The 288,358-nt window shown below is 40.3% G+C and overlaps 2 protein-coding genes across 3 annotated transcripts; one reads left to right on the top strand and one right to left on the bottom strand.

Moving 5' to 3' along the window:
- Positions 1-37,283: 37,283 nt before the first annotated feature.
- On the bottom strand, positions 37,284-39,830 carry slitrk6 (SLIT and NTRK-like family, member 6). Its single transcript, XM_073462566.1, has one exon. The coding sequence runs from the start codon at positions 39,819-39,821 to the stop codon at positions 37,284-37,286; it is 2,538 nt and encodes an 845-aa protein (XP_073318667.1). The 5' UTR covers positions 39,822-39,830.
- Positions 39,831-53,606: 13,776 nt separating this feature from the next.
- Positions 53,607-214,230, top strand: LOC140992143 (SLIT and NTRK-like protein 5). Of its 2 annotated transcripts, XM_073462407.1 has the most exons (4): positions 53,607-53,787; positions 69,032-69,226; positions 99,936-100,071; positions 210,845-214,230. In XM_073462407.1, exon 4 carries the CDS (start codon positions 210,903-210,905, stop codon positions 213,525-213,527), a length of 2,625 nt encoding a protein of 874 aa, XP_073318508.1. In that variant the 5' UTR covers positions 53,607-53,787; positions 69,032-69,226; positions 99,936-100,071; positions 210,845-210,902; the 3' UTR covers positions 213,528-214,230. The 2 variants fall into 2 exon arrangements, with proteins under 2 accessions (XP_073318508.1, XP_073318509.1); XM_073462408.1 differs by lacking the exons at positions 53,607-53,787; positions 69,032-69,226; positions 99,936-100,071 and adding an exon at positions 209,052-209,119.
- The last annotated feature ends 74,128 nt before the right edge of the window (positions 214,231-288,358 follow it).

The raw sequence follows: 288,358 nt of genomic DNA, 5'->3' as shown, positions 1-288,358 counted from the left end.
CTAATCATCGACGTTTGAGCTGAATTTCCTCCCAAGAGCTTTAATTGGAAGTAATATAAAACCATAAAACCAACATATTAACCCTCATATTAACATCAATTTTAGTATCTGGCTTCTACAATAGGATTATTGCCTTCTGCATTTGTAAACAGCAGAATAATAAGCACGCTGTAGCTACAAGAATCTAATCCCCTCTCACATTACTGGAGGGAAGAGTTGTTGTTCCAGCCACTCGCAGCCACCCACCTTCTCTCCCCTTAAATCAGCCTCCTATGCACCACTGTTTATCCTCTGGACAAAAACAGTTACCTCACACCGACTTTTTCCTCGCCGGTCATATTTAGATTGCCGTGACAGCCTACCTGAGCTATCTGGGCCATGGTAAACTTTCGCGGGGCCCCCGTTTACTCCTCAGGCTCCTATAATCATCACAAGACACTGTAGCCTCCTGCTACAGGGGAAATTATTTATCCTTCCCTCAGCTGGGGCACAAACAGGACATTCTCGCTCTCTTACATTCGAGGGCTTCACAACCCGAGCACATTTAGATTCTGCACTGTCACACACATGCTCGCTTTCATCTTGTTACATTGTTTGTTGCATGACTGCTAGATAACACTCGCGGGAGCCAAATTATGATAAGCATTTGGAACAGGTTTTTCAGGTAAACCTATTTCCTGGGGCTAAGTTTGTATTTTGTTTACACACAATCAGTGCGATTCGCCTCCCCGTTCCAGGACAAAATGTCTCTCTGCCCTTGTTTTTATTGCTCAAATGAATGCTCATTTATTCAGAGGCAATCACTGCACGCTTTTTTTTACCAATAATAAAACCCAAGTGGCAAGATTAGTTCTGTCAAATTAACATATTTGCAACAAGGTCATTATACTTAGATCACAAAAGGGCAACAGTGTTTTGACTTGATTAAATGTCTAGTGTTTGCAATTTGAGTCGTCTTGTGGATTTTAACATAAGTGTTGGGCGACAGTGTCACAGTGATGTGAATGCTTTATGCAGCAACGAGTCTCGTAAGTACGAGTACAACTGGAAATTCAGGCATTTCTAACAATCCCCGGCGCAGAGAATAATGGTAATAGTAATAATGCATTGACAAACGACATGAAAACAGCAGTGCGAGGGAGAGTGCATGCAGGCAAATGAATGAAGACTTTACATTGGTCTGTAAGCTAGCTGATACCTTTTCCTGTATATCCAGGATGTAGTTTTTTCAACCAGAATAATATTCCACATTCAGCAAGTCCACAAAATGACACAAAAACATGACACTGACATTGACACAGTCAAAACGGACCTAACCTTTGTCATCATGTGAAGGATTTTTTGGTTAAGTTTAGGAAAAGATCATGAAGTATGCCGCATTAGTAACATAAAAGATACGTCACGTATGTTATGTAGCTTACGTTCCTTACATAACTTGAAAGAACTCACTGATGACATTGCCGCCTAACAAGGAAGGTAAATATTGGTTGTGTTAAGCTGCTTGCACAGACAACCTATACAGTCGCTTTTCTGGCGAGGATGGGCTGTCCACATTGGTGTCATGGATAAGTGTGCATTTTGACAATAAAAAATAATTTACACCATTTTAAGTAGAGAAAACACAACAAAAAAATTGCATCTTTGCAGCCCTTTTTGATGGCTCATACTTGAAAATACTTCATAAGGAGGATGTGGTTGCACTGGAGGAATTAGGACTCACGACCTCATGAAATCCCAGTTAAGGCAGGCGGCTTTAAAGTTGTCTCGTTAACCTTTTATGTATTCTAGGTGAGGATGTGTGAACCCTGCGGCTTCACAGCGAGGACAGGCTAAGCTAGCTGTCAATGGTCAGTAAATACTTTCAAAACAGGCTGACTGCTTGAGTTCTATCACTCATGTTAAATACAAAACACGTGACGCGTGGGTGCAGCAGCCTCGCAGTTATTGGAAGCCACCTGAGTAACAGAGGTAATGCAATCAGCAGTGGTGAAAAGTAACTAAGTGCATTTACTCAAGTACTGTGCATAAGTACAATTCTACCCATTTCAATTTCCATTCATTCATTAAAGAGAGACATATTGTACTTTTTCTCCACTATTAAACTGTAGTCAACATATATATGACTGTATCACAGGCAACAAAAGCAGCAGCGCCGCCATCATGTGTGACGCCACATTGACAGATGAGTTGAACACATTCTATGCTCGCTTTGATCTCCTTGACAAAGACTCAGATCTGAAGTCTACTCCACCTCCAGAGGACTGGCCACTGTCAGTAACCACAGCAGATCTGAGAAAAATCCTGCTGAGAGGGAATGTAAATAAGGCTGCTGGTCCGTGCGCTAAAAACATGTGCCGATCGGCTAGCTGATGTTATTACTGACATTTTTGACATCTCACTCTCACAGGAGACTGTGGCCTCCTGCCTCGAGACAGCCATCATCGCTCCTGCACATTAAAAGTCTGCTGTGTCTAGTCTAAATAACTACCGCCCTGTTCAACATCCTGAAGAAGTGCTTCGAGAAACTGGTTCTCCAGCACATCAAACACAACATCCCAGCCAGCCGGGACCCTCACCAGTATGCTGTCAGAACCAACAGATCTACAGAGGATGCCATATCCACTACCCTGCACTCAGTTTTATGCACCTGGAGTATAATAACAGCCACATCAGGATGCTGTTTGGTTACTTCAGCTCAGCGTTTGACACAATCTTAGCCATGAAGCTGATTGGAAAACTAAACACTCTGGGTTTGAGTACAACACTCTGCAACTCGATATTGGACTTCCTCAGGCGCAGACCCCAGAGAGTACGAATTGGTAGTCAATCCTCAGCCCCCTCCTGTTCACACTGTGCACCCATGACTGCACTCCCAGACATCAGGAGAACTCTATTGTTAAGTATGAGGACAACACCACCATCATCTGCTGCATTATGAACAACAATGAGAGTTCATACCGGGAGGAAATCAACAGTCTTGCAGAGTGGTGCACAGAGAACAATCTACTGCTCAACGTCGGATAACCCGGGAAGCCGATTGCAAAGAAACACACCCCTGTGCACATCAGTGGAGCTGAAGTGGAGCAGGTGAATAGGTATATGTTCCTTGGAATTACTATCACTGAGAAGCTATCTTAGTCATCACACATCACCACCCTGGTTAAAAAAGCACAGTTTCCTCAGAAACTACCTTGCAATTTACCTCTTATCTGTGTTTTATAGAAAATATGAATCTGAAAAGTGACAACACAATTATTATTAAAGTAGTGTTTCCCAACCTTTTTTTTGTTTTTCATTTGTGACTTATATTAAAAAAATAATTGGTTTTTGAGGCTTGTTATTCTCTCATGTTCCATCAGATTTATTTTGTGACCCGTTGGAGTGGCCCGACCTGTAGTTTGGGAGCAACTGACTAACTGTATACAAAATAAAGTAGTTAAACTAGCGCCACCTGGAGGAACTAAACAGTAAAATGGTGCTTATGCATTCATGCAGTTAAGGGCACTTCTACTGCAGGATGAGTACTTTTATTTTGATATTTTTAGTATATTTTGCTGATTTTTGTACTAAAATTATCAACAGAATGTGAAAAAAATAACAGTTTTGTCATATCAAAGTTATCTCTATACTGTGTTAAAGCGATATCTACTGAAATTAGCATGCTAACCAGCTAGCCCCTGGCCTGAAAACCTCTTTCTCCCAGCAGTCCAAAGCTCCTGTGCTAGTGGTGTCAACACCAACACTCCCCTGGTAGTCCGGCTAACTGCACAGCTAACTGAGCTAACAAGCTAACAGTAGCTACAGTCATGGACAAAAAGAATACAGTTAGCAGCATTTAGCAGTTACTCTGGTTCTGTGCTGCTCTGCTATTTGTTGGGATAAATTCCAGCTGGCCAGTTCTTACATACTGCACCTTTAACTCGTATTTTTGCATTTTCGTGATGGTACTTTTATTTCAGTAAATTATTTGAATGCCTCTTCCTCCTCTGGTAATGAATAATGTAAATAACAACTTCCGCTGCAGAGTAATTTGTAAAGTGCTTTCTTCAATGGGTAATAAATAACACATTTTTTTTTAAATACCTTGCCCAACACTGTTCACCATGTATACAATAATTTGCATGATGATTTATGCTGCGAATGCACACACCAGGTGACAATCCTGTGAAAAAAAAACTATTTGAATAGCAAATAGGCTCTGCTGTTGTTGGTGCCCAGGGAGGGGGTGATGTTTTGACAAGAGTCAAAAGGAGCGACAACTGAAAGAAGCATGAAATGAAGACGACAAGGGTGGTGGGGAAAGAGAGAGCAAGGTGGACGCCAGCTGGGAAAGAAAAAGAGTTATTGTATATGTATGTGCCGATGCAGGGGTGGTAGAACAGGGAGGAAGTCAGGAAAATGCATGTGTTCTGGCTCGAGAGCTGCACAGCCAGAGAGGGAGGAATAAAGAAATGAATGTATGCATGCAGGGGGTGGTGAGGAGAAAGAGGAAAGCAAATATGCAAGACTGTGAGCATATGTGAGACAAGATAAAAGGCCACAGAGACAAAGAGGGAGGAAGTAGGAAGAAATAGACTTAAGAGAGAGGACAATGATGAAGAGACAATAGGGGACAAAGAATAAGAGACAGAGCCTGAGCTGGCTCGCTGTGTTTATAGGTCCCAGATGTCCGGAGGTAATTGTGCAGAGGGATTGCTCTGCAGACATCTGGCTGCTGAGAGCTCAATATTCTTTCACACAGACACACACACTCAGACAAATCCATCCGAAGGGCTCGTCGTGATCCCATTGGATGCTTTGCTTAAAGCATGTAACCTGGGTTAATTTTAATCACTTCAGGTTTCCCCTCTGATGGAATTCGTCAAACAGAGGGGATTCTATGGAGGGTTCACTTGAATCTCCCTTCAAATTGACCTCTAATTTGAAAACTTTAACAGAACTTTCTTCTAATGTCAAACTTTATTACCAATTCTGACTTTATTAAGCAGAAACCATGGGATATTACTTTATATAGCTACAGGAAACCAGCAAAGAAGTCAAGCAAACTGTGATATACCTGACAGATGCGTTGCAATTTTAAAAGCTTCTGGTTCGATATGTCCGTTGGTTGTCCATCTCTGTCAGCTCTGTGAATGAAAAAGTTCCACTCGTTTCCCACTGCCATCCTCTTTGTCTACCGGCGCAGGTGGACTGGGACTCAGTTCAAGACGTGGTCGACTGTTTGATGCCGTTGCCATGTTTTCACTTTCTGACTCTCTTGGAAGTTTACACCGGTGCCTGCAGTCCACCTCGAGGAGCCAGACTGCAGCTCTTTCTATTCCAATCCGCCGTCTTTCAAGTCTGCCAGTCCATCCGCGCCTCTGGGAAGTGATGTTGAAATTCGACTGGCGGAACACCTTTGAAACTATCTGAAAGCTTTGTATAATGTGTTATTGAATTTTGGTTATCGTGGCAACACTACTGCAACTGATTCATTCACTGCCTTTGAAAAGTCAGCTGTAGCTGCACTAACCGGCAGAGTCTAGTCCTCACACTTCTTTTTTTTTTCCCCGACTCTTACTGCAATTAGCCGACCATAAGTGATGAGCACCATTAGCTGGACCGCTACCTGTAATTCTAATTAAGGTTTTAATCAAGGGCAAACCAATTAGCACTGTGATTTCTAGCAGAGCATCTACAGGTCACGCTGTCGGAGAATGCTGGAGCACTCTCGATCATATCTTGAATCAAGGAAAGTCGTGGGTAATGCAACTGTTTGGTGTTCTGAGTAATTTGCATTTTATTATCCAACCCGCCTCCATGTGCTTTCATACGACCCCTCGACCTCTTCATATTAAAAAAAACCAAACTATTAGCATCCAACAAAACTGCTCTTACTCATACTACTCCATCAATGCGCACTGCCCCTAAAATAGCTCCTCTCAAGTTCTTGATGCATGCAGAGATTTTTTCCTTACAAACAAACAGTCATTGTGGCCTCAGCAACGTCAGTGCTGAGATCACGCACTTTAAGATATGCTCTGCCAAGGCGTGTTGGCGGAGACTTCTAAAAAAAAAGTAGAATTGGCCTTGCGGGCTGCATTTTTAAAACCGATGCCTTTAAGGCAGGCGGTACAAAGTGATACTAGCTACGGGCTGCTTAACACACAAGCAGTCTGTTCTGCCATGTTACGCCTCCCAGGAAGCCAAGCGAGAGTAGGTAGCTGCCAGACAATACCAGATGCCTGACAGGAAGTAGGGCCATACAGGGGCAGTCTGTCAGCCAGTTAGATATGAATTTAGCCTCCCAGGCAGTCAGGAATACCAGATTGCCTTTAGAGTGCCATATGCCAGACAGAAAGCAAAAATACTATAGGGACAGGTTATTGAGTTATCTATTTCCTTGCTTTCTTTCTCTGCTAAGTGGCCAGAGTCGTTTTGTGCTTCTGCTCTATTGCAGTGTGGCCTGTGGATGACTATATACCACTCTGTGCTTGGATTTTCCTGCGCTCAGAGGTGTTTCCTCGTAAGCCCTTACCAGGCACTTGAAACCCTTCGAGCTATAAGCTACGGCTAGAACCATGTCTTGAGCAAAGAAATGGGATTGAACAATTCTGATATATACAACACTATGACCAGGCAACAATGTCAATGTCGGACATGATTATGCTTTAACAATTCTTGTGTTCAACATCTGTGCATGGAAACTAACGATTAAGGTTGGGCAAAGATCATGGTGATCTTGCATAAGCTAAGGTTACGGACTGAAACTATGTAACTTATGCTGAATAACAGCCACTATAACAACAAGTGACGAATGTAAAATGTAGTGTTACAGGAAAACAAGTTAAATGAGTCAGGTATTGAACTTAACGAGTGTGTTGGATTGTCTAAGGATATACAGTATTTCATTGCTTCTGAGTTCAACATTTGGTTTATGAGAGGAAGGATGTGTTAATTTCAGCAAGTTACACAGTCTTGCTATAACGTTAGGCAAAGATCTTGGTTTGGTTGAAGATAAGTCATTTAGAATTGTAGGTCTGAGCTAAATGTGAAGTCCTAACCTGATATACATGATAGTTTGGTGCACAGAACAATCTGAGAGGTCGTCTTTGGAAACCATTTGGAGAAGGGCATCCGTCTTTCACTATCTACAGTATCACGGGCTAATGTCAACCTAACAGATCAATAAACCACATGATGACCATATTTTCCATCACAAAAACCTTCAGAGCTGTTCTTTGCTTGTCTTTAAATGAAATATACACTCCAATTCTGATATAACTGATGCTAGCAGCAATTATAGCAGCCATTGGCTAACCAAAGCTACTGTACTTGGTTAGGTTTAAGAAAAGATCATACTTCGGGTTAAAATTAACGACGTTCTGCCTTGTAACTTGTAACTCACGCCACATGACTTAAGTGACGTAGGTTATTAACATAACTTGAAACAAAATCACTCCTGACTAATTGTAACTCTTGGTTACAAGCGGGAAGCAAAGCCCAGTCCCCGGAGTGAAAGTCCAGTGTATGCCCCATCCAACCACCCCGACCATCACCAGGATGTGACTTTCCAAAGTTGTCCCCTTCACTTTGTCTCTTTCTAGAGTTTTAGGATGCTGAAATGATGATTGGAATCGGCGAAGAGTCTTGGTTACTTTTTTCTCAATCACAATTTCTCTCTGCAGAAACGTCTCAGAAAGTGTTCAGTTCCTGATTTGATGGACGCATCATTTTCAGCTGAAACTCTCTCCCTGTCAATCTCCCGAAATTTTTCCCTCGTCGCCCGGCTTTCTCTGTTGAGTGCAATTTTAAGCCATCTCCCTTTGAAAAGACTGGACATCATGGAGACAGCTTCCAGACTTCCAGGATTCCGAGCTGGAGGAGCCATCAGCGCTCTGGTGAGCAAAGTGCCCTCCTTGCAGCACTCCCAAACTAATCTTTCTTTCTGTAAATGCATGTCACGGAGTATTTAGATTACACTTTGGGAACTTTTAGAAAGACAAGAGAGGTCTCTTGGAGAAGACATTTGTGAAATATTTATCATGCGGAGGAAGCAACAGTTAAAAATGCAGCTTGTGATGATACCGATGCTCTTAATATAACTTATTTCTCTAGCTTGAGGTACCGCATTTGCATCGGTACACTTTGAGGTTTAATGAATGTGCTCTTTCATTCTCTTTCATTGGTCTCTTTGCATCCGTGCGCACGTATAAAGATGCTGGGAAACAATGGCGTTTTAAGATCTCTGCAGGATGAGCTGTTGTGACGCTGGTGTACTGTACTGTAGCAGGGCAGCTCGTCCCTGAGGAAAGTAATGGCCTGCCCCGGAAAGTCATATGAAAGAACTTCACGCGAACACATACACACAGAAGCAAGAAAGAGGATTTAAAAATTAATTACTTTCCATCTTATCTTTGTACATACATATTAAGCTGCTGAGATGATATCAGTTTTTATTGTAAGGAACGGAAAATATACAGTATCTTGTTCTTGATATAAACCTCCCTAGGGCGATTCAAGGAGGGGTAAAGGAGAGTAAAGATTAATTGGGCATAAATATTTGAATTAACTGTTCAAACTCAAAAATATTGACATTGCTTGTGAATTCATGGGATTTTGAGGGTTTTCATGCGCCTATCCTGCTGATTAGACACCACGTTCCTCTCAGAATATTCAAAAGGCAAGTCGAAGGGGAAAGGAACAATTTCCTGAACAACAAATGCATTTGCCGTTCTATTTACTTTCATGTCCGACATTAATAATTCAGATTCCTGGAAATGCGTGCACATGTGCATCAACACCATTAAACACCTCCCCTTCCACCTGAGATTACAAGGGAAGACACCGTCCTGAAATATTTAATGTATTCCTCCTTTTGTTCCCCGTGTCAGAGTGATAGGAAAGGACAGGGAGCTTTAGTTGGACTTCCCGAAGAAGTCGTGACTAAACTGGAAGAAACAGTGGAGGAAGACAAACGTTCCCCTCCCACCTCTGTAACCCGCTGTTCAGCCGAAAGGTACACAGTGTGAATAAGTCTTAAAAATGGATTATACACAGTGGACCTGGGAGCGGTTAAAGTTTGAGTGGAAAAACAAAATTATGTACTTCCTTTGATCTGAGGCACATTTAGCAGGAAAAACGGATGTGTCACCCAAAATGTATTTTTACATTACAGTTGGTTGCTGCTCGCTTGCATGATCAAGCGGCCACATCAAAGGAAACACAGGGCTGCTGAAATCCTTTTTTCTGTTGGTTGCAATTTTACGGTTCGGAGCTGTAACATTTGGATATCATCCTAATTTTGACCCACAAAGTCAGAAAATGAACCCCTAGGATCACATCACTGGTGGTTACGCGCTGATTGTGATGTGTGACAAAAGAGTTCAAGAAAGCGAAGACGTCGGTTTCATCTTCCTTTCTTTTTACTTTGTTGCTCCTCTCCTCTTCATTCCGCTCGTCGCTTCTTGATCACTGGAGCAGGAAATAGATCCCACGGAAGCGGTGATGTAACCGAGTTATCTAATAGCCAACTGAAAGCGGTCCAATTTTCATCAAGCGCAACCTCGATGTAAATGACCTTCTTTATGGCACGCTCGCCGCCGTCAAACAGCCTGTTAGCGACCAGCTTTGCACTCCGCCGTGTCACATCGATATGGCTCGCTATGTGAACATGTCTGAGGAGATGACACACACACACACACACATATATATATATACACAATTCTGACCGCTCAGACCAAGGGTTGACAAGGTGTCGAGACAGCACGACTTGGCCAGTGGCTCTCGGGTCCTTCGGGGATGGCTGGGGAAAATACTGTCACCCATTTTATGCGTGTGTGTGTGTGTGCGTGCACATGTGTGTCCTCAACTTGTGTCACTTTTTAGCAACAGTGAGAGACACTGGCTTGAGGACCATTAGTGATATAACCCATGGCAGCCATGTAACAACACAAGGTCATTATATTCAAAATACAGACTTAATGATAGCTGGATGTACAGTAGAAGAAGTTAGGATTGCCGGATAGTAATGAGCTCTTTTAGAGTGTTATTTCTCCACCGCCGGAGATTTCTCTTTGCCCCCCCCCCCCCCCCTTTCCTTTTTCGAAAGCCAGAGATCCTGAGTCATTAGCCGTTCGGCTCCAGTTATAGTTCAATGCAGTTCAGTCTGATCATTTTGATTTAGATGAAAGCGGCACCCCTGACAGAGGGCTCCTTTTTTCCCCCGGTCTGCGCTCAAAAGGAAAAGAAAGGAAAAGAAATGAACCTCTAAGGTAGCTACCTCCCGTGTCCCATAAAAATGAGAAGAAAAAACACTTGAGCAAGGCCGGTTCATTTCCCAAATCAAGTTGTGCATTTTGACAGTTTACACTGCATCATCTGTGTTTGGGTTTCACTAAAGGACTGGGAATGTTTTTTCCTCTCCATATGGTCGATGTTTGCAGCTGTCCATGAAGTAAATGAGAAACTTGCACTGCAAGACTTGTGTATATATAACACTTTAGTGCCTGGGTTTTCATCAGGGGGTCTGTTATTCCGAGGGTGTCCTCAGAGTTACAGCAGGGGGGCAGCCAAATTATTTTTTGATCATGTTTTTAAAGTTTCTATTTTTCAAAATGAAAAAAATGTCTGAAAAATACACACTGTTACACACAACCGATGCTAGGCGGTATACACAACTCCTCAGTTTAAATGGGTACCAATGCCATATATCATTAGAAAGCTGTGATTGACTCATGCAAATCATCTCAAGAGTAAACCACATCAGGCAGACAAACAAAACAACACACAACAAACAAAAAACTAACAAGCAGTTAGCAGATAGGAGTGTCTATGCCCGCCCTAGATCCTACAACAGCCGACGAGTGATCGTATTGACAGGAAGCCCACTCTCCGTTCTCTTCCTTTCCCTTCTCTCTTTCCTGAGCCACTGATATGCCAGCAACTAGATGACTGATGCATCTTGTAGCCAGTGAGATCAAATCTGGTAATATACAGTTTTTCTCAATCATAAACTGGGACATTATGCAAGTTTATGCATTTTGGTCTTTTTTGTTTTCTTTCCAACCTTGTTTTTTTAATATCTTATATGCACAAAGTTAGTGTAAGTAAGGAAATAAAGAACTATAATGAGTTTTTGCCCCTGTTACTCTCAAGCATGGGTTTATTTAGGTCACAAAATTGATTTTCTTTGCCTGGCGCCTGGGTATTTCCTCGCAAAGACACATGTGAAGTATTCATTTTCAGTGATATTATTATCAAATTTGAACTTGGACCATGAAAGGCTATATATATGATGTGAATCCAATGTGTTTTCCAGCTAAAAGGGGCAGTTTCAGGTCATCTGCAGGCTTATTTTTGCATAAAAAATTCAGGTGAGAAAGAAATAATAAATATTTCAAACTCCTATAGATTGATGCCAGAGGCACTTACAGAGCTTCTGACTGGGGAAAAACATTCAGACTTTAACCTCCTAAAAGATGCCTTAACCAAGCCTGTTCATCAAATGGTTGAACATCAAGGTTTGAATGTGCTTTGGGCTGGACTGGGATGGGCCCTTTAGGATCATACATTTTCAGGAATGGTAAGGGGTTTTAATGGTCACACTTCATCTTGGTGTAGCTGTTAAAGATTTTCTGAAACATCACTGGGTTGAATGAAGGGAAATTCACTACCAGAACCGGAGCCGGTCAAAAAATAGGCGATTACTGTTGAGCTCTATTGGCCAGCAACCTGTATTGTTCGCCCTATAGTGTACAGACATTCTTGTGAGCTACAAACTGATCATTTTGTAACTTTGTAACTGAACAAGAGACTGTGACAATACCCTCCATCTCAGAAACCGGAGAAATTGCAGAGGGTAAGGCTAAAATGCCTAACATCAGCCATGCCACGACTGCTGCCGACTTTGTATGGCACTATAAGCTGCCCTACATGTTACTGAAGTCCCAGCTTATTATGAAACAGAATTTTATTTATTTATGTATTAGGGGGTCCGTCTCTTTATCAGCTAAGAGGTTCTCGGACTGAAAAACATTGAAGCCTCCATCAGGGAGCTAACAGCAAGCTTACAATCTAATTGTACGACTGGCAGTAACATTTCTTCTTCTACTTCTTTCATCGCCTGCATCTCGTATTCAAGATTGCATTAAGAATCTTGGCCATCGCCTGCTCAAAGGGTGTTTTGTTTGCGTTCACACAACATAAATTAACTATTCATGGTCACAGGAAAGCCATAAGTGCAGTTTGGATTCAGTATTTAAACACTGGCTCTAATGAAAGCTGTTTTTTTAAACATAATGCAGATGAACTCTGTGTGTCAGCCCTGATCGCCCACATGCCTTTCCTCCCCCCCACCCCGAGGGTGTGTTACTCTCAGCCCTGCGCTGTACAGCAGCTTGTGTGAATCACATGTTAACGGTCCACGGACGGAGTCAACACAATTCACACCCTTATCTCTCCCAGCTGATGATGAGTGTGTTTGAAAATCTCTGCTGGGAAAGTGACACATCGTCGCTATACTGCCAGTGCGCGCCACGCCCGGTGATCGCACACACATCCGGCGTCACTCAGAATAAACTGTTCAGTCATAATTGCCGCTCCGTATTTGGAAAATAATTTCGGGTTTTTGAAAACATCACATGTTATTTTTAATGAAAAGGACTATTAATTCCAACTGTTCTGACTCGCATAATAAAATATATTTTCTGCGATTAGACACAGAACGTAGTGCCTTGCTGCCTTTAGCAGTTTGGCACGAACAACAAAGCAAGACAGTGTTCAACGTGAGAAAAAGGGGAATAATCAAGTGAGCAGCTCCTAAATCTCTCCAAATTACTTAACAAACACAATATTTCAATACATCTGGTATGTGCTTTTCCTTGAGCAAAAGAAAGTTGTAGGTGTAAGTGATGGGGATTTATTCCTGATAAACAAATCTTTGTCGAACGCTGAAGCGGAACCTGAAAATCTGTTAGCGCAGCTGCCCTCTAGCCATTACAGCAGATGGAAAGCCAGAGAACACTGTTATCTGTGAGGGCTGATCGATACCTCCAACTAAATGTGCGCTCCAGCTTCAGGTGCTGAGTTTTCACTCTCTCAGAACTAACTTTTTCGTCTCATTCTGTGTTCTGGGATGAGGGGGAATTACCTCTGTTTAGCTTGCTCATCGATCTTGTGGAAACTAATTTTCTTGTTTGTGTCCATTACAGGCTTCCATAATTTACAGCGATTTGGCGCACAATAGTGAAGGAAGTACCGAAATGATTGCTTATAAATTGCGAGTAATAAACTGATTTTAAATTCTACTAATCGCTAACAAGGATACATATCGGTGTTAATATATTCATATATGTTCATATTGATTGGTATAGATGGTTCAAATTTAAGTCATAATATTATAACTTTAAAATCATGATAAGCTTGCTTGTAATACTGTGACTTTCTTATAATTTTTTAACTCTACTATCAGAATTTCATACTTTTATTTTAAAATATTGTGTTTTTTATATAAATCAAGACATTTTTTTCATAAAATCACAACAGAATTATTGAACTACATTTTAGCTCAATTAGCTCATTTTTGTTTCTTGAGATAAACTTAAGAACTTTTGTCCTCAAAAATTACTTTAACTTTTTAACACCATAACTTTTCTATTGTTATTTTTTTGTGCATTGTGCAAATGTACAATTCTTTTGTTGTGGGGTTTTTTGTTTCTTCTAAAAATGTTACAACTATAATAATAATATTACAAACTTTCCCCTGTAGTATTTTGTTTAAATCTCAAAAATGTACATACTAACTAACCTGTACTTCAGCTGAGTTTTCACTCTCTTAGAACTAACTTTTCTGTCTTATTCTGTGTTTTGGGATGAAGCAAAATGACCTCTTCTGTGTGTTTAGCTCACTCATCAATCTTGTGAAAACTGATTTTAATGTTTGTGTCCATTACAGGCTTCCATAAGTCACTGGGATAAGAGGTGTGATGGTGAGGGAAGTATTCTCAAAAATGACTCTTTAACTCTACGACTTTTCCCAGTTTTATTCCTGAGAGGACTTTGCTTGTTCTTCCACTCTATCATACTAGCAGTATAAATACAGCAAAATATCTGACAAGATAAACATCATAACTTTGTGTCCTGAAACAGTCACCCGTGAAGACACAGTCGGTCATGCACGGTGAGGACACTCCAACCGTTTTCTGCCAGAATGTGTCCCTGAGCTCCTGGGCGGTTGCCTGATCAAGCAGGAGGAACGAGGACAACGGATCCACGTTGAGCCTCGATATCAGCAGATCTGCTTCAAGTCAAGAACCCCCATCAGGAGTCACGGAGATCGCTCTGGCTCCAAGCCAGATCTTGTATCAGCTGACATGATGGGAAGTTGAGGGGGGGGAGGATGATGTCCTCCAAGAAACAGGGTTGGGTTCTTGTAGATAAATCTGAAGAATGAGACTAATCTCCACTTGTGGCAGAAGGGGCATCTTGGACAATGAGCCTCTTCATTCAGGAGTGGATCTTCAGCACCTATGAACTCTCGATTTAAATGGTAATCGCTGCTCAGTACCTCTTTAGTCCATTCTCTTCTTACTTCACTCTAAGAACTTTATCAGACAATTCCACCAACACATATGGCTTCATTATATATGTATATATCTGTGGGACGGAGCCTCTCCAAGGCACAAAGCATGGAATTAAAAAACAGACAAATCAATCATGGAGATTTCAGGCTTAACAGACTTTCCCTCCTGATATCGGGGCTTGTTTTCATCCCTTCAGAAGAAGCTATTTGCTGCCACTCAATTCTGTACTTGAAACAACTTGAAAATTGCCACGGCTCCAGCTAGGTAATCCATCATAGAGAACACGGGGCCTTAATTTGGTTTTGTCAGAGTCTGTTTAATCGTTATTTCATTGAGCCACAGTTGAGCGTCTTCATATCAGAGCTGCGTTACGTTACAGTCTGCTTACTGCCAATCAGCTGGCACCAACTGGAAGGTATATAAAGTCTCTGTCAGAGGAATAATGCTTCAAAACATTTCACCTTACAAACTTTGTCACATTCTTGTTTGGCCTCTTTTGAAGCCGGGGCAGCTGTTAAATTTATCGTTAACGCGTCAAACATAACTGATAAGAATTCTAATTGAATGAAGCGTATGTTGCATAGTAATTTGGAGACAATCTGTTTAAAGTAGACTCAGCTGCAAGTGTTCACCTTCAAGAACCATGCTCATGCTGTGATGAAATGATTAAATCTGGCACAATATGACAGTCGGGACGTTGACATTTTGGAACGGTTGAGGTACCACTGAGCTGGCCTTTCCACAGATGGAACCCTGTAGCACAAATCAAATCCTGAATATAAAATATGCACATTTCGTGTTCACTTAGTTTGTTACTATCGATTCGTATGAAAATAGTTTGTTAGAACCAGTCACCTCGGAGCTCTGCGTGGGATGTGTCGAGATTTTTCCTGTTTGTTTTTTTGTTCCCAAATACCTGTTGTAATTAATCATAAAAATCCATATTAGGAAACTTTCTGCAAAAGTAAACTTCAGTAACTAGCTGACAAGAATAATCAAGTTCGTTTTGGCCAAGTCATGCAAACAGCACAGCAACTGCAGTGCCTCAATATGTGCTTATCTTCTGTTTAATGCCTCTGCTGCACATTCAGAGATGTTCACACCCTGTCAACACAACGCAATTATAATTAGTGCATGCGTTTGCATTAGTAGGTCTTTGGCTCTTCGCTCTCTTTGGACATTGCTGCAAATGTATGTACTACATAAGCTTTTTGTTATGGCAAAATGATGAAAAGTAAATATGGTTTGAGTATTGATTTAATTCTTTCATAAAAAGATTGCAGCATGAATGAGTTCTAAAACCTGGAAATAGGTGAGCATTTTTGCACTTCAGCTTCCCTCGTCATGAATTTTTTGTATGGTTTTTCAGTTAAATTCCTAATAAGGTCTGCTTGGGATGATTTCATGTTTTGTCCTACAATATACAATATGCCAACATGTAGATTATAGAGGGTTGACGCAAAGGGAACATCACAACACAAAACGTTCTAACTCAAACTTTCCAACATGTAGACTGATCAATTTATAATCGTGTTTACAGTATAATGTAGTTAGACACTCATGTTAAAGCCATGCAATAGCCTAGCTTTTCACTTCCATCGCTTGGATTTATACATCAAAAATAATTTAAGTGGCGTTAATTTGTAAAGATTGTCTTGCCATGTATGTCCATAAACTTCTGTTTGCCACATAACTTATTTTCTGCAATAATCCAAAATCAAATTGAAAAATCCCATAGGATTTTTGGTGAGGGAATTAGGGCGATTCTAACTTGCGGATCAGAAACCAGGTTGGTTAGGTTGAGGCCAAAAAAAATTGGATAGGTTTGGGCTCTTAAACTACTTGGTTAGATTTCGGAGAGGACCATACTTTAGATTAAAATTACTATGTTCTGCCTCGTAATTTACATAACCATGTGGAATAAATGTGGAAGACCCAGGTAACTTTATACCTGGTAATTGTGCGCTACTGAGCAGTTTTCATAGGAATAAACTAGGCCTTGCCCTCCATGCTATATTCAGTTTCACCATATGATATTCACAACACAAGAAGACATGAAAAGAAAGAAAAAACACATTCATATTGGGACTTGGACAAAAAAGGATGATAAATATAAAATTAAATACTATAAAACCATCTACAAAGATGCCTACTATTGCACCTATGCTGTTCTCCAATGCAGTCAAAAACCTGTATGTATGTATGTGAGGATGAGGCAATTTATACATTATCTGGATTCACTTCTTGTGTTCAGGCTGTTAAGACTAATCAGTGGGCGCCATGTGCACACATTATAAGGAGACAATGAAAATTAAAAATAGACGGTGACGTGAGTGAATGATCTGTTGCGTAAGCAGAGCATGAAGCCAGTTCAGGCGCATTTGTTGATTAAAATAACAACGCTTCTGTTCAAACAGGTGACGACTAAAAAGGATGGCTGAGTCGTGAAATAACCGTCGACTCGGAGGCTGAACATTACACTCCCCGCTCAGGACACCGTGGCTCACACCCTCTGCAATCACATTAAATCTTTCATTTCATATTTTGGCACCGAACGTTGAGACTCTTAATTGTATATTACATTGCAGCTGCCATCCCTCGCTCCTCGTCTCAGTTTCTGACTGTGTATTGTGTGCACAGTGAGGGAAACCAGAAAACACCAATATTTCATTCATTTATCTTTAATTGACACTTGACATTTTCATGCACCGGCACCACGTTTTGTAGCCCTTGAAAGACAAACCGGAGTGTCACCTTACAAAAGCCTCAAATGGAGAACCGGGCTTTCTGCAGAGCCCGAATAAAATGAAAACTCCTTTGATGTTATTAAAGTAATCCGATGCATAACCTTGCGGTGCCTCATTATCTTGACACAAAAGGGAATGGGGCTTGTCACTGCATTCCATATTTTATCCATGATTTAACACAAATGTGCCCTGAAGTCACAGTGACTGATATATACCTGTAGCCGTGTTTGGTATAATAAACTTTAAATTGATGTAATCCTCTGCATGCCTTTGTGTTGAACTGCCCTTGAGAGAAACATGATGAAGAAAAAGAGCAAACAGGAACTAGCTTGTTTTTCGCATGTTCCGAACCGCACTTGAAAAAAGCCATTAAGGGTGAATCTCCCTTTTCCTCGAAGCCATTACCCACAGACAGCTTTTTTTCCAGGCAATATCTTGGTCATTGGGATGTTATGTTGGCCCTTTTTATGAGCTCATCCATCACTTTTGTCCACAATCAAACTGCTTAAAAGAAGCATTGTGCTTGCGGGGTGAAGATTCATTTCAAGTTTGCCAGTTTCTTGATGAGGAAAAACCTCTACTTGTTTCACACTAGGTGTCTCTCAATCAAAACAATCAAAACAAAAGACTAAAAGACAAAAAAAATATCTAACATTACTCAGGCAGGAATGTTCACAGAAGAGGTCATTTAGACATTTTAATGCGGATATGTTACATATCTTGTCTTCAAATCAACCCCATACATTGAAATAAACAACATTCTCATTGCTAAGTGTATGCTAGGCTAAAATCTATTCAGTTTGTAACATAAACAGCAGTTTGTTAGTTCTTTTTTTGTGAAATTCAACTCACAAACTCTTTATGTTTAGCTTATAGCATTCCCTTGCTGTTAGCTAGCATAGCACCTTTGCTTTACTTAAAATAATTCCCCAAAATAAAGATGGACAAGCTGTTTTGCTAGCATACACACAACATGAAACCTCTGTAAATATATTCTTTATATTGAGATCTATAGCATTTTATTTTTGATATTTGTATGCTGGATTTTTCCGTTTTTCTAAGTTTTACTTTCTGTTGTTTTTGTGAAATAAAACTCCCAAACTCTATTTTGTATGTTTACTTTAATATCATTCCTTTGCTATGCTAATGCTCAGTTTTTCAGTTTTTGTAGTAAGCTTTAGCCTACTTTTAGTTGTTTTTGTGAAATAAAACTCAAAAACTCTGTTATATGTTAAGCTTAATAGAATTCCCTTTTTAGTAGCTACTCAGTGTATAGTAACCTGTACCTTTACTCTACTTTAAATTACACTGAAAAACATTGTTGAATGAGCTGTCTTGCTAGCATACCCTTCTACACTGTATATTGAGATTAACAGCATTCCTTTGCTATGTTTATGTTCAGTTTTTCAAAATTTGTAGTAAGTTTGTAGTAAGTTTACTTTTTGTTGTTTGTGTGAAATGAAACTTGTTTTTTTAGCATGCCTTTCCTGTATGCTAGGTAGCAGCTTGCATTACTGCATTTTTGGAGGAGTTATTTTTGTGAAATAAGACCGCCCAAAGCATCAAGCGCCTGATTGACATTTGAACTAGTTATTTTCCTACCATCGGGTGACTGCGTAGGTGGCCTCCCTTTAGGGTGAGTTTCTTTCATTTGCTCCAAAATGGCAGCTGCCGTTGTCATCTGAGCCACACCTGTTGAAAATGAACCTGGCAGACACAGCTGACACCATTTACATCATTCTTCCTTGGAAGAGAAGCCTCCAGCCATGGTATGTTGTCAGGTAGGCCTCGACTGAAATTCTTCAAGTGTATTAGCCATGAGATGTATCTTTCTTTTCCCGCATTTGTTGCTGTTTGTGAGTCCCTGTATTCATTCACTTAAAACCACTAGTAAAGTCAACCCATGCAATATTAAAGCATGCACGCCACGTTCTTTGATGCAGGCTCATATTTTTCGGAGGCGAACGAGGTGAGCCCATCCGAAAATACATAATGCTGAAGAGCCAAAGCAACATTAAATAAAAGCGAGACAGCAACGAAAGGTCATCCTCTGGTTTATGTCCTCAGGTGCTGGCACCCCTGCGACGCATGTTAAAAACAGCCAGCTGCCCGGGTATGTCGATTATAAAAACAAGTTGAAGAGGAAGTGTTCCAAGAAAATCCAAAAAGTGCCCTCTAGGTTTGAAAGTACACACTAACAGTGATTGACAGCAAAGAGCTAAGAGGACATAGTTTAAATGCCTGAGTGATTTCAGTGTTTTAATGCACAAAGCAAAACAAGCTCGAAGCAAATAAGAGGAAGTGGAGAGACCTGGAGAACACAGCAGCACTGCAGTCACATCCGTATTATCTCCTTGAGGATTTGGGAACCTGTTCTGCTACACAAGCCCAGTGTATCAAAGAGATTTGATCTTTAGAGATTTACTCCTCTCGTCTAACTTTTCCGAGGGTGATGCATGCCGCATAATCAGATTCTGGTGAAGTTGGCGGAGGAGGAGGAGGAGGCTGAGGAGGCTCATTTGTGTAGGTGCAGCAAGGCGGCTAAAAATAGCCCTGAGGGTGATGGAGCAAAAGAAGCTCAAAGAGCATGGGACCTTATAGTGGCATGTTGCTGCATTTTAGTTTTGTGTGCGTCGGCGGAGAATAGAGCGAGAGAGCGAATGCGTGGGTGTGGAAAAAGGGATGGGAAATGGTGACGGAAGGGAGCGGGATTGAGACCGAGCGAGTGTAAAAGACGGAGAGGGAGGGAGGTGAGGAGAATCGGGGAAGAATCCGGCGCAGGATGGGGGAAGAAGAGGCCAAACTCCAGGGGCTCGCCGCCTCTTTTCACCAAACTGACAGCAAGCTCGAGCTCCCGCTGAGCACAAGTGTGTGTATCCAGTTACACAAATCCCCTTATGCTGGTGCACCTTATGATATGTGCGTATGTGGAACTCCTGCTGAAGACTGTGACCTAGCTCACAGCGGATGTGACTGGAGCGGGAGCCCACTAGCACCAGGGTGGGTGACATTGCAGAGTCAAAAGCCCGAAAAGTGTCATGTTCACCCCTTGAACGCATCATATATCCCACTGAAAAAATAAAACAAAAAACCCTCTTAGGGATTTGGGTATGAATCACCATGTCGGTTAGACTCATGTTTGTCTCTGTGCAACATTGGTGGGGGGGTCTGCATGCAACGTGTGCAAAGTTCACACGTGTCTGACGGATCTTCCGCGGAGGCAGAAGTTTGGCGTTCGCACCAAATATTGATCCACTGCAGCCGAGTTCATCAAGTTTCACCGAAAATACATCACCCTGATGAGACACACTGATTCACGAAGTGTGTGTGTGTGTGTTTGTGAATGTGGGCATGTAGGAGTGTGCGATGTTGTCATCGGGAACAAATTAGCCCGGGCTGTGAGATTTGCGGTGGGTGGTATCGAAAAAGCACATGCTGGCTTCAATAGGCATGGAAACAGCGAGCTGCATCCGTGCTCCCACCACATGCAGCCATGTGTACTGGGCCATGTAGCGTCAAGTCCCAGCACTCATTCCTAAACAAGCTGGGACTCATATGCGCAAATCTACAGCATGCATGTGGGTCTCAGTGTCAGCTGAGCAGCAGCAACATGAAACCAAACCAATGACCTTAGTGTGAACTTGTTTTACATACGTTGTGGGGACATATATTTACACTCATATTGTGGGGACCTGTCATCTTTATGGAGACATAATGTAAATCAATACATTTTAGAGTGAGGACTTGGTTTCAGGTTGGGGTTAGGTTACGTTTAGGTCAAGGTTAGGGTTAGAGAAGTAGTGGTTATGGTTATGGTTATGGTCATTCTCCAGGAAATGAATATTTTGCCACTTTTACATTAAAATTAGACAAGTTTGCCTTTTGTTCTGTTTTTTTTCCTTGTGTGTCACATTGGTGACTATAACCTATTGCAACTCTTTTGGATGCACATGCACCCAAAAGTCTCTCAAATACAACTAAACATTTTCATTGGTCGCACCAGTGCGCCTGAAATTTGGATATCGCCATTTCTTGTTGCAGGTGCTGTAATTTAGAAAAAAATGCATCTGTCCCTTTATTCCTGTTCACTATCATTAACGTGACATTTTAAGAAATACATTCAAATGTATCATTACGTGCAGCTAAATTAAGTCTGGTGCACCTAAATGAAAACATTAGGTGCACCAGTGCAACCAGTATAAAAAGTTCTGGTCTGGACTGGAGACCTGCCTCATCAGACTGTATCCAGAAGACTTTAAATTAGTTTTTAAAGTCTTTATCAGTGAATTTCTGAGTTAGACACATTGTTTTATTTCAGAGCTGATAATGGAAGTTGCTAAGGAGTGAGAGATCTCAAATCTCCCCCAGTTCTCTTGAGAGTTTCACATGTGTGGTACCAATCAGCCAGCTAGCAAAGCTCAGACATGAAAGCCGCTAACAACAGAGGTATCGTTTTCTTCAGCCGCTCTTTCAAACTCAGCGCCGACTGAGGAATTTTGGAGTGCTGCTTGAACAGAGATGAGTGGAAATGTATTAACAAGCCAGCATCCTTAACTTCAATGGGCATTACAGCATCACACCAGAAAAGGGGCGAAAATTAGCGTGTCCACCCAGGTGTTGTGTTTCCATCACAGCCGACTGGACAAAAGCCAGATGTTGGGGGATGTTAGTGGGATTTTTGTCAGTGTTAAAGAAAATAAGTCTATGTAATGTCTCCAGAAGTGGTGGAAACACAACTGTGTGTGTGTGTGTGTATTTCCATCTGAAGCCAACATTATTTACTGCGCTCTCCTTCAAAACCTGACAGTTATTACAAGTGTAGGTACAACAATCACAGCTATATAAAAACTGTTCTTGATTGCATCCTGGAACCCTCTGGAGGATTTAAGATGAAGAAGGAAGAAAAAAAAAACATACAGAAAAGAGTGTGTGTGTTCTAGTCAAACAAACTATCCAAACGGAACGACTTGTGCAGTCATATTCTATGTAGTTCTGCTTAAAACTACTGCTAATTAGGGATTTTTTTCAACCAGCTATAACTCGGATTTTAAAACCACAGTAGGATTAAATATTTAATATGTCCCAGATCTTTGAAAAAGATTTTTTTTTTTAAAAAGGGATAAAGTAAAATGTGCCTGTTCCGTGTGGAGGAATATGTGTGTGAGTGTTTAAATTTGCGTCCTCTCACAGCTTTTGCAGCCTCCATACAGCAGGCCTATGGGTGAAGAATGACTTAATTGTTTTTGACTTCCAATGACAAGAATACAACAGCAGGAACACACGAGGCCCAGAGCCAGGGATGTTCAGATGTTCTTGTGTGGATTGAAAGTTTGCCGTGGTAAAAAAGGAACTAAAAAAGGCAAATTCTGCAATCTACTGTATGTGCACGCTAGATTTGCACTCTTAAATTGAGGGATAAAAGTTAACTTTGTCTTGTTCGTCAACATCATCTGTTCCAGAAGATACCAGATAAAAAAACTCACAGGTAGACATTTGCAATTTCAAGCTGTTTCATACTTAGATGAATACTCCATAAATAGTCACTTTTTAATTATCCGTTTTACAGAATTGAATGTTTTTTCCTGTTAAGTACAATATTTTCCTTTTTCTTTGAGAACAATCCGTTTCTCTTAAATCCACAGGATTAAGGACTGGCTGTAATTCCAAATAAGAGGCTTCAAAAATCCACATATGAGACTTCAGGGACTTAGTGATCTCACTAGGGGATGCTCCTAAGCCCCAAAGACACAGTGGAAGTGGGTCTCTAAGACTGAGAGAGGGGGGAACTCCAGACTGTGGGGGATGTGACCTATGAGTCATATGTGTTTTCTGGTTTGAGATGGACTTTTGAGACAGATCTTTTGATTTGTGCCAGAAAACTCTGACAAGCGGCCATTTTTTGGGGGGGGACTGTAAAGTAGACGGCAGCTTACTGATAGATTTAAAGGATACGGGTGATGTGTGGCAACTTTGTGACACCTAGTCAGAGTTTTCTGTTGATTAAACACATTTCTTTGGTCTATTTCGGTTTCACTCACACATTTATACTACAAGAGAGGGTGATGCTTACTAAATCATTGGATTTCCAAACAAGGTCAATTACAACTTTTTATATGAAGCATTTTGATCTGTGGAAGTTTTATGTTTATAAAATGACTATCAAACTTATTGGTGTATGTGCCAGGTGAGTAATTTCATTGGACTGAAAAGGGCGGCATCTAGTTCTATTACAAATCTATGCTGTCGACTATTTGACACACACCATAAATAAAACCCTGTGGCAAGGTGGGAGGTGAAACACTAAGAGGTCAAGAGTCTAGCAACACAACTTCATCATTACGACCCTGATGAAGTCCACAGGCCAAAATGTCCGACAATAAAATTGTCCATTATGCTGCAAGTGTTGTCAGACTTTTGACCTTTTCAGACTTCTACCCTTCTCCATGAACTTGGGTTGTTGGGCCAGGAATCCTTTCTCAGCTCCTACAGGTGAAAGACTAAAGCCTTCCTGTGTCTACATTCCAAACCAGGGCTGGGCCAAGCCTTTTGGGGGGCCCTCAGAAGGCCCCTTGTCCATATAAAAAAGTCTGAAACGAGGCATTATATGGTAACACAAAATAAAATTCATAGTTTCAAATTTGACAAATTCATGACAAATCATGAACAGATGACACAGCAGACCTTTAGATTTATTAATTTGGGATCTCTTTAGTGGCACAAAGCAGCCACTTTCCCGTTAACGCCTCAGGCTGCTCTTCAAAAGAATCAGACAGCTGGATGTAAAATACTTCTTTTAAGGCCTGCCAAATGTCAGCATGTTGGAAAATCTTAGATTCCGTTGGGTGGTCTCACTATCTATCCTTGTATCAATTTTCTATTACTATCTCTGGTTTTCTGTTAAATGTCATCTTGTGGTTTAAATTAGTAAGAAAGCCCTTTGATGTGTATGGTGTCTCACTCTGAAATCATCTGCTAAAACATTTTTGACTTCATAGCTTTTTGAACCCAACTTTGCTCCATTTAGAGAATCAGATTAATTTTATACCACGCTTACTGCAGTGTTGCAATGGCAGTTTGACCTCCACAGCCATCAAAATCTATATCTAAGACTCCAGATTTAGAATTGGTAGCATTTAAGCACATTTGGAATTCTTGCTCAACGTCTCTCTCAGATAAACATTTATCTTTTTCATCCATTCTGTGCCATTGGAGTCAGTCAGACTCTTTTTCCTGCCACCTGCCCCAGGATACCCATTTAAAACAACATTATGTAACTTTAAAAGCAATTCTGGAGAAAGATAGCTGATTGTTGAGTTGTAATCCTAGATCGTGAAATACCAGCGCTTTGGGTAAATGGTTCGGGTCCAATGCCAAAGACCCAATTTGGTAGAGAGACTGGCGTAACCCGCCCAATGTAAGCTTGGATCGACTCCAGCAACCCTGTGCAGAAATTACATAGTGTTGCCTTACAAATGCACAATGATATATGTTTTCTCAAATACCAGGTTCCTTTTTACTTCCTTTTTGCATCAAGGTTAACATTTAAAGTACTTCGGCAAAGTTAAAAAATGTTGCATCTACCTTAATACTTTCATTATCCATCCAGCGAGCACACTATGTGGGAAATCAAATATACTCAAGACCAAGAATTGCATGCTGGGTTTTGCTCAATGCTCACAGTTGATCCTCTGCCAGTGATTTCTTCATTTGCTGCATTGCTTATGAATGTCTCCCATCAGTAAGGTGTGTGAGGACTATCTGTTTCTGACAATTGCTGTCACAGTTGGGACTGCGGAGCCTCATTCATCTCGGAATGTTTGAAAACTTTGAGGAGCACAGTGGGACAGTGAGGCTGAGTGGACTGGTTATAATACATACTTTGGTTTTATTCTGTTGTTAAACTGGCAGTTGTCCCATTTCTGGAGCATCTGCCATGGAGCCCATAGCTCTTTTTATCTATTGTTGGTCACCTGTCTGAGTTTTGTCTCTTTTCTGGTTAATCCTAGTGAGGCTATACAGATGAAGGTCGTTGTATGTTTGTCACAGACAATCAGGTCCATACACAATATAACTTATTGTTGGGTTTGGACATACTGTTAGGCTGGTTGTTTTCTCCGACATTTATGTGCAATATGTAAGAATTTTAGTGAAAAAAACTGAAACTTTCAACAGACTGTGAACAAATAAAAGCTTGTTTGTCTACATTTTTTGTTTTGCAGAGATATCTACTGAAGTTAGCATGCTAACTGACTAGCCCCGGCCCATCTTGGTCCAAATCTCCAGTGCTAGCGTTGTAAACACCAACAGCTAACTGACTCTCTTTAACTTTTACTTGGGTACATGACCCTAGTACTCTTTCTACTTGTTTCTGCAAACCTTTATGTGATCTGCGATATTTAAGTCTCAAGACACAGCTGGCATGATAAACTACACCTATCCAAGCACACAGCACATAACTCAGTGCAGCATACGCTCATAATTCTATTGAGCAGATTCCCCCTGAAAACAAAAACAGACAGGTAAAAAATGTGAAGAAAAAACACCAGCGTGAGCCGGTCCAGGGCTGTGAAAACAGTAGAAAATCATCTCAGGGTGCAAAGTGCTTAAATCTCCCCGGCTATAAATGTCCTTGGATGTCCTAGCCTCTGTGTTGCTTACAATAAATTGTTTCAGGAGGGTTTCATCTTGATAGCGTATACTTATTTGAAATGCCCTCAGTTATGTGAGAACGCATGTGCTGCATATGTTAGTGAATGTGCAAGGTCAGGGGAAGGATCTGCACCATACAACAAACCAGACTACAGCGCTGTTTGAGTCCCTGTTCCCTGCATTCGCTGCACTGTGGCACTGAAGGCCTCGTGTCAAAAGAATACGTTGCTCATGTCTAATTTATCTCGCAAGGCGCCCGCCCTCAGGAGCTCCAAGAAGTCACTTCATTTAGGCTTGGAGATGGAATACTGTAGAAATGCAAAAAGTGCCTGGAAGTTCTCCGGAAGTTCATGACTTATGCGCAACTTATGGACATGAATGAATCATGTTGGCTGGGTTTTAAAAGAAAAGGCACAAACAGCTCAAGGCGGCGTCTGAATCAAATATGTAGAACATTGTACAAGGCAAGTATAGCACAGAGCCGGAGCTTCCTATGTGTTGTGTTGTGTATCTAACCCTGTCTAGATTATTCAGTAACAAATGTATGCATTAAAGGCGCACTGTGTAGTTTGTGGGAAGAGATTTGAATCAGAAGACAAACTCTCTTTGTTTCTAGCTTCAAACAGTGTTCTGGGGACCTTATTTTATTGTTTATTCAGTTATGGTTTGTATTATGACCTCATTAATATTGTAACTGATAACTGAGTTTGGATTTCTTCTCCAAGACTACATATTGCCCCTTGAGACTTCTTTTACCAATTTTCTTGCCATATCTGCCTTTAAATCGCTCCAAGTCTGAGCTCAGAATCCTTCAAAGGAACAAAGAAAAACCCTCAATCTGTTCCTTGCAGATACCTCACATTCTCAAATTTAGCAAAAAACGTGTAATTTTCTGAAGTGATGATGTCTCGCGGCACACTGGATGTGCTGTGATTGATTCTGCGTTCCCTTTCGTGATGGGTCCTCTCCCCTTCCCTGCTGTTCGTCTCCGCGTCCAACGCCGAGCAAAGAGGGACGAGTTTGCGTGCATTGTGCGACGCACGCCGAGCTCAATTTGAGAGCAAATGCTTAGAGATTACTCCTCTAATTGATGTGACTTCCTGGGTGAGGAGGAGGGAGAAGGGACGAGGCAAAACCGAAGCACACAAAAAAGAAGAAACGAGAAAAAATCGGCTTACATCTCGTCTTTTTTTGTGCTTCGCATGACAGCTCTTTGAGCAAGAAGAAGGAGATAGCAGGGATCCACTGCAGTGCTAGTACTGATGCTGGCACACTATGAAACATTTAATTGCACCATCATTCAGTGGAGGAAGGAACGGATGGCTCGTGCTGCTCTGCCCGCACGTCTTCTCAAAGCCATGAAAGCCCATCAGTGATCCTGTTCAATGTTCCAAGTGGGCCGGGCCAGGCACTTTCCGAAATGGGTCATTAGCTTGTAATATTATTAGAAACACTTTGGGCTACCATCTCATATTTCTGCAGTGCGATCACATGAGGGAATCTGTCCAAATGAAGAGAGCACAAGTGTGACTTGTGACTCTTTGTCTTGGGAGGGTGGTGCCTTTTCCCTTCGCTCCCCTCTCATCGCAGATGCTCGTGTCACAGGCGACCTCGCTTCATGCTCGACAAGCTGCATTTCCAAGACATAACAAAGGGAATTCTCTTATGGGGCCTGCATACATGCTGCATACATATTACATTTGCGTGAGTGGGCTTTTCACTGCCCGTGAAGCTCAATTGATTGAATCCACAGAGAGGGAACGAGGCAATTCTGAGATTAGGTTCATTGAGCTTTGCTTTATGTACTGTACGGGCGCCACTCTTATATACGAACAAGGGCAAGGTCATACGTGGACTCTAACATGTGTTACGTCTGTGTCACTTGTTGCCCGTCATCTGAACCGTGCTCGGTTCACGCTCTGCTCGGGGAAATCACAACAGGGCAGATTGAACAGTCGGAATCCTGCAGAACTGGATTGATGAACAAAGGTTATGAATCTGTTCAGCTGAACATCTGAACACCAAGCATTGATTGTGCAGAACGGTTGCCATTGTTGATTTAAATGACACGCATGTGAGATCACTGCACGCCGAGGTTGCCACAGTCACGCACTGTTGAGCAGCAAACACCGACGTTCGTCATCTGCCATTGATGCCCTCGCATGGGACTGAAGAACACATGCTAAAACGGTAAAGAGATGTTGTGCAATCGGCTGCACAAACAGATTGAGGAGGGCATGCATTTTTACAGACCGCCTGAGGGGAAAAGGAAGGGAAGCAGCATGGAGTGGTGCTTTGTAAGAGGCTGTGTAACATTACAGGCCCTGAAAACCTCATTTTTTAGTCAGTGTCTTACTTTGAGCAACAAATGGAAAATGTCAGCCAAATTAGGACAATTTTGGTTGTTGCATATGATACTTCGGATTGCTTATTGCTTAGTTTAAAGGTGCACTATGTAAGAATATTAGTTAAAACATTTAAAATAAGTAAAGCTATCGAAAGAATAACAAAATCAAAGAATATTATATGCATTAAAGGCGCAATATGTTGGAATATTACAAAAAAATAACTAAGATTATCATCAGGATAACATAATCAGTTTTGACAATATGTCACGATGAAGACGTCTATGTATTGTGCTGCAGATATATCTACTGAAGTTAGCATGCTAACTAGCTAGCCCCTACAGAAGCAGTGTAAACAAGACCAACATTCCCCTGAGCTCCAAGTCTGGACCATTAGCCACACAGCTAAATGAGCTAACTAGCTCTAACTCCGGTGATATTATTTCTTTAAGGCACAAATTGCCAGATGGCCAGTTGTTACGTATTGTACCTTTAAATGTCATTCCAACAGCACTTGTAAACCAACATAATTAAATGTGCAATTTGTATGAATATTAGTTTAAAACATAAAAAAGCTAAAATTATCAACAGAATAATAATCAGTTCTGACATTATGTCAAAGGCGTCTATGTACTGTGTTGGAGAGATATCTACTAAAGTTAGCATGCTAACCAGCTAGCCCCTACTAAAGTTACTGAGCTAGCATTGTACACAAGACTAACTCCCACTGTGCTCCAAGCTCCCAGTCAGGACCACTAGCTGCACGGCTAACTGAGCTAACTAGCTAAAGGCAGCTACAGTTAGTGGTAACCCTTGTGATATGCTGCACCATTATTTGTTCGTAGAATGAATCGCCGGATGGCCAGGTTTTACATATTGCACCTTTAAAGTGGGCGGAATTGTAAAAATATGTCGTCATGCACCAATCACGGTTTAGCAAAATCTGATTATTGGGCTTTTTAATTTGTTTGAGGGTGGGGTTTTCTTTCAGTTTGTTTGACAGTGGCATAGCAACAAAACCAAATTAGCAAAACATATTACTGTTTAAAAATACCCCTTAAGATTTTCAAAATAAAACAATTTTTGTCACTATTTGTGTTTGGCATTTTTTCTGCATTACCTATTCAGTGTATTCAATTTGGTAATGACCTCGCTTTATAGTAGTTTTCACTGCTAGTGGAGGACCCCGCCATTCACGCACAGGGATCCAATTGTCTTCGGTCATCAGGGATTCACAGGAAACAAAAGTCAGGTGAAATTGGTGCCAACCTTGTTTGCTCATGAACAAAGTTTTCTTTAAATAACCAAGCACATGTATTTATAAATGTAATGGAATCATAAAGTAATACAATCACCCACAGACATTCCTTTGAAGTCCCTGTGATTTGAATCACATTGACATCCGCTATGCCTCCATTGTGACGTAACCATCCTGGTGTTAGGCCAAATTTAAACCATATACGCCTGGAAATTCAATTTCCGGCCTCATTTGAATGTCTAGACATCACAGAGGTTGTGTCCAATTCCTTTACTTCTTTTGAATGTGTGCATTTTCCGCTCAGCGACACACCTGTGCACCTTCACATCAACCATAATAGGTATATCTAGCCACTCTTTGGTGGTGATGGAAGTTGTATCATGTGGAAAAAATGATGTCAAAGCGTTACGCTGCTGAGTTTTTTTTTTTTTTCTCCCCTCAAAAGTTAAAAATTAATTTCCTTCCCCCTGTGTGATCAGTGAGGATTTAACAAGGTTAATCAATTAGAGATAATGGCTTTTCTTTGGATGTACTATGAAAGATTAGCTGCTCCGCATTTGATTTAAGATGGAAACGGGTGTTTTCAAAAGAGCAGAACAAATCAATACTATTCATAAAAGACGATCTGGTTCTAAACTCTTCAAAATGTTTCCCGAGATTTTAATCCATCAGGTGGTCATGACCTCATTCACTCTATACATTTTCCTTTATTACACCCTATCCATTTTCATTGTGCTATACTGTACTTGAAAATAGCTGCACACACTCCATTAAAGGGAAGAATTCTCCCTTAGATACTTCCATTGTTATATATCATCAATCTGGGATGTACAACACATTCCAGAAGCTATTTGGTGATGAACTGCTGTAATTTACTCTTTTTGGCACCCACTTTCTCTCACTATACCGTGTTGATTTGCAGTCATGATTGTGACTTTCTACATTTCCCAGAATGCCAGAGAGCATCCCTGAACTTTCAGCTGTGACACATGCATGAAGTGAAATTAATAGCAATGGCATTTTAACAAGTTTGAAAAACTGTTGATGTCCAGAAGCAACCAAACGATTGAAACTCAGCATATTCCAAGCCTGCATTGCATTCTGGTCTATTGAAGCTAAGAGGTTGAGATGCTAATTAGCACAACTTTCAGCTGTGACATATGCATGTGACGGAATTATTAGCAATAGCATTTTAGCACGTTTGTAAGACTCTTTTCGATGTCCAGAAGCAACCAAACACTTAAAACTCAATGCATTTCAAGGCTGCAGTGCATTCTGGTCCATTGAAGCTAAGAGATGCTAATTAGCAAAATGGTGGCATCAGAAGGGAAACAACAGAGTCATGCAACAATATACACAACAAAAAAAGCAGCAAAAGAGAACCAGGAAATTCAGAAAATACATTGTCAAAGGATGGTTTGAACGTTTGATTCGAGGGAGGGTTTTTCATTTCACACAGCAGTTTTTATCCACCCATACCTGAGAGGCTGCTCTCACAACAAAACATTCAATGCAGTGTACATCCCATGACTAAATACTTCTGATGTTCGGATGTGAAATTGGGTCACCGGCTCGCTCGTTTCAACTGTGTGCCAAGCGAACAACAGGATAGGGGTTCGCTGTCCACGGCTTCACAGCAAGCTGCTCTGCTTGGCAGCCAGCGTCGTAAGATTTCCCCCGGGGGTAAAAGCTCAGTAACAGACTACAGTTGAGTCAGGAAGTGGGGGATGTACTGACAGACAAAGTCACCCCTCATTGTGGCGGTTCGCTCATGGTTGGGGCATTCAGATACACTTCATATAGATTAATGTCTCTCTACATTCCTTTTTCTTTCTTCTGCTTGTGTTTTTCTCAAAGTGAAGAATTTAAGTATTTCGTTCCAGTGGTGTCTATTGAATACGTTAGCATCACCTTTGGCAGCCGTCACGGCATCGATTGACATCTTAATGGACGCGCTCAATCTTCCGTGCAGCTTTACATAAACATGCATTTCATGCACGTCTGCCTCGAATCGCACCAGTGGATGCTGGGATAGACTCCCGCCCCCTTCGTGACCCTGAATAGTAAAAAAGTGGGTATAGAAAATGGATCGTTGGAAGGATTGATGGATGTGCATTTCATTCTAAATCAAGCTCCATCAATTAAACTGACCACCAGTGGACTCAAGTGATAGAGATGTCGGGGAGAATTCTAATGCACCGCGAGTCAAGTTGTAGTGTCACTGCAGAGGGTTTGGATGCTGAGGAGTACCTCATAGCAGAGGGCCGAGGGTGCGATATGTGGTTAAATTCGGTTTTGCATTATACAAGATAATCCCTGGTTGAGAACCATGTGTGAAACTTAAAATCCAAATCACTGAGGACTCTTTTCAAACCGTCTACTGGTAAAGAAACAGGCTTTGAATCCAAGAGTCCTCTTCTTTAGTGTTACATTCTATGAAATTAAACTTTAAAGGGGCAATATGTAAGAATTTATGTTGAAAAAATAAAAGAAATACAATAAAATTATCGATACATTCATTTCACGTGATAATGTCTGTGTATTGTGTTGCAGAGATATCTACTGAAGTTAGCATGCTAACCAGCTAGCCCCACCAGTGCCAGTCTAATGTTCCTGTGCTAGCGGCGTACACAACACGTCCGTGGTCAGTGAGCTCCCAGACCAAGCCTGCTAGCTTCACAGCTAACTGAGCTAACTAGCTAAGGGCAGCTACAGTTAACCAAAGTAACCCCTATTTGTTCTGAGCATGAATTTGACATGTTTGACAAGCCTACATAACCATTACTCAGTTTCAGGTTGGGACTTGTTGACATAAGTGAATTTACAGTATGTTCTGCTCCTCTACTGTCAGAGGAAATTATGTACGGTCCAGCTGTTACAGATACTTATTAGCTACTTTACAGCCTGTGATATAACATTCAAAATATATGATCATCTTATAAAATATGATACATTCTTTGCACGTAGGCCTTTTAAGGGAAAACCTCCATTGCTTTTGTTCACATACCGAACACTTCACCCACCCCTGAGTAACAGCAGCTAATTTCAACTTAAGACCTAACATCTTTTCACCTCTTGCACACACGCTGAACCCCTTTTGTCCTCCAGCAATTATATCCACCGCCCCGATTGTTCTGTATTTATGCCACTCACTGTTCATTAAATGTCAGGAGGAATTAAAAGGCAAAGGGAGAGGCGCAGGCCTGAATAATGTAATCTGCGAGGCATTAATTGACTGCAGCGCACTGCGAAGAAGCTGCCGAAAGTCTCGGACGCAACGGAGGGATCGATAATGTTGCCCAGAAGAGATGTTCTGTTGTGGTGCTTTCGGATATGAATATTAATGACCTGCGGTTGGGGGGATGTAACAGATAGAACGTTTTATAAAATAATAACAGGGTGAGATGATATAGATTTTTCAGACTGGTCTTCGAAAGCATTTCCCTAATAAAGCTAATACATCATCTGCGGTACAAATGAGACGCTGGACACTCCGATGAGTCCACTTTACTCCCTGTATTAATGGAGGCAGCACAAATACCTTATTGCAATAATAAGCTGTATCAAAATCATTATTTCCTGCTGTTTTTGAGTGCTCATGTGTAAGAGAACTCACTGTAGAGTCTGTTTAATTACATTTCAGGTCACCGGATAGGAGTCATGTGGTGCAAAACAAACATAGGCAGCATTCAACATGAAGTGTAAATAGTCACAGTTGGTTACTGGTGTGTTGTTTGAGCTCAGATGGGAGCTTGTTTGACTGAGGATCGAGCCTGTGTGGTCTGTGTGCATAAACAATGTATTTTTATCTTTCACCACTGCTCACCTTTAACACTTTCAGGCTTATTACGAATCCCACAATTAGCCCCATTGTTCACGCTTCCACGTAATTGCATTACACGTGAGCACAGCGGCGTGCGAACGGCAGCGGCCGCCTCCGAACACGAACATCCACAGTCATTAGAGATAGCATGCCGTAGCTTATACAGAACAAGAGGTGCTTAGCTTCTAATGCGCCACCATTTTTCATCATTATTGTGCAAATTTATGCAGCAAAGTGCATCAAAGACTCATCACTACCTACTCTATGTGGAGTTACTGTTCTTGAGTTCACAAGAAGGTGTCTTAGGGAAGCAGTGCAATTTACTGTACAGTGCTGTGGTGACAAAATCATAGAAAGTGAAGACAAACGGAAATAATATAAGTGAATGTTTATATCTCTGATATTAAAGCAACACTATGTAACTTTTAAAGTGATTCTGGAGAAGGATAGTTGATTGTTGAGTTTGATTCCCAGTTTGTCAAATACCAAGGCTCTATGGGTTAATGGTTACCAAACCCAAATCGGTATTTGACAATCTGAGTATGGCGTACCCCGCCACTCACCCAATGTTAGCTTGGATTGACTCCAGCTCACCTGCAAAGAATAAGTGGGTTTACAGATGATAGATGGATGGATGAAAAGACACTCAACGATCAACTTTTCTTTTCTTTTTTTTGCATAAAGTTACATAGTGTTGCTTTAATTTTCTTCTATTTTATAGTCAAATATTTCTCAGAGCTATTTCAAATCTTATAAATCTTATATTTTTAAAAAAGGTTAAAGGAGACATATTACTCTAATTTTCAGTTTGATAATTTTAATTTCAGTTCTACTTTACATGCTTTAATGCTCAAAAAATACATAATTTTTCTCTTAATGTCCAGTGCAGCAGCACTGTATTCCCCCTGTATTATATGGGCCAATATGAGAGAATTTAAATTGAATTCATCAGAACAATTTGAATAAATAGCGGTGTTGGCATTATGATGTCCACGGACTGTGTTGCTGTGATATCTACTGAATTTAGCATGCTAGGTTCCAAAGCTCCTGAACTAGCAATGTTAAAACTGACACTCCTAACCCTAAGCTCCTAGTCCGAACCGCTAGCTGCACGGCTAACTGAGCTAACTAGCTACGAGCAGCTACAGTTACTATACACACATGCCTGAGCCAGCACCGCTCACCGTGACTTGTGTTTTCAGCTTGCATTTAGCTTCAATTCTACCATGAATACTGGCGTAAATTATGAAAATGTGCGACACGGTGACGTCAAGAAGTCACAAAATAGAGGCGGGACTACTGGCGAGGCGTTTCAGGAGCAGTGTTTTCTGTGGGAGAGAGGAGCCCTCGTTGGTGATGACTTTTACAGGCACAAGAAGCTATAACATAATGAAGGAAAGGAAACAAAAAAGGAAAAAGCTTGATAAAAAACAGATTTTGACGGGTAATTAACAGCCTGGGTCACCCTGACACTGAAGTGAATAAATTACTAGAAAATCACTTTTTAGTCCGTTTCCACATCCTTGCTTAAAGATGAAAGATTTTACCCATGGTAACCCATAAAATAATGAGTGTCTGACAATTTTCTTTACTTCATTACTTCCATTTCTTTCAATTGTGGTTGTTTACTTAACTAATTAAATGTCTTCTGTACTGTAGTTTTGATGCACGGTGCCTGGGTGTGCTTAGGTTCATAAGTGATTCCATTTATTTGAAGTTGGCTCCCAAAGTAAAGAATCTCTCAGAACACAGTTGTGCACTTTGATAGTGTCTCACCTTTGGAGGAGCGTATTGCATTTGAGTCTCACAGGATCGAGCTGCAGAGGATAATTTATCTTCCCCGCTGTGTGTGTGTGTGTGTCTCTTTGCATAGCTTAAATGATGCGTGTCTGCATACAAATATATAAACATTTATTTATTGATGTTGGTGGGGTTTCTGGTTTGTATGCGAGTGCTGCATGGATGCCAGTGTGCGTGAGCGTTTCAAACTGTGAGGTTACGCGCGTGTTCTTACGAAAGGAGCTTCGGATACATCAATTATGATAGAAAATGGAGGAATTAGAGAGGGTCCACTGTTTTCCCGGAGAGAGGGAGAAAATGAAAGTCATGCAGAAAAAGCGCGGCTGGTGAAAGAGCCCCGCAGCCATTGTTGTGTGATTAAGGACTAGGTTTGAGCCATCGTGGGGGGTTAAATTATTCACACAGCGGGAAGACAACCGAATGGTGATTACACAAGTACATGCCTGCACTTATACACATGCACTGCGGAGGACTGATAGCACACTGAGAGGGAATGTCGCCGGTTTGGGATGTAGATACAGCTCAGGGTGGCTGGGGTGTCAATTAGGCGGGAGGCAGTGCACCGCCGAGAGCCTACAGGAGGTCCACATTCTCATACAGTATCTCTAAGATGTACACGTTGTTCTTCAGCTAACCATGAATCCAGTTCAAGTGTAATATTGCAACTCTTTATTTCCTGTTTATCAGTTACAACTTCTGTTTATATTCTGTACAGCACTGAAGGCACACAAAAACCAAAGATATAATGCAACATAGGTATATACAACATATACAGAATAAATAATTAAATCTAGTTAAGTAGAAAAGCTACAGAGTGTGTGCTTACATGAACCGTCTCAAAGTCGAATGAGTTTTTCCGAGAGTATGATGGAGTGTGTGGTAGGAAATCCTGACAATGTCCACGTTGCAAATGTCAGTGGCCAGCAGTCCCATTGCTTTTAATTAGAGCTGGAGAGGAGTTGGCTGGAGTCAGTCGGCAGGTTATTCTGGATGGGAAAACTGGAGCTTTTTGTTTTTGGGTGGTGTGGCTCGTCTGTACCCATTCGTGTGCTAAAAAAGGTTAACATGCCCCCGCCTCGAATCAGTCCGAAACAGTTCCAAATCAGTTCGTGTCAGCGTGAGGAAGGACTGATGCTCCAGAATGCTGTCGGACATAAATTAGTGACGTGAAATCACAATCGCGCATACACTCGCACACACACACACGCACACTTGAAGGATCACACACATTTGTGGCTCATTTTTTCTGACATATGAACAAAAAACAAAACAAAAAAAAAAGTTTCAGCAGGACTGTTGATTGTCATGCACCATCTTATGGCATTTGATTAGTGCAATGCATTTATACAAGATAACAGTTGTGTATAATATACTGTACTTTAAGTGCTGTATTTACTGATTGAGAAGAAGAAGAAAACATCCTTTCCTTGTATAAAAATAAATTAAGGTCCTATGACTGCAGCTGTGCAGTGAATCGGATCGATCAATGGAACCGACAGGAAAACAGAAGTGGGACAACACTCCTGTTATTGTTTCCAATGTACAGTTGGCATTCTGCTAACTCTACGGCACAATGAGCATTCTGGTTACAGCGTTCTAGCCAGCTTATGTTGACAGAGGGCGTAATCAGGTCATACCCCGAGTTAGGATAGACTGATTAAACAGCAGTTCTGGGTCAAGTGGTGATTGAGATTCACCCACTTCTTTTCCAAACATCTGCTTCATCCCACCAGGATTTCAGATGGGGGTGGGGGGGAGTGTTTACTGTGTGGATCAATTCATTCGAGTAAGATTTCAATCCTAAAAAGCTGTTCGTGTGGATTTCGTAGATGGTTTCAACCCAGGCCTGCTCAACAGACTGTGATAGCTTCTTTAAGTTACATTTGGCCAAATGGACTTCACCTTTCAACAGCTACATAACATGGCTGTCAACGGAGAAACGGTAACAAAAAAATAAACCAGTTACATTCTGTGCTACAATTAAACTTAAAGTGATGTGCCCATGATATATATTTCACACTGTGGAAAGTACAGGAGGGCAAACAGGACAAGGCACTTGGTTCCAAACAATATATATAGTTATTTGTTTTCTGTCTCAGCTCAGTTAAATGCAGTTTGATGCTCCAGAACCTCCAAGTAGTCCGGCTCAGTATGCAAGTTGGCCTTAAGTTCAAAGTACTCGTTCTTAGTTTGCTCAAGCATGACCTTGCGTGGTCTAGAGTACATAATAGTCTCCATTAGCTTTAACTCCTCCTGGTGCCCCGGGACCTGCATGTCTACAGCAGACTGAAGCTGCGGCATGTTTTTCCTAAGGTACTCGGTTATTCCAAGCTGCTGCAGCTCCTTCTCCCTCTCAAGAATGTTCCTGTACAGGGAGTTAGGATTGCCGAGCGTGACGAACTCCGCGGGGCACTCTCCTGTCATGGGTCGGAACTTTGAGCTGGGGTTTCCCGTGAGCGGGGAAGTGTTCTCCTTCTCCATGATGCTCCGGCAGAGGTGATGCTTGGAGCCGGGATCGTCGAGGCCGTAATCCATGTCTGCGTCGTGCTCCTTGTGCTGGGAGCAGTAGGTGGGGTTGCGACAGATCTGCACGATGGGACTGTGTGATCTCTCTTCGTACAGAGTGGCGGACCCTGTTCGCTGGGTCAGAGTGTGGTGTGTCGTTTTCTGCCCGTACATGCTGTAATGTAAGTGAATGGGACTGCTGCTGGTGTTCTCTCGTGGCTGCTCCTCTGCTGCTTTTTTCTTTGCCCTTCTCCGCCGCCGGTGCACCACAAACACCACCAATCCGGCTGAGCAGAATATAATCATGAGCACAAGCATAAGAAGGCTTAAGATGAGCACAGAGAGTGGGACAGTGTCCGTTAGTGCGCTGAACAAACCCTTCCCAGTGCCTTCAGGCCCCAGTGTAGCTGTCACACTCTCTTCCCCATCTGGGGACAAGGGGTAGTAGGTCCCTAAACCGGGGCATAGTATCTCATGACGGAGGCTTCGTAGCTCAGCCTGCATCACTTTCTTTGGGGTGTGACACAAAATGGAGCCCACCACTGTGTCCTTTCTAAGTTTTTCCACCCATTGTTTGAGGCTGAGCAAGTCACAGCTGCAGTCCCAGGGGTTGTCCTCTAAATAAATCTGCTCCAGTGAGTCGAGTTGATCAAGCACGTTGCTCACTGGCAGGTGCATAAGTAGATTTTTCCTCAAGTTTAATTTGGTGAGGGGCACATTGCGAAATATCTGCGCTGGAAGAGAGCTGAGCAGGTTATTATTTAATGACAACAGCTTTAGGTTTGGCAGGGGATTAAATGTGCCTGGAGCAATCTCTTTGATAAGGTTGTATTCCAGATAAAGGTATTCAAGGTTGTGGAGCCCCACAAACATTGTGGAGAACAGCTTTTCAATTCTGTTTCCATTCAAATACAATTTCTTCAAGCTGCTCAAGCTGAGGAAGGTTTCATTATCGATGTAATCTATTCTGTTGTTCGCCAGGTTGAGTGATTCTAAACTATCGTAAGTGACAAAATCATACTTGAGGAGTTTCTGAATCATATTTCCTGTCATGACCAGTTTAGTGGGGCTTTGCTGAAGTATTCCGATATCTGACACCTTTTGAATTCCTCTGTCCTGACAGTGCATCAAAAACCCAGCCACAGGGTGATTGTGACAAGAGCAGTGCTCCACACAAGGACTGTCGGGAATGTGAGATGGTGTCGGTACCTTGGCGTCATCTTTGGCGTCGATCAATTTGGGAATCTGAGCCACTTTGGATGACGGAGTAACAACCATATCCAGTGACTTTGATGGCTCTTCCAGGTTTATGTCTGCGTGGGATGGGCAGAGCACGTCACGTTTGACCTTCGCCAGAATGGTCCCCTTGAGGTGATGTGGCGTGGTGCAGACCACGTCCCCGATGGCTGACTGGGCCCTCATGTTCTCCATCCAGATTTTTAAATGTAAAATATCACAGTCACAGACCCAGACATTGTCCTCCAGGAGGAGTTCCATTATCCGGCCGATGTGCTCCAAAAACCCCACATAAGGCAGCGTCTGGAGCTTGTTGCCACGTAAGTCCAGGTGGGTGAGGGGCACGAACCGGAAAATGTTACTGGGTAAAAACTCTATGGAATTATCATTGAGAATGAGGACCTTGAGGCGGATTAGTTTGTTGAAGGCCCCCGGCTCGATGACCCGAATGAAATTTGTGTCAGCTTGGAGAAACTCCAAATTCACCAGGCCTTGAAAGGTATCCTCTTTCAGAGTGACGAGGAAATTGCTATTTATGTGCAGTTTTTTCAGTGAACTGAGAGTGCTAAAGACCCCGGGTTCCAGTTCTTGTATGCTATTACCCCCGATGTGCAGCGAAAGGGCATTCTTAAGCCCTTCCATTTCCTCGGCACGGAGCTCGACCAAGTCATTTTTGTAAAGGTTCAGGTGGAAGGGCACACCTGACGGGACTTTGATTTGGGAGATTTTGCTGATGTTTCGCTGCTCGCAGTTAAGATGAAGGATGCCATCTTTTCCCTCGCAGGAGCACAGGGAGTCACAAGACTCGCTAATAGAGGATGATGCCTGTGAGGGATGGATGTCTTGGGATTGGGCTGCGGCGAGAAACAAGGCGCAGAAAATGATACAGGGCAGCATTTCGGTCTGAGATATCTGTGAGGAAGATAAAAACATGGGCGAGAGGGGTGGGGAGGACAAAAAAAAAAGAACATTAAGTATACATTGTTCTATAAGTCATGATGTATTCTTGTGAATCATTCTATTTACATGTTTGAAACTGTAAATGATATTCAAACCCAGTGATCCACATGTCATGCAAGTTTCATGTGTTACAGTACATGAACTTTGGTTGTTAGATGTGTAAAAGTGTAATCGCGTAAAATTACATTCATGGGTACATCTTATGCATGAGGGGAAGTCACACTCCTCTAGGTTGAGTTGTGTAGTGTGGAATTGTCTTTTTATAGTAAAAAGGCATGAAAAATATATAAGAGGAAAAGGAAACTTTGCATTCTACATTCCTTTAATTCAGTAAAAACCATGCTCCATTTTAAATGTACTATCATAAGGTTCTTTTCTCTGGATGTTTTATCCCTATGTGTCTTCATACTAGATAGTAATGTTGTATCCTGGCTGGACTTGACGAATGGGAGTTAAACCAAGTGTAGCAGCTAATGGGAATCCTAATAATCCACATAAAACAGTCATCAGAATCCACAGTATCTAACAGGACACTGAGCAATGAGTGGAAGACAGCATTTCTTTCCAGTGACTCACAGTGGGATAATGGTACATTTAAAGAAATGAGTCTCATTTGACTGATTTTTCTGCCCTTTCCGTGCAGACTCATCTGAACAAAGCCTTGCTCGGAGTGAGTCATACAAATGCAGAAGTTATTTCAGTCCATGTCAAAGTAACTTTTATTAACAGGCATACCAAACAAAGAGCTGATAATGAATGGTCGTGACTTCATGGATCAACCAATGAACTCTCACTTGACTGCACTGAAAGTGAACTCATCACAAACCAAACCTTTACTCATCAATCTGATTTTCTTACACTGTTCTTCGGATTGTGTTATTTGACTGCTCCAAAAGTATCACAAGGACAGCACTGTCCACTGAAAGTTCAACCTAGAATTCAAACATCATTCTAAGCAGGATTTATCTTGGATGACAAGGGATGAAATGAGATTTTAATGATGAGCGCCTCAGCACCGCATCTTAATCCATTACATTAATATGACTAAAATCACAATGGATCAGAGGCGAGATCCTTCTCAGGGGACTGTTGGGGGAGTACAGACATCTTCCCCTGATCAAGGATAACTAGTTATCCACTGCTAACCAGCAGAATTCTTCAAAGAGATCAGACATGGAGAGATGACAGGACGGCACAGCTGTTCTTGTCAACGAAACCGATTAACATCTCGAAAGCTTCATTCTAACAAGACCGGGCAAGTTCAGCCAATACAGCTTGTGGAGAGCAGCGTTTGTCAGAGGCTGAGCCCTCTGACTCGTGATCCATCTATAAATGGTACGGGACCCTCTTCGGACCAGAAAATATGTCCTCCCGATTGAAACTCAATGAGACGTAGGGCACATTTTCAGGGGGCGTTTGCATCTGCCTGTGCAGATAGTGTGGCAGAAAATGCAGTTTGGAAATGTGGACTTAGTGCTGACTACACACATACTGAATGTACTGTATATATTCATTTAAATTCTTGCTATAGCCTGAATACTAGAGCTGTTCGAACACCTGTACAGAGTACAGAATGCATTAATATATATATATATATATATATATATATATATATATATATATATATATATATATATATATATATATATGTATATATATATATATATATATATATACATATTTATATCTATTTTTTTTATGTAGCTGTATACCACTAACCCTGTAATGATGGCATGTATGTTTTGAAGTTGCAGGGTCCCATTTCTAATGAATTAATTATGTCGTATCGGATTGATGCACCTTGTGTACGATTCCAAACATTTTAGGCGTTGTCGGAAGTTTTTATATTACTGATATCGGAGCAACCCTTGAGCCGACCCCAAACACAACATGGAGTGTGTCCATGCAAACAGACAACCCCCTGAGTGCCATCTGCCCCAGAGACAGAAGCTGAACTTGAAGCGGTCGCTTAAAATGTAACTTCACTTTTTCTTCATCATTTGCCAATTTGTGCCTCCAAACATTTTTTTTTTGTTTTGCTCTTGGGTAAAAGTCAGAATTATTGATGAAAACCAAGTCGATCCCATCTCCGGCATCTTTGATCTGTTCACATACAGTAAACCCCAAGGCCACTCCAAACTTTTCAGCCACAAGATATCTACTCTCTACTCTCCTCACTCCACAGGAATACTGAAATATTAGTGAATATTAGGGAATATGAAAAAATAAAATAAAAATCAGAATCACACTCTCACAAAATTAAATGAATAAGTCTCATCGCGAACAATCTGCCAACAGAGTGAAATAAAAGTTCACTTACTAAATGCATTTACACTCCCTCTTGCTAATTCCTACCGGGAATCACCACGACATCAGACAGAATGCTGCACACCAGAATAATTACTTGCATGTTCTTGCCTCCAGGGAAAATCAGTGCTCTGAGTCAGCCTGCACATCAGTACAACAATAGGGAGACCCACCATTGAAAAGTCTTTCAAAATGACAAGTAAAAACCAGTAATTGTGCACATGAAATAGTAGTGTAAAAGGTATTACTCAAATGGTAAGCAGTGATCTTCGGATAAAGAGCTATTTTGCATTTTGGGAAGGAAACCCCTCATGTTATCATCATATATCTTACAGAACTGAAACTGTTATGTAACCCTTTGATGTAATATTTATATGTATTTCACAGATACAGTTTGGATATATGGGCAGATAAAGATGATGTAAAATGCAGGAAAAGATGATAAAAATGTGACCAAGACCTACAAGCTTAAAACCTCCCACATTTGTAAAGTCTCTTGAACATCACAGCAAGCTAAGAAATCACCATCTTCAGCCAATAATAGGCAGAAAATGGAGAGATATGATTGTCTGTGAGCTCCAATTACCCATGTTTATCATTGGAAGATAATATGGGGGAATATAATGAAACCCAGAAATCTAATTTAACAAACCTATTAAATATGTATTGTTTGGTCAGTGATAACATTCAGAAAATGGCTCCAAAACCTGGCACCCAAAAATGTCTTTGGCCATTTCCTTTTCATCGCTTATCAAGTTATTTGCTTGTTCAGAAGTCTGGTGGTGGTCATGGTACCCAAGGCGCTCACCTCTGTGACCTTGACGGCTCATAAGACAATGTGAAATGAAACAGACTATTGACAGATGTTATCGCGTACCGCATGATAACACTGCGGAGGGCAGATATGGAAAGGCATTAGCCTCGCGCACTCTTTCTTCTGTATTTCAAACAGACTACTCTAACTGATCCATTTTTCAGGTAATCAATGTTGCATGGAACTCGGCGTGACGGGCACGGGGAGATGAAACACTCTTCCGGTGCCAGTCTTCCACTGTGTTCTCCTTTCCGAATTCAAATGTGCATCTCTTGCTGTTCAGACAATTCAATTAGAGATCTACTGAAGCCCTGTGAGATCTCCCCTCACGCATGTGTGTGAAGCCAACTCATCGTCTAACATCAAATGAGATGAGTTAGGAAGAAAAAACTATAAGAAAAAAAATGATGCTGAGCTGAGGAGGGGAAGACAGAGGAAGGAACGTAGAGATGAAAAATCTGCAGATAGAATATTTATCACACATTGAGGCTTTCTACAGGCTTTGGCCACTCACAGACGCAAATAGCTCGTTCACACTTATTTAGGCCAGCTATAACTTCTATTGTTCGAGTGCAGTGAAGGGCTCAACATCATCATGGAAGTACAATGTGCCCTCATGAGTATAATATCATGTTACAGTGTTGAGGCTGCTTCTGTACTTTTGCAGCGAATGAATACACATGTTCATATGGCACACGTACTTCTTCAACAGTGCAGAACACTGCTCTGTCGTACTGTGGTCCTCTCATCTTGATCGCATTTAATTATACACACTCATGATCAATGCACATGATATACTGCTAAGAACATGGCTGTTATGAGCTGCAGAATTTCACACACAAACACGAAACAGGCCTGTACATCACTCACAACGTGTTCACGTCCGACTTTTAGACTTATTGCTCCCTAAAGGGAGTTTTCTTTTGTCCTTTACCTCCTTCACAGGAAGGTGAGAGGTCAGGATCAACTACAAGGCAGGAGTATCCTGGAGCCAGTAAGGTTTACAGTTTTGCTCGTGGACAACATGAAGGCAGGGTTAGGGTTCATTTTTTTCTACTTTATTCTCCTTTTCGCTCGTCTACCAGAGGGATGTGCATGATTAAAGACTAGTCGGCACCGGAAATACTAGGCAGTCACACTTCTTATATCTGTGTATATTAAATGTGTACATTAATGAAATAATAATAATTTGCACTGGAATGTCTTGTCTTTCTCATCAAATGTTGCTTTTTAAAAACGAGCATCAGCTATCTACTTTAACAACAATTGTTGTGTCTAATATGTATTAAAGTACATTACGCTACATATTTGCGAAAGCCCGACGATACGCAATTTTTGGGCCTCATTCAGATACTAGAAAGTAAAAACTTCGGATATCAATATATCCCTAATATGTGGTTATCAAACACTTGTGATAAAGATATGTAATGGAGGTAGGATATTTTACAGCAGGTTAACATACTCTGCATAGTCTAAAATACCACTCAACTGAGATTTAATTTAATAAACATTAATTACCCCGAGCATCTTTATCTGCATTATAATCTCAAAAGTTTTCATATGGGCACATATCAGCAACGTATAGGCCAATATATGGGATAGGCCAATATTGGTAGTTATATTGGCCGACCGACATATCGGTCAGGCTGCAGTATTTGCTAAGTGATTGCTTTCATTTTTTATTTTTTAATAAACTGAAGGTTATTTTTGATAAATGTTATTTGTTGTTGTCATTTTTTATTAAGTGAGTTTTTGTTGAAAAATTTGCAGAGTTCATATAGAACAACACTAAGAGCCACACTGCATTTACAAGACGTTTTGGTTACTGAAGAATGTGATTAAGTTTTAATATATGGCTCGTAAAATCAGGATTGGGAGTATGAATGATATTAAAGATTAGATTTAGTGATTTAACATTACACTTTCATTTAATGTCAGGGAAATTACTCCATCACAACTTCAAAGTACCATAAACAGAATTAAGAGATCAGATTAACTTGCACCACTGGTCTATGAAATGAGATTAACAATGGAGCTACATATATTGCTGATCAAGTTCTGTTGATGAGCTCAACGCACAGCATGAAACATGCACATTCTCCCTATAAATCACAATTGGATGTTCAAATTGACAACCATAGCTCGCTTCTCGTATGTTGTCCTATCAGTTCACTCCTGTTCTCAATATGAAAGGTCAGATTCTGGCTGTGTCGCAGTTTGACTTTGACAAACTTTCTAGAAGACAATGGTATTAGCTATACATTTGTAAAGCCATGGATCGCACTGAGCATGTAATCCCCTCCTTGAATGGCACAAAGCACATGTGCCCTTGCTTTCTATTGATTTTGCACGCTTCATGAACGGTCAGAGCTCTGCAGAACCACTCATTTTTGTATTCTACACGTGCTATAGATAGCTTTGAACCGACGCACACACAATACAGATACGGTATGTGACGACACAACAGGAACCTGGATTAGAACTGTACCGAGTCGCGTGCACGTTATCTGGCTGACAGTTTAGGACATTATTTTTAGGTAATATGAACACAGCTATAGTCATGTTCAGTCCTTGTCACTGTCAGAGTAAGTAAAGCATGCTGGAGCCACAAATAGCCCGTAAGGCAGAAACCTAATTCCTGTTTCTGTAGCGTGAGGCGACTTGATGTGCAAGTATGAAAGGCTTGTTGTCCCTAGTGGCACCCGACGGATAGAGCCCTTCTCCCAACTCCGTCAAAACTGATAAAAGTCACTCCACATTTGTGTTTTTTCAAACTTATAGAGCGGAGGGAATTTTTGGGAGTTCTTTATCTGTTTTCAAGGCTTCAGTCACCGCACTTCTTAGCTTTTTTTATGACCTCGGTCCTCCTCATTGCCCGGCTACCTGCAGTCAGAGTGATTTATGGATCTTGACAACATGGAGGTTGAGGGAGTACATTTTAATTCACTGGAGTCTGAGGTTCCCTGTCAGAATCATAAATACTGTTTAACATACTAGTGCATCATCTACATGTCTTATAGCTGAAATGTAAATGTAATCTGCTGCCCATAACCGGGATCAAAAACGCTATGATGGAGGATTCTAAGCAGGTATAAATTGTTGTCAGACTCATTAGTGGAACTTGTGTGGGAAACAATCTCAGTTATTGCCAAATCGTGTCTCAATGTGGTTGCCAAGAATGCGTGCGCTTACTATGGTGACAGGCTTCTGGTCCGTGAGGAAGCGTGCAGGGAATGGTGAATACTCTCCAAAGCTCCTGAAGTGGCTCATTTTTTTCTATATATCTACTTTTCTATGAGATATTCACAAAATCAATACAGATTGAACTCCGTTTGCAGCTCAAGGAAACTGAGAAAGACCAACTTTACCAAACTTGTGTCTTTAAATAATTAAATCAACCCCACATCCTCCACCTGGACTGGAGTTAGGCTGCGGCAACCCCATCACTCCTCCAACAGCTGCTCTGCCATGCAGAAACAAAGATCCTTTTGGCGGTGTTGTAGGCACACGGCCTCGGTGACCGGAGAGGCGAGGATCAGAGCCCCATGCTCCGCTGGCTGCTACAAGGGTTGCATCTTTAGAAAACGTCATCAGTGGCCTGTTAAAAAGCCAGATCAGCTGCGCGCTTCCTCGCTTCGTGCAGCGGTCCGAACAGCTGGCGGTTGATCATATGGCGAGCGGCGGGCCTGATGCTCTGAAACCTCATACGTGAACACAAAAAACACGTTTTTGCTGCCTCGCTATCTTGTGTGCTGCAAAGCCTCCTCTCTCACTGTTCTCAGCTGGTGGGCCTTAATTTCTGATAGCAAACATATGCATGATAGAACTAATAATAGAAGCACAAAGACTGCATAGGGGGTGGGGGGGGGTGGCACAGCTCCCCTGGCAAGCGCGATTTAGTAGGCTTGCATTTCAAATGGTCTGTTTAACTAATGCGCAGTAATTAGTTCTCCAGAAATGAGCAGGCAGATTACACCAGTGTATTGTGGCATCAAGGTACATTTTGCAAGGGAAGACATCTGCACCAAGCAGTCGCACATTTTCTGTGTATATTTTTGGGGACACATTTAATTTAGGGATGGCTAACCGGTGCCGAGCAAGACTGGTAAATTAAACATAAACTCATTGTGAATGCTCTGTCTAGAGGCAGCTGGATCTGGAAAGACCGGAACATCACAAGATAAGATAATAAGTATTCTGGTGCAGCTTTTCTAAGGATTGTTACACAGCAAAACAATCTCTGGGACTAATAATTAAAATGTTCAAAGTTTCCCGAGATGTTTGGAAACATTGTGCAAGTATTTCATGTTCCGTTTCAAGTTGTGATGTCCCAGATAATCATCGCGTAAAGGCTCCTCTCAGCTGAATTGCCCATTTAAAAAAGGAGCACCCACCCTCGGCAGAAAAGGCCACAGGGTAGCAGTAATGACAGTCTTATGATTCACTCCATAAATAGGTGGAGATCTGCTGCCTGATACGCAAGCCTCAGTCTCACGGGAGCCACACACTATAGGTAGACAGACCTGCTTACTGATGATCAACAATAGAAAGGGCGCCACCTTGAACACCTTGTATTGTCGGCACATCAGAGGGAGGCTAATGAAAGTCTGCATGCTATAAATACCTTCTTAACTAAACACGCATAACATGGACGCTTATGTAAGTAAAATTACACTCACACATGAACTCCAGTCAAATATTTTATTTTATGACAGATTACTGTGTGGAAAGTGTGTTTTGTGGCATCCTTAATTTGCGGATGTATACGTAGTTTAAACTGTGATGTACAGCGTGTTTACAGTTCAGCAGCAGCACCCTGCTGAGTTTCCTAACAGGGCAAACTACTATAAAGTCATAAGCTTCCAACTCTTTAAAATCGCATCTGGCAGCGGGTGCAGCCATTAGTGACAGCTGATTGGTATCCAATTAATTAACAATTACAAAGAAGCCCGCCATAAAAGTACATTTTTAAAAAACTGTTCATGCGTTTAAAAGTTATTGGACGTGGAGGCTGAGTGAAGAAACGATCACAGTTTGTGATTCGTGACGAAAATGAATGTTGATAACGACGACAAACTTTGGACGGCAGTCAGTCGGCCTGCAGGTTTTTTGGCTTGCACGTCAAAGTACATGTCCAATTTTCACTGCTTGAGCTACCAATGAAGCTGTGTAGTTTTGGAGAAGAGATTCAAACTCAGAATTTTAATATTTACGATATTAATGAGGTAATAATACAAACTCAGAAATGTTTATTTTTCCCATAACTGAATAAACAAGCTGTTTTCAGAACACTGTTTGAAGCTAGAAAAGTGGCAGGGTCCGCCACATATAAACAAAGTAAGACAGAATGGAATTGTGTTGTTCTTCAAGGTCAGTTTGTTTTCGTGATTGAACAAAGTGAATAAACGATGAGAGTTTGTTTATTTAGGCAGAAAAAAAAAATCAAAGTCGAAAGTCTTTCTCCTCTGATTGAAATTTCGTCTCCAAAAGTACATAATGCACCTTTAAGTTCAACCCTCTGGTTTCTTTAGGCTTCAGTCAAGATGGCTGCATAATGTGATAAACCTTTATATTGATCAGTAAAGGAAAGAAAATATCAGTCTTATTTGTAGCATCTTCATCTTCCTGAAACCTGAATATTACTTTTCATAAGTGGTTCCACATATTTTCGACAAGTCGCTGCACATTTAAAGTTTAACAGTGTTGGAATGGGTTTGTTGAGCCCTTGCACGTCCAAGAGAAGCATTTAAAAAATCTAAATAAATAAACAAGACAATGGTGGCCCAGCTTCAAGCCCTGTGGATTAGCTTTCAGCTAACCTTGCAAAAAACACATCCAAAGTTCCCTCAGCCCTGATGGTGCACGGAAAGTCAGAACAGGACAGAGGATTAGCAGCAGACCATTTTTCAATGCTTGTGAAACGTGTACTGGCAAGTTTTACATCTGACAGAAAATCACTGGTTGGACTGTGTATACCTCCTGTGCTGATCCTCTCTCAGCTCTGCCCTCTACCTATTTATTCAATAGACACCTCCATTATTCATTCCTCTGTCACACTGGGATCAGTTTAAGTTGCTTTATGATTCAGAGCCGGTAGAACAAAACTGCACCCATCTGACGCCCTGAGCAGCCGACTGATACACATGCCTTATAGGAAATTCAGTCCACCGCCAATGGAAATAACAAGACTCGTTAGATCTGCCAGCAGCAGACAGAGCAGAATTAAACAGTCCGTGGACAGAGACAGGGCTCCTGGATTGAAAACACTGAAAAATATTTTCACAGGGGACAGGAAAATAGCTTTACTCTCCGGCCCACAACAGGATAGGCTGTTGAGAGGATGGAAAGACATATAGATGTCAAGTCTGTGTGTAATCTTTAGACAGATGATCACAGGTACACTTATTTACTTTTAGATAATTGGTGATTTGTTATGTTTTGCCAAAACAGAGGGAATAAGGGTTTAAAGAAGACTGGAACAGGGCTGCAATTAAAGATTATTTCCATTACTGATTAATCTAACAATCATTTTCATGATCAGTTAGTTGTTTAGTCTTAAAGTCCAAAGGTCAAATTGCTTCTCTTGTCCAACCAGTAGTGCAAAACCCAAAGACTCTTCATTTACAATAAAAAATGCCCAAAAAAGCAGCAAATCTTCACTTTTATGAGGCTGGAACTTGCAAATGTTTGACATTTTTGCCCAAAAAAGGACTTAATCGATGAATCAATAATCAAAATAGTTGGCAACTCATTGTCTTTCGATAAACTCATCAACTAATCGTTGCACCTCTTGTCCTGAACTTAAAAAAATCTGAATACTATCAAGTCAAAGCTGCACTGTCAAGCTTGAAACTTTTGATCTGACAGTACAAACCTTGGGAAATCTCAGTTATTGCAGTCCCAGTCTGGGAATTAAGCTCTTAAAACAGATATATTTTTACATAAAAGTCTAGAGGAGCTTTAAATAAGTCGATCAAAGATCACTTAAAGCAGCACCTTAGTGCAGATTTGGTTCAAGCTATGTTGTTTTTCTTCCCCTGCAGTTTCTCTTTTTTAAGATCGGGTACAGCGGCCGAGTTAATTGAGTGTCTGATGACTTAACAACTACAGAGACTTGAGCTGACCTGCACGGTCCTACAGAACAAGACCTTTCAAGACCAATTAAGTAGGAATGCCACGGCGGCAATTAAAGGAAGGTGGACAGCATTCTAAAGCTCCTGTTTAAACCTGCTCGAAGAACAAAAGCTTCAAAGTCAAATCAAAAACACCTGTAATCACCCTGTTTGTGTTGGGATGGATTACTGCCCAGCATCTTAAACATAAACTGAAGATTATATGAATTTACAGACAACACGGCACACATCTCGTGGCTGGCATAAGAAAATGTGTGCATACCACACGTGACGCTGCAACAGAAGGGAGTGTTGCGTTTCGAACAAAGGCAGCCGGTGTGTTTATTGTCCTAAATAATCTGCTCGCTGAGCGTTTCGTCAGAAACAGCAACCACAGCCCATCATATTCTATGTGCTGCTTCCCAAACAGCAGGTTTCTCCGGCATCTTAGAACACACTCAGACAGACAGACGGATAGACTCAGCACCTGTCATGAATGTCTGAAGGAGAAGACAGCAAAACCTTGTTGCGTTTGTGCATCGTTATTCCAGGGAATTGTCAGTTTAAAACATTGATCAGTAACTTTTAAAAGAATCATGAATCCGTTGTGTTAAAAAGTGGTTTTAAGTGCTGTTTCCGAGGGTTGTTATCTGGAGTCCAGCAGACCGCAATAAGAGATCCACTGGCCCGGAGCAACCCACCTCCTATACAGTACAGTATATCTCCTGTCAGGGAGCTTTATAGCAAGAAGGGCTTTTACTGAGAGAAGCTGTTCTCTTGCTTTCTTTCAGGTGTTTGAGATAAGACACTCCTGGATAACAGCAATGCAACAAGGAGCGACTGGGGACAAATGTGCAAGAGCTGGTTTTAATAATACAGAATGCCTTGTCTGACAATAACATAGAAAGCATTTTACAGGGAGTGCTTCTCACAATGTGACTCATACATGCTAATTTAGTCCAATTTACTCAAGCAGCACAAGCGTGAAATTCCGATGACGCTTAGAGTAGAGCCCGACTGATATATATACACTGTCCTATCACAGATTTTTCAATATCTGTGTGTATGTTGTCCGGTATGTTTTGATTTTTTTTACAGAACACACTGCATAGAAAGATGCTTGGGGTGATTACAGTGATGTTTACTGTTTCAGTGCTCTGATGTGCATTTTGGGAAATAAAATAGCAGGAAACAGCAGTAAGACTGTGGTAAACATTAAAAATTAAAGGATAAGTTCACCCAAAATCGAAAATTCAGTCATTATCTAATCACCCCCATAGCGATCTGTAGTCTACAAAATGTTTCTGGAGCAGCAAAAAACAATGTTGCAGCACTCTACTGACTGAAGTAGGAACATAATCCAAATCCCCGGAAGCCCCAAGACCCCAAATTGATCTGATGAGACGTTATTTACAGCCTTTTTTAAGCCAAAATCTTCACTGTGGCTGCTAAGCTAAATGCGCTAGTGTGCAAAGTTGCCTTTTCAAATCACTTTGGGATCGCTGGGCTTCTGGAGACTGGGATTACATTTGGACCAGAGCCGGTTTTTATGTTTTTTGGTTGTTATTTTTAAATAATTCATACAAGTCCCCATGCGCTTCAGTTAATTGGGAGAATGCTGCGATGCTGTTTTGCTGTGAAGCTCCAGAAAATGTTTTATGGACTACGAAACTTCAACCAACTTTCACATCTGCAAGCGGGTGAGAATATGATGACTGAATTTTTATTTTTGGGTGAACTTATCCTTTAATATTTACTACAGTCTTTCTGCTGTTTGCTGCTACTAGATAGTCATATCTTGTTGTCATGTCATAGCTATGTTTTAGTGAATATCAATATTTTCAAGGTATTGTATTGAAGTTCGACATCACAGAATCTTGATAACACTAATTCCATGTATATAAGGTTATCAGCTGTTGTAGAAATATCATAATCTTTTAAGTCTCTCATATTCAGACACCACAGCATCTGGCCGAAAAAATGGGAGTTCCATCTTCTCCCCCGTTTCTCCCTATACACTTGGAGGTCACCAACCAACAGTCTCGTGCATCCACTAATACTCAAAGTCAGGCTGCTTTTGCTCCGGGGCTGAAACCGAGAATGAGAGTGGAGACCGAGACGGCGAATACGAGATAGTGAGACTTGTTGCGTCCAGCGAGGGGGGGTTGTTTCATTTCAGCCTGACATGGGAGAGCAGATTAGAGCCCTCCTGCACTCTATTGCTTCAGCGTGCGCGAGTGTGTTCCTGTGCCTGCGCGCGTCCAGCCCCGGCATTGTTTATGCGCACGTACGAGCTCTGGACCGTCCATCAACTTTTCCCGGAGCGCCCTGCAGTGTTCCCAGGCACCAATTACGGTGGGACTTGTCCCTTTTTCCCTCTGTATTGGAAGTGATGTGGCTTGCCCTACAGGGTCGACACCACCGCTACACCCACAGATCTGCAGAGATTCTGCCAGTGCCCGCGGGCCCTCCACCGCAGTCCTGGAGAAATGATAATTATGACATCCGCCCACTCAAGAGGCAGGAGATAGTTCAACTCCCTTGCCCCTTGTTCCAGCCCTTCGTTTTTTTTTCTCCGACTGATTCAATATTCTGTGGGCTAGCGCTGCCTACTTTCTTCGTGTCTCAGAAAAAGCAGAGGCTCTCCAATATATCTGCAGGCTCTCGCTGTCTGAGAGTAGTGTGCTTTAATAAAGTTTCACAATGCCTTCTTCATTGTTCTGCCCCTGAGCTGATACTCTGAAAAACTGCAGACTACTTGCACTGGTGAGACCGATTTCCTTTGGCTATTTCAACACCTATTCAAACATTGATCTACGTTAAGAGGGAGCAACTGTTTTTTCTGCGCTCGGTTGAATATTACTGGACGTTGTCTGTCTTTGTAAAATCAAATAATTACATGCAGAACGCTTGTTATTAATAGATTATTTGGGGGGGAGGAGGGAGCAGGAGCACGAACAAAGCTGCATTCAAAACTCCCTTTGAGTTTTGCACATTTTAGCCCACACACCAATCGGTAATTACATCTCAAGTTAAGGCTTAAGCACAGTCCGTATACGCACGGCGTGGACCCTACAACATTATTAACCAAGTGGTTCATCCAAGCACAAAATTGGGGGTCCAAACTCAATTATGCAATTCACAACTTTCGCTAATGAGACACTCCTCTCCTTCATTAGCTTGCACTTGAGCGGAGGTGTAATCTTAACTGGTGAAATAAACCTTCACTGCCATGTTTGCTGAGTGTTAACAGCCAACCGTGCACCACTTAATGGGTTGAAATGACTGACAGACATAATGGGCTTCTGATGGGAGCAGATCCCCTCCCCTCCTGATTGGCGGAGGTGTCCTAGGAGTCGTGATGCGGTCCCCCTCTTCCCGCCCCCCCTCTTCCCCATTACACACACCTGCGACCACTTACAGTAATTATAAATATTCATACGCCAGCCACTATATTTAGCTGCGGTGGCGACGTGCCAGCAAAAAAAATGAGGAAGGAGAGAATATTTATTGAGCATTTGGGCAAAAATGGAAAGTTTTAGCGATAAAAATAAGTAACAAGGAGCCTCAGCAGCGGAGTCTGGAGCAGCAGAAGGCGGCAGCGGGGGTACAGTAGCTGCGTGTGGCACTCAGCCAGGTGTGCTGGTGGTAATGGAGGACCCCTCGGGAGGTGGGTGAAACTCGCTGGTGGTGTCTCTCCTAAACACTTCTTACAACACTTCTCACAGTCGTAAAATAAGCTCTCGAGTTGTCAGCTCACTGTACGTTTTTTAACAGTACATGATGGAGTACTGGTCAAAACACCGGGGTTGCTCAATAGCATACTTAAGCTAGTTGGAACCTGCCCCTTAGCCCTAATGGACACCTGGATTTCTTCGCCGCTTTCCTTAAAGCCCACCTGCTTCGTTATATTAACTAAAACAAAGTAATTTAGCTCGCTGCGGTGAAAATGTATGACAGAAATATGGAGGAGGAATGCAACTCTTTCTTCGTGGCTTACCGGTTAAAACTGATGAAAACAAGGTAAGGCTCCTCCAAATGTCACCAGTCCATCAGCAGGTACGAGGAGGCGACGCATTGAAGACGAGGTGTGTTTTTTTTCTTTTTTGAAGGGGGGGTGGTAACCTCCACAACACTTTCTCCTTGAAAACTTCCCCCTGCTTGTCTTCTGTCTTTTCTCCAGTCCTGACAAAGCTGTCACACACGGGCTCGTTGAGTTATTCCGTCGCTGTGAGGTTTCACTCCGGTCCCGGGATGATGGTGGTGGTGGTGGTGATGCGTTCACGGTCCTCCTCCCGCAGCCCCCTCCAAGGAATTAATTCTGATTAAGTTGCGGGTTCGAGCCGATGGGAGAGAACAAAAAAGAAAAACAGTGTTGTCGATTTAATTCACCTTGTTTGTTTTTGTTTTTAGTAGAGTCCACTTAAAAAAAGAAGATGACCGCGCGTCCTGCTCGTGCGCCGCGCTGCGCGCTCTGTGTAGTTAACCAATCTGCGGTGTATTGGAGTTGCGCCGTAATTTGCATGCTGTAGAGGTGGACGACAGAGACGGGAAGTTGCGTCAAGTGGAGCGCATCGCGCAGCACCAGTTCCGGCAGCACCTTTAAAAATAAAAGCACGTGTTTCACATTGTAACAAGCTCCAAACTGACTTTATTAATGTATTTCGTGTTATAGTGGCCTCTGTTTCATAGCAGCACACCAACATCGTTATTTAAAAGTCATTTTTAACAATTAAGTAAAAATGAACCATTAAAAAAGTTTCCAACCAAAAATTTTAAAAACATTTTATTTTGAAGGGAAGGTCTCCCAACTTCCCGTATCTCCCTGCCTATATGTGGTGATTTCTGATACAGCTGGGGAAGCTCTGTAGCAGTTATACAGAGCTCCTCCTCCTCCTCTTGGAGCTTCTTACAATACCAAGAAAAAAAAACCTTGCACTTGCATTGATGGGCTTTAAATAGCCTGGCTCCTGCACCAAGCCTAAAGCATGAAACTAATGCGATATACTAATAGGCAGATGCATCCAAAACACAGATTAATGATTCCAATCAGCCAATAAACACTCCTAAGCCAATAACAAAACATAATACAAGATAATCTGTCCTTGTGAGGGAAAAATTAAGGAGGTTTATTGTGTGAAGTCCAGTAAAGTCAGCGCGTTGCACATGCAGCGAACCGGCATTCAAGCTGGTCTGCGTCCTTGAAAAAGACACCGAAGTGTGGCCAGTTCCAGCTGAGTTGGAGCGCAGCCTGACCTCTGACCTCCCTGTGGTGCGGGGACTGCAGAATATGTCAGCTCGTGGCTTCTAACTGATGAGTTAAAAAGCCAGACTTGATAAAACAAAGTACAGTGCGGATTCATCTGTATGTAGCCCACACTCCTCGGCTATGATCCTCTGCAGCTTACTGGTCGATCACTTGCAGATGGGCCCGGAATGTCTCCATCACGCTGTCGTTTTTTTTATGACTGAAGCTTCAAGCCAAGTGGTTTTGTCACAGGATTAGTATAAATTGAACCACAATCTGGAACATCATAGAAGGGTGCTAATCTATGGCTGACCTCAGCAGTAACCTGACCCTGATACGTCTCCCCAAAAGGATGTGGTCTGAGGATTGAGGTAGAAAAAAGTGAAGTTGAAAAATAAGACCTTTTAAACATACTTGCAGAGAGCTTCAACCTAAAACTACACTGGATTTATTTTAGAATGAGAAGGTTTCCTCTCATTTAGACAACCTGAGATCCAGTGGTTCCCAGAAGGGAGAGCTGGGGGGACCATGGCTCCATTGATCTAATTGTTGGCCCCTCACACACATACTTGTGAGTCCCCCCCCCTTTCTCGTAGTGAGTTGCATATGCATAATTTGCTTGTCAGTAATGAGTACTGTATGCATCTGATATTTAACAGTAGGTACTATTTATTTAAAGCAGCCATTCCCAATCTGAAAAGTCTTTTGGGGTCCACCAAAACTTATAATCACAACTCTGATCAACACACGAGACTAGTATTTCTCCAGACAAGTATTTCTCCAAAAATAAATGAAGAACACATAATTTGACTCCATTGTTTTATCAGTTTTGATGACTTTTTTGAATGTACATACTTAATCATGAATGTTTGATTGTAATTTCAAACTATCAAAGAATATAAAACTATTTATTGCAAATGACCTTTCACTGCCAACTTGCAGTACCTTTACTGCCCACAGAGAGGCTGTGGCCCACACTTTGGGAATCACTGATTTACAGTAAATAAACCATGAAAATAAGATAAAAATAAAAATGTATATCCCCCTCCCCTCCTTTTGGTGGCCACCCCAAGATTTTCAGTGGCCCCCTCTGGCCCCCCCATTAAAATTCTGGGGCCACCCCTACTAAAATCATCTCAGCTAATGTTTTGCAAGCAGATTCATGCTGTTAGACACAATGAGGTCAACATTTATCAATGTACATAACTTCCATGGAAGTAACAATGTTTTCTAAGAGCACACTCTTTTTAAAATGGTTCTGTAACTCCCGACCTCATGTCTCCCTCTCTTTCAAAGTAAATGTACTGTATCCTTTTCACTGGCGCCTTGTTGAAATATGCTCTTAAACTACTTTCTACGGTGGCTTTCCTGTTAATGAAAGCCACAAAGCCATTAAGCTCCTTGTCAGTAGGTTCTTTATGTACTTTTCCTAAGTAGTCCAGGTGCTTTATCACATGGACGTGAACTAATAACAAATAAAACATAGAGATAAGGTGCATATCTTTTAATGTTTTGTATTTGTCTTTAGCGACTGGAACTAGGACCAAAAGGTGTTGATGTAGCCGTCAACTCAGAAGGGGAAGTAAATGTTTAATTTATGTTTGTTTTTTTTGTTTTTTATCAATTGACTCTTTGATCACAGAATGAGGTGCCTTTTCCTAATAATCAAATCAAATATTAGCTATGCTGACATGCAAAGGGGACATCAACGGAGACTAACCTTTACAATGAAATAAATAGTGTTTGCTGGTGTATGTGGATGCTGCGGATGAAAATATAAATAACTTTATTCAAAACTATTATTCAAAACTGTCTTTGCGATTCAAATGTCATCTCTCGTTCGTGTTAAACATTGCAGCTCAATCGTAGAACAGTGAGCAGAAGGCAGGTGGACAAAATAAGAGAAACGAGTTCCATTGCAATACTGCCTACAGTAAATACCAGTGTGGTGTAACAGTGTTTGACTTTCTGTGAGACAATTGTGAATGTTGATTCAACCTAGTTTGTAGTAGCTGAGGCAAATATTCTGTAAGTGTCTCTCAGACAGTGTTGAATTTCTGTTGTGACAACGTGGCTTTTTTTGGGGTGTCATTATTTGAGTGTCCCTTTTCTACGTTACATAATCTTGCAGTGTTTTCATAGAACCAACTCAAGCAGCAACATCGAAGGCAATACAGCAGCAACAGCTGAGCAGTAGTGGAATGTAACTTGTTCTTTTACTTCAGTACCATTTTAAAGGTGCTTCTACTCGAGCATTTCCCTTTTCTGCTACTATATACTCCTACTTCATTACAGTTTGGAGGCAAATATTGCACTTTTTTACTCCATTACATTTATTGGACAACTTTAGATACTTTGCAGAGATGGTATTATAATAATACAACTTATTATCAACTAATAAATTATGATGTTTAATTATAGATTAAGATCAGACTTCATAACATTAAACATTAAAGTGATGAATACAATAATGCAATAATATAGATTATTCTGAAATACGCACTTTTGCATAATGAGTGATTTTACTTGGTAAAAGTATATTAAGTATATCTTGATGCTAAAACTTCTATACTTTTACTTAAACTTGCAAAGCCAACTTTTTTGCTTTTTATGCAAACATGTTATCCCTCCCAACTCGTCGAATATGGCAGATTGGTCTGTTACTTGCGTTGTCAACAACCACGGTTTGGTTAGGTTTAGGAAAAGGTCATACTTTGGGTTAAAATAACTAAGTTCAGTGTTGTGACTTACCTCACGTAACTTATGTAAGTGACATAAATCACGTCACATACACAAAAGAGATGTGATCGCTAGTCTACAAAGGGAAAGTTATTACTGGACTGGATTGTTGTGTCAAAATCTGTTCCCGTGCTGGTATGTGTTTCTCCTTACCACTGGGATTTGAGAAGGTTCAAAACCGGCGTTCTTTCTACTAGATGGGAAACTAACAAAACCTGCTTACTTATTTATACAACCAGGTTTTTGACTCTGCCTTTTCATCACAGATCAGGATTTGTAGATCAAAATGTGATTCTTACGGTTGTTTTTTGCTTTGAACAGTAGCCAGGCTGTTAGCATTAGCCGTGTTGTTAACACTGTGTATGCAACAGTGGCGTCAGTGTTATCACAGGGAAACACTGGGAGGGGTCTAGTTCCAATTTTTATGTAAAAATTTCAATGCATGACTTTTACTTGTAACAGTATTTCAAAATTGTGTTATTTCTACTTTTACTTAAGTACGACATCGGAGTACTTCATTCATCTGTCGTTGAGTCAGTGATTACTGAGGCTGAATTAATTCCATTAAGGAGAGCTCTTTTTATCAAATTGGTTCAATTTTAATGTTTGTTTTCTCACCGTGGGACCTGAAGATTTTCCCCGCTGTAGTTTGTCGGCTTTAAGACACCAAGCCAAGTGCTCCAGGCTGCGATGCATGCATCTTGGGTTTCACTTTTTTTTTTATTCTACTGCACACCATCATTAAAACTAAAAATCAAACCAGAAAGCAGGGTGACACTCGCAAAGGAACCGTCTGTTGGCAAATGTTCAAACACATCTGTCCTATTTTCATCACGATCATCATATACTTAATGGGAAAAAAAAGAAAAAAAAGAAAGCTGCATCCACAGTGTGATCCCACGTCTGCGCTTTCTCCCAGTGCTCCATCAGTAATGAGCGCGATGTTACCTCTCTGTTACCTCTATATATTGAAAGGGACACTGCAGCTATTGTATCAACACAATTACATGCCTCCTACTCCTCTGATAAAGCAGCAGATATAAGTATTTGAGCTGAGAGAGAGCTCGGGGATATATAAGGGCAGGACAGCAAGAGCAACAACTTCATCTGGCTATTCTCGTGTTGCACGTGGGTTGAACATCTGTGGTTGAACAGTCGAAATATTTAATTGCAACTAAAGGCTGTCCAGATTCTGTTATGTAGTCTATCTGGTTTTATTTGTTTCTTAGCTACAACTGTTTATATGCATAATTTAAAAGCTCTCAAGACGCAGCTTTCCTAAGCAACTCTTGTAATTTCTTAAAGTTTAGTATTTTCTGAAGAACACTCGCTTTGCTGAAAAGAGGGTTTTTTACATAATTATTTGCATAATGGCGCTGTAACAATATGTGCAATTATCATCAATGTATTCCACAGCTGTTTGTCTATTTCTGTTCATCGTCAAGGTCTTAATCTGTGCTGCATTTTAGGAAACAGAAATCATGCAGAGTGTGCGTGTTCTTGGCTTTGTTTGGACCTTAAGGCATGTAGATTTTGTAGCCCATTCAGAGCCATATCCTCTCTGCGCCTACTTTTAGTACGTCTGATGTCACTATCAGTCATCTTCATGTTTGTAGCACAGTAGCCAAGGAGCCAAAAGGAGTAAAACCCTGCTGCGTGATGACATTCAGAAGACAGGGCAACTTTTTTTTTTGCTTTTCTGCAATAAGAATCTCTTCTCAAATAATGGAAGATCCTTTTGCATCTGTGTGTGTTTTTGTCTTTGGCCCAAGGAGCTATAGCCCACCCACAGACCTACGCCACACAGTTTGTGTGCTGCAGTCTGAGATGTCTCACACGCTCTGAATCAGGGATGTCTTATGAAAATAAAAAATAAAAAAACTCTTCTGCCAGGACCCAGACTGGGTAAATTTAGTCTCGCTCCTCGCTACTTCCCCTGTCAAAAGGAGACCCATCAGAAACAGGCCTTCCAACCCAAACTTTAGAATCCCATCGAGTCTTTTACGCTGTTCACCTCAAGCTCTCAGTCGTGAAAAAACTGGTAAGTCGAGTCCACAGGCTGGCACAGTGTGGGATTGGGGTCAGCAAACACATTATTTTGTCAGAGCTCAAAATATATAAAGTTTTAAAAGTATACTCAAAAAGGGAATGATTCTCTCGTCTCCAGCGATTAAGTCAGCCCGGTCGGCAGGCTATGATGTGAGCAGTTAATGTTTCTGCAAACCACAGATACATCCACGTTTGTACACGTCATAGGCTATGTACATATTGACATTGTACAAAATATGCAAATCTTAAATCATATACACATTACATGTTTACCTGACTTTCACAGTGGGAGGTGGAGGGGATGGAGTTACAGGCTAAAAGGCAACTGCAGTTCAAGTTTTTTTTAAAGTGTCAAACTAGGAGAACTCAGGACATTTCCAGTCCCGTTTGTGACCACCAGAACTTGATGTTTTTTACGGGAAGTAGGGCCATCTCCAGTCATGTTTATGGTGACCAACACAGTTTTTTTTTTTTTTTTTTTTTTTTTTTAAGGAGACCTCATGATGTTTCCAGCTGTGTTTGTGGAGACCAAAATAGGTATTTTAAGCCCAACCATGATGTTTCCCCCAATGTTTTTTGTGTTTAAACCTAACCACATCATAAGCACAGGTTTGTGCCAAGAGAGAAATAGAATATTGAACCTAAACAAACCTAAAGTTGCAACGTAAACAAGCGTAACGCTTTAACTTATCTGTGGTTTGCAGAAACAAACTTGGCTATTTATTCTGAATATTTGTCTGTAATAAATATAAGATAAGATTGGAAAAGGCATCCCACCCCTTCTGAGAGTATATTTTCTGTGTCACCATATTCCAACTCTTTACTGAAGCTCTGATATCCACACTGGGTGAAATATTCAAATACAGGGCTGACAATTCAATCAAATAGAGATCTGCTATGAATGTCCCCAAAATTCAAACTGACATTTAGTATCTTTGGAAACTTGACTCGATTCAAATTCTGGAGGAGATCCCAGTGTTTGGCTGCACAGCAGGAGCATGTAATGATGGACCCACAGTGGATTGGTGGAGTTTTAAGCTGGATTTCTAGTTGATGCGAGCGGACTGGCCATACATATCTTTGGATTTGGTTTTGATTCATGGTTCAGTGTTAAGTTTCGCACATTAATCGCACCACAGCAAGACCGGATGTATTGTACGCAAGGCCGTATTGTGCTTTAATTGTAATTGCGATCTTTGAATCCCTTTTGTGATCTAGAGCAACAATGAAACCTTGTCTTATTGGATGCTGAGTGACACGCAATCATCGTGATTTTTTTATGTTGATTGTGCTAAGCGGAAGGTTTGCATGTCTTCGCTCGATGTCTGTCACTGAGAAGAAAACAGAGCCTTTCTTCAGCTTGCATCATGTTCTCTTTTCGAACAATAATCCTCACCGATACCGAAAAGTTGCAGATAAAAAAAACCCAAACATTTTCAACTTAACACTTTCAAAATTGCGCGCAATTCCAGTTTTCAATCATATGCTAAACCTTCCCACAAAACTTGTGTGGGGAGCAGATCCAGAGTCGGGTGACCAAAATAAAGGGTTGCAGTTTGGTTAGGTTAAGGCACAAAATTACTTGGTTAGGTTTATATAAAAGATGAAGTTACGTAGTTCAATGTGTTTAGTTCCCTAGCTTACAGATGTAAGTTAAACAAGGCAACGCTGACTTTTAGTTTCACAAGAAACGAACACCGGTGTCCTGGGTAAAAATCACGTCCATCAACCCCAACCTCAAGCCTGCTCGGACTCTTTCACTCACATTTACTTTATCACCTGACATTTTCTATGCATGATATTTGGACGCATCTGCTCGCTGCAGGAGTTATTGGATGGATTGACTCATCATCTGAACCCAAAATTGGACTTTGGCGTATGTGCTGCACACAATTTGAAAGTCTGAATTCGTGTCATTTGTATGCAAATTGAAGCGATGGGGCTTTTTTTTTTTTCGGGACAATCTCAGCCCTGTCATAAAATTAAATAGATTGCACCTTTTTGAAAGATTGAAGCAGAAGATAAATGTTTAAGATGCGCATGCCACATGTCTATCAAAATAAAACACTAGTGTGTTCCAGGACTTTATCATAGAAACCAATGTCTAGCAGTCCCATGGTGTCATTGGTGTGCTGAGTGCTGAAGCACCCTGTCATTAAGGGTTATTTCGCCTAGGTACAGTATGTACTTCTGTGTCCTAATGGGAGACACAGTTGAGTGCCCCAGAGTGCACTCCTGGTCAGACAACTTGCTCCCCAAGTGCCCTTGTAGTTAGCATAATGGCTCCTTTAGCTGGCCTAATTGCCCTGTAACTTCTCAAGGGCTCCAAGTGCCCTTTTGATTAGCTCAAATGGTGTTCTGGTGCGATTTTTAAGGTAAAAAAAACCAAAACCCTAATATGATGCCTGATATGAAAAGGTTGATTTTCAAAGTGAGGCCTGAACTGGTAGCTTTTGCAAAAGAATAAATTAATAAAACCATTCCATAACAATTGCATTTTGAGCATCAGATCAGTGTATTGTTCATGGAAAGAGAACTTAGACCCCTAGACTATAACGGAGTTGGATGGCTAAGCCACTAAAGGTCAGTTTGATACTTTTGATAATGCTAATCGTCTCTTATCACTCAGCTATTGTTAGCCTGAAGCACCAGACCATGGACCACCAAATCACCCAGGCACACATGAAAGACCTGGGTGTCTACACTCTTATCACCTGTCCCGTAAAATCTTTCTCAGCCTTAAAAGAGATGCCTTCACGGTTCTTTACCCGTGTCGAGTCATGAACTTTTCCAGCACAGGTGTATAATGTGGTTGGACTTGTTGGAAAGTAGGACAGAAACATGGGGTTAAATGGGTCAAATCAACAGGATTTAAGGCTGATGTGGTGTAAGGACACCATCTCTCTTTTGGCTGTAAACAGCTATGATGGCATTTACATTCAGTGTGTACTTAAAAGCCGCCAGTGATGATGAAAGCCTTGAAATGTGAAAACACACACGTGCAGCTTGGTTGATATTTGCACATGCTCTGAAAAACCCTCTGATGACAGTGCCTGTCATCACGTCATCCCAGAGTGCGGGGTCAGCTGCTTCTGCCTTTTGTTGGCAGAATGACTTCGCAGTGTCATGACAAATAACACTTCCTCTACCTGAGTTCCAAACCCTGCCTTTTTGACAAACATACATATGAGGCTGCTGTGTGCGTGAGGAAAGGATCATGCTAATTTTCCTCATTGACTCAGGTCCAGGCTTGTAGGGTATTTGATCGCCACACTCTGGCAGTTGAACCTGTCCTTGTGGTGTTGTGCAATGAAGGCGTACAATGTTTTTATCCAATCCTAAGACGTGCTGTTTTCAGAAATACAGCACCTTGATAGTACAATGGTCCTAAAGCAAAATCCTAAATTTAAAGGGACATTAAACACTGAGGTTTTGAACACCGTCTTGGATAATTAAAGCCAATTTCATGTCTAAGTGACATTCATGTGAGGCATGAAACATCATGTTCAACAAAACAATTTTTTTGACCGTAAACAGAACAAGCTACTACATGAGGCTTGTTTTCAACCTTGTTGCTCTTCCCTGTGGTTAGCGATGATATATGGTTGGTAATACGATACTGCATACTGTAGTTGTGTGAGGAACCTCCCGTGAGAAAAAAGCATCCAGAGAAACAATAAAAGCAGCACTCAAGGTCACTGTTCTTTGAGGACAACTTGAGAGACTTGCTCCAGTTTCACCATCTTTGTTGTCACATTCCTGGCACATTCACGCTAAATGTCATGCTTAGCTTGAAAGCAGTGCACAGTGGAGTTTCATGGTTGTAATTCCAGTCTCTCGTTATTATCGTACAAATATTACAGGCATGCTCCGCAACTACTTTTCTTTCATCCCGTCAGGGCTTTGTTATTTCAGTATGGGTGGTGCTTTGTTTTCAATTCCACTTTTACAGTTATTGTGACAAAAGGGCAAAAGGTGAAAAGCATGGCAGCCAGATGCAAAGGCACTGCAGGACAGGGAACATGGCAGGTGTCGGTTTTGATCCCATTCCCCTCAGGGCGACACGCTTCAAGTGTATGACAGAGTGTAAGAAAACAGGTGCCAATGGCTACCCCGGTAGGATACAGAGATCTGACGGGAAAGGACAGAAAAGAGAGAGTGCAGCGTCATTTCCTATCGTTGCAGCAAGGCTTCTTTCCTGCGACACATTTCTTCTCCTGAAAAATCTCTCTGAAGCCAACTCCCTTTTATAGTTTCACACAACACACACACACACACTTTGAGAAAATCACCACACTCGAGACCAAACGCACAGCAAAAGTTTCCGAACACTTTGGTCCAATATGAGCGCTCAAAAGACAATGGCAAGCTCTCAGTCTCACACACATTCATCAAGGCAAAAGTTTGCCACATGGGAGTCCAGCACCTTTTTAATGGGAACTGATTGAGCATACCTGTGATGTGTTGTGCAACGGCACATGGGAAATGCAGTTCAGTATAAGGTCTTAACACATAGGAAGCGTGAGAAATCACATGAAGACATGAGCATTAAATTATACAAAGACCATAAAAGACAACTGATACAAATACATAAGAAGCTATAGGAAACAAGAAAAATAAAGTATTGCATGGGCATATGGAAAACTGCTGCACATACTATACATCTCCATCATGATGCTTCTATTAAGATATATTTACTTATCATGATATAAGTTATTGTTCAAAGAGAATTAAAGGTACAGTTCACCTCAAAATCAAAGATCCACATTTCTCCTCTACCCTGTAGTGCTCTTTATCCATCCACATTATTTTAGTGCGTGTTGCCAAGTTTTGGAGATATCAGCCATAGAAATGTCAGCTTTCTCTTCATTATAATGCAACCAGATGGCACTCGGTTTGTGGCGCCAAAAAAACTAAAAAATACATTTGAAAAAATTCAACAGCAATGTCTCTTTCCAGAAATCTTGACCTGATTACTCAAAATAATCAACAGACCTTGTTCGTAGCAGTTTTTCGTGTAGGAACTATTTTCTTTCACAAACTACGTATCACTGCTCAGAAGGAAGGTAGCATCTACTCATGGATGAGAGGCTAGCTTACTAAGCTAACTGATCCAGCTAATGTTTCAGAGAAGGGATGCTCTATCTGTCTGTCTGTCTGTCTGTCTGTCTGTCTGTCTGTCTGTCTGTCTATCTATCTATCTATCTATCTATCTATCTATCTATCTATCTATCTATCTATCTATCTATCTATCTATCTATCTATCTATCTATCTATCTATCTATCTATCTATCTATCTATCTATCTATCTATCTATCTATCTATCTATCTATCTATCTATCTATCTATCCTGTGCGGTGATATGGAAAGAAAGTACTTCCTACACAAAACTGCTCACAACAAAGTCTATGGATTAACTTGACTAACCAGTTGATGATTTATGGAGTTATGCAAAAGGAGGGTTAGTCAGTTTTTTTGAGCGGGCTAACCGCTCACCAGAATCTGAGGAAAAATATGCATTTCCGATTTTGGGTTGAACTATCCCTTTTTAAAACGCACATTATTTCCCCACACACACCCTCAGCAAAGGAAATCTGATGCATTTTTTTCCGACTTTACATCACCTTAACCATCATGCATGAAGAATGCGATTTAACGCTAAGTTCTGATCGATGCCAACATACTCTGACACCCGACCATTACATCTGTTCGACCATTTTCAAATTACACCAACTAAAGCAAACCCTCCACATAAAACACAGTGCGCATGGAGGCCCTCTGTCCTTGAGTCGAAGTCAAACCAACTTATCTTGCACATGCATTACTCATGCTGCCCGAACCCCATTGATCTATTATTGAGCCAAAATCTTATTAGCAATCCAATCCCATTTGTCATACAGTGCCCTTCCCTTCAGCATTGGGCCTCTTTTTACCTGTGCCGCATGACTCATAAGTGCTATATGAACGATCCTGATAACGTCGCCCTTGTGGGGTTTTTTTTTTCCTTCCTGTGAACACCTGTTTGCTCTCGAGAGACGTTCATTTGACACCATTCGTCCTCATGTGAGACCTTGCATCCTTTACCACACAACTGCGACAAAAGATGACTACCTGGGCAATATCCTGCTCATTGTTCACCTGGGACAACTTTTAATTAAAACCTAATACTGCTTTTGTGTTTCCAACAAAGCAATCCCGTGCTATTGTAATCAGGCTGGGAGCCACCTCCGCTTTTGTGTTGTGTCCTGTTATTGACTGGTGATCTATGAGCCACTTCCAGGTAACACAGCAAATGATGAACAAAGCAGTTTTGGCTGAACCAGGGCTGACGTAAATTCTGGTGAAAGAGGACAGCTTGTTTCACTGATGAGGTGGCTTTGAGAGAGTTCGGAAGGGCCCCGGGGTGCACGCCCTCTGCCACATGGTCCCTCGGTCTATTGCTCTCTGATTTCTGCTTTATTCCGCCTTCGGTGCCTGTCACTCCGAATGTCTGCCCCCACTCTGGCTCTGTCTGTCTACTGTCCTGCATTCTAGCCTATATTTTCTGCCGGAGCCACGTGCAGACTGTTTGGGTCATTGTGCAATTGGTGGTCATCATGGTTCAGTAGTCCCAGCAGTGGACGGAAGTGAGTTGCATTAATTGCTGAAACACACATGCACATACACTTTAATACAGAGCGTTTTTCATGTTTTTCATGCAGGTGGATTCCCAATTTGCTGGTCTAATATAAAATGTGTACTCAGGATATCCATGGCTGCTTTCATATTAAGCATTTGCAGCTCAGAGGATGAGCTGGGGGAATGTAATATGTTGGCAGAAATTAACACGAGCGTATATTTGTCTTGAGAATTTATGAAAGATTAGAGGGAGGGAATGTCATTTTCACTGTTTGCCTCAGACCCTATATTAAATTTCATCAAGCCATTGCAGTCTTGAGGGGAATGTGTGATGTTAACTGTTAGTTTTGGTTGCCCTCTGCTGGCGATCTGACGTACCGACATTTGACACTGAATATTATCTTGGGAACTAAACCTGAAGCACATAAAGCACCACTGATTTTGATTTTGTCCCTGCAGAACAGATATATTCTAAACTGTAAGTACATTTTAACCGTTTCTCATCAGTATCTGGTTAAATATATTCATAAAACAGTAGACAATCGACTTTGGAGACTTTGACAAAAGCCTGACAAGATCTGTTTTTAAAGTTAAAACAATTTAAAACCAGGTTATTCAATGGATAAAAATATATAACATGTATATCTTAGATCCTGAATGAGTATGTGCTCATATTATCTTTTCCTCAAAGAGTTTAATTTAGAGATGGCAGAGGGTATGAAACTTTATTTTATTTATCAGTTTGCTCAAAAAGGAACCAGAAGATATCTGTAGTTGTTGGAAATAGGTGCCCTCATACATACATGATTTCTTTTAACAGCTATTTGTTATCCAGAAAGATGTAATAATATAGGTTCTTATATTTCAACTAGAATAGCACTCACCAAGGTGCATGCAGCAGTCCAAAGGTACAAAATTGGAAAAAAACAACTTATCTTGTATTAATTATACAGCAATCTGATGAACAAAAAAATAACCCTAACCCTAATTTCTATAATAAATCAATTTTAATTATAATTTGACAGAATTGTGTTACAAGCACATACCTCCACCAAGTCCAAACAGTCCCCTTTCAATCAAGCCTAAAAAAAACTGCTTAACCATAATTTTAAGATCTTGGATTACATCAAATTGTACTCACTCTCAGATACCAGCCACCTAATCTTTTTTTCATTAAGATTGATGAGTTATTTTCCTGAGAAATTAGCAAAAACGTTGAAAAACGCCCTGTCATGCACTGTCAAAGACGGTGAGAAAAAATTTCCTGGATCTGTCCCTTTTATTCGGATCTGCAGCAGAAGTTCATGGGGTCTATTCTGGGCCAAGACCCGTCTTTCATCAAAGATTTGTGGAAATCTTTTCAGTAGTTTTTGTGTAATCCTGCCTACAAACCAACCAACAAACAAAGGGACACAGGTCAAAATCTACTCCCTTGGAGTAGCTATTTAAAGGTCTATGGTAGATTTACACAGCATACAACTGGTCCAAATAAGGACAAACGCACCTCAACATGATTTAAACATACAAGCTAGGATATTCAATGATAACAGCTTTTGTAATTTGTTCAGTTTGCTTTAATAAAGTTACAGTGTGTAGGATTTAGTGGGGGCTTAGAACGATCTATTGGCAGAATATAATATTCAGAATTAAGTTTTTACTAGTGTATAATCACATGAAACAAAAAATCTTTGCATTTTTTGCAGACCTTTTGCGTTTTTAGCGGCCACCACATGTAAGGGTGAGGCAAAGGGTATTTTTACTTAACCAGTTAGCCCGGGCCCATCGCAGGCCAAAGCTCCTGTGCTAGCGGTGTAAACACAAACACTCCCCCTGGTGCCCTGAGCTCCCAGTGTGGATCGCTAGATGAACAGCTAACCGAGCTAACTAGCTAACAGCAGTTAAAGTTACCCTGGTGATCTGTTGCCCTGTGTTTGTTTTGAGTATTGACAGGTGGCCAAAACTTACATATTGCACCTTTTTTAACTAAAACAGCATTTTCTGTAATTGCTGGTTTAAATCCTTTATTTGTTGGTCTAAATACTTTAATAGCGCAGTGTCTGCCGTGAAGAAATAAAAATGTACTGGGTTAACTGTTTTGCTTCTATGCCTAAAATATGTTCACACTTTAATAGGAGTACAGAAAATCAGGCCTTTTAAACAGCCTGAAGCCGTAACCAGGACGCCATCCATTTAAGGCCAAAAGATTTATGGGACAGCTTCAAAAGATGAGTAAAGTGTCTTCTTGGGGTTTACTTTCCAGGTCAGCCATGAATGAGAGGAAGTCATCCATGAAAAAATGCCCTGCAGCGAGTTGGCCGCCCACACCAACCCTGACCCCATCAGACTGACCCTATCCACTGTCAGTATTGTATGTAGTTGTGATGGCAAACTTTCCACTAACGGAGGACTTTTGGAGGCGAGAGCAAGAGTCTAACTGTCACCCAGCAGCTGTCAGGTGAGCCACATATTCGACTGCACTGTATGTCTGGAAGGGAAACAATGGAGCTCAACACTCAGAATAGCTTAACACATGCACCTTCATTCATTACTGGCTGTATAGCAAGAGGAGGCTTCACACAGGTGGGTTAAATAAACAATCCTATCTATTTATAGTCCAATTCAAACACTGCACGTGTGTGCATGTGTCTAAGCAGGAAATACACTGTGTGTGTGTGTACGTGGGGCATTGGCTCACTGGACAAAGGCAGCAGCAGCCCTGAATTTTATGCACACACACACTGACACACCATCTCTGGGCCTCAGCTGCAGGTTGCCCTCCACTGGCAATTACTTTCATCCACAGACTGTGACCAGGAACTGTTACCCTTGGGGTTGGCACACACAGGCACACACTCACACTCACATACACAAGCACACATAAGCGCACACACCACAAACCTGCTGAATGCTGATTCTGGGCTTCTGCCTGTGCAGCTTTGGTTCTGACTCGGGTCCTGATCCCTTCCTACACAGTGGCAATCCTCCTAAATGCACCCTGATGGCTGCGTGGTCACTGGTCCCTGCCCGACCATGCCGGTCGCACTCATACAGACATGCGCGCACACACATGAGCACACTGGTTTACTGGGATCAAGCTTTTAGTGCCCCAGATATACACGAATGATGCATGCGTACACCCACAGATCAGCAAATTCACTCACATACAAAAGACACACACAGAGAAGGCATGAGCCTTGAAGTGCCTTCAAGACAATTAGAGTGAAAAGCAAATAGTGAATGAGGACTTCAGGGAGAGGGGATTAAGGCACCAGTGTTTGGCTCCAAGGATTAGTTCAGGGGTGCAGGGTGCTTTAAAAGCAGGAGATAAGCTCTCCAACAAGCAAAGGTCACTCACCAAACAGATTGAGTTCTTAGCAGGGATGAGAGGAGATCTTAGCGGCAGCCAGGTAGAGCTCAGGGAAGAGAGAGTGCATGTGAGGGTTGCACATGTATCAACTGCACATATAGAGCTTGCATCAATAGATGTGAGTCCAGGCAGCGACCTCCTGGGATGGTCGGAAAACCCCCAGCTTCTCTTTTAAAAGTTGAAGTCAGAAGTTCAGAAAAATCCTATGCAATCTTACAATGTAGTTGAGCAGAGCTGTGTTTGTAGTGCCTGTAACTCAACAGCAATATCCAGAATTTACAGCCTCTTTAAGAATTGATTGTTTCATTAAGAACACATGATGGGCCCTATTTTCAACAACCAGCGCAAGCATTGATAAATAGAAATATGCTTTGCCTGTCTGTGCGGTGTTTTCAAATGAGGTAACACAATGTGAATTGTTGGTATTTTGGTGGAAATTGGCTTTTAAACTCTGCACCAAGAATAGATGTCTCAGAACCACATTTCTTTCTAGCAAAATGTCATTCTGCTGCCACTTTGGCAACTTTATCAAAAAGTGCAATTTCAGTATTTGGAGAAAATGCCCAGCAATGACAAAGAATGCTTAGAATATATGGAAAGCATTTAAATTAATAATGCTTAAAGCAGGAATGTTGGTAAAAGCGGTATCTATTTGTCATTACACCATGGTCAGGGTGAAAACTCAATTCTGATTGGCTCCAGCATGTCAATTAATTGAAATGCCCTAAATGTGAATGCTGATATACAGACACCTATTGAACTACTTAAGCAGCTTTATTTTCTTTGGCAAGTGACCATGGTATAAGCAGAATAATGCCCTTCGAGGTGTCCATAATCAGGAAATAAAGGCCTCCACATCATCCATTAATTCCTGATAATTGACACCTCGTTGGGCATTATCCCTTTCATGAATTAATATGATTGATTCTCACAGTATCTGTTGTTCACAGCTGCTTTATTTATTCCGAACAGTCGATGGAGAGGACTACTCTATATTACTGAAAGGTCTTTCATGGTAATACCTTGTAGAAAGTCCTCTTTACAAATATATCTTCTTTTGTATGAAGAGTTTGCAAAAGAACAATGTTCAACCAGACTAACCATCGAAAAGGCACATACCGCAGCAAAAATTCAAAGTATGAATATAGAAGCAAGTAGAAACTGTATTTTTATCACATGTCATATAATGTACAACATAGTGAAACTGCATTTTTGTTCTCTGCATTTAACCCATCCCGAGGGAGCAGTGGGCAGCCAACACACTGTATAGCGCCCGGGGTTTAACTCCAGATCGATGCCAGTGCCTTTCTTCAAGGGCATGCAAACTCCACACAGAAAGGCCCTGAAACCACCAGTCATTGGTAGAAGAAATTTGAAGTTTAGCATCAACATCTAAATAGGAACATGTTCCTGCTTCAGTGTCAAGTGCACAGTAATATCTATAACAAGCTGGAATTAAGGGTAACTTGAAAAGGAAGAAGAGTGTGTGAAGGTTCTGCTAACAGTGTTATAGGAGAGCAATGCTAGACCAGTGGGCTGCTTTTCAAAATCGTGTGCCTACATTACCCACAATGCAATGAGTGACATCACTGGAGGCAATTTATCAGATTCCTCTGGAGCCACAAAAGACTTTATACTACTTTTTATTCACATATGCAGCAGTACCCTTTTTAAAAGGGGCCGTTTTAGCCCCTTTTAAAGCTTTTTGGGCTTTAAACTCCGCACTAACAGATGTCTTTATAACACTGTTATATGTCTTCTATGTCACCATTTCTCATAATTTTAAAGCAGCTCAGTAGCTAGCTAGATATGCATGGGGATGTCCCAATTTTTAATCTTGCTCTGATTGGTTGACCTTTTCTCCAACTGGGAGAAACACCTGTCAGTTCAAGTTATATCTAAGCTATTGTAATTACAACTTATTAATAGTGTTCACACCAACACCCTTGTACTTTTTTTGATAGGTTGTTTCAGCGTTGTAAGAGGGAAGTACCTGAAAACCAAATCAATGGCTATTTGTAGTTTTGCCAATATTCACCTTGAAAGGGGCACTATGTAGTTTTGGAGAAGAAATTCCAAAACAGAATTTAAGTATTGAATGAGGTATTTTTTTTTTTTTTTTTGAACACTTTTTTTATGTTGACAAGAATAACAAGCACGTTTTAAATCCAGACTTACAACATTCACGTCATTAATTCTCATCCACAATCAAACATGCACTCCAACGAGATGTCTCCATTCAAATTCCAACCGGCGACACCTGCCGACCCGCCCACCTGCCTGGCCCCCCCGCTGCGACTCAACTCAGGAGGCCCACTGGGTTTGTAACAGCCGGCCTTGTTTAGCACCGGGGACAAGGTCGTTTAAGTGATAATGAAATCGTCTCATTACTGTAATGAGACACATTTATAATGAAGGTGATTTGCCAAAAAAGCACACGCACGCCTACCCACATACACACCTGCACATGGGCACGGAGCATAAAAATACACACAAAACAAGGCGATCCACACGGAGACATGCGTGACTTCAGATACAAAAATCTGCCACCTAATTACCCAGCAAGCAAATCATAATGTACAACCTCTCGCGTCGGAGTCACTGGCTTTTTCCCTGGATACGGTCCACATCAGTCAGAGAGGAGCTCTTTATAACTGTATCTTTGTATTAGTTCATGTGTTTACTTTCAGCCACTGCCTCAAAGCTAATTATGCTGCGATGAAGTCTTAGACTGTCAACAGCAGCGCTGGATGCGGTTTGACTCCGGGTCTTATTGTTGCGGAGAGTGGGGGAGACAAATATGTTCTAATTGGCAGGGCTGCGCTTATTATGATTTCTTCTTCAAGCAGTTTCATGTCTGTTATTATGAGGAATTGTTGCATCTTTTGTAATCCTGCGGTCCAACCGTATGCGCGGCCACTTTGTCATTTCTTGAAACATTTTACCAAAAAAAGGACCCTAACAGTTACAGTACATGCATGTATCCAAATTAGTTTACTGAAATGAGTGTAAGGGTCCGAGATTAAGGAATACGAAGGGTTGAGATCTATGAATGGGATTAAATGGGGGAAGAACGTCAAGGCTCAAATATTGAACTAAGATGGGTACATGTCACATTGTGATGTTGCAGGGAATCCAGGGAGTGAGACTCAGTGTGGGGGATGATTGTACATAGCTTAATTACTCGTTGGGTCATCCTATAGGCAAATGGTTTTTACAGCTAAAAATAGAAATGAATTTCTAAAGTTAATTCTTCAAGTTAATTTATTAAAGTTTTATCTGATTTTACCTGTGGTATTACTGTCGTCACTGCTGTGGCCAAGACAGTGTTAGCAACATGGCTACCGCCTAGGCTTGGCCACTGTTCAAAGCAAAAACAAACGTAAGAATCACAGTTTAATCTCAGTGCTATGAAAAGGCAGAGTAAAACACCTGGTTGTAAAAATAACTAGTCAGGCTTTTGTTAGTTACTGATCTCGAATGCCGGTTTTGAACCATCTGAAGTCCCAGTGACAGGGGTTAACACATATCAACAGGGGAACAGGATCTGACAACCGTTGCTCTCATTGAGTGAATGCTCATCAGTTCACTCTTGTTTTACCTCAGTTTCTATCACTTTTCCTCTTTGCCCTCTTTACTGCCTCCATCAGCGGGTTCTTTTTCTTTTGCAGTGTAAGGTTTACACAGTTATTCCAGTTGTTACACCGTTACCTGGGGGTAGCGACCGGGCAAAACAATGCCAATCTGTTTTGGTTGCACAATGGCAGACACGCTTCCTTTGTGCTGTAATTCTACCTTAATTTTCCGGGAAAAAATCCATCCTGGTGGCAGATTTATGGCATAGTGAAAGCGGCCATTACACTATGCAGTCTTTTCAGATTTTGTTCAGAATGATAAGTCAAAGAAAAAAAGTTGAATTGAAAAACTCTAAATTGCTCAGTTTTTTTTTTTAATGACCTTTTGAACTCCTTGTGCACTTATTTCTAGCAAAGGAAGCTAGCCTTCCTGCATGGTCGCAAGCTTGCAAGTTAGCAAAACATTTTGACAGGGTTAAGAGATAAATAACAAAATCCTATGGTAAAGTGTGATCATTAACTTAAGGTCCGACACAAATGAAATGATACAGAAACATGTTAAACACAGTGAGTTTAAGCTAGCAAGTAAACTTTTAAATGTAGGCTAATAAACAGAATAGCTCTGGCTAAAATAGGGAAATGGATCCATAAAAGTGAATGTGGGGTCAAAAAAAGCTCCACATATTGACTCTGGAGGCCTAACATGTCCAGTTATAACTACTTCCACACATGTGTATGTAATTATCATATCACAATATGTATCTGACTCTGTTACACAAATGCTACAAGGAGTTTTGTTTTGGAGCAAGAAAGATTACCTAAGAATGACGCTGAGCGCTTTAACTTATAGTTCCTTGTGCTAGAATTTACTTTTATCAAGCCAGATCTCTTGTTTGCATAATATCAAAGTACCCATCCAGGCTAGACGAGGCAGATGAGATGCAAACTCTTGATTACACCCTGTGACTTTGGGCTGCAGCGTGACATGCAAGCTCACCCATCTTATTAGGCTTAGTGAGCCTTGTAGTGTAAAGTAAAAAGTCCTTTTCTGTCATTTAAAAAGCAGTGAAATATCTTTTATTTTGAAAAGCTGAGGTGAAAATGTTGGTTGGGACCTTCTAGGATAGACAGACACCCTGAGATGGGAGACCCTGAGTCTTTCTTTCCGAACTGAATAACTTCATTTAAATGAAGAGAAGATGTGGAACTAGTATTGAGTTTTTTCCGTCAAACTGGCAAACGACTGTAAATCTGCCAATTATCTTAGCCTTGGCTGGAATAATTACATATCTTCTGAAAGAACTGTGGAATCAGCCTGCTTGATATTACTTTGGGGATCTGCCTGAATGTGCTTTTCTTCAAGATAGACACTTGTTTGCAGGAAACTGTGTGAAAAGCAGTGTTGAATTGCTGCGGTACAATTATCACAAGCTGTCAAAAAACAAAGACGTTAAAGTCAAGAGATGAGAAAAGTAGGTCGACATGAGACAGAGGTCCAAAGGTCTGATCCGTGCCTGTGAATTCGGGAGAATCCTTCGCCTTGCTGACTCCCCCCCTCCATAATCTCCCTTTTAACCCAGCTTGAACTACCTCCACCTCCCCCTGCGTGAAAGCTCGCTCTGTGCAGTAATGTCACACGGGCTGTGAATCTGAAGGGGTGCTCTGGTGGTGCTGATTGTGTGGCGACAGTTTTGCAGACTGACTTCCCTTCTGGGTCAACGCACCACTTGGGAGGGATTTCACTGCATCCATCTAATATCACCTGAGGCTTTACGGATGCACTCGAGGCTCAATCTTAAGTGTTCACTTAATTTGCTCACCTCTCTTGAGTAAAACCCCAAATAAATACTTTTTGAAGCAGCGTGTCGGGCTGAGTTGCGGACACAAGGGGGCACTGTTGGCTCTCTAAATCTCTGACTGCAAAGCATCCAGGCAAGTCAATCATACTGCAATGCCCCCTGGAGTAAGTAGCCTATTCTCTGGCACTTGTTCATATATAAATAGTCCCCCAAGGAGAATATCCTATAAATTGCCTGTCCATGAGTAAAAGGGATCGCAATTAGGTCTGTCATTGAGACTGAAAAAGATTGAGACCTTATGTCACTCGGTACGCTCTGCATCAAGCACATGACCCTGTGTCTCTTGCCGCCGCGCATTTATTCCGCCTGCTTGTGTCTTTACCCTACAACAGCGAGGGCACATCAACTCCATAACTCACCTCTGGTCATAATGGCCGCCAAATGTCCCTCTATCGCTCACAAACGGGCCCTATTAGCTTGTCAGGCCCGACAGACATCTCTTTGAGGAGACGGCGCATCCAGGCGGTCATGGTTGTCTGTCTCGTATCTGTTGCGTCTCGCAAAGCATGTCGGATGAATAGGCGCGTGGGGCTGTCTTGTACCGAGTCACAGGGCGAGCAGATGAAAGCCGAGCGGGCCCCTCATGGAAAAACACACACACACACACACACACACACACACACACACACACACACACACACACACACACACACACTGCTGCCAAACAAGTGAGCATCCATGACAGATGCAACAGAGTGAATGATGGGAATGACTAAAAGGTACAGTCAAAGCTTGAGAGCACTGTGTGTGTTCCAGCGTGTATTTTAGATCCCAACAAAACTATGTCTTTATATTATATGTGTGCATTACTCCACATGGATTTGTGTCTGTGTGCGTGTGTGTACATCCACTGTGTGTGTGTACTCCCCGCAGATTGCTGTTCATCTGTGGTTTATTCATCCCCGTGGATAGCAAGGGTGTACATGCTGAAAGGATACATCAATCATTGGGCGGGGGGTAAAAATAGATAGGCTCGGCCGAATACAGATGTGTCTCTTAACTCCGAATGCATTTGCAAGATGTCGGAGGGAGATAAAAGACGGGGCGAGAGCGATAGAGAGGTAGAAAAAGAAATTAATTTGGTCCCTTTTTATTGTCCACATTCAGCCCTGAAAACGCATCGGGGCGCTCTCCACCCCCGCCACCTTCCAATCCCACACACTGCGAAGCTCCTGCTGTCCATATCAATTAGCAGCATTTAGCTGGTCACACCACTGCGCTACAGATGACTACATTTCCCACGTCTCGGCGAGGCAGATTGCCTCCCATTATTAATGGCACCGCTGGGGAGGAGATAGTTGCTGAGTGCTACACTGTGAACCTGCAGTTGAATTTGTGCCATGAGAGTGCTGCAGAAAACATCCTCCTCCCCTGCAAAAGGTCATCCATTCAGATATGGAGACTTTTTAAAAAAAAAAATCTTGCCAGGTCGTGCACATTTTGATCATGCACTTTCTCAAATGTTTGGCACAGTCGCCCAGCTGTGAATGCGTTCTACTTAAAGGAAGCGATGTCAGCTGTCAGACATGCACATACATGGAGGGGGGGGTTGGGATGTGGAGGAGGAGAACCAAGGGTGACTGATCGATCCTGGCGTGGTGTTAATAGTTTCAATGATGGAAGGCATGACTCCTGTTTGTGTGTGCGTGCGCGCCTCTCCCCGGCTTTATTGATCATGTGCCAGGGGCGTGGGTTAATGCTCAGGGTTTTTTAAGTGCTGCGGGGCAGACGGCGGCCAAAGTCACTCCATGAAAAAGAGCCGTTGGCGAGGGATCTGCGTGTTTAATCCTTGAATCAAGAGGAAGGAGTTAAATGTTGTGTGTCACCTTCATCTTAAGTGACTCTGAGAGTGATTGGATGGGGGCTGCTGGTGTATGTCACTGTGGAGATGCATTTCATGGGGAAATGTTAGATAAATGATTACATTTTCATCTATAAATTTATTCATATATATATATATATATATATATATATATATATATATATATATATATATATATATATATATATATATATATATATATATATATATATATATATATATATATATATTAGTGTGTGTGTCAATAGTCTTTTGAAGGAACACTTCAGAGTAGGTATATAACAATATAGTATCCAGCACTGATTCATTATAGATAAAAATGTACACAAAGACCTGAACTCTCATTCATGAATTGTTCTCCCTAATTGGAAATAAAATCATTATAGTGACTGTTATTAGTCATAGCTACAGAAGAGGATTATCAAGTATTATTTAAGCAGAAAACCAGTTATAAATATTTATTTACAAAACCGTCCGTGGAAATGATCTTACTTTTTCTGCAAAATCTAGCCCTGACATAAGTGATTTTCATGCTGAATATGTGGGAGTACTTCTGTCTAGGACACATTTGCTTCTAAGCTTGTGTTGAACTTTGGATGAGCTTTATGAACATTGTGCAGCAGTGACACATTACCAAGCTTGGCTTTGGTTGTCAACCCACTGTTTGGTTCCCTGAATAAAACATGTTGCCTGGCTTCTAATTCCTCTGCCATTGCTGATCTCATCTTGCAAAAAAGTTTGATTTTCTCTTTTGGTCATGACTAAATCCTGATTTGTGCTGCATTATGTAAGAGGAAAACACAAGGCAGGGGCCATCAATTTGAGTTGATTTGAGATTTTTAGATCACAGGTACATTAGTTACAGATGGGATTCTTAGAACCTGATGAAGCAAGGTTTTTTATGCTCAGCATCTTTTATGAATTACACATAAGCATACCATAGAAAATTATCTTAAGACTAAGTTCAAGTATAATTCTAAGAAAATTTTTCTCACATAGGTCGCAGAGCAAAGCAGCTTATTACAAGCATTTTTCTTTAGCTCGACAGTAAACTCCAGTGGCTATAGGAATTATAACAGCAGCAAAGGAGGAAGTCAGGCGATGTGGTATTAAGAGCAACAAAGTCCATATTTGGAGGTCAGGTGGATGGTTGGGTAAAAAAAGCACAGGATTTACAGCCCGCTGTTCATGTCCAGTGTGAAACCAAAAGTCAGCAGTGAGTCGTTGTAACTCACAAGCCTGGTGAAGTTACATCCCATCAGTCGATATGGATACTCCAATTGTAACTGAAGTTACATAAGTAACAGTTACTTAAACCAAAACAACAATCTTTTCCTAATCCTAACCAATCAGTTTTCTTGCCTTAACCTAACCAAGTAGCTTTAGTGCCTAAACCTAATCAAGTAGTTTTCTTGCCCGAACATAAGTCAAGTCCAGTCCAGTTTTTGCATCATCCACATTTAATACAGTTAAGGTGAGTCACTACAACTGCAGTCATTAATAAACCCTTCCCGTCCTGTTGATGATTTAAGCTGGTTTTCCTATTTTGATTGTTTCCGCCCACTCACTGTAAGCAGCAGGGGAAGTACAGAGTGTTTCTGCACCTCTCTGCATGTCCTTGGTCAGAACAAAATGCTGTATTGTCTGTTTTTTTTTTTTTTTTGTTTTTGTATTTTTTGGAGTTCCACCATAAGTTCAAAAGGCAGTAAGTTTTCTGTAACTGTATTGTCCTCTCTAGGTGAACAACACTTTTGTCCCACAAATCTCACTGTTCCCGCTCTATTCTCACTTTCTGTTCCGCTCACTGGTTGTTACAATGCTGAAGAAGTCGGTGCTCTTTCAAGGAGACGTTGTAATAAATATATCAGAGGTCAACTATAACAGAAATATACTGTTTGTGCTCGAGGAACGGTCAGATGAACTGTAATCATGTCAACGTCCTCCAGTGCTGAGCAGTTTAAGGGCTGTGTGCTGCACAGACATCACAAACACATGCCGAAGTATTTTTTTGGGTCACTGGCACTAATCAATAACTCCACCGATGATATGTTATGGTCATTTTCTGTTATGGGCCGCTATAAATCTCCCTCATTGCCCCTTTAAACGGAGTCAGTGAAGGAAGTTTAGTGCGAAACATCGATACAGGCAATAATCGCTGCATTTCAATCCCACCTGAGGATTTATCATTCCAAATGTGGCACGAGTGGCATTCTGGGGCCTGAAGGGATGCAGCAAACCAAACTTCATCTACTTTTTCTGCCTTTTTTTGGGAGGGGAGTGTTAATAAACCGCTGATTCAAGCAGCATGATCGCTGGCAGCATACACCTCCACTTAACTTAACGGCCCTCATAAAATTAACAGTGGCAATAAAACACATACCACGAAAGTATGTTTCTAATGACACCTGGAGCCCCGCAGGTCATTTACGTAGGAAATTATATAGTAAAATATTATTGAAGCCAACAACGGCAGGAGAAGGGCTCAGTTTGAAACACAGGAGTGAAATTTGCATCTTTGTCGCCTGTTCTTGATGAAATAAGAGTGACGTCTCCAAAATAAGATCCAACTGCATCAAGAAGAGAGATATTTTCTCGCACTTACGTTACTTTTAATGCTGAAACTGAATCAGACCTCGAATGCATCACACATGTGGCTGCCATTTCCATCCCTGTAGCCATTTTGATGCAGCTATTGACGCTTGTGTATCCTATAGTGCTTTCTGAAGATAGCGGATGGTTGTAAATTGTGTCCATAGGCTTCCTCGACTGTCAGAGAGAGCCATTACTCAGGGCAGAAGTCTCAATATGTTTCAGGAAAAACCCAGGAGGAACATGGAAATTGAAAAATCATCTGCACTGCACTGCAATGTGGAGTAAATGATCCTATACTTTGGTGAGAGGAGAGAAAAAAAAAATCTTATCTGTTGCTCCTCGTCTCGGGTGAGTCATTAAATCCCTCGGCCTCAAGGAACATATGTTTAGGCAGCAGAAGCTATTTTTAAATCTTTGCTAACATACAGTACAGTAGTATCCATCGCTGATTCCTGCTTTTCATATCTCATATATTTCTACAAGTTCTGCAGTGGCCACTACAGCTCATTATTTTCTCCAGTTGTGGGTCTGTTTTAATACAGAACCTGCCTGTCAACGTGCCGGTTTCTCGGATGATCTTTGATATTTTTGGCAGCTGGAGACGAAATAACAAGCCCTGTTAATTGCCATGGAGCAACCATAGTGTTAACACGCCACGGCACAAAACCCCCCCACCAATCAGCGACAATTACAGCATGTGTGTAAATTTATCACACAATGCCACGCTGAAGTTCTCTGACGGAGGCTACAAATGACATCTCGCGGGCAAAATACATGTTGAGCAGGGAGGGCATGTGAGTCTCGGTTCTTTTGAGATCAGACCATGTGACATTATGAGTCAGTTGTTGTTGGCCTTGAGGAAACCAAAAAGCCTTTTTTTATCAACTTAATTCCTTCCCAGATACAAGCTGTCTGCCGGACTTAATATATGATCTGAGGGTGACTCATGCATGAGATTATTATTATTATTATTATTATTATTATGAGTAATACAGTGGCTTCTCCTTTCATACTCATTATTTATATTATACATTTATGTATTTGTAAGCCTGATTTGGTTAAACAGGCCAATATAGTAAGGTTAAAACAAATTGTTGGTCTGTTACTGTGTGGCCAAAGGCTAAGAATCTACAGCCGTGCTACAATAACAAATCTATGGCTGTACTTTTTTAGCTCAATGCTCATATCAGCAGGATAACATGCTGACAGTGACAAAGCTAGCTGGCTGATGTTTATAGCTGGTATGATGTTGACCATGTTCAATATCTAAGTTTAGCATCTTAGCATGCTAACATTTGCAAATTGGCACTAAGGGTGCAGCTGCGACTGCGGGAATGTAACTGACAAACTGCTGGTTTAGCTAAAAAGCTGAAAGATGTGTGTTTTTACTTTTGAGTCCAAGCTAAACTTAGCTACGTCAAGCATTAACCTTGCAGTCTGCGACAATGCTTCAATGGATCAGTAGTGATATCTCTCGCAAGTTTCCGAACAAGCGTAAGTAACAAGGTATTATAATAACTGACGCACCGTGGCAGCACTTTCAAGGATTTAAAAGTGTTAGCTAAATGGGCTAAGCAATGATAATAATAGTTTTAGTAGGATTCACACAATACAGTCGCTAACCTAGATCTTGATGAATTAATGATGCGCCAGCTAGTCAATAAATATTTTTGTCAGTCCTGGTAGCTGGCATCTGGTAAGTTTTTTTTTTTTTTTTTTTTTAACAAAAACAGAGAAGCTGTGGGCTGGAAAACTAAAACAATAAGCTGGAAGGCACGAAAACCGTTGTGGATAACTGCAGAGTCTACGTATTGATTATAGCCGCTTTAACGAGTGAATAATAATAATAATAACAAGCTAGCATTGCTGAAATAATCATTGTGTCACCAGGGACAATGCACTGAGCAGACAGCCTCACAGGTAGGCATAGTTAAATAAAACAAAGATGGAAAAACACAATATTTGCTTTGTAGGGACTGGTAAATGGCGATTTCAGACACCAGTGAATCATCTTTTTTGTTTTTTGCTTCATTGGAAGCCATCACATCTCTCAAAGGCAAAGCGTTGTATTATGAGAGCAAAAGGTCTTTTCACTCTCACAATATGGGCCTTTTTTGGGGAGTTTTTGAGAGCATTATTATGACTACATTGTTGACTTTTAGAATTTTGATGCTCAAATAAAAAGGGATTTTTCAGTCTTATTTGCTGGCATTTGAAAAACTCCACTACAACTGGATCACATGCGTTTGCAATGTCAGAAGAAACCTATGCTGGCATCAAGGACAAGACACTTCAGTTGCTAAATCAAGGTTTAAAAATGACAGTAACACATGAAAAGGGGTTGTAGGAGGGTGGTAGAGTATCCCAAGATGCTTTGGGAAAGACCATGATTGTCCATCACAAAATGCAAGAGTTTCTGATCAGCCTAACCAGTATGTTCATGGACCGTAGGAGACCAAATACACAGGACAACATGCATTTCAAGCATCTTCATGACTTAACGTGACAGTATACCCAATCACTTACTGCCTTGAAATATCAACATAATGAAAATGCCTGATGATCACATGTACAGTCAGGGTCTGAGCAGCATCCTCCATTTGAAAATGCAATTTACCGACTGACAGCAAGAGGGCATTACAAGCTTGTGACACAAGCAGGAGAAGATCTGCCTCTCCAAGGGATGGTTATGTCATTCTCTCTCTCTTTCTCTGTGTCTGTGCTCAGCCACAGGAAGCTGAATTTTGTATATTTAGAGAGAGAGAAACAATAGCCTGATCTCTCTGGTGTTTATGCTGGTGTCCCATTTTCTGCCTAACCACTCCTGTAGTCCTCCGACACACTGTATCGCGGTGCTTACGCCATTGTCATTGAAATCAGCGTGTAAGAAGCCTGTCGTACAGTAAACACCGGGGTTTAAATTTAGCCTGGCAACCTCCACCTGGCGAGTGTGTGTGAGAAGTGCTTATGGCGGGAACGGCTGGCAGGTTTGACGTCGAAAAAGACACTCAGTTCTAAGAACTCCCAGCATGTCATTGACTGTCTTGAGTGATGCTCTGGTTGTCTGAGCTTATGACTACACAGCCTTCAAATTCCCTGCTTCTCATCTCGATGACTCAGGATGGGTGTTAGTTTATAATGAAAGGAAGTTGGTATTTCTGACAGAGAAATCACTTTCTGCCCTGTGCTCTTGTCTTAGCTAATGCATTGAAAATTGACATAGTTCCTCCCCTTGTTCTCATTTCTTCACGCAAGACTCATGCATAATTTCTCAACAATTTTAGTCATGTAAATATTCGTCAGAAGAATTATCTGTTGCAAAATTGAAACTGTGAGAGGATGTCAGCTGTTTCAAATGGTGGATCTCATTTTAGTACATATTTAAATGCAGATTTAAATACAATATGACAGAGAAAAATGACATGCTTAACCTACTTGGACTGGCAGAATAAGAGGAAAAGATGAATGTAATATAATACAAACTCAACTGCCAAAATAAATGTGAGCAATGGACGTTTCTGCAAACCACAGATATGTTAAAACTTTATATTTCTTTTGGTTTGGAACTCAATGTTTCTTTGATTCAAATTACAATTTTATCTTGTGACGACACTGTGTTTATGGTCTGGTTAGGTTTAGGCACACAAACCACTTGGTTAGGGTTGGGAAGAGATCATGTTTTGGCTTAAAATGTGTTAAAGTTAATATGGTACGTATGACAGGTATCAATGTGAATGTATCAGTGGTTTGCAGAAATGTTTACTGCCAACATTTGCCTAAACCTAACCATGTAAATTAAGTTTCGAAAACCTAACCATGCTATTGCAACAGTGGCGCATGAAGATGTAGCACCAGGTAGCACCTCAGAGTGTTTCCTAAAAACATGGAGCACAGAAAAATAGAGGCAGTATTGATTGTGGAGGGTAAAGTCAGGAAACATACTTTATTGCTGTTGTTCACAATCAGAAGTACAAAACTGTAGAATCTCAATCTATTGATTGCATGGAGGGCTGTAGCTATACATCACTACAGGTGCAAGGCCATTTCATCCTCTTGATTAAGACACCCAGGGGTGAGGGTTTAAAGAGAGGAATTGTAATCACCAATCCTTTGAACAAGGTTATTTATATCTCCTTCTCTTCTTGGGTTTTCAAAGTCCCACATGTCTGTGTGTGTCTGGGTGGACACTGAAAGCTTTCCCAGCAACTGGACTGCAATGGTCCTCATCACAAATACAGCAGTGCTGCTGTTTTGTACATTGTTAAAAGAAATGGTTCTGATCTATATTTGAAGGAAGGTGACGGAGATTAAGAGTAGCAGGCACCATGGACATGATAAACACTGTCATGATATATGATGTGACAACATTGATTAACTGTTTGTGAGAGCTTTCACATTTGTTTAAACTGTGAATAAAACAGTATTATATGTATTTTTGTAAGACTTTTCAATTAATGTGATCAAGTGCTTTGATTTGTCAGGCTGGATTGCTTTGATTTTGTCCATATTACCCACTCCTGCTGTGTTTTAAGGATTTGAGTATTAACATTCATCTGTTCACAATTAACATTAGGAATTTGGAGCTGAGCTCAATTATGATACACAGTTTGTCACTTCCTCTGTAAATGTTAAATTGTCATTAAAAGACATCAAAATCAAATAAAACAATCATGATGTGATGACTGTCATAAAAAAAGGTGGTTTCTGAGCTGTTAGCGTCATGATAGGCCCACTCTTGTACTTAACATTGGTGTTTAATCAGCAATAGTCACACATAGATGCTGTACTAATGCTGATGTGTTCACTTATTGACGTACATTCCAAACTGAATTTGCAGGGTGACGCGAAAAAAAGTGACTGAACTATATATATATATATATATATATATATATATATATATATATATATATATATATATATATATATATATATATATATATATACATACATATATATATGGTTTTACTTCATTTGAATTAAGTCTCCATCTAGGCTCCAACAGTGTCATGAATTGAAATTGAATGAACATATTGTGTTCTTTTTTAAGCAAAGGGCAGGCAAAACCGTGGTCACCACCTCTTTATGAACGAAACTGATGAATGCATCTGCCATTCTGTACAGCCAGTGCCCTTGAACAAGAGCCTCGTGTATTAGTCAGTTTAGTCGCATTAGATGAGCACGTACAAAAGAGTAGACTTCAGAAAAACAAGCTGATGAGTTGGAATACAAATTCTGACAAAGAGGCTACCCTGATGAATAAAACGGCACAGCTCGACTCTCTCAAATGACCCTGATGAGTGTTTCTAAAAGGGAAAAACATCCCCCAGACAGTTGTCCCAGATGTTGGCAGCAATACTAAGCACGGGTGAAGCAACCATCCAAAAACTGGCACATTTCTACCTTAAATCTGATGCTGATTAATGAGTGAGGTCTTCCCCGAGGAGGTGTACAAATGTCTTCATAATCTGACACAGACTTTCTTGAAGTCTCATTTGATTCCTTAAACGCCCAAGCATTATTTGATAAACCTCCTTCAGGCAAATATCAATGTGGCTCCTGTGTGCCCAGTAACTGTAAAAATAGTGATAACAAAGAGAACTATGTCTTCCAGTTTGTAATTTATTTAATCAAAGGCCAATTCAGATGTTGCTAAAGAAGATATTCAGATAGTCATAAAAACAGAAGTCAGAACAAATATAAAGAAATGTAAGTTTTGCTGTTCAAAGTAGGACTTGCTTCAGCCTGCTCACAGCATCACAGTTGATTAAATGTGTGACAAGTGTATTATCTACCTAAAATGTCAGGTGATATTGCAGGAATTGGACACCATACACGTAGCTGTGGGTGCACCTTGGTTGGCATGGGACCACCCAGGTTAGGTAGTTAGACTTTCAAAGTAAAAGCTCTGCGGTCAAGTTAGCAATATTACGTAATGGTACAACGTCTGGTTAGACTTTCAAAATAAGGCTTGCGGACAAATAGTTCACATCTTATGACATATTATGAATTTTGGGATGTTATTAACCTTGTCAAATGCAGTTTGTCGCAGTTTGGTTAGGTTGAGGCACAGAAACTATTTAGTTTTAGGAAAAGATCCCACTTTGGGTTAAAAGAACTACATTCTGTCTGTATTGTGATGTAAGTTGTGTAAGTGACATAATTTGGGTCACATAACGTACATGATGTCACTCAATGTTGATCATAGAGTTAGATCTCTTATGCATGTTAACTTGCTTACATCACATAAATTAAAAACAAATCTTGACTCTTTGTCACAAAAGGGACGCAAAAACAGGCCTCTAGCACCTGCTTTATTACTTTGCAGTGGGTTTGGATTAATTCATATCATACTAGAATGGCACTCAGCAGAGCGCATACCTCTGCCAAGGCCTAACTGTCCTTTTTAATTCAATTAGCCTGATCCAATATCAAATAAAACATCTAAACCTTCATGATCTGGATTTGTATTTGCATGAAACGCACTCACACATAAATACCAGTTAACTAAATTCGCCTGATTTTCTTTTTTCCCATTAAGATCCATCCATTATTCCCTGAGAAATGACTGAAAATATTGAAAAAAAGAAAGTGGATCCGACCCTTTATCTGGTTCTGCACCAAAAGCTAATGTGGTCTTTTCTGAGACCCATCCTCCTTCCAAATTTTGTGGAAATGCGTTCAAGTACTTTTTCTGGAATCCTGTTGACAAACCAACCAACAAATAAGCACAGGTGAAAACATAACCTCCTTGGCGGACACAATACCATTTCATTCACCTCATTTTCTCAGAGCCCACCCAGATGTCTGGTGACACCTTAAATGAATCAACGTGGTCTGAAGGCCCTTTGAAATATAGTGCAATTAGTAGGCCCATTCATTTGAATCGTGACAAATGAAACACAAGACAAAAAATTCCCTTTGCTGAAATAAAGGGTTTATTTTGGAGCTGAAAACTATGTCATTGAATTGGTTAGTCAAGTGACAGAAAATTAAAACAAGGCATCTGAATGTGTCAGTGCGCGCTTTGGGAAAAACTGTGATTGACATTTTTCTTTTACTATTCTCTGACTTTGGTTGGACCCAACAGTTAATTGAGAAAATAATTGACATATAATTGATATGTAAATGAATGTTTGTTGCTGCCCCTCTGTGGCAAATAAAATACCATTTTCTCATTTTGCTTAATCAATCCATTCCTTGTCTCTCTGTGTACATAAACAAGAACACAAACAAGCTGAATCAATCTCTAACCTTTCTTAATGGAAACCTTATCAAAATAAAATCACCACAAATTGCATGCGTTAGACTCGCTGTGATGGTGGTGGATGCATATCTTGTAAACAGAACCGATTAATCATGGGCTGATTAAAACGTCTGAAGATTATAACATTAAAATGAAATGGCAACGTGAGATATTACCGTTAAAGACACCCTGTGGAGGTTTCACTGTAAACAAACACGGTTTTATTTACATCCAACATTTATCACTGAAATGCTGCCGTGTCCTAAAGGCCTTGCAAACATGTTGGAACACACATTTTCTCTTTATATGCAAATTATTTTTAAGGGTTCTGAAACATTTCAGACAGAGGTGTTGTTGTTCAGACTCCTGTGAAGCCCAGCCTTGCTTCTTCCCATAAGCCTCCCCTCACTTTAACAATGGGGGTGAGCTTTTGCACCAGGACAACACTGACGGTGAAAATAGAGTATTAAGCCTTGCTCAGATACATTTGGTGCACGGGTCATTTCAATCCAGCGGGGTCAGCCTTCCTATTACCCTATTGTTGACTTTATGTTGAGTTTAGTTGGGATTTTTTGAGATTGAGTTTAACCATTTAAAACTGTGGTGAAAAGTAATTCAAAGTGTGGGTATAAGCTCTTATGTAAAATACTTTCTGGAAACTTGGGCCTCAACTTAAGAATAATTTAAGACTAGAATTCTCAAAATAAGCCTAGGAATACAAATCCAAACCTGTACATATAAATTGTAGCAGTGGGTGAGATATCTTCATAAAAATATATGAATGTTGTCATTAGATGTGGATTTAAGAGGCATAAGAACCCCAAATTATGCACATGAAGTAAACACCCTATTGCTGAGTAGCATTAGCCTTTTTTCCCTCGCAAATTGATGCAATCAGCTCTCCGATATGGACACCTCACTGCACTCAGGTTGCAACAAACACAAGAATTTGTAGAATAAGTCTTCTACTAACATTTGGTATTTTTCTTCTCTTGTCCCTTCGGCATACAGTGTATCCTCTTTTGCTCCCCCAGAGGTAATGTGCAGGCAGTCCACTGCATCTCAAAAGTATAAAAATAGGCTCAGTAGTATTTTCTTGTTTTGCTGATATTGTGATGTTTGAGTTTTTCTTGTTAGAACCACAGGAAGATTAACGACCACTTTGTGTAAGCTAATGGGAAAAGAAAGATTGTAAGACTTTGCTGTATTTTCTAGAGTTACTGTACTTCATGCCAAATGCCCAATAAAATGCCATATATTTTTTACAGTTAACTACTGTAACATGCATTGCATTCTGGGTATTTTGTATGACTTTGCATGTATTTCGCAGTGACTTACTGAATATTTGGAATTGTCGGCATTCTACTGGTAGCAGTGGTGCTACTGTAGTTGCAGTTGAAGAAGGGACTTCAAACAGTGAAGGAAATGTGTCACTAAAATTTTTAATACACTCACAAAGCATCATTTTTTAAGTGTGTCTGGTGTGACATATTTTCCATTAGTGTTAATAATTTAATGAAAACTGTGTAGAGAAACAGCACATGAAAATCCTCTCATCCATAACATTAAAAATGACTGTACTGTTATTATACCGTAAAACTAAGTTGCAGTAAGGTTATTATACTGTAAAGAAAAATTATGTTAGGTATATTCTACTGTTAAATGAAACTGCGGCAAGGATATCATACTGTGAAGCAAATGTTAAGGAGCAGCAGTCACTCACTAGCAATAGTGTTGCCAGTGAGTTACCTCAAAAAAACAACAAAGTCTAACGGGAAAGGAAGAAAATGTCAAAAGGGAATTGGTCACACTGGTCTACAACTTGTGTTGTCCTACTTAGCTCCATCAAACTTCCCAAAAACAGCCCAAAATATTTGGAAGGACAACACAAGTTAACAATGGTGAAGGTTTATTTCATTAAGACTCTGTTGTTGTCCCCGTTGTTTCGATAGCTCCATACATAGCAGCCGATGGGCCAATCCCGCCTCCCTCAGTGACTGTAGCTAGGTCAGACCGGCTTGACGATAAGAAACAGGGCAACACTTGCTCGATTATACTGGTGGCAGCAGTGTTTATTTGATAGTTTCAAGGAGTCAGGCAATATAGCTTGAAGAAGTCGCCAACGAGGACTACAGCACGTGATGAAAGGATTATTCACAATGTTAATTTTAATGAACATGGCAAAAGGACACGACCCAAGTCAAGTTTACAGACCGTGGTGCTGACCGTTATACTTCAACTTGCCAGTTAGCTAGCATTTTGCTAACAATTGCTAACCTAAGATGTCACTGAACATTATAATGTAACTTTCGAACAAACAAGGGTTCTGTGATGTAGTCCGGGTGATGTGCGAACAATGTTGCTGACTTTTTCATAAAAGCCTGAAACTTGGTAGAGCTGTACAGTTTGAGGGCCTGAACATTTTCAGATATGGAGCCATCGCAAAAACACCTTGTGGTGGCCATTTCCGTCATAGCTGATTTATATATTTTGCATCATATCTCCTGAACCAAACATGATAACACAGAAAAGGTGATGTCTACCCCGATGTTTTGATGGTCAATGATTGCAATGATACCATATGCTACATCATGAATTGACAATAAACACTTTTGCCACCAGAATAACTGGATAAAAATTCCTGCACATAGTGGCTCCTACAAGCTGCTCCAAAAACCACAACACAATGAGACAATTGGCAAAGTTGCTAGAACAGACGTTGGCTCAGTGTTTCACCCTGCTTTCAGCTCTTAAGCTTTTTTTTATTTTCTTTTAATAGCAATTCCATTAGCATCACACAGAATCTCCTCTTCCCGCGGTCAACACAGCTCCCAATGTGTGAGCAAAGCTTGGCTAAACACATCCCGGAAAACTGATATCAAACTCGACTGTGTTGTTTAATGACAGAGGCGCTTTTTCACTCCGAATGTCAGGCTGTGTGCTTGAACGTGCAGGTGTTGGTGTTGGTGCGTTTACACATGCCGCCAGAAACAATTCTCACATGCAAAATGTGCGAATGCATTAGGATGCTGCATATGCAAATTAGCTTTTTGTGTCTGAATATGTGGTGGAGGTTTGTATGTGTGTGCTTGCATGTCTGTGTGTGAATGTCTTTTTGCATGTAGGTAGACGCTAAAATTGTGTCTATTTCAATCATATGTTGATTGAGGGCATTGCTGTCATCCTCAGCTGAGAGGTGCTGAAATGAACATAATGTTCTGATTTGCTAGTCATATATTAGCTATAGTGAGCAGTGTGTCACCGAAGCCCCTCTCAAGGCATACTGCTGGGGTGGAACAGAGTCGAGGCTGTGACTTGGCGCACCGCCTCTGTGACTCCCGCCGGGGCCCTGAGCTGTCTCAGTCGCCCGTCAGTCCGGCGTACGTGTGTGTATCTGTGCATACTGTGCAGATACAGCGGATGGGGAGCGCGTGCTCGTGGGCGTGCGCGACAGAGTGTGTCACCGCGCCGGAAGCAGAGCGGAATATGGCTCACGGGAGAGCCAGCAGAGAGCTGTCACGGGAGGGGAGGCAGCCACGGCAGCGCGCCCTCCTTCCTCTTGCAGAAAACACACACACACGAGCGTGGAGATGGCGAGGCTTGCAGGCCAGCCCACGTGTTTTCTGTCACCTAATTCACTCATTTTCCATTCGTCTGATTTGTACCACATGGGGTTTGGAAGACCAGGGCACGGCAGGATTCAAAAGGCAGCGTTCGAATGTTCTGACAGACCCTTTTTGCACTCCCCCCACCCTCCGTTTTCTAACCGCCCACCACCTGCCGGTCACCAAATGCAAGCAAGAACGTGACGATTCTTGATGTTTGCAATACTCCAGCTGATCCCGACACCCTTTCCTCTTCTACTATCTTGTCATTTAGCTCTACAAACCGGTCTGCTCCCTCTTAACTTCTTCATTTTCCGACTTTCTGATTGGAGCCACAGAAGGCCTCAAAAGGCAAGAATCAAACGCCCCGAAAGAGATTTCTGAACACCTCTCTCTGAATCACTCCTCTCGTTGTCACAATCAATGACGTTAGCTTAATCAAACAGCCCCGGCGCCGCAAAATGTGACAGTTTACGACTGCTGCTGGATAAACTAACTCCGCAGCTCCGAAATGCCACTGCACGCCGGCTTCAAAAGATAGCAGCTTTTTGAAGTGGCATGAAGGGTCGGTAAGCTGTTGCTAGCACTGACAAGCAAAGGATTTATGAGTTGCAATCCAAAGAAGAGCAGACGTGAGAAGGAGGGTAACTTCTTGATTGCATGAGTGGCTTTTTTCCCCCAGTGGTCGTCTGACCTCAGTAAAATACAGTATAGGCTAAAAAAAGAAGTGACAATCTAAAAGGGGAGTTCAGCGGAGGATTGACACTCCGTCTGGGTGATGTCAAGAGATAAAAACTGCAAGCTGCCCTGCTGCTGATGAATAGACGACCAGATCTGTGGAATCACACAATGCCGCTCTGAGCTTTGCACTGAAATGAGCTTCATATCACCTTGTTCTGAACCAGATCTGAACCAGAAAATGGGCCTTTATCTGTGGAAAATCACCCAGGGTGCTGCCACAGTGTTGACACAGTTCATCTTCCCTTTTATTGTCAGCGGAGGATAAAATTGCTCTACCCAGAGGTCGACTTGCACCTCATCACTGGAGGCATAGACATATAGATGCTCAGCCATCTGAGCTCAGAAGATGCTCAGAATATAAGGCAAAGAGAATCGCAAGGCAACCATTCCTTTAACATATGGCTGCTTTACCTCCAGAGCAGGAGAAATGTGCTAAGTGCTTAGTGTCAAACAGATGAAATACACCATTCTCCATTCTGCTTAATTCACATGTGGATAATGTCTTCCATAGGTATAAATCTCACCCTTTAGGAGATTAACTTAAGATGGGGAATGGCATAAATAATGGTCTTGGTAACAAGACGAATTGCCCAAATAAAACAGTCATGCTCCACAAAAATATGCAATAGCAATAACTTCACTGCCCAAGTGGCACTTCTGGGCTGCTTTTTATGTTTGCTTCCCCTGAATACAAAGTAAAGCTTGGCGGCCATATGTTTAATGGTCAGACTCGTCCCTACCTTTTAAGAGTGGTTGTTTGAAACCGTTCGAATTTAGAGCAGCAGGATGAGACGATGGGAAATATCGCTCAGCTTTATCTCCGAGATGTGTCGCTTTCTGCATCTTTAAACAGCTCTCTATAAATGGACGTTTGCCGCCACATCATTAGCCAGAGGAGACAAGAGTTGAGCTCAATTGTCAGATCTGAGAAAAGCTCGAAATTGTTCCGAAACAATAGAGGAGGTGGCTGCAGCATCAGCCAGGACACTGCAGTATTTTTTCGGGGACATGGTACATCATTTCTGTTTGGAACCTGCAGTTCTAGGAGTCGGATAAAAGTGTGACAAACAGTGAGCTAAGAAAACTTTGCATTCATTTGCAAAAACTGTTAGCAGAACGAGAGACTCGGATAAATTCTAAGTACTCTGTGACATGCTGGACTTTTCTTTTGTATCCAACCAATACTGGCTGCAATGAAAAAGGCACTTGACATTTCCCCCATCAGTCTAAATCCTATCTGATATTTATTTTGCTGGATGTTCAAGGACAAATTAAAGAGCTTTTAAAGATGCACTGATGCAAGATTTGTCTGCAGAATTCTATTCTTGAGACCTTTTTAGCTTGTAGCAATACCTTAACATGTAGCAGTTAACACAGGGTGTGCTTTGTGTCCTGGAAGCAGATTTTAGCACTGCTCGGACAGCTCCAGGTACCTTCAGTCGTCAAGGTACAAGGCCGTCTAGAGCAAAAGACAATGATGTAAAACATTTTTACCTTTGAGTGTGACAAAGAAACCATTCAGAGTTACGAAACAAAAGGTGTAGTTACAAGAAGATTTCTCGTCATTTGGCAGAAACGGAGATACAACACACAGCAGTCCAGAGAAACACTACTGCAGAAAAATGAAGTATCACAATTTGTGCAGTGGACCACTACGTTAACACTTTGCATGAAACCCAGGTCTATAATGCATTATAACACATCATTAATATACTTACAATGCGTTATAATGCACCTATAGCATTGGATAATCATAGTAATACACACTCGTGAATATTCATAAAGCTGTATAACAATAATCATGACTCATTATGACACTGATATCTATAATGCATCATGACACATTATGGATATTACTTTTAGCACTGTATAATCATAGTTATGAGCACTTGTGAATATTTTTCAAGCTTTATAACAACAATCATTAATCATTATGATGCTGATGTCTAGAAATGCAATGTAACACATGGTGAACATACTTATGTGTTATAATGCCCCTTTAGCACTATATAATCATAGCTTTAAGCACTCATAAATATTCATCAAGCTGTATAACAATAATAATAACTCATTATGAAGCCAATGTTTATAATGCATTCCAACACATTATGAACATATTTATAATGTCTTATAATTCACCCATAGCGCTGCATAATAAAAGTCATAAGAACTCATGAATATTCATAAAGATTTATATCAATAATTATAGCTCATTATGACACCACTGACTATAATGCATTATAAACACATTTATAATGTGTTATATTGTGCCTTCAGGTATTCAGCATTTTGTAAGTATCAATACAGTGCTGGTCACTCACTATTTTTGCAAGGATCATAATGTATTAGAATTAAATATGTATATAAATATATAATAACTTACTGATAGTGGCTATTACTATTGCGGTGCTTTAAGCAAAGCAATAGAATCCCTGTGTTATATGTGCATGAAATACATTGCAAGCTGGTAATAAATGACTGTAAGTAGTCATTGTTTGCTTTCTGTGAAGTTGGAAAAAAAAGATTGAGTCAATGCAAGAACAGCACACAAAATGCTGTAAGATATATTTTTTAACAGGTTCTAACATACAGAGAATAGTGTTTTATAATGCATTGTAAACGCTGGTGTAACAATAAGTTATGAGTATTGTTATAAAGCATGAAGATTCACGAGTGCTTCCAACTATGGTTATAGAAAGCTAAAATTGCATTATGATGCATTTTAAGTATATTCTTGATGCATTCTAATGCATTATAGACATGGGCTTCAGAAGACCAACCACCTCATGCCCCAGCAGCCTCTTGGATTTTCCCATTGCATTCGATCTCCTGTTGACAAAAACACAAAATAGAATAGAAAATCTATTAAGAAAAATCAAGAGTTGCAAGGAATCATGCTTCCACTGCCAGCCCCACACTTTTCTCATGGGAAGCCATCTTATAATTCGTTCACTTCCTGCAATGGAATAAGGTGTCATTTATTTTTCCCCTAGAAGGATCACACTTACAGACCAAGTGGTGTTGAAGCATCAGTGAGCTTCCTGTCCTCACTATAGCAGCTGCAAGGTTCAGTCCACCAAGCAGCAGTGCATCTGGTACATATGTGAACTAGAAAGCCAGCGTGATCAACGAGCAGTCACTGATCACCATTGTTCTACCCCTACCCTTCCCTTGAGCATCATCCTCATTTGGAAGTCGTGCGCCATTTATTGGCTATTTCAGTCTTGTACTTGAATAGGACCTTAATTGCCTTGTTCTTTATACTGACTTGATCTTGACCACCTGGTCTTAGTATTGGGGTTGGTCTTGACAACAGCACTCGGTAGACCATTCATGGATATGTGGAAAGCATGAATGATTTACTGATACCCCCTCCAAGCGTTCATCAATTGCCTCGCTTTACCATTCACCATTAGCATTCACCATGAACCATTCATCCATTAAGTAAATACCAAACAAAGCCTTTTAATCAAATATACATTGACCTATTTTTCTGTTTCTTTTAGTTTCTTTGCCTGTAATCATCAAAGGTAATACATCTCTCCCACTCAGCTCCTTCTCCTGTGACATGGCTGTTATATTTAGCCGGATATCCAATGTGCAGGTGTTGAAACGGCGATGCATAGAGGGTCAAATGTAATGTCTTGAATTCCCGTGTTGATATAAGTGACCCATTTCTTTGTCTATGATGTGCTAGATACAGTACAGAGGGAGGACATATTTTATTGCTGATCCCTTGCAGCTTGTACTGTAAAAGTCTCAAGCATGCCTAAAGTGAGACACTCTTGTTAAACGCTTCCTTAATGAGGGAGAGAGAAATTCAATGAAACATCTGTGACATGAGGTTCACACACCATGACAACAGATTTCCATGGATACGTATTGTTTAATATGTTATAGAGATGTAGGAGAAAATCTAAATTGACTTTTTCATCAAGCATGTTAATAAAAATGATGTATTTTTACTCACCTTAATAAAAAGATAATGGCCACTGGAGGTAATGGCTTTACAATCCGTCCAACCTGCCGTCCTCATGAACTTTTTTATGTAACAGGCTTCTTTGCACTACACTGCGCCTTGTGCTCCATCCATTTAGGAACCAATTTCAGCCATAATTTTCACAGCGCCAACTTTTCAGGTGTAAGTGCCACAGCTAGCATCTTGTCTATAATTGCAGCCTAATTAAATCCCATCAACTCATGAGCATCATTTGGGAGGCCATTCGAAATTTCATCAAGCAAACTTATAATCATGACATTGTAGGAATTTCCAATGCAATTAGCTCTGCACATGCAGCACGAAAATCAATAGGCAATTTTGAGGGTTTCCAGCATCTCATTAATTGATCCGGTGTGTGCTGGTGCCCTTTTCTTCCAATTTTCATATAATTCCTTGTCCTCAGTAATAGAAACCTGATAATATGAGAGACATAATATAAATGCTTTCCAGCCTAGCAAATCATTAGGGATATCTGAGTGATAATACAGGTTTATTAACTGTAAAAGAAGTGAGGAATAAGAGATTTAACTCTTCTACTGGAGCACAAAAGCCTCCCATTAAAGTGTAAAAGATAGGTGGGTGTATTTCTCACCTTATCATATCACAAAGTCGACAACTTTTTCATTAACTCTGCATCTAACTACACCTATCTGCAAACACGATTTGCACCCACAACTTGCTGGCCACCTTGCCAGCCATGACCTGCTCCATCTGACTCAGGGAGAGATTTGTCATGTGCCTAATTTAGATATTCTATATTCTGGATTTCCGGACCCACAGGGAAGGACATAATTGAATAGGCTGTGTCAAAGCCTCCCCCCACTCCACAAAAACCTCCCAGGGACGGGCTAACGTTAATTATCTCCCATTGCAATATGGCCTAGTTTTATAATTACTGGTCCTGCCAAATATATTACAACATACTAAACCTCTCACCAGACGGTTATTAATTTAGCGTGTGTGATCTGAAGACATGTGCTGTACAGTTTGCTTACTTTCCTTATTTACAGACTGGATAACAATATTGGCGCATGAGGGTCTGATTGAATTGTGTGTCGCAGTCACAGGCTGCTAGTTAAAAATCCAAGACAGGCTCTTCATTAGCAGTACATATCTTATCAGCATGCTCATTTCAGCATCACAGGGGCACTGTGTGGATTTTTAGATTAGTTCACGAGACAGCCTGTGAAACCAGTTGTCTAATATCTACAGTCTACAGTCTTGCTAGTGAGTCTCTGAGGTTGTACAGAGGCACAGCATGCTAACATACTATATCAGCTATCTTAACATGTAAATTGGCCAATTAGCACTAACACAAAGTAGAGCTGAGGCTAATGGGAATGTCATTATATCATAAGCCAAGGCATTGGAACTTTGATTTGCTGGTGTTGGTCAGTGAAAAGTCAGGGTATGACTAAAATAATTGGGATTCATCCTCTGGGAACCATGATTACCCATACAAAATTGCAATTCACTAAGTTGTTGCCAAGACATTTGCTAAAAGCCAACAATGTTTACTTACTGGTGGCGCTACAGATAAAATTCAGGAGATCACCAAATCAGTAAGATTCATCCTCTGGGAACCATGATTGGCTGTTCAAAATTGCATGCAAATTCATCGAGTTGTTGCCAAGATATTTTGTGGAAAGCGAAAAATATGCTGTTGGTTACATTTTTAGAATAGCAGGATCAAGTGTTCTTGGAGCTGGACTTGCCCATTCTTCTTTTTAAATTTGTCTCTTGTGACTACTCAAAATTTTAAAGATGTGTAAAACAAGGTTTCAGGGAGGTGTTGAGCCCAGCTTACAGGCTTATAACAAACAAGTGTTTATGACTCTGTACTCTGCCCACTTTGTCCTGTTGTTTGTTGGTTGTCCATCAGTAACTGGATGTTTTGTATGTTTTTGTATGATCATGGGTGTAAATCAAGGAACACAAATGTACCTTGAACCTTGAACTAAAATGCTAGAGTCTGTCTTTAAGTAACACAATCGCCCACATGGAGAATTACTTTATATCAGCTTTTGTAAAGGAGGTGCCACAATGCCAAGGCTAGAATGTGATCCATCTATGTTGTATAGAATTTGAGCCTTTCATTTCACTGCAGCAGCAACATAAAACCTTCAGATATAAGGAACAGTGTTGGGTAGACTGCAGCAGCTTTGTCCTTATAGTGTGATACATGGCTTTTCAATTAACTCATAAGCCATGATGGTTACATAAAATTATGTTTGGTCAGAAACTGGAGCTGGCTGTACTGGTGAAAAACAAACAACAAAATCAGCCCTGGACTTTGTACATGTAGGCCAGCGCTGCACTAAAGACCAATTTCTGTGTAATGAAACGCTGCAAGTGAATTTTGGCATTTAACATATGGGGTGAGAATTTTTAATTAAAAATTCAACAGTTGGATGAATTATTCTGTATCTCATCATCTCAGAGCCTGGGGTAATACAGAGATGGTGTAATTCTGACCAGAAGTACTCCTCTTGAGCTTCTATTCCCGAGGCTGAAAACCATTAATAAGATTTATTGTCCATTCTAGTACTTTCTTAGAAATAACAACAACAATAACCATTTTAACATGAGTGTGCTTTTTGTGTTTTTCTACTTGGGAATTCAAGCTGCACAAGGTTACTTTGCTGGCTTGAGTAAATGTTGTGGCATCCACAGTATTTATTATCCGCAGAGGTCAAATACAAAAAACATAAAACAATATTTGCTTGTACAAACAAGAAACCATAATTATTAATGTCACTTTCCCCATCAATTCTTGGTTGAGCTTCCATTTTTCCCTGGGACCAGAAAAATGTGGCTTTCTGGGTCATATTTATGTGCTGTTGGGGTCATTTTTGAACACTCCAAACCCATTAATGGTGTCACCATGTGAAGGCATAATGATAGTGAATAGTATGCATCATTATGCAGCGCCATGTTTACATGTTTAGCATAAGTGACACTTAAATAATAATGTGTGGCACTTTTTTTAATCTGATGAGGATGGCCTTGTCCTTTTTGAGGCTGATTTGAAGAAGTGCCATCAAAGAAAAACATTTAGGTCAATTGTGAAAGCAGCTTATTACAACACATACGTTTCTTGCTAGGCGACGACTGGCCGTAGTAATTATTACGGCAGTGTGAAACCAAAAGTCAACTGTGACTTATTTTAACTTACTAACATAGTGAAGTTACTTCACATTCATAATGTAAAGGAAGGTACATACGTAACTTAGGTACGTTTACAACTGAACTTACATAAGTAACATTGATATTTTAAGCAAAACCATGATGGTGTAGTAAACCTAACCTAGTAGTTGTAGTGCCTAAACCTATCCAAGCAGTTGCAGTGCCTAAACTTAACCAGGCAGTCATAGTGCCTAAACCTAACCAGGCAGTCATAGTGCCTAAACCTAACCAGGCAGTCATAGTGCCCAAACCTATCCAGGCAGTTGTAGTGCCTAAAGCGGTATTGTATGAGGAAGATCCGGTGTGCCTGTCGCTGGTACGCTGCAAATGTCGTGTTGTAATGGGAACAGTGATAAATCTCACTTTGGAGTCACTGGTCTTTGTTGCGTGATCTGTGGCTTTTGTTTTGCTCATTTGCTTGTCGACTCTCTAGCACCCAGGTGAAGGTCAGGTGTTCATTTTTACTGTCTGTTCTTTGTATCAGAAGATCAAAATGGGAGCATTTATTCCCAATGATCAAGTACTTCTCATGATTGATATCTGCAAATGAAACATTTGTAGCTGTGGATGAAATTAACTGGCTGGTAGCTGGCTCCAAGCCTAAAACTGTTGCCCTCCAGTTGCTGTATGCATGCTGCGACTTTATGGCCAGCCAGCACCACCTGAGAACATTTTTATGGCTTCAATTACTGAGTGCTATTCTAAAATTAACGCTAGCAATTAAAAGACACACCACTTACCCAAATTATATCATTGACTAAAGGTTAACAGCTAGTGCAGCCAAATGTAGTTCAACTCTATGGGCTCCATTTTTTATGTAGTCCCACAACACTTGCCATACATGGTAAGGCCACAGTATATCCAGTTAACCCTATGCCTGGATATGATTGCACTGATCCCTCAAGCAATGATCTAAATCAAGCAGACCCCCCTCACCTCTATTAGCATAAACACTTGCTAAATCAAAGTAAAGAATATGCTCCTCATTATGCCCTACTTTCAGAAAAATCTGTGTGTAGAAAGCTCAAACTGACAACAATGATGTCAAAATGGGTTTGCATTTCTTTCTTATCCTTGATATTGCTTTTTCTTATTGATCAAAGGGGAATAAACTGCTGCCTTCAATGTTTTATCCTCACTTCTGTTTGCTTCTGCTCCTTGGATCTGTCTTCAGGAGTTCTTCTTGGGGGAAATAAGGACACACACCGTCACAGAGGTGAAGCTGCAGGATCTCAGAGAGGTCACGGATGAATCATCTGGGTTCGGCATGCGGTCAGGGGAAAACATCACAGCTTGTCACAGCAGGAATGGTAAGTAACTAAGTACATTTACTCAAGTGCTGAGTTTGAGGTTATGAGTGCTTTGGAGTTTTTCAGATTTATACTACTTGTACTACTCTGAACTTGAGAGTGAATTTTTTCTCACTACATTCATTTGACAACTACGCTTACTGGTACTTTGGATTAAGATTTGAAATTGTAAAACATATGGTAAACCTATTAAAACACAGAAGTTTAAACTAGTGGTTCTTGACATTTTGGCCAAGATCAGTGATGCATCTTTATTAACAATCAATTGTGTCATATATAATAATTTATCAGTAACAGAGGCAGGGCTGGACTGGGAACTAAAAAAGCATCAATAATAATAATAATAATACTAATAATAATAATAATAATAATAATAATAATAATAATAATAATAAGCATTAATAAAAAATAAATAAAAAATAATTCACGTGCGTCAATACTTTACACTCCATTGTTCAGTGGCACTGGCTTGTCATCACTTATACCTGTCTCCATAGAGGTCTTTGTAGACTGTCTCAGAAGTGACTGACTCAGTTTCATCTGCTTGTAAAAAAAAAAATACTTTAACTGTCTGACATCAGCATCAAATGTTTTTGTATTCATTCAATTCATGATTAATAGTCCAGCCTTGACAGAGACAATATATGCGTGGTGTATTATGTGTTATGTAGTCCAACTTTATCATATGAATGATTTAGGCTATTGTGCTGTCATTTACTTCACACACACACAACATTCAAACATTCATTCAAAAGTGCACCTCTGATAGGAACCCTCCTCCTCCATCTTGTGTGTGTGTGTGTGTGTGTGTGTGTGTGTGTGTGTAAAAACATTTATTCCTTAGTTAGCTAACTAAGGTAAGTTACCTCATGTTGCTAGTTCACATCACATCGCATGTAAGCATTACAAAGCACCTGCTACCTGCTGATGTTTCCCTGATGTTTCTGCCTCTTCACCACTGTCCTTCAAGATCAACTGTAATCACCAAGTATAGCAATGAGTGCTATACTTTTAACATGCTAGATAGCTTCTAACTGCCCAAGTGCTATATACTTTCATTTTTAATTGTGATGACAGCTGCTCCCTGTTATTTAAGATTGAGACAGCAAATCTTTTACTTGTAAAGGATTCTGTTGAAATGGTAGTTTTACTTAAATAAAGGGTAGAAATATTTCTTCCACCACAGTTTGACAACCATTAGGGAGCAGGCTGTGAACAAACAATAGCGAATGAATTGAAATAAATAATAATAAATGAATTATTCAAACATATTTTGAAACTATGGGACACTTACTGCCATCTCCTCAAAAAGAAAACCTGACCACTCCTGAGGGCCTCCAACTGTCATTGCTTTCCATCAAACATCAGAGCATCTCTTCAGATTTACAGCCTGTAAGTGGACAGTAAATCTTAGCTGTTGTTGCAACTCGAGTCTGATCTTGATTCTTGTCACTTCGCCTTTTTGAAGTGAAACGCTCATCAGATCGTTTGTCAACCGTGAGTGCCTTTCTGTCTGGATGTCACCGCTGCGACAGCATATGGTATCGCAATCAGTCACAAACCTGTTTCTCCATCGCTGACATTTCTCTCTGGACTGTGGATTCTGAACAAAGTTATCTTTGTTTAGCAAACAGTTTATTCTTCCCCAGGACCAAGTGGGTCTTCAGAAGTTTGCTCAAGAATGTTTCAGCAAACTCTCCCTCCCACATACAGTGATGTTTGTGTTGGGAATCATAACATACAAATCTGTAATACGTTGCCAAAAGGTTAAAGAGCACTGACCTTTTAAAGAGTTTCAACTGCTGTCACTTTATCCAAATCTGAGAGGTTTCGCTCCAGAAATCTATCATATAACTTATTCTGCTTACTAATGCTGCTTAATCCAGGCTTCACATTGACAATTAATAACAGTTTTTGACAAAAGTCTGTACCTAAATTGCATTATCAACATATTAGCCATCATCTAAATTGTTCTTTTCTATTTGACTATTCTTTGTAAATGGTATTAAATGCCATGTTAGGTCTGGTGGTTCTGTATTTAAAGTATAGCGCTTCACCCTCCCTATAAGAATGCTCAAGTTTGATTTCCAAGTCTTGTCCGTGGAGTTTGCAGCCATTCCCTGTGGGCATAGGGCTACCTCTGACATTGTAAAGACATGTCAGGTGTGTTGACACATGAGAATAACTGTCTGTATAGCTGTGTGAGCCCTGTGAAGGACTGCTCCACTAAGAGCCAGATGCATGCCGGGATAGGCTCCAGCCCTGACCGGAAAAAAAGGAAAAAGTAGGCAAAGAAAACAAAATGCACCTTCCCAAAAACACCTGGTCTTTGCATGAGTTATATTCTCCAGTACAGTGTCACTGGGGTCAATATGCACCATCACGGACAACATGTTCACCCATTCCACAATGAGCTGTCCTCAGTGAGGAGTAAAGTTGCTGAAAGGTGTTCCTTTGTCTTCTCTGCCTCCATATAGCATGGCTTATGTCTTAGCTGTAATGAGAGGCATGACAAAAAAAGGCCCTTCCCTGCTGCTTTGGGTAACATTTGAATGCACCAGTTAGTGCATGTGATTGTTGGCAGAGGCTTTCCCCATGTGTTAGCGTACAATTAGTGCGTTTGCCAACATCTCACTGTGTAAAATAGCATGTTTTCATTGAGCCATATGCCATTATGTCCGCCTTTATGCCATTCTGTGGACATGGACAAATGAAGGTCAAACAATTGGAAATTCATTAATCCAACTTTACACAATGAAATGCTGTCTTAACCATTTATTGAGTAATTGCTACGGTTGATAGACATTGGTTGCAACTTTGAAATACACAGTATTTATTAACATTTACAAAGTATTATAAACAATAGTTGCACCTTATTATATATAACGTAAATGTGAGATGATTTGAATTATGAACAGTGAATATGCTCATTAGACAGATGTTTAACTGGGACATTTTGCATCACTGGACTAGTGAGTGTATTTCCATCTTAATGCCAACCTGAGCATCAAAAATAAATGTTGCCGATGTACATTTCTGCAAACCACGGATATGTTGAAACTTTACATTTCTTTATGTTGCAACTTTTTATGTTTAATTTTCAATTTTGTGTCGTAACATCCCTGTGCTTAAACTCTGGTTAGGCTTAGGCATAAAAACACTTAGTTAGGGTAAGGCAAATAAATGGTTGATACATACTGTGAAGTTCATCTATGAAATTTATTCGGATGGACATTATAAGGTTACAACTGATGTTAATAACCCTTTGCAATGCTTAGAAATGGTTTATAAAGCATTTCATTATGTGTTAATGGTGAAATAACTATTAACGAAAGTTTGATTAAATATAAATTTACCTCTTAATGAGGATTATTGTAAAGTGTCACCAAGTCTACAATGTTACATTATTGTATGATGCACATACAAATGCCTAATGCACTTATAAGACACTGAAAATACATTTCAGTGTTGAAAGATTTGTCAATAATCAAACATTTCTGTATAAATCTGCATTACTTTTATTTAATCAGAAAAAGTTATTTAATTCATTAGCACTGACAACATTTGTTTTGTATATGTTTAGAAATGTGGTTGTCCCTTTGGCATATTGAAATGTAAAAAACCTTAGAAAATGTAATACATTTTACTGGAGCCAGGAGCATTGTGACAGTGAAATGAACTCATTTTAAGGTAGATTACATTTCAAAAGGTGAATATGAAGGAAAAAAAACAGCACGTCAGTTTCTCATTGTTGGCTCGTATTGGCTTCTGTATTTCGTCATGTGTAGCGCTGTCCAAGGTGCTGAACCCTTTCAGCCTGTTTCATCACACATTCATGTGGAGTCACTATGCATTGTGTTCGTACATGAATAACATTCCTGTCAGTGTTATTAGCTTCTGAGGCAATCTAAGTGGAAAAAAAACAAAAAAAAAACAATAACTCATAATTGAGTTTTTAAATGTTTTCGGGGGAAAAAAGTGAGAACATTGAGTGAAATAACAGGAAAGTCATTTATCTGCTTATCTATTTATTTGCAATGCCATTCATCCACTCCGGCTTGGTATCCCTTTGCAAGCTATTTCAGTGTGCTCAGGGACTTAGTACATTATCATTATGTCTCTGCACTGTACTCCTCTAGGCTATACAAAGCTTTTTTTTTTTTTTTTTACTACTCCCTGTTCATTCATTTTTCATTGGCCCGGGCTTGTTAATTAAAATGCTGAATGGCGCACTTTAGGTTGCAAACACAAAATTTTGTTGTTTGACCTTTTCTTTTAGCCAATATGTGGTGCTGCCTGAGTATGACGCCTTGATGAATGGATAATGTACTATCCCAGCTGACAGGCCTCTTTGGGAGAATTAATGAGAACATAGTGAGCAAGAAAGGGGGGATTGTTGAAAAGGGAGAGTTTCTTTTCTATTTTGCGAGGCCTGAATTACTCTTCGCGGATTATGTCGGTGCCTCAGCCCGCAACTGGTTAATGGATATAATGTAGTTATTTATCATGTGGACACTTGAAAGACTGACGGATAAAAGAGAGTGAGGAAAAAAAAGGTATGCCGAAGCAGGCTGAATGATGAGAGATGGGGAGAGGTTGGCAGAGGCAGGCAGACACAGTGATAACCATCATAGATGTCATCTGTCTTTCCTTCATTAGCGCTAATGGCTGTTGCATCCTGTTTGTTCTGCTGGATGTTGAAATTAAATATGGAAATTGTGACACAAAATGGATGTTTCTGAAATGAACGGCTGTCAGACGTTGTCATTTATTGTACCTCATTTGAGCATCAAAACATTTTTTTCTCATCCCCCCAATTAGAAGCAGGGAGGTGAATTGAAAACAGCGTGACATTCTAACACGGCAACAAAAGGGATTTCACCAAATCACCGACTGATTGACTGATTAATTAACTGGTTCCTGCCTTCTTCCGTCTGTAAGAGAAGACTACCAAAATGAGAGGATAAAATGGATAAAATCTATTATCCGGTGGAAATTAGTCAAGCCTTCTTGACTATCTCATGAGTCATTACTGAAAAGGTGAAATTGATTCTCCAGTAGATTAACACGTCTTCTTGAAATGTAATAAATGGTCCTTAGCCTCAGTGATGACCACATGATGAAAAGGACTGACGGATATGTGTTGTAAGAACCAGCTTGTGGCACTGATGTGCAACACTAGACGAAGCGCAGAGTAAAGCCTAATTAGACAGCTCTTTAATGGACGCTCCTGGAGACTACTTGATGTTTTTTAACTACCATCTCCATCTGGCTAAATGGACACACTCGGTAAATATTTTAAGGGATTAATTCTAATGGTGATAGCAAAGTAAATTCAGAGTCATTTTAAGTTGTTTGCTCGACTTTTCAAGGCGAGTTGTATTCAGGTTGTTTCACTGCCAAAAAAAAACTGAGAGTCAGTCATTATTTGCGCCAGCCTGACAGTATTTTATGAGTTGGGAATGAGACTCAACAATCAACTCTTCTTCAAATTGGACCTTTGAAGGTGCAATATGTAACATGTATATATGTAAGAATTTGAGTTAAAAACATTCAGAAATTATCGGTAGAATACAAAGAAATAACAGTTTTGACATTATGTCTAAGACGTGTATGTATTGTTTGTATTGTAAAGATATCTTCTGAAGTTAGCATGCTAACCTGATTACCAAGCCAACGTTTGTGTAACTACAACATCACGTGAGGCCCAAAAACACTTTTTTCCATAATCTTACATTGTGAAAGAAACAGCTGTAAAAATGGTGGACACATTTTATTGAGCATCACAACCCCTGTGAAATGACCCATTTCATGATCATAATTTGAGCCATTCAGTCCAAATGAGGACTTCAAATTAAAAAATCAAATTAGGAAAGTCTCAAGAGCAGCAAGATTAAATAATTTTATCTCGTCGAGCCATTTTGGCTTCATGCGCCACTGAGCAGCTTTCATAGGAATGAATTGGGCTCCATCTCCAACGCTGTGCCCAGGTTTTAATGTAAAGTCCATGTGCTCGCCCGAGCCTTTCCTGTGTTGTAATACCACTTTGTACCTCCAGAGGCAATAGTCTGATAGCAGAGCAACACATTAGCTACCTTTTGCAAGTCTGATAAATAAAGAAAATAAACTCACTCCCACCGTAATATGAGGTGGTGGTCCAGGCAGACTCCAGCCAGCTAAGAAGGTCACTAGCTTCATGGCTAACTGAGCAATCAAGCTAATGGCAAAGAATATAGAATGGAGGAGATGAATGCTGACCAAGAAACCTTTTGATTTGGAGCAAAAAAGGTTTGAAATACAGAAAAAAAAATGAGGCAACACTTTGAACTTAATTATTTAAAGTTAAGGACTACTCATCCCATAAACCATTGCACATGATAATTTCCCCAAGTTTTATCCCTTTGGACACAAAAAGATTGAAATGTTTTTGGCGTCAACCTATGTAAATGACCTGTTCGTTGTCCTAGCCGACTTTACTTTATTGACAGCGAGCTCCACTAATCAGAGACTTCTCTGTTACACTTTAGGATTGTGGGCAGTGTGGTACTTCTCCGTGACATTGCAAATTAAATGCGTATATTCACTTCCCGGCATTCTTTTTCCAAACCTTAAATGCAACACTGTCATTTTCTCAAGAAAGATTATTGATTATCGTGTCTCTTTCCATCCATCCATCCATCCATCCATCCATCCATCATCTGTAACCACTTTTCCTTTGCAGGGTTGCAGTCGATCCAAGCTAACATTAGCCGAGTGGTGGGGTACACCACTCTCATGCCCAGATTGTTAAATACCTTTCAAAGTCAACTTCCAAATTCGGTCTTTGGCATCAGACTCAAACCATTAACCCAACGCGTTGGTGTTTGACGATCTGGTGATGAGACTGAACAATCAACTATATCTCTCCAGAAGGTAACATAGTGTTGCTTTAAAGTTGTTCAAATGTCAGCACGGATTGTTGATCTAATTCCTCCAAAGTACACTTTTACTTAGCAAGGAAGAAGAAGCAAATCATTTTTTTTTCCAAGAAATCAGAGTGAGTCGGTGCTGATTCAAGGCGCTCAATCTCACACTGGAGATACTGTTTGTACTCCTCAGGGCTTTTTGTACTTTGATCAACAGCTTGTTCATTTGAGTCTTTCATTCACCAGTGGATATGGTAAAGGTTGCAGAAATGTCTCCCTGCGTCCTCTTTTGGTAGAAATTAGTCATTATCTGTGAGGCGTATTGTCTATAGCTTTAATTTGCTCTTCATTTGTGTTCACAGCAAACAACAATTCAGGAAGGAAATTAGTCTGCCAGAAGTATTGTGCAGCACCCCCCCAAAACAAAAAATATGAAAGAACTGTCTGCAGTGCTAATGCAAGATCAATCGGCGCCACGAAGGAGGAGTGTTATACAAGCGATTACTGTGCACTATTTAAAACCTGCTCATCTGCGACAGAGCTGGAGGAGTCAGTTAAAGTTCATCAAACATCAGTGAACACTACTGGCAGCTGCTATAAAGTTCCTGCTTGCGAGCACGGACTGTGCAATCAATCACCTAAGATCTGAGCTAATCACATCCCACGGCCTTCTTTCTTTCCGACCAACAAAAACACGCTAACTTTCAGAAAACACTCGATTGATTCCAGCACAGTTTGTCCTTGGGAGAAACAGATAATTGCCTGTATTAGTGGTCTGGCTACGCCGAGATCTCCGACCCGAGAGGCGTGGATCGTTTGAACGGTGATGGTCATTAGCTCTTCTCTGTCCATGGCTTTGTCATCCAGTCATGCCATTAGCATCAGACGGAACTGGATGCGCTAATTGGTTTAACAAGTTTGAGTGTCAGCTTCAAATTGTGGCTGCCAAAGATCACATTCTTATAGCATACAACTCTGGCACTTAATGCATTGTTCTTGCCACATTATCACTGATGTATTTACTTAACTGTTCTAACATTGTGTCTATACACCAATCTATCAATCATGCATCCTAGGTGGTTTAATTCTACATTTTAAATTAGAGGTTGCGTAGAATTTAGCTGTAATATCAGAACTCTTACAGATCCCCTTTGCAGTTGAATTTATTGGACAGCAACAAACGGATTCATTTGGAATCGCCATTACGTCCGAGACTAACATTGCTGCATGTGCCGTATCAATCAATCACATTGTTGTCTGCCGCCGTGCGTGAGTTCTTAAAGCTCATCAGTGTTTACCAGGGGAACAATGAAGTTGTTTTTGACTTTGTCCTCCTTAGTGGCCACCTTTGGAATTTGAAAGATCACTTGTTTGTCTAAGAAAGACAAAAAGCACAGAGGAGCGCAGAGGGAGAGAGCGCAACTCAAGCGGGTGGGAGTTGCAAGGTATTGATTTACCATTATGGTGCAGCTTGACCCTGATGCAGCCCGTAGAGTACATTCATGCTATCAAAGATGAACCATTTTGATAGCGGTCTATTATGACCGGGAGTGCTTTTTTTTCTTAAGACGACGAAGCTGAAAAGAAATAAAAGGTTTCTTTCAGGGGCTTAGCAACGAGTGAGGCTTTAATTTGTTGTCTTTGTTTTTTTCTTATCAGGATATTAAACATGGTGGATTATATTATCAGATTGGTGAAAATGTTCAATCTGAGTGATTTGTGCTTTAAGTTTGCAGTTCAATTAAAGGATTACCTCTCACACAATTTGAATTAATACACTGAATTTTTATAAGCCAATTAATTGACTTGAATGGTTCAGATGCCTGTCTGGCATACAGGGGCATTAATGATTTTAAATTATCTGTGTTATGTTTACTATTGGAGTTTCTTTTGTGTCTCTGTGATGATTGATGGCGTTGCCACTGAAGGCACTCAGTGTATGTGTCTGCCTGTGGGTAGCTGGTATACCCACACGGCCTAGTTTTAATTAATTACCCATCGACATAACAACAAATCTTTTCTCCCGGGCTAATTTTCATCAGGAAATAGGTTTGGTAGGAAAGATAATGCTCTCTGGATTATGTTTTCATCAACTTGACATGGAAATATGAACAGTATATTGACCATTTCTACAATTGCTCAATGCCAAAGCTTACATGTTCATATTAAACATATATAAGCCAAATGATATCTGCTCCTAGCAAATTATGCATATTAGCATTTGTCTGATTTATGATGTTTTCAATGCTCTTTAGATACTTAAAGGAGCTATATGTAAGAATTTTAGTTGAAAACACTCAAAAATTCAACTCAAGTTATCAACAGGATGTGAAGAAATAAAAGTTTCGTCCATGTGTTGTGTTTCAGAAACATCTACCGAAGTTAGCATGCTGACTAGCCAGCCCCAGCCCATCATGGGCCAAAGCTTTTGTGTGAGGGCTCTAAGCTCCCAGTCAGATCGCTAGCTGCACAGCTAACTGAGCTAACTAGCTAAGGGCAGCTACAGTTAGCAGTTACTCTGACGATATGCAGCCCCTTGTTTATTTTGAGTATGAAGTCAGTGGTATGAAGGTGGCTGATTCGTACATATTACACCTTTTTAAAAAATAAGATAACTGAAAACCATGACTTCTCCTTGATCTTTAACAAAGTATTTCAGTAGGAGACATAGGCCATGAGCCCCAGTCGCCAGTGTCAATGTCCTTGTGCTACCTATGACTAAGTGCATTGGTTCTCAATCTGGGGGTCAGGACCCACAAGGGTGTCGCAAGTTCATTTACAGTGGTCGCCAGATGGTTGTGGAAAAAAAATTAATAACATACCTTTAAATGTGGAATACTTTTTTAGATTACATTGCCTGTGCCAGTGATACAATGTGCTTCAAAATCGATTTTTATGAAAAAAACCTCTCTTTTTGTTTCACTTTGGCACCTTTAGGATGAGGTGAGTTAAAAGACCCAGTGCTAGTTGGGTGTTTTGGAGTGGAGGAGTATGGGTTGTGAACACCAATCTGATTTTTCACAACTTGAAGGCACTGAGAGCCACTGATTCTTTGATTCTTTATTGAGAAAATAACATTGCCAGTAAACATTACATCAATAATATGTCCTCCAAAGCATGTTAAATGTATTTTGAAGGAGACACGGTTGGGTTAACATACTGAAGTATCTTAAAATTGTTATGATGCATAGCCTTTACCATGAATTTAAGAAAATGCAGGCTTGAATGTATCCACCAATGGTTTCATTTCAAGAACTCTCCGAGCTGCAGAGTGGAGACATACTGCAGGGGCAGTTCTGTCAGCAAAATTGTTATTAAACGAGACGGTCATTGTGTGTGATGGTGGGTTCTAAATGTGTGTGTTTGCATTTGTCTCTTTGCGTTTCTGTTTGTGTGCGTGCACGCTTGTGCCTGCGTTCTGTGTGCGAGGGAACTGGTTCATCTTAGGCCCGTCAGCCACCACCCCTCGCCGTCACGCATTGTGAATCATGTGGACGGAGGGGTTTAACAAAAAATAAGAAACTCTCCTGAAGGGGGATTGCGGATGCTCTTGTGTGTGCTTGCGTTAAAGTCTGTGTGCGTGCATGAGTGTGTGTCTGTGTACGGGGGCCTGCCTGCTGCATCGTCCGTCTTCTTCTCCTTGTTGTTCTCTCCCCTGGGAGGCCGTTTGGGTTTTCATGTCGCTTTTTTTTCCCTCTCTTTTTTTATGTAGGACACTGCACTGCTGCCTGCTTGATGTTTGAGTTGGAGGGGTGGGGGGTGCTTTAAGACGCTGCTGCGCCTTCTGTTTTTTGGAGGAGCCGAGATATGATTCAAAGCCCTGACAATCGGATGCTGAGGAGAAGAACAACAACTATTTTGGGTACAACGGCGGCTCACCAAACACAGGATGTTCTGAGTGAAGATGTTACAGAGCCTCTGCTTATTGCACATTAGAAGAAAGGATGTAGGCGACGAGGGGTGAGCGGGAAAAACGTGGGTGGGGGTGTGCTGAAGAGAAGGTGAAGGAAGAGAGGGGTGAACACACATCAACATACCATCAATTGATGGGATTTAATGCGAATGGGTCAAATATAGTGCTGAACGCACTGTGAATCAACACTAAACTCTGCAGTTTTATGCAGTTTTTAACTGCTTTGAGCTCCTGATTTTGGATCTCTGGATGCACATGAACTGAATGGTTAAATCTCACCATATTGCCTTATGGCAGCTTTTTCCTGCTAGGGAGATGGTGGAGACCAAAACAAAGGAAAAAGTAGAGTGAACATCGAACTTACGAGCTAAAACAATGATTCAAATAAACTGTTTATGCAAGTAAAAAAATACCAAAATTAAGCTTGTTTTAACCTCTCGATTCTGAAATGTCCTTTGACTATATGATAGTGAACTGAGTGTCTTTGTTTTCAGCGCTGTTGGCAGAGCAAATGATTTAGTCCATTAGTTGACAAAGCAGATTTGGCACAATATTCACTGATGAAAATAATCATTAGTTGCAGCCCCAGACTGCAATAGTGATTTAATGAGGGTACTGCTTCAGGTCATAGCGACATGTGTATATCACAAGTAAAACATGACGAGTTATGCAGCCATTGAAGGATTGTTGGACTAACTAAAATGTAAGCAGTAATTGTATAAAGTGACCAAAAGTCATACTTGAATAGTGTTAAGATATTGTGTTCCAGCTACTGGATGCTACTTGGTAAAAGTCAAACTAACCCATACGAATAGTACTTGAGTAAAAGTCTTAAAGTATCTGATATTAAATGTTATTCAGTATCAAAAGTCATTTTCTGGCAATAAATGTACTTAAGCATCAAACGTTTAAGTAAATGTAAATTATTCCCATAATTACATTTATGTACACCATGTACATAGTCGGTCGACTATGGGTCGACCGACTATCAGCATTACCAAGTATCAGATCTGATATTAACGCAATCAGTTTTTTTTTTTTTATCTTTAATCTGACTGCAGGTAAAAAAAAATAATAATAAAATTACTACAATCTGCAAAGTAACTAGTAGCTAAAGTTATCAGATACATGTAGTGAGTAAGAAGTACAGTATTTGCCTTCAAAATGTAGGGGAGGGGAAGTATAAAGTAGCAGAAAATGTTAAGTACCTCAAAATTGTACTTAAGTACAGTACTTGAGTAAATGTTATAAGTTGCATTACACCACTGAATATAAGTCATGGATTGAATTCGGTCCATAGTGGATACATTAACACACCAATAACTCTTAGGATAACCAGATGCATAGAGACTGGTTGGTCAGTATCGTTAAATAAAGTGTGTTCATAAACATGGCTGACAATTTTGAATACCTCAGTCAAACCCCCTGAGTCTGTGTCACGTCATGGTACTTCAGAACAAGATAAGTGATCCATGGGAAATGTTTGGCATTAACATGGCAACCAGAAATAAAAAAGGTCATCCATTCTGCTCCAGATATGCAATCTTTGGGACGCATGGTGCAAAAGCAACGCAGACATGAGCAAGAAATGTATCAGAAGTATGGAAGAAGCACAGCACAAAGCATAATGCAGACTATTACTTGAAGGAAGATAGTAAAGGAGGGGGAGAGGATGAGGGATTATATAGAAATGTAGAGAAACGGGAGAGGAAGTGGAGATAAAGAAGAGACGGAAGATATTAGTGGATAAATAAGGAAGTAAAGAGGTGGTGGGGGGAAAGATAGGGGAAATATTGAAGGAGGAGTAGGGAGATGAGGGGGGAATAACAAGAAATAGGATAAGAGGATAAACACATATCATGCAGGGATTTAGGGTAAAGGCAGTAAACTTGCTATCGCAGCACGTCAAGACTAACCCCTCTGCTGTAATGCTGCTCCCTGTTTTGTTCAAGAGTCGTGCGAAAGTTTACGCTCGTTATGAAACAAAGTGATTAATCTCTACAGTTAAATAATAGCCGGCTCTTTTTATGGTGACTAAGCATTTCGGGGTGTGAAGCGTTGGTCATGGCCAGCTGGTAGATTTTAAACTACTTAGGGAATTAGCCGCTGCTACAATTGGCAAGAAACCGGATTAACATTTTTTAAGATTTTTAAGCCTGACTCACCCGTGCTGTTCTTCATCTCAGACAAAAAACATTGCCATCACCTCATAAAAAATTCAAATGGCATTAATGATGCACCATTTTTGTCAGGAACCAAAATAGATGAATTACATAAATGAGATGAATGCCACTCGCTGGAGGAATCAAACATTGCTTTTAACAGCTCCTCCGTCTCTTGACTCCTCACAATAATTACCAGTATATAAACACAGACAGCAGTATAGAGGGCAAACTGTGGTTTCCAGGGCCAGGTCTAATATTATTATAAATGAGGAGCACATTTCTTTTTCTCTATCACGTTTGTCCTTTGTTGTCCGCAGTTTTGGGCTCTGAGGAAACACAAAGTGAAGGTCTTTACCGTGTGCATCATCTATGTTCATTAGTGCCACCATTAACGTCTATGTCATCTTTCCCACTTGCTCGCGAGGCTGCAACCGTTTCCAATTTGGATGTTATCAAAAGGATCTGCCTTCAGTGTAGTGTGACCTCCGTGACGCCACGCCGAGCGCCATGAGTGACACAGTGGTACGGAAATGTGCACCCCCAATGACATTTTCTATTTACAGGATCAATTATAGGGCATATTGTAGGTAACACTTCAGCAGCTTATTAGTTGATATAGGAGGGTTTAGCCATTTGTAAATGCAAATGGGATGTAACAGAAAATAGTGGCATTATTTAAGAACATTAATTGGTTGTAGCTTTAAAGGTGCAATATGTAAGAATTTTAGTTCAAAACACACAACACAACAAAGACATAACAGTTTTGATGCTATGTCAAAGATCTCTATGTTGCAGAGATCTACTGAAGTAGCATGCTAACCAGCTAGCCCTGTGCCTGAAAACCTTGGTAGTCCAGCTAGCTGCGCTGCTAACTGAGCTAACTGGCTAACAGTAAGTACAGTCTGAATACAGTCAGTGGCAGTTAGTCATTACTCTTAAATGTACCTTTTTAAATTGGTACTCGCCAAAAACAGATATTTCTACTGTGTCTTTTTTGAGTTTGCATACTGGGTCTGCACCACTTCCCCATTTATAAACTGAAAGATATGTAGATTTCACAGACATTTACTGTAAATAAATACAAATAGTCTTTTTCTTTAAAAGAGAACATATCAATGAAATGTGGTAAAATCACCTTTTAAAATAAATAAGTTGTGAAAGTATGGTGAATGTCTGTAGCTTTAAAAATTCAATTTTAAGAATCTGCCATTTAATGACATCATTGTACAGTTTTGAGTGTTAATTTAATAGTTGTTACCGTAAAAACAGTATTCACCAAAAAATATATTGTCTATATTCATATATTTATCAGCTGTAAATTGGCATCATGACATTGGGCTCTTGTCCCCTATGTTGTACGCCGTGAGGGATTCACATATTAGACAGTTACTACAGGACAGGGGCTATATTCAAAGTAGGACCCAGTGTTGTAACAGTGAGCTCTTGTGGATACACAAAATGTTAATTTTTAGGTAGATCAGCCAATATTTATGTGTTGTCTGTAAATGTGTATAATAAGAACATTTACTGACAGTCTGAGAATTTTTAGGTTTTAAAAGATAGTAAAGTGACTTTTACTATCTTTTCATAAAAAAGTACTTTTCATAATTCAACTTTTACGAATAATTCTATAAAATAACATTGTTATGCTGTTATTTAAGAGATATCAACCTTTAAATTGTAGACTTGAAATGTTTTTAAACAATCAAAACTGATATCAATTCTAGTAAAATTTGACCATTAAATTACAAATAATGTATAAAGGGAAGGCAAAGCTGTAATTGTACAGTATTTCATTTTTGATTTATGTCCAGCATTTTACTGTAATTTTATTGGAACTGTTTTGGAACTTTGTCCTCTCGCACATTTTACCAGTTTTTAACTTTTTTAAAAAACGTTTATAGTGTACCTACCTGAACACGCAATCTATATCTGTATAATCTGGATATTAATGCGAGCTGAAGAGTCGGCACAGAACACATTGTGATTGGAATGTGATTGGATGACATCTGGAGGTCGCCAGGCTCACATTGTGAGCGGATCTCAGCCAGATGTAAATACACTCCGTAGAGAATGAGTATATTTTAAGAACAAAAATCCCTCCAGCAAGTTAAAAGGTCATCTAACTCTGCCTACTTTTTTTTTTAAATGAACGATGACCAGTGAACATTGCATCTTTTGATTTGGACAGCCCCGGCTAACTAATTTTCTATCGAGATAATATTTCAATATGGGTAGAATCAGGTGAAAGTGGCCACTTATTAATTCCAGGAGTAAGGGCAAAGACCCACAGATCAGATCAGATGTCCTTCTCCAAACAGATTACATATTAACACTAGGTGTAAATGGGGCCTGACAAACGTTAATTTTGCTTGAATGAGCTCTGTGGCAAAGTGCAGCTTGCTTTCAGCGCTGTGGGGAGTGACTGATATGCTTTAGCCTCAGGGCTTGCCGTATAGTCGCTGTACAAAGCCTGATTTGCTTTCTGCTGGGATCATGCAGTACTTGCAAACCAGCATGCTCAACTTGGATTGGATGCTGGTGACACTCGCTGCTCTACATATTGCTGCCCGCTTTGATAAAGAACAGCGAAGTAGTTAAGACCACCGATCGAGTAAGGAGGATGTATCCAAGAGGACGACTGGGCCACACAACCACACAAACACAGAGGAAAACACCATTCACACAGAGAGAAGAGACAAACACGGAGGGGGAGAAAACATGAAAACGTGCAAACTAGGGAGATAGGAAGAGAAGAAGAGAGAGGCTCCCGGGGGACAAAGATCCAGATAAAGGCACATGAAAATACTCCATGACTTCTTGAGTCATCAGCTAAATGTGGCCCACAGCTGAATATTTTGGAGGGATTCTGATGCATGAGTTGCTTCTGCTCAACACCAGCACAACCTGTTAACACACTGTGCAGTTTTTATGCTTAAAGTGGTGCCTAAGATTTGAAAAACATTTACAGCTCCAGGATTTGTAAATCCTACTGTTATTTATTTATTTAAAGCAACTACAAGGAGCTTTCATTTTGATGATTCTGGCACCCCCTGTGGACAAAAGCGGTATGAGCGTGAGCGAGTGGAAAAAAGATGCAACATATTGTGTATTCATTTATTTTTGTTAAGATGGGATTCCGCAATCAATTTGGAATGCTACTACTGATAGTAGTTGAAAAAGTTAGATGTGACTTGTCCACATTCTACAAATCTTTTATTTAACTTTAAGGTAAAGTGGACTCCCTTATATGGTATCGTTTTGTCTCACTACCTGCTGTATCCACTTTTTCCTTGGAGACTGTGGAGAACACCTACGCAGACACTGGGGAAACAAGGAACAAACATGTTTGACCATGGACCGAAATTTACTCAACACACCTGAGATTTCTGACGAACAACTGCAGCACATGAAGCAAAACTGAAACCGATATGTTCCAACACACTGTATACAGTCAGGCTTTTACCAGCGTGTTTCTTTCTTAAAAGTCACTATGCTGCCATTAAGCCCTAATGTGTTATCTACCAGCATTAGCGTTGCTGTAGTGCTCTTGAGGCTCTTCAGGCTCAGGCAAATGCATTCAGCGCCGTCAGAGGAAAAAAAAAAAAAACTTGATTCACTGGAAATGTTCAAGGATTTCATTAAACACCTCTGACTTTGAATCTGCATTACTACTCTGCTATTTTGAGGACGCGGCACACGTCGGGTATGCGTTGGGCGCCGGGGCCTTTGCACTCGCTTATCAGAGTGGTGATGAAAGGTTTTGGTATGACACGGTGTTTGCAAATGTGTGTTTTTTAAAAAGACTGCAACTGCATGATGCGGTAACGAGGCTGAGTCACTGTTTTTTGAAATGTCAGGGTTGTTACTCAGTGGATATGACTACACGTATCATAACACTATTATTTTTGTGATTGTTAATACTACACCTCGTCATCAGCCCTTGCTCGAACCTGCATGCGTGACTCTTTCCACGCAACACTGCGTGTGTGTGTATTTCCCTCCACCACTCAAGAGAATGAAACTTGATTATGAATTATTCCCTTTAGAAACAAGGAGCTAGCAGTGTGAGATGCCGAAAGCTCGGGGACACTTGGTGCTTGTGGAATCATGTGTAAGTGTGTCATGCTATTTGGGGACAGAAAGATACAAGCTTGTGTTGCACCAACATCAACACAGCGCTGTTATGGACTGATGTTCAAAATGTTCTGAAAATCACATAATAGCCTTGATTGATCGGAACGGTAGCAGAGGGCGGAAAAAATGCAGATTGTTTGCGACACAAAAACAAATCTCTAAGTAAATTGCGACTAACCTTTAAAGCCTTAAATGCCTCGTGGCTTTCATCCGACTGGGGGATTGTTTCTTTCTTCTCCCTGCCCCACTTTTGAGAGCCAAATCAGCGCCTTTCAAAAAAGTTTTTAGGTCATATTTGGGCTGTCAGAACACATCAGGGAGCCAGTTGTTAATTGATAGAGTGTCTTCGTTTTTAATTGAATAATTATCTGAGAAGTGGATTCTTGCAGAGTTGGACTTGCTGAAGTGTTCTGAAAATCAAGGTTTCATTCTATGCAAGTTATTATTATTATTATTATTATTATTATTATTATTGGTGTCTAGACGCTTTGTCATAGTCTTGACTAAACATGAATACCAGTTGTTCGTCTTTAGGGGAAGAAGAGTGTTAGAGAATAAAGGAAGGGGAACTTAAGTGGAGACTTGACAGTTTTGGACAAAAAGTGAACTCCCCGTACTGCCTGCACACTCAGACACTTACCCGCTGGTTCTCCCCCTCCCTCCCCCCACCGTCCACGGGATGACTTGACTCATGTTGCCATAGAAACAGGAATTACCAAAAGCTCAATAATATCTGGATGGAGGGCAGAGAAAGAGAGAGGGAGAGCTGTGACTTCAGTGCAGAAACAGTGAGTTAGTGTTTTTTTACATATACTTTGCTGTACGATGTCCTTTTCACAAAAAGTTGGATTGTTGATATCACAACAAACAGTTTACTGTAGGTAAAGAATCAATCATAGAAATTTGCATTTACATGAAATGAACTCATGAATCACATTTTTTGTTTGTTGTTTTAAATCACACATATGACTCAGTGTCTATAAATAAAATGTCTTGACTACATATATTCTCAAAACAGATGATTGATTTTGTACTTACTCCTGTACACAGTGTAATTTTGGACTGTCCTGGAACGCAGTGGACAACAATGGGGAGAAACATAAATCTTTTGTCAGCGGTCCAAAAAGACATGTGCACAGCCAGCCGTCTATATTTTACTTGAGAAGTATTGGCCAATGACGTTTGAGTGTGCTTTGAATCCATGCAGGTAAACTGTCTGTGTGGAGAACAAAAAAGGCGCAACGCACTGGCCGAAATGCAGTCTTGGAACCCGTCGGCTATCGTCTGATGACGACTTAGCTTTTTCACTAGCTTTTTACCGCTATCCATTATCTGAATATCTAATGGATACACAAGAAGCCCTCAAACATTTGCTGTTGACCCCAGAGACAAAATCGCCAATAGGTTCAGAGGTTGAGAGCCGACAAAGCCAGTATTTTCCAGTATCACCGCACTTTCATGCAGTTGGAGGTGTTTCTCTTAATCTGAAGGGGTGTGCATAAGACTGACATGACACCATCATAACCATGACATAACAGATGTCTACCAAGACAACAAAACATGTTGATGTCTTTTTTATGACAACTTGACATTATCCAAGACAATAACCTGTCATAAACATGTCACAGCAGGCCTGATTATCAAACTTAAATAAACTACTCAGACTTATGTGTTAACGTTACATTAAACTGTCTTGTGTGGATGGGTTTTGACACTGGCATTTGTGGCATCACATTTTTCTTGATCTCAACTACAGTGGTGCAATTTGGGCTTGCCATTAAAATGCGAGGTAAATGTTTTAAGGCCAGTCTGAAGACGAGGAAAAAGTAACAAGGTAATTTTTAATTTACTTTACAGCTCAGTAACTCACTTCCAGGGTGCCATGAGCCAAACAAGGCAAGAAAAAACAATTTGGCACTGTTAATCTCTGTCACCCTGCATCCTGCCCGATTGGTACCACTGTGCATGTGCAACTCTCAACAGAGATGAGGTGGCCCAATCTAGAATGACACTCATCTCCTTCATTTTCCTGACAGGTGTCACTAAGTGTTCCTGTTGGTGGACTTGTAATACACGTTGTTAATTAGATGATCAAAATCAAAGCACCAGAGGTCGAGATAGAGAATTTTAGATCCCTAGTATGCTAACAGGATCTTCCACTTCCCATAATGCAACTCAAGGCCATCTGTCATTAGACCCCTCCCACCCAAGTCTTTAAAATCCCTACACCCAAAGTTTGTAAAGCAGGCTTTGTGTTAAAATATGAAATCTCACGTCTTACTCCAGATAACCCTGATGACATCGCTGAGTTGTTTTTTTTTCAGACTTCAAAAAGCTCCTCCAGAACAAAAGAAGTAGACAGATAGACAGATCTTAGAGATCCTTTTGAGTGCCCCTGTAAAAAACATTAGATTTTTATCAGACATTATCAAAAACAAACTTGAATTTTATTTCTTAAGGCATCTCTGATTAGAGACGCTTACTTTTCTTTTATTTACCCATTCTTTAGGATTTAAGCCTTCACTGTTTGATTTTCCAGTGGCACTTTGAGGATCACTAATGAAGAGCTTGTTACTCATAAACGCCGTCCCTATTATCATCAAGACTCAAGTAATTCTGTCATGTTCATGGAGTTTAAAATGATGAAAATGTTGCTCATCTGCAACCACAGCAGCCATCAGATTTGAATGAGCTTTATGTCCTGCCAACTTTACATATTTTACCAATAATTAGTCTTTTGCATCATTTCCCATTTTTTTCACAGTCATGACAGCAAAGTCAGAAGTCTGTCGCTTTTGTTCCGTTCAGCACATCCAGCGAGCATGTGTACAAGTCAATTGCCCATGGCACATTTCCATCATTCTCTTCCCCACTATCGCAGACATTATCACATGCCTAGCCGCCACGTTAGCAGAAAGACATATTTCCCCCCAACCCCACCACCCTGCCTCACCCCACCTCACCCCCACTGCCTATGAATTAATCTGTCAGGAGCAGGATCGCAGCGTTCCTCTCCCTCTGCTTCTTATCGCCGCTCCGAGGCAACTTCTTAAGTGGGAACAGGAGATAAGATGAGTCGGAGGAATGAGATATCGCAAACTAAACTGAGATTTAATTTGTGATGGAATTTCTAAGCATGCGGCGTGATGCGGCGCAGGTAACACTTTGGGAGGTATGAGCTCTCCATCTGGGCAAACAATTGCTCTCCGCCTGTGCAAACAATTCCTAATTACTTCTGTCTGATTAACTGGAGATTTTGACCTGCGTCCCAGACACAAATAAGCCACAGGTGTGTGCACGGTGGCCGCCACATGATGCTCAGACACACAGCCTAACTGTTTGCGTTATACAACTGGTTTTGCGCCGACGCAAGTCAGCATTAGAATAATCCTGCTGAGATTTGTACTGTGAATGCAACAAAGAGGTTTAGTTTACTTGCTACAAAATGCCGGTTTTCATTTTTATTTTGTGGAAGCCTGGCTTCCATCAAATACATCACAATTACTGTTCAAAGTTCAGAATAGAATAAAAATGTGGGCCACTGGCACTACTTTTTTTTCAACAATTACATTCCCAGGTAACCTGCTTTCCCTAAATCTAACTAGGGTCAGGGAATCTAAGAGTGTACTATGATAAATTAACTCCAAAGTCCAACCCCAACCCTAACAGCAGGTTAGGAAAAGCAGGTTGCTTTCCTGAGTTTCACTGAACTTTACTTTGTTTAGGAAAGTGTAAGATCCAAGAGTATGCTATCTGATAGATCATGTTACGTTAAATTAACTCCAAAGCCCTCCGTAACGCTAACCTTAACCTACTGTTAGGGTTAGGTTTAGGGTTGGGGGAAAAAAGGTTGTTTTCTAAGTTTCACATAGTTCCAAGAGTATACCAACTGATCCTGCTGCATCAGGTTAACTCCAAAGCCAGACCCAAATCAGTCAAGACTGCAGAGATACATTTTCCAATCCAATTTCTTCCCTCGTCCCAATGAAGGGACCCCCAAAGTTATCGCCCGCTGTGTGGGGCACCCCTGGGCAGGGATCCATGCCTATTCTTGTTGAGAGCTTCAAAAAGGATTCATCATTAAAGAATCTGCTTTAACATTCTTTCTTTCATTTAGAGGTTCGCTTGAATATTCAAAAAATGTCTTTCATCCAGAAGCGTCCATAGCGGCGTGTCACTCTTGCCAAAGTTGTTCTGTGTGTGCTCGTCTTTTATAACTGAGCTGCTTTGATCAAAAGACAATAAAAAATAGCATTGAGATTGAGGAGACAGATCAGATTCTGTAGTGTATTATGCATTACAAAATAGCTGCGGTGCACCCTTTACCTTCTTAGCTCGTTTTCTAACTAGCAGGTACACTACTTTCTCAAAAGCTGTGGGAGAAAGACCTGTATGTACACAGACACTGCAAGCATTTTTAATTTTAAGAACAAAGACACGCTTAACAAGGATCCTTTCTGCCACTGAGAAACAGAGGCCCAGAGTGAAAATGAATTTTGCCTGCATGAGCTTATTTCTTCCCCTCCTCCCCTGCAAAAACACAAAATGTATTCAACTGCTGTTTTGCACAGGTGTGACCCACAACATGGCCTTTCATTCTTTCTGTCAGGGGATGTTTCTCGTGAACCTGTCCCGAATTCTCTCGGCTCGGAAACTGCCTCAAACTGCCTCTCTGCAGTCTAACCATGTACGATTCGTCCTCCCGTGGTCCGCTCTTTCCCCTCAGTCTCTTTCCTCTCTCAATCTCACAAGTGCTGCCCTGAATGGTTTTTCCTTAAATGGCAGTCCCCGGCGGTTGCTCCGAATCCAATGGCACCTAGGAAAAGACTGGTGAGGCTGTGATCCAGTTACCTCCCCGAAGACCCAGACTGAACTCCCTCCTCCAATAAGGGACGGTTGCTAACATCCTGAATCTTAATTTGGCCGGTTCTCTATCTCTCCCCATGGAGATATCCACAGTGGTGGCGGGAGTGCAATGTGCTTTTTTGGGATAACAATTAATGACTAGCTGGCCTTGTATCTTCAAGTAGATCCAATTCGCTTTGGGGATTAGATACACTTGTTCCATGCAAACTCTCTTTGATTGAGCAAGTTGATACAACTTGTTCAGGATCAGGCTGAGGTGAGCCCCATGTGCAGTGCAGTACATCAGCAAGAGAGAAATATGCTGCATGTGCTACTTTATAGATTGCCAAGCAAATATTAAGCAAAGGGCCATTCTATAGGGTTCAGTTCATGCCGTCTAAAAAGGGGACAAGATGTAATGAATTCCCCTGCGACAAAACAGAAATATTTGTGTTGCCGCACCACACACTGCTGATGTGGTTGCTTCAGTGTGATTTGCATTTTATTTGCATGCATTTTTGCATTTAGCGACGGATGTAACTCCAGCATGTGAACATTGTTGAACGAGTATCTGAAATGTTCTGTGGAGAAATCCCATTTCAGGGTTCAATGGCTCTTCCGAAGCTGCTCATCCAGGCAGCTGTGAAATATACGCCCTTGTAAAGCTTGTCTATTCAATCAATTTCCCCATTTTCAATTACTGACATTACTGCTGTGCATGCCACTGTTTTTGTTTTTTTTTGTTTTTTTTTTTTTTCTTTCGCACAAAATGTATTAAACCAGTTTTGGGTCGATCAAGGGGCTGAGGACAATTAATGTGGCTGCAGATAAGTTGAGATTTACACTAAGGTACAATGTTTCCCATTGACTTTGTGCGTGTTTTTATCCATTTACATGTTGCTTAGAGTATGTTCAAAGGTGTAAAAAGATTACCTTCTACACTGCAGAATTAAACACAAAGCAGAAGTACATACAGACAGAATTTAAAGTTACATTGATCAAAAAGTGTCTGCTACCTTGGTGATGCTACGGCAAGGTTCCAGGTCAATATAACATCTACCATAACAAATGCAACTTTGAAAAAGAAACTTTTCACCCTCAAACAAAAAAAAAGCTTTTAAAGAAATTATTACTTTTACAAGTTGCCAAGGAGCTTTTGTGTTGTGCAGATAACCTCAAATATGATTTGAAAACAGTATGAAGATGCATTTAGACACCGTGAAGATTTGAGCTCAAGGCTAAAATGTCTATGCTAACATGCTCACAATGACAATACTAATGTCCTGATGTTAAAGGTGCATTATGTAGTTTTGGGGAAGGAATTTTGATTAGAAGAGAGACTGTTTTTTTCTGCCTAAACAAACTAAATAAACAAACCCTCTTTGTTTTCCTGACTGAATAAATTGAATAAACAAACTGACCTTAAAGGACAACACAATTTCATCCTGTTTTAATTTGTTTATATTTGGCTGACCCTGCCGCAAACTGTTTCAAACAGTGTTCTGGGGACCTTATTTTCCTCTGAGAACAGCTTGTTTATTCAGTTAGGGAAAAAATAAATATTTCTGAGTTTGAATTTCCTTACCAAAAACCATATAGTAACCCGTTAAGCAGGTATAGTGTTTGTGGGAATGTCAATAGTTTTGCAATAGTTAGTTTCCTGACATTTCCTCTGGTGCCTTTTTTGTGTGTGGAAAAAATTTTCCACACACAAAAAAGGCACCAGAGGAAATGTCAGGGGGTCACAAAATGTAATAGGTTTTAAGTGTGAAATGAAAGTTATCACCAAATTTCATGGTTATCCCAACACTTATCAAGATATTTCACTAAAAACTACAAATGTCAAAGTCGGGATCGTCAAAGTCCGTAGGACTCATCACTGGGTTACCATGAATGTTTTTGTAAAAATGTTCTGCCAATCCAAGTAGAAATGTTGAAATATTTCTCAGGATAAACTTTGACCGATCGATGGCACAAGATGATAAGTCAAGGGATCATGAAACACATTGGGGTTATTCATCTGGGGACCATGAATATCTGTACAAAATATATCTAGCTATACACCTAACAATAGTTGCAACACTCCCAACTCGTCAAATACAGCAGCTTCGTCATTGCCCTTAAGTTTCAAACTACTTACCTCTACCTACCCCTCTAGCATCAGTTTTGCATGTGAAGGGCTCAGCGATCAAGTTAGATAAATAGTTAGATACATATGCAATGCCCGGTTTGACTTTCAAAATAAAGCTTGCTGACAACCATTTCACATATGAGGACTTTTGGGCTGTTATTAATGTTGTGAAAATGTTGCGGTTAGGTTTAGGTACAAAAAAACTACTTGGTTAGGTTTAGGAAAAGATCATATTTTAGTTAAGATAACTATGTTGAGTTGTAAAACTTCCGAAATGTAAGTTACGTAAGTGAGGCAGGTCACGTTATGTAAGTAAATTATATAAAGTAGGTTATGTATTTACGTACATTAACTCGCTTACCCTACACAACTTCAAAACAAACCCCAGTCTCCGGGACGACAGTCCTGTGTATGACCCAGCCAACCACCCTCACGACTACCTAATTCTGAGTTTTCTTGCTCTTTACATTCAAGAAGTTATGCTAGACGTGTACCTGCTGTACAGTGTCAGACTTGGAAGCATAAGGCCACTGACCAGGCTGCTGTGTTTGACGCACTGGGAGTGAGCATTGAGATAATTCAGTGTGGATCAAAGGAGTGCACCAGCCAACAAACAGAGTCGTACTGCTATCCCAAGAGCCATGACGCTAGCATATCTAATAAAGAATATCATCAGTACAGAATAATAACATTGTAAATTATCTGCATACAGACTGCCTCAATGAGAGATTTTGGACCTTTAATTTGCATTTGAATGACTTGAATGATTTTTTTTTTTTTCCCTACAGCTGCATTTATGGCATTTTAAGTATCACCGTAATACCATCAAAGGGAAAAAAAATGATGCCTTATATTCTGATTTCTGCCTGATGATATTCTTTAACACCTAAAGGCACCCATAACTCAAGTGTCACTGACAAGGTACAGTTGACAATTATCCATGTTGATAACTATCACATTCAGATGCAGTCTTTTATTCCGTCTAATGAGAGCAAGGCTATAGATGGGATGTTTCACTTTTAAAGTGAGCGGGTCTTCTGAGTTGTGACCTTGTGTTTCCATGAGAGAGGAAGCAGGAAGGGTGAGAGATTGCCAATATACAGTACATACAAAAGAAACTTCCTGCTTCATTATTTGGAGCCCAGTCGCTTCAATCTCAGAGAGAATAACTCAACTTTAGGAATTTCAAATTGTGTGCAGTACATTATTCAGGGTCCAAGATGATACGCCAATTATTTCTATTGAGTGATGTGGAAAACTGCAGGGCGGAGGGAAGGGTCAAACAAATAGGGACTTTCCCCCGGATACCAGTGCTTATTTCTACGTGTGAAACCAAAAGTCAATGTTACGTCACTTAGACTTTTGAAATGTCATCTTTCCCTTAACCTACCCAAGCACTTTTTGCCTAAACGTAACATTACATGTTTAATTTTGTCACAGTGATGACAAAGTTATTAATGACGACGATGGTCATCCGAGTGCAAAGTCCTGTCATCTATACAAAGACTGATGTGACCATGTTGATAATTGACTCCCCACCCAAAATGACAAGCATGTTACATTAAATATAAAAAAGGAAATTATTATACAGACTGGCTTCCTGTATTAAAGGAACAGTTTACCCATAAATTAAACATTTATCTGTCATTATCTACTCACTCTAATGCCGATGGACAGTTGGGTTAAGTTTCATAGTTCAAAAACATTTCTGGAGCTTCATAGCAAAACAGTGCTGCGGCATTCTCCAAAACAACTGAAATAGCTGGGGACTTGGCAGTCAGTGCCTTTTATCTGCATCAAAGTGTACTTACTCATAAATACCAGCCAACAAAATGAGCCAGATTTTTCTCTTCAAGATCCATGTATTATCTCCTGTGAAATCAACAAAAAATGATGAAAAACGCAAAAGTTAGAAAATATTCCTGGATCTGTCCCTTTCGTTAGATCAGCACCAAAAGTTAATGGGGTCCATTCTGGGCTGAGACCCATCCCCAGTCCAAGTTTCATGGAAATCTATTCAGTAGTTTTTGTGTAATCCTGATCACAAACCAACCAACCGACAAACAGACACAGTTTGAAACGTAATCTCCTTGGCGATGCAAAAAATAAAATGGTTCCATACAGCTTGTCCTGCGTAATTCAAGTCTTTGGAAGCCATGAGATTCGAAATTGATTTGAAAAGATGTAATTTACACCCTTGTCTGTGTATTGATATGAAAACATGGCAGCAGTGTGACTAGCATTTTGTTTTTGATGTATTTTAACAGTCTGCTTCAATATTATTATTGAGTAAACAAGCTGGCAGCTGGCAGTTAGTCGTCTTTGTTTTTTCTGCCGTGCCTTTTTATCTTCCTCTTTTTAAATTTTCCACTTCGTGTTCCACGTCGCAGAACAAACCTGAGCTTGGAGGGGACAGCAGTCTGATCCTGCTTGTGTCTACATGGCTGTGTGTACGCCAGCCGGACACACAGAGTAAATGACAGTCTGCCATATGGACCACCAGCAGTGGTCTCACACAGCAAGTCAACCTGGTCACTTTATAAATCTGTTCCATCCAGACTGGTCCAACCGGCCCGCTGGGATCCCTCCCTGTCCTCCTGATTAGCCTGTCCACACTGCATTAAGGGCCTCCAAGTGTCCATCAGGCTGATCAACCTCTACGCTTGTCTTTGCTCGGATTACTGTGCTGTGCCGCTGGAGTGCGTCCAATCACAGCCCCTCGGTGTGTAAATAAAAGTAAGTATTCCACACTTTTGCTCCGGCTTGTGTTTGCTGGTAAATGGGATGCACTGAGATATAAACGTGAACAAAATGCCATCCATCTATTTATTGCCTCTACTCAGCAGTTTGTTTGGACTAATTGGCACAGATGATTAATTATTACATAACCCATGACAGGCCATGGTAAATTGGAATTAAATGACTGGCTGACATTGCATGTCCCAGTTCAGTTGTGTAATAAGCTAAGAAGGATTCATTTGCCTACTGTGGAACATTGCCTGCTGTATTCATCTTCCCTCTGCACCAATTCAGTGCTCAGCAACATGACTCGGAAGTAAACTACACATGTTTGGAGGTAAACACTGAAGCATTTCTAGCAGTTCAAGGGACTCGAGGTGTCGGGATGCACATAAAGATGCCAAACATTGGAGTGTCGGTCAGTAAACCATCTGTCAGAGAAAACAGCAAGCCCATTAGCAGCAGCTGTTCTAGTAGATGCTGAAAAACCCTCTTTTCAGACAATGACTTACCGTCAAATACTAAACAGAGTCAGTTTTTTTTCCTTCCTTATAGTTTTTTTAAATTATTCATTTATTTTATCTATTGTCATTACAGTTGATGACTTATTATCAGAAATGTGGCAGAAGGAAATGGAAAGAAAGCTATGGAAATAAGAAGAAATTCAAACCCAGAATTTTAATGTTTGAAATATTAATGAGGCAATAATATAAACTCATAAATATTAATTTTTTACATAACTGAATAAACAAGCTGTTCTCAGAGGAAAATAACGTCCCCAGAACACTTTTTGAAGCTAGAAAGGTGGCAGGGTCCGCCACATATAAACAAAGTACAACAGTATGAAATTGTGTTGTCCTTTAAGGTCAGTTTGTTTAGGCAGAAAAAAAAATCAGCCGATGAAAGATCTTTATCTTCTTCTTCCCCAAAACTACACTGTGCACCTTTAAATTTGATCTAACTAAAAACTTTAAAAAGTTCACTTATGTTACACTCAGCTTTGTTGAGAACAATCAAGTGATTATTATATATATATTTTTTTTTTTCTAAATGTTTCTTACCCCATAATAAAAACTAAAGAATTCATGAAAATGAAAATATTTTTCATTTCAACACTTCCTTTCACACTTGTGTAATGCCTCATTTCCAGCTCAAGGTGTGGTTTGGCTTTGCTCAGCTCAGCTCAACTCCCTTGGTACCATTTCCTTTTTTGTTTTGTTTTTGGCAAAAGTTGTAGACGGTACCCGACTTAATAATGTTCCTCAGTAAATGTATTAATTGGTGGCATGCCCCTTTAAAAGAACAAAATGGATACATGGACAGTCGAATCAATATTTGATTATTATCCTTACTTTTTTGAATTTCATCCAAAAAATGCTGGATGCCAAACAAAATACAATGTGATTACTACAATGGTAGTCGTAGCTAAGTGTATGTTCCTATAAAATGTCTAGATCTGCCTCCCGTCCAGACCCTCCCACTGTCGATAACAACACAGTTTAATGCGCCTTTCCAAGCAATCCAATTTCTTTCTATTTCTGAAGTCACTACTGGCCTGGAGGAAGACATATGCACTGTCAGTATCAAATCTAATCAAAGTCTGGGGCTCGGTACCTGTTATGGTTGCCGGTATTCAAAATGGCCGTAATGTCGCTGTTGGTGCTGTTTGCGTGTCAGTGTTGAGACTCCTAATGTATGTGATGTGCACAGTCGTGCTCTCGGTGACATATTGCTCTTGCGTTTTTCACACTGTGCTCGCTGGATAAGTTTAGAACAGATTACCCTCCTCGCCTCCTCCTCTTCCTCGTTTTTCTCATAATGATGCCGATCTGTCTCGCTCATCCCCGCCATGATAGCTGTCTATTGCATTCCTTAAGGATTTTGGAGCAACATGTAATTATCGACGGATTTACATCCCAAGTCCACTCTTGCTTGTCTGCTTACCTCTCTAGCTCTCTGTCTCCGTCCCTCCCCTCCTTCCCTCTCCTTCTCTAAATAATTACTTAAATGAATCTATTACCAGCCTGGCCTTGGCACAGCATTAACTGAAATGCCAGTCTCTATGGGAAAGTGATGCATTCCACTGCAGGTGTAATGCTCGAGGGGGGAGCAAAGAAAAGGATTTTATTTTAAAAGATTCCTCTATCCCAAAGCAAAGACACAAGATCCACTCTGGGATAAGCAATGTGGTGAGGCCACACCATTATCCACTTAAGAGATTATTATGTTCTTATAGTAAAGGACAAATTGGACGCATGTGAGGAGTGCCTTCAAAAGTGCACTGGCCCAAAATGAAGCGTGATGATCAGTGTCAAAGAAGATTGATTGAAATTGGTGGAGCACCATCAAAGCTTTCTGCCATTAAATCTCAAACCTTTGATCAAATGGTTGTTGAGACTGCCTGCTGCCGAGCGCTAGCTTTGTTCCCGTCCCTGTGTGGCTCTTGATCTCATTTTTCGACTAACAGTGATGCACACACAGATTTCTTTATGGCCTCAGTATGAGTCGCAGAAGCCTAAACAGGCTGCATCTACCAAAAAAAAAACAAGTTCTTTCAAGTGCTCTGGACGTTCTATGACCTTTTAGCATTCATAAGTCTTACAATGTGTTTAGGCATGCTATGCCGGATTTGTTGGCTGCTGTTTCCTAACAAGTTGGTTATTGAGTCTCATAGCCAGGTCAGTTTGGGTCGCCAGGCCACCAACCTAAAGTGTTTGTATTCAGCCAAGTTGCCAGAATACAATGTTGGTATTCAACAATTTTGGGCTGACTCTGATGTTGGGAGGATGGTGTTGGGGTTACAGCTAGGTGAGAGGGCTGCCAAACCAAAGACTCGTGTTCAAGACTGTGTTTTAACATTTGTATGTGCGGAACCACTAAATATTTTTTCAATATTGGTTATGGTTATGTTGTCACAACATAAAATTGAAAATTAAACTTAAAGAAATGTATATAGTATATAGCACATTAAGTTTAAGGTGTTAAGGTGAAAATAAAAATTAAAGAAACGTGATGTTGAAACATCAAGAAATGTAATGTTTTAACATATCCATGGTTTACTCTGCCAATTGAGTTGAGGCATTTGACAACCTGGGAATGAGATTCAGCAATTGATTATCTTACTTCAGAATCGCTGGCGCCCAGAAACTTCCAGAACACAGCAAAAATAATAAGGAAAATACAGGCAAAGGGCAGGATTATATAGATTTTGTCTAAAAAAGCCTGCCTACCTTTAAATTGCAGTTTTATGCTAAATTTAACTATACACTGATGTTTAAATCAAACTTCAAATTGCTAAAATCTTGCTTGCTTAATCATAACTATGTTTAAACTGGTTAAGTTGGGCAGATGGATGCAAATTATCTTAATATTTTACCACTTCTTCAACATCTTTCTTTAACAAGCCACACATCTGGTATCAGCTGGTGAGCTGTCACCCTACAACTATTACTTTCTGTGATAGAGGGCTACAACATTATAGCCTGCGACAGCGGTATTCATTCTAAATTATTGTTACTGCAGGAACTGTAATGTTAGAGCTGCAACAAATTATTATTTTCACTCTCCATTATATTGATTCATCATTTAAAAAAAAATATGCCATCCATTTCCAAGAGCCCAAGGTGACTCATATAGAAAGTAAAACATAGCAAATTTATCATATTAGATAAGCTGGAGCAAGATCCTATTTTTACTTTTACTCCTATTAAAATATGTTAAAGGTGCAATATGTAAGAACCGATCACCTGTTGAATTCACACTCCAAACAAATAGGGGGGCAGCATATCACCAGAATAACCGCTAACTGCTGCCTAATGTAGCTGCCATTAGCAAGTTAGCCGTGCAGCTAGCAGTCCAGACCAGGAGCTCAGTGCACCGGGGGAGTGTTGGTTTTTCACAGCAGGAGCGGGACAGGCCAGAGCTAGCTGGTTAGCATGTTAAGCATACTTTGTAACATAATACATAGACGTTGTAGCATCAAACCTGTTATCCCTTCACATTCAGTCGATAATTTTAATAACGTTTTGAATATTTTTTAACCAAAATCCTTACATATTGCACCTTTAACCTATTATCGTATTTTTTGGGCTAATAATTTTATGTCAATTGACAAAATGTTTTAATTGTTTCAGCTCTACTTTGATGTCAATCCTAATTGAGGACTTTTCCAAAAATTTTAAAATATGGCATTTTCTGATCTACTGGCTATGGTTATGGTCTGGTTATGTTTAGCTAACTACAATTTCTTGGTTAAGCTTTAAATTATGTCAAAAATGTAGTAAAATCTCTTGTTACACTGGTTAAGTAATTTAGAAGATGGAATTTATGTCAGGTTTACTTCCAGTACCTGTAATATATGCAAAGTACAGTGGCCTTGTTTGCCTATAATTTACCTTTTCTGGTTGTCACGGCAGTTTACGGCATGCTAACTACACACTAAAAAAAAATGGCCATCAGATGCTTGGGTACATTTGGTTCAGAGGGTGTTCTTTCAGATGTTGCTGTTTTCATCTCCCCACACACGCCAAAGGAGTAAACATTTCAGGGTCTGAATAATGTACTTGGTGGAAAAAGCACTAATAGTCTCTACCTAATTATACTTTCAAATAGGACCAAAAGCTAGTAGCTCCTACTCTATTCTAGAAGTTGGATGTGTGCAAGCTATCGCAGCACTTTCATCCTATGATTGGGTCAACAAAGCCTTGAGTGTTATATTCCTGTAATTTTTACACACAAACATACTTACAGCCCTTCGGCTTCGGGGACTTTGGAAAGAACAAAGACACATGCGCACACTCTGGTTCTGCAGTTGTCATCCCATTTTTCAGAGACACTTTAAACAATCAATGCCGTCTCCAGAGTAATCCATATTCTCCATATCCGTGTTTGCAAGACATAAAACATCAATTATTGTGTCAAATTTTATTCAGGAGTCAAGAATGACAAGCAGGGCATACAAATGAGGCCTCATTACACACACACACACACACACACACACGCACACGCACACGCACATGCACACACACACACACAGGGTCAGGCACAAACTGTAGTCCAAACGCATTCAAGCTCTCTCACATCTTCCACCTTCTTTGCCACACAAGCACACCATCCTACACACATGCACACAAATTCACATTCACCCCCAAAAGCAATCCTTTTTTGAAAGGGAAAGTGGGGGGCTGAGAGGGGCGTGGAGCGCGGCTCGCTAGCTAACGTACATAATGAAAAGTGCAAGCTCTGTCATTTTCTGCAGATAAAAGTGTTCTGATGAGAGCCGGAGACAATAGCAGCACATTAATCTCCTTGACGTGCCGAGCTTTGGCTTTAAAACACTCACTTCCCCCATTCAGGCTACCTCTATCTATCTAAAGCTATACTCTCCAAAACCACATTAGGAGTTCACATAGACACACATACTTTACAGAATGCACCCTTGCAAACATTTCACACAGAAAATTGGAAGTAAATAAACAGTACACACATATACTCCTGCACACATATACAAATATAAAATCTCCTTTTTACATATGTAAGAGCCAAGTGTGAAAAGGGCATATTTGGCATCCAGGAATAACTGAAGACCCTTTCCTTAGATTATGTATCTGTAATAACTAGAATATGAAAATAATCATATACAAATTAACTAGAGTGCAAGTATAAATAAGAGGAAAGTATACAGTTCTCTCACTAACACAATGTCTGGACTGTAAAATAACAAAACATCAATAAAACAGTACAGTAATGCTACAATCAAAGGGCGTTTAAACAGCAGCCGTCCAGCAGTAGTGTACATGATAAACCAGTGCAGTTGCAAGCAGTTGGTGAAACATTAATCCTTCTTAATATGCCTTTTACAACACTGTACACAAACTTAACCCGGGGCAACAATAAACAACAGCAAACAGAAAAATGTACACATTAAAGCTGCACACTAAAACCAAAATGATGAGCTGAAAGACGCTAAAACTACACAACATGCAATGGGGAACTGCACAGTTGGGTGATCATTTTCTATGGGGGCATCACTACAGGCAACACTTTCACATTCATTTGACTTTTGATTAGATGAAAGGAGTTTTAATGTAATGCAGGATGAAGAGTAGCTAGCTTAGGTATGTTGTGAATTAAAAACATTGATACAAACAGTGTTGGCCATTGATTTTAAATAAAATTAGATAGTGAACAATGGCGCCCATTCATTTCAGTTAGAATTGCTGGCCTGGAGCATATGCCTAAAACATTTACTAGATTCTGGGTTGTTGTAGTTTGGTGGTCTATGGGTAGGAAACATTTTGGATTGAGAAGGAATTTTTCAGTGCAATACCACAAGTGGCCAATGGGCAAAATCGGAAGCATGCCTGAGCGGTGCCCTAGTGTCCAGGTCTCCAATACATTCATGGTATGAGCCTCCCTGTTGTTACAGCAAGCAACAACAACCTCCGAGCTAGCAACCGACTTGCTAAAAACACAAGTTACCCTAACCTGGTCGCTAGCAGCTGTTATCTTTTCTTTGGTGGTGATTTAGCCATTTTAATGCCAGGGCCTGCCACCCTATTTGCAAAACATGTTCTCCTGACACTGTTTTGCAGGCACATCATCACTCCATCCCGGGGTTTAGCGCCACCCAAGATCAAGTAAATTCTCTTGATGTTTGGCATTATGAGCAACCCCTTTTACGCTATACAAAACCCCAAACAATATATTTTCTTTTCATCAGTATCGTGCGATATTTGATCTATTCTTGCACTAACCTCATTTAATCTGTCTTACACGCTTACATACACCTGCACACTGACATTAGCTTTGGGTTTTGACTTTATTGATTTTTTTTTTTTTTTTTTTTTTTTGAGGACTTTCATTTACAGGAAGGGAAAAAAAACACCTCACATTCATCGACAAATAGGAGTATGACATTCAGTAACATTTGTCTTCTAAATTCCTTTGGGAGACCTGATTGTGATGAAAAATGTTCAGGGTGTATGTGCGCACAAACAGATGTTTTCATGGTTTTATGTTTATGATGTTACACCGTCACCTGTTGCATGCACCGATCAAACAATTTTAAAGATGACACAAAGCCATCGACTGCTGCTTTCCTTTTATGTTCTGACCTTCGCAGCATCACCACAGTCGACTGTTACAACAAGCTCAATAAGACGAGTCTTCAAGTGCCCTTTATATTTCTTTCTAGTATACTATGCAGGGCGGATTCATCTCAATATAGAAGCACAGTGTGTACGCACATCTCTTTTCTCCACCATGAAAAGCCCACAATCATATAATCTCAAATATCAAGGTATATGGTTACTGTCGTAATGTTTTCTCTCTCGATTGCTTTTTAATCTCCTGTTGCCAGGTGATGTGTGGCCTGTAGTGGGCAAATAATGTTTTTGCGGACAGGTTGAATTATTTCATGCACACTTTATAGTTGTCTGTGGTTTCATTTCTGCATAATGATGCCTGCTCAGAATGGCTGAGCTGTAAAGATCGTTGATGTTTGTGCTGATGCTTTCCAAATCCGTCTTAGAGAGCGATGTGATCTGAGCGTCTGACAAGCACACCGAGTTCAAGATCAGATCTTGATATAACATCTCTTCAGCAGGTTCCTGTTTTCTTTTCTTCTCGGCTTCCTCTGAAGTTTTAACACTGCTTTGCACAGTCCGGTCGCTTTTTTGCTGCTGGTTCAGCATCACGCTAATATGCATTCATACCTCACAGCAGCACACTACAAGAAACAGTCCTCTCATGCAGCTGAGTGCACATGTCCTTGCTCAGGGGCATCTTAGTGGTTGTTGTTCAAAGATAGTTACTCATTCCCTGCTCTTACAGTATTAAGAGAAATTGCAGTATGGATTAAAAGATGACATTATGGTACCAGCTCTCCGTGCAGGGCCTGAAATTAGCGCCTAGAAAAAGCCAAATGTCAATAAAAGTTGCCTTCGGTGGATGAATCAATAAGGCATACCCAGTGCATGAGCAGGTAACCTTTTTCAAGGAGTAACATTTTCAATTCTGGCTGATACATGGCCCTTATTTTTGCCTGTCCAACTTTACCCCTGATGATTTGCTGCTTTTCTGTTTAAAGAGAAGAAATGGCTCAGTATCAGGTAGGCTGCTGGTTGGTTGCCTCTTATGCTGCTCGATTTGAAGCAGTGGCATCACATTTTGTGCAGACTACTGTCCTGTTCTATTTGTTTCCTGGAGGGTTAACAATCCTGTGTTTGAACATGAAACCTAGTCGACTTGTTACTTGTCTCATTTAAGGGACCCCTACAGTCAGCTGTTAAGCATTCAGGGCCTTCTAGTCACTTCAGTGTGCCCTGCACCATTGCAAAAACTGACACTAGAGGGGCAGGTAGAGCATCATAGTTTGAAGCTTAAGGCCACTGACCAAACTGCCGTATTTGACAAGTTGGTACAGGAAATATAAAAAGTGTGTGCCTCCTTATAAGGACGTGCAAATGTGTCGTAGGTACTGACAAATGCTTGATAAAATGACCTATCCTGGCTTCCCGTAGGCAGCCTTTCACCTTCACTGACATATTCCTTCAGTAAGACGTGTACAGCTGACCCCCGCACTGTGTGTCTTCGTGACTGGCAAGGCAAAGGGGAGTTCATAGGAAACTCCTAATGTGGCCTCTGACAAGTGCCTCCAACCCCACTAACGATGACAGAGGAACTTCCCACACAATCAACCACTGCATCAGTCTCCTGAGGAGAGGGATAAAGGGGGAGAGCATGAAGTAGAGTGAGGGGGAAAGAGAGAGAGAGAGAGAGTGTGTGTGTGTGTGTGCAGGTTAGAGGGGTGAGTACAGGCATTTGATATTTGTAATATAAGTAATATGACTTACTGTGAAAAATATCTGGTTTTGGTGGCAACAAACATGGCTGGAAATACCCCAAGGTATTTTTAAAAACACTTGGTTCAGTCGCTACAAACACGGCAGTGTATTTCATCAGGTCTCCTAATAATAAACAACCCGTTTAGTCACCACAAACACGGCTAGAGATGGCCAGACTTCCCATGAAAAATATCCCATTTTTGTAGCCACAAGTAAGGCTGGAAATGTCTCAAGGTCCCCATGAAAATTTCCAGGTTTGGTAGCAACAAACACGACTGGAAGTGGTCCCAGGTCTCCTTTTAGAATATCCAGTTTTGGTCGCCACAAACAAGGTTGGAAATGTCCTGAGGTCTCCTTAAAAACACATTCGATCAATTAATACATGAAGCAAATTTAAATACCATCGCTGCTTCACATTTTTCATGCAGTTTTTCTCTGTTTAAGGTTTGCCTGGCACTCTTTTGATGGCACCTAGTCAGGAAAAGTTGCAGATTTATTGAGTTGTGACATGACATTTTGAGGAAATGTTGGGGGTCAGTTTTAAATTTGGAATAACCAGCCAAGTTTTCAGCAGTCACTTAATTTTCTCTAACATTTTTCCTTTAATTAAACCAATAGCAAGAGTTCAGTTGCACACATGGGCGTTTCAAGCTCTGCTTTCCCGAGCTCGCCCTGCACTGTGAATCCAGTGACCTTTTGCTTTTGACTGGCAGCACACTAAAGGATATAAAAAGAGAATATAACGTTAATGAGTGGAGCTCATTCCTCCATTTGTTTTGCTTTAATATTAAGGGTTCTGTTCTCAGGCACATGCATTTATTTCAAAGTTATATTATGAATTTGAATAACAAGGATATATGCTAAACAGCATATTCAAGATCGGATAATGTTTAATTTCATTGCAGTTCTTAAGTATAAATGGATTAGCACTTTTAATTACTGAGAGTTACATACTTGATATAGTTTGTCATTTATTAAAACAGAGATTTAATGTTTAAAGCAACACTGGAACTTTTAAAGTAATTCTGGAGAAAGATAATTGATTGTTGGGTCTCATTCCTAGATTGTCAAATACCAATGTTTTGGGTGAAAGGTGCAATAAGCAAGAAGTTTAGTTTAAGACATCCAAGAATTAACTGAAATAATCAGCAAAATGTAGACAAATAATGGTTAATAGTTCAGTCCAACGCCAAAGACCCAATTTGGCATTGGATTTGGATTGTTTTTTGACAATCTGGGCATGAGAGTGGGACCCGCTAACTCAATGTTAGCTTGGATCGAGTCCAGCCCCCCACGACCCTGCAAAGGGTAATTATAGGTGCTAGATGGCTGGGGATGATGCACAACTATCTTTCTGCAGAAAGTTACATAGTGCAGCTCTAAGTTGCATGTATCTAAGGGAATGTAAAAACAAATTGGATGATTAATTGGTTTGTATAAGGTCTATTAAAAATATGCAGTCGACTGAAACAACTCATATTTGCGATACTTCAAACAGTATTTAAATGACTTTGAATCACTGAAAATTACTTTTTTTCTTTATTTAAAAGAACAATTTCTTTATTTTTGTTATAAATATCAAGAACTCTAATCCATAAGCCCATTTTTACGAGATCTTTTTCAGACTAATCCGCTGGGAGCCTGAATAGCTGTTACAACTTGCATCACATGACAGTGAATAATATGCCTGCGAGCCTGTGACGACTGTTGGCAGCAAAACCAGAAAGTTTGTTTTCACTCGTCTTCAGCTGTCAGCTCGCATTTATAAATCAATCTGAGAAGCCAGTCTGTACGCAGCCTATTGCTGTTTCATAACAGGCTCGTCTTGCTTAGTCAGACTCCTTCTTTCCCCCCTCACAGCATCCCTCTGTTCCTCCTCTCTGCATTTCATCTCTCCTCTTCCACTCCCTCTCGTCTGCCGCTCTCCTCTTCCCTTTCCACTTCCCCCTTTTGATTTCTTTCATTATGTCATCCCGCTCTCTTCCCGCGTAACGAGAGTCTCTCATGTTTTGATCCGATCGCGGGAGATGATGTCAGCGAGCCTCTGCTGCAGCTATATGTGATATACGCACGTGCGTCTTGATATGGTGTAAATATATCCCTGAGCTTGCCTCGAGTGCTGCTGCCGAGGCAGCGCGTCTAGTTTGCGTTATCTGTGATGTCCTAAGTGATGTTAATAAGAACCAACCAAAAAATCCAGGGGAAAATAATGACTCATTCCTCGGCTCCACCATGGGGCAGCATCTGTGTGACTGGAAAAACACACACACCAAAACATCAACACACATGCTCCGATGGGTGGCAGTGATATTTAGATACAGCAGGGTGCAGTCGTTCTGTTCTCGGAGCCTTGGAAGATTGCGATTGGTGGTGCAGCAGACTTCAAGGCAGTGGATGTCTCCCCGGGGATAGAGCCATGTGACGGAGTGTGTGTGTGTGTGTGTGTGTGTGTGTGTGTGTGTGTGTGTGTGTGTGTGTGTGTGTGTGTGTGTGTGAGAGAGAGAGAAAGAGCTCGGGCATGTGAGGGAATGTGTGTATTTATCTGCTCGGAAACCTGCTTCAAATGTCAAATGTGAATCCCGGCCTTCCGGTCAGTTGATACACAAGGTCTCCAGCTTGCTTGTCAGTCTATCATGAGAGCACGAGTCAGTTTGTCACATCGCTCAGTATTCCAACTCTCACTTCGCAGTGCACCACGACCGCCTGTTTCCCCCCCCTATTAATTCAATTAAACAGTCTTTTTCTGACTGGTAGTTTAGGTCGAGGCAAAAAAGAGCGAGTGCCAAGAGGGGCCGGGGCATTAGCACAACTGTCACGGCATATCTCAAAAGCGTGGCGGCCAAGCAAGTCCGAGCCGAGTGCCAAATTAACAATAGGAGTTAAATTAGCTAGTGAGATGTAAATGCGCATTCAGGGGTACAAAAAATACATTTAAAGGAGGACAGCACTGAACGCTCCACTGTTCGCAATCGTTATGATAAAAAGCCGACAATGATATGTTTCTGTTCAGCTGGCAGACACATTGAGCTGGCGGGGACTGAATGTGGAAACATACTGACATAGGGCATTTGTTTTCTGCCAAAATAATCACATTGATTCTTCCCTCTGTGTCACAGAGTCTGCACTCAAATCATACTGCACTGACTTGACTAAGAAGCGACACAAATGATGCTGTGAAGCTGTTGGCGCAAATGTAAAACAGGGACAATCTTTTATTTCTCTTTCGGCTGTCTGCGTAGAAAGTTACAGAGGAAAGGAAAGAAGCAGCCTTCGTCAATGAGAAAACTGACTAAATAAGGGGAGTTTGGGGTAAACTTGAGTTTTAAGAATGAGGCTGGTAAATTATACTTTTTTTGTACCCTGACCAGTTGATCCCACAAGAATTGTCTGTGTGGTGTAAGCCTGCTACTGAATATCTTATTCTGTCAAGGTCAAACAAAGGGGACCCAAACACAGACACACAGGCAGACAACTAGAATGAAAAGCGAGCTTTAATAACATAAAACTGAAAAGCCAAATACAAAGTCCAAAGATGTGGCAGCAAAGGCAGATGACAAAACGGAAGAAACAAAAAAGGCAAAGTATAAACCAGAAATGATGTGAGAAATCAGGAACCAAAAGCTGGAAACACACAATGGGAGGTTAGGACAGGGTGAGACAGGAACACAAGCAAGCAAGCGAAACATGTCAGACGAACTGACAAAGACAGGGATGAAGACAAGGACTTAAATACACATGGGGTGATTAACTAATACAACACAAGTGAGGTGGAAAAAGGGTGGGAAAAACAGATACAGGGAGTAAATGAAAAGCAAAACGTGACACATGAGGACAATTAAAGAGGAAATGACAAAAAACAAAAGCCCAGCCATGGGTGTAGCAACCAAAACAGATATATTAAGCCAAAACACGATCTTTTCCTAACTCTAACCACATGGTTTTTGTGCGTATTTTTGTTTTTGTACCACAGTGCCCGGGATGGGGTTTAGGGGTGGAGGAGGTCTGTTAGGTACTGGGGATGCAAGGTCATGGAGGCATTTGTAGGTTCAATGGAGTTGAATGAGGGTGGGGGTGAGAACCCCAGGCATCCATCAGGGTTATTTTTTTTTGAGTTGTCACAAGCCAAAAATGTCAGAAACCACTTGTTTCCATCTTAAGCAGCAACAAGGAACAATCGCTGTCAGAAGATTTTAGCGGGGGAAAAAAGTATGAAATTAGGGTTAGGGTTAGGTAGAACCTACTTTCCAGACTGGTCCTTCCCATCAGAGTAAGAAGGATGAACTTGAGGCTGAGTTCAGTTTGTCTTCAACAGTTTGTATGAAGCGAATAATAATAGTGCTGTCAGAGCACAAAAGTGAGTTATATTCATTTAATGTGTGAATGAATTATTCCATACTATTACATACAAAGAAAATGAATAACACAGCATGAGTACAGACTAATACCACTTCCCTGTGCTTGCACATTCTAGACGGCTTGCAGCAAGTGTGAAAAAAACAAACAAGTTCAATTAAAATAACAAGTTCAATTGTCACTGAGGTAGCCTAACAGGAGCTCTCAGTGGTAACCTCACACACTAGGTAGGTGGTGTAAAGCAGCTAATGTTAGCAAGCCAGCAATAGTGTCAGGCATGAAGATCCCTCACCCTTCCTTGCTCCGGTGCATTGCAACAGATTTGCAAGGCTAGTGATGTAGGCCTCCTGCTGCTGTGTCAGACCACACAGTAGCAGTCTCAATCCACCGAGTCAATCCATTACACTGTATAAATACTGACCAGTGTTCTGTTACCCAACACAAACCCAACAGTTGGGTTGGTTTTGTTGCTCAAAGGGGCTCTGTGGAACTTCTGTGTGGTGATGTAACATCCACAGGCTTGAGACGGGGGAGGTCTCACTTTTCACGTTAGGTTACAATCAGCTCACTTACGGCCAATAAAAAAAGTGGTTAATACATGTAATTTGCTGCAAACTGTTAAATAGTGCCTCTACAAAGCTAAGGTGTTCATGTTATGTTATGAAAAGCTTCCTCTCTTTCAATCCATGACTGTGCCAATCATCTGCTAACATGCTTATCATGTGGTGCGCTGCCCAGTGGGAGACTCAGAGTATAGCTAACCCCTTGCAGCAGCCTTGTGGGCTATGGGCATTAAGAGATGAAATAAGGCAGAAATATAGCTTTGGATTGAAAAAATCAGGTCATTGGTCATACAGAGTTACTTACAGATGAGGGTAGGGGTTGGGTTGAAGGCTTATTTTTAGGCCATTGCAATGAAATCCTGATTAATCACAATAACTGATTTTTTTCAGAAAGTACATTATTTAGTTTTTTCACCTGTTTTGATTTTATTCTGACCATTCCATTGTTTTGTTGTTACTTTTGAATAAGGCAATCTATCTAAAAGTGCTGCATAAAAAGGTCTTTCCCTTAAATTTTAGTTAAATTTTAATAAAAACACTCTTGCATTGAAACCCACGGCACAATCACTGAGTTGTTATATGGCATTTAAAAGTGGCAGAGCCAAAAGAATGGAATTTTTGCCGAGCATATATGAACACGTTCTTTTTTCCAACTCGTCAAATTTGTTAGCTTGGTCAGTGGTGTGAAGGGCTCTGCGGTGATGTTAGCAATAATAAAAATGCAATGTCCTGTTCACATGTTGTGATATATTGTGAGTTTGGGACTGCTCTTAATATGTGAACCTGCTGCAATTTGGTTAGGTTTAGGCAGCAAAACTACATGGTTAGGTTTTGGTACCAAAAGTACTCGGTTTGGTTTAGGCGCCAAAACTACTAGGTTTGGGATAGGAAAAGATCATCGTCTGGGTTAAAATGACTACATTCAGTTTCACAATGCAAGTTATGTAAGCAGCAGAACTCACGTCACATATGGTATGTAACTTCACGTAACTTATGTGACATCAGTTAAGCTATTTACTTATGGTACATAAATTAAAAAGAAAACACTCTTGACTTTTGGTCACAATGGGACAGGAACCCCAAAGTCCTATGAATGACCCACCCACTCAGCCCCTGGCTCTGGCCCTTTATACTATATATGTGTAAGAGATTATAAGTTAATACGTATAACATGTATATAATATGAATAAGTTAATGTTTTTAATGTATTTATTTTTTGGGTTATTTGACATAAACTAATTACAAAATAAATTTCATTCCATTTCATCAAGAGGAATTAAAAAAAAGATGTCACATTACATTTTTTTTTAAGTTTTCAATTAAGAATTAAGATACTATTAAGATACTAGGAATAATCACTCAGCTAGTTTAATAGTGTTGGCACTCTGGGGACTCTATATCAGTGGGGTAGGTCGGATAAGGACACCCTAAAAATGTCAGAAACTGTCTTCTATTTTCAGCTGAGCTATCAATCACTGCACTAAGTAAAAAATAATCACAGACAACATCATGGAGGTGGTGATCATGAAGTCCCAGGGAGTTGGTAAGGTTCTCATGGGTCTTTGGTCTTTTATCAGCTAGTGCCCTGGGGTATCTAAAACACAGGCCTGTGCATCATTCTGTTCAAGGAAGATATTGCCTCTTGCCTCTGTTTTATATTTTCTCCATCATCGTTTCCCAAGTTTCATTTGTACCATTTCAATGAAGAGAAAACGCTTGAGGGAGGCTGGACTGCCCACTGTCCTATAAAGAATGAAATAGTTGGCTTCAGTGAGTAACAGCATTTATTGAAGAAAATTGACTTTTTGCCTTATTGAGCACGAGGGGCATAAATGTAAAACACATACTCAATTCACACACCCACAAACACACACACACACACACACAAGTGCTTGGTGTGCAAGAAGTGGACAAAATTAAGGAATTGCCACATGAAAGAGGGATTTTCAACTTTGAAGTATATTACAAATGCACAGGAGAGTCATTAATTCGACTGACAGTCAGCAGTACTGTTTGATTAAAAGAGGTTTGACAATAACTTCTTTTATGTCATTTTTCAAAGTAGCATGAGGCGGCAAGAGTTTCAAAGAGGCCACAGAGTGCCCAATTTACAGGTGCACTGGCCACGAAAACTGAAAAATGTTTGATTTGGCAAGAGGAACAGACCTAAAAACTCAACATATGCCAAGCAGGAACAAAATGTTGGCAAGATGTTATGTGCCGAAGAGCACCCAGAGACAGAAAAAGATTAATGTGACGGCTACTAAATAGCACAAATTGCAGAGGAAAAAATAACAAAACTCAAGGCAGTATTTCTCTGATTGTCTAAGTCTCAAAAGCAGATTTTAATAAAGCTGCCATATGTGAAAACCATTTGTACCCAAGAAACTGTATAATTGGATAAGAGGTGTGTATCCAGGATAATTCTTCATAATGGAAGTTTTAAATGTGCCAGCAAGTCTTTCATTATTATTTTCTTGATGTGTTTATTTCAACCCAATCACCAGTACACATCTGCAATTTATGTTTCTGCAAACCACAGATACGTTGCAACAAAAACACTTAGATTGTATTTTGGTTTACCTGGTTCTGTCAGGACTATATCCGGTTTTGTTGCCACAAACAGCTAGAAAATGTCTTTTCAAAATAACGCGACTGGAAACTGTCTTGATGTCTTGACAAAAATACCAATTTTGCTGCCATATACACAGCTAGAAATTATTCCATTGTCTCAAAAATACCCAGTTTTGATACGCCACTAATAGCTGGAAAATGTTCCCATGTCTCGTCAAAATTAACAGGTTTTGTTACAACTGATTTGGCTCAAAATTGTCCATCTCATCAAAAATTCCACACGGTGGGGGATTGTCCAAACATATGGGCAAAGTAACGCAGCTGGCAGTTGTCCCAATGTCTTGTCAAAAATATCCAGTTTTGTTGCCACAAACATGGCTGGAGATAGTCCCAATGTCTCATCAAAATAACACGGCTGACAATTGTCCCGACATCTTGTCAGAAATATCCGGTTTTGTTGCTACTATCACAGCTGGAAATTGTCCCAATGTCTCGTTAAAAATATCTAGTTTGGGTGCTACTAATACAAATCAAAATGCTCCTAAAGTCATGTCAAAATTGTCCGGTTTGTTGCTACAAACATGGCTGGAAAAATTCCAAATGTCTCCTCCAGACATATCCAGTTTTGTTGCCACAAATGCGGCTTGAAATTGTCCTGACGTGTCTTCAAAAATATCCAATTTTATCGCCACAAATATGGTTGAATTGTACCCACGTCTTGTTAATACTATCTGGTTTCGTTGCCACAAACACTGGTGGAAGTTGTCCCGATGTCTCGTCAAAAATATGTGGTTTTGTTGCCACCTCAAGACATCAAGTCGGCTAACACGCATGTAATTTGAACCTGATGACATGTATTGTAGAAATGTCAGCATGGTACATAAGACATGTCCAAATTTGCATGCATCCCTGGTTTGCAGAAACATAAACTGCCAACATTGTATTTTGCTGACTGGGCTGTTCACTTTTAGGAAGTCAAAGGGTCACACCAATCTACAGATGCTGAATCTGTAATATGCGAAAAAGACTTTCAGGGGGCCATGAGGTTTGGTGATTGCTCTGCATGATCATATTACGCCCCGAGATGACGAGGCCATTTCACAGCATTTACTCCCTATGGTGTGAACACTGTTTCAATGTTCCAGTGGTGACAATAACACTACAGTGCCCCATGACAATTGAAGAAATGACCAAAATAAATAGTATAAAAGCAAAAATAAAAACTGCCTATTCTAATCAGCCAACAAACACATTTGGCCTTCTCAATGAGCATATCAAAATATCAGTGAACCATTTTGAGCCCTAGGTTTAAAGTTCCATCATGCCACAAAGAACAGTCTTTTCAAAGTATAGACCGATATTGCACAGTCTTAATTAAGACAAATGAGTAGATGTGATTAAACTAATGAAACACACTGGAATAAAGGTGGTATAGTATCAAAAACCAAGCCCAGTGCAAAAACCAAAGAAGTGTTTCTGCTTGTTGGTCAGTTTTTAACATATATGTGATTAAACCTGCGAGAAACACAGTTAAACATTATTGTTTGGCTGAACTGGCTTATTCTGAGTGTTATGGAATGAGACTCAGTGAAGAAAACCTAAACGCCCTCTTCTGTGCAGCGGGGTGCTAAATGGGGGAAGCACAACATTGAACTGTGCAAAATCTCCTTTTTGGTCCAGCAGTGGATGCAGGTGAGGGTTGGGAATTCAAGAAATGCCTGGGCGCTAAAGTGGTGTGAATCAGTGGTGCAAAAGAGAAAAATACCCACTGTCGAATAGGGTATGGGAGTTCCGTGCTGTGAAATATGGTGCATAGTCTATATTCCATGTGGACTGAGGCTTGCAAATGTACAATTGAGGATATCTGAGTCAGGAATACAGACAGAACTTCTGAGGGAGTTAGACTTACCCAAAGGACAGATATATTATTTAAATATAATGAATTTAGCAGCATTAAATGTGCTTAATTTGGGTAAGAATATGTTGTGCATTTCAATTAGATCAGAACACTTGCTCTCCATGTGCTGGTGGACTTAGTCTAAAAATCCTACTCTGCAGTCGTGACAGAGTCTCTGTCCAGAAATAACTCTCTAAGTTTTGCCAAGCATTACAGTGTATAATGAAGTTTTACAAAATGTTGACAGTGCAATTTCCCATATTGGGTTTGTCACCTGTATTGCACAAATACTGCAGCGCACTAAAAAAAGCACACTGTCGTTTATTCAAATGAGTGAGACATAAAATACCAAACAACAAGGTGCTAAATAATGCACATTAAACTGATTGTTCGGGATGTCAAATAAAAGTCCAGTATAATTGTACAGGCCATCAGATCCAAAATGGCCCTCCTGGACAAAGTTCAGAGGCAGCAGCTCAAAGAGAGAGTGTGGTTTTATCCGTCCATCCATCCTTATCAGCAGTGGCAGCAGGCGAGGCAAAGTCCTCCTCCCCAGCCACGTCCTCCAGCTCCGCCTGGGGGATCCCGAGGCTTTCCCCAGCCAGATAGGATATGTAATCCCTCCAGTGTGTTCTGCCTTGGCTCAGGGGTCTCCTCCTAGTTGAGAGTTCAAAGAATACTTCCAGAGGGAGATGTCTGGGAGACAACCTAATCAGGGGTCCAAATCACCTCAACTGACTCCTTTCAACATGGAGTAATGGTCGTTCCATCCAGGTTGTCCGAGGTCCTCAGTCCATGTGCAAACAAAAATGCTTGTCCACGCCAGTGGGTGGCAATAAAGTCTATGTCAGTGACACATCAAACATGCATAGTAGGAGTGATTGTGCAGAGACCAAAGGATACTAAAGACAACACCCATCCCAGCCACGGCCTGTTCACTCCGCTGCCATCTGACAAGCTATACATATCTGCTGCCGTACCACCAGACTACGGAGCATCTCCCCTTCTTTCTTAATCTTATACCTGATCCCTAACTACAGAAAACTACTAACTTAAGTCGTACATTTGTAATTAGAATGAACAAAATGAAAGAAAACAGAAAAACAATGGACACGTGAAAACAGGTGATGACGTCACTGTTTCCCAAATGCTTCATTTTAAATCTTCAAATGGATACAACTGTAGTTTAAAATATTCAGGACTGTAAGCTCTCGTTTGCGATCACTGTGGACTAATCCTCCATCAGACTCATTGTCTATCTTATCCCTTAAAGGTCAAATGTGTACGAAAGTTGATTTTTGAGTCTAATTCACAAGTCACTTACTGGCGCTTTGGGATTAGGTGAGGTTGGCCACCATCCCAAAGCGCCAAGCTTTGACGAGTTGGGAATGAGACACCAAAATCAACTTTCTTGTTTTATTAAACAAAGGTCTAGCATCTTACAGCATTACTGCAGATTGAGCTCTGACATACCCAACTTAACATTTACTAATACCATTGGAAAGCTCCAATATATCCAACTTAGCACTTACTTATACGGAAGTACCTGGAAAAGAAAAGAAATACGGAGAACTCACATCAGCTTAAGATCATTGATGATGGGAAGTAAACCCAAATTGAATGTCATGCATAGTATTTTAGTCCTTTTAAGGCTGATAATGTCAACGCTAACAAGTTGTTAACTTTGGCATCCATTAAATAGGACATAAGTGCTGCATTACTTCTTGTAATAAAAGTTCTTGTAAAAATGAAGAAAGAAAAAAAAATCATTGATGTCTGCACTCAGAACACAAGATGCACCAGACAGCAATTGGCTAACACCAGTCAGTATGGAGGTATGGCAGCTTGAACAGCATGGGTTTACAGTCTGAGAGCATTTCTCATGAATCGCCTCTTGTACTTAAACTTATCACCATGTTACTTTAAAAAGACTCTCGAGAGCTCAATTGTGCAATTCACCAATGTGTCTGAACATAAAAACAACACATTTCTCATTTTGCAAAATGCAGGTCGACACAGGTTATTACTCTGTAAGGGCTGTAAAAGCTACATCAATTCGACCACCCACTCAATGTGTCTATGTGAGGTATACAGGTAAATTATTGATGCTCTGTAAAGCTGCCTCGCCTTGAGCACAAAAACTATATCCGATCAATATAGTTTAAAAACCCATGCTGCCAATTCTTATGTTTATGACCCAGAAATATTACTCCTTTAATTATAAGTAAAGCAGGAGCTATGGCCGCCCCCCTGTGCACACACACACTCACACAGCTCACAGGTTGCAGCCTTTCATAATAAGTTTAATACCAGAGCTCTCACTCCTGGGTAATCAATCTGTAATTCATCATTATTTATCAAGCGCACAAAAAGCCCCACAGGACTCTGGCACATGCACACAACACTCACAAACACACAGCTCAACTCACATGGGAATGGGCAGGCGCATACACACCCACACACACACACACTCACAGACACCCTGGAGGTGTCTTTGCCCACTTGGAGGTATTAAGGGATCATGGTGGAGAGGTAATTACAAGCACATAGGAGGAGAGTGGGGGACAAACACAGGACAACACGGCAGTCTATGCAGTCTAAGGCCTGCAGACAATACAGATAGGGAGCCAAAAAGGGGATTCAAGACCTCTTTAGTACAGCACAGGTCAAGACATAATCAAATGTGGTGCACTAAAAAGGATCAGTGTGTAGGATTTAATGGCATCTAGTGGTGAGGTTGCAGATTGCAATCAGCTAAACACCCCAAGTCTCACCCTCTCCTGCGGTTGCCGGCTAAAAACAAAGCTTCCCTTGAGCCATAGTTTGATTAGTCTGTTCTGGGGTACTGCAGAAAAATTGTCGGTGCAACATGGCTGACTAGATATAAAAGGCTCATTCAAAGGTAACAAAAAAAAAACATAATGATCCTTAGCTTCAGATGACTATACAATAAGCATAGCCAGCCTGTTAACTCTACCTGACAAGCCCAGAGACATTCTTGCAATGAAGAATGGGCGAAAGGAGCACCAAGTGGTTGGTGTGTTCATCTGGAAAACTACAGGTCAAAAAAAACAACAAAAACAACAAAAAACAGACATTACAGCTATTGTGCTTGAAGTTCACTTGAAAATAACAATGGTGGCCCCTAAAGAGATTAGCATATATGCTGCTATAGCATCAGTTATATAAGAAATGGAGAGTATATTTCATTGAAAGAGGAGCAAAGAACAGCACTGAAGGCTTTTTCACAAGAGTTCGATTTACCAATTGGGCTCAAAACTTAAAGTTAGCCATGATCGACAGATGATTCGTCCAGTCATTTTTTCTTTTAAAAAGGGCCTGCCCTTTTCCAAACAGTTTCGACCGGGACCTTTCCAGATGGTTCTGTCTAATAAACCATCTGGCAAGTCAGGTTAGCTGGCAGCATCCTGATAGCATAATTAAGCATCACTTTCTTTGGGGTCTTTATTCTGCAGACATGCTTCCCCAGTCAAACAGGGTATCAAGGAATGTTGTAGTTTCTGGCAGCAGTTGTGCCGTATATCCACATACAAGCCAGTGGCAGCTTAAACACCCTGTCAAGGATATATTTTATGATACTGCAAGCTGCCAAAATGTCAGGTGCCTTAGTCTGATTGCATCTGGAAACCAGACTGCAAAAATCGTTTATAAATACAAAAGATAATCAGGGAACACAATGACTCAGAGCTGGTGTTAATTTTGTTAATAAAAAACTGGAAAATATTGCCAATGTAAGAGGAGGTTTTCAAATAACTATATCTCTTTATCCTCCAGCCTAACTCGAGGATAAAGATCAAAAACATTTAACTGATATGTCTCGCTGACATTAGCATATGAAATATTTACATAAGTTATAATGCAATTAGCACTCTAATTAGAGAGGGTTTTCTGAGCCAGTTGATTTGTGTCTGATAATTCACAAAGGAATGCCTCCACAGCTATGAACTAAGTTCACATCATGCAACTTCCTTTCACATAGCACAGTCACAGTCAAAAGTCAAAAGAGCTGCCTAAGCTCTCAAAACACACAAGTCTACCACACACGGCATGCAGCCACCACAGTTTGTGCTCCTTAAAGCGAAAAGAATACACTAGAGATCAAGAAACGTCCACTTTAAGTTCATCATAGCACAACCAACGCATCAAAAACATTTCCGTTCCATAAATTAACCAGTCTGGCCAGACAGAACACTGCTGCTCTGGATAATTTAAAAAGCCAAATAAAGAAACATTAGGGGATTAAACATGAGCCCATAGAGAGAAAAAGATGGAAAGAACTTTAACTGTGGTTCTAACTTGAATGAGCCATGCATGCAGTTAGCCATTAACTACAGTGACATAATACAGCTCCACTTGGCCTAATATAATGCCATTAGTGGCTCAATCGCTCACCATTACACATCCCCTGCCATGAAAGGGTTCATTTTACTATGACACGATGTACAAAGCAGCGAGGCAAATACTGACTTTATAGTTAAAAGACGGCTCGATGACAGCGAGGTCAATGAGCCGTTTATTTATTGACCAAGGTCGTTCCTAATTAAAGAATGAGAAAGAAGGTGAATGAGATGGAGAAGTTGTTTCTTTAAAGCTGCACATCACTCTTGCTGCCCAGCAGCCATGCCAGCATAACTGACAGGAACAGGCCCACTGCACAGTCTGCCACTGTCCACTGTGATTATTGATTCCCTCGGGGTCTCTGTCTCACTACTTCCCCAGAACAGCCTTTTTTTCCTCCTCTCTTTACCAGGCTGGGAGCTACTGTGTATCCTACTGGCTGTTCCAACTGCACCCTTCAAACTCCAGCTGGTTTCTGCTTGTTTTCCCTCTTTGTTAGGACTAGCATTTTTGTTACTCAACCCACGTAGCGAAAGATTTAAATCTGATTTATATTCGCTCTAATTAGAAGTTACACAGCTTGAGCATGACGCTGCAAAACTCAACATAGCACAGGCTTTGTAGAGCAAAGTTGCCGTATCTTCAGATCTCAGCAGTAAGGCGTGTAAAGTGAAGTGTGTGTTGATAATGAAATAAACTACAAGGCATTTATCATCATTAAAGAGAAAAAAATGATAGTTTTTTATGTTAACTTGGTTTAACAATGCCAATTTTAATGAAGCCTTCTCTAATAAATTTCCAGAAAAATTCATTTACTAGAATGACACTTAGTAGAGCGCATACCTCCGCCAAGGCCCAGCATTACCCTTTAATTCAACCAACCCAAATCCAACATCAAACCTAATAGCTCTGAATCAATGTAAATTTCAACCACCCATAACTGCATAACCATATTTCAAGCTCACCAGATCTAGGATCAGTATGAAATTGTACACATTCCTAGATACCAGCCACCTCAATAGGGCTTATAGTTTCCGTCAAGTTCCATGCATTATTCCCTGAGAAATTCATGAAAATGTCAAAAAAATATTCAATGTGGCAGTGTCAAAGGTCATACTGATACCATTTTTTGTAGAAAGCTCCATAATAAAATCTCTTTTCCTTAAAGACATTATTATGATTGCATATTAATAATTTAAAACATTTTGTCTTGTCCAAAATTATTGTTTTATCTCCATTGGTATCACGTGGTATTTGTGTTTCATCAGCGATCAACTTGGTAGTTGCCAGTTTGAAACATGGCTTAATTCAACGGTGACATTTGTCAGCTAGTGTTAACAACATTAACATTAGCTAGCGTTAGCAATGTTTATGTAAGCGAACATTCGCAATGTTAACGTTAGCTAGTGTTAGTAACATTACTGTAGCTAGTGCTAGCAATGTTAATGTTAGCTAGTGTTAGCAGCATTAGCTAGGGCAACTACTAGCCGTGTACTAGCAGTGTTGTGACCTGAATGCAATGGAAGGGGAAGATGGAATATCACATTTAGTGGCTGAATGTTATCAATAACACCTTAAGAGAAAGTGAGAAAAAAATCCTGGATCCGTCCAAAAAGTTGACAGGGTCTATTCTGGGCTGAGACCCATCCTCCATCCAAGTCTCATGGAAATCCTTTCAGTACTTTTTGTGTAATACTGCTTACAAACCAACCAATCAACCAAGGGACATGGGTGAAAACATTACCTCCTTGGCTAAGTTAATCAATAATTGTTTTTGAATGTTTTTGAATCTTACTTAAAAGAAGAAGTTCAGTGCTTGGTCTGGTTGTATTTTCGTTTTATATACCGCTGTTCTGACATGTTATTCATTGACATACAATCAATTAATATTTGCATGCAGATGACATTGATGTATACCTTAGATGTGACCGTGTTAATACTCTCATTAGTCTCTGACATTCATAAGTGGATGTCTCAATATTTTCTTCAGTTGAATACAAGTTGTTGTCATTATCCATCAATCAGTCATTATGTCCTTGATCAAACGTTCTATCAAATTTGAGTAAGTAAAGAAAAATGGCTATTCTAGTTTCTTTAAGGCCAACATGCCTTATTCAAATAGATTTTTTGGTTCACGCTTCATCACTCCTTACGTTCTAATTGGCCTGTATTGCTCAGCTGCTAACCTCTGTTCATATTTTTCAAAAGTGCTGTGTACCATTATATCCAGAGATTGCCAAAATCAGAGAGGAATCACCAGTATATGCTCTCACTCATTCGGTGAATTTCCATCCTCCAAATATCCTGCTGTTTTATTGAGATGCAAGCCCCGTGTGCAAGCAGTTACAGTACACAGCCCCCCACCCTCCCAAACAGAGTGCTATATTTTTAGATGAGTTCTCTGAGCTGCCATCCATCATTCACTCAAATTACGACAGACTGATTATTACAGAGGACTTCAAGCTCCATTCTGACAATCCTGCTGACGCAAAAAGCAATGGATTTCAGAAATGTTGCATGCTGTATGGATTTAACACACGTCAAAAGGGGCTCCTACATACTGTATATGGTTGTAATGCATTACTTCTGATTTGTGGTTTCCATGACTGCAATGGTTTCCGTGACAGACCTGTAATGGTTTCAATTAAGTGACTCAGTCGGTTTCTCACTGATATTCAAGTTTCAGAAAACATCATAAATGTACACAATGAACTTTTTTATTTCTTCTCTCAATTAGGGCTGTGACAATACTCCGAGACATGCGTCATTCAAATATGTTTCTCCAATGTCCAGAAAGAGCAGAGATGTATGTGGTCTTCCTGACAAATACTTATGAACAAAGTGCTCCGGTGAACCGAGGAGTGCACTCACTGTTGCGTAAACCAACAAATGAAGTGTAAAAAGAATGGGTTTTCTTATGACTTAGATAAAAATGGAGAACGGCTGCCGCGCAGACCCCCTCCGTCTCTCAACGCCATCCATCAGCCTTGAGATGAAGACTTTCGAGAGATGCATCGTTGTCTGCCAGCTGTTGTCAACAACCCTCTCTATCCTTTCTCTCGTCTTTTGAAAATCCTTTCCTCTACATTTTCTAATCTCTCCGGAAAGGCTCTATACTGTTAAGTGAATCCATGCACCATACATGTTGTACACAACAATGTTCCAAAGTACAGAATGTATGATCCTAGTGACCTTTTTCTAATCTGACAATCTTCCAAAATTGTTTTAAATAACAGTTCATGACCTTTTATTAGATCAATGGTTAAACTGGCAATAGTTAACTTTTTTCCTTTAACCTATTCTGAAGAAAATACTGATTGCACAGTGTAAGGGCTCTAGAAAAATGACACCATACGTGTTTAGATTGGTTCCCCATAAATCTTGCTTTCACTATGCTATTCCGTTTGCCATCAGGACGGCTTTTTCCCAATGAAGGCGAAGGTTGGTCATTGCACAAAGAAGCGCATCTGCCATTGTGCATACTAAACAAGAAGAGGCATTATTTTACCCGGCCGCTATGCAAAAGTAACATCAGAACAACTGGAATAACTGTGGGAACTCTACATTGCAAAAAAAAAAAAGAACCCGCTGATGGAGGAGGCAAAGAAGGCGAAGAGGGAGAGTGATAGAAACCGAGGTAAAACAAGTAAATGGATGGGTATTCTGTTCATTCACTGATTGAGTGGATGCATTCCACACCAGTGCATTCCATTGAGTGAATGCATTTCTATATTTCTGTCTAAAGATACGAAAAGGTGATGCTGCACAGTCTGTTGTCACTCCTGCTCCTTCTACAGCCATTGAGTAAATGTGGAATTCACTCAATGGAATGCACTGGTGTTTTGTCAAAGTATGTTCCCACGTCGTTTCAAAACCAGCATTCTTTCGACTCAATCAGTAAGCAATAAAACCTGCCTACTTATTATTACAACCAGGTGTTGTCCTCTGCCTTTTCATAGCACTGAGATCAGGGTTTCTAGGTCAAATTGGGATTCTTACGGTTGTTTTGTGCTTTGGACAGTAGCCAGGCTGCTTGCGTTAGCCATATTGGTAACACTGTCTTTGCAACAACATCCTCAACAGCAACGCCACAGGAGAACACTTAGGGGAGAATAGTTGTCCATTGCTGCTTTACGGTTTGATTAAGTTTATACACAAAATCTTCTCAGTTAAAGTTAGAGTTTGATCACATTTTGGGTTAAAAGGGTTAGGGTCACTTGAACCAAGGTAAAAGGGAAAAATGGATGCGGCTGCTAGAGTTCCTTCAAATGTTCGAATTAAGAATCTGAACAATCAACTAATGCCGTCTTTGCTTTTGTGAGAGCCCTTGCCCTAATTTAAAAAGTTTAAAAAAAAGGTTGGAAATGGATTTTCAAGTCAAGGTTGAACAAGTCCTCAGAGGAGCCACTTTTCCGGCGATGATGTACGTGCTGCACCCAGAGAACACTTGAGTTTCCATGTAAGGCATTTCAATCGCATGTAAACATCTCTTCAGAATGTCTTGATCCTGGCAACCCTTTTTCCTGAGAGAAAATGTGTTTTTGTGGAGATGATAAAAGGCTCTAAAATTAGTGTGATGTGGTTTTCACATCCTCTAAGAAAATGATTAAACATAACATCAGATGATTGCGCTGCACAGAAAGACGCCTGCTGGAAAAACATCGTGCATTGAACTGGAGTAACTGGTATTCAGAGAGGTCATGATTCAAACGGAGAGCAGGGCAAAGGAAGTGAAAACATACTTCTGTGCTGACTATCAAAGCCTGAAAAATTTTGTTTGACTAATTATGGGTCAGCACAGATTCTCTGTTCACATGCATTAAGGAGTCATGACCGAATTATACATATGTGACTGAACATGAGGATAAAAGATAAGAAAACACTTACAGGTTTACCTACAGGAAGAAAATATCTAACGAATGTACGTGCCAATATTGCTTTTTTCTTTTTTAGAGTGTAGCTAATAGGTTCAAATGTGCCTCGGAGGATGTGGAAAAGAGCCTGTACTGCGTTTGGCGCAGCACATAGAAGGTTCTGAAAAGAGCAAACTAAATTTAGACAGGTTGAATTTGACACAGACACACGCGATTGCGCATGCGCCCACAGACACAGTCATTAGGCTTTCAACAAACATCATCTGGGTGGAATGATGAGTCTTTAGTGAGACGCATTTGTTTCCTTCACATTACTGGAGACAGGAAAAGTGGGGGTGGAGGGACACGGGAGGTGGGGGGAGGGGCTGGCGATGGTGGAGGGAGGGCTGCTATTGATATGCCCCATGCGGTGCCAACACCTGACTAATTTTCGTGCAGCCATTCAAATGGCTGCCTCCTTTGGCTCATCTGTGCTTCCTGCCGACTCCCTGCTGAGCAGGCTCACAGAGGAACAGGTCAATGCAAATGAGCTACAGACCTTTAAAGGGACATTTGGCTCTAAATCATGTGTATTCAGGGGTGAATTCTGCTTTATATGATAGCCATGCTTAACTGAATACCACATATTGAGGTTGCATAAAAAATATTTTCAAAGTAACAGCAGAAAGATGTAAATTTTTTGCAGCATTACAGAAATTTGGGGCTATTTGGGACAAGTGGCAAACAATTTCACTGTTGTAGACTGGGTTTCTTGGTCCCATGGGTTAAGATTTAAGTCTAAAACACTTGATATGATAAGTACACCATTTTGTTAGGTCAAAAAAGAACCTGTGATTTCTGAACACATTCAACACTGTTACATCCACACAAGGAATCTCAATGGAACCAAAGCTACAAGAAGCATGTCACTAACTATATGGAATTGTTTTAAATGTCATGAATCAAAATGGTGAGGTTAGGCATTCAATTCAATGGGAAAGGGAAATGGGTGGCAGTTTGACAAGGGGGATATTCTTTTGAAAATGGTCAAAAGTACACCCCTAAATTGCACCCTGGAAGTACCCAGGCCTGTGGCACATATAAAATGACCACTTTTCAATTGGTACAATAGAGAAGTACTTCTACTTTCCTGTTCTAATTTACCATTCAAGTGGACCTACTGGAGCAAAAATAGAGCTCCAAGATTAAAAACCATCCGCTTGTGACGAGGGCTGGTCATTATTGTGAAACAGGATAATGTATTACACTTGTGGTATGGAGTGCTAACACATGTGCGCATGCATACTACTGTCCCCCACTCCATTAAATACATGAGCCGTATAATACCAGTGAGATGCGTTAATTACTCTGATTGAACAAATCCTACAGCAGCGGACGAGCACACATTGTAGTTTAATATTGGTTTCTCCAAGAATTGAATTAAAAAGTAATTTAGCCAATAAAGACTTTCCCCGTTTGGACGAGTTAGACAGGCAATATCAGATGCATGACAATAAAAGCACAGGCAGGGAGATGCTGACCAAATTGTTCAAAACAACAACCAGCCTATTTGTATGCAGAGCGTGATACCCACATGGAAACAGGAACCAAGACATTATTCTTATTTTTATGTATCAGTCTCACCACAGCCTGTCCAATGTGTCCTTAAGGGGAAATAGAACTTGATAAAAGTACATTGAATATAGCTGTAATTGAGCTGTGTGGGATTTTACCTGTCAAGTAGTTAAATCCCATGAAATGAATTGGGATAGCATAGTTTACACTTCTTCCTGATATTTATATATTTCTTTTAAAAAAAGTGTTATTTCAGGCTGCATTTTGGCTCATGGGAATTTGCGGGGTGGACGTGTCAAAATTTAGACTTATATTACTGAACCTTACATAGAAGCAGCATTTCAATGGTTGGGGATAACAAAAAAACATAAGTCCACCTCACAAAAACGAGAGGTTACAGATATGCCTACATCTTTGTGAGGCTGTATTCTGAGCTAGAACGCCAACGCTAACATGCTTACAGGGACGATGCTAATAGGCTGAAGTTTGGCAGATATAATGTTCACCATGTTCACCATGTTAGGTTAGCATGCTACCATGCTAACATGAGTTAATCAGTGCTGAATACGAAGTGTAGCATCGGTTCCTTGAGAACGTTTCTATGAGCAACCCACTCCGGTGAAAGTAGCATGGGCTGAGACAGAACTGTTAGAACTACAACAGGGTTCACAAAAGAAGAACAGGCAGGAAGTCAGCAAAGGGAAACAAGTCTGACAAAACAGGAAGGAGGCTATTGAGCTGGTATATGAAGCCTACTAGAGAGTTGATGAGGGAATTGGGAACAGGTGTGCAGGTGGGTGTGGAGATCAGGTGATGCTGATGCTGGGGAACACTGCTGGACAGTGAGGGAATAACAGGCTCATTATCTGTGTTCAACCAACTGCAACTTATATCTGTATTCATACTTGTTCAGAACAATATTTCTGATCACAAGAGCAAGAAAACTTTGTAGAGGATTTTCTTTTATCATGGTTACGGACATTGAAACATTTTACTTGGGCGATACTTGAAAAAAAGTACATGATCTGCACCACATACTTGTTTTAGCCACCCTTAACAGGTTCTAAGATGAAAGACAAAAGCAATAACTCAAAGACATTAAATACATTAAATTATGCACATTTTTTTAACAGAATTAAAGTTAAACTTGTTTGCATTCACACCGGTTCAGGAGCAATACTTTATATTCAGTGAAACTCTAGGTAGGCATAAATATGTATTTTGGAAGACACGGAGCTAAAAACTGCTTCTCTACCAACCCCCTGCCACTTAGTTTGCCAGACAGCAAAGTTGGTCCCAGCACTTTTTGTGCTGTCGTTTCCTAATGAAATTCAGAAGAAGAAGTGAGAGTTTGTTTTCAGGATTTATGAATTTCGGAGCCATTACAACGCGATAAATCCAAGTGCTGAATTACTTAAAAGGTAAACTTATGATCGATTAAGATATACTTCATACTAAATACTGAGTTTTCAAAATTCTTGAGACAGTGCTAGAATGATAAATAAAATGTATTTTCCCACTTCACATTTTCAGCTTTTAAAGGAAACTAAACCTCTCTGTGAGTTTGAGTGCTCTCTGAGAAAAGTTGACTCAATCAGCTCAGCGGTGCAGTCATGTTTGACGTACTGTTACGACAAGACTGAGGCTGATTTTTGGAGCTGACTGCCGGACACGCCGAGCCGTGATGGAGAAATTCTGGCTTTGAATTTCCTGTCATTGCTCGCAAGAACACACAGCATATTGAACATTCTGTATTAAAGTCTTGCATTTTTCTTATCTCGAGATGTTCAGCACCACTATGAGGATATACACATGCCTCATTACATAAATGCTCACCGAATTCGTATTTCAGCAAAGAGAGTTTAAGAAATTACTTTTTTTTGTCGCAACCACGCTGTCACAAACGAATACAGAGCCTTGCCTTTTTCTTTTCTTTTTAAATTCAGACACAGTTATCTGAGGTAAGTGAAGTGATTTGACCTTCTACCCTTCCAAACAAGCATCCTCACCGCAAATTATTTTGTGTGGATAACATTAAGAATGAGGCTCTCACTTACTCATCTCATCCTCTTTCAGACAGGAGAATACATCATCAGCAAAGTGCATGGGGTACAAAGACAGCTGGCTCCTCAGATTAATTTCACCATCTCCTTTTTCTCTCCTCCATGGAAAAATAATTCATTTACTTGATATTCAATGCAGGTGAATCGCGCCCACTTTTCTGCGACTTCGTTCTCGCAAACAATCCCTCTCTTGCATAGACACACACAAGGAGCGCACTGACACACAATGTCAGGGACAATTGCTTTGACCAGGCACAGGGCCAAGGGCTGTGTAAGAACCGTAATTTCATCCCATTGCTTAGCTAGGTCACCTTATGCTTGACCTACCCATTGGTGTATATGTGTGTGGGTGTGTGTGTTTGTGTATCGCTTAGATAAGAATGTATCCACTGGCAAGGAAGCATATGAGCTTTAATAGAAAGGGAGAACGCTTTCGGTTTCTATGGGGTAACTCATAACCTGCGAGGCTTGTTGTCTCTTCCTTTTGTCATCTTACATGGCAAAACAAATTTCGCAAAAGAACAAGAGCTTTGGTATAGTCTTACAATGAAATCAGCTGCAATTTAAATATTTTAACAATTGTTTTTGTTTGCATTCAGAAAACCCACCATAGTATACATGGTCTTTTCAAGTAATGCCTGTTTGCTATTTATCCACTTCCCACACTTTCACGACTAAGAACTGCACAGTAAAACCCACAATCTTTGACATGCGATAACAAACGGAGCAGCTGCAAGTTCGGTGTCTCGCATGCTGCCACTTTATTCAACATAGTACTTGGCCAGACTACCTTTGAATCTTGGTTAATGTTCACTGCCTTTCACTGATCTGGGGTATGTTTACACCGTGGACCGTACTTTAGGTATTTCTGTTTAATTTTTCATCCCACTCCTGCAGAGAAGGATCACATTTGGTACAAATGGTCACTTGGACTCAAGGACTAACTGATTCGATTTTGGTGATCAAAGGTCAAGGTCACTGTGACATCAAGGTGTCCCATTCTCGTGAACGCCATATCAAAAAACACATTAGCAACTTGACTTGTATGCAAAGGCATACAACCGCAAGGCGCTAACTCTAGTTTTTCAAATGTGTTATTACCTTCACTAAGGAGGTTATGTTTTCTCATGTGTCCGTTTGTTGGTTGGTTTGTCAGCAGGATTACACAAAAAATACTGAACGGATTTCCACGCAATTTTGATGGAGGATACGTCTCAGTTGATAAAAAGACAGCATTAACTTGTGGTGCAGATCTGGATAAAGAGGCAGATCCAGGAATTTTTTCTCATTTTCTGTATTTAAAGTCCCAATGAAACAGGCAGCAGGGTGTTATTTGCTTTCACATATTTATGTTTTTCCTATAAAAAAAGTCAGTTAGGCAGGGACTTGTCGAAGATATTAATTAGCGTGTATTGTAGCCAATAGTGTTAGCGGAGAAGTTCAGTTACGCCCCCTGTCATGCAGCTACAAATCAAAATAACTGACTGTCTGAGCAGGGCACCGGGAACTCCCCAAAACATGGCGGATTAAGTGATGAGAGGGCTGGCCAAACACAAGCAGGACCTAAGGCAGCATTCAAGACTGACTTCTGCCAATTAGACAACAGGAAATACAGTACTGTATTACAGTCTTAAACAAACAGGCATAAGGCTCAGTGCATTAGAGTAGACCTTCAATGATGATCATTTGACTTAATATACACAAGCAAAGCACAACCGACAATACTGTTGTTACACCCGTCCTTTAAAATAACTTGCCGTAATATAAACATCATTTTTCAAATCACTTGGGAAAAAAGCCTTACAACAAAAATAAAAAGTTCCTGTGGTTTGGTTTCAAACTCCCAAACTCACCATGAAGAGCAGTGTGTGTATGTCATGTTTCTCTCTGATGAAACTTATGAAGTCGTTTTCTCGTGATAAATTATCTTATCTCAATAAATTCTTGAGATATTAAATCTAAGCTAAATTAACCAATTATTGTAAGAAAACACACTTTTTAATCAAGAGGAAATGCAATAATTAACTTGCAATCTCAAAGCAAGGGCAGTAAAAGAAATAATTGCACCCACGGCCATTCTCTGCTTCTGTGGTTTCAAAACCTTAACAGCATCTGTTATTAAAAAGCAGTTTTTAAAGGACATTTAGCAGAGTTTTCTGTATATATCAAATGTGTTCTATAACAAACTGGGCTTTCCTTTATCTTGCATCTTTATGTAAAGTAATTACTTCATTCATTTTCCTATCTGCTTCTGTGGAAGAGGTGATGAGCGACAAAAATGGCTTTCCTCGACACAATAGCTCCATTTAAGAAACATTTCCATGGCATTTATGGAATGCTTTCAAAGCACCTGCAGTTACATTGAAACCACATTTCCCTCCTATATCATACAGACATGAGGGCTCGTACATTCTATTGTGACCTGTTTGAATTGCTCAGCAGGGGAGCGAGATCTGAATTTAAAAGACATTTCCTGGATTGATGCATTCAGCACATTGACCTCCTTCTATGACCACTTTTTGCGAGGAACACACACACACAAGATCATCATCTGAGATTCAGAAGGCTACAGTAATGGTACAGCATAAACGTTAAACTGTTTAATATCATGGCTGGACTGTCACCCAGCAGTGCTGGACCTCAAATGAGAATTGTAGTTTCACACTGCCCTGTACAGTAACATTGGCTGAAACAGACTTTTATCAATCGGATCTGATACTCAGTTTAAACCAAAACTGGACAAAGGTTTCTTTCCATACATCCTCATACCCAAACGACTAAACAGGTCTATTGCCAGTGACAAAATTACATATATGACCACTCCCCAAACAGCATGACCATTGCAGCAACAGGCTTCCCAGACCTTCAACATACACTTGTAGTTTGGTTAGGTTTAGGTAAGAATACTACTCAGTTATGTTTAGGCAAGAAAACTACTGGTTTAGGTTTCGGCAAGAAAACTACTTGGATAGGTTTAGGCACAAAAGCTACTTGGTTAGGTCAAAAACAATGTGGTTTGGGTGAACATAGCTACATTACATCTGTAACTTCAGTTGCAAATGTACCTGAGTTAAGTTGTAAACATACATATGTGATGTACCTTGAAAGAGCTCACCATTGACTTCTGGTTAGGGTTAGGTAAGAACAGCTGCCTCCTGAGTCAAAGTCCTGTGCTTGTATCCATCCCCAACCTCTGTAAACTACTTCTCTTCATTTTCTTGTTCTGTATGAAATGTAGCAGAACTTGTCACTAAAACATGCTCATATTAAATCTTTGTAAACAATAACTTTTCTAGCTATCCAACAACAAATATTATTTTTATGTTTAGTTAGTGCAGCCAAAGATAGTTTTTTTATGAAATACTTGATATTGCCAGTGATTTAAAATGAGTCATTTCTGCCTCTAGGGTCTCCTCAATTAAGTTAATGAAAAAAAAAAGTTTTAGTTTGATGATGTCATGAAGTCACAATGGATTGTGGGAGTTGTTATCGTCATTGTTAAACTATCACCATGCTGATTAAACTTTAATTGATGAGACTCAGGCAGAAATAGCTTGTTATTAATATGGGTTGATACAGAAGTTGAGGTAATGTGTTATAAGTAAGTTTTATTCGGTTTATATTTAATCATTCACCTTCTTGCCTCCTCACTTGCATATCATCTGGTGTTTCCCCAAAAGTCATAGTGACAGGCAAGCAAATGGGTCATAGATTGGACTTTCCTTCCAGAGACCAGGGTTTGTGCCCCGTTTGTGACCAACAGTCAAGAGAGATTTGTTTTTAAGTTATGTTGCATAACTAAAACCTACATAAATGACATCACTTACGTTACGTGATCAAATGTAGTTATTTTTATGCAAAGTATGGTCTTTTCCTAAACCTAACCAAGTAATTTTTGTGCCTAAACCAAACCAAACCAAACCAAACCAAACCAAACTGTGAGCGTTTTGACATTCATGATCATCCAAAAATCATAATATGTCATAATATGTGAACTGTTTGTCAGCATGTTGTAACCTCACATTGCATCTTATGTATTTTTGCTAACTTGACCACGGAGCCCTTCACATGCAAAATTAAGTGAGGGGTAAGTAGAGCGTCATAGTTTGAAGCTTTAGGCCATTGACCAAACTGCCGTATTTAATGAGTTGGGAGTGAGAACGTGTTGTCATAACATAAGTTGTTATTAGGATGTGTTGTGCAACTATGACTGCCTCTTCTTCTCTGCAGGATTACACAGATAATTAATCATATGTTATTATTTTCGCGAGATGAGATAGCTCTTTGGAGTGAACAGACAGGTGACATACAAAAACTTAGTGCCTTCATATAACAGTGTCACACTGATTTCACATTTCAGGCACAGCTAACAAGTGTATGGACAACAGCTTGAAGGGCACCGCTGATTTGTATGCAAGACTTGCCCACATACTGGTCCAAAAAATAACACAAAAGGTGATAACAGGGAAACAAAACTGACATTAAACTGACATCGTTTTAAATTGAACAAATTAGCTTTTTTGGTAATTCAACACTGCAGGAACATAAAAGGGCAAATGATAATAGGAAGCCAATAATCCATTTTTGAAATGTTTTGCTTCATCCTCGACTCACCAAGATGATATTTTGCTAAAACGTAATGAGGCAATACATCACTGATTCAAACCATTTTTACAAAAACAAAAAACAAGCCGTTGAGCACAAGCCCTGGAAATATATTGAGTAAAGGAGAAGGAAATGGTGCTGCCACGTGTAATTTCAGAGATAAATTTAACCCAGGAATTCCCGGGATAATTTTGTCCAGGGAATTACTCATGGTTCACACACACCGACTCACACACAAATGGATAAATAAACACAACAGATCTCATTCCATCTGCAATCCCAACTGTGCACGAGCAATAACAGTCAATGTTCTTAATGCATTCACAGAATCTTTCCAATTTGCATAGCACAGAGGCATCAGCTTCCTACCCCAACGCTAAAATAATCAGCGTACACTCACATTTTCAGCCAGTACATTCATTAGTAATTGTTTCCACATGACTTTCAATCATGCCACTGTCAGCCTTCTCAGAGCTGCCTTCTACTGCATGTGGAAAATAACCCACAAAAATAGAGCCCCAAACAATAACCGACAATTGAATCCCAAATTCAGAGGCCTACGTCTTTGAGGGTTCCGACTCACGAAACTGGTGCGTCGAGAGGCACAAAGGCCTGCAGGCTAAAGAATAAATTACTTTTTTTGCATCCACATAGATCAAGGGCTTGCGCAACATAATTTTTTTTCATCTGCCCAGTTCCACTAGGGTCTGTGTGGACCGACCGCCCTGAAACCTGCACCCCCAACTCAAGAGAAAGAACATGCAGTGATAACAAAACCACAAACATGCCAGCGACCATGTGCAGCAATTTCAGACTGTACTCGAGCATAATAGACGCTTGTATGCTCACAGTGGCAATGCTAACATGCTAATGTTAGTTTGGAGTGTAAGCACGTTAATATGTGCCAATTAGCACAAAACAGAGAGTACAGCTGAGGGTAATGGTAACAGCCGATTTGATCACAAGCCAAAATTTGGGGCAAATTTAAATTTTGGCCCGATTAAAGTTCAGGCAATCACCAAAGCTGTTTCAATCAATCGAATTTCATAGTGACATTTAAATAAAAAAACAGGAGATGTCAACTCCTGTTGCCATTAGAAGTAGGATAATTTGAACACTGAATGTCTGTACCAGAAATTTTGACCAATCCTTCTATTGGATGTCACAGGCTCAATAAGAAATGGTCATGTCTGACTGCACCATCAAATTATTGACCACCTGCTCATGGATTGTTAAATATTGAGGGCTACAAAGGAATCATTATTTGTGTCCTTCAAAGTTGGGCCAAAGAAAGTGACATTTCCATCACATTTCTACTGAAAGCTACAGCATTGTCAAGCCATTATTATGTATTTAGTCTTGAAATGAAATCTTCAAGAGGTAGTCCCTAAATTGGAAAATAGCTTGACACTGATTGTGATATACTCTCAAAGGTAGTAAACAGAACAAAGTACCATACTGTTGGTGTGAATATCCACTGCCCAAGTGTTTTAATAACACTGTTGCATGGTTGTTACAATTATTGATCACCATCATATTTTATGGTTCTTTCCCCTGAAGCAAACCTTTCCACCGACTGACATTTGGACGCTTCTTGCTGTTATGGTGAATGAACTACTCGCAACTGTAATATATTTGACCTACCAAGGCCAAAAGACTAGATCTCAAGCGAAAAAACAGCTATACTCAGCATAACCACTGTCTGGAAAATAACAGAAATAAAACACTTGCAGTGGGAGTACACTATGTGACTTGATCGGCGACCCAGAAGAAGTTCTTTGTCTTTAGAAACAACACCACCTCATAAACATCAGCCATTAGTCCCTATATTTTGGTCCAACGACAGCTCCAATTCTGGGGCTCGGGCATCACAGCAAGGCCCAATTCAAACCAAATCAGGCATTGCGGGAAAAACGCCAGTCCTGCACTCAATCCATTAGATTAAGGGGGTGCCGAAAACGAAAAGCAGCCAGCTGCAGCGAAAAAGTTGAAACGGAATCAACTTCGGTGAACACACCCAACGCCATGTTGTGGCGTGTAAGGTTATGTTTCACTTGTATTCACTCAATTTGGTCTGTGCAGTTGTATAAAACCCATCACTGACCCCCCATTATGTTATTATGTGCTGATGTTGGCGAACAATCACTAGGGGACCAGCATGCTAGTAGCAGAGCAACACAGCAGCTTCTCCGTGGCACTTAGTGCATTTAGAGTTCACAACATTACGTCACACAAATTGGCCATGGAATGACCCACACTCCAACACTGATGCACAACCCTGTGGCTTCTGTCTAAATGAGCCCTAAGGTTGAGCTGGCTTTGAGTCTTAACATCGACTTCAGTGGAAGTTTTTGGGCTGCCTGTTTTTCTTTTAAATTAATCACCCCCTAGAAGCTCTCTGACACACACACACACACACACACACACACACACACACACACACACACTTTATAAATTATCCATGAGATTTAGTTGTCACCTTGTGGCACTAATGGGGAAGCATGTTCAAACAGATGTTCCAGATATCTTTACAGGGAGTAAAAACGGCAGCAGAAATGTACTTATCTCGCCGTCTGCAAAGGAAAAAGGATTACCAAAATTTCACCACAGTGTAGGTGGAAAGAAAAGGAACTATTTACCACAAAGATTAAACATTTTTAAAATGCAGTATTGATGTACAGCCAACACGTTTTTGAAGTTAAGCTGGGGAACGGCAAAAAGATTAAGATGGGAGAGTAAATGTTCACAAATGAAATTCAAAGAAAACTCCGAGATGAGGACAAGATTGCATTTTGATTGAACAGTTTTGATTGCACCAGAGTCTATTAAGATAATGACAAAATATGAAAGAGTGCATACTTTTTGCTCAGGGATAATTTGGCGTGTGTCTAATTTGTACAGTTACGCCGCTGAAGTTCAAATAAACCATTACCACTGTCAGAAGTATAAAAGAATGGTTGCAAAGAAACCACATGTAGCAGATAGAAAATCATCTTGTAACATTCGAGTAGACCTTTGAGGACCCTTATCTCATTATATTCATCCATTTTACATCTCCCAAGCATCTAAAATTACCTCTTGCTTGCCAACACTTCCAGAAGGAGAATACTAAGCATCAAGCAAAGCCACTTTGCTCATGGCAAACCTTAAGGGAACAAAAACGCACTGAGGAAGTTTACCATAAAAAGCACAAAGGAGGTTCAGACAAGAAGAGCCTTAGGAAACAGATTGCGTAATCGCACCTTGATGTAAAACCTGAACAGAGATGATACAGAAGGGGGGTAATGCTGCTTTCAGGTCTGCTTTTTGTGCAAGGGTCCATGTTGCAGCTGACTGTAAAAACCACCAGCTCTTTGAATTACACTGGCGCCATTGTGCAGTTGTCATGGAAGCAGTTTTAGAAAGTCATTCACGAGTGTGTTTTCAACAACAGGTTGTTTTTACACACAGAATGTATTGCAGATGAACGTGTATTTAATATTTTTTTGACAACATTGTTTACTTATAATCTTTATGTCTAGATAATCTCAATTTGTGCATATTTCTACGGTTGAAGTTATCTAATCACATTTTATTCCAGACAGATTTGTGGGTGTCACGACAACCTGACTGGTGTAGTGTGGATTTTCATAATATTTGATGCAGCAAAAGGCAGTTATTTGCACAGTTACAATGACATTGCTCAGACAGACTAATGCTGTTTAATAATACAAACTGCCTGCAGAGCCTTCATAGTGGAAAATAACAATGGAGACTTTTCTAATCAGTTCTATTTCATTTCCCACTGCTTCACATGTCCTTGAATGAGCACATGTCAGATTTTGGTAACTTCATGGAGTGATGGTGTGTTCACAACAAACACGTAATTTTTTTTCCACATTGATTACAAGTCAAGTCAAATTAGGTCACGGCAATGCAAGGACGCAAATTTGCGCCGGATGGTGCGAGTGACACAAATTACACAGTGAGTGGCGAGTTGGAAAATATTTAACTAAGCCCGTCTGCAGCAGCAAATTGTGGCGGTGCCAATCCTTCCGCCGTCAGGTGTTATAATGTACTGTAATTAGTCCTTCTTTGGCGACTGCTAACTGAAATGGAAATGTACCTTACTACATGAACCAACAGACGAGACAGGACAAAGAACCAGGGTCTGGTGAGTGCTGAGTTTAGTCAGAGGCTGAACTGAATTCAAACACACAACACAGCAGTGTCTTGCCAACGTCGACCAAATGCCTTCATCTCACCAACATCTTCCCAATTAGCAAATGCTCCCCATACTATGTCTTTCCAAGGTTTTAGTTTATGGCTTATGTACAGCAGCGAACAAGTCGCACAAATAACGTCAATAACCACAAATGATCGTGCCGTAAAAGTTGCGCATTTCTCAAGCAGGGTGAAAATTTGCTTTGCCCTCCGTGTGAATAATAGAAGGTTTGGAGAAGTATTCAAAAACCTTGATACAATATTCTCCTTATTCCTCGGCCGCGATTTATGGAATATCCATTCTCTTCACCGGAACTGTCATTTTCCATGGCAAGAGGACGCTAATCCTCATTCTTAGAGAAAATTGCGTATCATTCATTCATGAAGATCTAGGTTAGCGACACTACTAACTACTATGTAACACTACTAACACTGTTATGATTGCTTAGCCCACTTAGCTAACACTACTAAAGCCTCGACAGTGCTGTCGCTGAGTCAGTTATTATGATAATTTGATACTTACACAAGTTCCGCTGAGCACTGGATGTGTCAGCAATAATCATTTCCCCAGTGTTCTCCCCAGGGAACTTGTGGATAAATTCCAAAAATTATACACATGATTGTAAAACATAATGTCAGGAATATGTAGTGTTTGTATTCCATATGACACTATTTCAGTACATCAGTGCATTTTCTAGCTATAGCAACTGATTGTAATGTCGGACAAAGTTGATTCTTGTTCCAGACTAAAACCCAGAGCAGCAGAGAGCAACTTATCTCTAAATCTTGCACCTCATTCAGCTGACACCTCCTTAAATTTTGATTTATTAGCTACTGATTTTACAGCGTCTTTGCCGATTTTTTTTTTTTAAACAAGACACATTACTCAGGAAGAAAACCCTGCCCAGTCTCTTTGGATCATACTGATTGATTTATTAATAAATAAACTCTAAATCGTAAGTGGTGCAAAGCTAAACAAAATTAAGTGTAGTTTTTATTATTATGAAGATGGACTTTTACATGAAAGCTTTAGAGCCACAGTTCTTGGAGGTGTGATAAACATCTCATTATCCCTGCAGTTGCTCTGGAAATAGTTGCCATGTTCAAGTAATTTGCCCCTAACCCTTAAACAAGAGAAATCCACAGAAAGAGCAACTTTTTGCAGTCGGTGTAAAAGGCACGTGTGGATAATGTACCATATCAACCAGTGAGAGACCAGTTGCTCCAGCCCAGTCATTACCACTGCTGCTACCTCCAATCTGCAGCCATGCAAAGATGACATGGACATTGTTGCTGTCAGCATGGAGCCAAGGACATGAAGCAACGGGGACACAATTTCCAGACAGCTATTGTTCTCACTCACACAGCACGGCCAATACAGGTAGGGAACGGTGAGGCCTGAATGTGCTAACCGGCAAAGCCTTGGAGGGCACTCTGAGAGGGAGGGCGTGCGTGTGCCAAGAGCCACTCGCTTTGTCTCCTTCACTCGAGTGAGGAGCGAGCCTTAAATACAACACAATCACACCTGTGAGCTTTTCAAATCTCTGGCAGCTTAAGGCCTCTCTAGAAATCAGAGCTGAAACAACCAGGATTTCTTCTGGTAAAAGGGTGGTGTCTCTGCTGACAGCTGATAGGCAGTGGTTTGGAATGGATAACTTGAGCAATTAAACAAATTTTTTCTGAATGAATGTGGTCTGCTTAAAAGGGAGAATTTCTCATTGTTTTAGTCAACTCACCTTCACGGTTAGCTGTATTTATCAAGAGGGAAATATGTATCTTTTCTGCTTACTTGTCTGAACTGCTTCTAAAATATCCAGCAATGTTTAACAGCTGCAAGCTACAATGACTCAGCTTTTTTAACATATATTTTCACAGCATTAAAGTGAGTTCACCCAACTTTTAAGCTTTTTTCCTGAAAAGCTCTTAAACGGTATTGTTTCACATATTCTACATTACTTCTTCCTCTAAATGATAAAATAAAGCAGTTATCATTGGTTTGTTAGCAATTAACAACTATTTGTTACCAGTAGACAATGTGGAAAATATATTATGTATATGTCAAAAATATACATAAAGCAACTTTAATGACCAATTTTGGTGATTATAGAAAGTTACATAAATCACATTTTCTTTGTAGCATGGCCTCTTAAGTTCTTCTGAGTGATTCTGATTGATAACAGCTGGTGACTTTTCCGGGCCAATTTTAATAGGACATGTTTGATACACCCAATAGACTCAGCCACAAACACTACAATGGGAAAGTCTCAGCATTGATCTGAAAGAACGCATTATTGATTTGAAGTCAGGGAAGTCACTTGGAGCCATTTCAAAGCAGTTACGGGTCCCAAGATCAACTGTGCAAACAACTGTTTGTAAGTATAAAGTGCATGGCACAGTTGTGTCACTGCCACGATCAGGAACAAAACACACACTGTCATCTGCTGCTGAGAGAAATCTGGTCAGGATGGTCAAGAGTCAACCAAAAAACATCAAAAAGCAAGTCTGCAATGAATTAGAAGCTGCTGGAAGACAGGTGTCAATGTCCACAGTCAGGTGTGTTTTACATCAACATAGGCTAAGAGGCTGCCATGAAAGAAAGATAATATTATGGCGGTACTATTATGCTGCCAGTGGATCTGCTACTCTAAAGAAAGTAAATGGAATAATGAAGGAGGATTATCTCCAAATTCTTCAAGAAAAACTAAAATCATCAACCAGAAGATTGGCTCTTGGGTGCAGTTGGGTGTTCCTACAGGACAGTGATCCCAAACACACATCAAAAGTGGTAAAGGATTGGATCAATCAGGCTAGAATTAAGGTTTTGGAATGGCCTTCCTGAAGTCTTGACTTGAACCCCATTGAGAACATATAGACTGTGCTGAAGAAACAAGATTCTGTCAAAAGTAGTGGTTAAAAATTCAGCCAAGGACTACCAGAAGCTTCTGGACCACTATTGAAGCACAGTAACACAAGCTAGCTTGAGCCGAATAGCATGCCATCATGCACTTACTCCGTAGCTAGAAGCAGAAGAAAGTTTGAGAAGGCAGTCAGCAGTCAAACTCACTGCAGCATGGTTTCCAGTTGGCTTACCTGTAAGCTCCCAGCAGCTACATCTTTATGGTCCCCACAGAAGCAGACTTTATTATTCTGGCTAGCAGTCTTGAAGGTGGTGATAAACCTGGGTTTACGTCCTCCCACTCACTGTTACCGACTGACTTAAAGGCTGTGTTGCTGCTGACTTGGTGGCCTCTTGCATTTTTCTGGTCAGAGTGTTCTGCCTTGTATTTAAAAAAAAAAAAAGACACCAATGGCTAAATTAACACAAAATGTGTCATCAGTATAGACATTTCATACATTTTCTCTCAAGCCATTGTCTCCAGGGTTTCTCTGCAGCTATTTTGCAAAAGCAAACACAGACAGGGATCTTCCCACCAATGACTGTGGCCAGAAAATAGAGTAAGTAAGGTAATGTAATGAAACACTAAATTGAGGCCTCAAAGTTTGTGCATGTTATGGCAGCTGGTTTGTCACAATAGACCCACGGCTCTCTCCAGGCGTAAGAGGATGCGTTCCTGCTTCTTTCTTTTGCTCAAGGCGAGCACTGTTCCACATGACTGTATAAAATCGCAGATCTTTAGGTTTCTACAGGTCAATTCATAATTAAAAATCCTCCTCTGGCATTCCCAAGAATGACGCTTGCCAAAGTGCTGTCGATGGCATTTTGATATCCGCGGGGCCAACCTTTGGCAACTACACCTGGAGGGGGTTACATATGAACGGGAGAGAATGCCCCTTGCAGTGGGAATGTCCTTTTCAAGTCTCCATCTACCACTATTATAATGTGAAAAGACTTTCATCATACTGGGATGATGTCTCGGTGATGAATATAAGAATCAAATGTCAACCAGTGTCCAAGAATAACCATAAAGCTGCTAATTTACCATCCGGGGATTACTTCACAGATTGCTAGAGACCTTTAAACGTGCTGTCAAAAACTATTAATCACTTGACAGTTTAGCAGCAGCGAATGGCACTATGAGGAAGAGGTAAGGGTAAATGTTAATTGTGCTCAGCGATCAGGTGTTCAAGCCTTAGAAGGATGCAAAGTGAGAAAAACCTACAAGTAATGTAATACATGTTGGCCCTCTCAATGGAGTGTCCAAAACGTTTGGCTCCAGCAAATACAAAGCTGGCAGGAACGATCAAATTTTTTGACACATGGTGCAAAAGGATAAAAACTAAACGTTGGTTTTAGGCCAGGCGCTATTAAATTGTCCTTCGACTGGTGTAAAATTTAATGGATAGGCATGAACTTGTGAGCTCTTATGCCATCGCGGTGTTGGTCATTATGTCTTGAGGTAATTAAGTCATCATGAAATAATTAATCATTGTCTCGGGAAGATAAAAAATGTGATAGTCTCATGAATCCCTGAGATCTAATGTGACTAAGTGGGAGAATAAATCGCCAGTATGTGCAATTAGCTGCTTTTTTCACCCGAATAAAGGCCTTTTAAAACTTTGGACATTTTAGTGGTGCAATGCAAAGGGGCGCAGATAGAGATCTTGTTACCACAAATGCATTGATGCTTTAAAAAAAAACAAAAACAAAAAAAACATATATGCATACTTCATGTCCGTAACCAGTGTGTCTGTTGTAATTCCGCATATGAGCCGTTGTACTTGAGACCTATTAAACTCTGTTCCACTCGGATGCTAAACCAAATTAGTCGAGGTCGTGAACTTCACTCCGAGTAACGTGTTACCATTTACTTGCTCGATTAGTATTCCGTTTGAATGTAGATGCAATAATCAGAAAGAGCAGGGGCATTAAAGGGCGAGAACGAGGGAGAGAGTCCATGAGCGAGCAAACTCTCGCCGCATGTGTGTGTGTGCAGAGAAAACTCGGCGGCAGTGTTATAGAGGGGAGAGATAAATCTCAGCAGAAGCCCCTCTCCAATAATGCTCGCCCTCTCTCTCTCTCTCCCTCACTCTGTTCTTTCTAAATAGAGCAATTCAATGAAATCCCACTGAGACATGAGATAAATCAATTTTCTAACACTGTATCTAACACATCTTTGCTCTTTTCTGCCACAAGCCTTTTATTGCTTTTAAAGTTTTATTTAATTTTTCCAATGTCTATATTGAGAATGAATTGGCCTCATAATTAAAAGAAGGTGCGAACATTTTCTAATGGTATATAAATGAACATTTTTTTTACAGTTACAGAGAGAATGGCCCAATCCCAATACACCCTTACCCCTACCACTTAGCCCTACCCCTCCATTTGGTGTGTTTACTGTAGGGTGTCATAATACTGTTGAGATAGAGGGCGAAGTGTTAAGGCTATGAGGGTTATGAAAATGCTGTTTTTCCAATATATTATAGCCCTTTCTCTTTAACAAGCATAAATAATCCCTATTAGTTTGCTGATGTCTCAGTAGCTAATTAGCTAGTAAGCTAGCTAATGTAACATGGTTATTGCTGATTTGTGCACAATACTCCCGCATTTTGATGCATTTCAATCTTGCATTCCCCTTTTGATCAGAGAGGATTGCATGCTGGGAATCTCCATTCAAGTTTGTCTGCATAAATGCCATCACCGACAACTGATGATGTATGAGGGTCTTGAAGGGTTGTCCGATTTCACAGGGGAAGCTTTCAACCACTACCTCTTGTAACTCTGTTCTGAGGGACACTCGAAATTTGAGGGGTAGGGGTAAGAATTGAAAATTAAGCCAAAATGTCCCCCCTGAACCTTCTTTTCCCTGTAGAAAATAACCACTATCATTGCACTACTTTCCTGTCCACCCTCATTCCGAGGCCACTCACAGACTGTGATACAACAGAGAAAATGTACAGGTAGGAAATTATCGCAAGGACGTGGTAAAAGCACAATCAGCCTTTCTGTGCCGTCAGATGTTATTTGGTTCTTATCATCAGAAGGCAATACAGCAATTTTGTTTCCCAGGCTGTCAAACGTCTGAGATCTGCTGTGAATGGGTGAGTGGACCTGCCAAAGAGTCTTTGGTGCCCTGTCAGTTACAGTGGCTGAGGCTGCCCCAAAAGCACACAGCCTGCCCAGAGCTTTTGATTAGCTCACCACATCCGGCCAGCAATTCACATTCTTGACAAAAGGGAACTATACAGGTTCTAATCTAATAGTCAGTCCGGGATAAACTTTAAAGAAAGAAATATGTCATTAAAAATAAGAAAAAAATCCCAACTGCTTTGGCAAGACATCTTAAGCCCTTTAGAAATTAATTTATAATTAAAAACCTGACTTGCCAAATGTTGATAATAGCAACCAGCAGGAGCTTCCATTTATGTGTGGGAGAGGTCCTTTTGAAGTCCCCATGGCAGACAGTTGAGTTGTCCTTTGGATTTCAGGTTCGGGCTTCCTTGAACTCAGTCAAAGCCTTTTCTATTTTAAGAGGAAGGAAGTTTTTCAAAAGAGTTCAGTCAAAGTCAATGGAACAAGCAAGCGTCAATCAAATGAAACAGCAAAACTGATCTTTATAGATCTGTTTCTCCAATCTCTTTCCATTCCATATCTGTAATTGCAACGTTATATTCATATCGCGGCTGTCTCCCTTGCGAGCTATCAACAATCTCTTTCACTTTCGGCAGCAGTGTGTTTATTGCAAGAATGAGTGTGCACTCTTTCCGATGACCTTATATCTCATTTTCCAACCTCTGCTTGCTCACCTGTAAAACAATCCGCAGATACCGAGGCCAAGACCTTAAAAATAACATTGGAGGAGGTATTGAATGAACATTTGCCTCCTTATATGGCACATTGTTCGGTTAACCTTTCCCACACTCAAGATCCTATAAAAGAAGATGGAGCGTATTGTTGTTTGCTTTGTCCTTATCCTAAGATCCTCCATCTCTATTTTCCTCTCACTCAGTAAGATGACACTCCCTTTATTCAAGTGTGTTCTCTCATCCGTTTGCCCTCGGTCAAGGCCACCTTCTTCCCTTTCCCTCACTCTCTTCTTCTGACTCTTTTCCCCTTGTACTCAGCTCTTGCTTGCTGTCTTCTTTTCTCTCCCTCTGACCCTCTTCTCTATCGGCTAAACCGACATGTTGTCATCGCCTCACTGGGCCCTGCCGCCGCTCACATGGCTTACATGACCAGGGAGGGCCGATACATGGCGCCAGCCTGATGAAACGTATCGATTTTGTCAGTAAGCACCGGCTATCGAATTGCCTCGATGACAGACTGAACAGCTGCATTCTTCCAACTTCCAACATGAGAGTGACAGGATGTCAATTGCATTCAAGGTTCGATCACGGAAGAAAAAAACATACTTCTTTCTTTTCTTCATTTCATTGTCATACTTGTGCAACGGCTGCATTTATGTTTTGTGAAGCACAATAAAATCAAGTGTAATTTTTTATAGAAACTTTTTGGCTTATGCGCTGTCCTTTGCCCTTGCCAAAGTTAAATTTATCTCGATTACCACTGATATAAAGGCCACTACATCATCCGCTGTTGCTCAGTGTGAGTCACGTGGCAGGAGCGCAGCATTATCACCCCTTAGATGTCAGATCTGAACACCCGTTGAGGGTGAATATATTGAACGTCCCATGCAAGTTCACACATGTGTTGCTGTGCAGAAAACAACACTACATTTCCCACATCGTGGGAGAACTCACAAAGCAATGTTACAAGTCCTGAGAATCGAGACAAGTCGTGTCAACGGAAATTTAAAATGCTTGGTCATTTTGCGATTCACAGAGACTTAAGATACTTCCCGAAGTTCATAGTGCACAATTTAAATGAGTGAATACAGAGTAACTTGAAGCTTATCTGGTCTTAACTTTTGAAAGAGCATTCCAAACAGTCTATACTGCTGCAGCTCTATTGGGCTGCTAGTATTTTGCTTATGACTTTCAAGAACTATTGAGAGGATCCATGACCTGCCATTACTGTAAATGGTCTATTGGAGTAAATGGAGATGACATGACTCTCTCTACTCAAGGGCTCTGTTTCAGGCTAACAGGGACAAGGCTCTTTCTATATGAATGGGGAGAGAGTCATAACTTCACTTTTAATGGTCGCTGTAACATAAATAAAACTACATTACACTGCTTAAAAAGTTTGGTGACCTTTGCCCAAAATAAGGTTTAAAATCCTTTTTTCCGATGTTATACTTTAACTATGCATTGACGGTTTCACAACACCAACTTCTTTTACGGCTTAATCCATCTTGCCATGACGCGACGCCATCAGCTTATTCCGCTCTGAAACAGATGCGAGTTTAATGTCTAATATTTGGATGACCTCAACTTTCTTGCTAATCCTGTGCATAAGCGTCAGATTCTGTCTCTGTTCACTGTACAGATTGTAAAGCCCATTGAGGCAATGTGATTGTGATATTGGGCTATATAAATAAAATTGGTTTGATTTTATTTTGAAATCGGGTCTACAGCCCCACCAAATTTGTTCGAAATGTCAGGAATCTTAACTGTGTGCTCAAGTCAGTGCAACAACACAATTGGCTGATATGTTACCTTGTCCGGCTGTGATTAAGCCACAATTGGCTTTTGGGGGAAATGGAGTGTCATACATATGACATATGATACATGTCATACAACCTCCATCTCTGGCGTTGCATACCTTTCTATTCTAAATGCATTAAGTGGTTTGTCTCCCCTCTTATAACGTCTCTGGTTAAATGTACCCCTAAGTAATTGCTATTGATTAAAGAAATCATAATAATGCTTGATTCAGATATACAGGTTTAAATTAAAATCACCAGACGGTGGAGTAGAAAATCATTATTGCCCTTCAGCCAAAAAAGGTTCTTGAAATCGGATAAACTTTTGAGAGTGTTTAACAAAATGAATTCTTCGGAGGCAAAGTGAATACTTTTGCAACAGACATTCGAGCAGTGTCAAAGAGCGGCTACATCAGAGGCTTCTGTTTAACAGTTAACAGAAATATGAATACAAAAACTTCTTCCAGTTGATCTTGAGCTTTTGTAATATATAAACATAATCCAATGCATAAATTGTAAAATGTCCAAGTGTCACATACTTAAGAGCTGTATGGATGATAAAACAATCAAACATCGTAGTAGCTTGCTCGCTTATGACATGCAATTATTGAATCAGTAGAGGTCACGTTGGTGCATTGAGATCTGAATCCATCTCCGGGGTATTATCTACATAAAAAGGAGACGTTCGCGTATTCAAGTCGAGCAACCCTTCAAGACCTTGCTCCAGCTCTGAGTGTGGTGAAATAGTTCGCTGCCCTGAAAGTTTTAATGGGACAATTATCGGGTGCACAATCAGCAGAACAGAGAGGCAGAATAGAGCAGCTCATTGCTTAAATGTTGCTGGTCCTAATCACTGATGAAAAGATTTGGACGCAAAAAAAAAGTATGATAAGGTGCTCGTCAGCAAGGCTTCTAACCCCTCTTTGCCTCTGAGAAGCTCGTACTCATTATGAATGATGTAAGTTCTGAGAGCTATGTTGTCCCATCACATCACATTTGTCCTCTAATATGAAGGGTTTGAGGGTAATACATGAGTTATGATTAGCATATCAAATCATTTAATCACAGCTGAACTATTACTGTTTCATTTTGTCCTTAATGTAAGAGTAGTTTACTTCCAATTGCAAAAAAGTTGTGCCGTTTGCTAAAGGGGGGACTGAAATGACAACATTCATGATGATGAAAGATCTCTCCAACATATAATTTTGCTTGACAGTCTTTCCCCTGGCTAGAGGAACTTTTAAAGTATTAGTCACTTTAGAGTCTGCATGTGCGGTAGCAGAGACAGTGTGTGGGAGAGAAATGAAAGACGAAGATAGGCCGGGGGAGAGGAGGCTACACTGGCTTCTATAGATGTTTCCATAACACGCATGCATGATAACGCCAAGGGAACATACCCCAATGTACACAGCACTTATTAAAATCACCCACACACTGATAAGACTTTAAAATCCATGGCTGTAAGCCTGTGTACACAAACCTTCATTCATTTTTTATCTTTTATGCCACCCTGTGTGAGCACAACTGATTTGAGTCTAATTCAGAAAAGCACTCCACCACCAGAGTCCGTGTCACTCAATAAAACTGCTTGGGTTTGTTTCATTTTGACCTTCTCACCAATAATCCTGGATTTAGCGACTGCAGTGAGTTGGATAATTTATCACCACAGTTTACACTAAGAACAGAGGCATTGGCAGGGCTCTTTAAAGATGTAGCCACTTCTGCTCCATCTCATCATTGTTCTCCTTAGATGTGAATTAATGTTGTATTATTTTTCACTCTGGCGAGCGTTGGCTCTAGGGATGCCAGTGTTAGTCTGTCTGTGGGTCAGTCTGCCACTTTGGTTCAGGCGAGATAACAAACCGCCGGAACTCCCATCAAAGTTTGTACAGACGTTTATTTTTTTCCCTGAATCAAATCTGAAACCTATTGGATGGTTTGGCACAAAATTTGGTACAAGCATTCACGGTTCTCTGAGGATGATTATGCACTGGTGCAACCACAAATTTAATTTTTGTTTTTAATAAAATAACTTGACAACTATTGTATGGATTGCGTTGACATTCATCAGGATGACTTGTAATCATGTAGGTGATTGAATTTTCATCTAGCACACCATTAGGTCGGAATGTCTTTGGTTTTTGACCAAATACCTGCAAAACTAATTATATTCTGTTTAGCCTTAATTTTACACCAAACTGTTGGCATGCTAAAAATTAAATGTTAGCTTGCCGACAACTAAACTAACTTATCAAAATTCAATCAAAAAGACATACTGACATCATGAAGTAGAACGGGATCATGGGAGTTGTTGTCTTCATTGGTAAACAACCACCATTTTTACGGAAAATGTTCCTGGATAAGGTAATGTATCGAAGTTTTATTCACGTTACGTTCAGTCATGCTCACCAACCTCCTTCCTCATTTTGTGATGTATCATTTGCTGTTTCCCCATTAGTTATAGTGACAGGTGATTAAAAGAAACACAAACTTACAGATTTCGCTTGAAAGTTATTTCTAATGTAAGTGCACAACTCAAACAAATATGTAATCTCCTAGTTGTTTTTACACATTTTAATATGGAAATGTTACATTGATACACTATTGACATTGATGTAAGCTTGCTAAGCATTTAGCTTAAAGCACTGCTGTGTGAAGAACAGCCTCACAGAGCCGTTAGCATGGATATAGTCTCTTAGTATTGTCTCTGTGGTGCACGTGACACTCTCCAGCACTATCCTATAACCTTTTCTTCATATTTGAATTAGCAGCCTGCTAATCAATGAGTGTTTAGAGGCAGAATAGCAACACGGCACCTCCTCAATAACACAGACTTAGCAAGATGTATGTTGAGGTCTTGCGGCTGGTTCGAATGGCTCATGCTCCCTCCGTCTGGAGCATTGCACCGTGCAGAAAGTACACCATCTATCTCCCCTCCCTTTAGAAAGCACGGCTCAATCACCCTCCTGACAGGCGCTGCCATCTTTCACTCGGACACCCGTGTTATCCAATTGGCAGTGCTCACATTACTGGCCTGCCTCTCCCTTTTCTGGCTTCTTGGCGCGAACCCGCTGACGCTGCACAATAGCAACTTTCTATGGGCCGCTGGACCCGTCTACGGGGGGATTTTAGCTGAGGTCCCCTCTAATCGGGCTAATTCTGAATCAGCCAGGACCATTCCAAAGGGTGTGTTCTTGGTGCTGTATTAATCTTTTGGTGAACTGATGCTGAACTCTTTATCAGCAAGGGGGAGGGAGTATAATTGCCTGCGAGAGAGGCCTGGGGAGAAAAGAAGAGGCAAGGCGATCCTACCTCCCTCATCTCACTCATGCTCAACAAATATCCTGCTGCTGTCTGCCAGCACTACAGTGTGAAAAAATAAGGTTCTCTGGACAGCTACTTGTTATATTCAGCACCAGACGTCAACTCATCACCGTCATCACTAGCGTCACTTTGTCTGTATTATCAAAGCTCTGTGCGAGCCGTACCTCAATGGGCTCTTTCTTTTCCTGCTGGACAAATCAAAGATGCCATTGACGGAAGCAAATTCAGATATTTCTGAGAAATTGCGATGCAACACAGCAGAGACGTCTCCTGCTACAGAACACATAAGAGACATTCAATTCAGCTTTTATCACCTCATGTGTCAGCACGTGTTTGTTTAAGCTGTTTAATTTGTCTGCATGGTCATGCATTTGTCCCTCAAACAAAACAGTGCTCGGCTAAATACATTTATCGTCGGCTGCCGTGTTTGGTTTGGTTATGTGTCTCCTAAAAGCCTCGCTGCTCTTCAGTGTAGAGTGAAAGAGTTTGGGGGGGGGTGGGGGGTTGATGTGGTGGAGGAGGTTCGGAGAGTTCTGTGGTAACCTAAATAATTACACGCCCTGTTCTCCCAGAGTGATTAATTATATCTGCGGAAAGGGATTTCTTATTTTAGAGCCCTCCACAGACAAGGGCTGGTGGGGAGAAAGACAAGGGAAAATAAAAAAAATAAAAAAAGAGAAGAGAAAATACAAGGAGGCCCTTATCAAACCTTTCTTGACAGATTTAGGCTGTATGCAAGACTTGCAGAGTAATATCTTTTTGCTTTCTGGTCAGCTTGCAAGAGCTGCACTGAGGACGTGAAGGATTTAAAGTGAATCAATGTTTCACAGTGGGCATAATTAACTGCATTTGAGGATCTTGACAGGATATTGGGAGACATTTTATAGCGCTGCATATAGCATTTGGGGAAGGATTAGTACTTCTCATGCCCATTACTTCACATAATTTCTTCATTTTCCTTATCTGTGCGGTCCAGAGTGGCCTTTTCCGGGAGGTTTGCGAACATACATGTCTCATTTGGCTGGAAGGGTATTCCCTAACGGCTGACTCCATACCGTCTGATTGGCCGCATTAGAAACCTGAATTTAAATTTGTTATGATACAGTTGAGCAGTGGGTGGAAGGTCGTAGAAGGATGGTGAAAATCTCTTAAGACTGAATTCTCATTGGCTTAGTAGGTTTTCCCATATGGGAAAGCCAGATTTGGATCCAGCCATTATAAATAGTGTCAAATATAGCATCCACTTATATAGAGGATGGTAAATGGACTTGCACATGTGTAGTGTTTCTCTGGGTGACGAACCACTCAAGTGCTTTAAAACATGACATGACAGACATGAAGTGACATTCACCCATTCACACACACATTTATACACTGATGGCAGAAGCTGCAATGCAAGGTGCCGACCTGTTCATCAGGAGCGATACAGCGCTTCACAACCAATACGACCCATGCTAATTCTATCCTTGGCCCTTCAAACATCCACACACCAATGGAACAGTCATCAGGAGCAAAGTCAAACCACTCCGTGCAAACCATAGTATGTTTATGCCCCACTCTGGAGAGAGGCCAAAACACTTTGCACATCCACTCACACAGCAATGGAGCAGCCATTAGGGGCAAAATTTGGGGCTTTTACACTAGTAGTTACAGCCGCACCAAGTCAAACCATGGCGTGCTTTGGCCCCAAATCAGAGTGCGGCCAAAGCACATCCTACCCACCTGTCTCACAAAGCTTTTACCTGAATTTCTGTGTTTTGAAGTTTCTCTCCTCCATCTCTGCTTGTACCTCCAGATATCTCCTTCATTTTACCGTTTCATTGGGAGCCCAACCCAAAACCTAACACTATAAAAGCTTTTACATAACTAAATAACTTCTATTATAAAGAATTTATACAAAATGAAACTTGTTTCTCAATGAATTAGCGAAAATTGTGAGTGGCTACTCTTCAATAATACCACAGGGAGGACGATTATTTACAGCAGCTGCTTTGACCACGACTCAAGAGAAGCACATTATCAGTTGAAGATACACCTTCAATTGGGTTTTAATTGAATTGCAAATCCCTGACGTGCTGAGTCGAACCGAGTCAAGCCGAGCCTGCACGTGTGAATGGAAAAGCCTCATTGGGGTTCAGTATCTTGCCCAAGGACACTTCAACATGCAGCCAGGGTCAGGGATCGAACTACCAACCTGCTAAACCTCTTGAGCAACAGGATGACGAAAGTGAGCGTTCAAGAAATGATCCATATTTCAAAAGATTTTTCTAACGATTCTTATAAGACCATGGTGTCTCTCCAGGTGGAGCCAATATGAACAGAAAGACCTTGGTTTCTTTTTGACACAGGGAAGGTGAACACAGTTTAAATTTACCCATGGTTAGAGGGTGAAAAACAAAGACACGGCCACTCCAGATGGGATTAAGTAAAAAATGAAATTACCTGGCCTCCCTTAGAGAATTATATCCCTTCTAAAAATACTCAAAACCGAGACACAACTGCTCACAAATTTTACTCACTTATTCTCCACTTAGCTGCAACCTGCAAGAAGCATACTGATTAATTATATTTGCATAAAAAGCAGAGCCCTAATGTTTTATTTTGTACGCTGCACATCTTGTTTTACTCCTTACTTTTAATCTATAGAATGGGGCATTGGTAATATAATATGTATCAATATATTATGCAGGAACTTCTATTCTCATTCATCAAGGCGAGGTGAGGCGAGGTTAGGCCGGGGAGTGCAGATCACTGCTCAATGGCATCGAGCATAGATCTCCCTCCTCTGGCTCAGCACTGATCCGCCTGGCAAAGGCGAATTTAGCACCAGCCCTGCTCAGCTTTCCTAAATGGCACATAATCTCTGCAATGCTCTTAACCTTTTCATGGCTGTGGGAGCGCTGGTGACACAGTCAAAACCAGCCCATTATGTTGTGAAGCTGTCAGGGCTTCTATAACTTTCTCCGCTCACCCACTAAAACCTTATTCAGTATTGCAGGGTCTCTCCAGTATGCCAAACTGGCTCTTGGTACAGAACAATAGAAAGCTTCTCCTCCTGCCCAATGGGCTATTCTGGCTCAAAGAAGGCTTACTTGACTCTTTTCTTATGCATCTGTGCTAAGGGGATGAAGGGGCTGCTCATGCTGAGTATGCAGCAAAACCATGGCCCAGTGTCTAAGTTAAAGTATGAAAGCATTAGAAAATGTTCAACACTTTTTTATATTGAGTCATAGTATGCTTCCCAAGAAAATACACGCATTTTTGACACGCTGACATTCATCACGTGCGAGTTCTTCGTCCTTCATGCTCACTCTATCTTACTACATACTGGAAACATACAAAAAATTACCACTTTTGATAAAACTGTCATGCTAACTTCCAAAGCTTTGTTCTGAAAGGCTAAGTTATGGCACTTCTTGCTAAACTGTGACATAATTTAGACTCCAAGGAAGACACTTCCTCCTGTGTTGCTTTTCCTCTGCAGAGTCCTGACAACTCACAGGTCCAAATGAAATTTATATCAACTCTAGCAATTACTGTGGGGCTGGAAGGTTATTCATGTATATGTCAGTGAAGTAGAAGAATAAAATGTCTTCTCAATACATTTACCCTGATGTAACCATTGCACCGGAGGTGAACGGTTGGTTATATAAACGGGGAAGTGCAACTTAAAGCAGCTATACTGAAGGAGAGTGAGTCAAGTTAACACCTGCCATTGCATGTCTTTGGTCAATTTAGAATGGTTGCTACACACTATTAAGATTATCAGGTCATGTAGAGTGTGCAAATTGTTTATGCCAATCATTTTCCCTCAAAGCACCTTCACTGCGCTGCTTTTTGGATATTGTTAGGAGAGATTATTCGTCACTTAGGCCACACTCTCCAATAAATGAAAAGTGCTTTTGATTATCTTGCGTCGGCCTCGGCCAAGAACGCTCCATCTGGTCTTTGTGCGAGAATTAGACTGTGAAGATGCAAAGTTGCATTAGACCTCATTAGCTGTGACGCATCTCAGGGCCTTAGCTAATAAAAAGCCGTCATGCCCAAATTCTCTGGAAACAAACAAAAGACAAATTTGAGACAGAAAAGTCATGAATGCTTCCAGTGACGCATCAAAATATAAAACCTGTAGTGCTGCGTTTTCAACTAATTTCCTGTTAAATTATTATGCAATGCAACCAGGAGTACAAGCAAACAAATCATCATTTAGAGCCTCAGAGTCTCATCTGAAGTCTTGTTAGTGTGCATTAGCTTTTCTATTGGGAACAAGCAGCACCTGTACAAATTCTGATCTGCTTCGAAAGGGAGACCCTTATGGGGATAATATTTCATAATATATAATATAATATCATTTTTTATACACTATTCAATTTTGAGATTTTGGGCTATTCTGCTTGAACATATCACTCTCAAGTAAATATTGATTGCACAGTGTAATGGTCATAGAGTAATGACACCATCTGTGATCAGATTGGTTCCCTACAAACCTCCCTTTCACCATGCAATTTCATCTGCCACTGGGCACGAAATCTCCCAAATAATAAAGGCTGACTGGCAAGTGAGTCAGGCCGGCAGCCTGGCACCATTCCTATCTGCTTTCACGTCTCCATTAAAGACTAAATGAATGTCCTGTGTTGCTGATAGTTGCTCCTCTGAGTAAACTGAAATCGATCTGCTTGTCTTTGTGACCACTACGACAATGATATTACTAGGAAACAAGGTACAAAGTAAATTTATTGTCATTTTTTTTAAACAAGGGTTTAAAAACTGAAGTAATGATTGAGTCCTTGAGTCCTGCTACATCTATTTCAGACAAAGTGTTGAGAGGAGTCCAGGAGTCACAAAGCCCTGGGGAATGAAGCTACTCCATAGTCTGGTGGTACGGCAGCAGATACTTCTGTATCTTTGGGCAGCAGGGTGAACAGACCGTGGCTGTGACTGTGTTGTGGGTGTTGTCTTTTAGTATCCCTTGGGCTCTGAAAAAGGCAACAACACAAGACATATAACGTTAATGTTCAACAACAACTAGTCCAGCGAGGCGTACATCGCCAAGCCATTTATTTAGCAAAGCTGTCACCAAAGCCTCTTGCTTGGTCTCTTTTTCTAGTCTTAGCTTCTTACGTCAGCATCGCAGTCAGTCTCTCACGCTCCCAGACGGTGCTCCGAGCAGAGTTAGCGAGCAGAGCTAACTCGCAGCTACAGCAGTTACAGGTTGCTTTCAGGAAACTCTCCATAAAAAATATCTTCCAGTTTCACCAAAATTACTGACAGTTGGTGGTGTGTGTGTGTGATCCTACCCTCTTGCTAAAGTTACATAATGCAGAAGCAAATGATAGGGTGGCGGAGTGCCTGAGGCAGTGACACCATTCACCCTAGAGAGACTGTACCATGAAAAATTATTTTGAACTAAAATAGTTGCTTTAAAATTTAAATATCAGAAAACTTATACTGCAATAAATACTGTTTAAAGGTTGGGTAATCAACCAGGAAAGTTTCATGGTGATATGTTTTAATAATGGCCTAATGTTTGACCTGTAATTTTACAATACATATCTTTTAAAGGTCGTTCCTCTCCACTAGTCACACCTAGATACCCCATCTTTCTAAGTTTACTCCTATCTGTATTCTGAAGATTTTTACTGAGGGGTTTGTTCATATATCATTCATAGCCTGATTTGTGTAACATCTTATTCCCAAAAACATGGTAAACAGATTTTTTTATGGAAAGAAATATAAGAAAATGCTCTGTAAAAAGCTTTGACTCCGTAGGTCAACAAAATGAGACAAGAATTTTGAACCTGGCTTGTTATATTGGTTAGATTTCTGTTCTGGAAATTAATCAGCGAATAATTAATTAGACAATGAATCATTTGCATATTTAAACATAACATTTCAGAAAACTACTAGAATAGAATACTAAATACTAAAAATCTTTGACTTAATGTAAGTAATCAACTGGGGAAGTTTCTTTGTGATAACTTTTTTCCAATATTCACCCAAAAGTCTGCCATAGGGAACAAGAATAAAGCAGCTGGATAGTCATTGTATGTAACTTTTATGCAAAAACCTGAAGTACCATAATGACTGTCTCACACTTGCAACGTTTTGAATGATAAAATAATAGAGTCAGAAATCACTTTGTTCAATTTTCAATGAGCCAGAGCAGACTGGATAAGACAAATTATCTATATGCTGATCACAAATTTGAAAGAGTTCTCCTGGAAATAACTTCAACCAATCACTGAACGACGTCTTTAAATGCCATAACAGTATTTTCTCGCAATTTATATGTCAGCAGGCTGGCCGTTCCGTCTCTTCAGGTCCATGTGATACAAAAAAGGTCGCATTTCGGGGAAATTATGCAGAGTTTCATTTGCCATAACCTAAGTGAATATAGCTCATTTTGGCCCTCAAGTCCTGGAAATGATAGACTAGGTAGTGAGCAGGAAAGTGAAGGTAGAAATGATGTGAGTCTGTTTCACAAAGATATTCAATCCCTTTTTTTGAGAATGAAGGGTGATGGGGTTCAAGCAAAAGAGAAAAAGATTGAGATGGAACTCGTAAAAAAAAAAAAGGGAGACGGAGAGAAGGCTTAGGGCTTGGATAGGGCAATGGGAAGATGAGGAAATACGATTTGTACATTTCAATGAAATGGAGCTTAACCAGTTCAGAATTCATATTGAAGCACAAGATAGCTTCTAAAGAGGCTCCAAAGTGCTCAATAGTCAGAAACTGCAACTGAAATCAGAAAGTTAGATTGAATGATTTTATTTAATTCATAAGAAACTTTATTAAACCCTAAACTAAGTTGATTTCCTACGTTTAGTTTTAATTAGCAGATATCTCAAATCGTGACAGAAGTTCAGATGAAACAGTGGTCACAAGAGAAATATACACAGTAATGTAAACTCAAATATAAGGTGCTATTCAAATAAGTCTGAAATAATAGCTGGAAAAATAGAGGGGTATGCTATTTAAGCTTCTGGGAGGGTTTTAATGTGAGACAGCTGTGGAGGAAGTGTTTCTTTGACGATAGCTTAACAGTGATTGAATAAATAGCGAAGTGGACGTGACTGGAAATAAATAGTGAATGAAAACAGCATTTATTTGACTAAATTTATCAAGATAGTAAGCAAAATGGTAAACATCAAGGAAGTTTTAATTTTGTATTAACAGCATAACAAAACAAATCAGAAAAACACTGTCTTTTACTAAAATATAATAGTGTATACTCAGGGTTGGGTAGTAACGGATAACAAGTAATTGGGATTATGTAATCAGATTACAAAATAAAAGAATTGCTGTATGTAAGAATGCTATGAACTCATGAAAGGTGCATCCAACATACCTTGAGTAAAGATTGAAGGTTCAAATAACTGTAGTCCCCCCAAAACAGGCAATTTGGGCAACCCAAAAATGACTTTGACCTCAAATTCCTGACACTTACACAAAAGCAACATTATTCCACACGTTGTAAAATACACACAGTACACCCGCAGTTTGTGACAGTGGTCAGTGCTGTTTTTTAAGGGCAATTTGATTTGACCAACTGTAAAAGCTGAATGTAATGTGAAAATTTATTTTTTTTGCGTTGAAAATGTTTTGAGGTGTTAAAAGACAAAAAAAATGTATTTGTGGAACTACATTTTTGTGGCTGCATCGATTTTTTGAGTAAAGTGCAATCTTTTCAATGCTTGATTTTGAAGTAATCCATTTTTTGTAATGCAATGGGTTATATTACTAATAACAAAAATGACAATGTCATTTATATTAGTAATTAACTACATTTCAAAATAATCTGATCTAACCCTATTTATACTGGAAACTATCAAGATCATATGTAAAGCCATGTCTTTAAAGTAGACATATCATTTGAAGATTCACAATTCCACAGCTCCCATCTCTTTAAGGCCCCCCCTCCGAAATACCCAGTCTCCTCTGATTGGTCAGCTCACACATGCCTGAGCCAGCACCACTTACAACAACAGAGCAGCTGTGCTCAGTAAATTCTTACATGCCAAACTAGCGGCTAGGCATAACTTATGGAAATGTGTGACTCTGTGACGTAGTATGATGTCACAAAGTCCGGACTACTGATGAGGCGTTTCAGGAGCAGTGTTTTCTGTGGGAGAGAGGAGCTTCTGTTGGTGTGGCCACTGACCTTTTTAACTTTCAAGATCTTTTATATGTACAAGAACGTGTATAAAACATTGAAGGAGAGGGAAAAAAACGATAAAGCGTAATAGGTATTCTTTAATATACCCTGATTGAAATAAAGACTTAGTTTTCAAATGGAAAATTTAGAATGTCAATACAGTAGTAACAATAAAAAATATTGCTATTGTGCAATAATGATTTGGTTTCTTAGCAATAGACTAGACATGAATATTGACCTTTTGAGAGTTTAAATAATGTTTGAGAGTCAAATTGTAGGGATAAATGCTTTTCTACTTCACTCCACTCTCCATGGCTTTGTGATGCAACACCTCAGTCGGCTCAATGGAAAAAAACTCTGAGTGAGTCAGACATGTGTGCAGACTGTGAACCAGACCCTGGAGAGTGTTGCGAAATAAGTGTGCGAGATAAAACACGGAATTGAAATTTTACAATAACCGAGGGTCGAGCAGGGCATGCTTTGTTGGCAGAACTAAAAAAGAAAGAGTATCTGAATTTAAAAAAGAACTTCCTTTCATTCGCGCTCTCTCCTCCTCAGCTGATATGACTGAATGAAAACTGTCAGTGTCTCCTGGAACAAAACACACAGCTTTATTCATGACATGAATGCATAATAATCTGAATGTTATTTATTTATTTTCTTGCCCCATTTAAGCTTTTAAAGTGCATTTTTCTCCAAAATGGTGGTGGCCTTGAGATGCCATTGCCGTTAACGTTTTGTTAATATCGTCCATCACTGCTGGCATGCTGCAAAAAAATAAAGAATCGCTGTTTAGCTCGACAAGTGCACTCCACGGAGCGACTCTTCCTCTCTCACTTTCTCAAAGAAAAAGATTTTTTTATTCGCCTCCTGCCTTTTGAATCCCCCACCAAGGCCTCGAATGCCAAAGGAACACTTTTAATTCATCAGCGGGGGGATGCTGAAGGCTGTTCTGGATCATTGGACAGACAGCGTCTGAAGTCTGAAAGACGTAGAGAGGGAGAGAGAGAGAGGGTGAGGAGCAAGAGGCGGAGAAAGGGAGTGACTGGGTAATTTAAAAAGTCTCCCTCATAGAACGAATAAAGGACTTTGCAAACAGTGGAGTAGAAAGACCTCCTCCATTTAATTATCAAGTAATTGTAAAGTCCATAACAACAGAGACCTGAAAGCAGGAGGCGAGGGGAAGAGGGACGGCTCCATGAAAATGTAATTAGCTGAATATCATTTCTCCTCACTCTCAGCACTGTACAATTTAAGAGGACAAAGAAAGAAAAACACAGACAAGTTCCTTTTGAGATAAAACTAAACGCAGTGTCACAGTTTAGATCTTCGGTGTCTCAGATCAATATGTAATTACCTCTGGGAGGAAGAAACACCTTCTCTCCCCATCTTTCTCCTCTCTCTTTAGCCCCTCTTTATTTCCTGGGAGAGAAACAAAGCAGTGATAGAGGCTGTCAGTGTGTCCAAACCAGGCAACGGATGTATTTCCATTTTTTTCTATTTCAATTAAGTATTTGGAATAGCTAAGGAACAATTCATTTAGCTTCTTTACTGGCTGCACTTTCTCCTACCTGTGATAACTCAGGTGGATAACGGCGGTGGCCCTGCAGGGAAGGGTGAAAAATGAAGCTTGTGAATGGGGGTTGGGTGGGGGTCACTAGTCGTAGTTCAAACTGTTGGAACAGATAGAGGTGGAGGTGGAGGGACTAGCACTCCGCTCAACTTTGGTAAGAGCAGTCGCTGCCCTGCGGCACATCACTTATCCTCTGACTGCTAGCAACAGATCCAGTTCAAGGAAAGGGATTTTTTTAGAACTGCAGGGGTAGAATTACTGCCACAGTCGATGTTAGGCACACATTAAACTGCTTATTAATATTGTAAGATGTGCTTTTTCAATGCAAGTCCAAATGTTTCAGAGCTTTAAAAAGATTATGTTGATCATCATCATCAGTTAAATAATAAATGAAAGAATAGACATGCATTTGTTCAGTTCATGTATATATCAACCCTGTCTCCTAAAAATGACATTTACATATGTGTTGGGGGGAACAGTAGAAGTATGAAACACAACACATTCTCACTCCCAACTTGTCAAATTCAGCAGCTTGGTTAGTGGCACTTGGAAGGCTCCGCGGTGAAGTTGGTGATGATACCTAATACACAACATTTGGTTAGATTTTCAAAATAAAGCATGCTGACAAACATTTAGCAGAGTATGACATATTACGACATTTGGAATGTTACTAACGTTGTCAAGAAAACCCTACTTGGTTAGGGTTAGGTAAAAATAAACTTGGTTAGGGTTTGGCAGAATAAACTACTTGGATAGGTTTAGGACAAATAAACTACTTGGTTAGGTTTAGGACAAATAAACTACTTGGTTATGTTTAAGATAAAAAAAATACTTGGCTAGGTTTAGGACAAATAAACTGCTTGGATGGGTTTAGGACAAATAAACTACTTGGTTATGTTTAGGACAAAAAAGCTACTTGGTTAGGTTTATGACAAATAAACTACTTGGATAGGTTTAGGACAAATAAACTACTTGGATAGGTTTTGGCCAAATAAAGAAACTTGGTTAGGGTTGGGAAAAGATCATACTAATGATAATGTCAGGTATGTAATTGGCATAACTCACATCACGTAACGTATGTGGCATGACTCATGGAAAGTACAGTATGTTACATCAGTTACATCATTTACTTATGTTCAGTTACTTACGTTACATAAATTAAAACAAATCACTCTTGACTCTTGGACAAAAAATGATCATGAACCCTGGTCTCCAGAGGGAAAGTCTTGTGAATGTCCCATCTACCCATCCCAGCCATCACCTGTCTTGGTCTTTATTGCTCTTTGTACTACTGCACTAGAGGGGCACCTCTAGAAGTGACCCTACATGGATATCTACAGCATCAAATTTAGAAGTGTGGTGCCACTGACCGGGCTGCGTATTTGACCTGTTGGCATTGAGAACAGGCTGACACATTATACTGACAATTCCTTGACCTTTAATTGTAAAACATGCTCACTGACGCATGACCAAACTCTTCTTAAGTTATGATTATTTAGAAGAATAACAACAATAAGGCCCAACCCAGACTTTACATCTACTCCCTTTGATTTTTGGTCTTTGGTCAAAGCTTTCAGAGTCAAACCGGCGGTCACTGCGACTCTGACCATACTCTCTGCTTAGAAGTTTAATATGCATGATCCCTTCTTCCTGCCAAATAGCCATCCATCCAGGGGTCATTGTATTTTTCTCTTTGTCCTAACACACATTGTCTGTGACAGCAAACAGTCAAACCAGCTACTGGTTTTGGATCATCATGACAGCCCCGTCCTCCACCTAGCTTCCAGAATAAACAGCTGCTCTGGCCTGATTGTGTCCTGTCAACGGGGACTGAAAGCTACATACTTCGTCTATAGTGTGTCCAAGATGACGCTCTCCCCAATGGACATACACTGTGCATTCACTTATTCATTTTATTGTTGCTTTCTCTGAGAGAGAGCAGACATAGTGAGGGAGCACAAATAGAGAAGCTCAATAATGGACAAATGGTTTTTGGGAGATCCCAAATTAATAACGAGAAAGATACTTCTGGATTTATCAAATTTGGCCCTGGAGGGAGGATGTTCTTTGATGAGTTTTGCAGTTTGTAAACCATTAGACAAACCCATTATCAACACTGTTGTAGCCCCTTCAAATTAAAATGTTTATGAAAGATTGTAGATGGTTGGTGTTTCTGCTCTTTGTAGAAACCTGGTCTGTTTTTGATTTCATGGATTTGGACTGAAGCACATTTTCAAGGAAAATGACACCCGTAAGTCAAACCATGGACATTTGTAATGCTCCTGTCAGCATTATATAACCTTTATTCAGTCAGGTTGTCAAGACTGAGGTCAGGAACTGATGTTGCTCAGCTCGCAGTCGACATTCAAGTTTATCCCAAAGGTGTTTGGGGTTTTAGGGCTGTCAAAATTGGCCAGAAGTGACATTTGATAATTCCTACTAAATAAAACCACATAGGTTCAAATCATTTGAATATCTATTTTTGTTCATTATGTCCATGACAGGGCAACCCAATCCATTGAAAGACACGTCTACTTGTATAGGTATATATATTTCAACATGAACATGCATGCACATTCAACTGCATATCCACATATTGCAAATTAGATAAATAACACAATGTCTTATACCATAAATCTTCATTTAAAGACCTCTCTCTCTTTCTGTCTCTCTCTCTCTTTCTGTGCCGTGGTTTGTGCTAGATTAAGAACTGAGAACATGCCGTCTCTCCAAGGGAGATTGAGTGATGTTTTCGTAATTGATACATTATTCCATAGCCCGATTTTTATCCAGGCTAGCCCCCAGGTTGCTAGTGGTGGAATGGGAGGCTAACTGTAACTGACATTGCTTGCATACAACTTTATCTCACAGTGACACAATTTTGCCGTATACTGATCATAATCTGAAGTATTTTCATTCGGGGATTTTTGACTTGGCCTATTCCTTTTCCACCAATGACAGTGATGTTGAGTGGATGTCTCCTGTATGTCCTGCATGGCATTAGGTGCAGGCAGACAGCGGAGTGTAGACAATCTAATTTTAATTTTCACAATAAAACGTCCCTTTTTATGTTAACATTTGATTATATACTTGAAGTTTGAATATTCGATGACAGCCCCCATTTTAGTATTTCCATTTTCGTTTTATTTTTTGCTTCATACTTGTCCTCAAATAGATTTCTGAGGGAAATATTGTACTTCTTACTCCACTGTGTGTATCATACAGTTATGGTTACTAGTTAATTAGATTTTACATTGAAAAAAACAAAACAAAACATAAGATTATGTATGAAATTTAATCTATCCAACTATAAAGCAAGGAATCTTTGTCTGTCTGTCTGTCTGTCTGTTCTTTGCATATCTCAAGAACCGTCCATCTGACCTACTTCAACCTTAGCAGGTTTGTTATTGAGGACCCAAGGAAGTGAAGTGTTGAATCATGGGGACGTATGAAAACATTCATAAAATGGAGATTAGTGTGGTGCAACACATTGCAGTAAGAAAAATAAATCAAAAGCAGAAGGTTAAACTTGTTTGGATGAGTGTTGTGACACGGTAAACAGGAGTTTTCAATTCCTAAGCGAGAACTGGAGGTGAGATTTTTAAGTTTCTGTCAACAGCAGTATGCTAGCTTGCATTATCCTCAAGGGCTAGAATGTGATCTAATCATCCAGACTTTAAATTTTAAATAACACGTTTGAACATTCGGGATAGCGGCCGACCCGACGTACAATCCCTGAGCGTCAGTATTTGATGATTTGGGAATTCTTACAAATAGGACCTTGAAGACTGGATATTGAAAGTTTGAGGTTATTGTGGCTGATTCGACATGCTTGCTGTGAAAATGTGTGTGAGTTATGCGAAAACTCACACACACCACCAAACTCCATGTACTCAATCAGAATGAGAAAGTTGTCATTTGTTCCACAACAAAAGCAGCAGGAAAGTCTGTCGGTTACCTACACAATTCTAAGAAGAGATATAGTATATATATAGTATATAGTATATATGAAATTACCAAAACGTAAGTAATAATTATCAAGTGATATAATGCATTTAATAATAATAATCCACTAATGTAGGCACCCCTTGGCTTATGGTTTCAGATGCCAACTATTACCCCAAGACATCAGGCCTGGCCAGGGGGCTTGGCTGCACCTCTCTCTCTTATTTCTTATCTATAATAGAGGTTGACATTCCCGCGGGATGGGAGTCAATTTCACTATCCATCACATGACTTGGACAGGACAGTCAGCAGGAGGGGGGGGTGTGAATCATGAAACAATAGGTCAGTTTTTATGTACAAATATGCAGTTCTAATGAGAATAAACTCCTGACATGTTCCCAACCCCTAATGCCATATTACCACAGGTGGACGAGGCACTTTATGTACATTTTGGTAGTAATACTTCTGTACTAATTACCACAATGTAACATTATGCTGTTACAGCTAAAAGTCCTGTTTTCAAAATTCTACTTAAAGTCACAAAATGTAATAATTGGCCACCTGTTGAATTAATACTCCAAACAAATAGGGGGCTGCATATCACTAGTGTAACCGCTAACTGCTGCTAACTGTAGCTGCCAATACCTAGTTAGCTCAGTTAGCCGTGCAGCTAGCAGTCCTATTAGTTGACTGTGAGATCCAACTGCTAGCAGAGGACCCCTGGACCACCAGGGCTAGCTGGTTAGCATGCTAACTTCAGTAGATGTCTCTGAAACACAATAAATCGACGTTTTTGACATGACGACAAGACTGATATTTCTTCACATTCGGTTGATAATTTTAGTTAATTCTTTAAATGTTTTAAAGTGAAATTCTCACATATTGCACTTTTAAGTAAGGGATCTCAGCACTTGCACCCAAACGTAGTTAAAAGCCCCCATGACCTAAAGAAAACAGGAAGAGGACATGGACATGGGTGTCCATAAACCTTTGGCCAAACGTGTAAATAATAATGGTGTGGAATTACTCGTCTCAGTTGATATTAATGTTTTTTTTTCCATGACTTTAATTGCCTCACTGTTAAAATAGGTAGCACAAAGCAGTTTGTTTTTATCCGTCCAATGGCATGCAGTCATTTTTGGGTGACCTTAACCTGAGTGACTTTTAATATTTTAACATCCAAGAAAATAAAAAGCTTCCTTTGTTTCGAATTTCCGTTTCGAATAAGGTTCCTGTGACTTTGTGCTATAAATAATGCACAACTTTTATCAGCATTGTTTTGGTAGGGTCTCCCCATCTCTTCCCCTCTCTCTCTCAAACACACACACACACACACACACACACACACACACACACACACACACACACACACACACACACACACACACACTCACGCTCTTGCTCTGTTTCCCCCCCACATGTCAAATAACATGACATTCAAAACGCTCGACATGAACCGCAATCTCCCTTTAGATCCTCCCCTGAATGATCGGAGTTGACGTTGACTTATGAGGCACATTTGTCCTTTTAGTTTCATGAAGAGTCACTCTGGAGAAGTGAGACTGTGGAGGCATGAAAGGGAAGGGAAAGGTAATTTTATGCTAATGGACTCTCTCAGGAAAAAAAAAAAAAAAAATGGGGGATGATGGCGACCTCACAATCGCAAGGGAGGGAACGACAGCAGCATATCTCACAAAAAAATCCCACAACACTATTTCTTCAACCACCCCTGAAACCGATGTTACCATCAAAAACACTAGTCTAAATATAAGTCATTGTTTGCTGAAGTGTATATCGGAGACACACAGTTATATATTTTGACAGTGCTTTATTAATAATTCATCATATTTGTCAAACAAACTGTTGCTGGTGAGCGGAGAATTCTCCTATATAAGGATGATCAGGCTTGAAGATTCCTTACTGTTTTTATTTATTTTTCTGGCAGTCTGCTGTCATTTCTTGTACTCGCATTTACTTAACAAAAAAGGGAAAGATTCAATTGATATTTATATTCTCTGCTGGGAACCAACTTCGAGCTGACAGGATGTGGATTTCAAAGGCTGCAGAGACACAGCTGCACAACGGAGGTCTTCCTCATGTTTCTCCACTCTGTTCATTGATTCTGTATTTGCTAATTGAATATTAAACATCATAGTGGGCATATAGGTTTGACCAATACATAGCTACAAAGCAGTCAGTATTAGTCATTATTAAGCTTTATTGTCATTATTTTCCACTTTTTTTTAAATGCCAGCTTTAGTAGACTATTTTATTTGTTAAAGTACTATGTAATAATTCTGGATTAAAAGTCTAAATATTACAGGATCTTTGATTTATAATTTGTTGGGTTCTCTATTTACATTATCCTGACTGTTTCCAGTAATGTTCAAACCCAAAGAAATTTAATTTGGTCGCGTGTTGCTACTTCCTGGCTAGGGAAGTCAGTGAACAACATTAAACTTATGGTTAATAACACTTTAAAACATTACCAAGGTTATGAGCATTTGTGCCTGAGTCACATCACATAGTTTTTTTTATTAGCAATGGTGGTAGTTTAGTTGTGTTCAACACCATCATTTAATTAAAGTGTTTTTTCGCCCAAAACATCCAAATAAGTTCACCGTACATTCACTGTAACACACCCAAGGTTTGTGTGGCTGTGTTTTTAAACTCAGGTCGACCTCTCACTGAACTCAGCACTCATCAAAGACTCCAGTTTTCTCTCTTCTTTTCCCCCTCTCCTCTCTGTTACGTCAATCCTGTTGTAAAGTACAATGGCGGTCGCCTCCGCTGATTGCTGTTGCAGTTGACTAAGGGTGTTTATTCCTCCAGAAGGAACGGCTCTGCAGAAGTTACATATTTTTTGTAAGTGCCTTATTTTTTTTGTTGTTTGTTTTTTTAAATAGAATAATCAGTCTGTAGGTTTAGTTCCATGTTTTGGCTAATTGTTTTCTTGCAGAAATGAGAAGATTGACACGGATATTATGTCTGTACAATAAATATAATGCTGGAGTCAGGAGGCAATAAGGTTAGCTTTGTATATAGGCTGGAAACGGGGAGGCAATTAACTAGGTCAAATGTAAAATGAAAATAAATCTTCTGCCAGCACATCTAAAGCTCACTAATAAATACATTTCATCATTATATGTAATTTTTTTTTGTAATCTATACAATAAATAATAATAATAATAATAATAATTATAATAATAATAATACATGGTGTGATTTCATGTGGAGTTATGCGTTTTCTTATTTAGGCTTGTGACATCCTGGAGTCTATGCTGCTTGCATGGCATCCTCACAATAACAACAAGTCTCCAGGTAGTTGCTTCACCATTCAAAACATTTCCTAAAATAAGCCAACAAAGCAACACACACAAAAACAAACCCAGCTGTGGCCCAGGAGGTAGAGACCAGTCCACATGTTCGAAGTGTCCTCTGCAAAGACACAGAACCTAAAATAGCTCCAGATGATCAGGCCAGCACCTTGCACGGTAGCTGGCTGCCATCAGTGTGTGAATGAGAGGCACAATTTCATTTGAGTGCTTTAAAAATGCAGGCATTTACCATTAAAGAGTTGTGAATCAGAAAACCAATTATAGCACCCATTCATTTTAAGTATTAGAAGCAAAAAAATAACAATAATAGTCCAATTTGGCAGAGTTTGTGATTGTGACGTTGCATGTTAAGCAATGTTAAGTATAAGGTTTCATCGCAATTTTATTTTATTCTATTTGTTGGTTGTTGCTAGCAAGTCTATCAAAAATAAAAGGGACAGGATGAATTCAGCAGCAAAACAACATACGGAGTAAAAGTTGGACAAAGTTTTGACACAGAAGTGTCAAAAACAGGTGAAGCTTATTCAGCAAACATGTCAGTCACGGCTATTTGAAAAAAGCCTATCTTGTTCTCAAGTTTCCTGTCGATACAGTAGGAGAGACTTATGTGTTTTGTGTGTGGAAACTTTGGCAGCTGTGGTGAAGAAAGAAACATGGTAACACTTTGTAATAACCATCATTAATAATAGTTAATAGTTCATTTATAAACCATTTATTTAACAATTGTAAAGAGTTACAAAAACATCAGTTGCAACGTTAAAATGGCAATCCAAAAAGTTCATCGATCAAACGTAGTGTTTGTTAACCATTTACAAAGCATTGTAAACTTATAAAAAAAGTTGCAACTTTAATAACTATTAACTAAGGTATATTGAACTATTTAACTACAATTTATCAATGATGGTTATGATAATGAAACATGCATGAAAGACATATATAATATAAAATATAAAACGTACTAAAAACCATATTAACATTTCTACAGAATGTGTCCTATCACATTCACTTTACATGTTTACGACCTCACTGCCATACCAGGAGCTGGAGGGGATGGTGGTTGAGGTAAGGCCAGTGACTACCGTTCAAGACTGTGTTTCAACATTTGTAAGTGCTAAACCACAGAATATAATTAAGAAGACCTCTGGAATATTTCCAGCTGTGTTTGTGGCGACCAAAACAGGCATTTTATGCCAAAACATGATCTTTTCCTAATCCTAACCTAGTGTTTTTTTGTTCCTAACCTAACCAGACCATGAGCACAGCGTTGCCACAACATAAAATAGAAAATTCAACCTGAATAAATGTGAAGCTGCAACATATCCGAGGTTGCAGAAATGTACTGTGACGTGTGGTAAAACAGTGAGGACCCAAATGCAACACAATCAGGAGGCAGGCAGGATTGGGAACAAAAACCATAGAATCCAAAAAAACAAGAATCTAACCAAGATCTACAATACAAAGTAGAGACACAAAAGCTTAAACAAAATGCATCTCAAAGCAAAGTACAAACCAGTAATGATGCGAGCAAACAGGAACTAAAAGCCAGGAACAAAAAAACAGAAACGTACCACGAGGAGACACAGGAAGACAGGGGAACAGGCTCAGGGGAACAAATCAGACAAAACTGACAGAGAAAGCAGGGAGCACACAGACCACAGCGTATGCTCAAGGGCTGATTGACAAATCACGGGGAAACACAGAAAGAGGGTGGGAAAACACAAGGGCAGAACTTCAAAATAAAACAGGAAATCACAGAATCACAAACTCAAAACATGACAACGTGCATTGCTGACATTTATTCTGGTGACTGGGTTGGCAATCCTAGTACCATTTTGCTTCTAAATTATTATTGTGCTCCAAAAGGGGGCACAAAAAGTAGTACATAAAATATATATTTATTATAAACAAGATAAACACTAGGACAATTCATGTCATCTTGTCACTGTCGCACTGACTGTGTAAAATCTATTTTTCTAGGCCACAGGAGTCTTCGGCTTGTTTGGGCTCTCCATCTGGGCCATCAGGGAGTCCACCAGGGGCTAGACAAATCCTGATTCCAGATACATAGACAGACTGACACACACACACACACACACACACACACACACACACACACACACACACACACACAAGCTTGGTTCCAGTATGAAGCAAGTTGCTCTGTCAGTGCACCTAGGGGATAGCTTTAGCCACCAGCCGCCAGTCCCCAAATCCACTGACTGATCCAGTGCCCAGACTGTCAGGCCCTGCCCAGCCACTGCACAATCTTTCAACCTTCACTAGCTGCCGCCGAGCCTCCAGTACTTCACACTGTGCCTGCACACGGGTGAATTAAAAACAGAGGAGGGAGGAGGATCGCGCACAACGAGAACCTTTTAATGTGGCTCGAGAGATCTAACCTGAAGGTAGAATGACTGACAAAGATGGCATTTGACGGAACATCAAGCTGTTTAATCATCAAAGCATGAGGGAAGTGGATTTTGGCACCTGAAGCTTCTTTGGATTAGAACAAAAAAATAAATAAAACCGCTTTTGTTGTTGATGTCTAGCTGCTACATTGACTACGGGAGCATCTGAGCATTGCTAATTGCTAGGAAATATTGTTTTTGAGTTAGTGTCAGGAGGTTGGAGCCAACAGTTTCCTCTGTGCTGTCTCCCTGCTGGAGAAAACACCATAAAGCCTCCTCTGTCACTTCATCTGACTTCTGAATCGAGACGTATAAAAGAAAACGGGCTAGCTGAATTGATTTGTACATGCTGATATTCTCATTCGTATTTTTTGAATATACTGTAATTATCTTGACTATTTAAATAGAGGGCAAATGGTTCCTCTAGTGACTTGCAAATCCATTATTGCCTGCCTAATTGGCTTGGCAAGCCTCGCCCCCTCTTTCCCTCGCTTGTTCGCTCAAAGATTAAAATCCAACAGTGATTCTTAATTTGAAATGGAAGAAAGTGCAGTCAAATGATTAGCCAGAAAGAAAAAAAAAATCTTATATAAGCATTGCGCAGCACACAATGTGCATTAATGAACTTTGCCCCTGACATAGCGGCGTGACAAAGAAAAAACAAAACATCTCACGTATGAGAGCCTTTTCAGTTCATCTTCCGACTCTTTCTCGCTTGGTCACATGCGAAAAGTTCTACATATAAAAGAACTGTGACGTTCAAAAACAAACCTAAGATTGAAAGAAACTAGTGCAAAGAAGGCGTTTGTGTCAGAAAATAGTCCCACTCGGTGCATGTTTGGATAAATGGGAGGAAACCCTTGCATCCATGCGCTTCCTTCACCTGTTGTTGTTTTCTACCCTCAAGGACTCCATGAAGATGCAGTTACTGGTGCTTGTTTGAGGCTTCGTGGAAGCTCTTCAGAAGTAGAGCTTGATCGAGAGAATTCTCATTCATCTACCGGTGTGTGCGTTTTGTTTTGCCTCTCTGGTACGTTTGCTGACAGGTGTTTTAGGTTTTGGAGAGAACGGAAACAGAAGGCGCCTTTCATGAAAGTTATTTTAAAGGAGACCTATTATGCTTTTTCATTTTTTCTTAAGTGTTTTAGGCACTCGTGCTTGAAAGAGGTCTTGAAAGTTAAAAAAGTCAGTGTGTACACTCTCTGACTCTCACTCCAGCTCCTCTCTCCCACACAGAACACAGCTCCTGAAACACCTCATCCTGCCTTTAATTCAGTGACTTGGTGACATCACACTATGTCACCATGTCATGTCATGTCATACATTTGCATAATTTAATGCCTAGTGGCTAGTGTGGCATGTAAGAATTAAATTAGCACAGCTGCTCTGTTGTTTGCGGTGATAGTGTTAACCCAAAATACAATTAGGAACTTGAAAATGAGCATAATATGTCTCCTTTAAGATAAAGTAAGGATATATTATGTTTTGTTTGTTTGGCCAGGACACCCTGGTAACATTGACGATCATTAAGAAATACATTTAGTAAATTTGACATTGCAACTAATGTTATAATACTTTGAAAATGTTTTTAGTTCATCTATAAATGTTATCTGGATGGCCTTTATAAAGTCGCAACTGATAAGCTAAACCTTAAACTGGCACTATGTATTTTGGAGATTAAATTAAATCTCAGAATTTTAATATTTACAATAATAATTAAGTAATAATACAAACTCAGAGATATTTATTTTTCCCATCAGTGAATAAACTGAAGCTGTTCTCAATGGGAAAATCAGGTCCCAGAACGCTGTTTGAAGCTAGAAAGGTGGCAGGGTCCGCCAAATATAAACAAAGTAAAACAGTATGAAACTCTGTTGTCCTTTAAGGTCAGTTTGTTTATTCAGTTTATTCAACAGAGAGAGTTTGTAGTTTTGTGAAATAAATTTTAATCAGAAGAGAAAGATCTTCACTGAATGATTTTTTATGTCTAAACAAAATAAATAGAGTGCACTTTTAATGGAATAGTTCAACAATCTGAGAAATATGCTTATTCACTTTCTAGCATAAATACAATGAGAAGATTGATACCAATTCAGGGAGTATAGACTGAAGCTAGACCCAGCAGTGGATCAGCCTTATTGTGGTTTAACAGGGTGTGGTGTGCTCACACCATCTATTTCCAGAATTTGTCGACTTTCTTCCTGGACCAAGAAATGGTTCCAGCACGACACATGGGACTTCTTTGTTCCGTTGCACTTTTCTGATGCCTTAGACCTTTTCAGAATCCATTACCTGCTGATGTCCTGCCCTGGATGAAAGCAGCTTCTTCTCTGACCCTGTTTGCGGCCTTACATAACATCCTGTACAAGTAAATGAAAACATATTTCAAACAGCAGCTAGATGTGCAGATGTGTCGGATACACATCTGTCTCGGAGCCCTTTTGGAGTTTGTGTACATTTACGATTTTGAAACCTCTATCTGAAAATACTTTCTGCCCACATTATAACATCACTGCCTGACTGAGATAGAGAACATTCTCCCTGCACAGCATGGTACCTTTACTTTGCTGTGATTCATATTTTATCCATATCCTAACAATTTACTTACACTGGCAGTGGAGGTATTTCCTTTCTCGCCTTGTTTGTCATTGTAACGACTTACAAATGGTCTGGTCCAAGGTAGTTTTTCGAAACAGAACGCCACTGCGATGTGTTATAGTGTAGACTGGGAGCTCTTTTATACAAATCATGTTCCTTGCGTCCACCCGTTCACTAAATAATGAACCGAACATCTTGAGAGCACTGATATGGATTTAGGTTGCTGATGATTGATTTCTTGACAGGATGATGAACACACGAACTAGTCCGTTAAACTTACAAAAGCACACTTTGTTGCCGGTGCATCAAGCCCTAAAGTGCTCTCATAACCTTAAAAGCCTTCATGCTCGCTGACTACAGTCAAATAAATGGACTTGACTTGGTTATGGTTCACTGCTTTTGTTCCTCCGCGTGGGGAGCTAATAAGTCAATCCCATCCGCTCGCTGATACAGTGAGGATGCACTTATCGCGTTGTCAGCAGCTCGTTTCATTAAAGCCCCTGGTTAAGTCTGCATGTTACCGATTCAACATTTTTAAATTGCCTTGCTCGCGCCAGCTCGAGCCAAGTCATGGTGAAAAAACAAAGAGCGGGGCTCCCTGTGCAACCCCTCGTCGCGCTTTGACCATCAATCACAGCTGTCAGAGCAGCTGCGCTCCCGCTCTTCAGCGGGGAACTCACACCAGAGCTCTACATCATCCGGAGCTGTGATGAATGCGCAGGCTTTAGCTCAGGTGCTTTTGATTAGAGGCCGCGCTGTCGGCAGGTAGCATCATGACAAAAACGAACGCAGCGGAAATTGAGAGTCATGATGGGAGTGATGCAATCAGAAGCTGGAAGTGTAGAGATCCCATGAAATGGTATTGTTGCTTCATTAATGATTCATTTTAGATGAGATAGGCCAGCATAGATTTGATCACAAGGCAAGAAGTTAGTTTTCAACTCTGTCCAACTACTGTCCAACTTACTATCCAACTCATGACATGACAGCAACAATGACCTCATGTCCGGAAGGTGCATCAGGGTGCAGTTTTCAGTTTACCACTGACTGGAAAAGCTTAGTTAATGATGGTAACACCTGGCTGTCCTCTTATCTAGGAGCTCAATATCTCAGATGTGTCACCAGAAACATTTTGTTACACAGAAAATTGGATTTTTTCTCTTTAATTGTACATATTTATATTTATTATTTGTCATATTTTTTGCTAAAGGTTCATTATGTTACAGAATAAATATTGTGCAGATGATGACGGTTTTTAGAACCGTTAAAATGTGTGTACGTTTGATGGAGAGACTATTGATTGGTGTGAGTTTTATATATATTTTCGGGTGTCAAGAAGTTTGAGGTAGACTTCTACACTTAATTTATTCAGAGAAAAGAGTCCACAGCCATGTAAGCTGTCCGTGAGGCCACAAAGAGCTGTGCATCAAGCTAAAGGATAACATGCAACAAAGACATCGCCAAAAAGCTGAGGTATAATGAGCAAAAGGGACCCAAACTCAATACACTACGGTAGGCAGGAAGACGTAACAGAAAGCAAGCTTTGTTGACAGAAAGTTAAAAAAAAATCAAAAGTAGGCCACAAAAGCACAAAAACTAAACTAAGTACTTACAGGATAAAAGTCGAGGAAACTAGACAAACTGACAAAGAAAGAAGAAAAGACAGAAACTTTAGTACACAAGGGAGGGGAGACTGAAACCAACATGGCAATAAAAAAATGTAGGGAAAAAAACAAAGACAGGAAGTCTTGACACATGAGGATGAATTCACAAAATAAAACAGGAAACAATTTAACTGAAAACCAAAACCATGATTGTTCCTCCAATTAATCACAAGGGGGACAACATATCTGTACACAAATGCCACAAAACCACAAATCTCAACCTGATGATGGTGCAAGAGGAAAAGTCTCCAAGTCGTTAAGGTTTCATCCTCTGGGAACTGTCCAGCCAACCATGGAGCCACACAGCTTAGCATGTATTAAAATAAGACAGAAAACAGACAGGAATAAACACATTTCATGATTATCACAAATGCAGCGTATGGCTACCCTTTAATCAACCACACTATTTATGTTCAACATTTAGTAAAAGTTGGACAGATTTGACTGATAAATAACATTTTATTCTGGTTGGTATTCAGTACGGTTCCGGAGGCTGCTCGGAAACTGTTTGTCGCCTCTCCCATTTTTTTCTCAACTGTAACGTCTAGACAATGTGTGCCCATCCAAAAGAACCTCTTTTCCTGTCTGTTATGCTTGGGAAAGAAAAAGTTTCTCCTCACTTTGTTCAATGAATTTTAATGATAAAGCTCCACTCGGTTCAACCTCTAATTATCTCAAACTACTATCAACTACTCTTTCTGCCGCGGGGGAATGTAAAATGCATCGGCGTGAAGCTTTTGTGGAATCTGAAAGTGTTCAAGGACTGTCCGTAGTTCCACTATGGAAAGATTCTTAGTCATAATTTATTGGTATTTATATTTATTTGTTTTTGTTAAATATAGTTGTCAAAATGAAATACAGCTTATAAAGGTTTATTGTATTTGCCTTTATGGTGGTTGCATTAAATATGGCACCGCGAGGGCCGAATCAATTTAGAGGCATGATTGGTGGAGTGACACCAGCACGGAGCAGCAGAACGCTTTCACTTCCCCATCCTATCCATCCTTGGTTGTCTCATTAGGCTTCATTCCATTACAAGGCCAAACAGGGCTTCCAGGGTTTAGTCATTGTTTATGTAAAGCAATTTCTCCCAGAGAAATGCTCTGTAATTCTTGTTATCACCGCGGAAGATGTGCCAGTTGGATTGTACTGTCAAACTAAAAATTGTTTTCTAATTCCATATTATCAGCATTTTGAATGGATCTTGGCCCCGGCGACCTGTTCTAGACCTACCGGGTTGTGACGGAAATTGCTAGCAGCACCAATTGGCCTCTGGACACACAAGCCAGATGAGACCTCCCCAAGTTAATCATAGCACAATGCATGTCAGGCTCTCAGCTGACAAAAGGATTGGCCTCTTGTTATGGCACACGGTCAAAATTTTCAGTACCCCTCCTGCATGATGATGGCTCCAAATTTGAAGATTTAGAAACAACATTTAGTAAAATAGTTGTGGTGACTAAGGCCTTTAGATTATAGCTTTAATGCTGCTATCATAAATATACAGTAAAATCCAGTAATATAGTAAATATACAGTGTAATTTAACTTCTGGAAGAACATTCACAGTATTCACAGTAACATTCACAAGTATTTCACTTTTCTGCTGCTTTATACTTTCACTATATTTTGGAGACAAATATTGTACTTTGTAATCCACTACATTCTTATGATAACTTTGCAGATGAAGTACATCATTGGTTTTCAACCTGGGGGTGTCGACACCCAAGGAGGTCGCTAGATGATCACTAGATGGTCGAGGAGAAAAACAATAATAGAAAAACATATTTCTGGCTGGGGAATGACTTTTCACATTACACTGCCCCTACCAGCGATATAAATTGACTTAGAATATACTGTATTTTATTGAGTGTGTTTACAAGAGTCAAAATGTGTGTGCACATTGCCAGGATATAGCAATTAATTTATTGATTAATTAATGTATTTTAATATACAACATATTGTTTTTTACTAAACCTAACCATGAATTATAGTGCCTAAACCTAACCATAGCATTAGCACAGCATTGTGACAACCAAACAATGTAATATTGTACATATAGGCACAAGTTTGACAACCAGTGATGGTAGATTAATAAATCACTGATTCTAATTATCAGAGAAATGCTGTAAAATATCGATTTGGTTGACTCAAGGTTTGCAGTATATACATACATGTTAATGTATGCATTATTTATTTTGACTTCTGACTTTTAGTACATACATGGCTGGAAAATTACTTTTGATATTTTTAATATCAGATAATTTGAGGCTTTCCTATAGGTGTCTTTCACTTTTACAACTGTAATATTTTCGCACAATATCTTTACTTGTACACACTTTTGGGTACTTTTTAGAACACTGATTGAAACAATGGTACTACCTTTTGCTAACATAAATGAAAATCAGATTCCATGTCTGACAAGACTAATACGTGGCTAAAGATTGAGCAGAAGAAATCATGCCTACTGAAGGCACATTTATCCACTTGTTCTTACCATGTGAACACTAGACCCCGTGATGCACATCAAGCAGAACTGTAAAATTAAATATAATTTCTGGAAGAAGTGTTCTAAATATACCATTGTCAAATAAATTACAACAGCATGCAATGGTGCTCCGCTGTATTGTATATCTCCTCTGAGATGTTTTCCTTTAGACACATTTCGTTATTTCCCTGCCCACTGCTGCTGGCTCATAGCCTCTCTACCAGAAGGCTTTTTTTAATTCTGTGATATCAAAGGCAACTGAGTCCACAACTCCCAACTTGGATCACCACTAATTTCACATCAGCATGTTGAGACTAAAGTGGTTATGTGTCGATGAAAGCTTGTACGCATGGTGTATGAACCAGCTTTGAATAACTTTTTTCCATTTATTTTCAAAGCACATTAGTTTCCAGTTTGCACAAGATGAAAAAAAGTTCTGTCTTGATTCCTGAAAAGCACATTATGTTAATGCAGCACCTGGACTCAACCTTTGCTCTGATTCACAGTGCTCGTCTGGCACGGTAACACCAGTGGTTGCTGTGCCAACAGTGCCAAACCATGCCAGTGAGCCAGCGAGTTTATGCCAAATATAACACAAAATTAAGCAGTCACACTTTATTTTACTTTTGTTTCATGCTCTGAGCTCTCCGTGTTTTGTCTGACTATTATGAATATGGCATTACGTTTGTATAAATGCAGCCTGTGTTATCTAATTAAAGCCCCCCCTTCAATCAGTTCTTGTTCCTGTTGAGTTCCATGTTTGAGCCCCTGGAACTGGAGTATCATTTGGCAAAATGCCCTCTAAAGATAGTATATGTTGGGTCTAGTATGGCATTATATGGGGTTTCTTTATTATTTTATACATTATAGCCTATTTATTATTTTAATTTTTGTGACTTTATTATATATCCATTGGATTTCTTTGTGTGTGTGTGTGGTTGTAGCGAGTGAACTATAACTGAAAGTTCGTCATACAGTCTTGTGTAGTATAATGATAATTCCATTAATCTTGACTCTTGAATCTATTTAATCACAGTATAATTTAGGTACATGGCATCTAATTAGGGTGTCATTGTGTTTATTACCGTCTAATAAAGAACATATTATTTTAAGTTTCTCTAATTTGATACAAAGTACAGCTTATTATGTCTGATTAGTGTACCATAAAATAAAGTGCTACCAATAAAGCTAATGTGACTTTGAACATTGAGGTGCATTACAACTTTTTGACCTTAACTTAGGAACAGTATGATTTGCATGACTTAATAGCTATTATGCTAATGTTGATGAGCTTTTAAGGGGAAAAAAAATGGTCAAAAACATCAAGTCAGGTTCACGCAAAAGATACATGTTAGACTCGCTATAGCGTGAACTTTCATTTGCATTAATTACTTACGCGTTTGTCCTGGACCTGATTATAATACTGCTTGTTTTATGCAGCTGATGTATGATAATAGCTTCCATGTTTCTCTGAACCCATTAGCCTTCTTGACGCAGAGATTCATACACACGCGGCTACATCCTTTTAAGCGTGTGGATGCACATGGATTCACTTCCACACAGGCGAACTCTGATCCAACAAAGTTATATCTATAAAACTTGGGACAATCACACCAGCCGCCGCCATCACCCAGGCACTACTTTATCAAGGGTATCTTCCCCTGCCATCGGCAGTACACAAAGTCGTTTAAGGCAAAAAAAAAAAAAAAAAAAAAAAAAGATTTAGGACAGCTCCACTCTTCTCTTTGATGCCACGATGCCTCTCAGGGGAGCCAGCCACAGTCCCTTCCAGAGGGAGGGAGCACACACCCCGGCTGCATTAGTTTCTCCATCTCTGTATTCCAGCCGGGGCTCCAAAGATACCGATTTGTCCATCCCCCACAGGATAGACCACTGTTAATACGATTACAGAGCTCGAGACTTTAAGATAATTCAATGCATCTCCACGGCTAATTTCAGTAAGGCGGCATGGATGCCACATCCGCTTATTGTCGCTCCTCGCATGCTAAAGAGAGCATAAGAGTTGACTTATTACCACACAATACCGACTAAGTGGGAAATCTCTTTGGACATGGCGGCCCACCATATGCTAGATTTAATTCGATTTTCTGTTCAGGGCTTTAGTTAAGTGCTTCTAAAGTTTTCTCGTCCCACAGCAAGAGGGGAAGAGGGCAGCTGTGGCTTTGACTCGATTTGCTCTTTCAACAAGGGGCAAATAAGCCACGATTTGGTGAAATACAGAGCGCTCACAGCAACACGGCGGCATTAGTAGGCCCGAAGTATTTGGTGCAAAACTGGATTAAGCCTAATCCTACAGTACATTCATTTCTTTCAATGCAGATCTCTTGTAAATGTGTGTGTTTTTCCGGGACTATAGGCTTAATCCGCAGAGTTGGAAGCGTTCATAAAGAGATTCGAGGTGTACGAATGAGTGTTTGCTTGACCTTGTTCGCCTGATGCAACTTTAATACCCACTCTGATGCGTGTAACATAGATTAAAGGTGCACTACGTAGTTCTGGGGAAGTGATTAAAACAGAACACAAAGATCTTTTTTCTTATGCCGAAACAAACTAAATAAACAAACTGACTTTAAAGGACAACACCTTTTCACACTTTGTTTACATTTGGCGGACCCTGCCACCTTTCTAACCCAACCTTCACCTTTTCTTCTTCCGAGAACAGCTTGTTTACTCAGATATGGAAAAGAGTTTGTGTTATTACCTCATTGACATTGTAAATACTAAAATTCCTAGTTTAGATCCCTAAACTACACAGTGCCCCTTTAAAGGCTGTTTTCATGAGGAAGATTCAGCATTATAAGCGGATACAGACCAAACCTGTCAATTCAGGAGGGTGCAAATGAAAATATTCTTTTGTCTGGGGCTAAAGCAACACCTCACTGACGAGCGGTGTGCTAAACAACGTGCTGCTAATAACCAAATATATTCTGGCGTTCTGCAATCATAAAGGGATCTCATCCCAGACTGAATAATGATGAGACGCGATGAATCCAGGATGAGTGTCAGGCCAATATCAGCTTCCGACTTCTCTCTGAGGAAATCAAAAAAGCTCGCAGAGGGAAGGATCCAAAGTCTGATGGCATTATAATATTAAAAGAATAGGGAAAAAAAACAAGAAGCTGTCCAGTTGTGACTTTCAAAAGCATGGAAATAAGATGCCCGTCCCTGGTAGAAAATAGCCGAAGCTGTGAGTGACAAATCAAATGCTTGTTGCCGCTGAATTAAAATACACTGACTTCCAAAGTGCAGCCTGGAAAATGCAAACGCCTGCCAAGATGCCTTTTTCATCATTGTGCTGCCCTCTACGGGTCTTCTTCCATCCTCCCTTCTCCCTCCATCACCTCCCTCCCTCCACCCACCCCTCCTCCTCCTCTTACATTACCATACCCCCTTAAAGAGTATTGCGCGCGTTAAATTGCTTTTCATTTCCGCGCTGTGACAGTCCTGAGATTGGGGGATTTATGCATTTTTACGCGTGATTCCGCCTGCCATGCCATGGTAATTGTTTCATAATATGTCCATCGCTGTAGGGGATGCGCTGCTTTGCACCAACCGAGATCAAGTTCCACTAGTTGAAACGTTGGTGGGAAGATAAAGCTCCGTGCATATACAGAGGATATCGTGTGGCCGGAGAGAAGCGGGGTCGGATTCTCCTGGAGGACGCTGATCTCCGCTCGATTTCTTTCTTTCTTTCTTTTTTTTTTTTTTTTTTTTGGACGATCTGGCGACTGAAATAAAGAGACCTTGGGCAGCAGCAGATCTATACATAAACTGGTACAAGCCGCACCACTGGCGGCAGACAAGGAGGATCCGTGCCTCCTCTTCTCCTCCGCTCCGCCAGTGCGCATGGATGAAAGTCACAGTTAAAATGCATGCGGCAAGTCTCGTCTGATGTGGGATTACCGACTCTTCCTTCGCCCCCTTTTCTCCACCATGTTCGAACTTTGGTTCTGGCTCTTTTTCCGAGATGATGCCGCCGATTGCAGCCGCCGCTGGAGGAACACAGGACCCGCCGCGCTGGCTGTCACGTTGCCGGCCTGAATGAGAGACTGTGTACGCGCCTCTCCGATGCCTGCTTTATGGAGCTAAACGCCGAGACTTGACTTTAAGGATTCTTTTTTTCCCCTTCTTTTCCTCCCTCTACTCCTTTTTTGACAGCCTTTTTATTCTCTCTCTTTTTTTGTTATTGAACGGGAAGGGCGGACGGTGAAATCACGAAATCCCGTGTTTTCACTGAGGTTGGAGAGAAAAGAAGGGGCACAGCCGTGATTTTCGGGATGCTTTGGCGTTCACCGGGATCGGAACGGTAAGAGGACAATGCTTTCCCCCCATGTCTCTCCTTTTACTGCTGAGGCTTTAACATTTCGGGGGGGTTGGTGGGTGGTGGAGGTGGTGGTGGAGGGGATCTGTCCGTGGTGCTGAAATCTCTGCCTCTGTTGCTGAAGTTGATCCGGATTTAAGACGCCTTATTCTCCTTAAAGCGAGGTGTCTGCGGCTGCTTGTACGGCAGCAACACGCACGGAGCAGCCTGCGATTTTCTTTTTTTTTACGCTCACATGTATCATCACAGTTTTCATCGGGTCCAAATAAGAGCCTGTGCACAGCCAGGGCTTCCAAGTTATCTTTATTATACCCAGAGGCAGGGGGACACGTCTTGAGGTTATTGCGAATAAACTCGAATGTAAAGAGGAATGAGACGGACGCGGCGCGTCCTTGGCGCATCGTTATTATTATTATTATTATCATTATTATTATTATTATCGTTATTATTATTATTATTGGAGGGGGCAGATTTGCTGGCTGGATGTGTAGGCTTTTTGTGTTCTTTTAAGGAGCGCACACAGAGCGAACGTGTGTGTGTGTGTGTGTGTGTGTGTGTGTGTGTGTGTGTGTGTGTGATTGCGCGCGAGTGTGTGCACGCGTCGGTGGCGGAGAGAGAGAAAGAGAGGGAGAGGAAGAGAGAGAGAGAGAGAGAGGATCTGTAACCTTCTATATAGCAGATGCCATACAGAATACTTGATTATAGATTTATTTACTCCCCGTCAAAATGCAATTTCGATCAGAGATCCGCCATGAGATCAACAACACTCGCTTATTCGCCTTTGATCAACTCCTCTCATTTCTTTTTTTCGCCCGTGGGCAGAAGAAGGGCTGCGACTGTCGCCGCGCATAGGCTGATTTTCACATTTTCCAACGCAGGCCGGATTTTAAGACGAGCGCCGACTGCTCCTCTCAGCCGATCCGTTCGTGAGATTTGGCGTTATTGCGCACCCTGGATCGTTTCTGATCGCAACCCAACACAGTCCTCATGTTGTTCGGACCGAGGTGGAGGAGAGGGATCCGACAGTTTCCCCAAGTCGTCGGGTATGCGGGGTGAGTGAGAAATCTTCTAGGCGATAGGAGTTGTTTTTTTTTTAATGTTAGTTTGGGGAGAAGATTGAGAAGGTGTCACCTCGTCCGTCAATCCAAGAAGCGATCTTGCTTGAGATATTTTAACAGTGAGGGTGTTTTTTTGTTGTTGTTGTTGCTGCTGTGTGTGGAAAGGCTCAAGGGATTGAATTAGTAAATGACCAGATCTATCAGTCTGCACACGGTGGATGGCGATGGAAACGTTTTTTTTTTTTTCTCTTCTCCCCCCCTCCCAAGATGGATTGGAATTCAGGCGAGCTATCAAAAATGCGCAGTGGCCATCCACCGCGGGTAGTTGTGTTATCAACTTGATTATACATTATCGCTCAAGTATGCAGTCATCAAATATTCATCCCGGTCGCTTGTTTCCTGACAGCCTCCAAACCGAACCGATGCCGACACAACACATCTGCATAATGAACAAACATTAATAGGCCTACTTGTCTTTGCCTGTGTGTGTGTGTTTGTTGTGAATGTATAATGCTTGTTCAACGGGGGTGGTGGGGGTGGTGGTGGTGGTGGGGGGGTCGTCTATCTCTTTCAGGGCATGCATTTTGTGTCACATATGTGTTTTCCATGCAGTATAAAACAGACCCCGTCCTTTTTCTTTTCCTCCTTTTAGATGACACCTCATACTGGTACCGCACTTGAGTGAGCTGGGGCATCCTCTCCCAGGAAAAATGCATATCTGGATCCTAAAAATAATCCTTCTGATTGCATCATCTCTGAGGCTGGTCGAGATGTATGACAATTATGGGGAGATCTGTCGAAACCTGTGCACGTGTGAGGAGAAGGAAGGGATCCTGACGGTGAGCTGCGAGAACCGGGGGATCATCAGACTGACGGAGGTCAGCCCGGTCCATTTCTCCATGTACCACCTCCTGCTGACAGGGAACCTCCTGAAGAAGCTGTCAGTCAATGATTTCATCAATTACACGGGGGTGACCATCCTGCACTTGGGGAACAATGATATCTCTGAGATAGAGTCAGGTGCCTTCAATGGACTCCAGGGATTAAAAAGGTTGCACCTGAATAACAACAAGATCGAAGTTCTGAGGGATGACACCTTTGCAGGACTGGAGAGTTTGGAATACCTACAGATTGATTATAATTACATCACCAATATAGAGCCCAACACCTTGAGCAAACTACACCAACTGACGGTGATGATTTTGAACGACAACCTGCTCTCTGCCATGCCCCCGAATATCTTCCGGAATGTTCCCCTTACGCACTTGGACCTGAGGGGGAACCGGTTAAAAATGTTCCCCTACATCGGCCTCCTGGAGCACATGGACAAAGTTGTGGAATTACAACTCGAGGAGAATCCCTGGAATTGCTCCTGCGAGCTCATCGCTCTGAAGGCTTGGCTGGAGAGTATAGCCTACACGGCTCTGGTGGGAGAAGTGGTGTGCGAGACACCGTTCAGGCTCCACGGGAGGGACCTGGATGAAGTGTCCAAGCAGGAACTCTGCCCAAGAAGACCCCTAGAAGACACGGTCAGGCCTGCAGCCCCTAGCAGCACTAATGGATATTACCAGACCACACCTGCTGCTGTGACAGCCTCCGCCACCTCCTCAGCTGTTTTTAGGTCCTCCTCCAGGCCTACTAAGGGCACACGTCAATTTAACAGAACTAGGTTAAAGCCCACTTCCCGGTTTCCAGGCGCTAACCCTTACAACTATGGCCCCATCATTGCTTTTCAGACCAAATCTCCTGTGCCTTTGGACTGTCCCACTGACTGCACGTGCAACCTGCAGATATCTGAAATAGGGTTAAACGTCAACTGTCAAGAGAGAAAGATTGAAAGCATTTCTGATCTAAAACCCAAGCCATACAATCCTAAAAAGATGTATCTCACTGGAAATTACATCCCTGTGGTGCGGAGATCAGATTTTGTCGATGCCACTGGATTGGATTTGCTTCACTTGGGAAACAACAGGATAAGTCTGATCCACGACCGTGCTTTTGGGGATTTAACCAACCTGCGTAGGCTGTATTTGAATGGTAATCTCATGGACAGGCTTACAGGAGAGATGTTTTATGGTTTGCAGAACTTGCAGTACCTTTATTTAGAGTACAACAAAATCAAGGAGGTTGATGCGGGCACGTTCCGCTACCTCCCTAATCTCCAGCTGCTTTTCCTCAACAATAACCTCCTGAAAACCTTACCTGTGGGCATCTTTTCCAGCCTCTCCCTGTCTAGGCTTAATCTGCGCAACAACTACTTCCAAAACCTGCCTGTGAGTGGTGTTTTGGATCAGCTGAAGCTGCTGGTGCAGATAGATCTGTTTGAAAACCCCTGGGACTGCTCTTGCGACATAGTGGGGATGAAGATATGGCTCGAGCAACTCAGCGCAGGCACTGTCGTTAACGAGGTGGTGTGCCAGACGCCCAGACGCCACACAGGGATGGACGTGCGCTCCATTGAGTCGGAGCAGCTCTGCCCTGACTACTCTGATTCCTCCGTCTCTCCGACAACCCCCACGGACGAGCCCATGGACGACAGGGTCGTCACCACAGACGCCCCGCAGAAGTTCAACACCCCCAGCAGCACCGTCCCCCTCTCCGTCCTCATCCTCAGCCTCCTGCTTGTTTTCATCATGTCTGTCTTTGTGGCCGCGGGGCTGTTTGTTGTAGTGATGAAAAAGCGCAAAAAGTCCCAGAGTGACCGCACTAGCACCAACAACTCAGACGTCAGCTCTTTCAACCTGCAGTACAGCCTCTACAGCAACCGCTCTGGCCCCAAAGTTAAAGCCCCGGCCGGTCACGTCTATGAGTATATCCCCCACCCCATGGGCCACATGTGCAAAAACCCCATTTACCGTTCACGAGAGGGAAACACAGTGGAGGATTACCGTGACCTCCATGAGCTCAAGGTCACGTACAGGAGTGCTCCGGATGATGAGAGGGATAGCAGTACGATGAGGAGCCCTGCGTACAGCGTTAGCACCATCGAGCCACGTGAAAACCCCTCCCCTGTCCAGGATGCTGACCATTTCTTCAGAGGCATCCTTGAGCCCGATAAGCAGCCCCATCCGTCCATGGCATCCATCCCAGCAGGTGCTAATTTAGAGTACAAGTACACAGGGCCTGTGTCGTACACGTACAACCCAAATTTTGATGTCAGACGTCAGTTCTTGCACCCGGAGAGGATAAGAGAAACAGTGCTCTACGGCACAGCACCCAGTACTGTTTATGTTGAGCCCAACAGGAATGAGTATTTGGAGCTTAAAGCTAAACTTCAGTCTGAGCCCGATTACCTCGAAGTTCTTGAGAAACAGACCACCTTTAGCCAGTTCTGAGCAACAGAATCATTAATGTAATGAAGCATTTTGTCTCTTGACCCTCCTTGCAACGGTGGCTCAGTTTATAGGGTGCCTTGGCACGACACAAACAAAAGCAAAAGGAGTCTCAAAAACGGGGTGTGCCGAACAATCTTATTCTTCTTTCTGAAACATGACATTACAGGAATGGATACAGCTTTCTGAAAACACGGATGAACAAAAATTGCTCTACTTAACTGATGATGCAAAATCTATTTTTCTATGGTGAAGATCGAATAACACACAAAAATGTAAGTGTACAGGTAAATCTTACCCAACTTTCATTTTCAGGAATATAACCATACATAAGGTATATTGTGAATCAGAAAAGAAATGTTTATAAAAATCACTCCTGGACAAAAACACTGTACAGCAGATCATCAAAACTGTGTAGGACTATTTTCTGCTGTAGTCTGTAAGTAAGTATTTATTGATATAATCTGCCATGTCTTTTCAAAACTTTTGATTCTACATCAATATTACCTGTGTCATCATACTCCATGATCCTCTGGAAAGGCTTATGTTTGTAGTTTCATTTACTGTAGCTCTGCATTGTAAAAGTGGCTTTTTTTGGAAGTGGCACACCCCCAAATGTTCAACAAAGACTGCGTCATTTGAAGAAGATGAAAAAAAAAAAAAAGTGTCTTTGTATGCTTTCTGCACTTTTTGGAATTGGAAGGCAAGTTAGCCTTCAATGAGCTCTCATAAAGGAGATTATTATATTAAAAATGAATATGGGTATTCATTCTTAATATGTAGAATTGAAATGTTATCGAAACAAAATTCATAAATGATATTTGAAGTATTAATTATGTTGTGTAATACTGATATTTTAATCAATGTAACACCTATTTTTATACAAGCATTCGCAGATTCTCTATCCCTTATCGATTTTATTTGTTTTGATTGCTTTGCACTTAATGCACTATATTGACCAAACTATGTTATTGTCATCAAATAAACATGATGTCAGGTTCATATAATGTGCTTATGAGGAAACTAAGGCTGGTTGGTGGTAATATGAAGGAGGCCATTTTGGGTTTGGTCCAATTTCTGACTTTGAGATTCAGACAGAGAATGAAAATATGAATCAAAACAGTGTGAATCATTGACGGAGAGCTTGAAAGGGGGTTTCAGGGCTAAAAGCTTATTTTATTTTGTAATCAATCACAATATATTGGATGATAAGAACTGAGAGCATAAAGATACAGTATATTTGCCTCACACAAAGGGGCAGCGAGTAACTCAGTGAGGATTAGAATCAATGGGTTTCAATCAATGAGCATTATCTGAGGCTGTCTCTTCGCAATTATACCATGACAACAGCAACCACATCGCCGCCTGGCAAGCGATGACTTGGTCATTTAAATAAACATCATTGGAGTTGACTTGAAATTAAAATGCTATTTGAGCAATCTGACATTGCCAATGGGTGTAAACTTTGACACTGATTGAGACGTACAGCTGCTGGATTCGGGCTTTGATGTCTCAACTATTTCTTAATCTATCCTGTTTGATTGGTTTGTTTCATGAATGAACATCTTTTAGACATCTTTCAGATGATATTAAGGAAATATGTTGAAAATGCTGCTTGGTTTTTTAAATCTTTGAAGCGCTTGTTTGGATTTTTGTTAAAGTCCAACTGAAATCACATTTAGTCATCCCCTTTTCTAGAAGAAAAATATGTCAATGTGTTTTTAAAATGTATTGTTGATAGTTTATTGTTATTAAAAAGGAAGAAGAAAAAAAGGTCTGGGGAAATATCAGAAATGCTCCTTTTTATATCAGCCAGCTGAAAGGGCGTGTCTCTGTCTATGTTTGATTGACAGCAGCTGGCAGGCTGAGTACCTGCAAGAGACTAAAAAACAAGTAAACAAACATACACTGTAGCCCTACATGTCATGTGTAGATAGTGAGTAAAAACCACCACCTACTTGGACCAGAAGTGACATTTGCAGTAGGGATTGAACTAACTATTATTTTCATTATCGATTAATCAGCAGATTATTTTCGCAATTACTCATTTAGTCCATAAAATGTAAAAAAAAAAAAAAAAAAGCTTTTTGGCATCACAATATCCCAGTGCCCAAAGTGACGTCTTCAGATTGCTTTATAAATGGTAATTTATAGTTAATTACTATTTAAGTAATAATTACTTAACTGTTAACGAACAATGACCATTTATTAAGCAATTGTGAATGTTTATAAACATCATTAACAACTATAATGGCGGTTGCAACATGCATCAGTTGCAACTTTACAATAAACAATTGCTTAATAAATGGTTTCGAAAGCTTTTTATTGTTTGTTAACAGTGAAATAACGATTAACTAATGCTTGATTAACTATAAATTTACCATTTATTAATGATTAAAAAAACTGAAATGATTAATTGATTATCAAAGTAGATGACAATTAATGTTCTTTCGATCAACTCATCAATTAATAACTAATGGTAGCATTTAAAATGTCCAGTGTTCTGCAGCTAATCAGCTACGTAGCCTATAAGCTGACATTGGCAATGCACTTTTCCTCGGTGAATGTTTGTTTAGTTGCTCGTTCAACAAGCTGCAGTACAAGACATTCAGTCCGTTGCTCTTGTGTTGTGTAGCAGGCCAGAGTCTGGCTCGGTGTGACCATCTGCCTATGACCAAACACTGATGATGTCACTGCCTTATGGAAGATTTGATTGGCTTTTATTGAAATAAGAAAAGGTATTCTGTCAAATTAAACCAAGAGTAAGTAAAAAGAGCAGATATGTGTGCTGTAGCAGACAAATAACATATGCAAGTTAATTTCAGTTGGACTTTAAGTTACTCTTCACTTGACCCACTTAAATCCAGAATGCAAAGTAGGCCTATAAAAATGCAAAGGATGCACAGTGCCACCATTTTCAGAGCGCTGCGAGCGTCACCATTTAAGAATGCAATGTTCCCTAACTCAGACAGGCAGAAATCTCTCCGGAGAGGGAGGCAAAAAAAAAAAAAAAAGCCTGGCCATGTCAGCCACCTTAATCTGTCACTTAATTTTCTCATTTGGATTTTTGTGAATTTATAATTAGCAGAACAAATTGCACTTCTGTCAGCAAAGATCTGCTGAAATAAATGTACTTTCCAGCCTTTTTCGCTTAATTTCACCAAGGTGCCAGCTGCCTTTTCTCAATGACAAAAAGCCTGAAAAATGAAACTGGGCCTGCTCAGGGTCCGTCTTTTGTTGGATCTTTTCATAGAAGCCCAGAATGGGAACAGAAGGCACCATTTGGGAGATGAGGAGTCCTGGAACCGAGTGTAACTGTGGATGTGTCATACGTGTAGCAGGGGATGTGAATCATAGCCAAGAAGTGTGTGCAGCCGCCCAGCATTGGTGGCCTATGGGATGGCGCGGTGTTGTCAGTTTCTGACATGGATTTTTGTTTATTTTTCTGACGCCAATATGAGAGGGAAAAATCAGTCACAGTTATTGAAATGCAACAAGAAAAGGGATTCTAAACCAACCTGGCCAGTGAGCACAATGACAAAATGTTTAAAATGCAGCCCAGATGGCAATCCACTGTTGTTTTTTTTATTTTTACTTACTAGGATATTCTATTTTTCAGGATGATTTGGCTAAACTCACAGAAAACCAGAGTAAAGGGGAAAAAAATCAGAGCACAATTACATAATCACTGAATCATGCATTCCAAATTGCTTGTTATATTACTGTATGTGTGTGTGTACGTACATCCCTCCCACCCAAACTCCCAGCGTGGAGGCTTATCGCTGTTATGACCCAGCACCCTGTCCCAGAGTAATGGGTGCATGAAGCGTCCCACTGCAGGAGGCAATAGAATGTGTGTGAGTGTGTGTCTGCAGAGAGAGAGAGAGAGAAAGGGAGGGGGGAGACTCTTGCCAGTTGAAATAATGCTTTTAATCAGCCAATGGGTCTTAACACAAATGGAAGCATCAAAGGAAGGGCAAAGAGTTTATTACGCCTTCATGGATTATTCCATTTATAGCCTTTTTGTGTGACTATGTAGCTCTTATGTTCGTTCAGTCAGTCATGATGCTGTGGATCTTTGTTGCTATGCAGTTAAAAGCTGCCCCAAAAAGCAAAGAGCAAGATTCCTGCAGTGGTCAACGTCTGTATTCGGCAAAGGAATGGGAAGTTCTGAGGTGAAATATCTCGGTGCGTGTTGCCTCATGCTACACAAGAGCCCCCCTGATTTATGGTTAAACCTATCTGTGCGGGATCCGACGTGCAGCTGATGCAACGCGGTGCGTGATGTACGTGCAGATGTAGCTGTCACAGGAGCTTCACTTTTTGCTTCGACACGTACGGCAGGGAAAGTTGTGGAGACGGCGTCCAAGTTTGCTCAGAGCAAACACATAGTCCAACTTCTCTGAGATAAAGAGGTGGGAGAGACAGTGACGGACAGCCTGTGTTCCAATATTCTTACACTTCTTCTGCCTTCGCACCATTTGAGAGGTAATCAATGCGGAATGGTACGGCGCATGAAAACCCCGTCCAAGCTGCGAGTGTTGGCGCCACACTCGGCTATTTTCAGCACACTGAGTTTAACTTGGAAGTGACTGTTTTCCAACAGTGTACTGGAGGCTAATTAAACATTTTCTGGATTTGATGTAGCAGTTACTTGCTATAAATTGTGTGGCATCGCTTATCAGATGGTGTTGGCAGGACTTTGTGTTTATGGTAAATAAAATCAGCTTGATGCTACACATGCACAGGGAAGGATGAATTTTACGCACTGTTCCTCCCACTCTCTGTGTGTTGTCCATTCCTGTCGCAAGTGCAGCTGGAATATTAACTGCTCTGTTGGTTTGGGCTAATTTGATTAAAGACAAAAGCATTTAGGACTCATATAAACTGAAATATTTAAGGAATTCAAGCCTTTGTACACAACAAGGCCTAGAGATAAGGTCAAAATGGAGGTTCCACCTTAAAGACCTTCCAGTTTATATTGTGATTAGGTGCAGCACATTTCCAAACAAATTTGCAATTCATAACATTACCATAAATTAATTGCCAAACTGTTAGTCTTTGGGCCTGTCACATATGCCTAATTGTCTAGATCCCTGGACAGTTTCCTGCTTTGCCAAGTTGATAATCCAGCCTCGCACATGCTCAGCGTTTGGTCCTCAAATGGTTTGACAAGATGTTTTATATGCTGCTATGTAACACAGTATCAAAAAGAAAGGATTTGGTTTGAATAATTTACTAAAAGAGTGATGTTAATTTCAAATATTTCATAGTTTCTTTCCCAATTTTTTCCTTTTTTCCTTTATGGTTAAAGGTACTACAAAGAACTGTTAACTGGTAATGAAACGGTCTCCATTTAAAGGTGCAAAATGTTAAAGTTGTTTGCCTAAAAAGTTCAAAAAAATAACAAAGTATCAACAGAATGAAAAAATGTAAAAGTTTTGATGCATTTCAAAGAAATCTGCTTACTGTGTTGAAGTGATATCTACTAAACTATATTGTCCCATCCCATCCTTTCTTGTAATACAACTCTAAGCTCCCAGTCTGGACCGCTAGCTGCATAGCTAATTGAGCTAACTAGTTAACAGCAGCCAAAAGAATGCTGTTAATTTCAATTATTTTATATTTTCTTTCATTTTTTCCCCTATTTTCTTCTAAGGTTTAAACATACTACAAGAAACTTTAACAGGTCATGAGACAGTCTTAGTTTAACGGTACAATATGCAGGAACTTTAGTTTAAAATTTACTAAAAAATATCAACAGAATGTGAAAAAATAAGTGCTTTAATGTATTTCAAAGAAATCTATTTATTGTGTTGAAGAGATATCTACTAAAGCAGGCATGCTTAACAGGTACTGGTAAAATGCTGCCCCCTAGGTGGCCAATTCTTACATGTTGCACCTTTTTTAATACTGATGCCTCTCTATAACCTACAACCTACAAGCAAATGAGACCATCAGTGAGAAGATTGGCTATTTTTGTATAATTATTATAGCTTTAATTAATGCCTATCATGGGAACAGATTCTGACGTATCCATGTTGAATAAGTCATATAATATTTTTTTTGGGAGTGCTGAGGATGAACTGAGGAAAAGAAGCTGCTCTGTAGTCTGGTGGCATGGCACTAAAACAGGGGTTGTCATTTTAAGTCCGATTGATGTTAAAACTGTGGTTGAAAAGGTAGACTGCAACATAATGGGACTGGTTTAACATTAAATTATTCTCAATAGTACTGAAATTAAATGAAATTGGAAGTAATTTAGAGCCATTTCTCAAGCTAAAATCTACCAGATTTGACGATTCACTGCTCTTCTTTGTCTTATATGACAGCAAATGTCATCTTTTTCTCCACAAAACTAATTGGGACAAATGATTAACTGAGAAATTAAAATGCAGAGCAAATGGTAATGAAAGCAATTGTTAGTTGCAGCTCTAACGTCAATTCAGCCTTTAACTCATTCTGATTGACAACATAACTGACACTGTGTGATCTCCACTGATGCGACCAACCTCAACCATCTGGTACACTACAAGTGCAAATAGTCACTGTAATTTTTTTCAAACCTGTGCCACCCGACATGGCAGCAATATGCACAAATGATAATTAGGCGAATATGTGGCCACCTTCTGTACACCGACACAGATAGAGGGGGTGGACATTTTCCATATGCTCCCCCCCCCCCGGCCCCCTCCTCGCCACCCCTCGCTGGAGATGCCTGGTCCTTAGCGCAGCCTCCCTGCTTGCCTGCCACCCAGTCCCCACGATAATGCGTGCAATTGAGTTCAAGGAGATCTGGGTAATTGAGAGGGCAGGGATGGCATCTGACAGGCACCGATGGCTCCAATGATTACTTTAATCAGAGTGGTTAATGGAATTCCTTCAGGCATGTAGAAATGCTCAAATGTTCATCAGCACTCAACCAATTTTTTACCCCCACCGACACCTCCTCTCTTACCCCCATGTTGCCATAATTACTGATCACTTCTCTTTCCTTTTTAAGCTTTCAGTTTCTGTGTAACACTCGGCTAATGTGTTTGCTCCTGTCGGCTTGTTTAAATCCAAAGTGTGAATCATTGCATGAGGATTGCTTTACGGTCAAAATGCATTATGTATGAAGTGTTTTTTAGCATGAAATGTCATGGCAAAGCTGTTAACACATAAAGGGACAGTCAAGGACTCATATAAAATCAAGCACATGCTCACATAAACAGAAAGCACTATAGGTTTATGAATAATGGATGTATTTCCAATCAAGACTAAGGAAAGACTGATGTGTTTAGCTTGTGTTTATTTAGTAAAATGATTAATTATAGAGGGGAACGTATCTTCCATCACTAGTTCCCCATCTCTACTATTCATCATCAGCTGTGAATTTAACACTCCCACTGTCCAGCCTGTGCCGAAAATCAGCTGCATTTAAAAGCGCAGTCTGGATCGAGACTCTAATGCCATCTGCCGAATAAACATGCCCACTGTGGCTGGCTTTTATTCTGTTTATTGGATTGGCCTGAAGACATTTTTATATTTTTTGGTCCCCACTTGTGCAACACATGTTGACAGAATCCAACAACTAAAAGTGACTTTTAATTGATTTGTGGGGTTCTTTTTTTAATCTGGAAATTGACTGGAAAAAAAAGTGTTTTCCTTTAAGCGTGTGTAACGGTAAAAAAAATGTTCAATGGACCACTAAATAGCAATATGTGAAATGTGTTTGCCCCTTGAATCTGCATTTTTTTTCTTGAGAGAAAATATGATAAACAGCAGATGATCACATGTTGAAATTTGTCTTGATGTGTGGATGTGGACAACTGACTCCAAATATAAGTAAAAACAGAATGCAATGAATTACAAATCCTTTTGCACATATATTTAATTAAATACAGTACAAAGATAAAATATTTAATGTCAAACTTATAGAATTACATGAGAGTGCAGATATACAGTCATTCCACACTTGATGTCTGTAACATCCAGTAAGAAGGGCCACAGCGTCCCAACATTTTTTTTGGATTGGTGTGTTGATTCTGGCGACCCTCTTTGACCAGTGGCAGACTCAGGATGTCTGAGGTGCAGGGGCGAAAAAATTAAAAAGGGCACCAGCTGCATGCAGTGGGGCACCCTAGAGCGCACTTTATCATATTTAATCTAGCATAGGGGCATCCAAGAGGGCACTTTTGTAGCATTTTTTGAACATGGGGCGACTGCACCCCCTGCACCCCCCTGAGTCCACCAGTGCCTTTCACAAACGATGATGATGGTGAAACAAATTTTGTTTTAGTGCCGTCCTACCAGACTACAGACTGTATCTTGTTTGTAAAGGCAGAAGAGAAGAGTAAGCTTAATAGCACAATGTGAAATATTTTTGTCTGTATATGTTTTTTATTAATTTGGGTTGCTTTTATGAACAAAAATGCATTTTTTTGTCAGAAAATGGTAAAATATGATAATCACCAGAAGTTCAAATGTTGAAATTTGTCTTAATGTGTGGATGTGGACAACCCTGACTCCAAAAACGCTGTGTAAATGATACGTAATGCAATTCATATTGGACCTATATTCAGTTAAATATGGCACAAAGACAAGATATTTAATGTTACACATATAGAATTGTTTCGGGGGCGCCCCGATGGCTCGATTGGTGGAGCATACTGCCCATGTGCAGCGGCTGTGTAATCACCACAGCAGCCTAAGGTTCGAGTCCGACCTGTGGCCTTTGCCAGTCAAATGACAAACAAAAACAAAAAACAAGAATTGTTGAGTGTGAGTGGAAATATAGTTTTTGAGGCCTGTAAAAAGAACCGCAGCGTCCATGCTTCTTGGAATCTTGGTTGTACTTAACGAGTTTATCTTCCATCATTTGATCCAAAAGCAGTCATACAAAAAATGTTCTTTTTGCATTTAAATATGGTATTATGTTATTATGTTATTTTGCCGTCAGCACTGGAGGTTCAGTCCAGCCTGAATGGGAGGTAATGAAGCTAATATGGAGATGGAAATCTTGAATACAAAACGGATGCCAATTATTCTGTGAGCTATGGATCTTATATGTACAATACTCCATTTCCATGTTATGTAAAAGGGGGGAAAAAAAAAAAAAAAATCAAGGTATAAGCTGACATGTGTGCATGTGTTTGGATACGCACCGGGGGATATATGTGATCAAAGCTTTTGAAGACATTTCTTTATGCCAGTGCTTTTGTGCACATGGAGGAAGAGATAGGTAGACGCTCCAGTATGTTTCATGTTTTATTTAGCCTTTTTTTGTCAGGGTTCGCTTTCTGTCTGCAGCATGCTCACTGTTCCCGCCCCCCCCTTTCCTTTATCCTCCTCTCTGTTTCTGCTCCCACTGGGCAGCCGGGTTGTATTCATCAGGCCCTCCCGTTTTGTTTGTTTGTTTATGGCGGCTGCACCCGTTGATCCGGAGCCGCAGTAACCCTGTCGTTTGATAAATGGCAACCATAGCATTACTGACTCCCCAGCCGAGCCTGGCGACGCTCGGCCAAAAAAAACCACAGGTTGATGTATGGCTTCCTTCACAGTGTCAAGTCATCTAACTAGAGCCCGTCCAGGCACAGTGCTCCTATAAGTATGTCTGTGTGTGCTTGGAATCCTGCCCTGTCCCGCTCCGGCCTCATGTGCGTCATCAGACTGCAGACTGAACGAGACAAAATGGGTAAATCGATGGGCTACAATGCATGAAAGATGCAAGTTTTGCAGGTTATTGTCAGAGAAATCTGTCCTGCTAGTGCAAGTGAAAGAACCAAGGTCGAGTCGGGGAGCGTCACTGTCGTGATTTAAGACGTACGGGCGAGGAAGATATCTTTATTTGCAGTTTGGAGGTTGCTTGAGATGTTTCAGATATCAAAAGAGGCATTGTAGAGATTTAATATGGCACTTTCATAATGTTGCAGGACTTGAGAGAGATAGATTTAAACAAGAATATGTCAGAACTGAGGCAGAGATATGTCAAGTTTTAGCCACATTTCATTGGACGTCACCTTTGTCTTTCAGACTCTTAGTTTTTAATGCAGGCCTTCTTTATGGTCAGTTTCAAAGTTTGTAGTGCATATGTATCAACTTTACATTTAATATGTTGAAGTTCTTTATGTTGCAACTTAAGTTTCTGTAGGTTCAGTTTTAAATTTAATGTTGTGACAACCCTGTGCTTATGGTCTGGTTAGGTTTAAGAACAAAAACATCTTGGTCAGGGTTAGGGTTACCTTAATGCCATTTCTATAAAACTTGTCAAGTCACATTAACGTTACATGTTTATTGCCTGACTGTCATATCGGGAGGTGGTGGAGTAAGGGTTAAGCAAGCCAGTGACTGAAGTTCAAGCCTGCGATTCAACATTTGTCAGCTCGACACCACTGCATATTTTTAATGGCACCTCGGGACAATTTCCAGCCGTGCTTGTGTCGACAAAAAACTGATACTTTGGACGAGAAGTCAGGACATCTCCAGTCCTGTTTGTGGTGACCAAAACACCATCTTTTCCTAACCCTAACCAAGTGATTTTTGTGCCTAAACCTAACTAGACTCTAAGTAACTATAAGTTGTTACAACATAAAATTTAAAAACTGAACCTAAAGAAATGAAACGTTGCAAGAGAAAGAAATTAAAAGTTTCAACATCTCCGTGGTTTGCAAAAATCCGGTGGTTTCACACTAAGAAATGTTGAAATAGGTCTTGAGCAGTTGTCCAGCATTAAAAAATATCTAGTGATTTCATGCTAACAAATGTTGAAACATGGTCTCAACCAGTGGTCCCTCATTTAACGCATTCAGTGGTTTAATGCTCACAAATGTCAAAATTGGTCTCAAACAGTGGTGCCATGCTAAAAATATCCAGTGGTTTCACGCTCACAAACGTTAAAATGGTCTTAAACAGTGGTCCCTCATTTAAAATATCCAGTAGTCTCACGCTCATGTTCACTGTGTCGAACAGGGGCCTCTCTCTTAACAACTGTCTCGCCTAGCTGTAATGCCACCACCATCTCCACCTCCCCCTGACATGAATGTCAGCTCATATACTGTACAAGTATTATGATCATGATAGGACATATATTGTCAAAGTGTTGATATGATATGATGTGGAACGTGCACATTTGAACATATCTGTGACTTGGCAACTGAGCGGGTAAAAACCAATGGAGTCCCCCCTTTAGTTAGCTCTAGTTTTGTCTGATTATATTGAAGTGAGATTTATATAATGTCTTTTGCATCTTCAGTCATTTCTGCCCTGTTTTCACCTTCTTTAAAGCTGATTCCATGCCTTTCTCCTACACTGCAGTACGAACTTGTTTACCTCGTGCTCTTTGAATAGATTCATGCTGTCCAATCGCATTAAAATGCACTGTATAGATTATTGTTTGGCCCAAAGGTTCACTCATTCCTTTTCAAAAAGAAAATGGATTTACTTAGTCTGAGTTTGGATCGCAATTAGAAGCTCTATTGTTATTGGTAAAATTGGCCTCTCTAGAGGTGTGTGTGTGTGTGCTTCCAAGACGGATTGTTTGAAAAAGCTAGATAAGGCTTGTACGTGGGTGGCTTATGCACGTCTTTGTGGGTCCGTGTCTCCGGTGCACCCGTACGCCTGTGCATACACTTTAACAGGGTTCCGATTTACTGTAAAATTCCACTCCTTAGCTCTCTTTTCTTTCTTCTCTCTCTGTATCTCCTGCTCCTCCTTTCTCTCCTGTCCCCATTTTGTTTCTATCACCGCAGCGTTCAAAGCGTGCATGGTGAGGTGTCTGCAGAAACCGGGGCCTCTGCTAAAGGAATTAGACTGCGCGCTGGGAGATCGCTCAGATAATGAAATGGTGGGAGGTAGAAAAACTCATTTTCTCACTTGCGAGAGGGAAACATACTAATGTGGCTATTGAAAATAGCACTGAATCGTACTGACAAGGAAATAAAGATTCCAAAATCCAACGGCGTTATTTGATTTCAGGCTCTGGAGATATGGACTCGCTAAAGGGATAAAGTTCGGCGCTCGGGTTTAACCATCCAAAATGGACTTGTCATGACGGGGGAAAACTATTGTTTTCAAACTGTCCTCCTCCCAGAGCGCAGTGACTGACAGTTTGCTTGTGTTTGGACAATAGCAAGGCTGAAGTTGGCAGAGTGTGGGTGTGCTTGTTAAAAAATGGCTCCTGTGGAGGGGCTCTCAGAGCTCTTACAGCAGTATTGACGTCAGCTACTTGTGATGTTCTCTCTGCTGTACCTGCGACTGTGTGTCTGTGTGTGTGTGTGTGTGTAGGCTACATGTGTGAAGAATAGAGAGTTAGAGTACTGTAATGAAATTCACAGGGGTTGAATGGTGAGATACAAAAACAAACAGAAAATGAGAAGTGATGCAAGCAGAGCAAGTTAGCCGGCTAATACCATGCAGCAAGACCTTGTGCCTTTAATACCCTGGAAATCTTAATATGCCTCCTTGCGTATGAGGTCCCACTGCTGGCATTGATCCACACACAGTGGAGAAAATCCAAATAACTGCAGCGAGGTGGAAGCCATTCATGGAAGGAGAGAAACATCTTGGTTTCTTTCTCTTCCTTCAGCGACCTTCAATGGTCGAGACCTTAATTTCATGTAGCCTTTCTCATGGGTAGCAAGTTTACACCATAAGAATGGAGATGTTCAACAATAAGTTAAAATATATATATATATTTTTCCTCCTCTATGCAGTGCTATTTATACATCCAGTTTGTTTCGGTGTGAGTTGCACTACTTGCGGTGCTAAAAGTGCCGAAAGAAAATGCATTTGAAAAAATCAACAGCAACGTCTCTTTCCAGAAATCATCATCCAATTTCTTAGTTAGGCCAGCTAATCTGTTAAGCTGCACCTCTAACTAGGGCTAAGCAAATAGGCAAACGCCTCAAAATACACTATTCCATGATTAAATGGCGACAAAAGACTCATTTCATAGCAGAGGCCATTATCCCTTCACACCAGCTAGATCCTAAGATGGCAGCCCTTTGATTGAGAGCTTCTATGCCTGCCCTAGAGCCTACAACAGCCAAAGAGTGATCTCGTAGACCAGTGACTCACTCTCTTCTTTCTCCTCTCTCCTGAGCTGCTCACACACCAGCCTCTGGATGATTGATGCATCATGTAGCCACTTAAATTTCAAATCCAGGAAAACAAAATTTTGATTGGCTTTTAAAGTCTAGTTCCATTACATTGGAAAGAAGGCAGAACTGTCCCTTTAACAAAAATGTTTAACATAAATAGGATTACTAGCATTTTAGTTTGAGCTATCCAAATGCGCAATGGTCAACATCCAGTCCTTGACAGTTCAGCATTGCATTACACTTCTATTTAAGCAGGAGAAGTTCTTGTCTGTGATCAATGATTGATTAATGATTGTTTTTGAAACCTTGCAGCTTTATTTACTCCAATTTATAACCATGTTTATCACAGGCTCATATCACCAGGTTCACTCTTTTTAGCACTTCCCAGCTTCCATTTCACACTATCGAGCACTACCTGCTGTAATGCATTTTTCTTCTGTCACTGCTGTTACCCTGCAGTTTTACCCAAAAAAATCCAGATTTTTAATTCAACATTTTTACATTAGCAACCTTGCCTTTCTACCCTACAATCCCCATGTGGACCCCGTTTTTTTAACACACCTGGCCAAAAGCAAGGCACGATGCAAGTATGAAGAAGCCAGCGCCGTGTAACTCATTTGCCATGTTAAAGTATGTTAACAGGAGGAATTAGCACCGAAATTAAACCACCAGAGATTCCCGAACTCATCTAACTGCCAAGACGTTATTATAGACTCCATATAAATGTGTAAGGCGTCTTGGGAGAAGGTGGTTATTGAATTATGCCAAAATTAAACCATTAGCAGGGAGGAATCAATCTAACCAACTGGAAACAGCAACGTGACTCCGCTCAGTGAGGAAGTATGAGTTTTTATTCCGTCGCAGACATCTTGAAGGGCACTTTAAAGTCTCTATCATTTTCTTGCGCATGACACTTTGTAGTCATATTCGATGAAAAATGCCTTGGAAAGCAATATAAGTTGGTTTACACAATGACCTGTGGTAAAAATACATTCCACGGGTGCAAACAATTCCCCCTTCTGTAGATATAACCTTAGCAGGGACTTTTTCCACATAAAAAGATCCTCTGTAGAAAATAAAGAGGGATTTAATTGGCCAGCAGTAAAAGGTCTGTCCATTCTTGCACTTGAGGCTGACATTCTCATTTTTATACTGCCTCTGCTGCTAGCAAATGTAAAAGGCTGAAAATCTGACTCTGTCAGCACAAGTAGCATGGAGCCCAGTGCTAAAATAGAGATAAAGTCCACACATGATATGAAAACCCACGTAGCAAAATCGGTCTGGGCCAGTGGTAGGCCACTTGCACTCTGCTGAAATACAGCAGTGAATTAGCCAGGACACCTGTGACAGAGGCCTCGGGCTAGCTAGAGTCATACGTTGGCTGAGTTATTACTATGTCAAAGGCACTTGTGTTCTGGCTACCAGATCTGGACCACATTTGGGTTGAGTGTAAGTGGGCTTTTTGGTCCATCCCTGGGCCAGACCAGTTTTGCCATGTGGGAGTAAGCACAGGTTTCTGAATGCTTAAAACAGTATTTAATTGCATAAATTAACAAGACAGAAAGCTGCAGAGATCATTTTGTTCCGATTTTTTTTTTTTTTAGTTTAAATGAAGTGCATGACTAAAGTAAACCCAAATTACTCTTCTCCTTTCTGCTGACTGAATGTTAACTGCTAATGGCTCCACAATTGGCCAGTTTACAGATGGCCGGTTTCTAATGTGATGATACGACCTCTGTGCTCTGTAAAGGATCCAATTTAAAATAGAGCAAGAGCAATATTTCAGTCAAAGTATACTTGAGCTAAAAATAAAAACTGGACGGAGGAAAGTGAGGTAGTGCATGGAAACATTCGCAACTTAAAAAAAATATTGCACCTTTGCAAGTCACTTACCTTTGTATCTGTTTTGTCAGGTGAATATGGATACAACTGTTGATATTTAAACATACTGTATACATAAAAAAACATTAATAATAGATATATTTTAAACAATACAAATACAATTAACACCTAATTAAACTTTAATTGATAGTTAATTGATCATTTTATAGGGTTAGGGTTAATGTGTAAATTGATGTCTATAATACTTGGCAAATGGTTACAAGTATAATATAATAAATATAATATTATATTATATGTATACAAATACACATATACACACATATACAAACATATACATACATATATACACACACATATACACACACATATACACACACACACATATACATATATATATATATAGATATTATAAATATATATATATATATATATATATATATATATATTATAAATGATATATTAATCATTACATTGTTTGTCAACAGTTAAATAGCCAGTAACTTAAGTTTAATTAATGATGATTGACGATGATTATTATAGTCTTACCCAAATGTCAAACATCAGTGTCATCTTCTTTTCCTCTCTCCACTATAACAAAATGTACAATCAAAGCCCTTAACTGAAACGATTACATTTATCCACTCGCACCGTGATGAAATTAATAATTCATATGAAGATAATTACATACGACTGTGCCTTAAACATCCGTTTGTGTGTTTCGAAACCTGGTAATAGCTTTTAAATGAAAACTTGATTTCAAAAGAGGATAATATTCAAATGCTGTGGAAATTGGGGTCCCTGTAGGTTCCAACTTAATGTGAAAATTCAAATAATCAATGTGTGCCTCTGAGATTACTTACGTGGTAATAATTAAAGCCAGGAAGGCTATTATAAACACAAGGCCCAAGATCGCTGGAGTGTTATCTCCGAGACCTAGTTTTTGATTTCTGGTCTCAATACGTGGCTAGCGTTTCTTTTTTTTGTAATTATTTTTTCATATATATGAGATTTTCTTTCGAGTTGTTTTGAAGCCACAGCTCATCAACAAACCTCATCATGCTTGTACCTCCAGGAGGAAGTGTTGATGATGAAAATCCTTTTCATTCGGAGCAACAAAAGGGACACTCGCTGTCTGGACTGGTGGGATTCATCAGGAAGACAACCGAAGAACGACTATTTAAAGCTGCCGATCATCCCCACTCCTCTTTATTCAAGACCTCTGCACGTGTTATTGAGTTTTTTTCCATGTTGGCTGTTTGCTTGTAAACTCAGGTTAAGTGTTACCGTCGTAAACACAGATCTGCTTGGTTGGGAATGCGTTTAACCTTTATTTCATAGATTCCCCCCCGCTCGAAAATACATTTGATTTTTTGAGCAAAAACGTGCTTTGCATTCTGAGCGTTTCCCAGTGCAACCGCACTTTTTGCTCAAGGGCATCGCACAACAGCAGTTGTTGTTCACATTCACTGCCAAGAACTGTCATGCCAGAGCCGATGGATCTATAAATGCGTCCTGATCTCCTGCCTGTTTGGTATACCTCTGCCCTTGTTGCAATCATGCACGGAATGCTTTGAAAGAAATGTGTCTCGTCTCTCAGATCAACACCAGAATAAAAACACATCCTGTCTTAAGATATTCAGAAGGGTTTCTAGAACATGCCTTTAAAAGCGATGTCTTCCTAGTGAAGCTACCAATAGGTTATATTTCATGCTGGTGAGATACTTTGAGCATGTTGACTTTTGACCATTTTCATGCTGGAAATTACACATTCACAGTCACCCCATGTTGATAAGGATTCTCTCCCAGCTGGTGTGGAAGAGCTCCTAAAACTGCATGTAGATTATGATTGCACACTAAAACTCCCTCTGAATCCCACTACGCAAATTCTTTCTCTGCTTTTCAGCTGCTTCACCCTTAGATGCATTGGACTTGACACATCTTCCATAAGTGGGTAAAAAAATTACCCGCATTAGAGTGTTTTCTTGCTCTTTTCATGATTTTGCACCAAATTTGAGTTTTACTGAGGAAGTATTGGAGATTTATGATGTTGAACTGTCAGCGAGAAAAACGAGTAAGACACCTGTTTCTGGCTATTTTCAGCACACACCGGTATATTGCATTTGACACAATCGTTTATTTGACTTGGGACAGATCTGACATACATTGATTTAAAAAATACAATTGCAATGGACATAACTATTCCAGAAAAATTAACCCTGCTGCCTTAAAAAGAAAAGTTAAATGTAAACAGGTGTACCAGTTCAAGTGTGGTTCATAGCAATATACCTGATATTTCCCTTCACAAAACATTCTCAAGAGCAATTCCTGAAGGGGACACTGATGAATGTTTTTGAGGACAACCCAGGAAATTTTCCAGCCGTTTGTGCCGACAAAACCAGGTGTTTTTACCGAGACCTCAGGATATCTACAGCGGTGTTTGTGGCGACTGAAACAGGGAGCTTATTTAAGCCAAAACACTGTTTTTCTAACCTAAACCAAGTGTTTTTTTAATGCTTAAACTTAAACCTTTGTGACAAGAGAAAAATACCACCTTTCTTCTGAAGTTAACTTTTGCAAAATATCTACTTACTATGGTCCGCCAGCACAACGCTGAAAGACGCTCCACAGAGACAGGTGTCTGAGGCGTAGGTTAATTGGTAATGGACCAAACAACTTTGAGACATAAGGAGGGGGGGGGCAAAATGTTTTCATTGCATATTATTATATACGTTCAAATTATATGTTTTCATCGTTAAGGTTATTGAGGGGGACAAAGCTCTCTTTTTCCTAGAAAGGGGAGGCAATGTATGATGTTGTTCTGAAGAACAATAGGTAAATAAATATATATATAATTTTTTTTAAGATAAAAATGTTAAGATAGGAACATCAACCATCTTTAAGGTGTCATAGGAAATGATGGAACAGGATAATTGGGTCACTCATAAAAATCTTTTAATACATATATTATCTCGGAACACCAATGTATTCCAATGAAACTTTATTATTAGAGACTTCATCTATATAGTTGTGGACAGGAAATAGGTCTGTATCTGATCAGCATTCTTACGAAAGTGCAAAAATCTGCGTATATCAGTACAACCCTCAAAGAACACCTTATTTACCAAGAAAGCCTCTATGTGCTCTCTGAGTTCCATAACACTGATATTTTTATTGCTGAGTCTCAGACCAAAGTCAGTGAAAATCAGCATGTAATGTGGCTTAAACTCTGCAATATTTGACCATGACACAATAACTCAACACAATATCCAGAGTATATCACAAAGAGTTCAGAAGTAAACATGACGGCACAGCTTTGTGAACTGACCTTTATTTTAACCAAGGACATTGTGCTTAGCCAACACAGTACAAGGAAACAAAGGCCACCGAACTCCATTGTATTGGGATGATGGCAGTATTTTATCTCATCAGTTGTGTCATGCACATACAAGTGCTGAGGATAACATGAACTTATATTACATTGCATTGGATCAATATTTTTAGTATTTTCATTTTTAGTCATTGTTGCGATTCTTTGTATTATAAGCCTCACCAATCGCTTATTTCCTTTGCCTAGGAGGTTATGTTTTCACTTGTGCCCTTTTCCTGGTTGGTTGGTTTGTCAGCAGGATTACACAAAAACTGCTGCACGGAATTCCATGAAACTTGGATAAATGATGGGTCTTGGCCCAGAATAGACCCCGAATCCAGATGAAGGGACGGATCCAAGACTTTTGTCTCACCTAGATTGGGTGAGCTTACATTATGGTTAAGTAGTTACGGGTGGTTTAAAATTAAGAGTGATGCAAGGCAAAAAGTTGTAGCAAACTATTTGTAGAAATCAAGTAAATAAACATTTTTTTTTTTCAGTATACATTTTTCCACTGGTATTCACTTCGTTGCAAGTGCAAAATTTTTAAATCTTGAGAAAAAAATCAACAATGTAAAGTAAATTTAAGTAAATATGTGAAAAGTATTTACTTTTCTATTTGTGTGATACCCATTGAGCCCATTTTTCATTGGGTTCAGGACATTTTGCATGTTACATTTGTATATGGTGTTTCATGTCCCTGAAGTCAGCGCAGTCTCTACTGTCCACTGGTTTCTCTGCTATTTCTTAATGTCTTCAGTATATATACATAAAATAACAAAAGTGTTTTAAGTTTTTCAACACAGAAAACACATGATCCATGATTCATTTATGTCCTTCTTTAATATAGTCTTTAAAAACAGGTTTGAACAAACATATAGAACAGACTGACCGATTAATGTATATAACAGGATCCCACTAATGAATTGGTGACAAGAAATCCGTAATTAGAAATCACACCAGATTATAAAGAAAACGCTTCACCTTTAAAATAGTTTCAATTCTGTGCAGAAGTTACAGCAGGATGGTCAGACCTGGGTGAAAGAGTGCATCTAAATCATTCATGGCATTCGTTTTAACCTGGCCAGAGTGCCATATGGCAGGGACTTACCTTGTCAGGGCAATTTAGACCACGTCAGGTAGGGTGTCAATCACAAAAGTTATCCAAAAATAACTGCTGAATGCTTCCTGTGACTTAATTATATAGCAGCCTGTGTGTCTAAGCCTACACTGGGTGTAGACACAAAAGTACAAAAGGGATTTAAGTTGAAAGTTGAAAGGAAATAAAAAAGATGAATATTCGTAACTCCAGAATAAAAGACCTAAGACGACTTCTCTACATATTCTTCCTCATGATATATAGATTTAATAAGAGAAAATGTAACAAAATGGAGGCTTTTTTTCCCCTTCAACTCATTCATTTTGTACATTCAGTGTATGATTCAAAAGTATAATAGCACAAATGACAGAAGGTTGTAACTATAGCCATCCTTCATCTGTGCTATGACTCCTAAAGCAACTTTCCTTTTGGATGGGGCGACGCTGCATCAGCAGGGCAGCCTGAAATGAAAGAAAAGAGACCTGAACTTCCATTACAGTATATCCATTCTATCAGTCCCTGAGTCCAACCTGATAGATGAGCCTCCCTGGTGTCCTTGTGTCACCCGTGCAAGCTGATGGTCCTGCACTGGATGGCTGAACCTGTTTTCCCCATGAACAAACTCTTGGCAGGGGGGGTTATTGATCCTTTGTTCCTTTTTAAGGCTAATTATCCACTCCACCGCTAGTTCCTGTTATCGATGTCCTGCTCTTCATCCCCGCTCATCACGCTGAGGGCTAACTCTTAAAAAAACACTCCTGATGGTCATCTGCACCGGAGGGAAGGAGGAAGCACTTTTTACGCACTGCAGCCACAGCTATTCACTACTAATACAACATGATGTAATGCTAAAGATAGTGATGTCAAAATACAAACAGACAAATGTGGCTGCTAATGAGGAGCCGGGCCTGCAGTTATAAAAATCTGTGGCTCAAAATGGGGGTTCTGACCTGCAATTAATGAAAAGAGAGCCTGTGGCTGTCACATTCATCATGACGTGAGCTTTTCAGATTAAATATATTCATATCGTGCTCTAAAAATAGGGGAAAAAATAGACTGAATATAATACAGTGTCATTGAGGCACGACAAAGAAATGATTGATTCAGCATGTCAAATAACCTCATAGCTATAAAGGCACATATGGTCAAAATGTCCTTGACACAACCTTTTTAGTGATAAATTGGCAGCGACTTTCATAACAAACAGCTGCATTATTTGCAGGATAGGTGTGCTGTGAATTCCGACGTAACCCTGGCACGAGAAAGGACCGGACCTCTGTTTATTGAAGCGGTCCAGCCGTGATAATGAAGGAACATTCATCTATTCCAATGGTTTGATAAAGCGTCGCCAGAGCTCGCCAGCCGCGCTAATGGATTAGAATTTAATATGGGGCCCGTTTTTATTAAAACAAGTGTCCCTTTAGGAAAATCCTTGGCAGAGAGGGCTGTTGTGGTAAACAACGCCCGCGGACTGACGAGCTTCCTCACATGTCACACATTTCTAATCCTCTCTGTCTTGCTCTCCTGCCTCCCCAACCATCACTATGCAAGGGAAGTGATTGATTTGCTTTCTCCTGTGAGCGATGATAAACTGCAAATTCATTAAGATGGCTGCCGCCACATCCTAAGAGCATGTTTCGCGAGATCCAAATCATATACACTCCATCCTCGTTATGTGGAACTTCCTGAATTATTGAGGCGGTTTATTTACTTGAACTGCTGGCCTTAAAGAATGCCATCCTCAAAGTGGCGGATTAGGACTTTCTTTCTAAGAAGATTCTGCCTGTTTTGTTACTTTTTTAGTCGAGAGACTATAGAAGATGGGTTTAATCCTCAGGGGGAAACGATGAGCTGTATCTCCTGAGACTGAAGGAAAATAGATAGGGGAGGGGTGCAGACACTGGCATAGTTATACCGTTGTGATCCTACCAGCTGGATGTACAGCAGTTAAAAATCTAATGGAATTCATCCAGTGGTAGGTAACATGCCTGTATGTCTTTCTATTGTGATAAAATACAGCCATTTTCTAGTTTATAAGGTACACCTCCAATTCCACGATGGTTATAAATGGTTTAAAAAGATCCCTTATATCTTTATTGTTCACTTGAGGTGTCTTGAGCATTGTCCGAGGCATTATCTGAAATCCAGAGAGGAACGGATGTTCAGTGATCAACGATAGCTCAAGCTCCCGTTTAAAGCAACATGTGTAAAAAGCATCTAATGGTTTTTCGGTCATGACAATTTCCCCAGCTGTTCCTACAGCCATTGCTATTTTGGTTTCTTGAAGCCAAAGGTGACCATACTGAACTGATTGGATCTGACTGAGAAGCTGAGGGCATGCTGTGGTAGCGCCTTGTCAATCATAAGGGAGCAACGTGCTAAAGCGTATGTCTTTTATACTCCAAATGGGAGCATAATTAACTAAATTAACATCATGCTGTATTGAAGAAGACTTGAAACAAGTGATCGAGACCAGAAACTCTGTTCACTGTGATAATAAATCAAGTAAGAATGAGGGTCATTTTCTCATAAGCTCACATACAATAGGCCGTCTTTTTGAAACCAGCGGAGTTGACCCCTGCTGGCCATTAGAAAGAGTGCACATTTAAGGCACTGGGGCATTGGCTCCACTCTTTACACCCGAAAGCTAAATGACCCCAACCAGCGTTGACTCAAGTGACATCACTTTAGGACATTTATAGATTTAACTCCCTCTGAAGCCACAATAAAATTTGTACAACCTTTTATCACATAAGCAGTAGTACTCCCCAACACCTGTAAACACACTGTAAAATCGATCAAGCTGTCCCTTCAATCCTTTACTGGAGAGACAAATTGATATGGATGCTGCATACACTGCTTTATTAAGTTGTAATTGTGTCTCATCAGTCAACTATAATTACAAAAAGAATTGAGACAAAATCAAAATACAATCTCTGAGTGACAATGCAATAACAAATTGTCCTCCAGACGTACCAGTGTTCTGTTTTTGGTCAAATAAGGACGCTACAGAGTGATGTTTGGCAGAGTGTACTGTAGGTCTTTCATACCTGCTATTAACATATGCAAATGTGATTAAGTCACATTTAATCACACTAGCTGTCACTCAACTCTGAACTCATTGCGTCCACCACCGGGTTGGCATCAGACCACAAAGGCAGGATCCCAGAGTCCAGGTGATTTTCGAGAGATTTTCATCTTAGATGACAGAAATGTCAAAGGACTTGTGACCATCCCCCTATTACCCTGCCAGTGTTACCTCTGCAGATACATCTGGAGACCTTGAGTTACCTCTTTTACATAACAGACCATTACTTCTGTATAAGCTGTTGGGGTATGTGGCCAGAGGCAAAATACATGGAGTCAATTCTAACTTTCTTTGCCCATTCACGCCCAGTCGAGCATGGTCATTGAAATGGCATTGCAACTGACCAGAAAATGCTGTGACACGAAGATGCCAGTTGTGGACTTGTACTATTGAACCTGGACTGTGGAGTGTGTTTCATAAGTACAGATTTATTTTTCCTTAATAATAGATAAAAAAAATAACTGTCAGTGTGACATGTTTGGCATGAAATCAGTTTCAATCTATTTTTCAGGCTCTCTCTTGAAATACAGCTAATGCTGTAACTCTCATGTTGTGAGCAAACTTGCCCAAGCGTGAAAGGGTTAATTATCCTTACACGTGTTTTGAGAAATTCATCTTCTCCTTTCGCTCCATCTCTAAATATAGCTTCCAGTAAAGCTCCAGCTCAGTGGGAGACAATGGACGGGTTCACTCACTCTCACTCACTCATATATTTCCTTGGTGATGTATCCAGCAAAGATAACCGGTGCCAGATTATCAAATATCTTCTTAGAAGCATTGGTCGAATATAGCCTCTATTGTCAGAGACAATCCCGTATCCGTCAGATGAGTAATTTCATGCAAATCCATTGAGTTCAAGGTTTCCGAATTCATGGCATTGAGGCAATTTAGCGGGCAACGCTCAAAGATGGCCCTGTATTTATATCGGCTAACAAACACGGTGAATACTGATCAAAACAAGTGGTAGCTTCAGAGTGATGAGTCACTGAAGAGGTAAAAGCGTGGTAATTGAATATGCTCAAGGAAAATCTAAAGAATTCCTTGACCCTGGTTTCCTTGGTATCGAGGATGTTTTATAGTAAACAAGAGCAAATGATATTCACCATCAACATGAACAGGATTATCTCCTGATGAGCAGGGTTATGTTGTTTTAGTGTAATCCTCTAAATGTCTTTCGTCAAACTGACAGACTTCAGTTTTGAAATCTTTTTCGGCAAATCACTGGCAACCCTGTTGGTCTTTGCATCAATCAGAAGCCAGACTGTTATGCTTATTGCTGGTTCTTAAAAGGTTCAATATGTAAGGTATGGCCAGAATCTTAGTTTAAAGTGGTCAAGAAATTAACATTATCGACAGACTGTAAAGAAACATCAATTTTGATGATATGTAGAAGATGTCTATGTATTGTGCTATGGAGATGTATACTGAGGTTAGCATGCTAACCAGCTAGCCGCGGCCTGTCCTGTCTCGTCATACCACTTTGTGCGCCAAGTATCGAGTCACGAAATATTGTTTCGCCCATTTTCCTTATTAAACAGATAAATACAACCGTACACCCCCTGAATTTAAGTCTTTCTCTTTTACAGAGCTAAGACGAGCCTAATTACTTTGTTCACTCACCGTAAAACACACTATAAACTCGACAGGAACAAAACAAAACTCACCAACTCATCTACTGTCCAGGTTCGTCTTTCCACTGTTCCACAATCACCTCTGGTTTCGTTGAAATAAATGCTTAATTCTGATTTAGATGTGAGCACATTCCTTCCGCCTTTTCACATTTTTCGTGATGACCGACCTTCCTCTGGCTCCTCTCCCGCTTCAGGTCACTCCTGTCCCTGCCTGCCATGTCTTCTTGTCCCCGGAGTCAGATTCCTGGACAAAGCTGCTGTAAGTGGATTTGGTACTGGTCTTCAAAGTTGATTTTATTTCAGATACAGCCGTGTTAACTGAGAGGCTGCCAAGCCCCATTTTGTCCCATGCGATGTAAATACCAACACTCCCCCGGTGCTCCAACCGTTAAACTTTAGGGTAACTGAGCTAACAGCAACAAGTAGCTGCAGTCAAAGACAGATGCAACCTTCAACAGGTGGCCAATCTTTACACATTATACCTTTTTAAAAAAGGCTCACTTCCCCAGTGTTATACTGCTAGCTGCTAACATAAAAAAAAACTGACTTCCATCAAGTGTTTTACAGTTGGAAAGAGCTTTAAGAATGCAACCACACACATTTTCCTCAGTATTACACCATAAGTAAAATGTCCACTCAGCCCTATGTTGGTCAGTTCTCCATTGATGTGTGTTGGATTACCAGCAGGAGCTAGCCCCTTTCTTGCAACTCAGCTTTACTACATACAATTCAATTTGATTTTAAAGTCCCCCAAGGGCAGGGAATGACAGTGTTTTACACAAGCCCACTGATTGCTTTGAATGTCTGCTTTTCTGTGATGTAATGCTGGTGATTAGCGAGCAGAAATACATCTTACAGTGACATCTTTAGTGAGTGTGCACGGAACGGATTGTATGAACTGAAACAAGAGTGAGAAGAGAAAGCAAGGTTAAGGGTGTGGCGGGTTTATGTGTTCCAGAATATGAAATCAGAGGACTATCAGAGGGGCTTTAGTCAGATTTTCCATGTATGGAAATATTGCCATTGGCTGAATCCCTCTCAGAAGATTGTGCAAAGAGACAAATCTCTCATTGCACTTTGTGTAATTTGGGTAATACAGTGCTCAAAATCCCCTAATCCCAAAATACCCAGTGTGATTAAGTGTAAAGGTTTCCTGCCTTCCTCACTTGTGAACACCTCCATGTATTGACAGGTATGTTAGATCAGCTGTGTGTATAAGATGTCGAAACAGGCAGGAAGACAGAGAAAGGCCCGCTGCTATGTGCACGAACACACTCCAGCAGCGTTACTTACAGGATAACAAATTGATAACGAGTGACCTTTACCCTCTACATCTACCTCCTCTCTCCCTCCCATATTGTCCGCGGATCAGTGCGCACACGGGTTTGCAGTTCCAGATCATCCCATAAGTGCTGAGCTTTAAAAAGCGAGAGGGCTGGGCAGTATAATCTCACTCGAGTGGCTAGTGAACATTCGGCTAGGTTAATACGGTCATAGGTGTGCATATGGCTCGACGCCCATACAGCGCCGCACTCCAATGAAGCATGACTCTGCGGGGAAATCAAGAAGACAGGGTACTATAGAGCATTTAGCATGGCAGCAAAACAGGCTTATTGTTATTCTTGATGGAGTTCTGGGTCTCTCAGGATGAACAAAATGAACTATAAAACCACGGTGCTACTGTCTGAGGCATTATTTCTCTGAGTTGGGTTGCAACCAAGGACTTTATAAATGTACAATAAATATTTAAATTCATTTATTAACATATTACAGTCACCTAATAACATTTAGAACTGCAAACTTGATGTGTTATCAGAACACAACAAACCTAAGGGCCTTGATTAAGTAATTTACTGACATTTAAAACTGCAGACTCAATGACAAATCCATGACCTTTAAGGCTTACTAACATTAAAAATAGCAGATTTAATGTCAGATTAGAAAGTGAGTAAGTTGGTAATGTAGTGTCAGCGAAGAGTCGAGCAGTCAGGTCTTCACTACCTTTGGGCTTTCTACCTGTTGTTAATGGCCTACTTTTAACCTATTAATCAGACATAAATGATCAATCAACTGTTATAATGTTGTAGCATTACCTACCATAAAAAGTCATTATAAATTGCAGTGTATTACACAGATGTACCATTACGGTGCTATGAATGAAAGGCCACACACTGAAAGTCAGTCCACCACTTTGGTCAAGAAATATTTCAACAACTACTGGATGGATTGCCATGACATTTCTGATGGATTTGTGGTCCCCTGAGGAAGAATCCCAATGACCTTTTCCTGAACTTTCCTGAACTGGCTTTTGAATTAAATGTCGACAACCATTTTAATCAAAGTTCTCCAATACTTTCCTTCATGATCAAATACCTGGCAAAACTTATAACGTTCCCGCAAGCTTTAGCTTGGCTTTGTTTATCGCTGATTAGCGATTGTTAGCATGCTAACACACAAACTAAGGTGGTGACACTAGGGATTGGTGAGTACACCATTATCTGTATCTGTTCAACCAACTAAATCATGTGTATCGATGTCAGTACTCAAATTGGCTAAAGCTTAAACTAGATATGGGTGGTGCCTATACAGGAGGTGGGTGGGACTAACCAGAAGTTGGTTGGTTTGTCAGCAGGATTACACAAGAATAGTTTTCCACGAAACTTGGATGGAGGATGGGTCTCAGCCCAGAATAGACCCCATTTACTTTTGGTGCAGCTCTGGATAAAGGAAAGGATCCACGATTGTTTTCTTTGACATTGCAACATTTCTTTTCTTTTTTTTTTCTTTTTTTTCACATTTTTGCTAATCTCTCAGGAAGTAACACCTAGATCTTGATGAAAAACTACACAAGGGGACTGTTGGGCCTTGGCGGAAGTATACGCTCTGTTGAGTGCCATGCTTGGTTAAGCCTGAAATCGATATGGGTTGATCAGAAGTTGTATTTATTATTTATGAGAAAACTATTTACAGAACAGCCTCAGAATTGAGCTCCAGATCAATGTTTTTGACCACAGTAGTATAAAATTATTTATAGATGTTGATGAGGTTTCTCAGTCACCCAGGTCATGGTAATTCTAAGTGCTGTATCGTAGGCAACTGGAGAGAGGAGAAACTGAAACAAGTCCAGTTGCCTATGATACAGCACTTAGAATTATTTATAGAACTTTTTTTGTACAAGTAAATAAATAAACTTCAGTAAGCTACCTAATTTTTCCTTTATCACCAGTTCCTTTATAGACACCTTTAACAATTTTTTTTTTTTTACCTGACTCAGGTAAAGATATTCATTTCAGCTGAGTGCTCGTTCACCCCTAAGCCTAATAAATATCGGCATGTTAGCATTACCCAGTTAGCATGGCTGCAGACTCTTGTTATGTTTTGTTCTTTTTCAGTTTACGCGTGCATCTTGCTGGTAGATTTAACACACCTCTCTTTGTAGTCACCTTCTTATTGCGTCAAACAATGATATTTAAAGTGAAATGACACAAAGAGACCGAGACAGCACTGATCCCCGCAAACCTTGTTGTGACCTCCACACACGGTCTGTTTTCAATATGTGTGCTGTCTCGAGTCGCCAGTGATCTTCGACGGATGCAGCCATGATGGACTCTGACAGGTGACGCGTGTCAGGTGAGAAGATGGATGGCTGGGTATGATGCTCAGACCTTGACACAATAAGTTTCCGCCAACACAAACACACACACACATTCACCTCTAGTGCCAACCTACTTCCACGCTTGCACCCGCTGTGTTCTGTCTGGGCTGATTGCTCAGTAATAGTGAGTGACACGTGTCAAACGGCCGAGAGAGACTTACAGCCTTAACGGCATTTGGAAATAGTGATTTGACAAATTTGAGGCCTAAATTCGGCAAAATCTATTCTGGTTTACTTTGATCAGAGCAGTGGCTGACTCTGAGGACTGCCTCTCCTGGGAAATCGTATAAAATCTCTGGGGAGTTTGACTACAAAGCTGATGCACGTCCTCTGTCTGCACGTGTGCATCTGTCCATGTATGTTTGATTGTGTTTATCATGGTGCCATTTGTGTCCATAAAGAGAGATCCTCGCATCCCAATAGGAGGTCCTTCGCATACGTAAGCAGCTTCTACTGCAGACGCCCAGTTGATTGACAGGGAACGAAACAGGTTGGAGCGAACAAATGATGCCACAAGGCAGCCAAATGCAGCTCCATTTCTCCCCTTTCCCTTGCAGCATTTGATTGTCTGCTTGTTGGTTCAGATCTCTGTCGGACTGTCATCCTCACAAACACCTCCAAGCGTGCAGGACAACAAATGCTCCCAAGGAATCTCGCAGCCTCCGAGGGTTGGTTTTACTTTTAATGATGCCCGTATTAGAGAGCTCGGTGGGAGTTTACTCCCACTGTCTCCTCGTGCCTCTGCCCTGGACTATTCCCTCGCATCAGACAGCCGGTGATGGATGGCTTAATTAAGGTGAAAGACAATGAGTGAGTGGTTTTCATTGTGTTTGGTCTCAGTGGTTTCTGACAAAAAAAAATGGATTGCTCTTTTAAAATGGGTCTCCTTGGGGAAATGTCACATATATCATTTAAACACATCTATCTGGTCCGAGTGAAATAACTTACACACATGTACATTCTTGGGAATTTTATGTCAGTCAGATGTGGCACCTGGAAAAATACTACAGTTGAGCTAGCCTTAAGTTCTTGAACATAACTTTTTTAAGATTTTGAGCAATTATTGCATTAAAAGTCTCGTTTTCTCGAAGGACAAGAGGTTTATTTTTGTCCTTACACAGTCTCCCTAAAATCCTAGGTGTTGCTCTCACAATTATAACTAAGACCAGCATCAAACACCTTGTGCGCACACACACATGCACACAGCACTTTCCAAAGACCTTACCCACACAAAGCCAAGCACATGTTATGCCCACACAACCTTGCAGTGCCATTATTTTCTGCCTTCATCCCCTTCCCACCCACTCACACACAAACACACTTTTAACCCTTCTCTCACCAGACGAGATGACTGAAGGTGCACCGGGCTGAGCTATTTTTTGAAAAGAAACCAGGCTAATTAGGCCTGCTCGGAAAATGGTGCTAAAGACTGTCACCACACAGATGTGTTTATCCAGAACTGATGTTCATGTTAGGTGTAATATGCTCCCCGATGATGAACAAACACAGAGTGTGATTAAAATTATGCACAAGTCATCAGTAGACATCAAAGTTGACCCAATCTGAACCTGCTGAGAGAAAACCTGCATCACCATCGCCCGCTATTATCCACTTACCATCACACTACACTCGCTGCATTGTCCAACATTACATCATTTGAGCAGTATAGTACTGTTCATGTGAGTCTGCACTTCACAATTTAATTTGGTACAATAGTTCAATGCCAATGCTCTATGTGTTTAGAGCCGACAGAGTGCAGGGCTACAGCAGGACAAGTAGAGGTGGACTCTGTGTTTATAACATGGATGCTTGGTGCTCACACACATTCAAAGTTGATGGACAGTCTGTCAGCTTTTGATATGAAGATGCCGACCGCATTATCATCACCATCTTGTCGCTTCTGTTTACATACACCCCGACACTGTGTAGACTAAGGTGGGAAGTACAGCTGTGGAGGTTTGGGTGGTGGAAGGAAATGAAACATGTATTGTTTCTTTATCTGTAACCACAATCCTTACCTATCATAAAGTCATCCGGCACATGCAGATATTGAAAATTTTGTCATTGAACGTAATCCGCAGAATCGTGTAACAGCAGCTTCCTTAATCTGCTAGTAGTGCTGCATCAGACGAGAGCCATTTGAAGGCTGTAGGACAAACTGGACCAGCAACACACACAGAAGAGGTCAAGTGAGGTTGTGTGGCCCAGGGTTCCCCACCACTTTATCACAGACTGCTGGGCCATCATGGAAAAATAATAGCTGCGGATGTTCTGATGGTGTTTGTTGCCCTTGAGAAGAAAAGATAATTCGTGATAATCACTTATCAACTTTGAGCGTTGATATAATCTTATCATATTGTCGTGCAGATTTATCTTGTCCAAATTAATGAATCTGAGCAAGGCTGTAATTAAAAACTAACAAAATTTGTTATTGAAATCCGAGGACAAGCCCACATTACCAAATGTGATCACCATTTCAGATACATGTGCATCTATTGAAGCTATTGTAGCTTTCTTAGCTTGACTGTTGTTGATTTATCGCTGGAAGAATCCTCCGTGCTCGTTTCTAGCCTTGATTTGATGTCTGCACCAACATAGTGTGTCTGCCCTGAAATGAACCAAGTATCTTTGAAAAAATTTCATCCGAGGCCGAGGTCCAAGAAACACATACATTGATAAATCGCGGCTGGAGATGCATATTGCAGCTGTAGGAGTATATTGTTATTTACAGCCGTAGCCTCGGGGAGAAGCTGCTGCAGGGTGAAGCAGCAGCAGCTCACCTGGGAGCTGCCCGGCACGACCACAGCCTTGAGCTGCTAGACGGACTGAGAAACAAGATTTCAGTCGGTGCCTTGCTGAAGGGGCAATTCCATGTTAATTAACTAGCAAGGGGGTAGTCTTGCATATTTGCCTTCTTGCGTTTGCACCATCATTTCAACAACTTCTGCCCCTTTCTCCCTTCTCCCCTTGTGCCTTTCCTTCCACCTCTTCCCTAATAACCCTTGCCCCCTCTTTCTCCCTCTCAGTTTCCTCTCTCCCCCGCCATTTGTACTATCCTTTAAATAATTCCCTCTGTGTTGAGTCAGATTTCAATGTTTCCCCCTCATCACGTGAAGGCACGAGCCTCCGAGGCGCTAGTTCCTGGCAGCGCTTGTTTTGCGCCAGTGCTCCATCCCTCTCTTTGTTTTCTGCCATTCCTCTGCTGTCAAGAGATTCTGCTGCCTTCTCTTCTCGGTGACGCCACGCGGGATTACAGTCCTCCCACGTTTGATCTGCTGCCAACAGACATGTGCCGAGTGTGTGCGTGTCATTCTCGGACTGTACAGATCTGACCGTTTGTATCCACCTCTGTCCCCGTCATGTTGTCCATCACGCTGACGCCCACTCCTCCAGTCGGGCTTCTTCCTCTGCACATGCAAGCACAGGCAGTCTAACATAACAGCTTTTATTTGGTTGTCTATAAACAACAGGTATGGCAACATGAATGAATACATAGATGCTGTATTTCCATGAAAGCTTGCACTGGTTTACTCTATCCATTTTTCTGCAAGACTTTCTTTGCTGTCAGGGTTTCCTCTTATATAATCCAGTATTTACTGTACATGCACAAGAATATGGCTCTCCCATATTTCTTGTGTTGCCAGGAGATATGCAGAATCCTTCTTTGACCGTGTATGATCCATTTCTTCTGTGTTTTCTCCCCGAGGCAAACCTCCAGAAAAATCACTTCACTGTCACATGTGGAAAACTTCTCTGTGAAAAGTTATGGCAGCAGAGGATGTGAACATTTTTCCTCGCTGTACAGTATGCACAGCCGTGTTTTTGGAGCTGTTTTCACACCAAATATACCTCAATTATTTATAAACAGTCATGTTTAAACCGCATCTATCCGCAAATCTCATTTTAACTATTGTTTAATATTGAGAATATATATTTTTTCCTGGATATATTTTTCTGGTTGTTCTGGTACATTCTTAGAAAAAAAAAAAAAAAGTTGAGCGATGATTCAACTACTGGATGTTCAGACAGGAAACAGCCATGGCTAAGGATAGCAACATGGTCCACACAAGTACACAAATACAAGTGACATTTGGCCCAGCTGGCACAAACAGGCATCCCCAGAGAACATTCTTAACATGCACTCTTGTCGTCAAAGGGGTGATACAGAACTAATCATAGTGTTTCCATGACTGCTGTATTGAACCAACATGGTGTCAGTGGAGGAATGTGTACTGCTGTAGCTACTGCACAGAAGCAAAAGAAATAGACAAGGAAGGAGAAGTGATGACCAAGTGTTATAAATAGGTTGATGCATAAGTTTTAAAAAAATTCAGCTACAGCTTCGTCAAACTGTAAACTGTGGTTATTTTGATCAGTAATTAACCCAAGCAAAAGGCCTCAGTTGTTTTGTTTTGTTATAGCGCCCTCAGACTTCAGTTTTTTTGATTTAGTTGTGTTACAATTTTCACGTGACACATTCCAGAACACAAGAACATATAAAATCGATCTTGTGTAGCCGGGAGCATTTACGACTTTGCGTGGACCATGTTTCTGCCCTAGGGTCCATAGCTATGCCACCAACTCTGTAAGGCTATACAAACAATGGTTACATGCAGATGTAGAACATTTACAATCTTAATGGTTTTGACCTTCTTAGTTTAGCATGCTAATTAGCATTTGCTCATATGGACTTTCAACTGGAATATACTGTAGGTGTCAGTATCCTATGTGGGTATTTTAACCCAAAACATGATCTTTTCCTCGGCCTAATCAAGTAGTTTTGTTGCATAAACCAAACCAAGTAGTCTTATTTCCTAAACCTAACAGTAGTTTTGTTGCCTAAACCTAACCAAGTAGTTTTGTTGCCTAAACCTAACCAGGTAGTTCTGTTACCCAAACCTACCAACACTGTCACTGTTTCACAGCGTTGACTATGGATCTTAATAGAAAGGACTGGGATGTATTATATGCATGCAGAATTAGACTTTGACGTACGTACCTCACAGTTTTAAAGTGCATAGTTGTGTTATTTGTACGCAGACTGATGAGACTGGGTCGTGCAGGTCTGATAAAAACACAGGCAGCTGCATTATAGTGGAGGTGTGTTGTTCCAAATGATTAAATATGATCCAGGAAGGCCCTGTGTGAGTAATAGATCCACGAGTTTGAAAGCTCATCAGATGCCAAAACACTGCACTGTGATTTATAATACAATAAAAACATATCTGACATTTGACAACTATGGAGTGGTGTCACAACTGCAGTCACTTTATCCTCCCTCCTAACGGCAGCCTGAAAAATTGTCGAAAAATAGCGCACAGATTGTGTCAGGTTCAACCGTTTTGCCTTAAAAACCCCTGTATTCATTTAGTTGTTTCCTCTGCTGAAAGGAGCTCATTGAAGTGAATGAGTGGGCTGTGTTATTGTCTCTCCGAACACAGCCTTAATCATCAACAAATTCCTTGTGTGTTGTTTTTCCTTTTTCCTTCCAATTATTATTTAGCCTAGATACTTGACCATGACTAAATGATTGTTGAAGCTGAAGGCAGAATCTCTGAAAACACTGTTCCAACATACCCATCCATCATTGTCACAATTTTTTGCGAACAATAACATAAAAAAACATCCAACCCTCCCACATTTACACAATGACTAGGCAACGCTTGCTGTGTTTCTCCATGCGTATCACTTCACTCCCGTGTGTGCCACTTCTTCCCTCTCATGCTGTGCCCTCAGGCAGCCCTGCTTACCCCACCCACATCGCCCCAACACTCTCTCCTCACTTCAATGTGGCATAGGTGACACTGCTACGGGCAGTTAAAGTGTGAAGGAGTGAGACTGATGTGTAGCTCTGCCTGTGGCTCTGTCATGTTACTCTCCCTTTTTTCACTCTTCATTTCTTCCAGATGTGTAATGTCTAAGACTGTCCCATCTTTGGTTTTCGCAGTATTCCTTAGATGACTCTTTTCGACATGCTGCTGGTCGTGCTGGCCCCCGCTTGTCAAAGCAAGCTCAGAATAACATACCGTGTTGCACTGTGGCAGCGGTAAACTGAGCCACTTTTTGACTCCCTGGCTGTGACACAACGTGTGTGGGGAATTTGATTTATACCGGCTCGTCTCCCTGCATGTTGTCAGTCAGGACGGAGCATGACATGACACCCGCTTAGCGGGGAAAATCTGAAAAAAATCTAGTTGTTACAGAAAGTGATGTGTCACTTTCAACTTGGGTTGAAATATGAGGAATTGTACTTGAGAATTAATTTTTGATGGAGCTAAATGGAGGCATAATGAATTTTATCTTCTACGGAGTACTGTGTGACAGGTTTTTATAGAACTGTGAATATTCAGAACTTCAGAGGGGAAAAGTTTGCTTTGGCTTTCTAGTGCAGCATGTGCTGACACAAGTCTTGTGTAAAAGCAGGAGAGGAATGATTTTAGTACTGTCAACCAACCAAAAAAGCTAATAATAAATATACTGAACAAGAGTTTCTTTCTACTAATTTGTCTCAGCTCAGCAGACTCTCTTTTAATATTTATGCAGAGGAAAGTCAATAGTGTGGCTAACTGTTCTCTTCTTTCTCTTTGCATTTAAAGTTTCTGTATCTTTAGACTATTCATCCACACACTCATTCTGCTCATTCTCTGCACTGGCACCAGGACTACCAAGCACTGGTGGCTCCCAGCGGCTTAGAATTTATTATCCCTGCCGGTGGTTGTTTTCACCCAGACCATCCTCCCCAGAAACACAGTCCATTGAAAGGATTTGTTTTTTTAATCCATTGATCATTTGAGTCATTTTTTAAGCAAAAATGTCAAACATTTGTTGCATTCCAGCACTTTAAATGTAAGGATTTGCTGCTTTTCTTTATGATTTTTCACATTTTTTTGGACATTTTATAGACTAAATGATACAAATAATTGTCAGATTAATCAGGGATGAAAACTATTAGCGTGCATACCTCCGCCAAAGCCCAGCAGTCCCTTTTATTTCAATCAAACCTAATCCAAAACCAAACTCGATAGACCTGTATCACTCTACATTTTAAACCAACCCAAACTGCTTAACCATAATTTAAGCTCAGCAGATCTGCAACAAACACATGTATTTCAAATCAAACTTGGTTGTGTTGTGTTTTCCACAAAAAAAATCAGCCAATGAAGATCTTTCTCTTCTGATTAAAATTTCTTCCCCGGCACTACACAGAGCGCCTTTAAAGAAAGTGGGGGGAAAAAATCCTGGATATCACCAGAAGTTAATGGGGTCTGCTGAGACCCATCTCATATCAAAGTTTTGCGGAAATATACATTTTTTTGTGTAATCCTGCTGAAAATCCAACAAAAAAAAAAACAATGGACACCAGTACGCATATTCTCCATGATGGAGATATTAATCTCAAGTTGCAGCCCAACTGTAACGATTGCATTTATTTTTCTTTTTTCCTCTTGTGGCCATAGTAATTATGACGGGAGCCAATTAGGCAGTCAGGTGATGTAGAATAAAGAGCAACAAAGTCAGCGAAGGAAGGACTTTTACCAACAACATAGCTGTTTGTGTCCCGTGAAACCAAATGTTAACTTACATAACATACTTGACCGAAGTTACATAGCAAACAAACTTATTTCAACCCAGACCCTGATTTTCTCCTTAACCTAACCAAGTAGTTTTGGTGCCTTAACCTAACCAATCCGCAACCATTTCACAATGTTAACCATGTGATGATAAATGTCTGGTACGCCTGTCACTGGCACTGTCCTACAGCCATATACTGTATGTTATCTAAGGAGTTAAATAACTTATTCTGTTCCACTGTGCATATAATTCTGTTTCATGTTTTGCAAGTGGTAGATAAGAAAGCATATTTTCCGTTGTTGTTGATGTTACAACAAGCAGAATTGTGCCAGATGGAGTGGTATAAAAATAGCAATGGTTTTATCTAACATTGGTTGAATATCACAAAAGGCCACAATGGGCTCAAACTGGGACTGTGAAATATTCCACAACCATTTTATGAAATGACTCTTTCTTCCATCACACTCTAGCACATCACTCCACAATCATACAGTGAAATATAATAGCAGGTAGAATGTCTACTAAAATGGAACACCTACGGCATTCTATTATTATTAAGCTATTAAGTTTCAAGGCTCTGCAAGTGAAATGACGTGAGAACATCCGGTACAAACAGCTTAAAGGTTAATGGTGCTATTGTTTCTGTATCCACCTATTTGCACTCACTGTGTTGTTCAATTGAAAGTTGAGGTTAATGGCGTTGAAACATGTCGATGCTCTGAGGTTTACCTAGAGTCCAGTTTTTTGATGACAAGCTTGTCAGTTTGAAGGAAAGATCTGCTCACTGAGGTAACTGATTCCATTGATTGGTGCTGCAGTTGAGCAGCATGAAGCTGCGAACCAGGCTGCCCTCTACCAACAAACCTAACCAGGCAACACAACCTTGCCTGCCTTCCAGCCAATGAATATTGACTCAAAACTCATTCATTTAAAAGGACATTTGAGGGAAATGGAAACCTCTGAATTTGATGGAGGCCAACACTTCCTCCATAGGAGAAGTTTAACAACTCATTAGTTCTCTACTTCTGGTCTAGCCTTTTGCTGTATCAAGGTTTCATCGGTACAAGAACATTTAGAAATTGAGACGATATGTTTTTTAATAAGGTCAAAAATACAGATGCTCCTCTTTACATTCAAACTGATGGGTAATAGCATAGCATAGGAAGGGGACAATAGAGGGGGGTTTGTATGTATGCATGTATAACTATTGCTTAGTAAATGACAAATTGAACCAAGCACATCTTCGCACTATAAACTCAATATTGATGGGGGACACACCCTAGTTTTCCCCTGATAAAGTAACATTGTTAACAACAAATCTATGTTGAAACCAGCAGGATGAGAGCTAGTTAGCTGTTAGCAGCCAGTGGACAGTCCTGAGGTGTGTCTGGCTGAAAAGGTTAACAGCTAACGGAGCTAGCGTACACCTTACTGAGCCAATGATGCAAAGATTCAACACAATCGGCAGAAAAAATTGAAACTTTACATTTCTTTATGTTGCAACTTAACGTTTCTTTAGGTCCACATTTTCATTTTATGTTGTGACAACACTGTGCTTATGCTGTGGTTAGGTCTAGGCACAAAAACCACTTGGTTAGGGTGAGGAAAAGATCATGTTTTGGCTTAAAATACTGAGTGGTCGCCACAAACACGGCTAGAGATGACCAAAAATATGTTTTCTTATGCCAAACTATCCAGTTGTTTCACACTTCCAAATGTTGAAACACGATCCCACTGAGCAAAAACATACCGAAATACCTCAATTCAACGGCTTTGACGACGTTGAAGACTTCCAATTTTTTGACGTCTTTTTGACATTCACTTTTGATGTTCAAGTAACATCCTTACAGGAGTCAATATTAACGTTTTTATAATTTAATTTTAGACAGCTTTACTTCAGATTTGAAGTGGACTTGAACCCTGATAGTCAACCCCACTAGCCTGCATGAGGCATGCGCTTTCATAGGTGAGGTACTCTGTGGTTCAAATCTACCCTGTAGCTTTTGCTGCCTTTAGATGCCTCAAAAACTCTTTAGATTCTTTAGATGTGTGTACTGAAGTTGAAAAGATGTCAGAAATTATGAGGTGAAAACTTTAAGGATGTCACTAGGACATCAATAGTGAACGCTGAAAAGACGTCTAAAAACGATGTCAAGAAAAGTATTTTCAACATCATGAAAGACGTTGAATTGACGTCTTTTGGATATGTTTTTGCTCGTGAAAAGCAGTAACTGGCATGGCAGCCTTCAGCCTGTAGCTCCACCATCATCCCTTCCACCTCCTGATATGAATTTCACATTATAAAAATGTAATGCGAACTTGAAATGAGAAGTTTTGCAGAAATGTCAATGTGATTTGTAGCTTGTGACACGTACAAATGTGAGCTGTTTACAGAAACATTAACTGCCAAAATTTTATCCTGGAGACTGTCCTGAAAGTTGAGCCAGACAACGCGGACAAAGTTTTTCAGCCACATGATTTCATTCAACAGTCTGCTGCCACCACCTGATCACCATTTCTGGTCTGCCTACTAATGTGTCGGTATCTGCAACAGCAGAGTGTCATCGGGTCCTCCGGCAGGAATCTATGGAAGAAGGGTGCTTATTTCCTAAATATTTATAAATACTGAATGCCGTATGTGAATGTCAGGGTATTATGAAAATATAAATACTGTCCAAGTCATCCCCTCTTCTACTGTTTGGCATCCTAATCCTCTCTACACAGTAAACTCTTGGATATACTGTCTTGTATATTGCTTGCACTACCTGTTTACTCTGCCCACTAGGTCCTGTGGTTGCCTCGCCATCTGACAGTATGTACTGTGTCACTATGAAGGTTGGCCCGATGTCTCCGGGAAAAATACCTGCTCATTTATTGCACCATGCGAATAAACTGTTTTCTGATTCCGCTCTCTGGTTTGTTGATTTTCCTTGTTATGAGCATAAGCTCCATGTGACATGTCGCACCTTGGGGAAACAGAGCTCGACGTTTGGCTCCGACTGCGAGACAAACTAAGTGTGTTTGTCTTTGCAGTTGAGCGAGTCTCCTGTGTGTGCACAGACGAGAGAGAGAAAGAAGGAGTGTGATTGCAGCACTTTGGCTTGCTAGCTGTGTTTTGTGAGATGTTTTTTTTTTTTTTTTTTTTCCGGGTTCTGAGACTTTGAATAATTTGCAGGGTGTCTGACTTTTTAATCTCGCCGTTTCTTTCAGATGAAACAGGTGGGCTGTTGGTGTTGCTGGTTGTCTCACACACTGTGACAAAGACGAAGAGCGACATGTTGGGAGGCACCGGCAAAGAAAATAACATTAGGCTACTCAGCGGTGTCTCCGGAGCAGTTGCTTACATTTCATGAGGAAAAAGACTGCGCTGAGTTATGGCCTCTGTCTGTCGTCCATCCACTGTTCCCTGTTTTCATTTTGGCAGGAGGAATTAGCATTTGTCGTCCAGCTTTAATACTCCCTCTCTGCATGACACAGAGTGTGACTTTGGATAGCCTGACTCAACGGATGTTTCACGGGGCAACAGTGATTTCTACTTTCTCTGCACAGCTGGTGGACTGTCAGCTCCAATTGTTTCCTCTCCCCATCCCTTCTCCGTACCTGCATTTTTTCCTCTTTCTTGCATCAGACCCAATCAGTATCTGCCTCCCATATGAGTGCAAAGGTAATCAAACGTTAGTGAAGGTACACAAAGAACCTGTTGGTTAAACAAATTCTCGTTTTTATCCGCGCTATTCCCCCTTGACAAGCGACTCCACCTAAACCCATCTGTGCCAGCAGATTCCTGAAAACAACGTGGAACAAAGAAGAAATTTGTCCCGGCTACGTGAGTCAAAGATCTGGAGACGAGCGGAGGTTCCTCGACACAAAAACAAAAAGACAACAGAAAAATGAAAAAAGGGGAAGAAAATCTAATCTGACATGCGTCACAACGATGGAACTTTGAAAAGGTTCGGCTTCTGTCCTCACAGGTACATTTGATCCCGGCTCGTCTCCGGGGATCTCATTTTCCTCAATGAGATCCCAGGAGACAATTAGACAATAATGATTAAGGAGACAGGTTTAGCTGAGCATGCATGATCTTTTGTTTAGCACGGCTCTGCTCTCGATATTGTTTCCACAACAGACATGTAAAAGCTAAAGCAGCTGTTTGACCAGCAAAGAGAAAACATTTATTTCTGAAAGGAACAGCTGAGCTGCCTTTTTTTTCTTCCAATGACAGATAAACAGAGAGAAAACAAACATGAGTCAAGCCTAGTTTAGTTGACTGCAATCCAGTTCTTTGAAGCTCTGAAGGCTTCAAATGTGTCAGTAAAATGGTTCCTTATGAATCACTGTGCATTCTTACTTCAAAATATTAGGACAAAACATTCAACGTCATTTTACTTTTGAGATCTATTTCAATGGTTGCAGACGGGGCTGCTGTGAATCTGATTGGCCACCGCTGGTCTCCCTCTTGCAGAGAAGTGATGGGATGGATTAGTAAAATAGGCCCTAAAAGCCTCTGTTACCCCTTTTCCACCAAGTTAGCTCTTGTTCTTGAACCGGTTCCAGTAAAGATTCTTGAAACCTTGGTGCAATCTAGAGAACCAGCCCACGTTTCCACTAGTTTTGAGCGGAACCGTTGTAATCGAGTAACGGAGAGTGATGCACAATACACGACGACCTGTAAAACATGAGATGCCCGCTTTGGTTCGCACTTCAGGTCGAGGAAAGCCTGCTGTTTTGTGGTTCCAGCTGAGAATTAACTTGAAGGTTTCTGTGTAATTGTATTTTTTGGTCAAAATGCTCCAAACGGTAAAAAATTAGATGCACAAACCAGAATTTAATTGCTTTCATGTTTGTGGAAAAGTCCTTCAAATAAGGTGCCTCAATAAAGTAAAGTTAAAATTCTTAATGGTATTTCGGAGTTTGTTCTTGATAAAAACAAAAACCTGTTCTTCTGCACTCAGGGACGTATGCTAATTTTGTGTCCAATAAATGCTTTGTTGTTATGGATGTATAAAAAGGGCTCTGCCAGAGTGGAGTGTTTCTGGGGGCCGGGCCTCTCAATTAATTTACAAAAACACAACTTATTTTAACTAATATTTAATACTTAAGGTATATTTTATGGAGAAAATAAGTTTTGGTTATCCGTCTTATGTCCTCCAGCTGCTCTGCCATAACTCTGGTGCGATTTACTTGTTACTACAGTTAACTGCTAACTACTACTAACCCGCAGCCTCTCATTGAACACCTCCAGACAGGGGCTGTATGCAGCCTCTGAGAGCGACAAAGGCGAGTTACAGCACCGAAGGTATACTGCGTAGTTAGTGATATTTGGTTAGTGGTCCTAAAAAATAATGCGGCACATTTCATTTGACTTTCATTGCATATCCGTGCACATGCATACATCCACCCATATCCCGATATTTCTAACTCGTTTTGAGTAGTTGTAATTCATGAAGTTTCTTGATGGACTATTGACGCTATTGGCTACTCCGAATGCCAGTCAATATAGGGACAAATAGGAACTTGACTCGGGGACCAGAGGGTTGCTGGTTCAAGACCAGGGAGCCAGTTCACCTCCTGAATGCTGCTGACTTGCCCTTGAGCAGGCATCGAATCCCTAACTTGTGGATTTTAAGAGCATTCATCAGCGTATGGGAGTCGTGGCACCTCTTTCCAGGAAAGTTTGACGCTTCTTAAGATAGCCAGGGTCGCTATAAACACCTGAGGTATGAATTAAATGGTTGATAATGCTCACTTCATAAACACCAAGGCTTTAAATTTGAGTCTTGACACATTTTTACCCATTTACCCGTAAACCCTCCCCTGGTTGTACATGCACGAAGAAAAACCAACACCCACAAACAGCTGAGATGTATATTTTGTTTATCGGTGTACCAGATCTTATCTTCCTATTGCTGACTGGAATCTTTATTCCCCCCTGCACCATTCATACACAAGTGGCAACAACACATCTATGTGCACACACATACACACCCACATGAGTAAAAATACTGCTGCCACTGAAGTGGAAATCCAGCCTCTAATTGTCTTATAGATCTTTTCTCTCCCTCCCTCCCTTCTTCTCCTCTAACCATTCGAAAATAGATGGCTGGTACTTTCACATCTGGCCTCAGGAGACTGAAGTAACAATTGCCACTCTGGTTTCAAAACTGCCAAGGCATGTCTGCCGCCTGACATCAAGGATTGGCTTCATTATGACTGTTTTTGGAATAAAAGGAATATTGCTGTCTGGGTTTGTTGTGGGTGGTGGGCGAGTGAAATTAGTGTGATTTCTCTGACATAAGAAAGCACCGTGCACAAAAGAAACAACAGCTCCAGAGCACTTTGTGTTATCAGCGGATGTACACCAGCTTTATGTTTAAGTTGATGAGTAAATATATAAATAAAGAGTGCTGTGTTCATGAATAATAAACCACAATGTATAATAAACAAATTAATGGATTGCTTAGCTGTCTAAACCATAGAATAGGGATGAATTCATCTTTCAAATTAGTCATATTTTAATGCAATCTCTCTCCGAAGCGCTGCTGCTGAATTTTTCACAAAGCTGTGATAAAAACAATGTCTGTTAAGCTGCAACACATTTTCTGAATCTTTACTCAGGAGCAGAAACAAGGTCATCTATAGAGTGGTATGAGAAATGATCCACATCAACAATCTTTATTAGGAAATATCAATTATGTGCATAAATATACCTCCAACATATGTATTCAAATTAAAATTAATTAAAGAGTGGTTAAAAAAACATCATAAATATTAACAAATAGGTTTAAAGATTTTCATCTTGTCCTGTGTTAAAGGGGCACTATGTAGTTTTGGAGAAGGTGTTATATTTACAATATCAATGAGGTAATAATACAAACTTAGAAATATTTATTTTTCCATAACTGAATAAACAAGCTGTTCTCAGTGGAAAATAAGGTCCCCAGAACACTGTTTGAAGCTAGAAAGGTGGCAGGGTCCGCCACATATAAACAAAGTAAAACAGAATGAAATTGTGTGTTATTCAGTCATGAAAACAAAGAGAGTTTCTTTATTCAGTTTGTTTACATATTAAAAAATCAGTCAATGAAGATCTTTCTCATCTGATTAAAAATGTCTTCCGCAAAACTACGTAGTGCCCCTTTAAAACTGGAGTCATAATTGGAGGATGGAAAGAAGGAAATGATGCACAATAGCCTGATCATTATGGTCACTTCATCCACAGATGTAGATTCATTAACGCTACTTCACTGTTCTTAATCTTCATGAATGAGCTAACAAACATTGAAATGCATAAAAGATGAACACGCCTTAGATATTCACAAAAAATTATGCACATTTTGATTTCTAATTTTTTGTTTCACATATTTAAACCTTTTGCTTTAAGTACTTAGTCTGCAAATGTGTTCTGTTTGTACTATAAGCCAACTGAACATTGTAATGGCTAGATTTTGATAACAATTAGGGAAATATAAGTTATGTAGAAGCAAAAATAGTAAGATTGGGAATGGGTTGTAATTACGGTAAATAAACCTTGGTTAAGGTTATGAAATTAAACACTTGGATGCACTATACAGCCATCCACCACCCTGACTTGCCTCACTACATAAAGGGCCCATGACCTGCTGAATTGGCAGTGAACGCTGGCATTGAAGGTAAATGGTAAGGTTCAGTCGTCCAATATGAACATCACTTGTGGAGATACTGGGCTGAGTTCCAAGGCCCAGAAAACTTTTCTCAATCAGCTTCTTACTGTAAACAAGATGGTCCCACATAAACACACACTTGTCTGTTAAAGTTTGGACCAGTCCAGTTTATTTCACATTTGCTCTCACATGCATTTTAGAGTCTTGTGGTGTTTGCTTGGTTATGTTGCAAGCACAATGCAATCAAATGTGACAAGACCAGTTTGGACGAAGCAGATTAGCTTTTTTTGGGTTCCGAACGTTAATTCTGATTGATGCTAATGTTAATTTGCTATAGAGGAATACAAAAACATTTGAACCAAGTTGTCAGGAACTATAAGAACTTCATTATATGTGCTCCGATATACAATTTAAGTGAACAATTGTCAGAAAATCAGATATTTCTGAATAAGTCTAAGTAGCTTTAAACTTTAAACATAAAAGTCTGTTTCCAGGTCTTGGGAGGGTACTACTGTATATGTGAAAATATGTGCCAAAGTGATGTCACTTGAGTCAGCATTGGTTGGGACCGAAGACTACAAGTTTGAAAGAGGACAATTTCTGGTGGTGTAGCGTTAAAGAGAAACTTAAAGTAGGTGATTCAATCCTGTTCATGATGTCAAACGAAAGAAGTCAAACAGTAGCAAGCAGCATGGAGGCCATTGCCAATGTTATGGTTGTTTAAATCTTTAAGTTCTCTTTCAAACTCAATGCCGCTGAATTATGTTGAAGTGCAACTTGAATGGAGACGACTGAAAAAACAAACGCGCATCGTAGCATCGTGCTGAAAAAAGGGGTGAAAACTAGCGTGTTCACCCGGATGCCATGTTTCCATCATAGCCATTCTGCTAGAGCTGGAGCCGATAAATACCCGTGACTGCTTCAGAGTCATTTAACCCAGGAATGAATGCCGATCGTACCTTTTCACACTCATGACAAAAGCTAGTTTTTAACGGCTTTTTGTCCTGTGTGCTGTTGGAATTATCGGAATAAAACGTTTATTCCGACTTGGAAAATTCATGTTAAAGCCCTCTTAAGTTTGGAACAACAACTCAGTAAGTCAGGGGAAATTTGGGTACTTGCTGAGTTGACGTCATATGACGCTGGCATGTCAGACGAAAGTAAACCTTGGGTTGATGGTGAGAAACTTCTACCAAAGTCATGTATTGTACAGTCATTGGACTGTTTTCTTTGCTCTTCCTTGTTACTTGTTGAACTTTTGGCATCCATGTCGCTCCCACATTCGGACATGACTCATGACTTCCCACCTCTGGAAATAGGACCATCCGAGGAGCACATGAATGCAGCATAAGATACAATAGATGCTACTAGCAAGGCACACACAAATCTCCAGCCTAACAATCTGAAGCTGAGTTGAATTTTGGGTAATGTAGGTCAAATAGAAACACTCCAAAAAGGTGACAGGAAGTCAGTAAGAGATTTAGTAGTCGTAGTAGTGTTGCAGTATAAAAGTAGGCAAGTGATAGTGAATAGAGAAGGAGGGCACAGGAGGGAGAGCCTGCCTCGCATGGGTTACACATCTCCTTGGATCTCTGCCCCCCATTCACTGAAGGCCTTTGATACCATCCTTTGATCCTTGACTTTTAGAGTGGACAGAGTCTCATAAATACAGAAGACCAGAACAGCAGGTGTGAATGCATAAATTATGGCCTCGGCCTCTCTCACCTCCATCATCCTCACCTCCATCATTTCTTACACCTCCTGCCGACACACACCGTCTCACTTCTCGTTCCTCCTCCTCCTCCTCCTCCTCTTTCCCTCCGTCTTCCAGCTATCAGCCTGTGACGCAATCCTGTTGCCATGTCGTTGTCATTCAGCATGGCAGAATTAGCTCCCGCTCGGCGCCGCGGTGTGTTTTCCGCCGTGCCCTCCCGTGCGCGTGTGTTTTGTTTTGTTTTTGTTTTTTTATGCGAGCGCATCCGAGTGTGGCGCTGTTTGCCTCGTGCACTTTGTGTTTGAATACGTGATTTGTAGCCACCGCTGATGTGTGTTGCGCCTGTCTAACTTATTTGCATGCCGGTGTCAGGCTCGCTCACCATAAGTCTCTGTCAAGGTTGCCTGACATTGGTGCTCACCTCAGTCTCCGAGAGCTGATGGGAGCCCGGCTGCTGAGTCAGGCTCTCTGGTGGAGAGACTTCAAAGTGGGTGGGGGAGACAGAAAGACATATAGAGAATGGGGAAGGGAGGAAGGGGAGGAAGGGAGGGACGGGGGGGGGGGGGGGGGGGGGGGGGGTCGGGCACAGCGAAAACAACAGGGTGGGCCTCGACTATCAGCCGGTGTTTTGATTTCATCACCTTTTTTTTCCCCCCTCAGCGAGTGAGACAGCCCTTCTAGCCTCGCTCGCTAATGAATTACACCCTGCCTCACACCAGGTAGCAGAGATCTAGACAATGACTGACTGTGTGTGGTGAAGGGAGGCAGAAGGGGGAGGAGGAAGGGGGGTAGAACGGAGAGGATACAGTGGAAGTCAGCTAGCCGGAGTCTCATTACTCTACTCCTGTGATCTCTCCCGTCAAGGATGCTGAGTAGGGCTTTGTTGAGTCAGAGAGACAGAGGGGGAAGAGGATAGAGTGGGGGAATGAATTAAAAAAAATAGAAAATAAAAAATAAATAAAAAAAGCACAAGCAGCAGCAGCCCAGGATGCAGGGAGCAACGGAGCCACAGTCAAACGAATAATTTACCACCTAGTCCTTGTCTTTTCTCTTTTCCAAACCCCTCCTCCTCCTTCTGTGTCTCCTTTTCTGGGGGAGAAATTGGAAGATAATCCATTGCCCCGGCTTTGAGGATTGGCTTTGAAGGATGAGACAGACAGGCCTGCGCCAGAATAAGAGAAGCTAAAATGTTTTGGGGATGTTTGATGGCTCAGTAGGAGAAGCCTTCAAAAAGCGCGACAAGGCAGGGCGGCTGCTTAGCTCGGCTGATATTTTTTTTTTTGCAGTATACAGGCTTACATGCGCGCCACAAGGAGGCGAGCCACATTACGTCAAATCACGTTCCGCCTCCGCCTTGTTTGATTATGTATGTCAGTATTATATGCGTGAATAAGATAGATTTTCTTCATGAGTGCATGTTCCGTATGGACATGATTGGATGCTCTGAGATTCGGTGTCCTCAGCAGGTTTTCCCAGAACAACACTGTAAAGAGAGAGAGAGACAGACTCCACACAGTGGAGCCTTCAAAGCTTACAGTAGTTGGCAGGGGTTGACTCTACTTTCCCAGACAGTTCCCGAGCTTGCCTTTCACTTCAGTTTGTTTGCTGGCAGCCCGCTGTTAGGCCTCGCTCGCAGCCTCCGGCCCGTCCGGGGCTCCACCTCCACTTCCTCTTTACAAATGGCTTTTCCTGTCAGCACCTTTCGATTGAGGTCCAGGACGCCTCTCGGCGCATCTGACAAGAGGTCTTGCTCTGGCTTGTCACGTCGGGCGCTGTGTCGAGTTAGCGCTGCGTCAGTCTTCCCGTCGGCGTTGAGATGCGGAGGTTGGCGGTGGGAGTCTTCCAGTCCGAGAGGCAAAAGGAACATGGCTGGATGATAACAAAGCAGCAGTGTTGCTGCTCTGCCAAAGTGTCGGACCAGGCATGAATACACTTACTGTCAGTTCTCTTTTATGCCTTTTTCAGACACCTCGGGGAGTAAAAACTGCTATACATTCTGTAGATAAACAATGTCAGGAGATTGGAAAACAGGGGAATAAATATATAATGCAGTATGGCTTCTGATGACCTCTGTCCAAAGTTTTTGTTACTTTTAACAACTAGAGGGCCAAATTAAACTATACGCCTGATAAAAGATAGTTCCAGGGTATTATTCACAGTCATTTTGAGTGTTCTGCCTTCGTGACTTGTTTTGCAGTTGTTTTTGACATTATTTGTCTGTTTTTGGTCACACATTTACATTTAAATGTTAAACTTTAATCTTGATTGTGTAAGCCACCGTATGACACGTGAGCAATGTGATACTGATTAGATGTGATGAGGAGAAATGATACTGAGGCAGAAATTGGATATTAAGGCTCTGTCCACACTGATATACGGATAGTTAGTCAAAGGAACATTGTTTTCTGCGTTTTGGCCTGTCGTTTTTATGCAAACTGTACTTGAGGTCATTTTCAAAGTGCAGATTTTCATGTACTCTGGTTTCTGTACATCACTTATTTTTTTTAATAAAAAACAGTAACCCTATAAGGGAAATATTCTATGAATTTAACATAACCCAAGTAATTATTTTCTCTCTCCTCCCTTTGGTATCATATGGAACCTCCATACACAGTAAAAGTTGGACAGGAGTTTTATTGTATCTGTGGATCTTTTCTCATTAACTCAATGCAGAAATAGAATTTTTGTTTATATAAAGTTAAAATTGCTAGCTTTTATTTTCAGACCATTTTAGAACTTATAAACACAAGTTCCTCTAACTTGAAGTCTTTCTGACTTGAAATGATGAGTTGGGTGAATATACTGTGCAGAGTTCAATCAACTTATTGAAGAAATCAGCATATTGGCATAATTCCCAACATGCACTGACCCTTCTTTTCCATAGTTCGATGAAAACATATAGAAACTTGCTGTGTCTCTGTAATAGGCTACTGAGATATATCACAGTTGTTTACTTTTAGAATAATGACAACATTGCTTACCATGATAAAGACTAGTATTGAATTCAGTTTTTAAACCCCTGTCACGCATTTACAATTGAACCAATGCTGGAGCAAAGTAGGTCCAAAAGGAGCAAGTACAGCCATGGATGCTGATAGTCTTGCTTGTGCCAAGAATAAGATGAACTCCCCAGGCATCCCCCCAAAGATTACTGGCCTAAAACTATTTTCGGTATATTTAGATATTGTACAGACTGAAATGTATTTGAAGTACGTATTTTCAGCTTTTGAATTCCAGTTGAAAGAAATTGAAATATTGTCTTGATTCAACTAGAAAAATTGTATAGGAGCTGAGTTGTTAAATTACAAAAACTAACAAATTTAAGTACAGCTGAATTAATATATTGTTATAGGTATTTAAAAAAAAAAAAAATAATCATTGCAAAATTGCCTCAACTTAATTTCTCAAATTCAGTCAACTTGAAATTGTAAGGCAGACTGGACAACAACTTTTTTCAGTTACAACTAATAGGATTTTTACAGTGTATTGGCTTGTTCGTAAACATGAAAGTGCTGTGTCCAGTTATCGACATCGTGTTTTATGATTTTGCGTTAATACATTTTTTACAGCTCGCTCAATACCATTTAGGGTGTGCAAAAGTGCTTTAAAAACTGCAAATATTTGTGGGAGAGATCAACCAAGCTCCCAAATACCCTCTAAGCTACTTTCCAAGAGCATGTCAGGTCACAGAGTCATTTGACAAGAGCAACTTTATATCAACAGAAGAACAGGACAAAACCTGGATAAGGACTCTTTATATACACACACGAGGGGAAAGGACTGTTTAGTCAGCATCATGGTCAAGATAAAAACAACTCTAGCTGGAGGGGGCACTGAATAATTTATTTGATGCATATAGACAAACTGGACATTTATGAAATAGTATGAGGTGCTTCTGGCCTACCTTACATTTTCCCCCTACATAAAATGGAATGAGTTAAATGTTGATTCATTTGCTTATTAGATGCATTGTCATTTGTGTCTATTGCATCTTTCTAATTCATTAAAATAGAGTAAAATAAAGACAAAGAATTAAGTGTGTAATAGTTTAAGTATGAGTAAAGTGCAGCAGTATAGAAGCTGTGTTGGGATATTTCAAATATTGACTTAAGAAATTAGGAATTCAGACAAATGTATCAAATGACAGTGACTGTACTTTGTATATTAGGCTAAATGGGTTAATGGGTTGAAAAATGACTCAAGTCATGGAGGAGCAAACTTATCTGAGGCAAGCTCTTAGAGCAGCCGCAGGCTCCAAAGCAAGATTGGCTTCAACGCTGAATTACATGACTTTGTCATTCCATTTTTAAACCACGAGATGCTCTGGCATGACTGGCCATTAGCTCCAATTAAAAGTTAAAATTTCTAAGTTAGAAAGCCAGAAAAGGACTCAAAAAACATGAATCCCTAAGTAAGCCTTTAGAATTATTTTTGTGAGCATTTTTCATGGGAATGGATGTGCCATCTTGTGACATTTTGGGGGTTTGGTTGATACTACATGACTCTTTGCATGCTGCTCTATTATATGTGTTTCAGGTTGACAGGACTGTTTAATCCACCACAAACCCAAAATAAGTGTAGACAGTTGTCTATTAGGATTACTGTTATTAGACAGAGTTAGACTCCCCTTGGTCTAATTGTCCATCAAATTTTACTTTAGGACAACACCAAATATATACTATACACTGTATACTGTTATGCATAGCCCATTTAACATAGAACATGTGATTCATTTCCTTATTTGGTCAACAAAACCAAAATGTTCTACTACCAACTCGTCCAATACAGCAGCTTGGTCAGTGGCCTTTAGCATCAAATTATGCTGCTCTATGTACCTTTCTATTGTCAGTTTTGCACGTGAATGGCTTCATGGTGATGTTAGCAATAATACTCAATACATAATCAATGTCTAGTTAGACTTTCAAAAAAGATTGCAGACAAACAGTCCACATATTATGATGTATGCCTTTTAGACGGTTATCAACGTTGTGAAAATATCTCAGTTTGGTTAGGTTTAGGCACCAAAACTACTTGGTTGGGTTTCAGAAAATATCATACTTTGGGTTAAAATAACAATGTTAAGTAATTACAAACGTCATGTACGTTACATGCATTACCTATGCTAAGTGATTTACTTACATTAACTTACTTACATAACTTTTAAACAAATCAATCTTCAGTCTTGGTGACACTACGGCCATAAATGAAGGTCCCTGAGGGGCAAAGTCCCGTGAGAAGCGACTGAGAAAATATGCACAGTCTAGTACATCCATATTCTGAATGCACAAAAACTGCAGATAGAAATGATCTCTATATGTACGATTAATGAGTATAATAATCATTGTATACGACGATTTGAAAGTGACATGAACACTCAGAATCTTTTTAAAACACGTAACATTGTGGCTTTTGGTGGTGGGTTTACAGTGTTCAGCTTTCCTCTTTACATTCACTGCTGCAGCAGGTTTCTTTCACTGATTAGTCCCTACTCTCTGGCTGAAGGCGTGCTAAATGGCACATGCTTTGACAGCATGACTTTGGGTTTCAACTCTGTAATGAAACGTTTTTCTCGCCTTTAAACTCAAATCATCCTTTGTCAGTATGTTAAAGAGTGCCACTGTTTTACAGTCAGAGTCAGCACAGAAATCTCCCCCTGGACGGAAACCTTTAATTTGTTTCTCTAATGAGTGCACTTTGCGAACCGAGCCTTTGTATTTTACATAGCCAAGGTCACATTTCATTGCTGTTTGCCAAACGTTGAGCTGAAACCAAATTTCCCTTTAACACTCTGACTCAGACGACAGCCTCCTGCATCCATTTGCATACACAATAATAACGACACTTAACAAATTGGCGACCCTGCATCCAGCTAGCTCGATCACTTCTGTTTATGTAAGAGGTTGACAGTGTATGACTGTGCAACCTTGATTTCAGGTTCTTAGTCACCCATCCGACTTGTTTGGTCTTGCCTCCAGGATAAAAACCATCTGCAGACAGCCTCAAAACAGATTTATTTGCCCCCTTTTTTTAGCAGATTTAGACGGTGGCTACTTTTTTTTTTTTTTTTGCCATTTTGAGCCAAACTGACTGTTGCCCCGGTTGCACAAATGTTCAAACAGTGTCTTCTCTCCATTTAAACCCATATGGGATTAAAGTAAAAGGGATTCTCTCCTCTGACTATTCCTCTAATCTCCTTAACAATGTGTTGCTCCCCTCTTTCTCTGCAGCTGCTGAAATTCTACCAAGCTTGATGATTCAACCTCCCTCTCCCCCTCTCTCTCTTTTCCTGCCTTTCCTGTATTATCCTTTTTGGCCCAAGAACAGCATGCTTCTGTATCAACCCTCATCCTTTGGAAAAAAGACAGAGGTGACTCAACACCAATGACTTAAAGTGGTTTAAAATAAAAAATACTGACGTTTTAGATTCATATATTTGTATTTCATAGTGGCATTTAGGGCAGGTTAAGGTTAAGGAACTGACTAATTTGTCAAACAAGACACACGCCTTAATCTAAGTGTATAGTCATGCCATACATCATTAGAAATCCTATAATCTCATGATTCTATTCATACACACAAACTAGCATGTACAAAGTTCTGTCAACTTACTGGGTGTTTTAGTGGTGCATCTCTGGTTCTCTTATTCCCAAATTTCCACTAGATCCATTTCAGTAACATATTTAGTCCAAAACACTGTATTCCATGATTAAATGGGGGCAAAATGGCAAAACTGCTATTGTGGGTGCTTTTTAATGCTTTTTTAATGCTTTCATCAGTCAAAAAACTTTCATCAGTCAAAAAACTAATTTCACAGCTGATGCCATTATACCTCTACACAGGAGATCCTGAGATGGCAACCATTTGAGCAAGTAGGAGCTTCTATGCCCACCCTAGAGCCTACAACAGCCAATGGGTGATCGTGTAGACAAGTGACCCATTCTCTCTTCTTTCTCCTCTCTCTTAAGCCACATACATGCCAGCCTCCAGATGATGGATGCATCATGTAGCCATTACGATTTCAAATCTAGCAGTATGTAGTTTACTACAGTTTTTAAAGCCATAAAGTTGGAAATTATGCAAGTCTTTGTAGTTTTATGTGCTTAGCTTTTTGCGTAGGCTGGTTTTCCACATTTCAGTATGCACAAAGTTAGTGTAAATAAGGAAATATAGAACTATAATTAGTTTTTGCCCCTGTTACTCTCAGGCAGGAGTGCTTTGAGGTCATAAAATGGCTTTTCTTTGCCATGCATGCGCCTGGATATTTCCTCAGAAAACCATTTTTTTCAGTGATATTGTTATTAAATTTTAACCATGTAAGTGTTTTCCATTGTGTTTTCCAGCTAACAGGGGCACTTACAGGTCAAAAGCTTCTAACCTTGCCTATAATCCAAATGGTTCGATAGTTTTTAGAATAATTTTACATACAATTCTAGAGCAGGTTAAACTAACAAGCAAGCAGATACACAAATATACATAGCATATAATACAAAGAAATGATTTTCAAAGAACGAAAATGTTTTTCCCGCAAAGAAGTTTTGTGTAGATGTTTTCGCTGCGTGTGGAATGGAGTGTTTGAACAAACATTTGACACACCAAACAAATTTGCTCTAATTTAATGAAGAGTTTTGAGGCAGTGTGATGAAAACAGCACAACAGGAACACTAAATATAATGTATTACTTTTTTTTCTTACGCCATTTTTTTGACAACCATAACTTTTATTCATAAGTCATGTCATCCCTCTTCTGTATATCTATAGTGATAATGCACATACTGCATCGCATACCACCATGTTCAATGTCTTCATTATGCATCTAACTCCTTGAAAGAAACATACTTTACTAAGTATCTGTTTCAAGGAGAAAACCCAGCAGCTAGCCTGTTATTTGCTTACTCTTCCTTGCTTCCACCTTGAGGATCAACTTGCTATTCTCCACTCTGCTCTCCACCACAAACACTATCATCAAGGACATATGCACTGTATGCCAGGGATGCTATACTGCATCTGTATACATTAGGCTGCCTGCCATCCCTGCTTCAGGGTTGGGATGACCGATTCAAACACCAAAGTGTATCCTTTTGTGCCAAGCTCATTTGTGACTGTTGCTGTTGGCATGTTCTTTCTGTTAGATGATGACAGAGGCCTCTGGAATGCAGATGCCTACTTTAGGGTGACTTTATTTGTGACTTAAAGAGTATATGGATTGTCTTTTAGGCAACAGTTGACTTGTGTCACGCCTTTGAACTATCCATGAATAGCCCAACTGATAAATGAACAATTAACTGGACAAAAATGAATGATTTAACACAAGAATCAAAATCAACATTGGGGAAACGTTTCACAAATTGCTGGTTTCAATCAACCCAAACTTTGACAGATGTGTGCATGATCTGCATTAACACTCCACCATTTTAACATTCATAGTCTTATTTTATTGTGCACTTAGTGAACTCTAATCCCCCTCAGCATGCATGCCCTTCACTATGTATGTTATATGTTAGGAAGTGTACTTACAATAAGCCTTTTTCATTTAAAACATTTTGACATTTCACTGTGGAGAAGGCTATAGCTTAAGGGTAAATTTTATGTAGCTGCTTCGGAGTCAGGGTCCTGGTATTGCCCATGATGGCTCACTGTCATGGCTTACTAGGTTACCTGAAGGATACAGGACCATTTTTAATGTTACATTATTAGTAACACCTGTGTGTTACTACTACTTTGACAAGGGAAAATGTCTGGTGAATGAAATAAAAGAGACAGAGCGCAATTAAGTAGGGGAAAACTATTCATGCTTTGCAATACTTTTTTTTGGTAAAAGGGTTATTTCTGCAGGTGGTGTGTTGAAGAGCACCTCCAAATTCAACATCAAATCCTTTTGTGATGATTGTAGAGTAATCTGTTGAGCTCACCAAGTTATCTGTGCCTTGGCCAGCATGATTGTAGCTTCATAACTAAATAAATCTCTATGGTGCAACTTGCTAACTGAAACTTAGCTGTTTTTTTCCTGTGTTTAAGTCATTTCTGGAGCCAATCACTACAAGTAGGCTTTGAGAGACGTACTATGAATCTACATTTTAAAGGCATTTATTAGCATTTTGGCCCTTGGTTGCATATTGTGCTGCAAATGCAAAGGCCTGTAGCTACTTTAAATTTCACTACATTTTTGTTTTTCAGTTTTGTTGCTGAAACAAGTCTTACCTACAGTATATGGCAGAAATAAATTCATCAGCACTGGAGACGAAAGTGTGGGGTTCAGGGCTGGGGAAAGTTGAGACATTCACTGCCCATAGCATCTTTCACCCATCCAACCTGCCCAGCCAGACCAACCAACGGCGGAGGGGGAGAGAGTCGAGATAAGAGCCATGCTAATCCAGCTTGGATTTAAAGCTGCTCCTGGTCCCAGGAAAAATAAATGAACAAATAGGACTCAGGAAATCAGAAATTGTTGTGCCGAAATCTTTACAGAGACCTGTTCCCACCACAACATCCAAGATCACAAATAAATCACCTTGAACCTTGATTCAAAAACCTGTTTTTTCGTGAAACCAGCTTGTACGCCAATTTTTCATACCTAAATGACAAAATAGGTCGCTTGTATTAGCTCTTCCAAATGATGCATATGACTGCAACCACATCTGATAACCAATTACTCATCAATCCCCTTTATGGGTAATATTTAATTTAGGCTTGTCTTTGGTTTTGTTTTGTTTTGTTTTTCCTTTTTTAATGAGATTCAAAATCTCTTTGAGAATGTTTGACATTGAACAGGTTAATAGTTTGGGAAATAGTTATTATATTGGACAGTATGGCCAGCCACTGACCTTTAGGACTGCAGGAGCTGTGTTGATGTACAGCACAACGGAGCTCAGTTTTCTATGTTCTATTTTTCTTTTTTGGATGAACGGAGAGCAACAGTGCTTTACTATTAGATTTAATGGTGTTCATGTGTTGCTGCTTTAATCAAGAATCAAAGTCTCTGTTACCATCGAAAGAAATATTAAAACACAGACTGCAAATCCATACGCCATCTGGGCAGATCTTAGTAAGACTCCCAAGACTTTCTCTTTTTCATTTCCCCTTTCATAAGAAAAAAAGAATCTCTGATGTCCTATGATTATAGTAATAGCCACATTTCACCAGAAGATTATGTAAATCTAATAGCTGGACTAAGTCCCAGCCTGCCATATTAATGTGGATCATTTTGTGGTTAAATTGTGAGCCAAAAAAAAATCTGTCTCCCGCATGCACCTATCCAAGTCTAGCAGCCTAGTTTTTGCAATTGAATGCAACACAATCTTATCCTCATATTTTTTGTAAAACTTATAATTCCTGTTTTTCTCGGTTCTGTAAGTGCATTTTTTCTAAAAGTTAATCATTAAAAAGATTGGGATCTGTTTCAAACATATAAATGAAATGCATATCTTAAAGGGTGATAATCATATATGCATCACCAAATAGGACAATCATGTATAAAACAACTCAAGGCTACTTTGTACTCAAGATATGTTCCATCTTTTATTATTCTGCTTATGGAGACAATGATTGATGCCTGAGGCGAGTCAGCTGCTTGATACAGAATATTTATTTCCGAAGAATACAAGTACAAAACATGATCATGATTGATTATTTAACAGGCAAAAGCTCCATCTGGCTGAACATAGCTGATGCATTTATTATCATAAGGCACTGGTAATCATGGCTGATGTTGTGGTGTTAAGTGGCTTTGCATAAGTCAAGCATCGTGTTTTTACAACAACATGTTTCAAGCTAATTTCGTCTGGTTGATTACTAGAGATGAGCTTTTTGATTTTTGAGTCCCACCATATTTTCCTCTGAAGTACCTATTTCTGGCGGTGAAATATTGATTGTTTACAAAAACACATGGCTGCAAGAAGCAGCACCTCTCGAATCCTTAATTAGACATAGAAACCTGGATACTCTAGGAATGTTCCAGCCCTTTGAAGTCAAACCACTGTGGGATTGGAAAAAAAATAAATAAAGAAATATTTTTTAAAAAAAAGAAATGGAGTGCTTCTCAGAGGAATATAATACTTCAAGAGCACACATTCCTCTCATTCTCCCATGTTCTCATAAGCCATGGGGGACGCGCTTAACAGTATATAATTACTTCAACCTGCAGCTGTGCGATACCGTCTGAAAGGTAAACTTACCAGAAATTCCCTGTGAGAGGCCATCTTACTTTTGTTCTTTGAAAACACGAGTTCTTTGATGGCGGGGACGCCGTCATCTCCGCTGCAGGTATCCTGTTTTAGAAACTTCCTATCAATCAAATGGAAATGCATGAAAGTTTATCTTGAGGCGAAGCCAATGGGAATGTGTATCTGGTTAAGAACAAAATTAGTATGGAATAATTGGAAGTGCTGCTCGTATAGAAGAAAAAATAAATCTTTTACAAGAATATACTCCAGACATTTCCATATATATATCTTCTTTTATTTTTATATTCACAGGTGGAACTTATGAGAAAGTTAGATGTAAAAACATGCACTCCCAACACTGCACAGAACACTGTTAATCTCCTAGGAGCCCCTCTTGAATTCTGATCATCTCAGTTTTGCTTCAGGAGTCCATTGCACCTTTGAATCTGGTGAGATTCATTATCATTCTAAGTAAGAATTGTGGAAGGGAACACTGTTGTCAGCACTCACCATCTCCTCTGGGATCCCTGGGGCTCAGTCCTGGGCCCTGTGATCTCGTTTCTTGACTTCACCAATGTACCATTTCTACCCCAACAACACCCCGGTCTAGTTTTCTTATTCACCATCTAACACTCGGGTTGAGGGGCATGTCTGTGCATGCCTTGGAGACACATGGATGTCTGCCCACCACCTCATCTCAACAAGACTTAGATGCTTTTTTTCACAAGAAGTTCCTGATCTTTACCGGTTCCTCTAAATCACTGTGTACTCAAACATAGCACCAGAAATAAAGGTGTGATGCTGACAAACAGTTGTACATGGCTTGTGAAATTGTTGATCCTCGCAGGGTCTTGAGAGGAAGCACAGCGATTTCTGCCAAACCAGAAAGTTGGAATCAGGCATGATATGAAAAAAAAGGTTATATTTTGGTACGAAAAGGAGTGGATTTTAGACACACTTTACATGGATACTGGGGAACGCCTACGAAGTATCTCAGAGCCGTGAATGTACCTTTCGATCCTTCTTAGAACATATCAATGGTAAGATCAGAGATTGTTGGTCAGGCTTCTGTCACTGTCCAGAACTACAAAGTAGGGGTCCAACTAAGGGATTAATTCAGTGGAAAATCCCCATAAATCTTCCAGAGCTTCAGGTTCATTTATGAATTGTCCTTGCCCTATAAGGACTCATGCTTATTTGGTTCATCCCTGCATGCAAGCATAACCGGGAAGATTGTCTTTCACACCCTCGTGCGTATAACAACTCGAATGTATTTTCTTCGGCAAGCAGCGGTCAGGTCCCGCTAGTCAAAACGACTACTTCCTCCAATCTTCCATAATTGTTGGTGATTACATGTCAGAGTCTTGCAGCGTTGGAGTGCCTCAGGGGTCTGTTCTAAGCCTTGTTTTATTTTATTTATACATGCTACACTTGGGCCTTTTAATTCATTGCTTTATTATTGCTTTTCATGTTTATGTGGATGATACTGAGCCATACTTGTCCATCAAACATATCTCAGCGGACAAAGTGACCTAATAGGCTGCCTGGAATCTTTGAGAAGATTGTGCCAAAACCTTCCTGATTTGCTTTTATGTTAGCTCCTGTCCTGCCTGTCAGATATATATAATCCTTGTATTGTGAAGTACGTTTTTCTTTTTTCTTTTCTTTTCTTTTTTTTTTTCAAAAAGATTAAAATAAATACAATAAATCTTAATTTGCTTTTAGTAGTAGTTAAGTTTTTTTCAGCACTGCTGCAATGGGTTCCAGGGTTGACATGAATATGCTAATACCTGCGCTGCTGTACAAACCAAACTTTTTACCAGTTGGTGACAGAATTTTTCCTGCTTAACCAGGAAATCTCATCATCCCAGCATTATATCCAATTTATATAACATCCCAATTTGCAGTCTCTACCTTTTTCACCCATGCCATCCTTCCTGCCCCTCTAACCATTCCAGAAAACCTTAGCTGGTCTCACCTACAACATCTCCAAATTGCTCCTTACATTCCTCCTGGCAGCCCAAGTCTGATTGTATCAAATTCAAATCACTGAACCTAAGCTGCACCCTGCACTTTGGAGAGATTCACACCCCTATGGTCAAGTTTTTGCTCACTCTTGCATCTGCCACTCCTAGACACTTAGCACTCCCTCTCTCCGTGCTGACCTGTTCTCGGAGCCAATCAGTCTTGCCCCTCGGTCTCCTCAGGCTTTCCAGCAGTGGACTGACCCTCAAGACTTCAGTCAGTAGAGTCACTCACATTTCAAGAAGGTCTTCCCATCAACTTCTCCTCAGCGAATCACTTCCCCTCTCTCTTCTTCACACTCTAATTGCTCTCAAAAGTGTCTTCTCTCTCCCTCCTTAGCTTGTTAAAGTTCATTTCCTTCCACTTCTCACCTAAATTGTTATTTTGCGGTTGCAGGAACATTTCAGGATAGGATGTCTGGGAACCTTACTCTATCCTATTGATGTGCTTGTAATTTAGGTGACGAAATTACATCAGTTAATTAATTGAAAAACAGCCTAAAATTATTTTTCGTTATGAAGATTCACTGCTAGAAGCCTGATTTGCTTACAAAAGCTATGAGCAAGTTTTACATGCATTTTGAAGCTTTATAATTGTCTGTGATAACTTTCTTTAAAACAATTTAACAGCAAAATTAGATTTACTTAACAAGAACATGTGACCTTTAGCTGCCTTTGCCTTTTTTCTTAACCTTCTGAAAGAATGTTTCTATATTTCATTCTTGTTTCAAATGCAAGGTAAGTCTTTTGAACTTGCCAGGGTACTCCGGAATTGACTTCCAATCTTATTCAAAAGTCTGTGCTGATGAATCTTGTGGAGAAATCCTTTCATTTTCTATTACACTGCAATCCTGATCACAGCTGTTGCAATATACCGTGAGCCATTAAGCAGAGGCCAAGGTTTGGTACAAAGTTCTCAGTCAATATCAAGTAATAATGTAAAAAGAACAAACTCAACATGAATTTACATCTCTGTGTCCTTACATGTCTTGGCAGTCTTTTTTTCCCCCCAAGCTTAAACTTTGAAAATGAAATGGATGAAGTTGCATTAATTCCCAAGGCAGTTGCATCATTATTCCGTCAAAGAAAATCTGCAGAAAAAAAAGGTGTGAACAAGTTACTTGAGGGTGTGCTCTTGAAAACCAGGTATATTGAAAATTGGAAATGGTCGTATTCAATCACACAGTCAGATGTGGGTAGCAGTTGTGTGTGGTGTGCAGTGGAAAGGAGTGGAGGTGCTGGACAGAGAATATAGAGGATTTGTAAACACAGCTTTTATGTGATACGTTATATAAAAATAATGAAAGACAGAAAGATAATTACAGGGCCATTCACAGGTAATTGCAGATAAATGTTGAGCTCCGTTCTAATTATATTTTTTTAATGACAAGCGAAACACAAAATGATTGGTCTATATGAAAAGGTACACGGTGACTGCTGCTAAAGGCAATGGATGCTTAATTGGTTTGCTGTACTATTAATTAAAAAAATACATGTAGACAGTTTTTCGTGATTTGGTTAAACACATCAGGGAATATGCAAAACATAAGCAATATAAATTTAAATATAGGCATTAAATGTATTTTCTCACTTAATCTACAAGAAGAGGCCACAAGAACAGGTAATCACAAATATATACATAAATCATTTATAGAGCAATTGCTTATTGTAAAGTTGCCACCAATGTTTATAATACCACAGAAGAAGTAGTTTTCAATTACTTTTATTCTAGAAAGGAAGTCGCAATGTGTCCAAGCTGCACTCCCACAACAGCCTCTCTATTTATATGCAAGCATTATATAAGTCGTGCATGCGGTGGCCATGCATAACAAAGGTTTTGGCCAGTGTGCACAAGGCAGAAATTCAAGAGTTTAAAGATATTTTTGATGCTCCTGCAGTAGATTGGTATTGTATTTTAACTCCTTTTAACGAGCCCCATTTATATCCCCTTATTTCAACTTTAACATTTCATATATCTATGAGAGGAGTAAAAACTTCATTACCGAGTTCTTTGGCGAGCATCATTAGTGCAAAGGCCAAACAGACATTAAAGATTTCTTTTTTGAATAGAAAAAGTCATTTATTTTCCAATATGTTATTAATTGGTTTTATATTTTGTGAGGAAAGGCCATAGATCAATACTCTGCAGCAAAAAGCTTACAGGGACTAATTTGGAGGGGTATTAAATCTCCTAATTTAATGATTTGCAGGGCTTTTTGTGAGAGTATGAGTAGTAATTTGCAAAGAAGTTCTTTTCAATGTGCTGAATCACAAGAATCTACCCATTTAAAAAGATTTGTTCAAAAGCATGCTTGGTGATCGACCGGAGCTATGATTGCATAGTCCCAACCACTAATTTGAAACATTGTTGACTGTTCAGTTTAGCTTGCTAACTATTTAACTGAGAACACCCAATCGTAAAGGATAAGTCAGTGAGCTGAGAGTGTAGTTGGATAAATATAACATTTGCAAACTGACAGTTGAAGTCCCACCATTTAATGTACAGAATGTATTTTCCTGTGACACCTAATTATTAAAAAATAATATGTGGTACTACTTTCTACTTCCAGACTTCAAGACATGAGAAGGAGAGACAGGGAGAATAGTGGGCTTAAGCTTCTCAGTGACATCTTCACTTTGTCGTATGTTCAGTAAACACATCATTGAAAGTGCACCATTCCCTCACAGTGAAAGAATCTGCAATTTTTTTATCTGATATTGCAGGTTTCACACAATGTAGACTGCAATGCTACGCTGTCTTCCAACATGTGTAACCATACGTAGCTATCTTCTTTTCAAAATGTTAACATTACCCGTGTCTGAGTGCCGTTAACACATTCTCACTCCCAACCCATCAAATATAGCAGCTTGGTCGATGACTTTAAGCGTAAAACTGTGACGCTGTACCTACCCCTCTAGCGTCAAGTCAAGCAAAAATACAGTTGCGATGTCGGATTAGACTGTCAAAATAAAAACTTTCTGACAACCTTTCACAAATAATGACATGTCATGACTTCTGGACTGTCATTAACGTACATACTTGGTTAGGTTTGGCCACCAAAGCTGCTTGGTTAGGTTCAGGCACAAAAGCTACTTGGTTAGGTCTAGGCACAAAAAGCTAATTGGTTAGGTTTAGGAAAAGATCATACTTTGGGATCAAATAACTACATTTAGCCAAGTACGGTAACTTACTTGAGTCACTTACTTAACTTACTCAACGTAAGTGGCTTCATTCACGTGTGTTAACCTGCTTAAGTAACTACACAAAAATCAATCTCGAGTCTTGATTAGATTCCCATACATTCTCATTCCATTTCTCCTCCAAACGAACGACTCGAACCACTCACTCAGTGGGTGAGTGTACACCTGTATGTTCACTCCAACTGTCTGAGAGCTAAACTAATCATTTCAGGAAGTGATTCATTTGAATTCCATCATCCAAGATTTTCAGAACGTTTGCGAAAAGACACACTAACTCAAAGTTCATGCACTGTGAAACATTTTTGTGAAATACTTTAGTCAAGCAAAGCAGAACAGAAAGGAGCAGGACAGAAAATATCCTTGTAACAGAACAATATTTCGTCTGCTTTATTGTTCATTGTTTTTACCACCCAGAAGGACATTGTTATACACACTGGGGTGTAGAAAGGAGTCAAAAGCTAATGTGAGCCATTGTGATTGTGGTGAGAAGAAAACAGAGAGAAAATGTGTGGTTTAGCTGGATCTTTGGGGGGAGTGTTTGAAAAATACAACAGCTCAACAATATCTCAGCAGCAATAGAACCTCACAAAATGTGCTCGGGGGGTATCAAACGGATGAGGCTGCATTTAATTTTCTTTGAGGTGGCCCTGGCAATAAAGTGTGGCTCATGGTGATAAGCAGGGAAGAGCTGAAGCACATCATTTCAGTTATGTAAACCATTGGAGGGATACAGTGGGCATTCTCCTACACAGTGTGAGTGTGTGTGTGTGTGTGTGAGCAGGTAAAGTGTATTAAAGCAATCTTAGCTTCTTCTAAGCTATATTATTCATTTCCCTCTTCCAGCTAAATAATATTAAAGTAGTATTTCCAAAAGAGATCTGATAACAGCAGAAAGGGTTGTTGATGTATTTATAATTCTTTTTGGTCTTTTTTAGAACATCTTCAAACGGAACCACATACTGCTCAGGGCTGTAGGCGATGCCCTAAACCTGCCTTTCACCATCAGCAAAACCTCCATCACAATCATTTTACAAAACCATAATGGGCAGGTCGGTGCACATTCAGCATGTCTGTACAGCTAGTGCTCATCGCATAGCGTCTTTCCTTCACCACCGCTTGACCTTGATACTGTATAGTAACTAAGCCCTCCCAGAAGTCTGTTTTGTCAGTCACTAGTCATTGTCATCTCCATCCTTAATCTGGAGTAGCAGTTATTCCCCAAATCCCATCACAGCCTTCAACCAGAAGCCGCCAGCTCCCAACACTGAGTCAAGAGGAGACAAGATATTTTCTGACAATGGGAGAAAAAGCTGGGGGAGGCCGGGCGCAAGTTGAAAGCTGTCAGCCAGCCATCAAATACAGTTCACGTCAAGTGTGTGACCACGTTTTAGGCAGGCACGTTTCAGCCACAGTATCAGCTGGAGTATTACCATAATGGCAAAAGGAGTTTCCCCGCCTTGTGTTTTTAGCATAGTATGTTATTTATTTATTCATTATTAGTGTGACAGATATGTCTTTGTTGTCCCACTTACACACTTGCCCATTAAATGTCATTAGCCCTTTTTAATATATCCTCAATTAAGGCATCCCTGAATGCTTAAGAGAGTGCGAGGATTGGAAAACAGCGCACTAAAATTGGACGAGGATGATAATAACAAGATGTTTAATTGTGTTACCTTAAATGCATAATGATGTGTTATTAATTTTCAGAGCAATTTTGTTAACTCATGAACCATATCGAGAGCGCAGAAGCATAAAAATGGGTCAGCAAAAGCTGATGTACCGGGGCATAAAGATTAATCACAAGTTACATTTTAATAAGGTACGTGTTGCTGTTATTTATTCATTTATTTCACTTGAGTGTGTGTACATGCTATATGTGTGTATGTGCAGTAAGAGAAAGAGCACTCTTGCAGGGGCTAAAAAACATAAAGAAGACTAAGATTTTGCAACCATGCTACCAGCACTGTGGGGCTAATTAGGTGCCTTTGTGTTTTGAGCTAAATGCTAATGTCAGCTCGCTAATATGCTCGTAATGAAAATGCTAATATGCTCATGTTAGGAAAATATAATGATTTCCTTGGTCGCCATTTTAGCTTAGCATGCTAACATTTGGTAATTAGCGCTAAACACAAAGTACAGCTTAGCGTTATGGGATTGTCATTAGTTTTGCAAGTAATTATTAGCAGACTAATGTGATTACAATTCTACCTTAGGCAGAAATGAATGTGTGTACCAAATTTAATGGCAATCCATCTGATCGTTGTTGAGACGTTTAGCTTAAAACTAAAATTTTTAACCTCATTGTAGCCAAGGAACACACACACATACCTACCAATTTTACCGTCTTACACCAAATATTTATAGTAAAAACTAAATCTTTAGTCATGTCTCCTCAAATATATTTAATTTCTTTGAGTCGACCACTGCCCAAGGCATCTTTCAACCATCCAATCCGACCCGCTGGACCACTCAAGGGAGGAAAGGAAGAGAGTCGGGATAAGAGCCATGCTAACCCATCTTGGATTTAAGGCTGCTCCTTGCTAATGTCTGGGCGCAGGAAAGTGAAATGGAGAAAATGGGACACAGTCAGGCCAAGCAACAGGAAATCAGACTTGTGTGCCTATGTCTTTACAGAGACCTGTCTCCACCACAACATCCTGGAACAAGCTGTTGCACTGGCGGACCTTGTCCAGAGCTGATGGAGCGCAGGACTCCAACAAATGGACTGTTTGTTTAAAACATTGATGCTAGGTGCTCAAACACAGTCAAAGTTGATAGTGACAGTGTTTACCTAATGTTGAAATGATGCTTTCAATGTGTAGATGCCATCCATATTATCATTGCCATCTTATTGCTACTGTTTACATTCGCCCAGACGCAAATTTTAATAAAAAATGCACTACAGAAACATTTCCTTGATGCACTATGAATACTGTTTATGTACTTGTCAGTAGGATTTGTACTTAAGGCATTTCATGGCAATCCATCATATAGTTGTCAAGATATTTAACAAGCCACATTGCCATCCCTATAGTCACTAACATGGCCTAAAGGAAAAGAAAAATTATAATATTTTATAGTCCAGTTTTGACAGTTTGGATTGGCAGTCACGCCTCCTCTACTTTAGTGCTGAACATCGAAGCCCCTTAGGGCTGTGTGCTCAGCCCCCTCCTGTTCACACTAAACACCCATGACTGCACTACCAGACATCATGAGAACACCATTGTGAAGTATTCGGACGACACCATCATCAATCAACAATCTTGTAGAGTGGTGCACATAGAACAATCTGCTCAGCAAACGTCAGCAAAACCAAGGAGCTGATGAACAGTACCCATCTACCGATCATCAGTGACATAGGGCCCAAAGGATACTAAAAGACCACCCCAGCCACAGTCTCTTCACCCTGCTGTTTTCACCATACCACCAGATTATGGAGCAATTTCATTCTTTCTTCATTCTGTCTTTTTTTCCATTTTGTAGCAAAACAGGACTAAACTCAGTTTTATTTTACAACCTTGGTGTTGTGAAATGACAAATAAATGAACCTTTTTCCTTTTCACACTTCTGGAAACCACCTTGTCATCGAGCAATAAATGTGGTGACCTGCCTGCTGAGGTCTAAAAAGCATACAATCATTTCCCTCCAAACTGATAAAGGTCAAGATTTCAATTCTCCCCTGGAGCTATTAGGTAAATCAACACCGATATTCTGTGAAGTGCATCATCCTGTGATGTCGACTGCAGTCAAAGTCAGTCCCTAGTCAACAGCATTAGAAATTATGTAGCGTGATGGATTAAAATGGCGGAGGCTCGCACAAAGTCTCTCCTTTGGACGATCATATCTGGCCTTGCCTCTTATGGAACAGCGCCAGTATCTCCCTTCCACGGTGGATGGGGAATTTTAAGCAAGATGGATTTTCATGTATTTCATTCCTTTGAAGGTTCCAAGAGGTTGAAGCAGAGCTACATTCAGTTATACACACATACATGCACACACTGCTTTTTACAGGCAAAGTATTTGAGGTTCTGAGTTGATGAACAACTCGAGGCAGAGGACCGACTGTATTTAATTGGTTTGTGAGACTTCCTGAGCTTAAACCTGGAGATTAATTAAAAATGAAAGAATGTGATGTGAAAGAGCAAGGAGAAAAAAACAAAACAGCTTCTCCGAGTTTGGCATCCATAATCCCAAGATATGACCCATTACATTTTCGTATGCACCCGTTGTGACATCGCAGAGCAAAAGCAGGTCATTTTCTCATTTTCTCTACCTTTTTAACTCATTTTTCCGCATAACCTTTAACTACAAGGAGTCAGATGCTTATGCAATATTCATCTTGCTTGTTAGTGTATTCTTCGGTAGTTCCTTTCTTTTTATTCAGCTGCTGCAAGTTACATCAATAAAAGCATCCAAAATATAAGAACTGTAACGAGTGTGTTGCCTAAGCCAGGTTGACCCTTGAGGCCATAAGCTGGTGTATGTTTTTCTGTTATGTTTTCACTCTTGGATTCAATTTGAGGCTATATACAAGTTCACACTTCAACATCTCAGGCAGAAGTGCCAATGGAAATATCTCTGCCATCACACCAACACAGGATGTGTCATTTTTGTCTTGATAGAGGAAGGTATGATTGAGACACATCCTATCAACCTAATGTGTCGAGGTGTAAAAGCTTCTGAGGAATCTATATATATATATATATGTGTATATATATATATATATATATATATATATATATATATATATATATATATATATATATATATTATGTGGATATTATCAGGTCATTGTTGGGTGTATGTCATGAAAAGACATACACCCAACAATGACCTGATATTAGTAAGAGGTACTGTAGTGTTTGCATACCCAAAACCTGATATATCTCCATCCTTTGTGCAAAAGAGCTCCATTTTGTTCTATAACTATTAAAAACACATCACTGAGCCACATGGTTGCACAGGATGACATGTTTATGAACACATCTAGTTTATTTTCAGTCAATCCCACACACTCCGTCCTCCTGCCACATTGTAAATATTAACACATGCACCTCGTGTGTTAATCCACACCTAAAATTAGTCCCCAACATGTGCACTATTTACTCTTGTTCAAGTAGTTTTGGGTAAAACTGCAGTGCCCACCTGTTTAAGAAATTACTTAGCACTTTCTTTGAACATTTGTGTTCTCAGAAGACAAGAAGTGGGGCTGAGTGGTGCAGTTCAGACAAGGCATGGTTGGCTTTTGTCTTTTATGGGAATTTAGGGAACAAACATATAGTAACACCTTCCTTGTCGTTTCAAAGACGTCTTTTAAATGAATTGCCGCAGTACATGTTGCTCTTGTGCATGTAGTGCAACATATTTCCAAAGAGATACACACACTGATTTGGCTTTCAAGTTGATGATTTCTTCCTAAAATTGTGCCAAATATTAAAATATATATCATTTCCATTGATTTGGTGAGAATGGAAGATTCAAACTGCCCAAATCAGAAATAAAAGATAAAAATAAAAAAATGGTTCAATGAATTAATTATTATGCCAATTTAATGCATCAATAATAACATTGAAAATATATGTAGAAAATAATTAATTTTATCAAATGTTACATCTATTGGTATTTCTGTTTTAAAGGCCATATTGATAACATTTTTATGTCAACAAATCTTTTTTTTTTTTTTTATAAATCTACAGAGCTTGAAGAAAGAAGATGGCTGAGTTCCATCATATGTGCTTGGCATACTGCACTGCCCTATTGTTAGCTAGCTAGTGTTAGCAATGTAAGCTAGTGCACAAACTGGCAACCACTTGAGGGGGCAAATGATTCAGCAGTGTTGTAACATGAATCCAATGGCTGAATGTTATCAATAACACCTTTAATTTGCTCATGTATTTATATAAGTGTGTAATAGTTCAACTATTAATTGAATTTAAATTTAAAATTGAATTTCAATTAATGTCTGCATTTCCTTTTACATGTCTTTATCCATTCTTGCTTCAGGGGGCTGTCGTTAAAAGCCAATTACAGCACAGTAGAGGGGTGCTGGGCAGTATCAGTTCTCCAAGAAACCAACTAAAAGGTTAAATATGCTTTACCTGGACCAGTAAATGCCGACATGTACTGTAATGTTTTGTATTTTCCTGCTAAGCCCTGCCTGTCCACTTATATCAATTTCTATCTATCATGCAAATCTAGTGGGTAAAAGATAGTGAGCACACCATTACTGGGTTTGTATGCTGCCAATGCAGCTGACATTTAATCACTGGTTTGGCAAGGCAGCATCGCCATGGATGGTTATCTTCCCACTTACATGGTAAATTTATAAATCGACCCCATATTTATCTTAGACCGTGTAATGCACCTTTTCTGCTCAATAAAATGGCATCGCCTCTGATGGAGTGCCATTACCTCAAAGTCATCATTGTTATCTATCTTTTTTTTTTTCACTTTGTAGGCATTAACATGTAATTTCAAGTTTTACCGTGCATGACATAAAGCTGTCAGATGTGCTCAATGAAATTAATTACTCAATCAAAACCTAATGATGAAAGCTCATTAATTTGTGAAAAGAAAAATCTCAGACTGATTAATTGCGATAGTGATAGAGCACTCAAAAAAGCATCTTTTAAAGGAGGACAATTAGATGATCTTTCTTATTTCTTCACATATTGCTTCCTTCAGCTGTGCATAAATATAAATAGAGATATTTTCCGAAACCTAACCTCAGAGAAAATCTGTGACCCTCCAAAGCAAAAAGCTACATTTTAAGCCTTAACTTAATTTCAAATAATACTGCAGCAAATCTTTATAAAACGGAGACTTTAACACACCAACTGAGCCTCTTTGTTCCTTTCTCGTGTGATATTTCTCACTTACATGACATATTGTATCTCCCCCCAGATTCTCTCTACATTCCCTGTCCTGAAGCCCTTCCTCATTTCCCCACTCTCATTCATTTATTGCCTTACTTTAACCACCAGAACCAAACAGATGGGGCGACCATGACAGCGACACACTGCTCGGGCAGCTGTGCGAGTGTGTAGACAAGAGGTAATGAATAATCAGCCACCAGCCTCCAACTGCTTCATATTAATAGCTAGGTGTTCTAATTACATTTTCACAACTTGTTGGGTCTATATAACCAAATGCGATTCTGGCGTATAATGGAAGAATCACAGTTACTTCAGATTGAATGCCAAATGATTTTCAGGGCTGGAACACGTTCAAGGAGAAGCACTTTTTAGCTCTCAGTTTGATTTATTTAGTTGAATATTAAAACTAATAAACATTAGAAATAAATAACACCACACTAAAGAAAATTGGATTATGCCGCAGCAAAACAAATCCAAACTATGTTTCATTCTTTAATTTAGTTTTAACCCGAGGCACAAAAAATGTAAAATTAACTATTTGGACTAACATCCAAGTTTGTCCAATAAGACTCCAAGGTCGCCGCAGAGTGTTCATTGTTACTGCTTTTGACACGATTGTACTTGACTCCACCTGGCACCCTGTCAAAGGCACACAACAATTGCAGTTTTGCAAAACAACCTTGATGTATTGTGTCTCTGGAGAGTTGTACTGCTCTCCCACTTGTACCACAAAAAAATAAAATAAACAAGCGAACTAGATGCTGCTTATTGCTCAAACACCTACCTGGTGAAACACTGAAAGCCCCAGCAATTCTGGTTCCAAGTATTTGATGATGCAGCCCTGTGTCAGAGAGACTTATTTTATTAGTATGGCTGATTGTAGTTAGCCGTAAGGAAACAACATTAACAAACAGCAGTACCTGGGCTTGTTGGGGGACTATTTGTCCAACAAAATATTGTCCATATTGTGGATGATATATGCCTGCCTTATTTGTTATTGTTGTTGTCAAGGTTCATTTTATTGTCATTCTTCAACAAAATATAAGATGTAGTTGCTTTATGCTACTCAAGAAAAAAAAATTATGGTGGAGGATGAGTTTGCCTGAGGAAAGAAGCTGCTTCGTAAGTTGGCGGTCAGGCAGCAAATACTTCTGTATCTTCTGCCAGACAGCAGCAGGATGAGGTGTAATTAGTGGACAGAATTTGAATGTAGCTTCAAAAATATAGGGGGCAGCGTATCACCAGAGTAACCGATAATTGCTAGCTGTCCTTGGCTGTACCTAGCAACCTTTAGCTAATTAAGTCATGGCTCCATTAGGCATAGAGCAAGCTGTGGCCCCACAGTTTGCCCGGACAGAGACCTCAGATCATGGCGTGAGTAACCACAGCAAATGGAGCTCGGCTCAACTGGCCTTAGCATCCTGAGAAACTGAACAGTGACTGAACACAGCCTTGTACTGGTTTGGTGCCCAGCGGAGGCCAAGACAGGGAATACAGTAAGGAGGCGATTTACAGCAAATCCCCCAAAAAGGACACGCAGGTGGGGGCAGGTTGGGCATCTTGCTCTATGAATTGAGGATGTACTTTGACCAAGGTGATTGTGAAGAGTCGTATCAATGCTGTTTGGGAGAGTTTTATTTCACTTATGTTGAGTTTCAGTGAGTGAGTTTCCGTAGCAAAACTTAGCGCTTGCCTGTCTGACAATTGCTTCTTGTGGCACAATGTGGTATTAAAGGATAGGAAATGCCGTGGCTAGCTGGTAAGCATGCTAACTTAAGTAGATATCTCTGCGATACAATACATAGATGTCTCAGACATAAAATCAGTACTGTTGTTTCTTCACATCTGGTTGGTATTGTATATCTTACAAATTGCTCCTTTCAAAAATGGCTTCTTGATGCATGTAGTAACATATTTAAGAGCATTTTAAAGAAGTCTGTTCACAATTAGGTTATTTTAATTAAGGTAAGAACATTCAAACAAACAAACAGGTAATGTCTTAAATCCACCCTAAAACACCATGCAAGGTCTTTGCACTATAAAGTTAATGTCTTCAAAGCAACAGATGTCTCCCTATGCTGGAAGTCAAAGCATTAAAACCCCAGCTGATGATGTCATCAGGGGACACTTTGTGGAGATGGCCCATTGTGAGTGAGTTATTGACCCACTCCGGCTGCTCATAGAATGGGTTTTATGTGAATGTCGGGCCTCCAGCTGTGTATCAGAATATGTGCCCATACACCAGTAAAAATCACCATGTCTGCTGTCAGAGTCGTAGCAGTTGTTACATTATTCACTGTCTGTGGAGCAGCTCCAGGGGTTTGTCTCTGGATGACATCAACACCACAGTCTGTTACAGTGCTATTCAGCTTAAGGAGAAGCTTGTTCAAGTGTGCGTATCATAACTGAGCTGCATTCTATTACAGTAACAATGAAAAGTCTATTTTTAGGATGATTTAAAAACATCTCCTTCACATGAATCGAGCCCAGTGCATTGACATATGCATTACAGTAAGACTTCATATTTTAATAAGTGCTACCTCCTGCTGCAAAGTTTCCTACATTGCTAGAGCTTGCACTTTCCTCTCAAACTTTTCATAATATTCTGCACACAGCTCATGAATGAATGAAATCCAAGAGCATTATCATGGAGCTTTGGAAGACGCTACAAGGGTAGATGAAGGTGTACTTGAGAGAGAAGCGAGCCTCAGTGGTGCCTATCTCTGTGACAGAAGGGAGGGGTGGCGATGAAGGGATGAAGTGTAGCGAGATGGCAGGCAGGCTTGAAAACACCATGCATATGGATGTTACAGTAGAACCAGATGGGACCGAGGTGGTGACATTGTCAAGGTAGCGAACACCTGCGCACCGGCTCTCCAGGCCCCGCTAGTCTGTGATCAAAGTGCCTCGTCTGCATTTTTGATGAACATGTGCATCAGGCTCTGACAGCGGCGAGGTGTATGACACAGCATGACAAGTGCACTAAAGAACACGGCCCGAGGGGATTCATGAACTGTGAACTGTGGTGGAATTGTGGAGACAATGTAAACATGAACATATTTGCCTCCGTGTTGGGTCAATAAGCCTGGGAGAGAGTGCCTCCAGCGAGTGTGCACATGCTTATTTATGTATTTAATTTACCCATTGTAAACGTAAATGTTTCCCTAAACCTAAGCATGCAGTTTTGTTGCCTAAACCAAACCAAGCCGTGACTTAATGTTTTCGCATAGCCTGAGGAAAAGCTGCTCGGTTTTCTGGTGGTATAGCAGCGGATACTTCTGTCTTTTGCCAGACAGCAATCTTGATGGTATTGATTTTAAAACATTTCCAAAATCGGAGCAAAAACATGAATGTCATGAATAAAGTTTATGGAGTTATTTTCTGACTGTTGAAGCCCAAGCAGGCTGGACACGCTGGCTGCATAAGCATGGCGGAACGTCTTGCTTTTCATTTTCGGCATCTGTGTTAGCAGGTGTGTTAGTGTGTACAGTAGCTACAGTTATGGATGTATGAACAGAATATAGTTAGCAGCAGTTAGCAGTTACTCTGGTGATATGCTGCCCCCTATTTGTTAGGAGTATGAATTCAAGGTGGCAATTTCTTACATATTGCACCTTTAAGCACAGTTTCAAGATTTCGTGTTTTGCAGAAACACAAAAAGTCAACATTTATTCTGGAGATTTTTTTCTCTCTCTAAAATAGAAATCATTAACTTTTTTTTCACTGTATTTGTTGAAAAAATGGACACAGCTCCAGTTCAATAGGGCCTATAAAACACTTGATTGTTGCTGTGTTCTTGACTCATTTGCAACAAATAATATGTTGAAATTACACCTGCCAATACTCACTGTGAAGAAACAGCTTAGACATTCAATAGACTCAATAGATAAATAGATACAAAATCAGATCTTGCGGCCTGGCGCCAATTCCCAGAAGCTTTAGTTTCACCAATGGCCCAATTTACTGGGCAATCACAAATCTATATATGGTCTCCAGTAATGGACAGGAGTCATATTTATAATCTCTGGTGACAAACCTGTCAACAAGCATTGAGGTGGATGCGGATACAACCCAGTCACAAATGTTTAGTTTATTTCCCCAAGGAGAGAAACAGGGCTGTCCACTCCTCCCCTATATTCTTTCCTTGACAGACACAGCTGGGAGGATGAGGTGCGTATGCAGCAGAGAGAAACAGAGGCAGAAGCTTCTAATAGGCTCTTAGATGTACGGGGACATTTAGTTCCAGAGGCCGAGGTCGTTTATATCTATCTATCTCCCTTTCTGTCTCTTGTCTCCCTCTCTTTCTCTCTGGAGGGTGTTGCTCATTCACTTCCTCTGCCCATGAGTACCATAGGTGATCTGTGAATTCAAACAGGTGACCTTCCAGGAAAAGGAAAAACTGGCTTCTGTAACATTTATAACAAAGCTGTCCCAATTTCTCACATCTCTGAAAAACCTGCTCTGCTTCACTGATTCTTCACAAAGTCTTTTTTGTTTTTTTTGGGCCGAAAGGTTTGACACATGCCAGTTAAACTGATTAAACAGACAAAAAGAAAAGAGTAACAGCATCGCTACACTATAATGAAAGACACGCAGCTGTTGATTAAATTCATCTTGAGAAATACAGCAGGGTCGACGTGCAACATCCTTTGTTATCTTGTGGAAAACTATTGATTTCCACTGCTGGGTTCTCAGATGAGACAAAGACGACAGCATGGCTTGGATTACACCACAGGGAAGCAAGACAATAGGAATCATTTGAAGATATTGATGTGGCACTGCTAATACAGAGGATTGCTTATACTCACCATCATTATTGTAGACGTGATGCCAAATTATACATCGGCTGCCGGTTGTCATTACTGTGTGTGATTTGTTCACAAAGAGAAGCCCGTCTCTGGGGCCTTGATTGGTCATGTTTCATTGTTTTGCACTTTCTAGTTTTTCGCAAGTGCGGTGAACTTTCCAAATGCAAATTTAAAACGTGCTATATGCAGCGCTTTCTCATTAATACACCAATGTGCAATTAGTCGGGATGACACATGCTAATGCAACTGAAAAGGGACGTCCGTCACATTCATAAGCAGTAAATGATCTATTTTGTTCTTGGATTCAGACTGACAGGTGTCATTTCTTGGTTTTCCATGCAAAACAGCCTTTGTGCAAGATAAAAGTGTTGTAGAGGCTGAGACTCCCATGAAGAACTTGATAAAGCAATCTTTATATTTACCTGACCTCCAGCAGCCATGTGAATTTATGACTCTGTCAGACCCAAAGTCGGACGCGGCGTGACATTTTTAGAGCCACAAACCTGAATAGTTTGAAGGTCGGTGTTGACGGGTCTGTCAATAAATTGGTGATCTGGATAGGGACAACTTTTATTTGTTTCCCATGTCCTGCCAACAGTAAACATTCTTTACTTTAATCAATCAAATAGCTTTGGGTGTAAAGCAAGTGTTACTGTTATTCGATAACTTTTGTTGTTATTTGGTGCTATATAAATAAAACTTGACTTGATTGTAGCTAGTAGCAATACTGAGGATGTAAAGTCTCATTTAATAGTCATTTTACAACACAGGGTTGAACAACCAAATGTAATTTGTAGTCCCTTTATGCTAGGAAAGAAAAAAAAAAGTGTTGAGGATGAGTTAAGGAGTCTCAAAGCGTGAAGAAAGAAGCTTCTCTGTTATGTGATCATACAGCAGTGGATATTTCTATATCTTTTGCCAGATGGCAGCAGGGTGATAGTCCAGTCACCAGGATAAAATGTGAGCAGTTAACGTTTCTGCCAACCATTAATACGTCCAAGTGTGTATGTGGCATAGGCGATGTACCATATTGACATTTGAACAAAACGTGCCATATTGTGTTCACGTTACGTGTTAATAACCTACATCTGAGAGGTGGCGGGAGTTACGGGTAACAAGGCTGCCAACGAGCAACCCGAGGTCCTTTTCAGCTGTTTGTGGTAACCCAAACTGGATATCTTTCACAGGAAACCATGTTTTTTTCCTAATCCTAACCATAACCAAGTTCGGGCTTGAACCTGACCAGATATTAAGCACAGTGTTTGACAAGAGAGAAATAGAAAATTGACCCTTAACAAACCAAGTTGCAACATAAAGAAATGTACAGCTTGAACTGTTGAACTTTTGTGGTTTTGCAGAAATGTACTAATATTTATTCTGGCAATGGGTTGCGGGTGAACAGACTGTTGCTGGGATTGGCTGTTGTCTTGTGGGATTTTTTTAGGCTCTATCCTTATTGGCAACAAAAAATACAGATGGAAGGTTAAGATATTAATATAAATTGTACTAAAAAATAATTTTATTATAGCATTTTGTGTAGTTGTAATTAGTTACTTCCACTCCTCTTTATTACCAAATTACAGTTATTTCTTGGAAATTTCAATGGAGAAAAAAAAAGGAAAAAGGAAAAATACAAACCCAAGAAAATAAACCATCGTTTTTTTCCCCCAAAATGAAAGTCTAAATCATGATTCAAAGCTGTTTGTATGCTGCCAGGAATATCAAAGTCTGGTAGAGAACCACTGAATCATTCATGTTTCTCTTTATATTTTATTTATTTGCTGTACCACTTCTAAGAAATACTGGAAACAACTGTGGAAATCTCCACAATTTGTGAATGCTTTACCAAAATCCCCCAGCTGGTTGGTAAACCATGCACCAAGCATCAGTTATATTAGTGCTGTGAGGTGTTTGCACAGAGCCCAAATTTTATTTAAAAGACAACATCCACCCCGGTCACAGTCTGTTCACCCTGCTGCCATGCGCCAAAGGATACAGAAGTATCCGCTGCCTTACCAGCAGACCGCGAAGTAACTTCTTTCCTCAGGATATGAGACTCCTGTTTAACATAAGTCCT

Source organism: Pagrus major, chromosome 24 (assembly GCF_040436345.1).
Source record: "Pagrus major chromosome 24, Pma_NU_1.0".
Lineage (NCBI taxonomy): Eukaryota > Metazoa > Chordata > Actinopteri > Spariformes > Sparidae > Pagrus > Pagrus major.
Note: the sequence above shows the minus strand (reverse complement) of the source record. Positions and strands in the feature narration are given on the sequence as shown.

Excerpts from the sequence above, each read along its gene's own strand:
- LOC140992143 (XM_073462407.1), top strand. The coding sequence starts at position 210,903 with ATGCATATCTGGATCCTAAAAATAATCCTTCTGATTGCATCATCTCTG.
- slitrk6 (XM_073462566.1), bottom strand. The coding sequence starts at position 39,821 with ATGCTGCCCTGTATCATTTTCTGCGCCTTGTTTCTCGCCGCAGCCCAA.